The sequence below is a fragment of the Topomyia yanbarensis genome, chromosome 1 (assembly GCF_030247195.1).
Source record: "Topomyia yanbarensis strain Yona2022 chromosome 1, ASM3024719v1, whole genome shotgun sequence".
NCBI lineage: Eukaryota > Metazoa > Arthropoda > Insecta > Diptera > Culicidae > Topomyia > Topomyia yanbarensis.
Window position 1 is genome coordinate 44,703,580 of NC_080670.1, and position 258,107 is coordinate 44,961,686.

At 39.2% G+C, this 258,107-nt stretch overlaps 7 protein-coding genes and 1 non-coding gene across 10 annotated transcripts; 3 read left to right on the forward strand and 5 right to left on the reverse strand.

Annotated features, from left to right (window-relative positions):
* Nucleotides 1-3,146: 3,146 nt before the first annotated feature.
* LOC131677487 (TRAF3-interacting protein 1) lies at nt 3,147-14,574 on the reverse strand. Its single transcript, XM_058957323.1, has 5 exons — nt 14,271-14,574; nt 13,993-14,110; nt 11,514-12,811; nt 11,246-11,448; nt 3,147-3,297 (listed from the first exon to the last, which is right to left on the reverse strand). The coding sequence occupies exons 1-5, from the start codon at nt 14,400-14,402 to the stop codon at nt 3,147-3,149; spliced, it is 1,902 nt and encodes a 633-aa protein (XP_058813306.1). The 5' UTR covers nt 14,403-14,574.
* A 975-nt stretch (nt 14,575-15,549) lies between these two features.
* LOC131677488 (uncharacterized) lies at nt 15,550-16,715 on the reverse strand. Its single transcript, XM_058957324.1, has 2 exons — nt 16,441-16,715; nt 15,550-15,865 (listed from the first exon to the last, which is right to left on the reverse strand). Exons 1-2 carry the CDS (start codon nt 16,570-16,572, stop codon nt 15,659-15,661), a joined length of 339 nt encoding a protein of 112 aa, XP_058813307.1. The 5' UTR covers nt 16,573-16,715; the 3' UTR covers nt 15,550-15,658.
* A 3,629-nt stretch (nt 16,716-20,344) lies between these two features.
* Nucleotides 20,345-25,124, forward strand: LOC131677489 (protein suppressor of hairy wing). 2 transcript variants are annotated; one of them, XM_058957325.1, is made up of 8 exons: nt 20,345-20,532; nt 21,841-22,250; nt 22,303-22,901; nt 22,963-23,095; nt 23,154-23,211; nt 23,282-23,545; nt 23,618-23,777; nt 23,842-25,124. In XM_058957325.1, exons 2-8 carry the CDS (start codon nt 21,987-21,989, stop codon nt 24,761-24,763), a joined length of 2,400 nt encoding a protein of 799 aa, XP_058813308.1. In that variant the 5' UTR covers nt 20,345-20,532; nt 21,841-21,986; the 3' UTR covers nt 24,764-25,124. The 2 variants fall into 2 exon arrangements, with proteins under 2 accessions (XP_058813308.1, XP_058813309.1); XM_058957326.1 differs by having other exon boundaries at nt 21,921-22,250.
* A 17,440-nt stretch (nt 25,125-42,564) lies between these two features.
* On the reverse strand, nt 42,565-48,801 carry LOC131695230 (transcriptional adapter 2B-like). Its single transcript, XM_058983751.1, has 5 exons — nt 48,788-48,801; nt 45,198-45,357; nt 43,787-44,647; nt 43,391-43,470; nt 42,565-43,323 (listed from the first exon to the last, which is right to left on the reverse strand). The coding sequence occupies exons 1-5, from the start codon at nt 48,799-48,801 to the stop codon at nt 42,930-42,932; spliced, it is 1,509 nt and encodes a 502-aa protein (XP_058839734.1). The 3' UTR covers nt 42,565-42,929.
* A 7,060-nt stretch (nt 48,802-55,861) lies between these two features.
* On the reverse strand, nt 55,862-180,682 carry LOC131677490 (fibroblast growth factor receptor homolog 1-like). Of its 2 annotated transcripts, none has more exons than XM_058957328.1 (11): nt 180,156-180,682; nt 145,010-145,336; nt 107,485-107,611; nt 60,820-61,904; nt 60,540-60,724; nt 59,680-60,060; nt 59,381-59,621; nt 57,302-57,606; nt 57,040-57,233; nt 56,828-56,968; nt 55,862-56,763 (listed from the first exon to the last, which is right to left on the reverse strand). In XM_058957328.1, exons 2-11 carry the CDS (start codon nt 145,125-145,127, stop codon nt 56,511-56,513), a joined length of 3,030 nt encoding a protein of 1,009 aa, XP_058813311.1. In that variant the 5' UTR covers nt 145,128-145,336; nt 180,156-180,682; the 3' UTR covers nt 55,862-56,510. The 2 variants fall into 2 exon arrangements, with proteins under 2 accessions (XP_058813311.1, XP_058813312.1); XM_058957329.1 differs by lacking the exon at nt 60,540-60,724 and adding an exon at nt 60,214-60,383 and having other exon boundaries at nt 180,156-180,681.
* Nucleotides 180,683-192,351: 11,669 nt separating this feature from the next.
* On the forward strand, nt 192,352-192,424 carry Trnaf-gaa (transfer RNA phenylalanine (anticodon GAA)). The gene has a single exon. It is a non-coding gene; the product is annotated as a tRNA-Phe (tRNA).
* Nucleotides 192,425-208,711: 16,287 nt separating this feature from the next.
* On the forward strand, nt 208,712-209,664 carry LOC131677492 (chymotrypsin-1-like). The gene is made up of 3 exons (XM_058957331.1): nt 208,712-208,796; nt 208,857-209,281; nt 209,342-209,664. Exons 1-3 carry the CDS (start codon nt 208,730-208,732, stop codon nt 209,639-209,641), a joined length of 792 nt encoding a protein of 263 aa, XP_058813314.1. The 5' UTR covers nt 208,712-208,729; the 3' UTR covers nt 209,642-209,664.
* A 33,290-nt stretch (nt 209,665-242,954) lies between these two features.
* On the reverse strand, nt 242,955-246,714 carry LOC131677491 (neprilysin-4). Its single transcript, XM_058957330.1, has one exon. It carries the CDS (start codon nt 245,856-245,858, stop codon nt 243,093-243,095), a length of 2,766 nt encoding a protein of 921 aa, XP_058813313.1. The 5' UTR covers nt 245,859-246,714; the 3' UTR covers nt 242,955-243,092.
* Between the last annotated feature and the right edge of the window lie 11,393 nt (nt 246,715-258,107).

The following is a 258,107-nucleotide window of genomic DNA, read 5'->3' on the forward strand; positions in this document are numbered from 1 at the left end:
TTCAATGTTAATAAGTACATACTATATAGATTATTCCATAGTCCTGGCAAATCATCGATCGTTCTACATGTGTATTTCCATTCTGATGGTCACCTGTTGTAATCTGCATAGATTCAGTTATTGTGATGTAATCAAAATGTTTCAGTTTCCTAGTACCTAACAAGCTTCGTTTCACTCTGATAATCCAACCTTTGCCCACAAGACTAGTTACGTTAGTTTAAGGTAAAGTTGCACTTAGATTAAGCCTGAAAATAAAACCAACTAACCGAAATTGTGATACTTATAAGTCCGACGAAAGCCGTGGTTCTGATCGCTGGCTGTTTCACCCACGTCCTATCGTATTGCTGTAAACATTATATATTTGATTTTGGGTATGTAATACGTAATCATGTGATGCTTCTTTTGTCCACTGTTAATAAATATTTTCAATATTATACTCAATTTTATGGTTTCTTAATGTACGAAACAATGGTGCAATTAGTTATTGAACTAGACTAGGTACCATAACACGTTCACACATCAATCAATCATGATAGAAAGCACGACACGGACACAAATGGCCTGTGTTAGGCCAAAGAGGACCAAGCGCCATTTTAAGGTATATGCTCTAAAATCGCTATAGCATCCAATGTAACATTAAAAACTCCAATATCTATTATTTTTTGGGAACTCAAATAGCAAACGAAAGCAAGTAAGTGTTCTTTATTTTTCTATTTGAATGCTAAGCTAGCGAAAAATCAATTTTGGCACGAAAAATACAAGAAAAAAATTATGGCGCTCAGTTCGGTTTGGCTTAACGCAGGCCAAATACGAAAACAAATAAATAAATACACTAATCAATAACAAATTCTAAGCTTTATTGTGTACCCAAGTTAGGTAAAGTTCTCGAAAGAGTGCACTTTCGCAGAGCGAATGATTAACTGAAAGAAATTGAAATATAAATCTATACAATAGTAACGAAGATGTTTGGTATGGAATATGACTATGGTTAGTAGTGATTGAAGATGGAACAATCAATCTGTGAGGACAAATGGAGTTAGATAGTTATGTATATGCAAGAAAAAGCAACGTATCCTCTTTATAAAAAGAGTATAGAGATGAGAAAACGATCTGAAAATATTCGAATAACATGTGAATGTATGTGTAAATTTGTGTATATAAACATAGCGTATGGGAACATATAAAAATAATGACAGAAATAAATTATAAACATACCGTAAATACAACAGTGCTCATTGAACTAGAACAAAAGAAGTTGCATAAACAATAAGCAATACTTTATAACCCAACTGATGCCGTTGTATCATTATGTACTCCCTAAAAGGGAAAAAATTAGATTAAACCAAATTGTGCATAACATTGATTAAGTTGGAGTTTCGTGTTTCAAATTCATCACATCAGTAACTAGCACTAGCTTGGAGTCAGTTGACAGTAAATACAAACAGTCACACATGTGTGAATGCCTAAAGCAACGAACGGGTCCAAGGTTATGCCTGCTGATGAGAACTGTTTGGACTTAGTGTCTAACCGGTGCCAATTTGGGACTGGTTTGAATTTATCCTCCAACTGGTCCAAAGTTGGTACTGGTTATTGATGAGATGAATTCGAAATAAAAAAACCAACTTTTTTAACACTTTGTAAAGGGCGAACACGAAATTATTGCGACACATTCAACAGGACATAACTTTTTTACCATTGGGTAAAAATCAACCAAATTTTGCACACATTCTCATTGATGTGTATTGTTTACATGCTGTCAAACTTGAAGTCGTGTTTTTCGATTCAACGAAAATGGAGGTGAACCAACGCGAGTCGATAGAACAAATTCTTTCCAAACACCTGGAATTTCCTGACCTGTCGAACGGACAGTTGGGAAATGTTGAACATTCACCATTCAACTGTCTCCAGAGTGTTGAAACGGTTCCAGGAGCGGTTGACGTTGGACCACGGCAAAGGAGCTGGAAGGAAACCGGGACCGGAGAACGAAAAGACGGAGGGAAAGGTGGAGCGGATGATTAAAGTAAATCCCAACGTCTCAAGCCGTGATTTGGCTAAAAAGATCGGCATGTCGCAGAGCTACGTCCAGAATGCAAAGAAGAGAGCTGGACTACATACATACAAGGTACAGAACTTCCCAAACCGCGATGAGCGGCAACAATCGGGCACGGAAGCTCTACGAGAAGATGCTGACAAAATATGGCTGCTATGTGATGGACGACGAAACGTATATAAAAGCCGATTTTAAGCAAATTTCGGGGTTGGAGTTTTTCACCGGCAAGAGCAACTTCTATGTGGACGACAAATTTAAAAAGAAGAAAATGTCGAAGTTCGCCTCCAAATATCTCATTTGGCAGACCATCTGTTCTTGCGGACTGAGGAGTGAGCCTTTCGTGACAAAGGGCACAGCCTTTTGCCGTTCTTGCAGCAGCACGACGAAGCTCCGCTATTTTGGCCAGATTTGGCATCATGCCACTATTCTAAAAGTGTCCTGGAGTGGTATGAGGCCAATTCTGTCCATTTTGTTCCAAAGGACATGAATCCGCCAAACTGTCCGGAGCTGCGACCGGTGGAGCAGTACTGGGCAATGATAAAGCGGGAACTTCGGAAGAGCAAGAAGACAGTCAAAGACAAGAAGGACATGTTAAGAAAATGAAAAAAAAAACTGAGAAACTGGTACCGGATGACACTGTAAAGACTTTGATGGAGGGCATCAAGCGAAAATGCGTTCAATTTTACACTCAAGGCTCCATCGATTCACTTTTCTTTTGATTTTTGAAGTAAATATATGTATAAAACTACCCTAAAATTTTGGTTTGATTTTAAACATTATAAGAAAATTGGCATGACATTTTCGGTGTCGCAATAATTTCGTGTTCGCCCTTTAACATAACGAAGTTCTCTTGCAAATATCTGCGCTTAATCAATATATGGGCCTTGTTTGCAAAGGCCCGTATACCGATTGCAGGTCGATCGTATTGCTGGGCTAGTGGAAAGTTGCTGCTTGCAGATGACATTGGATGTCAGTTCTCAGTGATATTACCACCTTGTAGTTGACAGGAACAAAAATAAAATTGTCCCTCTTATAAATAATTTTTTATTGTTATAAAATTGATATTTCAAATAGCAACACTTAAAAAACAAAACACTCAAATCTCTGTCATGTACAGCCGCTCGATTTTTGTCTCATTTTGCAGTATGTTGCTCCTTGTTATGTCGATCATTTCCCGGTACTCTTTGATATTGCCCTCAATTTGGGCAAGTTGGTGTTTCAACGGTTCGATTGCATTCTCATTCGCACTGAAAGATAAAAGGTTGTAGTCAGTTAATAAATCCTAGCAGTCGAAGGCCTAATAAAACGATACATTATGCAATTCATCGACGAACGTTACACTGAAAGAGCTAAATGTGGACTGTCCCTCTTACCGTTCAACATCCTATGTCGAACTTATACGCCCAGCGAGAATAACGCTATTATTTAATTAGATTAAATTTATAGTTCACACAACTTCAATAAATTTCAGAGAACTTCGCAGAATGTAATTCGCCTTCTTTCATCTGCGGTAATTGTGTTCTCTCTTTTGACGTTTCGTCAACCAGGACCTGTTGTCGTAGGTTCGACCGTATCGGACAAGCTGTAGTTCGACATGCCAGTCTCGTGTTGCCAGAATATCCCCCACCACCCAAGCTCCATAACCACTAGCTTGGCGACTGGTCGCTTCAGCATGAGTTCGTACCATCGCCTGCCGAATTCTGCCATCACTTGCAACAATTACCTTCTTGATATTCCCACGCACCCACGTTCTTCTGTTTCCTCAGCAATGTATACAAGGTCGACGACGGGGTCTCCTTTGCTTCTTCTAGCCATTTGAAATGCTTGTTGATAGTGGGGAAGTACTCCTTCAGCCACCGGTCCCAAATCGCATCAGCTATATACTGCGATCGCTTGAAGCCACTCCTCAAAGCTTCTCCAAGTTTTGTTGGCATTTTCAATGGTTCGTGAGCGCCGAACGTATTTTTTATAGTAAGGTATAAAATGCCTCAAAACCAGGCCTGTAATGTTTTGGCACTGTGTGGGACTCACGGATCACTTTCGCGCCTAACCACTAAAACACTCCCTACTCTATTATCACCATTATTTCCAACGGAACTACACCAAGGTATTGCTCCGTAGGGTTTCGTTGTGCTTTCGTCACACCTCTTTCTATTGCTCACGAGTTTTCCGCAGCTATCTCAGAGTCCCACTAGATCCATGAAATGGCACGACCTTTGAGCCATTTAACACTCGACTCTTCTCTTGCTTTTCGGCACCATCTATCACGCTAAGTCTCAGAGAGCAATTTAGTTCCTGTTTCCGTTAGTCATTCAACTCCCAACCTCATCCCGATCTACTCAGATAGTTCCCGGCGGTGATCCCACCCTACTTCGACTGAAAGATCCCCGGCGGCGGAATTTCTCGAAACCGATGGTCGTTCCCGTGAGCCATTTAGCTCCCCGCTTCATCCTGATCTATTCGAACTAGTCCCCGGTTGTGGGGGCCAGTTAGTAGGTGTCGAGTTCTGTTCAGCGATACCGAGGGGAACGTAGCTTCCATCCTCGATCTAGCCCCCGACGACGGATTTAGTCTACTCACGAGCTACCTGGTAGGGTGTCGAGGTCGGTCCAGTGATTCCGGTGGAGCCTGGCGTCCGGTTCGCTGGCGCCCCGATGACTCGAACCCGGTGCTGCGTCGCTTACTACTCAGCTGGTACCCGGCGGTGGATCTAGTCTACTCCGACGGATAGTTCACCTTCTAGTCAGCGGTGCTGTTTAGTTCGCTACTTTCTCTGAAGCTTGGAAAGTATACTCGATGTTACTCTGTCGACCGCATCCCAGATATGCTGATCTTGGCACATCTCTTCGACGATATTGTCAACTGTCACGCTGGGCATTCGAATGCGCTAGGTTCGAACTTCTTCGAACCTAAGGCATACGAAGACCACGTGTTCTGGGTTCTCTTGCACGATCACACACTCTGGGCAAAGCGGTAACGAAGCATATCCAAACCGATGCAGGTACTTCCGGAAGCATCCATGCCTGGATAAAAACTACGTCAAATGGAAGTTCATCAAGCCATGATTCATATGCACCCACACCGACACATTTGGGATGAGATCCACCTTCCTTTCTCCGCGTTGTCCTACTCTTGTTGGCACATAGCCAACAAGTCCACTCTGACCAGTCTCCTTGCATTTCGTGTATTCCTCCGCTGCTAGCATTCCATGTCGTCAGATAAAGTAATGCAGATGGCAATCATCCTGGCAATGCCACACAACACCTCTGACGATATCGTTTTGTACGAGCTCGCGACACGAACAACCATCAGGCGAAACGTGCTTGTAAACTTCGTCCGCTTCCGTTTTGAGTTCAGTGCAGCAGCCCAAGCAGGCACTAACCAGGAGACGTCTCGTGCTGCATCCTGCTCTACCGATGTTCGGCATGATCGTTGTCAGGACGTGTCCTCGCAGCCTTCTCGCATACGTGTTGTAATTTAACCGATCGTCAACGCCCAGGTGCTTCAGCGCACGCATCGATGGAGTTGAGTGTCCGCTGACGCTGATCACCTTTTTGTCGGTTGCTGCCCAGCACTACCTCCATCTTTTGGAGAACCAGCTGCAACTTGACATCAGCCATGCACGTTTTCACAATGCCTTGTGTTTCTGCCGTCAACACCTCCACTTCCTCGAGTGTCTCGCCAGTTATGATCAGGACAACGTCATCTGCAAAGCCGACTCCCCTGGGCTGCTGCAGTGTTAACACTCCGTTGTACATTATATTCCAGAGTGTTGGACCGAGCATGGAACCCTGAGGTACTCCCACCGTGAACCTAATCGACCTCTGCCCCATTTACTTTTAACTTTTCAGAACGTTGCACAGCTAGTCAGGGGTTACATTCGGTTCAGTACTACGGCGATAGCCACCCAGCTGGCTCTGTTGAACGCATTCTTCACGTCAATCGTAACCACGGCGCAGTAACGATTGCCTCTTCTCCTTTGCTTCAATGCTATTTCCGCACTCGCGATGACTGTGCGAATGGTATCCACCGTCGAGATCTCTTTCCGGAATCCGAACTGCTTCTGCGATAATCCGTTCCCACATTTCTGCGTCGTTTGTCAGCCTGTTGGGGATGACACTTTCCAGAAGTTTACGAAAAGTGTCCAGCATGCATATAGGACGAAACGATGCTGGATCACCTGGTGGATTTTTTGGTCTTGGCAGCAACATCAGCTTCTAGATCTTCCTTTTGTCCGGGAACTAGCCTTCGTCCAGGCATTTCTGTAGAACTATCTTGAACATGTCCGGAAACACCAGGATCACGATCTTCAGTGCCACTTTGGGGATACTGTCCGGGCCGGAAACTTTCTTCGCTTTCAACCCTTTTTCCACTATAAGAAGCTCGTCGTTAGAGACTCGATTGCCACCAGCATTTTCCCCGTCTGCATCAACATACGGCGTAATCGACGATGCGGTTTCAATTTGTAAGCTTCTTTCAGCTGGCGTCGTTGGACCCTAGATCTTGGACATCACGGCACGGTGAGCGTTGCCCCAGGGACTGGCGTCTACTCCTCTGCACAGCTCCTTGTATCAGGTGTACTTACGAAGCACTATCTCGCGTTTGTTTTAAGCCCAAGCCGCTCCAAATGACACCTTACACTCTTCTCTGATTGCATCAGACATTGTTCGCTAAACGTGTCTTCTTGCTTTCAGGCAGGCAGCAAGGAAGATGCTGAGACTTTCGCTACTCCAATACGCCGAACACCGACAGTTTCTCGGCTCCATCTTCCTTGGCATTGTTGTCACACGCGTGGAAACTACGGCTTGCACTTCATCACTCTGCCATCACTACCAGTGACAATCTTTGATGACTTTGTCAATGACCGAGCGAGGAACTTCAATGTTATAATGCTGGGGCACTTAGTTCACCACTTTCCCTCGGTGGAAGTGCCCGCATACATGGTGATAGTAATCTATGATTCGAATAGTGATCAGAGGATCCCTCGGCAGTATGATTTGGGAAGTGCGCGTCGAACGCCACGTTACCAGCTTTAGCAGTCCTACATCGACTCTCAGCACCCCGAATTCATCCGCAAACGCCTATATATGGGACTAGTCTCGCTAGTCTCACGTTACTCAAGTGGCAAATTTCGGTTGTGTAATAGGATCTTTATTTCCTCTGGGTAACTTTCGCTTTGAGCGATGTGCCACAGCCACTATTCTGCCGAAAGGTACTCACTCTGCCGTATTGGGACTTTTAGGCCTATCCTAAAATCTTTAACATACTTCTCCTGGGATGGTACAGTGGCCCCTGTTTCGGCTGGCAGACATTTGGCCCGTAGACGCCAATTGGTGATGAAACGAAGCACGAGTGCCATCGTGCGAACAAATATCGTCCAGTCGGACATCCGACTAGCGCCTGCCAGCCCTTTCGGTATGGATAGGTGATGTTGAACGAACTGGTCTCGAAGCTCTTCCTTAGAACTCACTGTAATCATCTTCTGTATAAGTCAGTCATTTTCCTGCGTTTGATGATCGATGCCTCCGTGCGCCATCTCCGTTTGCGTCTGGCTCTGTGTCTCTTCCCTACTTAGAGCGTGTGGCACGTTCTCTGTTGACGGTTTCCATCGCCACATATCAGGATCAGTTAGTGATTGGATTTCTCCGACTCCATGGGCTACATACTGCAAGTATCTATTATGATTCGAACGGACCCAAGAGAGAACTGTGGTGGAGTCCGTTCACAAAAAAATCGATTGGAGGCTCGCTGTGTGACTACATTGACATCAGTTGAGCTCCCAATATCAACGTGAAATCGATTGATATTTAAGCAGCGTTGCCTTACTTTTTTGCATAACTAACGAACAGCATACTTCCCCACGGTCGACGCTCCGAAAGTATGCAGTACATTCATAACCTGTCTCGCTAGCACGAATACGAGAAGTTGCAACATTTCGTTGTCGGAGTGCACTGCCGCTTGAAGCATAATTGTCCCATGTGTATAGGGATTCCCATAGCACATGGGACTGTTATGCTTCTATCGGCAGTGCATGGCCAAAGTAAAAACAAGAGATTTTTAAATTGTCGATCCCTTGCACGAGGGACTTCAAGCATTTCTTTATCTTATGCCACTCCAGAACGCCAAATATGTTGAATTAGCATTCGTCCATGTATCAGGTACGGTACTGGAAGCCGTACCTGATACACGGTAAACAAGCTCACTATGCACCTCACAGCCATTTTCTTTTTCTGATATTTATCGAGAGTCACATACGGAGCCTACTCCCCAAGAAGAGTAGATTTGTAGAGAAAACGAACAATATATTCGGTTGGATCGAAGACTACATATTAAGAAGACTGATATCTCCTTCCTTCTCCCACACAAATGAGAAGCAACAGAGGTTACAGCGCTTCTGTTGGAGATAGGAAGCTTAATTTAAAAGTGTGTATGTGTGTGTGCATCACTATGGAAAATGCTACCTTTACCCGCAAGTAGCGTTGCTGTTACTGTCTCCAGATTCTGGACAGAGCTGCCAGTCTTCTTGATATGCAGTCTTCGGTTGGATCCCACATCATTTCCAGGACTATTTCCCACTGTTCATTCTTGTTGCCGACAAATGAAAGCGGCTTCTCTTCGGAGATTTCTTCAAATTCACACAGGACCTCGGAATTTCTCTTAGATACGATGCTCGTGTGGTTGCCTGACGTCTCTGCGCTGCCGAAGTAGTCGTCCATACATGTTTTATCTTCAATTGCCATCGCTGTATTGGGGAATCGGTCAACAAATTCTGTTCGTTTGAGGTCCAAGAGAAAATGAAATCTCTGGGAGTGTTTGTCAGCCGAACTGATTCTTATTTGGTGAAACATCTCCCGTATTGCTCCTTCAAATCTAATGCGATGTTCGTGAAACTCGCAAGTAACTGCAGGGGGTGACGTAAGTCTGGGCCTTTCAATAAACGAGAGTTCAGTGAAACTCCGTCGTCGACTTGTGTAGCAGCATTCCAAACGAGTCGTTTCTTCTTTGGCTTCCGAGTATGGGATACCACATACAGTGGAAAATACCATACTCTTGCTGGATCGGCTCCGGTGAGTACCTCCTCCGAGCTTTGTGTTTCCGCACGTACTCCTTGATTTGTCATTTGGACATTTTGCTTATGGTCTGGATCCTGTGCAAGCATCCCATCCAAAGTCTTCGGAACACCATAGGTTGGCTGTCGGGAAAGCGCACGTCATCGAGCAGGCCGGTTTCGAATCTGCCATTTACACGTTGCGTTTAGTATGTCACGGGCTCCGACAGCCTCTAAAACCAATCTTTGGCGAATTATTTAATTCAATTGCTTGTCGGTTTCGCAATCTCACTTGTGGTGGTTCAAAAAATGCTGGGCCAGTGCTTTTGTGCCGTTTAAACCGTGCACCGCCCAGGATCGGATCTTCAGGCTAATCAACGCGACGCTGTAGGGATAGCACTTGCTTCAATCAATGTAAGTAGCCTTCGTCGAAGAAAGCATGTGTGTCTAAACTTCGAGTTCCGTGAAATAGTGTGATCGATACTATTCTGAACAGCATATACTCTTCCTCGTTCGATCATGAGTATGGCAAATCCGCTCGATGAAGCAGCGGATGGTGTCGCAGACGACATCTACCTATATTGCATCAGAACCTTGACCGGCACTTCCAGTGGCCGTGATCGAATGAACAAACTTTGCACAACTTCGACTTTTCTGTGGCCTGCAGTCTTTGCGCGAGATTCATTGGTCGAAATTTCTCGCAGTTCCGTACCCTATGGTCCATTTTTCCACACATTGGACACGGTTGCCTCTCGACGCGCTCCTTCGTCAAATCATCCGTTTCAGCGTGGGTGTGAAGATCCTACGATGAACAACCTGAATTTTTCTAGCGATGGTTCATCAAAGATTCATTTATACCGTACCCAATCCAACTTTATTGCAGTTGGTAGCTTCTCCACTCGCTCTTCCAGTAGTAGTGGGATGAGTGGGTGTAAATTCGCCGCTTTTAACTGATCGCACAACTGCTGAACGACCATACCGAAATTCATCAACGTGTCCAATCTCTCTGGTTTCGGCGCTTCAGCACAACGCACTTTTATTAGAAGGTTCGTTATAAGAAGTTCAGACTTTCCATATAGTCGTCGTAGTGTTTCCGTGATCGATGTGACAGTGTGGAAGCATCAACTCTGTCACTACCACGTCAAGCGCTTTATGACACTCATATTCGAATAATCTTCTTGACTTTCGAAGATCCGCATGCGACAATCGCAGTCTCGTAGTTGCTATAAAATATTTGCCACTCATCGGGTGAGAACCTGAAAACATCGGCAATTTTTCGGCCAGATTTGCATGGCAGCCAGCTGGTTCGTAGTAAGCCCCATTTCCCTGTCCGCCGCTTCCGATTGTGTCAAGAACTCACCAATCGCCAGCTCGGGGGGTTCTTCGTTCTGATTTGTTGATTTTTGTCTACGCTGATTTGCCTACCAGGCCTTTACTATGCTCGTCCCGCTATGAACGCTGACCTGAGATAGCGTTTTCGTACAGGTACTACTCACGCGCCTCGATCCTTTGCTCTAAGCAACCGTTCTATAACTTTCTGGATCCTTTCCTCTTCCAAGCGAATACGCTCTTTCTTCAACCCTTCTCTCATCTTCCAATCGATTTAACGCTAGGTGCGCTCGAACCAAGACGCTTGAAGTGATGGGCTTCGCTGATTTCCCATCGTAATACCCCTCCCGGTGAATCCTGAAGATGCTTACTTTCTTCCTTCTCGGATTCACTAGAAACTCAATGCTCACATTACACTTGTCCGGGTATGCCACAGACTCAGATGATTCGCATTCGATAAAAACATCCTGACTCCTGCGATAGAGGACAAAGGGTTAAACTATCGAAAAACTCTAAGCTTGCTCCTATGACCCTATTCCACTCTTTTGTGTGAGAGGTTGTGACATATGGGGGATGGGGTGTAAGCTAGACCGTTACGTAACATGTTTTTTTCTGAACAAACTTTTTTTTCGAAGAATTTGTTACGTAATAGGAGAGGGGGGATATAGAAATTTGTGACAATTTGTTACATGGGGGCAGAGGGGAGTCAATTTTGGACAATTTTCGCGTTACGTAATTTATGAATGGCCCCTAATTGAATTTCGTTAAAATATCAAAGTACACTGTACAACTCTAAGACTATATACATTGAAACTTACCTTCGTTCCTTATTCAACTCGACTGCTGATTGCGAGTAGATCTGCTGCCAATTGCTAAGCTCCCGCTCCATCGAGTCGATGTCTTCCTGAAGGAAGTCCATCAATTTCCCCAACGGGTTCACCGAACGAGTCAGTTTTTGGATCGAATCCCGCATGGTTTCCATCTGCTTCGACGATGATTGCCTCTGGCTACTGGTCCACTCCTAAAAAAATACAAAAATGATTTTTTTAAAAGACAATCCTGTCACTGTGTCCAAATTAAGCATACCAGATCCGTTTTCTTCGCCACATCCGCCTTCACTTCTCCACCGGTGATACTCGAAAATTCCTTCTGAGTTTCTAGAATCTGCTGAACCAGATGTCCCTGGTCCTGTTCATCCTTGCTGTCCCTTTCCACATCCGTTCCAGACTCACCATAAACCGCTCCGATTTGAGTTGGGTCTTCAATCACGATCAAATTTTCACCATCATCATCAAGCAGCTCATTGTTGAACACTTCCATCTTTACATTGATTTCCCCTAGCTTAGTAGTCTCGTTAGGCTGCAGGACTATTTCCACATTTCGCTCCTTCCGCCGTGGTGCTCCCGGTCTTGCCGAGGGCGGGCGTACGCTCGGTGGCCTCAAACTAGTTCTTGGGCGCATAACACTATCAACAGATTGCTGTCGGTTCACCGGTACCTTTGCAGATATCCGTTCACTTGCGATGGGTTCAATCGGATCAGAATCATGCCGCGAAAGAATGTCTCCCATGACACCATTGATTTGACGGTTCAGATCCTGAACGTCCAATCCATTGAATTGGTTAAGATCTCCTAGTACATTGTTTTCACTTGGGGTGAGTCCCCCTTGCTTCTTCAACGATGATCTTCGGCTGGAACTTCGTTCGATACGACGAAGCTCGGCTTCTTCATCGATCACGGCTACCAATTCGTCTTCGACAGCTGCCGTCAGTTTTTTCCCACTCACTTCAGCAACTGCTTGATTTTCCTTGAGAGAATCTTTGCTGTCATTATCTATACTGGATTCTTCGGTTTTGTTTAGCTGAGATTTTGTGGTTGTTAGCGGAGGCTCCTCCTTGATTGATTCTGACCTCTTGAGGCTCCTTTCTTTATCCTTCGATCTGGATTTTTCTAACTTTTTCGTATCTTCCTTTGGAGTTCTTTGTTTTTCGACTTTGTTTCCAACTTTCTCTTTTTCTTTATTTTTGGTGATTTTCTCTGTTTTCTCCTTCTTTTCTGTTGGTTCATCCTTCTTCACATCAGAAGAAACTTTAGTTTTGTCCCTAGGTTTTCCCTTGTCTTTCCCTTTATCTTTTTCTTTGGATTTATCTTTACTTTTTCTATCGTCTTTTTGACTATCCCTTGCGACGTTGACATTCGCTGGTGTATCTTGCGAATCGACTCCATTGGCGCTTCCGTTGAGATAACTTTGTACCACGCTGGTGCTGTCTAACTTTTTGTCCAACGCAAATCCTATCGCCTGCAGTAATTCGTTTGTCCTTTCCGGTTCGAGACCTGCGATAACCTTGGAAGGTCGAACTTTTAGCTCCTTACCCGTTACTGCTTCTAAAAAAGAAAAGGATCGTTCGTTACTCATCCGAGTCAACCAACGGATGCATTCTACTAAACAGAACACGGAAGAGTACAAATTGTTTGTGCTAAAATATATGTTTGCGGCATTTCCGTTTTTGACAGTGTACTAATACTACTGCTGTACGCAATGCCTTGATGTGCGTGAATTGACTTCAATAAGATTATACAACTGTTTACAAAGTTAAGAGAAAAAAGTTTTTCGGTAGATGACGAAGACGAAGTTATATTAAAAATTAACGAAAAGGGTCAGCTTCCCATCTAAATATTGGTAAATCTATTTAGAAATCTGTTCAGCACTCTATAAAATTTCCGCGCGAATTCCATAGTTCTAATACAACAACCGATTTCGACTCAGGTTGTCGTATTTGTGAAGTTTAACAGCCAAATTTGAGCGAGTCTAATCGATGAGGCCAACGAAGACACCATTTGTACAACCCTGGGACGGAATCTCTAGATTTCTGATCATGTTTTCTTTCGTCTCGCATAGGCTCTCATTTTGCCTCACATATTTCAAACGGATTGGCTGCATTTGACAGTTCCCCCAGGCTACATTTGACATTGAGTTTGTTCACATCCACGAATCCCGTCCCGGATTCAACCTACACGCAAAAATAAAACAACCTACAGAATAGGTTCTTTTAACGTAAATTTAGGTACTTTTGAGTTGTGTGTCGCTTGCGCACTTATTAGTGTTGTCAAAAACAAAATGAGAGATTCGACTCAGTCGAGGACTTCCGTGTAGTAAGGTACTTTTGAGTTGTTTGGGGTCTACTCAAAATTAGGTAAATTCAACTTAAATTTAAGTAAATTAAACTCAAGGTTGAGTTATGATTTTTGCCGTAGTTAAACGGAAACTACCTTCAACACGGTTTACCTAATTTTACCTTCCTGCACGATACTACGAGATTGAGTCAAAAGTACTTAATTTTAGGTAGTTTTTCGGTGGCGTGTAGACTTAATTTTAACTTTTTCCAAAACGATTCCGCTTTGGGAGCACTGAATAATAAAATAGGTAACAACGCAACCTACTTCTGAACCACGTGCCTGGCAATTATGTCGCTATGCCAACCGCCGACTCACTGTGTCAACCAAACAATGTAATATGGATAGTTAAATAATTATAAATACGTAATAACAGCATGATATCAACTCACTGGTGACATCGATCAACTTCTGAAGGTAGGCTACTTTAGCCTCCCTATCCTTAACGTTGTCAGAATTCAGTTCCTCAGGCGTGTAAAGATCCTTTAGAAAGTTCGTTTCCTTGATGACCTAGAATAATTAAACTCATCAGTTTATTCAATAAACAACTGTGTCCTCGAAAATATGTTCAAATTTGGTTACTAGGAAGACGGCGAGATACAATCGATTTCACGTCTCGTTAACCTCCTTGTACCTAACTTCTTTAAAGTGTTTTTTTTTCAACACTGACCACATTGATCACATCATGTAGGAAACGGAATGGAGGCTTCTTTAGTAATTTATCCGTGAGGGCCGGCTTTTTTACATATTTTCCCAGTGAGTTCTGAGTCTTTTTGATGATAACCGAATCGGGCTCTGACATTTTTTCCCTTAATTTCTTTGACACTTTTTAGCATATTATTACTTCTTTACATCTTCTTCGCCATAAATTATCGAACTATTTGTCCACTGGAAAATACAAGGTTTTAAGTCGATTTACGTAAAACAAGATCTCTTTCACGTCGTAGTAGCCGTTTCTAATTTTCACCTGTCGAGGATACTATGACCGAATAATAAACTGGTGTTGTTGGCCAGCAGTTGCCTAGGAAACGGCTGCGTTCGTTTGTCTATACAATCCTGCCAAGGCACGCAGCCAGTCAGTATACATGGAAAGGTCGGCAAGCGTGTAAAAGTCTCGTGGTAGAGTAACAAGTGATTTGAGGGTTTTTGTTAAAGCAGCGTCTGTTTCAACGCACTGGCTCAAATGGCAGAGTAAAAATTGGTCCACTCCATTAAAGTTTTTGTTGCGCACAAACACGAGTATTTCACTGTTGCCATAGTAGGATCATGCATTGGTGTTAATTAGCGCCCTGCGAAAGTCGTGCAGTGCACTGAAAGCGCAACGTTCTGAAATTCAGTTGAAATTGTCTTAGAACTGAAAGCTGTCGCCTTAATGTAGACAATGACGAGACTATACTGTCCATAATCGCAAGTCAGTCCCATGTTCTATGGGATTCCCTATCTACATGGGTTATAGGCAGTATAGAAGGGTTATTAGGATTTGTACGCACAAATCTCCAAAAGTAGGTGGTTGATACAAATGAAGGTTGATACAAAACCTGATTAAGGTTGGACAGAGAAAGGGTAAAATTCGCAAACGAAAAAAGCAGTTTTTCTCCACACCGTATGTCAGATCTTCATAAAAATCAATCAGCAGTACTGTAATAATATTCTACATACGCTGATTGATTTTTATGAAAATCTGACATACGGTGTTGAAAAAAACTGCTTTTTTCGTCTGCGAATTTTGCGCATTCTCTGTCCAACCTTAACACGATGTGGGAGGTGGCTAGTGAATCAATTTACCGTTTTGTATGACGAAAATTGTTCACTTCCGAATCCGAATTGGGATAGGTGTTCCTAATTCTTAAGTTTCATATAATAAAATTTAAGTCTAGCGAACCTACCCTGAGAATCTTCTTAACCAAAGATGGGATATTTCAATTTCTGCTACGAAAAATAAGCACGAATACCTATAAATACCATAAATTTTATTAATAATCCGTATAAAGTAGACCTAATATAAAATAGTCAAATTTACATTTAACAAGAATAACACAAAGCATCTTAATGCTTGATCTAGTGTAAAAATTTGAGAAACAACATTCCACCTAGTATGATGACTTCCATAACGATGATCATTATCAGAATCAGCTTGTTGTACAGTACGTTCCGCTGCATGGACCGAAGTATAACTCTCGATTTTGACAAACCATCGTTGGCATTTTCCAATCGCTGTTGACTACGCAACAATGATTCGCGCTGAACTTCCAACTCGGAGATTACCTGCGATCGAGTAATGGTATAATTACATTAAAATGTGTATTAATTTTTGTCATCGGAGGTAAGTAAATGTCGAGTTAATTATTGTCAAAATCAGTTGGCTAGAAATTTCTAAGTATGGAAAGTTTATAGCCCTGGTGCGAGCGCGAGTTTAAAATACACAGTTCGAAAACTAAAAGTGTCTTTTGTATTCTGCTGATAGGAACTGTGCTTAGGCAGTTACTACCAAACGCTACCAATATGGTTCATGGAAAATGAAGGAAGGACTGTTCCCTCTTTACCATGCGAACAGACAATTTTGTGGATTTTTTTGAGCAAAAGTGGTTCAATACTTGAATGCCATTTTAATGCTATGAAAACTATAATTTGAAGACCTTCCACAAATTGATTATTGTAAAGGTTTCTACTCGTATAGGCTCACCCTTAGCACTGATCAGTGTATCGACAAAATGACTAATTAAATAATTTAATTATTCAACGAATTACGATACAAGCAAAGTCCAGCCAACACGAGAAAAGTTGAAGAATTTTTTAAACTATGCAATGAATTACTTTAAAATGTGTAAATGTAAACTTACTTCATGCCCAGTCTCTTCGGTTTCGATTGCAATCTGATTGGAGCGAGCTAAGCTGGCCGACGTGCGCTCTAGAATTTGCCGACCTTCCAGCACCTGACGACGATTGTGCGAGTCCCAGTCGTAGTCCCCCATGGTTACAGTGTCGATATGAATTAGGTAGTTACAGTTTCAAATGCAATTGAATGAATCAAACGAAATAATGAAGAAAGTAAAAAGTACTGCTTCTAGCAAAATAAACAAACAGCTGGCACTATTTTGACAGTAAACGGTGATAGCACGGAAAACGTCGAATTATGAAAAGGGCGTCTGTCATCGACGCGATTTGTGCAATATCGATCTTATCACAACTAAAAATCGATTTTTTTTTGCATCCAATCTTTTCGTATTAACCCATTGAGATATCTGACGTTTAAAATACTCACACTGATATCTCACATTTTTATACTACCGCCCTCCCCTCAAGTCCAGAAGCGATTTGTTTTCCTCCCAATTCGCCGTGCAATCGATTTGTTTTCCTCCCAATTCAAACGTCAAAACGGCACAATACCAACGCAGCTGGATAAGTCTATAGGACAGGCAGGATCTGCCAGCGATCTTTTCCATGCAAAAACATTATTTTGTTAACCCTTGTTAAAAGTAACACAGCATTGCTGCCAACATGTTAATGTTGTATGCACTTAACTTGCTTAGATTAAGAATTTAGGGACCATCATAAATTACGTTGCGCTTTTAGGGGAGAGGGGGTACGATAAATTGTGACATGTTGTGACATATAGGGAAGGGGGAGTAAGCTAGATCGTTACGTAACGTTTTTACTCAAAAAAAGATCCCGGTATTTGTTACGTAATACGGGAGGGGGGTATAGAGAAATTTGTGACATTTTGTTACATGGGAGAAGGGGGAAGTCAATTTTGGGTAAGTTTTGAGTTACGTCATTTATAGATGGTCCATTATTCTAAATGAACCAATTCCGCGAGAATTGGCTTCAATACTCAAATTAGATTAGATTAGGTTTTCTAGAATCGAAACTATTTTTGATGTGATTTTAGAAGCGTTTTTAGCAACGAAAGATTATTTTTAATCACCTGATTTATGTGATTTGGATAGAAAGCAGAGGATAACGTTGAAGACGTTGTACATATTCCGCCCTGAGACGACCCGTATAAATAAATACCATTTCAGAAATCTTCGGAACCATTTCCAAACTATTCATATAATACTCACCATATTAAGAATACTACTGATATATTCCACTATTATACTTCAACTATTATACTACCATACTCATTTTAGTTACCATTTCCAATATCTTGGATAAAGCGTCAGTCCACTTAGTGTCAACGAAGATTTCTTCACTGAAAAAATCCAAGCGTTAATTCTATTTGCTTCAAACCGCTTAAAATTCATATGAAGAAGAAATGCTATTGTTATCACACGCACACATACCTTCTATGTGTCAACTGTGTAAACTATGTATGCACACACATAAGTTAAATGTGCATATTGTTATAGAATGGGGTTTTATGTGCCTAATAGTTATGAAATGTGAATGTAAGATTAATATTTCTTGTAAATACACACATAAGGTTTATGTACCAGCAAATAGTGTCTATATGCCTCCGTTAATTGCAAAAATCTATGTGTAAAATCAATAGGCATAACGTTTACTTTTTTTTTGAGTGTTCGTAAGATGGAGTGTAACAAAATAAAACTCATCAGTCGATAGAATTGAAATGAGAAGGGGAAGAGGTTTTTTTCTCCACCTAATATTTTATGCATCGCTAGATCTAGTATATGCATGTCACCATAATCTGTATGGCTATTGAATGGTATGTTGTCAAAATGTATAAGGAAAACAGCACATTTTGGTATGGTGACTGTTCTTAACAACCCGTTGTTTGTATGGTCGAGTATGAAAAAACGACACTGGTTATATTCGATATTATACCAGGCAATGGTTAATCTATTGTTGAACAAACCATATTGAAAATAGTTTTGAAACGTTTGATGCCATGGTTGGCATATGGTACACATTTATGCGGGTATTTGTTGCGGAAATAGACGTTTTTCCTTTCACAGTTTTATTCCCAAAATTAAACAATATAACGTATTGGAAGGTGAGTAGAAATCGCTTTTAAAGGTAAAATGGTAATTCAAGCAAGTTTTGCAGGGTTGTGCAGTTCGAAGCCGATCCACAACAAACGAAATCAATTGAGGGCTAGTGCTATGAATGATGCTAGAGATATTGGTCGGATGGATTATGGAACCAGTGCATTATCGTTTAAAGAAGGACACTACATCCAATTAAGAGCCATGCACAATGCATCGAAATAGAAGGAATAGGCAATGTTTAGGTAAATCAATAAAATCAACTTCCACTGGGTCTCAAATAAATAAAAATTGAAACTTCTATTATCAAACCTGTTTTTATATTGTTTGAAAAAAAAAACAAATTATTTATTAGAAACAAACGAAAAAGTGTGTGTTCCATTATACATTTTTTTTTATTTAAAATGACTAATAAAATAGAAAATCTTAGTTTCAAATAAACAATCCATTCACATCAACCCAAAGAAGTAATTAGTTCTATCGTTCCAAACGTTTATTGCTAAAATAAATTTGTTTAACTCAAACTCTTTTGTTCGGTTAACCCATTCATGCCCATGTTGTTTGTGGACAATAACGTTTGTAAACAGCTATAACTTTTGTTAGAGGCAAGATTTCTTCACAAAAACAAGTTAGGCTAATAAATGTGACTATTGACCTTCATTTGAGTACTAACAGTTGCATGGATCACCTCTAGAACTGAAGTTATTGCAATTAGTCTGATTGGATTCCGATGTAGCAGTGCTGCCAGGAACAGTTTATGTTGACGACAGAAAATGAATTTTTCATATATTTTTGTTATGTTGCAATATTTTTGAAAACTAATAAAACTTGTCATTTTAGACTGTCTTTGGGTACGTTTTCCACACAATTTGACTATTGTAAATATCCTATAAGGATTGCATTGAGCATTAGAAGGTAAAAATTGAGTAGCTTCTAGCACTGCAAGGGAAGCACCTATCTTTATGAAAAAAGGCTTTTCGTGTTTCTTGATCCCACTGTTTTCAAGGAAAACAGTTTTGAAACCATACATGCACTAGACAAAAGTTGGGCATGAAAGGGTTAAATTTACCATGACTTTGGTTGTTAAAGAGAGTTACAGCAACGAACAACTACCATTTATGTTGTTTCAAACAAAATATTTGTTGAAACTGACACAATAACAAATAGTTTCATTAGTAATTTTAAGCCTAAGTATTAGTTGATTTAAAACTGAATTCTGTTTGTCACTATATCAAACAGGTTGGTTGAAAAAATGGTTGAATCAACGTTGGTTGAATTAAACTAAATTTTGTTTATTTCTAATAAAAAAAATTTCGGCCTGCTGCAAAAAAAAACTAGCCCTACATTCAACAAAACGTTAAACAAAGTGGATAAACGTAGGCCGTTTGTTGAACAAACTTTTCTGCGAGGGAGAGCAAAGTTGTTGCAAAAATGGAAATGTAATGCATTTTGTTCTAATTTGATGCAAATTTATTATACATTCCTAGAATGATCTGCCCCTAGAGCTGTTCTGTTATAATAGGAAATTTATTTTTGCCAAAATTGTTTATTATCACTTATTTCAATTCTAGCAAAAGTCGAATGTAGCTGAAGAAATTCTTTAGCCAGTTCTATCATTATCTCAGACCAGATGTGAAGAATTTTCTCTAATAAGACAAAAATAGTCAAATCACTCTAATCATGATGTGTGTTGGTTCCATAAAACGCCTGCAGGGCGGCAACTTGACGAAGATGACATGTTCGGTTGCATAGCTCTCCGCTTGAAGCAAACATTACAGCGTGTTTTTTTTTTCTTCCTTCACCACGGTCTTGCATTTGTGATCGGCAAAGGCGATGTGACGGAACGCTGATTAGGGGCAGCCGTAATTTAGTTCTTCGTATGGTTTTCAGTAGTTTTTAATTTCTCTCAGTTTTGTGGTTAAATTCGTCACGAAACGAATCATAATTCAGTTATTTTTGGTGGGACAGTGACAAACTAGCGGGGTAAGTAGAAAGAAGTTGTAGAATCGTTCGATTTGTTTACCTTTTGGCGAGTCGAAAAAGACGCAACAAGTAGATCACGAAACAGTGTAAATCGCCATTTTCCATACTTTCATTCCGATATGCGTGTCGTTCGGGCGTATAATGTGGGATGCGAGGGTGAGGTGCACCTTCCAAATGTGCAGTCGGTGTGTATAGAAATAGGGGATTTGTGTCAAACTAGTTTCGAATAAGAATTTTCAATTGTCAGGATTGTATGGTGGATGCGGGCTCAATGTTTTTAGGGAACAAGCTAATATTTTCGTTTTTGACATTGCACTACACTGCCCATAAACGCATAAGAGTCCCATGTGGATTTTTGTCGAAAATGAGATCCGTTGGATTGTATTCTGTATCACCACTGAATCACACTGCACAAATAAGATTACCGGGTTTGTTCAGAAAATATAAAAAAATACCAAAACATGGTTGTCCCATCCATTTGGCTCAATGGATGGGACAATCTTGAACAGCGTTTTTCTCGGCTTGCTGGTTTTCAACATGGGACTCTTATGCTGTTATGGGCAGTACACCTGTGTAGTCGATGCTACACCCATTCAAATTTGGGTGTAATCAGTCTATCTCGTTAAACTCGTAGCCCGTAAAACGATGGGAAATTTACCTGTATTTGCCTATAGACTATAGTACACTATTTGAAAGATACAATAATGTCAGTTGTCTGTAAGAATGGAATGTTATATAGTAATTTATAATTTATTTAGCATTTACTATTCTGGTGGTTTGACCTTTTGTCAGGTTAAGAATTTACCTCGCGTGTTTTTTGAAAAGGGTCGATAAGCATATTGTCTAAATTCACAGAAGCAGGCAAAAGAGAAAACCTCTCTTTCATCCAATGTTAACCGTTCTTGGCGAGTTACAGTTTGTCCGAAGTTTTCTGAGTATTTTGACAGTATGCTTATTGGCTGTTTACTAAAACACTCGAGATATATAGTTTACAAATATAACACTATCATTTTCAACCGCCCACTACTGCATTGCGCAAGTGGTGAAACTGACTATGTGTGACTTGTAAGCCTATGTCCCCTTTCAAATATGTTCAATCAAAAATCGCGGTGTTGAGTTAAATCAACACTTTTTCGTCAACTTCACTCATGATGGCAAGTTTACTTTGTTTTTATATTCTTGAGTGGTAAACTATATCGGGAGGTTACTAGTTGTCGTTCTCTTTGTTCGTTTGTAGCTCCGACTCGGGCAAAGGTAGGAAGTAAACTAATACAATATTATTTGAAATCCTTAAAATACATTTTCAAGACACTCTCGCACAACCAGTACATCGATCAATTAATTGATTATTGCCAATATTTCTTCGTGTGGATTTGAAACAATCAAAGGCGGACGCCGAACAGAGCTTAAACTTTCAGCAATTTCTGTGTCTATAGTCCGGAAACGAATCCAGAATGCCCAAGTCACCCAAACAACCTAAGCTGCCCAAGCCAGTTAGTTCGAAAGGCAGTAAATTCCGGCTCACTGGTTCCGTCGAACATGAACACGAGTTGGAACTCGTCGCCGTCGATGACAATACGCAGGATACCGACGTCATGGGTATTTCGGAGGAGAACGCTGAACCGAATCTGGTGCAGACCAGGGACGGACGATTAATTATAGAAATGAAAGTTAATCGGACCTGCAACGTCTGCAATAAGACGTTTGCTTCGGCGAAGGTAATTAGACATTTGTCGTAAAAATTGCGATTAATAAAAATGTATTTTTCAGATGCTTGCAAAACATCAACTTATTTGTACCGATAAGTTGGAAGAGTTTAGAAATGTTTTGGAGAAGGAAAAAGTGGCGGCAATGGTTGCTCAACCGGGTGAAGAGTTTTTCAAGTACTGCAATCCTAATCCGGATAACCCATGCTACTGCTGCGGGGAAGATATATCTACAGCACATGTTGGTCATATTAAGTGCAAATTTTGTCCGAAGTCGTTTAAAGCTTACGAGTACATGGAAAAACACTTAGCTTCAGTTCACGCAGAACATGAGAATTTTGCTTGTCCTCAATGCAATGCCATGTGCGCATCGCGGAAGGTGTTAGAGGATCATTTAATGACTCATAGCGAAGGAAAGCCGTTTTCATGTTTGAAGTGTGGTAAGGATTTTACCCGCAAGTACCACCTCGATCGCCACTTGAATCACTCAAGCTGTGGTGAGATTCCGAAGCAGACACTGCCCTGCGAGGTGTGCGGTAGAGAATTCACCAGGCTGGACAATCTGCGGGAGCATCTTCGCTTCCACATGGGACAAGGATCCCGCAAACGTGACTACCAATGCCCGTACTGTCCCAAGTCGTTCTATGGATCATCGTTGTTGAAGTAAGTGGATGGTTGTGATTCAACGATTTTTTGAATTTTAATATTTTCAACTTTTTAACAGTATTCACATTCGTACTCATACCGGTGAGAAGCCCTTCCCTTGTGATCTGTGCTCAAAGTCATTTCCGTCAACTGGAGCTTTACGGAAGCATCGCAGATCACACACCGGCGAACGTCCGTATCGTTGCGACGAGGTAGGTCCCATTTGCCTATCAGAAACTAAGTTTTCTAATTTTATTTTTGCTCTTTTAGTGTCCAGCAACGTTTGCGGCACGAGAAACCTTGAACAGACATCGTAAAACGCATACCGGTGAGTACAATTATAGAGCTGTCTGTATACATTACTATCACCTAGACCTAACAATATACTCCCACTGCAGGTGAGAAACCCCATCAGTGTACAGTTTGCAGTAAACGATTCATCCAGGCAACGCAGCTTCGTGCTCACATGTTCAATCACACCGGAGAAAACGGTTTCAAGTGCGATCAATGCGGAAGCGAATTCAATCGAAAGGCCCGGTTGGACGAACACGTACGCTACGTTCACAACAAGGAGAAACAGTTGGAATGTGAAATTTGTAGTAAGGAGTTTGTGCGAAAGGAAGATCTCAATCGTCATTTGGACTCACATAAATCGATTAGAAGTAAGTTATCCAGCAACATCCGATTAGAAGAGTTAAAAATACATCCATCCTAATATTTGTATGTTATTGCAGACTTCAGTTGTCAGCAGTGTGAGAAAACTTTCGTGACCAAAACTGCTATGAAACTTCACCAGAGGACACACATTGTTGAAGAACCATCAGTTTGTTCTATTTGCAATAAAAAATTCATTCGACAGGATTGTGTGGCTAGACACATGAGGAAAAAGCATCGGTGAGTAAACAGTATCTTACCTTATCTTACAAAAAAATAAATAATCCTGTTACAAAAATTTTAGAATGATTGATTCTCAATCGTCGGAAAATGCGAACTACATCATTCCCGATGAATCAACTCTTATGGAAGTCGATGATGGCCAACCACAAATCGAGAAAGATCCCCAAGTTTTAGAAATTGGTGGTGAAGTTTATCAGATTACACCCGTTGAAAATGTTCAAATCGTTAAAATGAGTTCTAAGCTTACCAACGTGAAATATGAGCCAAACAGAGAAATCGAGATAGTAGACGTAGTCAAAATCACTAAATCACCTCAATTGGAATCCGAACCAGCTACCCTGCCCGTTAAAAAGAAGGAGGACAGCAAGCCTGAGATAAAACGAAAACGCCCTGTGAAAGTTGCTAAATCTGAAGAATTGCTACTGCTTCCACTTTCAGAGGAATCAGTCAAACCGGAACCTATTGTTTCTAACAGAAAATCTGGCAAGGATCATAAAAAGAATAAACGAGCTTCTAATACAGATTGTCAAGACCTTCTGGTTCCACTTTCAGAAGAACCAATCACACCAGAACCTGTTGTGGCTAGCAAAAAAGAACGAAAGAAGACCAAACGAGCCTCCGATCAGTTTGATTTCAAGTCCACCAAAATTAAGATAGAAGACCAGGATGATACCGTTCCAATCTTTCTCAGCGATGCAGTGTTGAAGGATAAGATCTCCGAGCTGCTCTGTCTACTGATCGAAGAGGACACGTTGGTCGAAATCGGTTGGCCAACGGCCCCGGTCGAGGATGTGCTGAGTAGCGTGATCCGGCGCTGTGGGCATAAGCCAGCCCGCAATGAGGAAGCCGGCGATTCTACCACCCGAATGCGAGAGAACACCAAGATCCTATTCGCGCTGACCATGGACGACGCCAATATCAAATCGTTGCTCAACAACCACACCGTCGACGAGGTGATTATGAATGTGCTTAAAAATAAGTGAGTGCAAAGTATTGAAACGATGAGGTTGTCAAAGCCACAAGTGCAATTAGTTGAAGTACTTCCAAAAGTGGCCTATGCCTATATGTATACATGTTACTCTTATTAGACATTTTATTCAACACATTTACATTGGTGAAAGTAGTGAGGTCAATAACCTGAGCTGACAAACAAGGGCAAAATGAGTTAGATAACAGTAAGACTATTTTAATACCATTTAATTTGTTATAAAATACATTATAAAATTGTATAAGATTTATTGAGAATTTGATTAAAGGAAAACAGTTATTCCACTACATTGCCTATTGTCACATTACCGTGGTATGTTCCGTGTGCAAATCGAACGCAAGTCTGCAACATTTTGATTTAATTCAACTACCGCGGTTCCCTTTTTTCGTCTAATCAAAGAGCATCGCAATTGTTATTGTTAGCTATTAGAATGGTGTCCATTGAGTTTTAGGTTTTCTAAGATTAGCAGATAACGGTGCTAATTTGTGAGATTGAACGAGGCTAACATCACGCACCTGTTTTGAATTTTTAAGTAATTTTAAAGGAAAGCCAGAAATATGTAAACAAACTAGCACTTTAATCGTGTTTTTCAGCACGGAATTTAAAACATTTTCCCTATAAAAAGTTTTTCCTAATTAATTATTTGTATTGAACGATATTTTGATTTTATTCTTTAAATGAACATTTAAAAACGCAACATAATGAAAACTGACTATCCCATCCTCACCTGTCGTCGTTCGTTTTGTAACTCGTGGCAGCACTGATTGGAAAATCGACTCAGTGCTTTGTTTTGGTAAAATGTAATGCGTACCACTGTTCTATGCCGGTCACATTAAAATATAAACTTTTTGCGTTTATAAACAATTTTCTTGTTTAGGTGTAGTATTTCATGTCTCTGCCTAATCTCAAAGAATTCTATTCTCGCTATAGAGGTATTTTTATTAGGGGAAACTTTGCCCCTGCGACCACTGTTACAAGTTGCCTGAATCCAATGTATTTGAAAATGAATTTTTTTTGACCACATGTGTCGTTCCAAACGAGTACAACATGGTTAATGTAGGTGAGAATCTGTTTGGGACAAGTATGCCATACCTCGTAAGACATCATAAAATGGCTTCCGGACGTAACCGTTGAAGTTACAAAATGTTTTTTGTGTAAACATTTTCTGTTGATCTGCATAATGTGGGTGAACGGAGAACAGTGAGTCTAGTTATGTACGGTATGCAAACTAGGCTCGACGGCGGATCCAAGACATAGTGTCTCGATCATATACATTTGGAACAACATCAGATGTTGTTTCAAATTGTTCTCAACTCCTATTCGACAGTTCTTACAACGCCACCCATGTTACGGCTTGGTAAAGCCAAACTGGTGTCGAGGGGGATCAATTAAGGTTGTCTGACGTATTCTTGATGGTCACATCATTAGCTTCTGTATGGAACCATCCATAAATGACGTAGCATTATATGGGGGAGGGAGGAGTCTTGTATTTTGTGATGATGTGTGACGACAGGGGGGTAGGGGGTCTTGTTATGCTACGTAGCTTTTTTAAAGGGGAATAACTACAAAGGGGGGGGGGGGGGTAGAGTTACCGTCAAGCTACGTAATTACCGGGGGGGTATTTAGAAGTTTGTGACGAAATGTCACGAGGGGGGAGGGGGGTGTTCCAAATCGCTCAAAAAATGCTACGTCATTTATGGATGGCCCTATTAGAATCGTCAGACAGCCTTAGTTGATTATAGAATAAAGGAGTTTTTTATAAAATTATTTATATTACCTATATATTATTTTTGCTTCAGATAGTTGATATTCGAGCTTGTAGAATCCCTTGAGCGTCTCATATACGATTTCCGATTAAAATTGAGGATTCGATGAAAGAAATCTCTTCTATGAGACGGTCGACCGAGTGCGTCGAAATGCCGAAAGATATGAGCAGCGGCAAGCAATTTTAACATGAGAGAATGAAATTACCATTGAAATGAAATCTGTAAGTAGCACTAACAAAATTCTTAATTTCAGGAACTGTACGAAATGGCGCTGGGCATGTGGCCTTCGACTGGCATGGTCCATTCTCATTGATTCGGAAGTCTTCTTGGCTGGTTAGTAGATATGTGCTCCTACTTGCAAGTTGATCAATTCCGCTTGGGTGGGGGACATGTGGATCCTACTAGTTGTCGACTCTTTTGATCGTGGGTATGAGGCTAGTTCATGAAAGGAGTGCAGGACTGGCACCTAAGAGATAGTTAATTATTCAGGACTTTTTTTACGATTACTTAACTCGACCAAGCACACCGGCACTCAGAAATGATAAGCAAAACTTTCGGGTCAGTGCGGCCTATTCGAGTCGAACCAGGCGGACATTCGGTTTGAGCAAACTTTATGGGGAATAGTGGATAAATCGACACAGATCTTTCATTAGGGCCTAAGTCGCAATGCACTCAAATTGAGAAAAATCAGTTTCAATATTCGGCGATGCTTTTCTAAATGTAGTTTTTATTGTAGGTATAAATTACTTTATGATCATGTTTTTCCTGAAGCATGTTTGGTTAAACCTTATGGCAATATAACAAAGAATTTAATTCCTGTGCTTTTAGTGGGTAGAAACTAAAAAAATGCTTACGCCCAATTTGCATTCCAGTCGTGATTTCGCCCTTCAGCAACCACCATTTCCGAAAGGGCTAAACCGTGAACATAATTTTCAGAAGGACGCGGTAAATGGGCTAAACTGACTCTGTCTTGCTGGGTAGGGCCGGGTAAATGGGCGAGCTTGACAGTATACTTTTTAATAGGGCTCAGCAAATGGGCGTATAGAAACCCAATGTAAATGAAAGGGAGCGTGCATCTCTTCTTCAAGTTTCATGAAAATATCGAAATTTTCGAATGTTTATGTGCAACAACTATCGAGTAGACATGATCATAGTAGATATTGCTTATCATTTATATAATAGAACAGCCGTTTCAAGAATCATTTTGTGAATAATAACCGTTCTGTCTAATGGTTGGTGGTTCTGTCTAAAAATGTAAGTTTAGCCTTTATATTCCAAATGAGAAGAAGGGCCTAAGTCGAAATCTCGAAGAAAATGCATGTTTCGCTGTTTTGTTTTCTTTAATTATAAAGCGAGCTAAACACCATTTTAACTAATTTTCACCTCAATCTTGTAGTATTTTTGTCGCATAATGTCATAATAGCGAAAACGCAGTTTGTTTACATTTGCGATTTAAGTCCTCATGAAACATCTATGTCGAAATATTTCTTATGCCCTTTATGGGCAGACAGTGATGTCCCTATCCTCTGTGCAGTAAAGAGAAATTGAAATTACTCCCCACACTCTGGCAAGCAAAACGAGAGCGCTTCTCTTTCGTTCATATACACCACCGTATTTGATATGTGTAAGCGCACGTTGATGGCAGAGGTAAATTTTCATACACCCAACACTGGAACGAGCTAGAGTGTGGAGAAGAGCTCTTGAAATTCTCTGTGGCGCGCTCAGATAAATTCGCCACAGCGCGCGCCCCAGAGTCGCTGTGGTGTATTCACTGGCGTGGTTTCACTGGCGTGTATTCACTGGCGTGTGATCTTTGGTTTGTTTTCGTCTTACAAGCGGCATGGCGGGTGAGATTGATTTAATTTGCACAGGTTGTTGCGTTGTGTTGTGTGGATGGCGGTGGCTTATTTCAAGCTTATATGATTTTCTACTGAAGATTTCATAGTTGCTTGGTAAAGCTTGCGAGTTTATAGAGTGTTGTTACACTACCGTGGGAAACCTGAAGTATTCGAGCCTAGGGGCAAACAAGGAAAACGTTTTACGTATCAATGTATCGGCTGGTATAAACAAAGTTTTGTAATGATCTGTAGTATCAGATTAATCGTATAACAGATGTAAGACGGGATTTGTACATCCACATTAGAAACGGCCTATTTTTTGTTCGACTGAATAACTCAATGGTAAGTTAACTTATTTTGATTGCGAATTTGGCGACGCCAAAAAGTAAAGTGATCCATTACAAGTAATGTCCTGGTATTACACACGTTTTCGATTATTATCATATTGTAATTCTCTCTCACTCAAGCGAGAAGAGGCTTATCCGATGTCCAACTTTTCCGAGATAAAGTCCACATAAAACGAGATAACGTTCACGAGAATTCACATTGTTACTTGTTTTTTTCTGTAGCGCGTTATTAAAAATAATGACGTGCCAATTTAGAAGCGCTTCTATTTGACCGGTACAGTGCTTTCAAGGGGTTACAGCACTGTAGATTTTTTAAAACATTTAATTTTTATTTATTAGTTGAATTTTTTTTACTGGTGCTTTAGGATGCTGAAAATGATATTCCAAAAAATGAATCGCGAAAACAATAAATAAATATTCAATTTTTTTCGCAACGCCTCTTATGTATACCTCGAGTATACTGAAAACGTTAACCGTGTTTTTCTCGAAATAATTTTTGTTTGATCTGGCCGGAAATGTAACTCGAACAAATGATTTTTGATCAGCCTAAAATTTTTACAGCAGGTTCAAGATTACTTTCTCCAGCGATGTACGTGGGATTTAATTTTTTCATTGCATAATTTTTTAATATGCAAATTTTGTGTCGATTTTTAACACATTTTTAGCGTTTTTCGACTAAAAATGTGCCATTTCGCGAAAAATCAAGACATAGAAAAAATCTTACGAATGCTGCTTGCTGTCGTTCTAAGAAGTTTAAAAAGCTTTGGTTTTTGGCTCTGGATCAAAAATTACGGGACATGGAGCTCCGGCCGTGGACCCCTTCCAAAAAAAACTCCCCGACGGGAAAGTGCTGCACAGCCACCATCTTGTGATGAAATTACTAGAATAAATCATTTTTTTGCAATAAAGTAATGTAATATATCTCATTAACCCTCTGGAAGTCGCGCTTATGGCCCACTGAACGAGCAGCCGCTGATGCTTTAGGACGGGTTCGCTAGATTTTCAGAGCAGCGTGCACTGCCGGAAAGTTAAACAAGATCTCGATTCATCTCATTATTGCGTCAAGATAAATTCCCGAAACATGCCTATTTTTCGTGCTCTATAGTGGTGTAACCCCTCAATAATTAGTTCTGGAATCATTTGACGGCATTTTTCTTCTGTGCCATCATTTAAATAAATTAGCTGGTTTTCTCTCGAATTTCCATGCGATGGAATAACAAGAGAGAGAATTAAAATTGAAACCTAACATGTTCGGGTACGAGTATAGCAAAGAAGTTCAAAATGGCAAATCCACCGTCTTTGCAGTACATACTAAATTGTTCCAAAGAACGTTTATCTGTTTACCGTGATTTTATAATTTGTAAAACTTATAATATTAAGTTTATGTATCAGAGGATGTTTATGACCTCACCGAATAAAAATCTTCTTGTGTAAATCTTGAACCTATAGTTGATTTCGTGACGTGAGGATGTGCTTTTGTTTTCATTTCGATCCGAAAAAGGAATACGATCTACGTTTATCCCAAAAATTAACGTAAACTTCGTATTCTATACATATATTAATCAATTCACCTGTAAGTATTCATGCATACACTTCGAATCGAGTACACTTCCGTGATTTTTATTCTTAGTCCAATTAGGTGATTAAAATTTTCTGTTAAACAGAAATATGGGATTTGATTCCTGATGAAATAAGTTTTTATGGATATTTAGTAATATTATATCAGACAATACTAATTATCCTCAACATATTCCATTTTCTTCTCAAAATTTATCAATTTCGAATGCTCTAGTAATGCTAACAAAGTAAATACATAATAGTTTAATAGTTCCGCACTTAAGCTGTGAGTCGCATTTTAGTCATGCTTGGGTCAGTAAAAGCCAAATATTTTACGCTTTTTTGGCTATTCTCGAGCGACGTAGAGATTCAAAAAAATATTTCGTTCTAATTCTAATATAAATTTTTTGAAAATCTACACTTGTACTGCATTACAACGATAGCATTAGTTAGACTAATAATATAGTGCAATAAAAGCAGAATGTTGAAAGTTGTTCTACGTGTCTTATAAACTGCCCTAGAATTTTAATTGCAAATATGGGAAATCGTTCAACGTATCTTTGGTATGTGTGCAAAGAACTAGAATATTTGAGTGAAAATTCTGCTAAAAAATCGATGAAAAGTTCTACTGGCGATGTCAATATATTAAACGAAAGCATTTAATCCCAAAAATGATAAAAAATGTTAAGATTGTTTATTAACCATTTTATGTATGTGAAACTCCTTGTACCATTACCACTACCATGTATCATTAACATAGCCATTGCAAATTACGGCTCCTATGGGACATGCAACTATAGATACATTAGCTCAACTATATATAACTTTCATACTCGGTCATACAAACAACGGGTTGTTAAGAACCGGCCACCATACCAGAATCTGCTTTTTTCCATATATATATTTTGACAACATACCATTCAAGTACCATTTTAATTCTTTCCCATTTTAATTCTGTCGATTGATGAATTTTTTTTATACGATGGCTTCTGAAGAAAGCTTCGTTGACACTAAAGTAGCCTGACGCTTTATCCTATTGAGCTATCGCCGTAATATTATAGAACGTAGTTTTTTATATCATGTTAATCTACAGGTTTTTTGAATCTTTGAAAATCCCTCGGAAATCCCCTGTTCGAAGATCGTGCAAGATGTTTTCATAAGGCGAACTTTTTTCTATATTTTCGTTGATATAAAAGTTCGCAAGTGATCTTTTCTTCTTCCGATATTTGCTTGAACCGAATAATGTTCCCAAACATCAGCACCTTACTTGTTACTTGAAAATACGAAAATTTCATAGAGATTGACAGAGATTCCGACAGATACTCCCAGATACCTAATATTTTGTTTTGCTGTTGATATTACGTGCAATGAATCCGTGCATTATAATTACGGTCTAAAATACTAACTGACGCAAAAATCTAGAATACGTATAATAAACATTGTTGCTGCTGACCCATTTATAACATCCTTTTATGTAACACAAGATTCATTGTTCATTTAAAATAAGCGTGAACACTAGTGGCCTTTTTTATTGACCCCGAAACTGAGCCAATTTATTTCGCTCATTGACGCGCAGAATCCCGGCCCTAGCTCCCATGCTCTTGAAACATTCGCTTTCGCCTGCTGTTTAAACGATTTCCACGCAAAATAATAGACAAATAAACAAATGAATAACGGGTGTACGCTCAATTGTGATGTTGTATGTAAATTAATTATCGTATACCTAATTTTACTGAATATGTCAAGCCTGTCGACGAAATCTAAGATTTCGTTTTAAACTTGTAGGATTCAGTTATAATAAAACTATTAATACTTATAACACGAGTTTGCATATCAGGTGCCTCTGGTCATTATAAAACTCTCTAAACGATGATACGTAAAAAGTTTTCCCAATTTGCTCCGAGGACCGAGTACTTTTAGTTTTGCAGGTAGTGTAACAATATTTTATAAACTCGTTCGATTTACCAAGCAACTTGTATGAAATCTTCAGTAGAAAATAATATAAGCTTGAAATATACCACCACCATCCACACAACACAACGAAACAACCTGTGCAAATCAAATCAATCTCACTCGCAATGCCGCTTGTAAGACGAAAACAAACCAAAGATCACACGCAGTGCGGTAAAATATCAATTTCAAACGAAAATAATCGTTTCAAGTGAAACTTCGAGTCTTTCACTGTAAACATACCACCACTATATCAGTTGAGTTCGACTGCCGTCTTCGTTTGAGTCACTCAAAGTTCACTGTCAATTGAATAACAGGTTCTGGTCATTTGACGTTTTTGCCTGTTTAGTTTCTATTAAACACCAACCTCACATTAGCACGGTCTCAGCTAATGGAAGTGAACCATTCCAATGAACCACTCACAAATGAATATGAAGGAACACTCACTGACATATAAATAACTCCGACCAAGATAATAAATAATATAGGGTAAAAGCTATGATAAGACGAGGCAACTCAAGACGGATACAGGTACGAGCATTTTTTCTCTGTATGAGTGAGGTTGTATTGATGAAGCTGATAAATCAGGAGGATACGAAAAAGAAAAGAATAAAACAAATGACGTAGTGGGCTTTTCTGCTTAATTTTACAAGTATAAAACAAATTCACTCAAAAATGACAAATGTTCCGAACCTTTCTTTCTCTTCTTCTTGGAGTTTTCTTTCCTTTCTTGTGCCCTGTTGAATAATTGTTGACAGATGACTGTATGCAACTAGCGAGGTTGGCAGTGCAGCCAATTTCTTTGTCATATTTAGATATGTTGCTATAATACACATAATAATGACTGTTTTATTATCTCACATTTCGCCAAAATATTTATTTACCATTCATATGTGTATAAGAAAAGGATTCCGCCAAAATATATCTGGAGCTAATCAATCCAACATTTTTATCATTTACTACATGTTTCTAGCAAATTTGGCCAGCATAACAGTCTATTCATCAGAATCAAATTTGCCACAAACATTGAAATAGAGATGGACGTACTACCAAAATACAGAAATATACAGAAATCGTATTACTAGTTGCCTTATCTTGTCTTAGGTGTAAACGGGCGAACTCGTTAAAGGTCCAAGATGATAGATAACGGAAATCGATGGTTTAAGTCATTTTAAATGAAGGCTTAGTTGGTTGAGTGGTAAGTGTGACAGCCACCCATCCCAGTTAGTCTGGGTGCAATCCCAGCCGAGGTCGCTGAGATTTTTCTGAGGTGCAAAATCTTCCTTCGGAAGGGAAGTAAAGCCGTTGGTTCCCGGTCCATGAGTTGATGAGTCGATATCTAGTTACTACCAAATATCGTCCTCCCGTGATACTTGTGGAGTGTGCAGTAGTATTTACGGTCTCTAGCAAAACAAGTATCGGACTAACGTTCCTTCCGCGATCTACGTTCGGGCCAGGCCGGCGCCGGTTTTGATCAATAAACACTTTAAGATTACCAAGAGTTGCACATTGAAAGATGTTTCCCTAATCCCAAGCATAACTATCTACTGATTCCCTGTGCAACTTCAGCTAGTCTAGATCGATAACGGAGTAGCAGCTAGGGGTGGTCGTACAAGGTCAAGCTCAAGCTCAAGTTCGATGGTTAAAGTCATTTTTAAATCAGAGATGAGGGTAACATGGATACCATTTGAAAGGAGGTTAGGCCATTTTGAAATCCAAGATTGCGGCCTATAGTGACCAAGAAACTGTGAAAACAACTATCAATATGGGTATCATTTAAAATAATCATAAAATACCGTAATTTATAAATTTAGGCCATTTTGAAAACAAAGATGGCGGTTTCGGGTAACCACCACAGTAAAAACCATGATCAATATATATCTATATCGCTTTTGCAATGATGGTCACTAGATGACGGAAACTGATCATTGAGGACATTTTGCAATCAATCAATCCAATATGGCGCCTTTTGGTTACCTCAAATCAATAAACCCACCTTCGATATGACCTATTTATAGCATTCATATCGAGCAAAACCTTTTCGAATTCTTTCTGAAAAAGAAAAGATTCTCGTATCTGTAGACTGTGCTCGTAATGTGTTCCTATAGAACCAGTGTGGAAGTGTTTTACCTCTTCACCATGTCATCGGAATTTTACACAGGAAACTATTGGTAGAGGTGCAAAACATAGCTGAATTACATATTTGATTTTAGCAATAAATTTGACAGCTTCGTACAATTATGATAGCATACTGCGGCTATCATATTTTTTTTTCAAAATTTCTTAAATTCGCAGAGTTCAGACGAAAATAATGAATCTACTAATAACAGCTTATTGAAACTGGTTGCAATGAAAAATGCTATTTGGTAGTACGTTCATCTCTATAATATTTTTGTTGCAAATTTGATTCTGATGAATAGGCTGTTATGCTGGCCAAATTTGCTAAAAACATGTAGTATGTGACAAAAATGTTGGATTGATTAGTACCAGATAAATGTTGGCGAAATGTGTGTCAATAAAACAGTCATTATTATGTGTATTATAGCAACATATCTAAATATGACAAAGAAATTGGCTGCACTGCCAACCTCGCTAGCTGCATACACTCATCTGTCATCTGGCACAAGAGAGGCATGATAACCAAAAACACGAAGCCAGTTGTCTCTTTTTGTCTTAGGTTTACCCGGATCTCATTTGACTGGTGCTCACTGGGTAAATTGAAAGCGGATCTATTCATTTGAGAGGATCAAACGAAGGAGGTTGAATATGAATTGCGACTCATTTGAAAGCAGCGGTGAGTGAAGTGCCATGAACCCAGCTTCAGATCGACAGCAACTGATGCGTTAAATGAATGTGAATGCTGCCGTAGACGACTGATTGACTGCGTTCATTCAGTTTCGATTGAATGAAATGAAATTTTACTGCACTGATCACACGCCAGTGAATACACGCCAGTGAAACCACGCCAGTGAATACACCACAGCGACACTGGGGCGCGCGCGGTGGTGACTTTATCTGAGCGCGCCACAGAGAATTTAAAGAGCAAGAGAGCACGGTTATCTCGCACCCAACTACCTCAACACCAGCGCACACTTGAAATCGGTCTATACAGCTCCGAAAGAAAGAGCGTTCTGCTTTTTTCTGTGGTGTGTGATCATTGTATCCTCTGTGTAGGCATCACACTTACGCGCCAGTGCATCACTAGGGTGAAATGCCATCACTGTGGGCAGAGATTCTTTTTGCGAAATCCTAAAATACCTTCACTGGTCTAGCTACTCAGGATAATAATAATAAAAAAATTGAGGGTTTGCCTGGTCCATAATGTAATGAATTCGTATATTGACTAGAACAGGGATAATCGAATTTTGTTATAAGATAGAGATGAAACAGCACGGTTGTAGGAAAAGTATTCGCGAGTAAGGACTAATACTGCTAGTATGTTTACCGTTTCAATTAATAGTCGATTGATCCGCTTCGAACCTAGGAGACAAAAAAAGAGATTAGGAAGAGATAGAAGCGGATTCAATGCGAAATATGCCACTATGACGTTGACCCCAAGGCGATGGTAGGATGATTTTCCATAGGATGACAGACTAGATGACACGACGTTACACGCTCTGTGCCAAATAGTTTGTATGTATGTATGAATGTAATCCCCTATGTATGCCTGGTATGCATGAATGTGTATAGGAGCAATGTATCCCTGAGCAACATGGAAGGACAGCCTCTAAGCCGCCAAAACGCTCATGGGAAGCCGGGTGCGCGGTCTTAGGTGTGACTATAAAGCACTGCACACACTGTCAAGTGCAACGATGAGACGGTAGGTGTACAGTTAATGCATATAGGTTGCAGAAATAGGTTGTTGATAAATAACTGATAAATAACAATAACAATAGCTATTCTCAACCACCAAAGGCATCAGTCACAATACCAGTGTGCTCTCTGCTGCTACTCAAGCCAGCGCAAGCAGTTGTTTTTTCTTGTGTGATTTGTCTGAAGAACAAAGGGAACCGCTACTATTATTCTATCAAGATGACTGAGTCTCGACAACAAAATGTGATTCTTCGAGCTAACACGGTGGCCATTGACTTCCGGTCTTTCCGCATAAGACCGAGTATTGGTGATGTGGAACATTTGCTGAAGGAGAAAATGCAGCTTCGGTTTTCAGACATAAGTTTCAGCAGTTGGAGCACGTCAGACACGCGGTGCTGATAACGTTCAACAAATTCGCCCAGGCAAAAAGATTCATTTCGCAAAATAACTTGAAACACGTTCTGGACCTAGGGGCAGATCACTCTAGGAATGTATAACAAATTTGCATCAAATTAGAAAAAATGCATTTAATTTCCATTTTTTCATCAACTTTGCACTCCCTCGCACCAAAGTTTTTGTTCGACGTTGTGTTGAATATAGGGCTAGTTTTTTGTAGGGTTTTGACGTCTTACACGCAACGCAAAATACATTGCACGCAACGCAAAATACATTTTGAATTTCTATTTTGATGGAAAGAAATGCATTTAATTTCGCTGATTTTTCAAAATGCATCACAAGTGATCTGCCCCTAGTTCTGGACTGTGACACCGCAAAAATTAAGATCCCTATGTATATGGATAACGGAAACGTGGAAGTTAAATTATATGATTTGGCACCACTTACTTGCAAAGTGGCCATTAAAAGATTCATTTCGTATTTCGGAGAAGTGGAATCCATTACGGAGGATACGAGGAGGAACTACTTTCCAGGTATTTCAAATGGTGTTTTTGTGGTGAGAATGCGGGTAGACCAACCCATTCCCTCCTACCTTACCCTGCAGTACACAACAGAAGGGGGTGATACCATTATACAGCGAACTCTATGTACATATCAAGGACAAACTAACACGTGCCAGTTCTGTGAACAAAAGGCACATTACGGACAACCCTGCCCAGAAATCGCTAAGAAAAGCTCATCTACAGAAAGAAACACCAACACTCAGTCTCCAATATCATTCCATGAGCCACAAACAGTTGCCAAATTTGTGGCTGCTGTTCAAGCAATAATGACAACTGCGAAAGCCGCGTCAAGTACCATAAACTCAACAGCTAATTCCAGCAATGAGGGAGCTACTAGCAATGACGGAAAGTTCACGTTCGTGACTCGAAAGGGAAAGAAGTTAGGAACAACACCTGATCGCGAACATCAAGGCAGTAACCCCGATGATGACCCGGACATGTGCGAAGACGACAGAAATACAAATGACCCCCATGATATATTTGACGTGGATGCAAATATTTCCCCGATACGAAAACGGATCTCCGCGCGCAATGGCAAGTCGCGCGTACGGGATCGATCTTAGCATTAATTATTATTTTTATTGTTTACATCATGTAAATATATAGAAGACCCACGGCTCCGTGAAGCTAACGCCTTGAGCCGGGCCAAATAAACGAATTAAAAAAACAATTGCAATATTTTCTGTTGATCTGGATAATCAATACAGGTGATTATGGAAGTAATAAATGTAAGAGACGGTTGCAAAACCTTTGTAGCAACGCGTATTGCTTAGTGGGAGTAACTGGTGGGTGGCAGTGGATATATCTATCAAAAGGTGGCTATATGGGTGATTGGCTGTAGAAAGGCAAAACAGATGATCGCGGAACGGTTAGAAACTGGACTTATATGGGTCGTGTGATCATGATCGAGAGACTCTCACCAGATCAACAGGCTTAGCACGAGCCGGTAGGTTCATCTTTCTTTCTCCGTATTATCCCATTCCTGCATCTATCTCGCCATCGAATCGATTCTTATCATCTTTCTCGCGTTTCTCCGATTATAGCACTCGATATCCTCCGCCAGGGTGATGCAGACAGTAATCTTCCCGCCGATAACGCATACTGCCTCCGACGATATTGTTCTGTAAGCGCTCGCGACTCGTACATCCTGTTCAGTTTTTCGCGGTTTCGCTTGGTTTTTAGCTTTTCATCCCAGGCTGGAACCCCATATCGCAGTATCGATGACGAAACACTAGATAGCAGATATCTTGTGCTGCTTCTCGGACCACCAACGTTTGGCATGATCCTCGCTATTCCGTTCGTTGCCTTTGCTGACCTTTCCCAGGCGTAGTCGACGTGGTTGTTGAAGCTCAACCTATCGTCGATTAGTTTTCCAAGTTTATCTTACAGACATATAGGCCTACACGAGGTTCGACCGCCAGGTGACTTCCCTGGCGTTCGCAGCAATATCAGCTTTTGTACCTTGCACATTTCGGAGAAGTGCAGCACCTTTCTGAACATGTCCGGATATACCAGGATCACAGCTCTCAGCGTCACGTTTAGTATTTCATGCGGACCGGTGGCTTGCTTTGATGTTGCTCCTACTTCTTCGCCGTACGGTATCGGCGAACAGGTAGTTGGAACGGCTTCGACGGTCCCTTCACCCTCGCCATCACATTTCGGTACACGTCTCCCAGGGATTGGTGTATGCTTCTTGGTATAGCTCCTTGGGGCAATCTGACTTGCTAAGCAGCCTAGCGCTCCTCTCTCCTGCGATCTTGCTCTCTGAGCTCACTTTCTGGCTCTGAGACAAGCAGCGCATAGCGTACTGAGTATTTCATTCCACCAGTAAACTGGATGCCATCTACAACGTTGTTCCACTTTTCGCGGCATTTTGGCGTCATATGTCGTCACAATCCTACGTGTTAGATCAGCCGCATCAACGATCTCGGTTTCGTTGTCCGGACGAAGTGCCTCAGTTTTTGTTGAAGACTTTCGTCTTCCAGTTTCGCACACTGGTTGCCCTTCTCCGTAATATGACAGGGTTTCGTTGGCCGGTGTGGTCTGGTGGTCGCTATGGGATTACTTCTGGAACACTTATCCCGGTTCACCGTCAGTGAAGGACTCTAGAATGTAACGTCGATGATAGACTCCCTCCCGTCTCCGAAATGTGCTCACGGAATTGTACGTTGGACGTCTTCATTTGAGCTTCTTGCAGGGTACATCCTCTTGTGTTGGTTACTCTACTGCCCTACACCATAGCCCAAGTGTTGAAGCAACTAACAATGGCTACCGGCTTTTGGCTTATAAACAGCTCAGTTATCCATTCAGCTCCGATTTGCGTGAGCCATTTAGTTGCTAGCTTTGTCGCGATCTACTCAGATAGTCCCCGGCAAGGATGCAAAATGCCTACCTTTTCTGCGGCTGTAATTTTTCTGCCTACATTCTCATTTCTCTCTCGATGCTGCTGTCATTTGCTAGTGCAGGACGCCCAGCGCTGTACGGCTGCCTGTGTGCAAAGCAGTAACATGACAAAAAACTACTGTCCCCAGTACAGCCACCAGACGCGAGCGGTACAGCTTCTCTTTCCTTATTTTACATTTTTTAATATTTTCAATCTTTTTAATATTTTTATTCAAAAATGACGACAATGAATGCGGCTCATTGACGCCACGGCCGGCATCAACGCTTTCGTGTGCGGGCCTCTCCCTTTGACTATGCAGAGAAAAATGTACAAAGCGGGAGAACAAACTTTACTACGCCACACTCTCACCGAGCACTCGGAGTACAGCAGCAAAACAAAAATGTATTCTACTGCTGTACGGGAAAATGTACTCGGTTTGGCTACCGTTCTGGAAAGAGCTGTAGTGATGCGTCGCTGTAGCGGGCTGTACGGCTTGTGCAGATGTAAATATACCGAAAAAAATGTAGTTTATCTGTACCGTTGGCATCCCTGGTCCCCGGTACTAAACGCACCTTAATTCGACTGAAAGTTCCCCAACAGTGGAATTTCCGCCGAAACAAATACCTGTTTTCTTAGCCCGTGTAGCTCTCAGGCGGTCAAACTACTCTACTCCGACTGAGAGTTCCCCAGCGCCACAATTTCTCTTGGTACCGATGTCCAATTAGCTCCCAGTTTTGTCGATATACAAAAGTGCCATTTAACTCCTCACTTCGTCGCGTTCTACTCGATGTAGTCCTCAGTCGGTAGACTTAGCCTCCACAACGAGCTAACCGGTGCTGATGACTGTCGCCATTTTTCGCTACAAGGATTTTTTTCACAGAAGATAACTTTTGCAAAAGAAAGAATTCCATCCATTTTTCCAATATATTCCATTTTTCAACTTTCAATAAAATTATTGGGGGGAGGAGATGGGCCACTGTTTCCGATCCTGCTCTAGCGTATCAGTTCGTGAGGCGCATACGGCGGGATGCGATCGTGAGAATGGCTACCACCGATAAACTCGTTACCGTTGCTGCAGGCTTGCTATGATCAGAAGTCGGTCGTAAAACGATCCACCCACAGGAGCTTTTTCAGTCCATGCTTTCCTAGAAGTTCCACGTTCGGCGAAGACCAGGGCAACTGGCGCATTCTAGCCTTTCCGAATACATAGTTCAGTTGGTTGTATTGGGAGGTTATCGGTTTCACTGAAGCCTCATCTACCGCCAACAGAAGCGGTACTGTTTTGAGGACTGTGCTTTTCTGCACGACCCGCCAGCGTTCCGTGCAGCATTTGTCGTTCGGATTCAGCACCAGGCGGAGGATGTTTCCATCGGACCTGTCGAATAAAATACCGGGAAAATACTCCAAGCACAACGCCTGTTTTGGAATCGGCGACACTTCAATGCGACGGTTTCAATGAAGCGCTTTCCCAGGGCTTGACCGCAGCTGTGGCTTCCTGCAGCCACTTAGCTGTATTCTTGTCTGTACAGGCGATTTCGAGATACCCTTGTTTGTCTGTGCACTTCCTAAACTTGGGTCTCGTATTGCTTCAGCTCTGCAGCATGACGCTATCGGCCATTGCACATCGAGTAGCATTCAGTTGTTCTAAGCCATGCTTTCGCAGGGTACCAAACCGGAATGGTGGGCATCGAGTTTATGTTACCATTTCGTTGAAGCTGGGGCGCGGCTAATTTTTTGTGTCGGTCTTAAATCCTGCCCCTTGATCTTTTTCAGTTGGAGCTCCTTCCTGCACCCATTATTGTTCGGCAACACGGTGTCCGTAGAGCGCTGTTGCTTAGCTGGTGCCTTCCCTATTGGGATTTTTGTCAACTCTAGCGCTTCAGCAGGTATGTGGCCGTTTCTCAGCAGCTGCTCCGTTTTAATGACGAGTTCCCAGTGTTCCTCTTGTTTTATTCTCTGAAACCCTCCGACCAACCGGCTGCTCCGCCAGGCTGGTCTGTGTCCTCCTTGACCACTGTCCAATCATCGTCTCTAGCTGGAGCGTTGAGAATGGAGGAAGTGCAGGACTCCAACAAACCTCTATTCAGCAACTCCCCAAGTTTGTTTTTCGTGCAATCCTTCATCGCTTCTACCGCCAACGAAGCAATCTCCTCCAAACTCATGTTTACAGTGTTGTTAGTGTTTTCCATTTTGTTCCCACGTTTTCCTAGAAAATGAAGTGAACCCTGTCACAGCCCCACTTGACAGGGTAAGGGCAAAATACTATGGGATGGAGCCTGGTGCCCCACAGGCTCCGTGAGTGGCTTGACATGTGTCAACCCTTCGAATCTCAGTCCTAATTTTACGTAATGTTGACCTCCCCTCCACCGTCATTCATCCCTCGGAACGGGTCGCGTCACACCTTGGATTGGGGCATAAATTATACGGTTCACAAACCTCTAAATACCCCCTGGTAAATACGTAGCTTGACGGTAACCCCCCCCCCCCCGCTTGACCAGGTAAAAATTTAAAAAAAAGACTTCTTTAAGTGTGGATGAAACGGGTAAGATTGTCGTGACATCGGGCCCTATTCTCACAGTCACGTCACCTAGTGACTAGAAGGAAATTTTGTTCTAGTCACCAAGTGACGTGACTGTGAGAATAGGCCCCGATGGGTCAACCCCTATTCCCCTTTAAAATAGCTACGTAGCATGACATGACCCCCTGTCATCACACATCATCACAAAATACAAAACGCCCCCCTCTCCCATATAATGCTACGTCATTTATGGATGATCTATCTCACCGTTTGACGCCCCGCCACGGAGGTTAAACTGACTGATCTCTTCTCCGCAGCTAATGAGAGAAAGGGAGTAAAGAAGGCAGGATAACGGAATCGCCTGAGAAGCAAATTGCGGTATTTTTCGGGATTCTTTGCTGGCGCAAAAAAAACTCGGTTATTCGCACCACAGTCGCTAGGGAGGTTCCCACAAAGGAGTAAAGCTCACGTCCCTGGCTCCCAGTTAAAGGCCGCTTTAGGAGCAGCCAACGATAACACCGAAAGAATTCGTTTGATGCTGGACCGAATATTTAGATTAAACTAACCATGCTTCCATCATCTGTTATCTTTATTCTTATCGAATGTAGTTAGTCCGGGATGAAACAAATTTCTTGTAGAAGTGTGGTATAAAAGAAAATGAGATGTTTGCACATGGGAATCGTAACGTGACAATAATTTATTAGGCTGACTATTTACAACAATACACAGCGTCCACATGATACATTTGTCTGCAGTTCTGAATAGGAGTTACTTTTGCTAACCACTGATTTGCTCAAAGTGACAATCTACGTGTACGACTTATTTGACATCATCCGTTATGCTAAAATTTTTAAATTGATTACTATAATAATTGTTGCTAAACTGTCCTTGGAATAACGAGTATAATTTGATCGTTGACGACGTCATATCGAAAATGTGTGAGATGGCAGTATGTATTTAGATACCAATATTTTGTTGCATTTTTTCGACCATTTAACTTGAGATTACCGCAAATATTTCATCCCACATATTAGTTTTGAGGGCTTGTTTGCAGCCATCCCGATTTGATGAGATACTTTTTCACCATCCCCTCCGCGACTGAACTGATTCCGTGATCCAGCGAGGGACGGCCAAGCAATACAGTTTTGAGGCTAAGGTATCGAGTGACTGGCAGATTGAGGGAGTTGCACAACTGCAGTTCGTTTGACGTTAGTAGCTTTACGCCGGGCTGCTGCAGCAGAGCCGGATCCGGAAACACCTGGTTGCCGTGGAGATTGGACTGCCCGTGGTGCCTCGACGGATCCGTTCCCCGTGAGCTATCCGAGTAGTTTCTGTTGTTGAATGAGCCGTCGGAGAAGACCCGGTCGTCGATGTGGTGCGTGAGCCTTTGGCCGGTGGAATTTAAGTTTCGGCCGTCGTTTTCGCTGCGGGTTAAGATGCAGTGTTAGTTTCCGATTTATAATATAATATACCATAACATTTAATGTATACCTTCTTCTTGCTATCTGCGAGCTGGACAACGCCAAGGATCCCTTGTTTGTTTCGCATGAGGCGCCTTTGTTTCGGTTGTCCTGTCAAAATTTGTCTTATACAGCCGGGAATCGCTTGACCATTAGGACCAATTATACATGCAAGCTATTTTAGTTTGTTGAGTTTTCCATCCGACAATCCACGCATTGTAGTTTATTCAATTAGTGCGTTGTACAGGTAAGAAAAACAGAAAAGAGACGATTATTATCATAAGTCATTGTATTCGAATATGCTCAAAATAGCTCTCATGTATAATTGAGAAGAAATAATCTCGGGAAATGGATTACATCAATAAAAAAGGCTCTAATCCATTTCCCGAGACTTCAAGACTAGCGTGCATAAAATCGTCACACTTACCGTACGTCCGTGCCCATAGGGTCCAGTGTTCCTATGTTGCGCGGCCGCCGCATGCTGCTCAAAGTGGACACTTTCATCCATTCGTTGAAGTCCGTTCCAGCGGTATCGATTCAACTCGGACAACCGTATGCGAAGACCTCGCTCGCGTTCGAGCGACGCGATCAAATTTTCAAATTCTTTTGAAGTATAAAATTGAGAAAAAGTTCGCAACCGTTCACGGAACTCGCGCTGATCGCGATTCATCTTGGCTCGCTTGGCATTACCCCGGAAGAAATTTGCGACCAATTGATAATCACGGACAACACGTTTCCGTCTAGCCCTCTCGCGCAGTCTTCGAGTATAGATATCAACCTGTGCCAACTTCAACAGCATATCTACATCTTCATCATCCGGCTGGAGTGACAAAGTGGACACAAGTTGCTCAGCTGTTGGATCATATTCCCGTTCAAAATCGTCCCGATTGGGCATATATCCTAGGGCAGCTGCTTCTTCACTGCTGCAGTCCATCGGTGGAAGCTTCTGTGTTAGTAGCTGACTTAGAGGGCCCGTGTCATCGGAAGTATGATCAGTCAGCTTTGGACGGTGGTCGGTTGCCATTGTCCAAGTATGGCGTCCTACCGTCCCATTGAGAAACTTCGATACGTACTCATCCTTAGCCTCTTCAGATGTACGTGTTTCGATGTGTTTGCTTATGTCTTCCCAGTTGCCAAAGCCATACTGCTCAATGGCATCCAAAAGATGGAGTTCCTCCCGGGCTGACCAGCCACCTTTGCCACGGTAAATTGACAGAATGCCCGAGTCCATGAACTGATACGAATGGTCATTGCGATGCGGTCCGATCTCGGCACCTGCGGCAAAACACTGCAAAAATATTCATCATTATTCAGTGCGATTTACACGAAACAATGTATCTATGAAGCCGTTCACACACATCAACGGAACGGAAAGTTGGGAAGAACGGAAGTGAATGAGTAAACCTGAAAATTTATCGTCACGTCGTTGTTTCGTCAGAAGAAGATGAATACATAAATTTTAACATCAAGAGCCTTTGTTTACTTTCTCTAAACTCGATCGAATTTATCATGAAACTAGTTTTTCTTTAGTATAGCAAAGTTATAGTTTCATAGCTTTGTAGTAGTCGAAGGAGAAATGTGTCAAAAATTTACAGAAAATATTTTTATCTTATCCCGACGGAACAATGACGTAACGTTGGCGTTCCTTTTCGTAGACGCAAAGTGATGCATCGTGCGAATCGTGCCTTATTCCGAATGAGAGCCATAAACAGCTGAGCGATTGCATTTCACTCAAACCACTCATTCTCAACAGCACGTTCATGACGTCATCATTGTTTTCGAGAAACGCCCGATACTCACAAGAAATGACCAGCCATTTTTGTTGAAAAGCTACTTACCGCGAGACAGAGCTCAAAATCAGAGCAAACAACGCAATGCACCCGTATTCCCGGGATATCTTCCTGGCAATTTGTGCATGTATACTTGGCAAACAACTCTACGATGAAAAAGTAGCGAAAATATACGAAAATTAACGTTTTAACTCGATTATAAATGCAGCTAACAGCAAACGATGTTGACTACTTACCCGCCATCTTGGATGTGCGTTTTTGCTGAGAGCAGGGATGCCAGGTCGCTTTGGGATTGCCGCACAAAGGAGTAACTAGTATCGAATATTGGCAAAAATTAATTATTGCTACCCAGTAAACGAATTGACGACTATTCGGATTTAAAATAATGTTGGCAGGCAGTAGGCTACTGAAACTGTGTTCTAGGCTACCCCTGTCAATTGCCGTAAACTGCAAAAATAGTGTAGATATTTGCCAAATTCCTCTAAAACACCAAATTCCTCTAAAACAGCTTTTAACGTGAACAACTTAAAACGCAACTACAAGATGACTTCGTTTCCTTGCAAAATGCGTTTTAAACAAATTTTTCTCATCACGCGCGCTCTTTTTTCAGTACACAGTCAGCTAGATTGGATAGCCTACAGGAAAAACTTTCATTACCTAGTGGTAGGTAATCTGAAATTTGTGTATCCTTCTTCCTCCAACCCAGTTTTATCCAAAAATAATAAGATAATCCCCAAAACCGACTAAACTTCACCCCGTTCATTTTGGGTTAAAAAATCATTCCCTCTCCCTTGTTTTCCGGCAGTGAAATAAGGGCAGTAGAATAAAATTATTTGCAGGTATGTGTATAGAAAAAAATCAATACACACACACACACTTAAAATCTATTACCTACCAGTCTGCTGTCCTTATATCACTGCCGGAAAACAAGGGAGAGGGAATGATTTTTTTACTCAAAATTAATGGGATGAAGTTTAGTCGGCTTTGGGGAATATCTCAGGTCTGTGGGGAAATCATTTCTGTTACTTTTTAACATGAGAACGCACATGAAAGTGATGTTTAATTGCATATGATTTTATCGTGTCGATTATTTTCAGGGTAGTTAGGATATCTTCACCAGATGCGCTACTATCGTCATGTTTTAGTGACTGAGTTCGACTGAATTGACAGCGGTTATACCTCTACCCAGTACAATCATTCTGTAATCGGTTCAGACTTCTGAGTGGATTCAATTTGGAATCCAGCTCAAATGCATCAACCGGTTGAGTTGGAATCGGTTGTTTTTTTGCGCCTGATTCCAACACTGATGCCATCTGCTCTTTGCTAACATAGACCATTTCAATTTCTGTTGAGAGCAACCCTAGACAAACAATTGTCCTTTTGCCTTTGCGGAAGCCAAATTATGTATCTGACAGTCAGCCATTCGCTTCGTCTCTATTGTCGATACGAAATAGGAGCATTTTCTCGAACAGCTTCCAAATACATGAGAGCTTTTCAATCGGTCGATACCAGTTGTGATCGGAGGCTTCTGTTTCTGTTTGGCCCTGGGGCTTTATTATTACATGATAAGAGAGCAACCCACCATCGAAAAAGATGTTTTGTTCGCGCTATCGTGAGCGGACGCGGCCCGATGGATCTTCTGATCCGGGCGCAATCCAGGCAAAATCGAATATGCAACGGTTCGAATATGCCACGCTTTCGTTAGTAGGGGAGAGTGAGGACACTTTATCCTTGGGGATATTTGATGCCCTGGCCATATCTCATAATCTATACGCATAAAGTTATGGAAATATAAAAAGAAAATAAAATACTTGCTCGTTTATGACGTTTAAAAAACAAATCTGATGTATTATATTTGGGTTGGAAAAGTTGTGTATTATTTTAGAAAATATGTGTATAAGATCTTCTTACAAATTTTTTGAACGGTTGTGTGAGATCGCCGAACTAGTTATTTATGAATATTTTCAAGTACGATTACTTTCTAAAGGCTTTTGTCTAGAAAAACACGTTTTTCGAATAAAAAGTTTCGCCATACATATAGAAAAAATTAAATTTTGTTCACCTCATGTAACAGGTATCTTTGATCTTTGTAACACATCATAGTTAGACTATTATTTGATCTAAAATGTTTTTTCCGTGAACAAATCATGGTATAAGGTATTAAAGATTGGGAAAATCCAGTTAAACAGCACTGATTTACCGCAAATACTTGTCTAGACTTTCTACTGTGGTTAAAATTTGTCGTGTATCTAAAAAGGTAGTCTTATTAATTAAATTGTCAGGATAGGTGGTTAGCTGAATGTTCGTGTCTATAGGTCATAGTGTGCTTTGTTTCTTTGGCCCTAGTAGGCGGGGAATTAAGTTACCACACGTTTTTTACAAAAACCTCGTTTTGGCATGATTTTCAAAACTGTTCATATTACTGACAGGACATAGTATTCGGATTTATATATTATTCATAGCTGTTACAGTGCGAATTGGCTACAAAATGGCGAATTTTTCAATCAAAATTTATATTTCATTGAAAAGTTATGAGAAATAAGCAAAAGTTGAATCAAGTGTACCCACTCTCCCCTACTGTTTCGGTTTCGCATACGCCAAGCCGTGTCCCAAAAAATGCTCATCGATGTTTCTCTTTTTACTCCGTCAATGAACCGGCGCCTGTAACTACGATTTTTGGCGCACATCAAACTCGTCATTCGCGTTTCTAAAGTCGCTTGCTGTCGATAGCTAGCGGGTAACCCGTCGTCGCGGTAGGCCTTATACGCGGCGGCCTTCTCTGCGTAGACGTCTGTGCACTCTTTCTCCCACCATGGATTGGGGGAGCGTCCTTGGATATTCGCGCCTGGTACTCGTTTCGTTTGAACTTGAATCGCGGTGTCGAGTATCATATCGGACAAAAACGCGAACTCTTTCTCTTGAGGAAGCACTTGTGTCGAATCGCCACCGCATAGCTCTTCCAATCGACGTTTCTTGTGAGGTTATCCGAAATATTGATTAATTCCAATGGATTTGAGCCATTGGTGATCACGACTATGATCGGCAGATGGTCGCTACGGTAAGGATCGGGGATTACGGTCATAGAAGCAAACCCATACCGCACCGTGAGAGTTGAAGTCTCCTAAAATTAGTCGCGGTGAAAGTAGGGATTCTATGATTTGATGTAGCCGTCGTTGCCCAAGAGGGCTTAGACATGAGCCCTGGGGAAGGCCCATGTAGCTAAATCGTGTTGTCGATAAATCACCATGCGAGAAATGCATTTGTTTTTCAGACAACAAGTTTAGCAAAAAGTTGTTTAAAATTGGTGAAAGACCATGCTGGTGCAACTTCTCATAAAGAATGTTGATGGAAACTGAATCGAAAGCCCCCGTAATATCCAAGAATGCCATCTGCTCTCTGTTAGCATATGCCATTTGAATTTCTGTTGAGAGCAACGCTAGGCAATCGTTCGTCCCATTGCCTTTTCGAAAGCCAAATTGTGTATCTGACAGTAAGCCATTTGCTTCGACTCAATTGTCGAGGCGAAACAAGATCATTTTCTCGAATAACTTCCGGATACAGGATAGCATTGCAATCGGTCGATACGAGTTGTGGTCGGAGGCTGGTTTTCCTATTTTTTGGATGGAAATGACACTCACTTGTCTCCGATCATGTGGGACAATGTTACCCTCAAGAAACTTATTAAATAAATTCAACCCGGAGTCTGGTAGATTCTTCAACAAGTTGAATTTGATTCTGTCTGGCCCTGGAGCTTTATTATTACATGATAAGAGAGCAAGTGAGAACTCCACCATCGAAAACAGTGTTTCGTTCGCGGTATTGTAAGGCGATGCGGCGCGGTAGATTTTCTGTGCCGGGGCGGAATCCAGACAAACCTTCTTGGCGAAATCGAATATCCAACGGTTTGAATATTCCACGCTCTCGTTAGTACTGTTTCGGTTTCGCATGCATGCGTCGGGCCGTGCCCCAAAGAGTGCTCATCGATGTTTCTCTTGTTAACCCGTCGACAAACCGGCGCCAGAAACTGCGTTTCTTGGCTTTCATTCAATTTATCATTCGCTTTTCTAATATCGCGTACAGTCGAGAGCAAGCGACTAACCCGTCATTCCGGAAGGCTTCATACGCGGCAGCCTTCTCCGCGTACACGTCTGAGCACTCTTTGTCCCACCACGGGTTGGAAGAACGTTTTTGGGTATTCACGTCGGGTACTCGTTTCGTCTGAGTTTGAATCGCGATATCGAGAATCGAGTTGGACAAAACCTTATACTCTTCCTCCGGGGGAAGTAGCTGTGTTGAATTTGGATATCTCAGCAGCGTATCTCTTCCAATCAATGTTTCGTGTGAGGTCATAGGGAACATTGATTGGTTCTAAAGGTCTTGAACGAGTGGTGATTGCAATTACAATCGGCAGGTGGTCACTACCGTGGGGATCAGATATTACCTTCCACTTGCAATCTAACTGTAGTGATGTCGAGCATAGAGATATGTCCAGTGCACTTGCTTGCGCTGGTGGTCTAGTAATCCGCGTCATTTCCCCTGTGTTCAGAATTGTCATATTCAAGTTGTCACAAAGGTCTTGAATTGTCAAGGATCGATTATCGTCGTACAAACATCCCCACTCTGTACCACGAGAGTTAAAGTCTCCAAGAAGCAGGCGGGCGAGGGAACGATCTCTTATGCTTTATTATGCCAAGAAGCAGGCGGGACGAGGGAAGGTGTTCAATCACGTTGGAGAGTCTTCGATATCCCATCATGGCTCTAGGAGGAATGTAAATAAAAGATATTTGCCTTTGATTGTTGTTTGACAAGCGACAACTTCAATGCCTAGCGTCGAAGGGAGATTGATTCGATTGAAGGAGTAGCACTTTTTGATCCCTAAAAGTACCCCTCCATATGAGTCTTCTCGATCCAAGCGGATAATGTTAAAATCGTGGAAGTTGAGGTTTATATTAGAGGTTAGCCATGTTTCACATAGGCAAAAGACATCACAATTATTGTAATCTAGCAAGTGTTTTAATGAATCAATTTTGGGGATAATACTTCTGCAGTTCCACTGTAAAACAGTGATCAGATCCGTGATTCTGTTTAATAAGTAAGCCATCGAAGGATACGATCGCTGCAACGGAGGCCATTGTCCAGTCAATTGTTTTAAAAATGTTCTTACTGTTGGTAGAATAGTAACCAGCAAGCTTTTCAGAGGATCGGTACACACAATGTCAGAGAATTTATGGAATCCCGTTTTAGGTTGAGTTTCTGTTTGTAAAATGGGAGTACTTGGGATTTTTGGTGCCCCGGGTAGTGCTGGGAACTCCTGGTTGTATCTCAATTTCCCAAAACCAGCAGGCATTATCTTCGGATTTGTGGCAGCACTTCCAGTCGATGAGTTAGTTTTATTTTGTACCCTTGTTTGGGACAACCTAGGACCCTTACGTGGAAGTTCAGGTGAGCTTTGATTAGGTCTTTTTCTAGAGTTTCCAAGCAGAGCCAAAGAATGCCCCTCGCAAGGATCGTTAGAGACGTTATCGTAAGTTGGCCAGAGAGCGAATAGGTTTTCGGAGATAAGTGGAACAGCTCTTTTAAGCATTTCTGCGTAAGAGCGTCTGGAGCGATATTTGGCGGATCGCTTCAGTTTATCCGCGCGAAGTTTGTACGTTGGGCATGTCAAAAGTTCATGCGGATTCTCCCCACAGTAAACACTTCTCAGCGGGCCTACTGCGAGTATCATCCGCATGGCGTTCCCCGCATTTACCGCACCGTTGCTTGTTGCTACAGTAGGTGGCCGTGTGACCTAGCTGCTTGCAATTGGATCAATTCATTACCCGCGGTACAAACAGACGCACAGGTAGACGAGCTCCTCCCACTTCAACGTAGCTCGGAAGTGTAGATCCGGCGAAGGTTACGCGAAACGAGACTGATGGATAGTAAATCCCATTTTCGATGGACTTTAAGTGCAATTGCTTGCACTCCAAAATCTTAACTGGTTGAAGGTTAGGGTCCTTGAAGCGGCCAACCCCATCATTCATCAGATCATCGACAGTTAGATCCGCATCACTTACCACACCGTCGATCTCCACATCACGAGAAGGAATGTAGACGCGATACTCCAGCGTTAAGAGGCTATTGCCAACGATACCATTGGCCTGTTTCAAGTCAGTAACGAGTACGCGCAGTTTATCTGACTGAACCTTTTCAATCTCGGTTACGGCCGAGTAACGTTTTGTCAGCTCCCGTGCAACAGTTATGCTGTTTAACGGTTTATTTTTGGGCCGAAAGTATACCACCCAAGGACCAGCGGATCCATCCTGGTAAACCTTAACTCGGGGCGGGGGGGGGGCTTTGAGACAATGGGGGAAAGTGGGGGAAGTAGATCGTCCATAACATCATCTATCTCCGAATCAGATACACGTTCCTCTTCCCCATAAGATTCGTCTTTGGAGGGTGATCCTTCTGTTTGTTCCATTTCGTTGCGGTAGCAACACGCTCGACCGCACTATTTAACTTATTTAAAAAAAAAATCAAAAGCGATAAAATAAAGGAAAAATAAAAAAAATATCGATAAGAAAAGTAAAAAAACGAAACACTGCACCAGTTGGTTCCTGACAAGGTGGTACCTGAATTGATCGTTCGTTTCTTTTATCCGTCACCCGCGTCACCTTCACCCAGTAGAGAGCTGGTATAGCTCTCTAAACAAAGCCGTATTTCAGGTAAGAAAACTGTTTAGAACCACACTACACTGCACTGCCTGACACAATTTAACGTTTATAATGTTTATTACAGTAACTCTGCGTACCTCTCAACTTACGGTCGCGTAGTTTATTTTATAACGAATAGCTTTGTTAAAGATCGCATATTGATTGGAGGTTCCCCTCAAAACTTATTTAACTTTGAAGACCAACCAATTTTTTTGAAATTTCCTATTCTAAGCATGCGCGAGAAAGAGAGGCAACACATAACTTTATATGCGAATATCTTTTTTCTGCAAAATCAGATCAATTTGCAGTCTTCGGCAATGTTGATCCTTACACCTTAAGCTATATATATGCAGATTTTGACATGCACATAATGATACTGGCATTTTGTACTGAATTTATTGTTTCGATTGTCTATTTTTCATATATTTTCACTTACAAACTTGAAAACTCTTGTGAGTGAATTTGAGTTTTCGAAAAAAGCTCATATTTGACAAGTGGTATGTGAAGCCAGTTACCGTTTGATTTCGAAAAAAAAGTCAAAATTGTTGCCGGTCTAATGTTTATACTCCAGCCCTTGCTGGGATAAACACCTTAACCGATATTGCCTAACTCAAGGCAATGTTACAATAACACACTCGACTGTAACAAAAGAGCGATCGGTTACGAATGACGAACCTTCAATTTTAAAATGAAAGTATAAGCTGTAAAATGAATAGTATGACAGGTAGAAATCACATGTCTTCAGCAAACTTTTCCAAAATTTGTCAGTTTGGAAGTTTTGTATGGTACCAGATACGGCGAAAAGTTGACCATCGGGCCTCAAATGGGCTTAGTATCCTTTGCCTACTACAAAAATATTAGTCCCATACTCGTATAACCAATATCATTTGAATTGGGTTCGCAGCAGATGGCACGTCTTGAGGCGACCAACGAGCACCGACGACAACAACATACACTATATTTCTCCGGCGATAGCGAGCAACATACGCGAGGAACCGCACAAAATACCCAGCCGGATCAGTCTCTACTGTGAGAGTGATCGACAAGCGCCGATAGCAATTTTGCAACTCTCGCAGAAGACGATCCATCCATGCTGGATGCAAAATTCAAATATCTGGTGATGTACCCCCGACTGGGCAGGTGACCCTAGTAGTTCTCACCTATCACCAAATTATTAGCCCTGTAATCGTGCAACCAATGCCAGTCTAACTGGAGTCACAGCGCATTGTGTACGCTTCTTCTGCGAGAGGTAATAAACGAGCACTGATGCGCGGCACTGTACACGACATCTCTGAGACGAGAGCGCTCTTAAAGTTAGTCAATTGTTAGTTCAAAAAATTAAAAAAGCTTATATAGCTTATAAATGAATGCAACAGGAGAAATTTTATTGGGGTTACAAAGAAAATTAAGAATATAGATTTTATCATAACATGTTACGTATAGTAAAAGAAACTCTGCACAAGAAACTGGAGTAAAAATTAGGAAACATTAGGTGTATTAAAATATATTCATTCTCGATGCTGTTTGCACCACTAAGCGGCCTAAATTCTATTTTCACAACGAGACACGAAAGTCTTTGAAATACTGTATAACTTCGCAGAACATCAGATTGCACTACCTCTTACCACAGATAACAGACGTTTAGGCTAGAACAAAATTTCTTCAAAAACCTGTGTAAACTTTCAAATTGATATACGTTGAAAATCCGTGTTTCACTATTGCCATCTGCGCAACTGTTTGCTACACGTGTTTGACAGCTGCACTCTAACTGCATTGTAGTGATCACTGCGCCATCTGCAAACGTTTGCCAAACATGTTTCAGATGTCTGATTTATTCGGAATTTCAGCAGGGGACATTTACACACGATTCAAATCGAGCCTAAACGTCTGTTATCTGTGCTCTTACCATTGAATGGATAGGAGTTCGTTCATACCTTGAATTAATTTAGATCACTGGCGCCACCATGTGGTGTAATTCTGCATTTTTCAAATGAGAAAAGAAAATATTTTTTGCTACTCTACAACTTTGTAGAACATCCAAATGCTCCATCTCTTACCATTGTACAGATAGGAGCAGGCATGGGAAAAATCATTTCACGAAGCGATCAATTTGAAATCATCCACCAACATGCTCTTACTGTGAAACCCGATCTCGGCAACCCTTCTTGTGCAGAGTTACGCGTTCATGCGAAAGCGAGAAGCAAAACACAAAACTGAAACAAAGTGACAGCGCCCAGCTATGATTCATTCTCCATCGCATACACAGAAAACTTGCATTACCTAGCAGTAGGTAATTTTAAATCTGTGCATCCTACTTCCTCCAACGAAAAACGAAAGAGAGGGAGTCCACATTTACCCAAAAATAATGAGATATTCCCCAAAGCCGACTAAACTTCATCCCATTAATTTTGAGTAAAAAAATCATTCCCTCTTCCTTGTTTTCCGGCAGTGAAAAAAGGACAGCAAATTAAAATTACCTACTGGTAGGTAATGGATTTTAAGTGTGTAGGTAGTGTTTTGAATGAAAGCAGAAAGGATCGCAAATGAATGCATTCTTTCATTCACAAAGATTCATTTCAAAACATTCACCGGATCGTTCTAATAAAAAAAACTTGTCGTTCTTGTTTATAGACCTATGAAATTTTCACTTGGTGATCTCTTATTGTTGAGTAAGTAGTTTGCAATGTGCTGGTGAAAAAAAAATAACTTCTTAAAACGATTCTGTACATATCACAACATCAATTTCAAGTGGATTTTAGTGCAATCTACTTCTCAACATTGATTATAGTGTACATTTGCACTATAAAGTTGACCTAACCCAACCAGAAAATACAATGTCACATTCATTTGTGAACTAAAAGTTGATTCACTTGTGAATGTTTACAGTACAATCTTCCGATTCAATCCGCGAATGAAGAACACAATCTGCTTCATTCAACATAGTACGTGTCATTCTTTTACTTGGCTCACATCTTCGGAGGTTCATCTCTACCTACGTTCAGTTGTGTTCTTTTGGAGAGTTTTAGTCGGATCGTGAATGAACGACTGGCTGCTGTCAAAGCAATGAACGGATTCGCCAAAAACCATGCGAATGAATGATAATTCCCATCCCTGGATAGGAGTATTCTCTTTAAATTGCTTGGATCACTGCCGCCACCTTGCGGCGAAATCCTGAAACTTTCCAGTGAAACCAAAAAGTCCTTTTATTCCTCAACAACTTGGTGGAACATCATATCTTTCTATCTCTCCTCGTTTCAGAGACATATGAGGTTTTCCTAACTTTGTCCCACCTCCACGCGTGGTTCACATACACGAGAGAAGCGGAGTACGCCTTTTGCGAATGTTAAGCAGCAGTATCCAACTTTAAACGTTAATAACTCTTTGACGGTTGATTGGATTGGCTTGTAGTCTTCGACAAACTTCTTCGGCATATCTTCAAAGGCTTAACTCCTTCCTAGGTCCGGGATCGGAAGTTTACTGCGACCTCTAGCGGCGATTTTGTGAACTGCAAGTGTTTCCCCATACATTTTGGCCAAAAATCCCATACAAACTTTAAGCTCTTTGGGGGAGGGGTTAGAGTTAACCGATTTCGCTCAAATTTGGACATTGTCATTTTTTCATGATTTGGAACGACGCTAGGAGGTGTAGGTTGCGATTTTTTATATGAGGTGACAATGATTCATATGAAAAAAAAAATGTTTACCCCTTTGTTTTGTTACGAAAATCCGGAAGTCTTGGTAGAAGCACCTAGGCCGCCCTGATAAAAGGGTCTGCCGTGCAAATCGGATTCCAAGTAGTGGGCAACCGCTACTTACAATTATTAATAACTAATTCCACACAGTCCAACAAGGGGTGCGCGTATGGGCATTCAGCATCACTACAGGACTAGTAAACTAAATGGCATTTGGTATTTATAATTTGTACTGTTTTTATTTTGATTTTACATCGAGTCATACATTATTAATTATTCGCTACTGATGAATCTATGGTGATGAAAAATAACTGAGACCGCACTGCATGTTTCGGTGATGTTTCATGTATTTTCAAATTGTAACTTACATAATTCGACACAGTTCGTTTTGTATGCTTATATACATCGGCAGAGACATTTCCTTCTTTCAACTCATGCACCTTAAAATACTAAAATGTTACCTAAATGTACGAACGTTGAAAACATTACAATTAATATTGCAACTGGTACTCTTTGATTGCTGTTTGACCCTACTAGAACGGTGAGTTCAATCTGTACAGAATAATACGTTTTCATGTATGTTTTTCACGAGTATTGTTCTATATTTGATATAATACGCTTTGGTCTTGATTGACATTTATCTTAGAATCGAAGCACTTTTACAATCTATATTTACACTTATCGCTCAATATGGACACGTTTTATATGGCCTTAACTTCGTGGATGCAGGATTTCCTGACTAGCTGCTCACTTTCCCGCTTGTCGTTGATTGGTTAGTTGCGTTTTATATAAAAAAAATAAATACAGTCTTGTGCTTTGTTCTTAACAAATAACAAATTACTACCACACACACACATACATACGCAACAAATTCGTTCATACTTGATTTAAAACACATATTTTCTAACATTAAATGGGACGTTGGATTCCGCTTCGATCGCGCTCGTATGATACAGTGAACCATCGGTCGTCATCGTATCAAAAGGTACTTTCGGTGGTGTGACTATGATTGAAGGGATACATTCGCATCCGTTCGCAGCCGTCGTTGTCGTCTGACTCGTCGTCGTCATCGTCGTCGCTGGACGGTGGCGTTTCTAGCGTTGGCAATCCGAGATCTAGGTACTCCTCGTTGGAAGTTATCGCAACCAGTCGGTCCAGATTTTGAACCAGCTCACTAAACGTGGGTCGCACTTTTGGTTTGTAGTTCCAGCATTCCCGCATTACGACGTAGCTGTAAAAGGTAATTGACGATTAGCGTTTGGTTTTTGGTTTCGTTACAGGGTTAAAGGGCTTACATGTGAATCGGACAAAGTGGTGGCTGTTCCAGTCGCTTGCCCTTCTTTAGATGCTCCAGCAAATTATCCCAGGTGGGAATCGAAGAGTAAGGGTTGCCACCGAGTGTCATGATTTCCCAGAGCAGCACTCCAAACGACCAACTGTAAGTTAACATTTATATTTGAGTTGGGATATTGATATTTAACTGTCACTAGTGTCAGCAGATACTCACACATCGCTTTGGGAGTCGTAGAACTTTTCCTCGAGAGATTCCGGCGCCATCCACCGAATAGGCAACTTTCCGGTTGTTGTTTTTCGGTAATATTCTTGGCTATGAATGTCTCGCGCAAGCCCAAAGTCGGCGATCTTCATTACGAAACCGTCGCTGACCAGTACATTACGTGCGGCTAGATCACGATGAATGCACTAATTTTGGAATAAAACATAACTTAGAATCTACATACTGGTTCGAAATTAGAATCATTGGCATTTACCCTTCGTGACGCCAAATGCTCCATTCCACGTGCGATCTGGTAGGCAAACGAAATCAGCTCCTTCAGCGTTAGTATTTTCTTTTCCTTCTCGCCACTGACCGAATCTTCATACATGGACGTACCGAAGCGATGACTCCGCAGAAAATCTTTCAAGTTACCGTGTGGTGCATATTCGACAATAACGTACAACGGTCCATCCTTACAGCAGCACCCAAGCAGGTTGATTATGTTAACATGTTTGCCAATCATCTTCATGACTTCCATTTCGCAAACCAGATCCTTTACGTCGGCATCAGTGTGACCCTCTGCGAAACCATATAACAATTAATATATTTGGTATTACTTTTGCAGGTGTTAGTGTTAACTACAGTTAACTCTCTCTATGTCGATATTGAAGGGACCATCGACATAGGGAGAGATCGACATATAGAACACAATGATTTTCTTTGAGACAACTTTTCCTTCAGGACATCATAATGCATACCGGGAAATAAAGATAGTTGCTCGTATTGGGGGGAGTAGGGTAGTAGACGACGAGGTGAAGTGCACTCGCACTGCAAAACATTAAGTTTGTTGTTTGAGAAGGAATCCCTTATTTGCAGTTTATAATTCTGCCCCACATGTAGGGGAACATGGGGAGACTTGACCAGGTTTTCAGCTAAACCTGCATAAATCTCTAAAAAAGTTTTTAATCCTTCCAAAGTCATTGAGATATAATGTAAAAAGGTATTATTTGTGTTCATAATTTTTTGCGGAATTTTTAATTTACTTTTTCAAAAATTATTAAAGTTTGTCTGAGATAGTTTTTTTTTTGGTAAAGTCTCCCCCCTGCGGGGAGACTTGACCAAGGCCTGAGGAGACTTGACCAAGAGAATTTTGAAAAATCAGAACAAAAAACAATGACAAATAATACTGTAAACCTTTTTTCCCATATTGACGAGGTCATTAGGTAGCAGTAAAAAATATAAAAGGGTTGCATTTCATAAATTTTGACTGTGTTTAATGCATTTCCTTTTAAGGATTAACTGTACTGCTTACATTGCATATTAACACGTCACGAAAGCAGCCATGTTACTACTAACTTTGTTTACTAGTACAAAAAGATATAGACTGATCTTTGACGTGGGATTTTTTTGTGACGTGATTAACACTAATAACAGGTACGACAGCATAGTAAATATCAGAAATTTTTTATCTTTCTTCGGCTTATTGCCACTTGGTCAAGTCTCTCCAACATTAGTTATTGCGTTCAATCTCGTGCAAATTTTAGTAATAACTATTTTAATGTTCCGATTTATGTAAAATCATTTCACTAGTTCATAAAGTATAAAATAATGTATGAGTACTTTAGGAGCAATTATTAGGCGAGTAGATATGTCCATACAAAGTTTGATACAAAATTACATCATTTAACACAAATTCAAGAAAAGAATTTTTCATTCCAAACTTTAAAAATTACCTTGACGGACCAAAACCACTATAAAAATAATTTTGAATTTTTTTTAAGAACCTAATAGAACACGTCATTGCCAATAATACAATTCTGCGCTTGCTCAAGTCTCTCCATGTTCCCCTAATTGAGATTGTTTTGACCACGAAGAATGATTTCCGTGCTACAGATGGCTGCATTTTAAATATTTTTATAGCACTTAAAGTTAAAATTTTGAACCTAAAAATGCATAATTTCTAGAAAACCTCGATATATGCAGATTAAGATAAATTCGTTTTACAAAGTCTCGTGGGAAAACATTGAGTATCCACTTTACCCCAAATCATGTCTTTACTGCCCCTACATGCAGAATATTGATATAGGACTTAGCGCCCTGATCGCCAATTTTCATTTCATTACGTATATGCTTTGTGATGTCCTGAGAGAAAAAAAAACACATCGACATAGAGAGAGAATAATGCAGGCAAATATAAAGCTAGGTACATCGAGATAGGGAGATATCGAGATAGAGAAAATATCGACATAGAGGAGTTTTTATACGTGCGATCTGAAGGGACCTACGAAATAATTGAGATAGAGAAAAATATCGACATAGAGAATATCGACATAGAGAGAGTTAACTGTATTACCTTTCAACATTTTTACTGCCACAACGGTGGAAGTCTGTCCTTTGACTAGTCCTTGCGCTTCTGCCATCACCACTTTACCGAAGGCACCCTCACCCAGGTTTTTACCTAAAGCCAGTTTGCTGCGCTGGAACTCCCAGTTCAAATCAATGGGGAATTCATACTCGGAGATCAGCGTCGGATCACAATTTCCACTTTGAACCAGAGTCGAGCGTTGTTTTTCGATGCGAACAATCGGCATTTGCTGTTGATTGGAGATATTTGCTTAAAAGCTGATACTCAGTACATTGATGATCACTTACCATGGCCTCCGTAACGCCTGGAATGCTGTTTTCGATTGGTGGTTGCTTTAGCACGATAACCTTCTTCGTCCACTGGTTGACATGTTCCATAGCCCGGTGCTTCATCTTTTCCCGTTTAAGCTTCTTACACACGATCACGACTATTATTGCAAGGATCATAAAGCATCCCGATAGAACGGTAGTCATGATCGTTATGAGCGTTGAATGTGGTCGTACTGGATGTGCTGTTGGTGTATCATCCTCGGGGAATTCGTCAACGACACGTAGATACGCGCTTTCGTACGATGCTCCAAGAGTGTTTGCTGCCACACAAGTATACCATCCTTCATCCGCGTGGGTGACGTTCTCCAGATTCAGCACTTCCGGGTTATCGGAATCACGCTGTTTGATGGAAGAAACCATTGGTTAACTTCAACGACCTGATCCACGTTTACGCGTGAAAAATTTCATGCAGGGTTAGTAAGTGTAGATACCTAGCTCTAAGTTAGTCGATCCGGTTCATGCAATTACGACCGCTCTAGAAACAACCATCACCTTCTTATTTTTAATGAATGCACATTCCGCACAGAATCCCTTGAACTTGACCCACTGGATGATCTTGGTAAGATCACTCAGCACCTTACATTCCATAGACACGTTAGAGCCAGCCACGGCCGTGATGTTCGTTAACGATTTTGTAATTATCGGCTTGTGATTAACACGATCTGCAAGAGGAAAGATACTTTTTGTTCAAACTTATACTAAATAAACCAACACCAAAAATAAACAGCAATCAGAACAGGCCTCCACCAAATTTAGAACCACACAATCGAAGCAAATCAATATTCCACCACCATCGCAAAGAAACAACTTCGTAATACCTCCAACTTGGTGATATTCTCCGGTATTTCCGGATTGGCCATATTAGCGATGTGAAATTTAATCCACTCGATATGTGGCTCGAGATCCGAAATTGTCCGGCACTCAAATGTAGCCGATGAATTGACCAGTACGGTTGTGTTTTGCAGGAAACCTTCCTTGATATATGGACGCGCTGGGAAGCGATCTAAGGAGGAGGATCGATGTGTATTCGTTACCTCGTCTCGTTGGAGGATCTTGTCGAAACATTGACAACTGAACAAATCTACAATAAAATCTTACCTTTCACTTCCAGCTTAGTGGTGAAGCTGACACATCCAAAATCGTTGCACACATTGCATGTGTACGCTCCGGAATCCTTCGGTACCAAATCTTCCAAAACGATAGACCATTTAGCATACTTGACCGAACCCATGCTGCGCACGATCTTTTGATTATCTTTCGTCCAGGTTATGTTCGGCATTGGATTACCATCTGCTGGACAACGTAGGCGAACCATATTCCCGGAAGGTTTCGGCATTAATCCTACCATGTGCTCACGCTTCGTAAAAAAGGGCGGCCCGGGTCTCAGTTCCCCATTAGTGACGACAACCGCCGGTTGAGTTTCGGTCGTTTCTCCAGCAGGACCCCCGTGTTGATCTGCAACACCCGTGTCTTCTTCATTCTCCTCTTCGTCGTCCGTTTCTTCGTAGTCTTGATAATGGTGATCGTCGTCAACGTAGTCCGGACTATCTGGTTCTTCACTATCCGACAGTTGCGAATGACTTTCCATATTATTGTACTGAATAAACGGTTCTTCTGGATTATCCTCAATGTCCAACTTAGTCGTCGAGTTAACACATCCGTTGGCATTGCACGCCTTACACACATAGACACCACTGTCCTCCGGATCTAACGAGTGCAAAAGTACACTAGATTTATTGCCGACCTTAGTGTTCAACATCCTATCATCTTTTATCCAACTTATCCGAAACTTGGGTTCCCCGGCGACCTCGCACTTTAACTTATAACTGTCACCCGCCTTTCGCGTTACACTCGTCACCTGATCTTTGCTGCCCACAACGAACTCCGGAGGTCCATCGGTTAGATCATTGTCAACAATTTCCAGCGGAGCACGCGGTGTGCTGTTTTTCGGCGATGCCGCTGGAAACAAACTCTTCTTCTCCAGATTGGCAACGCGCGTGGTGCTTGCACTGCTGCCGCCACCACCACCACCACCAGCCCCACTTCCAGGTGAATCACTCTGGTAGTGATCGGCCGCTTCATGCTGGCTAAACACCGACAGCGTCAGATTGGACCACTCGCTAAACTCCGAACCGCACGAATAGTAACCGGCATCGGTTCGCTTGATGGCGTTGAATTTTAACCTGTTGGATTTGAGAGAAGAAGAAAGGAACGAAATCAGAAATGACTGTAGGATGTTGGAACTCCCACGGACAGATTGGAAATAATCGATAGTGTGCATAACACGAAGCCAAATCTGACAATCCCTAGAAAAACGAAACAGCACTAACGAATTAATTTGATGAATAAACTACTCGGTTTGACTGTTCCGCATTTCACCAGCCGATTGTAGATGAGAGCAGGAAAAAAATCACCCACTTGAATTATAATTTATGTCGATATTGACTTCTCATTAAATTTATATTTGAATATTTTTATCAGATTGGAAGTACATTGCATCGAAGTTGAGCTGCTACGAAAGCACTATATTATTTTTTCATTTCATTAGAAAATCTTTCAGTAGATATCTTTGAAGTTACAGTTTAAATGAGCGGTCGTTTCGTTCTAGTATGTATTTGCACATTCTTCTTGTTTTTATTCCTGTGTCAGTCAATATGATATGTCCGTTGGCTTTGGATCAAAAGAATGAGGCAAATAACAATTGGCTCATTAAATGAAGAATAAAATTTCAAATTTGTTCCAAAATAGCTGGGGCGTCTATGCAACCTTGCATAGTGTCAGCAACGAACAAAGCTCGTACGGTTTTCCTTCGAACATACAGGGACCCCAGTTGAATCAGCTGACACCGCTTTTTATAGCTTAAGGCAGTACCGGAGCGAAAAAAATCGGATGGCGACCTTGTGCTGGTTAAACTCATTTTTCACAAAAACTATAGCAAATTTCTTCTCCAGAATGACTCATTCCCTAAGTTGGTATATTGCGCAATTTTTGAGATCTTTTCCGCATAGATTGGTTCAGTATAAGTCCCGGCGTGTTGTCGCGAAATTTGAACATCAATAGTCAAAATCCAAAATTCTGATTTTGTATGGCAAAACAGGACAGAGCTGTGTTCCGATCGCCCTAGCTAGTAAACGGTAGCTCAGATCCGCACCAAAATGCTTCATTCCCTAATTGAGACATTGGGGAATCCGATAGAGTGAATATCACATCGATATATTGTTCCGAATTCAAGATTTGTTGTCGCGAAATTTTGTAATCAATAGTAAAAATCTCTGCGGACATTGGCAACCATTATTTCAACAGATTTTGTTGCGAGCACCGTGCGTGAATTGCGATAAATTGGTCAAAGAAGTAATCAACCAGAGCAAGTCATGCTTTTTACCGCTTATTTTAGTCATAACAATGCACGTTTATTTTTGATTGTATGCAACTAGTAAAAGGTGGGATATAGCGTCCATTACTGACTTGAGAAACATTGATAAAATAAAGAAACAGAAAATATTTTGGTTTGGCCAATTGTACAAAATTAATTTTGGTGTGCATATTATGTCAGATTTCATGCGTGCTACATTGCGGAGTAACATTGCGCAGTTGTTTATGTCGCATTGTTATGTAGTTGTTGTGCATATGACTAACTTTAGGAGTAATTTCTCGGCATGAACGATAAATAAGAAGTCATTTAGGATATTATCTGCGTTTACATAGAATAGTTTTATGAGTAAGCAAGATTGTTATTGTACTTTATGTTGTACATATCAGTAAATATTAAATAATAACTGTCATTGCTAAAGACATTCATTCAAGAATTATTTCAAAAATTCGAAAGTGATTATGATGAATTTGTTATACTAATACTGCGCGGTAAAATAAGTAAAAATAAAAAGCAGGAACAAAACAAAACTATTTATAATATTATATAGCTATTATCGCTAGCACATACATTGTATTAGATTTTGGCCACTTCCGTCAAGCATTTTGGAATAACCTGAAGTAGTTAGGGAATAATTAGCTGAAGTAGCTAATGTTGAATATTTTTTAGGGATTTCCAAGAAGTAGAAATGGTAACCGACTGCAATTTTTTGACTAGATTTAGAAATTTGTTAAATTTATTGATGCAGTGTGTTGATGACGCATTGCTTCGCAAATTTTTGATAAGGGAAGTTATGAATCGATCTGACAGACAGCAACCCAATCGGCTCTATCGATTATATACCCACATGCCATACTGACTATTACATTGACTTACGGCAAGAACATCGAGAAAAGCCGGAGGGCTGTGCGTTCATAATGCTTCTAAAGCGGCATGGCAGTAGTAGGTTGGTCGACCGAAGTACGAATGTTGGTCCTTCGCAATGGTTTTATTTTTTCATTGCAAATCAGACTATTTTTCATCTCTGGTTTCATATACCAATAAGATGATTGTATCCTATTGCCTTTTATTCACCCTACCTATTTGATCACATTTGTTAGAGCAGTTCGGTTCAACGCAGAACAAATTTTCGAATCAAACACGAATAAATATCTTACATTTTTACGCCAGTTTTATTATGGCGTTTTCGTTTCCACCTGGCGATACATAGACATAGATGCAAAAAAGAGATAGACAGATAACACCCTGGTTTGAGTCAGTGTAAGATCGACTACACCGGTGCAGTGCACTGTCAGTAACAAAGTGCCATTAGATTTATACTATGTATACATTTCACCGAAAATATGCTATAAATCATCATCAAACTACATGCCCGCCTATCGTAACGCTAGCTAATTTTAGATTGCTACTTATTGCTGTTATTTCAAAACGACAGTTATATTTCTTACACTTATTGAAAACATTAGTCCTTAGTATAACTTATACTAGTCAAACAGTCTGGGTTTTTTTCCGAACAATGCTCGATTGCATTGCGCATTTCCAGATCTTGTGTCACCACTCCCTGCATTCCTGCTTGCACATGCGACCTTCTGGAGACAGTGAGTTCAGGAATGAATGGTAGGAAGCTTCAACACTCCAACGCTTACATCAAACAAGTCGAGCACGGAACCAGTGGAGCACCATGGCACACGCTACAGTATCTTTGCCTTTACCCTTTCAAGTGGGGCTCTAACGTGTTTTTTTCTTGTTTATTTGACACGGCTCAATGCATTAGCATAACTGAGCCGTGGGTCTTTTATGATTCTTACAATATGTAAAAAATAAAAATTAATTTTCACTAAGGCTATCCATCGGGTCTTGTTCACGCAGCTTGCTGCTGCGTGTTGAGATCTTCTTCCTAGGCGGTGAAACAGCTGCATTGTCTATCAATAGTTTTTGGTGGTGTTGGTTGTCGGTTTGGAAGCATCTGGTATAATCGTTGTAATTTCACTGTTCGTAACGGTAGTTGGTTTAGTGGTCCTGGACCATATCGTTGAGTTAGTGTTTGTTAATGCGCGGACCGCAGTCGTTGGTTTACCAACCGGTTGTGGTTTAGCATACGACGACTGTGTACTGGTCTTGGTCGTAGCATATTGACTTTCTTTAGCAGCCTCCAAGCAAGGTTTTCCGTGGTGTAGCGGTTGATCACAGAAGTGGCACGTAGGAATCAGCCCTGGGCACGTGACCAATGTTCGCTGATTAAATGTAACACCTTGTGTTTTGCCGTAAATGGTCAGATATGAGGGGATAAGTTTTGTTGGCCGCATTCTCACCACAAGCACTCCGTTGCGGAGACCTGGGAAGAAGTTCATCCATGTGTCTTCCGAAAAGAATTCCAATTCACCGTATTTTGGCATGTGTTGTTTGATAACAGCAGGATTAGTACGCGGAGCCAAGCCATGCATTTTAACTTCAATAGTGTCACGGTCTGCGTATGTTGGGATGCTGTATAAAATGTCATTACATTCGACAACGTGCTTCAAGTTGTTCTGCGTAGCAAATGATTCTGCTTGTTTTATGTTTTGGAACGTAATCTGTACCTCATGACGTAGATGATGGAATTACACATCATTGACTTCTGCTATGTTGAGCTTCATGTTCACCTTCAACAATTGCTCCACGTCACGGGTCGCTAGTCTTACCGGACATTTCGAAAAGTCAACAGCAATATAGTTCGGCCGAACTGGGCTATAAACTGGCTTGGCATTGTTACTCATTATTTGTTCACGTTTCACACACTAGGTAGTAGATATCGAATTTTGTTTTTGCAACTAGATAATGCAGCGCACGGATAAAATTTGATTGCCTGTCCTGCTATAACAGCGGAGTGATTTTTAGCTTCTGAACTGCGCAAGATGAGAAACCGAACTGGTTGATTTTATATCCCTAACTACTTGTATTCGTGGAAACTAAAGGAAAAAAACAACGGTGAAGATAAATTAAGGGATGATTGCAACGGTGAAGGTAGAAGAATTGCGCGGAAAAATTTGTTGAGCTAAGTTGCTAGAGAACACAAGAGATGCGATCAAGCCCTGGGAAGGCGTTATGTTGGAAGTTGTTGAAGCTACTCAGATTCCAAAACAGGGGCATTATTACATTGGTTATTTCCCGGTAGCATCGACTGGTACGACTACTGAACAGAAGCGTAGTCCTCAAAACTCCCAGAACAATCAGCTGAATTACGTTTTGGGAAGAATACGCCAGCTGAAGGAAGCACCGGTCTTCGCCAAACTAGACTAGACTCCCATGGGTGGCCTAATGCGGACAAACCAGATCTCTGCTCATGGCAAGCTTGCTGCAACGGTGAGGCGTGTATCCTCAACAATCGCATTACGCCTAATGGAAAACTTAACCTTCCTCTTGTAAACCATAACGATTTTATTCATTGTGCCATTCGACTAGCAGCCTTCCCTGCAAAACCGATAAAGCTCCTCTGCATACGTTGATCCATTTAGCTACCAACTTTGACGGATAATTCCCGGCGGCGTATATACTCTACTCCAATGAAGTTGAAAATTTCTATGGAGACCGATAACAATTTTTATGAGCCTAACTCGGTATCAATCTACTCATATAGTTCTCGACGACGAATATTCGACTTTGTGTTGTTCATTCGTCTATGTTTTCACTCCCTGTTCATATGTCCTTGTTAGTTGAAGTTACTATTGCTGTTCGTTTCGCCATTTCCGCTGGAGTTTCGATAGTATGAGTGTCACTATTCTACACGAAAAAATTGTTCCCAAAATCGCGAATAATGTACCTTCATTCTGGAACAATCTCGTTTTTACGTTACGAAAACAGGATCATGAACAAAAATCATGTATTTTATAATATTGTTCAATTTATTTTCAGTAATGCATAACGCCTTTATTAGTGGAAATATTTGTTTTTATATTGTAAACTGCAGTCACGGTTTTCTGTACATGAACTAGTTCACAACTTTATTAACATTATTCGCAAACCAAAGGATGACTCGCGATTGTATTCATAGATTTAGGAACATCATTCCGAGTCCAACTATTATTCATGAATACTTACATTCCTCGTGAACATTTATCAGTCCTAATTTATTAGTCATGATACAATATCCGTGCTCGTAAAATAGTTCATGAAATATTATTCATGGATTTGTGCATTAGTTCATGATTCCTAGCGTATTAGTCACGTCTCACCATTCATGATCATGAAATAGTTCACATAATCATAAAATATTAATGAATTGGTGAACTGGCTCATGATTTATAGTACGTGATTCACGATCTATCTTGTGTGCTTATTTTGTTTAGAAAATATTCCTAATAATTTTCAATTTCATGCAACTTTGCACATGCTCATGGAATTTTCACGTAAACTATTTCACAAAATTTGGATTATTGTTCATGGAATCATTTCTGTTCTAAGAGCTTTTTCGTGAAATATGATATACTTGTCTCCAGTTACAGCGACCAGTAATAAGTACGAGCAGCAGATATAAGAAAACTGCTAGAACCTCGTTATTCATTTAAAAAGGTTCGGTGTGATGTCCGAAAGAAAACGAAAACTGCACTGAACACCAAAAATACATTAGCGACTGGCTCAAATATGTACAAAACAATATGCAGTGAATCAGTCAAACTTCTATGATGTTCATAGTGTCAAATTTCTCCGAGTAAAAAATCCGATAATAGCAATTAAATAACATATGACGATAAGGCGAAAAGAAATTGCGAATATCATGATAAACCACATTCGTTCGATGACTCTCGGAACGAGCATTCGATCTTTCCAGTCCGTGCGGTGTAAAGCGATACAAAGTGGCGCTAATCCGCTTTTATAATTATCTTGTGTATTCTTCGAGGTTTTGAATTTTTTTCTTCTTTTGTGTGTGCGCGTTAACCGCCAATCGACCAGCAGAGTATTTGCTGTGTTTCGTTTCTTGTGAGCTTCCTGGATACTAAAATCCAAGATATGTACCGCTATTAATTCACATTCCCATTTCTTGGCTCAACTACTAACGTACACTGGGCAAATAGCTTCCCCTGACAAGGGTGAGGTGAGATGGATGCTGAATCGTGATCTTCTTCCGGGCCAAAGACTTCAGCCTTGCTTCAGCCAGTGAAGACTCTTATCGGGTGACCTTCGTGGGTCTGCCCCCCTAACTACCTCCTCTTTATTAAGGTTCGTCTACCTTTTCGCCTTTTTGTGCCGCGGGTCATGAACTGTACTGTTTGCAAACAATTGGGACACACAACATTCCATTTTAACAAAAAGTCTTGTTGTGGGAAATGCGATGAGAATCATGTAGATGATTCCTGTAGAGGAGATATCGAAAAGTGTCTCTAATGTGGGGGAAATTCACTTGATCTCCCGACATGTTCCACGTACAAACAGTGCGACGTGAATCCCTTCAGGGACGCTCTGAGCGATCTTTTGCAAATATGCTAAAGATAGCTACGCCACCGGTCTCTACGAACATCTATACTATCAGGAAGCAGTAGCGACTGGCTCAAATGTTACGTTCCCCATGCTGATCAGAGATATGTGCCTTGCCAAGAATCGTCTTTTCATCATTTTCCTAATGCGAAGAATTGGGGAATTGGTAAGGTTAGGGGTAAGGAAAATAGTGACACAAAACAATAAAAATAAAGCATTCTGCACCCCCGGAGGAATGCTGAACGATCTGCAGGTGCTACAACAGCAGGAATGAAACTTCCAACCCCCGGAGGGATTTAGAATTTTTATTTAAGCAGTGAGTGGATATATCAACACTCCCGATGGGATATTGAGATAACAGATCGATAACACCCCCGAAGAGATATTGTCATTCAAATACGGCTAAAACTATAGCTCTTTACCACACTGGGTTAGGAAGAATAGCATATCACTCAGTTTCAGCTCTCTGTACATAGGTTCATCTATGTATGGAGAACCAAAAAGCCGGATACGTAATTGCATTACTACAGGGCAGTTGCATATCAAATGATATGATGTACCGTAATCGGATTCACAAAGATCACATGAATAATACTCAGCGCCCTGAATAGTAGCCATGTGATAATTGAGTTTGCAATGTACAGTCAGTGCCCTGACTAGAATACTGCAGTTGTACTTGGAAAAATGCAACAAATTCTTTGACATTTTCGGACTCACATCCGGCAGAAAAGTCTTTGTTTGAACGCAAGTTTGCAAGCTACGCCAATGGTTGGCATGTTCGGATGCAGCCCAAGAACGAATTTTGTGCTTTATCCAACTTATTGACAGTGGTAAAACTGGTCCTGGACCCACGAAATCAGTCGCAACGCCAGCTCTAGCCAATTCGTCAGTCCACTCATTTCCAGTAATACCGGAATGACCAGGTACCCATAGAAGGTAGATAACATTCTTAAGGCTATGTTCTTCGGTTTGAGTTCGACATGCGATTACTAATTTTGATCTCGAATCTGCCGAACTAAGTGCTTTCAGGTCAGCCTGAGTGTCAGAGCAAAAATAAATTCTTTTACCGCAAATTCCCTGTTGAAGTGCTGATTGTACGCCACACAGAATCGCAAAGATTTCTGCTTGGAATACGGTACAGTATCTACCAAGTGAATGAGATTGGTTTAATCTCCTTTCTTGACAATAGACACCAGCCCCGGCTCGGACCTCCAACAAAGAACCGTCAGTATAACAAACTACGTATTCTTCAAGTTGTCGCTCTATACAGCCAGACAGCCATTCCTCACGAAGAGGAATTCTCATATTGAAAGTTTCAAAAAGAAAACTACATGTGAGTGTAAGGTCACTGGGAGAAAGTGTTTATGCATCCCATGTAACCATTTAGGGCCACAATCTTGTGTGGCTAGTTGCATGATCTATTGATTTATTGTTCCAGAGCACAGCATCCTTGGAATGGTATACTCCAGAAAGTGCTTCATGCTGCAGAAACACATGTAGTGGTTTTATGTTCAAGAGTGCCTCTAGAGCAGCAGTAGGTGTTGTCAAGAACTCACCAGTCATTGCCATAAAGACCATCCTCTGAAGATGGTTTAACATTGAATGTACTTGGAGTCCTCAAGATTTGCCGAAAGCCCGTCTACATTGGCCGATGGCCATACAAGCTTTCTTGATCCTGAAATCGATGTGAGCTGTCCAATTAAGTTTTGAGTCAAGAATTACCCCTACTTACTTCACTTGAACTGCAATAATAACTTCAGAGTCAAAGAACTGCAATGGACGAGCTCCGGTTGTAATCGTTGTTAATGTGAAAAGCACCATTCATGTTTTATTTGGATTAACTTATAGTCCAACATGAAGACACCATTGCTCAAAAACTCATAAGGCTTATTGCATCAAATCAAAAAGTGTGTTAATGCAAATACCGGTGATCATTAAAGGAGACCGAGGAGGGTTGAAACGTTTTTTTGTTTTTGCTAGATAATTCGACAAAAACTGTCATTCGATGATTGCTTTAAATTTCTTACTTCTGTTTATGCTTATCTGCTTGTTCAACCATGAAAAAAAATAATTAGAATCGGTCAACAAACCATTGAGATATAGCCTTTTGAAGTAAACATTCCAACTTTTATCATTTTTTTTAATTTACAAATTATATTTATTATATTTGGTAGGCAACCCTATTTTCATATTTTTTTCAGTGCACCATATAAATAACACCTTTTGTACATTATATTTATGTAATTAAATGGTAAGGTTTTCCTTTAAAGACCGCGACATGTATAAACGATCTAAATAGTCAATGGACAAACATGGATTTACGCTTGAAGTCTAGTAGAAAACCCATCTATGACCGCATACCACATCCAAACCGTTATAAATTTCGATTCCGTCAATGAAATATTTTCAAACTTGCAGGGGATATACTTGATTACTATATCTTTTGAATGCCATGTACTAAATAAGTAGACACATATTTTTTTGTTTATAGAGATAGGACCAAACCCGTGGGTGTTTGCTGGTAGCCTTATGAAACGTGTCATAAAACTTCAAATCGTCATATTTCTCGAATCTCTCGATGGATCATTTTGAAATTCACTGAGAAGATGCTTGGATACTGTATCTTTCGAATGCCGTATGACAAATTTATGGTCATTTTTTTGTTAATAACGGTTTTAGGAACACCGTGTTATATGATACAACCCTTTTGAAATCATCAGTAGGCGATGGTTCATTATGCGGCAAATATGTCGAACAATAGACATATTTCTTTTCTATGTTGTCAACAGTCGTATTTACCGTGACAGCAAAAATTTGCGAAGAAAAAAACGTCGACTGTGTCAGAGATTCGCTTAACACAGCAAGGGTAACCCACGACACTCCGTGCGCGACTGGCATATTTTAGTACTGTCAGCCATTCAGTCCTCGGCACGGAGAAACACCTTGACTTGACAACTCTTGTTTTCAGTCTCCTCTTACGACATGGGAACAGGAACCCAGTGGCTGGCTTGATTTTCGATACTGGACATGACTGGATGAAATTGGAGGTCCACGCCATCAAAAAACCAGGAAAACCAGCCTCCGACCACAACTCGTATCGACCGATTTCTACTGTCCAGCATCCGAAACTTGTTCGAGAAAATGATCTTACTCCGCCTTGACAATTGGGAAGCAAATGGCTTACTATCAGATACACAATTTGGCTTCCGCAAAGGCAAAGGGACGAATGATTGTCTTGCGTTGCTCTCAACGGAAATTCATATGGCCTATGCTAGCAAAGAGCAGATGGCATCAGTTTTCAAGGATATTAGGGGACTTTTGATTCAATTTCTATCATGATTTTTTTCTGAGAAGCTGCACCATCATGGTCCTTAATCGATTTTAAACAACTTTTTGCCAAACTTGTCGTCTAATAAACTCATGCATTTTCCGCATGGTCCCGAATTAGTTACATGGCTCTTTCACAGGGTTCATGTCTAAGCTCCCTACTCTGCAACTTTTACGTGAATGACATTCACGAATGTCTTGCCGATTACTACACGCTTAGGCATCTTGCAGATGACGGCGTGGTCTCTATTACAGGTTCCTAAGCTGTCAATTTGGAAGGACTATTGCAAGATATCTTGGACAATTTGTAAATTTGTTTAGAAGTAGAAAAAAAACCTGTTTTAATCCACCTAGCGGTGCAATTGTGCCTTTCTCAATCATGAACACGAGAATGATTGTGTTGTTTATACCTTTTTTATTAACGACTGAGTGAGTGAGTGAGTCAATCTTTTTCCTTTTTTATATTGTAACGATATATAATTAGCAAGGGACTGGAAGGTGAAGTATTTTTCAAATATTAAGAGCCATAGTACTCAAGGGAGAGCAAGGATTTGAAGTAAGAAAGTTTAGAAAAGCGTGGAGTAGGGTCAATGAACTAGCTTAGTGTTTCCCGGTTACTTAGCTTTTTGTCTTCTGCAGCGCAGGAGTCAGGATCTTTTGGCATTAAATGCGAATGACCCGAGTCTGCGGCATGTCCGGACAAGCGTAAAGTCAATTTAATGACTTATGCTGTCGGAGCCGTGTGTTGTTTATAAACATTAAAAACTTTCAAATGCAAATATTACATTTTATTATTATACATGACATGACAAATATACAAGAAAAGAAATCATTATTCGAGTTCTAAAGTTTTGTAAATGAAAGAAAGAGCCACGGTAATATTGAAAAAAGGTGCGAAATCGACAAAGTCCAAAAAAGTCGATTTTTACAAAAAAAAAATTTTTTTCGTGATGACATAAAATCTCGAAGTTTCATACATTTTAAAGATGTTTGACATCAAAAATAGGAATTTGATTTCTGAAATTTCATGGGGTCCCCCCTTTGAAAAAAATTTTGAGCTCCGGCTTATATGGGAATTTCATATGTGATCGGACGGTTCAGTCTATATTTCCGGAACCATATAAGCGATCCGTGCGAAATTTTGTAGACATCTGTGGGGATATTATAGCTATCATTGTGAAAATCGGCCCAACCATTTCCGGGAAACTGATGTGAGTTCATCAATTTTGAAAGATGGCCGCTTTTCCCGGGCACTTCCGGAACCGTCTATGGTGGTCAATGTAGTCAACGAAAGTTTGGTTGGCCGTCGGTGACCTAGAACAGCAAATTTAAGTTGTTTGAGAGACATTTTAGCGAAATTTTTACCTTTTTTGCTTTTATCGGAGTATCGGTTTGAATCACAATTTGCTATGTGATCGCACGCCACAACCTGTAACTCCGGAATAGGAATTCGGATCGGGATGAAATTAAATAGCCGTTTACGGGGACGTAATACCTTTCATTGAAGACCAAGTTTAGTTGAATCGGTCTAGCCATCTCCGAGAAACCGATGTGACTGTTATTCTGAATTTAGATACTTCCGCCGGGGCTTCCGGAACCGATGATGGTGGCCAATGTGGCCAAATAGACTTTGAATGGATGTTAGTGACCTAATACTACAAATCGAAGCAGTTGTGGTCATATTTTGGAAAAATTTTCACCTTTATGCATTCATTGCAGAATTTATTAAAATCGACATTTTCTGCGTGGTCGTACTCATCACCCTGTAATTCCGGAACCGGAAGTCGGATCCATGAAAAATTCAATAGCAGTTTATGGGAACGTTGCACCATTCATTTGAGACTAAGTTTGTCAAAATCGGTTCAGCCATCTCTGAGAAAAATGAGTGATATTTTTGGTCACATACACACACAGACGCACATACACACACATACATACATACACACACAGACATTTGCCGAACTCCGGAACAAGATGTCGGTTGAAAATGAAATTCAATAGCAACCTATGGGAATATTATACCTTTCATTTGAATCTTAGTTTGTAAAAATCGGTTCAGCCATCTCCGAGAAACCGATGTGGACATTTTGTTAACAAATCCGCACATACACACACATATACATACATACATGCATACATACATACATACATACATACATACATACATACATACATACATACATACATACATACATACATACATACATACATACATACATACATACATACATACATACATACATACATACATACATACATACATACATACATACATACATACATACATACATACATACATACATACATACATACATACATACATACATACATACATACATACATACATACATACATACATACATACATACATACATACATACATACATACATACATACATACATACATACATACATACATACATACATACATACATACATACATACATACATACATACATACATACATACATACATACATACATACATACATACATACATACATACATACATACATACATACATACATACATACATACATACATACATACATACATACAATACATACATACACACAGATATATTGCATTGCATAACCTTTCTATATGAGAAAGGCAAAAGAATAATATTTAATTAGCTTAATCAGCATGAGTTCAATGTTATCTTCATGTGATTATATTTTGAAATGTTGGTGGAATGGGTTTGAAAGTGGAGGGAATGGGGGGTTAGTAAAGTGGGAGTGGAGGATGCGTCAGAAATCCTTCATCTTATTTCGGTATACGGGGTGGATGCAGGAAATGCGGGCGTGAGGGTGGTCCAAGGGGAGGGGACTGATGAAGGAGGGAGGTGTAAGGGCGAGGGAGTGGGGGGAGGTGCGGCAACGCAATACTCAACTGCATATTTTGCCTTCCATTTGAGACTTGGTTTGAGAAAATCGGTTCAGTCATCACCGAAGAACCGATGTGACCTTAATTTTGGAATATGCCCGGAATTCCGGACTTCCGGAATCGTCGATAGTGGACAATATATTCAAAGAATGTTTGATTGGCAATCAGTGGTCTAGATCTGCGATTAGAAGTAATTTGGTGACCATTTCAATAGTTTTTAGCCTCTGAGGTATTACGATTGTACCGATTTATATGGGAAATTCCAGTGTATCCTTACTAACACCCCTGTCACTCCGGAAGCAAGAGTCAGAACCGAATGAAATTCAGCAACAGTCAATGGTATTACTGTTTCTTTCATTTGAAATCAAGTTTGTGAAAATCGGTAGAGAATTCTTTGGAGAATGGGTGTGATATTAGCTTAGGAACTTGGCGGGTTCCCCGGGGGCGTCATGATCCGTCATAGGTGGCCAATGTGGTCAAAACTGCTTTGATTGATCATTAGTGATCCAGACCCGCAAACTAGAGTAATGTTACATAAATTTTAATATGTTTTACATCATTTAAACATCATGGTGGTACCAGTTTACATGGGAATTTGCTGTGTGACCGCACTCTTCAACCCGTAACCCCGGAACCGGAAGTCGGATCAACTAAAAATTCAATAGCAGCTTATGGGAGCGTTATACCTTTCAGATGAAACTAAGTTTGCGAAAATCGGTTCAGCCATCTCTGAGAAAATTGTGTGAGTTTAAATGACACACACACATACACACACATACATACACACACACAGACAGACAAATTCCATTGTATACCGTTATACTAGAAACATTTGATTTTTTACAAATCGGTTGAAAATTCGCAAATTTATAGTAATTTTTGTCAAAAAAGTCAAAACCAGAAAATTTCACTTTTTTGTTCAAACTAATTTATGTATCATTGATTCAATAAATTCCGATTGATTCAATAAATTCCGTACATGACGGCGCTGGTGGTTGAGTGGTAAGCGTGACCGCCACTCATTCCATTTGGCCTGGGTTCAATTCCAGCCTATGTCGTTGAGATTTTTCTGAGGTGCAAATATCTGTGGTCACGTCTTCCTTCGGAAGGGAAGTAAAGCCGTTGGTCCCCGGTCCATGAAATTGGTGGATCGATGTCTAGTACAGGTAGTGGAATCACCTCTCTGACGTCGGTAGAGAAGAAGTAGACCTACCGTCTACACTCTTACTAACAAAAATATCCTCCCGTGATACTTGTGGAGTACGCAGTAGTATATACGGCCTCTAGCAAAATCAAGTATCGGACTAACCATTCCTTCCCTTTCCTTCCGCGATCTACGTTCGGGCCTGGCCGGCGTCGGTATTGATCAAAAACACTTTAGGATTACCAGGAGTTGCACATTGAAAGATGTTTCGCTACTCCCAAGCATAATTATCTACTGATTCCCTGTGCCTTTTCAGCCAGTCCCGATCGATAACGGAGTAGCAGCCAGGGGTTGTCGCACAAGCTCAATCTCAAGCTCATTGATTCAATAAATTCCGTACATTCAATTTCACAGCTATTTTTGCAAATAAAAGAGAATAAAATGATAAAATAAAATGATATATGATTTCTTTAGTTTGCATTTTTACCTGCGAAAATTGCAATCAAACGCGTGGGGTACGTTTGTACCCCAGTGCAATGTCTAAGGTAGAAAAAGTAAGTGTAACGTTCTTGTGTTAAAGATTTGTAACAGATGTGCCAACAAAGGATCAACTTTCTCCGTACAATAACCGTTACATGGCGGGGTGCCCATTCAGGATACCTGATCAGGCTGTACCAAACTACAATATTGTCGGTGATAGATTACGGGCGTTTCTGTTTTCGTGCCACTGCGAACATACACTTCACCAAACTGGGGCGAATTCAGTATTATTGGTTGCGCATTGCTTTGAGTTGCATGCATTCGACCCATACGATGAGTCTAGAAGTGTTGGCGGGCGTCATTCCGCTGAAAAATCAATTTTGGGGTCTCTCATATCGAATGCTCATTCGATGTAATATCTTGAACCCGTTGGCAATTGCAAATTTTGAGACGCTTGTCGAGTTCAATTCCTACACCCGATTTATGTTCTTATACTTCGATTACATGGCACAAAATATCAATTCCCAAACGTGTCAATCTCTCTCATGCTTTTGATTCAACTGTATTTTCGACACATCCATGAAAGATAAGATTCGTGAAATCCCAGACTACATACGTCCGTAAGTGAACCCAAACATCTTTCATAGTAAATTTCGAGAAGTCGACTGCAACGATATGTTTTATTTATTTATTTATTTATTTATTTATTTATTTATTTATTTATTTATTTATTTATTTATTTATTTATTTATTTATTTATTTATTTATTTATTTATTTACAGTTAATATCAACAGACACACTGTGGTCCTAATTATAATTTCTTAAAATAGTTTAAAAAAAATTGTTTGTATTCTACTACGTGGGATGTGAAAGTCAAATCCGGGTGAAACTCTGTTGAATGTCCGCTGCAAACCAATGACGGCACCGTTGGCTCCATAGTTAGTCCGGCGAAGAGGTAGTCGGAGGAATAAATTATTGCGGAGAGCACGAGGACGAGCGTTCATATTTATCGCACTAAGAAGCTCGGGGCAATCATTGCACAGGACAGGTCCCGCCGCACTTGCAATGTATTGAGTCCGATAAGCTGTCCGCGACTTTCGTAACTTGGCAGCTGGTGTGGGTTGCTCCAAGGCAACTGGCGAAAGGCAAACCGAACAAACCTGCGCTGTACTGACTCAATTCGGTGGACACCGTTGAGGTAATGAGGGTTCCACACAACAGAGCAATATTCCAATGTTGATTGAACGAGTGAGCAATAAAGAGACTTCAAGCAGTAAATATCTGAAAAGTTCTTAGATATTCTCATTATGAACTCCAAACAGCGTGATGCTTTTGCGTCAATATAGCTGATATGCTGCTTAAATGTCAATTGTTCATCGAGAAAAACTACGAGATCTTTGACACAATTTGCTCTGTCAATCGTGGATTCTGTTAGACAGTACTCGAATCGAATTTGCGTTTTTTTCCTCGAAAACGTAATGATCGTGCATTTTTTAGGATTTAGGGTCATTCGGTTGATTTCACACCAATCCGCAAAGTTTACTAATTGACGTTGAAGAAAAGCTGCGTCATCAGTATTCCGGATTTTGTGGTATAACTTAATGTCATCAGCGAATGACAACCGTGGTCCTTCTAGGAAAAAGTTAACGTCGTTGAAATACAGGAGAAAAATGAAAGGGCCGAGATGACTGCCTTGCGGAATACCAGATGTAACGAAGAATTCTTCGGATACACAACCACTTATTTTGACAGCCAGACGACGATTACTGAGATACGATTGCATCCAACGGAGTACATTGGTACCAAAGCCAAGTCTATCCAATTTTGCCACTGCAATAGCGTGATTAATCTTGTCGAAAGCAGCTGAAAGGTCCGTATAGATTAAGTCAGTTTGAAGGCCATCAGACATGGCATCTGTCATATAGGACGTGAACGACAGAAGATTCGTAGATGTTAAACGTTTCGGCATAAATCTATGTTGAGCCTCAGTGATGTAGTGTTTGCAGTGATTGAAGATGGGTTCCAACACGACCATTTCAAATAGCTTAGGAATTGCGCTTAGCGTAGTAATACCCCGGTAGTTGTCAACTTCTTTTTTATCTCCTTTTTTGTAAACTGGCAACATGAAGGAGGTTTTCTAGAGGTCGGGAAATACTCCGGTTGAGAGCGACAAACGAAATAGATGTCAAAGAGGTTCCAATATACCGATAGAGCATTTTTTAAGAATAATAGCTGGTATACCATCTAAGCCTGCAGAGGTTAAAGCCTTCATTTTACCAATCGCCAGTTGTACCATATTATTGTCGATATTGACAGAATTCAACAACTGATATGATTGTGGAACATCAAGTGCCGCACGGGAAACCTGGGACGGTGCCAATTTCTCGTTGAAAAATTCGCTCGTGAACTTTTCAGAGAATAATTGACAAATTCCTTGAGAATTAGTGCTCATATGCCCTCCGTAGCCCATCGTTTAAGGTAACCCGGACTCCTTTCTTTGCTCGTTTACATGCTTCCAGAATGTTTTAGGATCGGACTTCAATCTGCGTTGAACGTTCCACAAATAATTAGCATGGCACCACTTAGCTGTCTTTTTATACACTTGGTTAACATATACGTAATGTTGTCGTAGCACGTAACCCCCATGCTTAGAGTACTATTTCAGTGCGGCCCTTTTAGTCGATTTTAATCGTTTCAACTCGTTTGCCGTTTGCCATACTGGGTGCCTAGAGTGATGGCCGGTACTTTTGGGTATATAGCATAGCTCAACACGTTGGAAAAATTCTGGGCTGCTGCGTTGACATCATCATTGTCCAGAATTTCGTTCCAGTGAATATTCGACAGAAAATCAATAATGCTATAGAAGTCCACTCTTCTAAAATTATAGCTGACTGTGTCGAAAGTGTCACAGTCATACTCCACACGATTCGCTCCAAGCAAAATATTCAGGAGAGGGTGGTGTCTAACAATCTTCACCAGGGGGAACGGTGCTGCGGGTAATGTTGGCGCATAATCAGATTTGCTCGAAAAGCAGAGATCGAGGATTATGTTGTTCTCGTTCACCACGTTATTCATTTGGCACAGAAGATTCAGTCAAGCAAACTGGTAATGCCAGCATGGAAAGATGACAGTTCAGGATCCGCGAACATGAATCCATCAGTTGCGGTGGACCATTTCAATCCGGAGAAGTTAAAATCACCCACGATCAAAATCTCATCAAGAGGGTTTGCCTGAGTGGAGATACGTTCAAGTGACTGAGTATGTGCATCAATCAATGATAGATCGCGTGTCCGGTCAGGTGGAAAATAAACCACACAAAGAAAGAGTTCGTAGCCAGCCAGTTTAATTCTCACCCAGACCTGTTCGACACAGGCCACTAGAATATCCTCGAGCAGTTGACTTTTAAACGACGATGGATCGCGACAAGCACCTCGCCGCCGTCAGTCTTGTGACTGTTGCGTGAGCTACGATCAGTACGGAAGACGTCATAGTTTGTGCCAAATGCTTGCACTGACAGAGTGCTTGCACTTAGCCACATCTCTGTGAGGGCAATTATATCGTAACACTCATCCGAACTTGCTACCAAATAATTATCGATTCATGTGTTCATACCGCCGACGTTCTGATAATATATTTGCAGGTTACAATACCGCGATTGGCTGGAAGCAAGGAGCGGATCAGTGCTCGCATTGAAAAAATCGGTTTCGTACTTGCCGTTTTCATCGATCTGGAAGATCCCTTCACCGCTCCCGCAAACAGAATACCTTCGATGCACTCGGTCCCCAAATATCCTGAGAACGCTGTCCATCATGAAATGCACGAAAGTACACCCCTTTTGGCCAAATCGAGGAGTCCAGAGCTTTGTCCCTATATTTCAGATCGACACCGACTTTGAAAGACACAAACGCTAATGTTTTCAAATCAGTGTCCTTTTTTACCAATTTCTTCACAACAGGCTGGCAGTCAGGTAAACACTCGCGAACCAAGGCAGCAATATCATCCTATGAAACCTTCGGTGCAATACGGGATAGGTACACCCAATACTTGTCCGCTGGTTTTGGTACTGTTTCGATGACTCCATTTTCAATGGATGAGCGCGGGTCTTCTCTCCAGCAAATCCTTGGTGACAAGTTCACGAAGGCGCTTTATATTCGGATAAAGTGATCTTGGAACACTTACACTTTTACACCGACGAGTCAGGTTTCGACGGCTCTTTGGCTCCAGTATATTCAATCAAAACCTTACCGCCTCATTCAAACTCAATGGTCCTTTTTCAGCTTACGGCGCATAACTCGCTGTTATGCAGTATATCCTCGGGATTATTGATACTTTGCCAACAGATTATTATTTTATTGTTTAGGACAGCCTCAACTCAAGAAAGACTCTCCGTTCGATGAAACCTTGAAAGCACATTGTATATTTTCTGGAAAATTATGAGAGCTTCTGCGTGCTTTGTCTGTAAGATCGTATAAGATTACCTTAGTTTGGGTTCCCTCGTATTGCTCCATGCCAGGTAATGAATATTTTGAAGGAAGACGAAGCTTACAAATTTTCGGTTCAAGAATATTTCCAAAAGGAAATCTGCAGTAGCCTGCGATATTTGGGATCTTACGACAGTTTGACAACTTGACCCTTTTCTGATGGTGGTGTAACATTCGCGCAAGACTGTCCAGCAACACCGATTCCAAGGACTATTTGATGGTTGACTCACCAAGTAAAAGGCATTCTGTGCAATCTCATGTGTAAGCTCCTTTTTTTTATTTCAATTATAGAGGTTTTAACCTGAATGACCTTACATTCGCCTCTTCGGATTAGAAAAGTCTCTTAGGAAAAATTTCTAACCCTATGTGCGGGGTCGGGACTCGAACCCAGGTGCGCTGCGTACAAGGCAATTGATTTACCAATACGCTACGCCCACTCCCTGTGTAAGTTCAGATTAGTCCTTTGTTCCTCAGACTTATTGATAAAGGATAAAAAAAACATTCCAATATTCACTAAACATTCCAATTTTCCATTTCCAGTGTCTATAGGTAGTTCCGGTTCATGTTTTATACGTGACCGCAATTATAAATTCTTATTCATGTAATAAGGACTTTCCTATAAAAAACAATTGCAGCTTTCGGAGTTGCTACAAAACTCATTTGTGGATATATTTTGTTGAATGGAAATACGCGCTAACGTACCTATGTAACATATTTCTGCATGAATTGGGTTACAAAATTGAGTTTTGTATTGATTGCATAGCCGTTGTAGTACAAGAAAGGTATGAAATAAATTTGAAAATACTACGGAAAAAAACGAAACGTAGGTAGCAACAAGTATTTCAAATAAACTTCCTCAGCCGCTTCGCCCACTTTCATGGGCACACCATATATGATATATAACATGCGGTCATAACTGACTGAAAAATCAGCAGATGTTCATCAACAATAAATATATTTGAAGTTCATCTTTTGTTCCATAAACCAAACGAATTATCTTTTTCGGTTTTCCAAATCAATGTAACAATTCACAAGTAAAAGTCACTAAGTAAAGTCTACATTTTCAACAAATAGCATCCATTGACCGTTTAGAAATGATTTCTCAACAATGTGCTTGTGCAGAGAAACTAGTTTGTCGCTTACAGTCGTTCTATACTAAGTCATTCCACACTAAGTTGGGTCAATGGACTATGGAGTGCCACAAATTTCTGCCCAAAGGCTATCTTTCTGTAAGGTATATAATATATTTTATATTGTGTTGCGAGCTTTCGTAAAAAATATTCAGATTGCATTTTGATATTTTTGTACAGGTACGAAACATTTGCATATTTCCGTACAACCATTGGCCAAACTAAGTGCAAGCTTATTGCATTTCTCACGCGCACGCAACATTAGCGCAACATGTGCTGAATATACATTTAGGCGTTTATTGTCAGCAACATTTTGTTTGAAGATTGTTCTGTATTAGCATATTCCTAGCGATCTGAATACGTAAAATCTCTGAAGAATTATGGAGATTTGATAGCTTCAAATCAATATGAACATAAATCATTCATGATGAATGCAAAGTTTTCCAAAGTTTTTTTTTTCTTTTTACACAAATGCATCTTCTCTTCGTTGCAAATTTTTGGATCAAACTGAAAAGTGGGCACATGACTGTTGGTTCATTGAGCATGTTTACTCATTCGGTCAATCACGAAGTGAAACTACGGGCAGTATACCTAAGCTAACCTAAGCAAACTGAAAAGTGGGCACATGGTCTTCGGAAATGAAATGGTCTATATTCGATGAGTTATTTATAGGCATTGTATATCGATACACTGCCTATAATCGCAAGACAGTCCCATGTTTTACGAGATCCCCTATCTACATGGGACTGACTTGCGATTATAGGCAGTGTATCAATATACTTACTAGGACACTTAGAAGACGTTTGGGTGCTAAACGCTTCCTGGTCTGATGGTATCAAGGAAAAATGGTCTCATATTGCCACGAGGCGAAATCGCTATGTGTTTTTAGTACAAATAGGATTGTCAGGAGAAGATTGGAGTTCCACAATGAAAGTGGTGAATCAAAGCTTTGCTTTATCTCCGTGATTGTTCCAAATTTGGTAGATCAACTATTTATCTGACCGATACACCATACCTAATTGTTTTTCCTGCTAGCAATCATGATTTACTTAGAATCGCTACTGGAGTAGTTCATACATTGGCGGATTATTTGGGTTCTGTTATAATATACTATGTAGCAGATGAACATTGTATAATAAAGCGACTCTACAAAATCGATGAATCTAGCCTGTTCGTTGCATACATATAACACTCGGTTTGTATAACCAGTGGTTTACCTAGGAGCCAGCACTGATAGGGCGCCATCATCACAATATTGATCCCTAAATAACATAACGACATACTTTTTGCAAGCAATTCAATTCATATTTCATAAAATCAGAAGCATGCTGGGGTATTTCTGAATAGTTGAAAAATTGCAATAGGTGAGTATTTTACTGATTTGTTGAATAGAAACATTATAAAATAACGCTTATCAGATCTGATGAATGAAACTATGTTATCGAGAATATTGCATTTATGAAAGAAGACTATTCATGGGTCTCTATATCACTGATAAAAATGTGTTGTACTTGTTGCATTCTTGCTCTTTTTACTCACGACATACTCTACAACATTTAGTATGTTGCGCAACGTGTCAAGTGATGCTGGTTTATTGTATTACTTTTTATGCTCATTTCCCACTCCGGTACTCCCTTAGTAGTCGGACAGGATCTCTCCACGACAATCGACGGAGTGCGAAACGTAATAATCGACGCTGTGCGGTTTAAATTCTCTCAATGCCGTTATTGTAGTTTGGGCTCCACACGTCAGAGCAACATTTTAGAATTGATCGCGATAAGAACAGTAGAGCAATTTGAGACAAAAAAATGTGAAAATTGTGGCTGTCCCGAAGGTGCATCCCAGTGTTCGAGACGCTTTACCTGCTGCATAGGAGACGTGTTGTTTAAACGTAAGTTGAGAATCCAGACTTGAAGCAGCTGTTGGAGAAATCTACAATCTTCAATTGAATTAATTAAACCAAAAATCTTGAGATCATCCGCGAAGGACAATCATGGAGTCTTCAGAACTAGATGTAAATCGTTGAAGTATAACAGAAACATCAACGGTCCCAAGTGGCTTTCTTGAGGTATTCCTGACGTAGAAGTGAAGGTGAGGGCCAGACAATCTCCTATGACAACCGCTATCTCTTGGTCTGTGAGGTAGGATCGAAACCACTGTAAAATACTACAATTTATTCTAAATCTCTACATTTTTGTGATTGGGATATCGTGATCGAAAGCGGCAGATAAGTCAGTGTAAATAACGTCGATTAGAGCACGACGTTTCATACTCTTTGTTATGGTGGTTGTTAAACCAAGCAGGTTAGACGCAATTGACCGTCCAGACATAAAACCGTGTTGATCGAGCCTAAAAAGGTTCCATAATGACCAGCTCGAACAACTCCGAGACAGCATTCAACAAAGTTATTCCACGGTAATTATTGACGTCTCGCTTATTACCCTTTTTATGATCTGGGAACATGCTCACGTATTTTCAGTAATATGGAAAAACTCCTTTAGCAATAGATGCTCGAAAGATGTGTAGAAGCGGATTAATCAAAGCTTCAATATACCTTTTCAGGATAACGGAAGGGAACCCGTTGGGTCCCGGATCATAAAATGACTTAAACCGAGAGGAAGCTCTGGTAATCATCATTGCATCGACATCGATAGCGCCCAAAGCTTGGGCTACAAGTGGAGCTCTGTTAGCAGCGAGTTCGATTTGCGCAATAGTTAATGCCTCATCTGTGACAACATTCGCGATTTTTTTCCGAACAAAGTGCACATGTTTCATGATAGGGCAGTTGTTTACACATTGCGAGTCATAGACGACGGCAGTCCAGACTCCTTGCGCTACTCGTTCACATATTTACAGAAATGTGTAGAATGCCACTTAGGAATACGCTGAATATTCGAAAAAACAATGTTGATTGGCTCGTTTATACGCATGGTTAAGACTGACGTAATAGTTTCTGAGTGGTATTGTGCGATACCTACTTGGTAAACTATACAACTGGTGTAGTGCGGTGGAAAACCGATCTGCAATGGCCGCGACATACAATTTTCTTAGCCCCATTAAGGCTCAAGAAACTTTCTTTAAGCATGTATAAGAATTGAACGTTTGAACGTTTGATAGTATGCGTACTGCTGTATCACCAGTTTATGCGTGCTTTAAGCATGTGTAAGAATTGAACGTTTGATAGTATGCGTAAAAAAATTAAATACTGCTGTATCACCAGTTTATGCGTGCTGCATACTCCAGCACAGTGTGGGAATTTGACAAAAAATCGCAGCCACTTTTTCAAAAGCACCATTTAGCTAGGTCGATAGTTTTTCCAGCAATTATTTTGCATAATATTAATCGATCTAATAAATCATCTGAGATTCTTCTTTAAGAGTTTTGAAAAGGTTTGATATGGATAAACCGGTGGCAAAGCTGAACACATTTTTCCTATGCATACAACCAAGCGTTCACTTGTCATAGGTTTCTTGAAACTTAACGGGAAGTCGCATTAGAGAGTTAGAGTGTGGCCATGAGGAAGAAGAAGACACATGACGTATCCAAACGAGCATGAAATTTGACATATACACAATAGAAAGACGTCAAATTTCATGCTAGTTTGGATACGTCATGTGTCCTCTTCTTCCTCATGGCCACACTCTAACCATAAGGCTGTAAGTCGCATGACTTGCGACTATAATTCATTATTGCTTTCAATCCGCCCTATGTCCAGTTTTTTTTTAATTTTTAAAGTTGAAGTGTGGGGAACACTTTCCACTACTCGCGTATAGATGGCGAAGTGAGCGCGTATTTTTTGTGGGGAATGGCACACAGGTCGCACGTTCGCAATTTCCCAGTATGCATTCAAAGTTTTCACAAAGCGAAAGCATTTTTTCACAACAATTTCATTGGTGAGCAGCATACCTCTCGAAAAAGAATGCCCGTCAAGCAATTGGAATTAAACGGCAGGTATAACACAGACTAATGACACAATAATAAATTAAACTTCTACTGGAGCGAAAAAACTTAAACACAATGTAAACAAACTCACACGTCTCGTTACTTCAATTACTCCAAAACTGTTCAACCCTTAAATAATGATTTTCTACGAAAAAGTAAAGACACCCTTGTTTAACATTGTCGGCCTTCTTTGACAATGAATTTAGGAGTTTCGATTTAATTTATTCTCAGCAGCTTAAACAGAACCCCTTTTCTTGCGGAACAGCACGCAGGTCTAGGAGATTGCTCAGAAACACAAATAGTGTTTTCGCTTAATACTGTCACTAAGTTAGTGTCGGATTCTTATAAGGGGAACTCGAAACGCCTCTCCAATAACTAATTTAGTAATAGGTTTTGTGCCTTTTACACGCAAATGTGTTTTTGTGGAGAAAAAATTGGTTTTACCTAAATCTTCTCCACTAAAGATAAATATAGCATAAAACAATTATTGTTCTGAACAAATCGTTGATAAAATTGTGTCAAATAACATGGTGGTAAAATGAATTTAATGAATGAATGAAAATAAACAAAGGAAACCTATTTTGGATTGAGCGTCTAGCTAGCGACTCAGTCAGCTGTTAGCTACTGACAAAGAGAATCCGAAACACTAAAAACCCTGACTTAATTTTATTCATTCAGCTTTAACCATTTTATTCATCAAATTTAGCAAATATCCAATTTTATTATTAATAATTATTTATTTGATTTAATAAATTCCTTTATTTCATTCGATTAAATTCTATAGTTTTTTATTTTCATTCATTTTATTCGTGTTTCCGGTTATACATTTCATTTGAGTTTTTAAAATTTATTTCATGGGGCCTTTCAAATCCCTTTTATGCAATCGAAAAATTAAGTATGGGACAAAGACAATAACATATTTTCCATAGAATAAACAGAAAGAATTCATTTTTGTTGATGACTCGTATCAGCCGGCGCACGCCTTTCTTAGTCACGACCTTGGTTAGCTGATTACACTAATTCTTAATCCGACCAACGTGGCACTGGTGACTGTTGCCTTAATCTTCATTATCGCACATTTATTGTCTATATCACGAAACGGGAAATAATTTGGTGGATCCCACTCTTTTACAATGAGCCGCATCTCGCCGAAACGTAACTAGACCATCATGAGGTATAATTAAGGATAAAATCGGTTTATATTGGAACCCCATTTTAACGCTTTCTTATCCGTCACAAAAACGCTGATTTTCTAGACACAGGAATAGATCCCTTGATGATGATGATGATGGTCCCACCTCATACCCCCACAAAGGTGTGAGCTGAACGAGTTATCTAGAAGATAATTAATATTTTAAATCATGACAAGACCAGTTAACAAAAAAAACGGACTGGTTCAATTTACAGACATAGCCTTTCCTTCAAAAGAACGTAACCAGATATATTTCCAATATTCCATCAACAACCAGGGTCCATCAAGAAAATTTCCATTCCGGGAAGATACTTGATAGAATCGGGAATTGAACCCAATAGCTTCCATTTCTGATAATTCTCTGTAAGACTCCTCCCGCCTGACCAAGACATCGGTACTACCACCTGCTAAGGTGAGAAGTGACGAGCCTAGTGGCAGTGCAGAGTCTAATCGAGTTATATCATCCACATCAGGCCCCTTTATTGAAAGTTGCGTACCACTAACCCAAGGCAATCCAGGGATATTCCTTTCCGGGAATACCCTGGATTGATCAGGAATTGAACCCGATATCTTGTTTTATCAGAAGAAATCATCAAGCCCCCCACTCAACGAACCAACTCCGTTATTGCCGCTATGACAGCAATAACCGAGATTAACTCTATTGTCGAGCAAAGCCAGCAAAGCAACTCCATCTTCAAATCAGACCCTGATCACAACAAAAGTCTAAAAGCTTCAATTCAACCCGATGAGCTCTTAGTACTGGTCACCATGTTCGATTTCAAGTTAGTCTCTATCTGTTTATCGCGCGCGTGGCTCAGACTTCTGTAGACATCTCATTATTTTTAAAAACTATAATAAACAATTAACAAAAATCCATCATCATCATAGCGAATATAATAACTTAGTGTGACTAAATGCAAATAGAAGAGAAAAAAAAATACAATCTTCGTGGTATTACATAGTTATTCAAATAACTCCAAAATATAAAAATTCAAAAAATCTGTCTACAAAGCAGATTTTACGTGTGAAATACATAGTGTTTTGAACTCCGCTAATGTTGCCGCACGTTTAATATGTCTAGGCATCGAATTGAAAAAACTTATTCCTTTGTACAACAAGGAGTTCTGTGATCTACTAAATAAAAAGTTAGGTGTTCTTGCATCAGACGCGTTTCTAGTGTTGTACCTATGCACATCACTTCCTCTTTCAATTCGATCACACAAATATCGAGGTAGCATTCCATTAATAATTTTAAAAATGAACACCATCGTTAAGTAATAAATTCTTTGCTTCACAGAGAGCCATTGTAATGCGCTTAGCATGAAACTAGAGGAAGTGTATCTGTTACATTTTAAAATTAATCGCATGATTCTATTTTGCAATCGCTGTAACCTCAATATTTGTGTTTGATTGGCAAGAAACAAAATGGACGGGCAGAAGTCAATATGTGGTGAAACAATAGATTTATATAATAAAATTTTACTACTAATTGTTAAATCATTCTTCAGACGACACAATATACCATACTTTTTAGCAATCTTTTTGATGACATTGTCGATGTGAGACTTAAAGGTTAACTTATCATCAATGATTATTCCAAGATATTTTAATTCACTAACGCGATCAATAGTCTCACCATTTATTTCAACGTTAACGTCAGGCCTAGTATTAGCCGAAGAGATAATCATATATTTAGTTTTAGCAACATTTAACTTTAATTGTTTAAATTTTAACCAACGAGCAAGGGAATGCAAATCTTCGTTCAAATGCGCCACGGCTTCATCTATATCCTTAGCTGCAATGAACAGAACAGTGTCGTCAGCAAACAAATTTAAGTCACAGAATCGTAAAACTCGCCTAATGTCATTTATATACATAATAAATAAAATAGGACCCAAGACACTACCTTGCGGCACTCCAAGAGGATTGTCGAGAGGACTAGATACAAAATCGTTAAAACTAGTTTTCTGAGTTCTATCACATAGATAGTTTTCAAACCACTTATGTGCTATCCCTCCGATACCAAATCGCTCTAAAGTTTTCAAAAGTAAAGGTCTCGAAATTGTCTCAAAAGCGCGTTTCAGATCCAAAAATACAGCAAATATAGTCTCTTTAACCTCGATTTTCTCTTTCCATTTTGCTAACACTAGATTCAAAGCGGTTTCGCAAGAGTGTCCCTCTCGGTATCCCGATTGCTCCGGAATTAGCAAATTATTATTATTCAAATAACTCATCAGCTGGCCCTTAACAACAAGTTCTAAAATTTTCTCTAATGTGTGCAACATGTTAATGGGGCGGTACTCTTCGGCTTTATCCGTCCCAGTAACTTTGGGAATAGGAATCACAAGTGACTCCTTCCAAACTGTCGGCACGTGCCCAGTTTGTAGCGATTCATTTACAAGATCCAGCAGATCGTGTCCGATGACATGAAAGCAATCCTGTATCACTTTTGCATTGACATTATCGATACCAGCCGATTTTCCCAAAGAAAAACAAATATCTTTCAATTGTTCAAAAGTGATTGGGTGAAATCCGTCAAATCTACAGTTAGTATTAATCGGCTGTGTTATTTCCACAGGTTCACTGACCAGCTCAATACTTTGATTGATCAGTTGGACACTGTTAACGAAATAACTGTTCAATTTTTCAGCTATTATTTCTTCAGATTGTTCTTCTATCCCGTTAAAAGTTATGGACTGCGAGGAACTAGGTTTAGGTTTAATTAAATTCTTTAGGATTTTCCATAACTCTTTGCTGTTGTTTTGATGTTGATCGATCTTCCTTTGAATATATTCACATTTGGTCTTCTTTAAGGCCCGTGAATAAATATTTCGCGCGTGTGTGTACCCATTCCAAAGACGTTCACTATTAGTTCTGCAAAATTTCTTGTACTTTTTATCCCTTTTACGTTTAAGGCGCAAAAGATCTAAAGAGTACCAGCTGTTCGAGTTATTTGAATTAACAAACTTATGAGAAACTAAACTATTTGTACACTCTTTTAACACGTTAGTTAGAACAGCTGCCTTGTTATCCAAATTTCCATTCAATTCCGTAAAATCCATGCTTCTCGAAACCAGTTGAGACATAGCTTGTTTCGAATATCTTTTCCAGCACTTGATTTTAACTTTATCCTCTTCACGGTTAGGTTCATTCTCCAGTAAAATTGAAATTGTCTCATGGTCTGAAATTTTACAATCGGCCTCTATATACGAATGAACCCCATCAAAATTGGAATAAACGTGATCTATCAATGTTCTACTGTGTCTGGAAATTCTTGTAAACTCACTAACCGTTTGCTTGACATTGAAAAACTCTGCCAACTGCTTCAACTGATTCGAATTTTGATCATTGAGCCAATCAATATTGAAATCGCCCGAAATTACATTAAGTTTACTTAAGTCAACGAAATTCTCCCACCAGTTTTCTAAAATTTCTAAAAACCGTCGATCGCTTGAACTAGGAGAATGGTATACTACTGCAAAATTTCCCATCTGCATGCCTCTTTCAACTGATATACCCAAGAACCAATTATTATCAACTGCTTCGTTTAACCGAACGTTGAATTTAATCGATTCTTTGGCGTAAATAGCAACTCCACCGGTATGTCTGGAATGAGATAGGCAAAAAGCAACTTTATAACCCGGAATGCTATACTGATCAAATGCATCAGCATCAACAATATGTGTTTCTGATATTAAAACCAACAATGGACGTTTGTTTTCTATAAGATGTCGCATTGCGACAAAGTTTGTAGATAACCCAGCTATATTTAAATACAATGTTTCAGACAACCTCTCGTTTGTTAGTTGCTATTCACTTGACCAAACGTTGCTTTTTTTCAATTCTAGCAGTCTCCGATATACTGAACACTGCTTACTAAATGCCGCATGATTTACGTCCAAATTCATTTTACGTTCATTATTCTTTTTAATACAATTAACGCATTTAAAATCCGTTGACGAGCATTCAGATGTTCTATGTGCTCCATTACATCTGGAGCATGTTTCTTTATTCACGCATCCCGTGCTCTTATGACCATATTCTCCACAGTTGAAGCAGCGCAGCACGTTAAAGGCCTCAAAAACAGAACACCTATCCCAACCAATGTTTACCGCACGGGCTGACATCAGGCTGCTATAAGTGTCCTTATCAACTTCAATTATAACATTGTATTTGTTATATTTGAAGCGTGGATTTTGGAAATTGGCAACAACTTTAACATATTCAAACGGAATACCCTCATTCTGACTCTTCAATAAGTCAATGAAGACTTCTTCAGAGTATCGATCACTCATCCCCATTATTTTTATCTTCGGTTTATCTTGCCAAACCAGAAGTTTTTTTTCGCGAAAACAAACTTGAATCGGCTTGAAAATTTGAGCTTCGAGATGAGCTTTCGCATTTATAAATTGAGCTTCACTAGCACCTAGTCGTAGAGCTTGTGGGTCGGATTTTGACCGCTATTTGTCGTTCGGGGCTTCGGTTCGATTGTTTTTTCGCGAATATTTGTAGCATTTTCAGAGACGGATGCTTCAACAGTATACAGCGGTTAGTATTCATGCTTCTACTTCCTAAGGAGCTAAATTGGGGTAAACTCCCGAATTTATGCAATTGGTACACGAACCAACTTAAAGTTAAGTCTGGTGTTTTGTGTTGCGGATTCTCCTCGATAGCTACTGACGTTAAGCTCCGCCGCAAAATGAGCCGCAATTCTGGATGCCTCTAGTTAGTTAGTTAGGCTTCAGAGAAACAACCGATTCTAATTAGAATCGAACCGAAGTCACTGGAGCCGCAATACGAACTAGAACCAGCCACAATTCCGACTTATTTCTCGGCTGGACTTACTGGGCACTACTACATTAGGGTTACCAAATAGACTGAGAGCAAATTAAGGACATCTCTGCCAAATGTTTTGCCAGTTATGTCACTTGATCCAGAATTCTGAAAAAAACAGTCGAAATTCTGGCTAATTTTCCAGCGGTTGAACTGGGACGTTGTATCTCAATCGAGAAAAATTAGAATAGTATAGTGCCAATACCGAACTTTGGCCAAACCTCATATTGAGCTATCCAACAAATTTTGGTTACTTCTGAGTAAAACAAATTTTGGTTGCCATGAGTCGCAGAGAGTATGCATTACCAAAAAAAAACGCTGGAAGAAATTGAAATTGATTCTTTTGGAATAAAGTATATCTGAATAATTTAATACAGGGTGATTCGTCATGATGTTTTTTTTAATCTAGTAAAAAAATTGAAAAATGCAGTAAATTGTGAATTGTTTATTTGTCAATCAAAAGAACATTTTTTTGCCATTTATAGTTTGAAAACAATTTCTTTTAAATGTTGACCATGTTGGAGCTTCAGGTAGTCCATTCTACTGGTCCAAATTTTGATGACGGATTCGAGTTGGTAATGTTGGTTTCCAATGCTTGGGGATGTTACCGCCGCTATGTTTTCTTCACTTCGTTCTGGATGTGGTCGATTTGTTCGCTAATCATCCAATAACGAGAACTACTACTTTTTGGTTGTATGGTGAATAGTTGAGTCAGTTGGCCGATTATGTCGACCATATTATAGACGGAGTGCACTAAACACATTTCCCATAGATCGCTGATTTTCGAAATATAGTTGAATAATTTGAAGATGGTGAACCAGTGTAAGTCGTTCCATTATGAAATGGCAAACAATACTAAACTACAATAGCACGACAGTTTGCAGTTAGTACCCGTTAACTACTGGAAAATGCCCTGTTAAAAAACTTCATGTTGAACCACCCTGTATATGCCAAGGTTTAAGACTAAAATTAAGGACATTTGAAGTACAATAAGGACGCTTTCCAATAACCTCGAAAATAAGGACATGTCCTTTAAAATAAGGACGGTTGGTAACCCTATACTACATACCCTTGGGCCAGTTTCTGATATCTGTCAGTTATTCCAACCTGTTCCAATCCAACGATAAAATCAAATTCGTTTGTTGGAGATATGGAGTTGTTTATCCAGCGAATCACGACTATATATTGTTACATTTAGAAAATCGATGCGTGTAATAAAACATAGCTTTTATTTTTCATTCAATGACCCAATTGCATGCGTTCTCTACACTGCACTGACGCACTCTGAGCTCCACCGTCGAATTTAAACAAATTAGAAAAACCATCCAACCTTTCACGTGTCCAACACATGCCATTAGCTTAGATTCGACTGTAAATCATAAAACAAACCTAGAACGATACCAGATGTACCCAATGTTTACATGTTACCTCGCGTGCTCTTGTTATTTTTCCATCGAGAAAATTATCAAAAAAAATGTTTAATTTTATCGAAAACCCAAATAAACACGCAGTTTATGCCTAAAAATCCGTCGGAAAAAAGAACCACATCAATAGTTATCGAACGACTAGGCAATCCCGGTTCCAATGCATCAGCACGTGAAGCAGTTAATTACACAGCGAGAACCGAATGCTAATGTATGTCGTTCTTTCTGCTGCTGAGCTGCGAGTTGCTAACCTCTTTGCGAAGAATGCATTTTACTGCAGTCAGCAACCATCAATTTGTAATCCATTAAAAGCAATTACCACTACCGCATGCTTGCAGGCAATGAATCTCGGCAGCTGTCTAGACCTGCAGCAAGCAACCGCAATAGTGTATAACAACAACAAAAACAACTAAAGCCAGTGTCTGTCAGGCAGGAAGCTAAACTATGTCTTGCGAACTGCACAGACGCCCGTTTGTTTACAAAGTTCAAAACTGTCAAACTGGCGCACGTTGCGGTCATGTTTTAAATCCACTGCTGCCCCCATATAGGACCCTGAAGCAGACTTGCGTTTGTGACATAAATCTCGATTGGTATTGTTTTTCGGTAGCCACAGCACAAAGGGGGTACAACATTCCCACTTACAAGACACGAGGGGGCGAGATAGCAGTATATAGTACGTTAAGAGCATGTTAATTTATCGTTTCAACATTGTCACGCTCGATTTGACGTAGTTGCGGTGCGGTTGCGCGGCGCAGATAATCGGCCTGTCAAACATTCCGACCGCTGAAGTGAGCTGAATGTTTAACCGAAAGTTAATTTGATTGTTACAAACGATTATGTGGTTCGGTTGCAGCATTTGTTTTGGCCACATATGAAAACCTCAAAACAGGGACCATCGAACGTCAGTTTGATGTCATTGGAATGCAAAACAGCTCTAGAATATTTAAAAGTCGTTTAATTCCGATAATTTCGTTCCTCCTTGTTTCGTTTAGTTTGAGTGGCAGCAGTGGATTTAAGCCATTCCGTTGGTTCACCCGCGAATTCGTTGTTTTTTTTCGAATAGGATCTCGTTGGGAAAATACTACAGATCTTATTACCTAGATAGAAAAGTGTGGTTAAGTACATTTCAGCTGTCAAAAGGGTACCTATTTCACGCAGCGTGCAATTTCAACAGATCCATGAAATTACTCCCCCGTAACTGTGCGGTGCGGTAAAAATAAGTCTCGGAATCTGTTGCGCTGCCAAGCTAAAAATAAAAGAGGCATAATACTTTTCGAAATGTTTACAAATTCTAAAACAACAAAGTAGAAGAAAAACCAGTACTGAATTCGGGGAGGACTTGTGAGGAAATGTTTTTTTTCTACACATGGTGAAATATCTACACCGCAACTAATGATAAAGATCGATTCTGGATTGATTCGAAAGGATCAACGAAGGGAAAGCTGCACTTCATATTGCTCCGATAATTCATTCACTTACTTGGTATTGGTATTTTTCTGTACCGATGTATTTCGCAAAACACCGTCTACGACTCGTCCATTTCCTCCCAACAAAACCTTGAGCAGTTCAGTCCACCGAAGGTTGAGTCAGTTTCAATTATGCTCGAGAAAACATCTGCTTAGCTTACTGCCTACTGTGCTCTCGCATACATAGTAGTCATAAGTAGCACGGTGGAAAGTGGAAAAACAACAGCCTACTACACATACTTTTATTGGATGATAGAAAAATAAACATATATTGCAGAAGGAAATATCCCGCGATCCACGTGCCTCTTCTTGGAAAACATTTCCCTTCCTCCCGGCTCAGCAGAACACACGATTCTGTACGACCATCGGAACCATCGGATGTGAACGAATTGTTTTGATGTTTTGAGGGATTCCGGCAAATAACGAAGCTAGCTCGGGAGAGGTTCAAGAGGTTGTGTCGTTTTGAACTCCCAGCCTGTGTTGGTATTGAAAGGGGAAAACGGAAAAGATCAACCGTTCGTAACGATAAAATTGCGATTTATTGCTTGGAAACTGTAGTGAGTAGTAATCATTGACGCGTGGATCTCCCATTCAAAGCTGAAGGTATTGGAACTAGGAGCTGATGGAAATATTGACACTTAAATTGATGGAAACGTCGTTCGAATAATGGTTTGTTTCCGCTGGCTTTTCAACAGTGGTGATGAAGTAGACAATAGCTGTCGATTAACGTAATGGGAATTACTTATGATTATATGTATTATATTTTGATATTGATGTGTCTGCTGATAAGGTGACCCGAACAGAGGAAATAGCCAAATTGTTCAGATCCAGAGAACAGCAAGCAACTCCGAGAGTCAACAGAATCACTCCGCACAACAATTTCAAATACGAACCGAACAAGAGATTTATTTAACTTTTAAATAAATAACACAATTAGTTGCCTTCAGCAATCAACCAAAGAAACTGAACACTCTGTTTGCCATGTTTGTAATTACACTTCTGCAACTAGAGGTGTGCGCCGATGCATTTTTAATCGGCGGCGGCGTAAGCGACATTTTTGGCCGGCGGCGGCGGCGTTGGCGGCGTCACGCCGTTAGACCCTATCGGCGGCGGCGCGCCGGCGTGTGTCGGCGTGACGAATATTGACGCCTAGTTAACTAAAAAAAATTCTTCACAGTACAATTGTTTCCCCAAATTTTCGGTTTCTATTGTAACAGACTTCACAGCACATACAAACAAACGTTACAGCTTAAAGAAAATCTAAAAAAATCATCGCCCACGATGTACTAGTGACATCTGTTGAACACATTGCACAAAATGTAATTCTCGCAACCATATCAATTTTTTTTTCAACTGAAGCTCCAATAGTGCCCACCCTGCTTGCCAAATGCAAGATAATAAATTAAAGGTGGAACTATTTTTACAGTTGTAAAATTAGAAGAACGAAATAGAAAAATTGTCGATGTCGCATACTACGACTTCGCATGAAATAATGATTGCAATGGACAAATTTGAAGAATGCAGAATAACGACTGTATTTCAATGACAATGAATAATTATTTATTGTTCTATATTTGTGAAATTAAGCAACGGTAAAACAGTTTTTGTTTTGTTTGAGGAAATTAATTGTTGTTGTCGTTTCATTGTTTTTTATTTCTGTTTAGTCATCTCTACCATAAGCCCGGGTACAGCTCCCATATATTGAATTCCTAAGCAAATTTTGGTGTGATTTGATGATGTCATGGCGGCTCGAATGGAGCAAAATTTGAAAAAGGCGCATCCCGTTTATTATTTTCCATATCTGCGGAAAATAATCAATTTAAGCATTTCTACCATTTCTTTTTGCTGCTAGAATTCTGATAAAAACACAAATTCTATTCAAAACGAATTGTTAAGCTTGGTGGTGATGTACTTTCATTGGCCAAAATGTTTTTCATTTACATTTCTCGAGGAAAAAGGCACCAATGATTTAACGATTTCAAACTTCACACAACAAGAAAACCAAAACATGTTTAGGAAGGAAGAGAGCCGGTTGTTAAAAACAACGATAATAATAAGATTTATGTAACTTTGCTGACGGTTTTCAGTTAGGGATAAATTTATTCACTAATAATAGTTTTCTTTATTCATATTTTAGAATAAGCTTTTTCTAAATGTTGTTCTAGCCGCATTGACGGCGTTAATAACACACGTAACGAAACACGCTTTTCTCTTGAAACTTTTTCGTTTCGTTGCTCGTGGTACTCATACAGAGAAGGCATACTAGCGCCACCATCAAATCGGTGGTGCATATATGAAACAAGCACTATCTGTCAAGTTGTCCTTGGGCTGTTTACCGTCGCTCTTTTAGAATCCCGCAGATACCAGATACCCTAACACGAGGCGTTATTATTGGCATTACTGCGCAGAAATGTCTCTTTTAATGATCGTGTAAGGACACCTTTCAAGGAAGACACATTACTTCATTTTGCAGGCTGGTGTTTACTTTTACTTCTTGTAAGTACAAAATCGCCACGATGATAAGGAATACGATTCCCTGGCACTACATTTTCTTACAACGTACGATCTGCTTCTATCTTGAGTGCAAAGTATGCTCGATGTGCTGGAATCATACAGATCTACACCCTGACGAAATCAGTTACTATCAATCATAATCATCACGACTTCACGTGTTAGCTCCTGTTAGGTTAAAACTGATCACTAAACAAGTCTGATTGAAAATGGTCTAAGCGTAGCTCTAGTTTTCGTAGCACCTGCACCCAGCCAATTTCTCCAGCAGTTCCGGGGCCCAACAAATTCTAATCCATTGCATACATTCGATACACCGAATCAATTAAATTACTAACATCCTGTTATGTGCTTACTCACCGATCGGCATCGTGTTGTAACTTAAGAACAGGTTGTGAACAACTCCCACCTTGGGCACTTCGACAAGAATGAATTTCATATTTCCGGCCCATATTGTTTGTTTTGGTTTGCATGAGATTAAAAAGACCGTAACGTTTTCGGGTGGGTGCGGAAACTAAGTAACGCATTTAGCTCTGTGTCAAAATCTCTTCACTAACGCCATCGCTTTGTAATTGAAATCGACCGTTTTTTTCTACGAGTAATGAAAATTCATCTCGTGTTTCGTCTTATTTGTCTGTGATACCGGGCTGGTGCAACTGACACTGAAAATCTTTCTTGAGTGGGGCTAGATCACACGATGAATAATTTATGAGACTAGAAATCTTACCCTCTGCATCGCCACATCTGTGAACCAGCGTCGCGAAAAGTCAAGATCACTTTGCTCAACTATTCTTCGAGAAAAAAAAATTTTAAATAGGTCACGATTCAATCAATTATAAATAAACCTCGCGTTGAAAATAATTTTTGTGTTTTCACAAAACTAGTTCACGCAAAAAAAAGATGACATCATACTCAAATGTTTAGTAGGTGGTTGTGTCTGAATATGTTTAATATTTTTATGATTCTAATTCATAACTCGATGAAACATTGATTTGTATTAATTTTATTGACTAAAACAGTCAAGAATTGAACGACGTGCAACGATTTTCGTAAATTCTCGTCGTGTTATCGTGATATTTTTGTCTCGAGCTTACCGTTGGATTTTTTACACAGAGTCACGTGTCTTATAGTTTTCTAAATTATTTCACGGACATGAATTGTGGTTAGGTAATGTACTTTGCTCAGCGCTGTTTCATTTAATTCCGTTCATTTCTCTGAATTTTAACAAAGGAATAACAGGGTTATAGGTCCTAGTAATGTCTTTGTATCTAATGCTCGTGCCTAAGAGACTGGTTGCTAGCAGTTGTACATAATAGCTCACATAGACATTTCAAAACTAAAAAGCAGAGCGAATAGTCCATGAATAATAGTCTGAGTTCCTTGTAATTGTTTGCGTAAGTATAATAAGATTATGTAAGTATAATAAGCTCGACTGGTGAATCGTGTGTAGCATATTAGGAATTAAGAACCGGTTAAAAAATCAATGAATAATACACTGTGTTCCAGTGAAATTGATTACGTACAAATGTTAGGATCAGGCACATAATCGTAAATTTCAGGCACATATATCTTGAAAGTGGAAGTTTTTTTTTTAATTTGTGGACCATTTCACGCACACGAATGGTGAATTGAAACTTATATGCTGACAATCATAACCAGTTGACGAAGCAAGAATGGAGCTTTGAATTATATAACGAGTGTCGTGTAATGGTTTTCGAGAAAATATCAAGATTATTTTAATTTTGTAATCCAATTGACGACCACTAATACCAAATAATGATCAAGATGTGATAAATCATGAATCAGTTAACGTCGTATATTCGGTCCATAGACAATGTTCCTAGATTTGTGGATAAAATTATGAGTCAACAATTTTAGAGTTCGCGAATTGTCGGCGCGGGAAAAATGCATCGGCGGCGCGCCGCCGATCTACCGTTCGGCGTCGGCGTGCGTTAAAAATTACCGGCGGCGGCGGCGTGGCGCGGCGGCGCACAGGTCTATCTGCAACTAAGCTCAATCTTGAAATGGGAATACTTTAGTGCTATAGAGTTAAAATTTCTCAAGTGGGCTACCCAAATTAGGTGAAATCGCAATGTTGGTGGAAGATCTAATTTTTTGGTATCGTATTTGGTACACAATTTTTTAGACAGTTATGAGCATGAGCATGATGACCGTACAATTCCTAGTTGCTACTCCGTGGTTGACCAGAACAAGCGAAATTGCATAGGAGATCAACGAATGGGGCCCCAGAGAGTAGCTAACCATCCTCAATGTGCACGTTGCGAGAGTTCTATATCTTGAAATGCCAATAACGGCACCGGCAACGACCTTACAGTCATCGGGGAAGGGAAGGAATGTTAGTGTAACAAATCAACAATGGAGACCGTGTATACCTCTGCATCTCCACGTTTGCCACTGGAATGAGTTTTTGTTAGTAGGATGAGGTAAAGAGTTACACAAATCTGGATTCACCTGATGAGTGATACGATCTATGCAACTCTCAGTAGTGTTATCATATGTTTATTACTCAGGGCAGCCGGCTGTCGTTTATCGTTTGTTGAATTAATTTTGAAATGCTCGGTTTGTAAAAAAAGCAATTTCAGCTCCGGAAAGCCGACAGTCGGATGTGTTGCATAAGTTTAATTGAATCAAATGGTAGATCAAGTTTTGGTATTAATATTAATGACAATTATGTATTGGCTTCTTTCTTCGTGGACGATTGATTCTTATGTTATAATTATTCGCGCGCGGTGGTATGCTATCTAAGACACATTTTAAGGTTGGAACATGGTAACTGGTTTTGCATTCTTCTTGCGAATTGTTGATTCTCAACACTCATACATAATCGAAAAGTCATTCACACAGACAAGACCATGCGTATTCCCCACGCGCATTAAATACCCATTGGATTATTTTTTTTGGTTGATCAAATAAACACTAAACAAACAAAGAAATTAGTTTGCTCAGTCTAAAGAAATGTCAGCTCAATTGGCATCAATCAGCGGATATGTGTTCCCTTACAATCCCATCCAATCAAAGAACATTTAAAATTACATGCGACAAAATATGTGCAATTCAGAATATAACGAAATGAAGACTGCTTAATTATTTGCATTAAAATGGGATCGGAAAAAAACTAGTTGCATAACCGAGGTGGTTCATTTTCAAAGATAGCACTGCTGATGAATCACGTTATAACAATCAGTGACAAGGGACGCGGACGAAAATAGCTGACCACCGCCTATAAAACTTCAATCGCTTTGGGGCATAAACACGACCAATTTCGCATTTTTGTACCTTGATCGATTTTTTTATGGGCGTCCTTCGCTGCAAAAATGACTGGCACCCTAACACTCAATCTACTGGCTACTTCTACCCGCACCCGCGAGAAGCGAATGAACTTACTTCCATTTAGTGGGCATTGCCTAAAGAATAAAAGAAAACATTACGTACTTTTATTCTCACCGTGGTGACACGTTGAGGTGAGTAAATCTCAAAAGAAATAAGTCTAGTTTTGGTAGAATATGGTGGTCGCTAATTTTAAATATGTCCGCATTGGGCTCACAGAAGTTATCTAGACCAATGTTTTTCAACCGGGGTGAATTCACCCCCAGGGGTACGTCAGATTATGACTTTTGTCGGGTAAATTTCAACTTTTTATCCAAATATTTCCATCGAATTATTGACTCTATAATATAGAGACAATAATTCGATGGAAATATTAGGATGATAAGTCAAAATATGCCCGGAAAAAATCATAATCTGACGTACCCCTGGGGTGAATTCACCCCCGGTTGAAAAACAATGATCTAGACTAATCATAATAAAGACACGGAATTGATATCGTTCACCAAATTGGTCTAGACAAAAAGATTTCTTTTGCCAAATATCCTATACGCGAAGTTAAATTACACGACGTTCGAATCAAGATCGCCGTGTATATTGACGATGATAAAATCAAAATACCACTATACAATCATGCATTACAACCATATCGAAAAAATGGAATACTTTACTTTAGGAAAAATTACTTCCTAGGTACTCACAATCTTGTTCTATCTGTACAATGATTTGTGCCTATAAATGATAGATCAGATGATTCATTACAGAAAACAATGCGCAAAAACCGGTAAGGAAAACTGATACACAGAAATCATATATAACACACCATTAGGGATCATCCATAAATGACGTAGAATTATATGGGGGAGGGGGGAGTTTTGCATTTTGTGATGATGTGTGACGAAGGGGAGGTAGGGGGTCATGCCAGGCTACGTAGCTTTTTTAAAGGGGAATAACTAACATCGTTTTTTCATTTTTTCAAAAAAAAAATTACGGTGACAGGGGAAGTTACCGTCAAGCTACGTAATTACCAGGGGGGGGGGGTATTTTGAGGTTTGTGACGAAATGCTACGATGGGGGAGGGGAGTGTTAAAAATTACTCAAAGAATGCTACGTCATTTATGCATTCCTTACCTGATCCATAGGCTGTTGTCACTATTGTAGGCGCTGTTCAAACAACAGTGACAACTGAAAATGCAGCATCCGATACCATCAAATCAACAGCCGGAACAGCCGTTTGCAAGGAAGCTAATACCAATACAGCATTAACGATGACGACATGCACGCGTACGACAATGAGAGGAAAGTGAACGACTCAAAATTTGCATTTGGTGAGGAAAAAATGTTTCCCTGCTGCCAAAAAAGGTTCCATCGTGCCGTAACAAGAGGCGTGCACGGAATCTGATGGGCATGTGCCGATATTCGTTTTTCATTTTTTTTTATTTTTTTACATATTTTCACTGTATAAAAGAACTACGGCTCTATGCAGAGTCAAAAAAATGTAATAAATAACTTCCTTCGTCTACCTTCGCATCTCGCTCAGAACAGAAGCTAGAATACTTCGTTGCGACCAGCAACGCAAACACAGTGTCCCTTTATCTACATTGCAAAGGTAAAATATCGTTGCTACTACCTACTGCATAGATAGTGATAGCTTCAACTGATGCTTTGAGAAATGCGTCCACTTTGCTTACGTTTCAGCTTGATGATGGCCATAGCACGACCATAAAATCTCTAAAAGGCCAAATGCGATCTCCCGGGATTTTGATCAATTCACGGGCAATAACCTTTATCAGTATATCAATACTAGCGTATTCCTATTGCTAATTTGGAAGCTATTGTTTTTAAATACAAATAGTTGAGTGTTACCATTTTTTAAATGTACATAGCTCAGATCACTTTATAAATTTTCTTGAGCTGGTCGCATTCAACAAGTACACAAAATGTGTTCCGCAATCTACCTATTCAAAAAAAATGTACAAAAAGGAAACAAAATAACAAAGAACCGTTATTTCTATTTCTACAGCAATTCCACTATCTACCGATTCCAATGGTCACCAATATTTAGCCATTTGATAGCGAAGTGGAATGCTTATTTAAAGAGAGAATTTGGCTTTTCCGGAGTTGGAAGTAAACTTTGTCAGTTTTACTTGGTCACATCAGAAACATACTACTTACACACATGAAGTTAAGAACAATATTATGCGGAACAATGTAAGCTCCTACTACTGTAAACCTCGTTGTTTAAAAACTATTGAACAAATTTAGTACAATACATACTCTTCGGGATAAGTTTCAATACTCTTCGAATCGTATACAAAAATTAAAACGAACAATGGTCAAAATTGACAACAACTAATTGTTTCCAAATTTTGTTCGGAAGTACTTTAGTACAGTCGTGAGTCGCTGATTGGGACACAGGCTCTGCCCAATGAACGGATGTGATTGGTTGAGACGTTAGTACTGGAAATGCAACTGTTCGCTTCTCTAATCATTTTCGAAGTTATTATCCTAGTAAACGTGACATAAGATCTTGGTATTCAAATGCCTTTAGTAGGGCAATGATCCAACTAGCGGAGGCGCAACTAAAAAATCCGGTCCAGATAAAAAATGACCAACCGTGAATCACGACTGTAATAAACTTTCAAAGTAGCAACGTTCTGTCTTCAGCCAACGAGTAAATGAAACTAGTACTTTAAGAAATATTTAGGAAATCAACAGAGCGCATCGTTTACGAAAACAAACAACCTCACATCATAAAGAACAGCGAATTTCATTCTGGCGAGGACAAAGAAGCTCAGTAGCATTTGTTATTCTTGAGCAAGGCAGTCTCGAACTCGAACAACGGTCTGTAACTATGAGGCCATATTACCACGCTTGCCAATTCTGTCAGTATATTTCAACCTTTTAATCGTTTTGTTTTCTTTCCAACTACCATAACAATACATCTCATTTTATGAAACTAAAATTAAACAAGGTATACCAATGTAATGCTTTATCACTTTCATCGAATGTATCTTTTACACCTACTCAACAATAAGCATACACCCCTGCTCCCTCCCCAGCCCTGGTTCAAGACTGCACAGCACAGTGGCACGACTTAGAACAAAAGGTGGACTGAAGTCAAAACTTTGCCGTATCGGTTCAAATAGGACGGTTTAATGTAATTTTTGTACGCTGAATTCGTTTTGATATTAAAACAATAAAAATAAACATTTACTATTTATTAGGGTGTCTCGAAAATATCTATTTTATCGAAATTGTTCAAAAAATATTTGTTTATGAATGATTTATGAATAATTTTAGTGTGGGGTGGGCGTAGCGTAGTTGGTAAATCGATTACCTTGTACGCAGCGCACCTGGGTTCGAGTCCCGACCCCGCACATATGGTTAGAAATTTTTCATAAGAGATTTTTCTAACCCGAAGAGGCGAATGACCTTAAGGTTAAAAAATCTATAATCGAAATAAAAAAATGTGTGCTAAATCGTTTTTGATATTAACACTTGTTCAAAAAATCTTCATTATATATTAAGGTGGCTCAAAAATAATTAGTTTGTTGCGAAGGTTCAAAAATTTGTTTAGGGAAATTTTTGTAGGTTGAATTCTTTTTTTAGTTGTTAAAATATTAGAAACTAATTCTCGACAAACATATGATTACGGCCTAAAAGCCAACTGTCAAAATCCACTTTAAATGGAAATTCTGGACAAACCATTACACGCCAATCACAGATGTTGGTAGTAAACAAAAGAGAAAAGTTTTCTCTTTCATAAACTGTTGTGAACTGTGTTCGACTAGTAATGGTTTGTCTGGAATTTCCATTCAAAGTGGATTTTGACAGTTGGCTTTTAGGTCGTAATCATATGTTTGTCGAGAATTTTACTACTTATTAGTGTAGCTCAAAAGTAAGCATTTTTTCTTTCATAATGATTATTTTTTTCAATAGTAATTATGGTAAGCTGAATTTATTTTCCATGTTGAAACAAATTGATTTACATCTCATTATGGTGCTTCAAAAATGATAATTTAGTTTTTACGGATCAAATAAGATGTGTTCGACTAATTTTGGAACGTTAAACTCATTAGTGAGTTACTTGATATGAAAACTACATTTTCTTTAATTTTGATTTTTTTTTCGCAGGTGTGTTTAGAGTTACTTAGGTTGCTTATTTCATATCTTACATAAAAATAAATCAAAACCCCTTTTCGCATATATATAGTTCATTCAAAAATGGTCTTATTTTTTGGGTAATATCCGTTATTCTTAAGATAAATCAGTATTAAACAAATTCTGATCAAAATTGTTTTACAAAATGACTAGAACTCAACTTGTGTTCACTCAACTTGACAGTTACTGCGTAAATTATTAAGAATTAGTCCCAGAAACATTTAATGGCATATTTCAATTTGTTGAAAATTTTTACTGAATTTAAACACTCTGAATAACTTTACCATCTCAAAAACCATACTTTCCACTAAGATCATCTCTCTTCATCACTAGCAAGTCGCTAGTAGATCATGCTATCGATGCAATTGGAAAGTTGTGCATGTATTCGTGTCATTATTCTGGCTATAAAGTGATTAGTCAAATTTGATATCAGTAATGCGGATCCATTCAGTTTTTTTTAAATTTTGACTGCTTATCGCAAGTTTTCGCGAAACTAAAACGCGAATTCAGTGAAAGTTCGTGACAAACAGTTATCTAAACAAGAATCAAATCAACAAGTGACTTATTTTTGGTGATTTTACGATGTACTTTAATCACATGGATAATTTTGATAAAGTAGTGCAATGCATAAAATCAACCCTTTCTTCGAACAACGAAAATAACCGGATGTAGCTCCTATAATCAAATTATGCAAAAACACGAGTTATTCCCTTCAAACAGCTGTCAAAAATTCATTTTACGTTCAAATCACCTAAAATCTGGCAAAAATGTCTCTGTACTAGCGAAAATATCGCGTAACCTTCATATGTGCACTTAAGATTAGGCTTGTCCCACTGTGTACAGGGGGAGCGAGAGTATGCGTTGATGGCAAGATGGAGAGAAAGGTAGGACCATATGACACTTTTGAGTGTATTAGTATTACACTTGCAAAATTAAGCATGGCAGCCGGGGCCCTTGAAGTAAACATCAACATCCGAACGAGCATCCTGATTCTTTGGCGCACGATGAAAAGTGAGAAAAGGCCGAGCTTCACTTCGGATCTATCGATTAGAACACTTATGGACACTTTTTACCTCGAAAAAAAACCGATTAAATTAACTATGACCCAATCGAAACAAAACTTATGGCAATAGAAGGGCCCGCTACGTCAACTGTTTGTGCTTTTCTTCTTCATATCCTCTTGTTTTTTCGGCTTCATCAAAGAAAAATGACAACCGCACTCACACACAGAAAAAATGTGCACACCTGTATCCGTCTTGCCTTGATGGCGCCACTGACATATCAACAAGCATGAGGAGGATAGGCCACTAGTGGAATATTGGTCCCAAACCTGAGGGGTAACCCACTAGCAAATAAGTGTTTGGAACCGTGTATAAAAGGTGGAGCTAGTGTTCTGAAAAAAATGGCAGATCGATATTGTTTGAAAGATTTTCCTCATAGTGTTATGTCTGTTGGTCTAAGACTTTACTAAGGAATGTTTTCAAACGTGTTGTACTTTATTCCGACGTCCTAGACAGGTTGTTCCATTTTCAGCTCACTCTGTAGTCCCTGGAGCCACGAACAATTACTGACATACAAGTAAAGTTTTCAATATGTATATGTATATGTTATATCCGCAAGAAAATGAATTCTGTTAGGCTGATGAGAACAAGTGAAATTGAAAGTTGGTTCGGTTTAGTGAACAAATGCAACAAGCCCTGTCAAAAAAATGCGGACAAACATGGTCAGGCGATTTAAAAAGTTTGACGTTTGACTCAACTCGCCTGTGCTAATTGCCCCTAGGAACAAATGCAATTTGCGATTGCGATTTAAAGGCAATTTCAATACTTAGTCAAATTTTCTGGCGGCTGTAATGGACTTGTTTTTTGCGTTTTTCAAACATGGCTTAAGCTTAAAATTGTTTTTTAAACAATTGGTGTGTTCTCGCTTGTATTTTGTTTGTCTAGTGCACTTCATTTAGCCAACGAATGTAGAAAATTGTGGAATCGTGTGTAAGTATAGTAGAACAAGATCTCTGACCTAAAGTCTTAATGAACGTCAGATTGTGATAAGTTTTGGTGTGCAATACCAATTTCACCTTTGATTCTTCCTATAAGTTGGTGGTGATTACCTAGTATACTGGTAAGTATATGTGAGTAGTTAATGAATAAGTATTATTTTTAATTTTCATATTAGGCAATTAAGGGCGATTAGATGGCGCATTCCGTGGGCGATTTGGGGGCGATTTAAGGGCGGGTTTGGCGGCAAAAAAATGACGGCGACAAATCGCCCAAATGTTGCATTTGAAATAGCCCTCCAATTGCCAGCAATTTGCTGGCAAATTGAAGAGCAATTAGCGCATCCGTGTTGGCAAATAGCCCCCCATTAGCCAGCAACTTGCCCTTTTTGACTTGGATATTTCTGCCGAAGGAGAAGGTTTTTTGGGAAAGTTTGCTCTAGCTTACAGGTCAGTTCTATGAGGAACAACTATTCACACACAGGTATAACAATGCGTTTTTCTCTGTATATTAAGCACTCAAACATTGGTCTAAACCTTGCATGTCTATTCTACGTCAAGAAAGGCGAAAGGCCGTGAGAAGCACACTAATAAAATATTAATAAAAAATAGTAATATACTTACGATTTCGCTCTCCTGTTGTCGGTAGGAATAGCTTTGCCATTTTTGTACCAGATCGGCGTGTCGAAGTTACACTTGATCAGCAGTTTAGAGTTGAGGGGAACTGTTTCCTTTACAAGCCTTTTGTTTCCTGAAATTGATCGCGTGAAAAATCGCTAGGTTAGGTTTGGTTATGTGACTTTGATTGCTGTGTTTGTTTATTTAAATTTAAATGAAAATTAAGCATAGAAAATGAGAATAAAAACTCCATACTTAGGAACCACACAACTTAAATCTCTCAATAAATAAAACTACGATGAAAAATATTTACGAAAGGGTCTACATCGTTACATAATTATAATTAGTGATTACACAACGAGTCGCCACCGAACTTTTCTTTTCTTGTTCAGTTCCAACAGAAGATCGTCATCGAAGTGTCGGGTTTATTAAATTTGTTTTCATTATGTTCACACCAGCACGATCGTCCGAGCGGAACAAGTCAGTCCCGTCCCGACATATTCGTCATCTGTCAGGTTGTTTCAAACTGCTTTCGTTATAGGAAAAGTCAGAAGGGGTTGAGAGGATATCGCGCGAGGCCCACCCGCAGAAACAACACACACATGTGACTTGTCTCATTCTATACATCACCTTCGGAGCACAAATCTCGACAAAATTGAAACAGCAATACGAGAACTCGACATCCTACTGACGCACCGGTTTGTAAGGGGGATTGTAAAATATGAAACCTTATGCCTTTTGTTTCAGCCGGATTCTTTTTCATTCGGAATGAAAAATTGGGGGAAGTGTTTTCCCTTTCGCTATGCTTTTCCACTCGGCAGAGATTTTGTCAGCTTGGCTGCCAAGGCAAAGTTGGTTACGTCGTCGCCAGTGGACCGCGGCCGTTACCGACGGTTCCGTACTGCATCAGGAAGCGGGTGCTGAACAAGGAGGGAAACCGAAAAGAGAAGAAACCGAAAACTAAAAATATGGGAAAAGTGCAACGGTGCAGATATTAAATCTACCACGAGATTTTTATTGCCCTGAAAAAAGCAGACTAATGAAGTTCATAAAATTATCATTTGATACGGTACTTTTCAGGATAGGAGCAGCGACAGATTTTAGGCAGAGTTCTATTGCGGCCATCATCCAGGATGTTTGTCTGATGTTATGACAGATGCTAGCACGCAGAAATCCTCGCGATGTTTACAGTTTTCAGCGAGCACATGTAGAAACGCATAACGATCGTTATGTTGATCACGTGATGCTTTCCTTTCTTTTTTGATTAGGTCCCTCTGGAACTAGAAATCGGTACACTCGATGTAGATGGATCATTTTTGGATTTAATTAAATATTACGCATCGTAAACATTTGCAGCAATCATGTTTGGTATCGCGACAGCTAGACATGTTGCTGACGGTTGAAGGCACTAGCGCAGTAGGTAGGTGAAGCTGCTTAGCTGAACCGGCGAGCTTGATAGAAAATTGTCCTACCGGTTCTTTGACTCCCGGGGTGGCGGTATATGGTACGTATCGTATCGTGTCGTGTCGTGTCAGGGAGTTCGCCACCGTTCCGTGTCTATAAAAGCAATTTAGAAATAATTATAAAATTTTACCGTCGTTTCCTGAGCGAACGAACGGCCGGTTAGTCCCATCAGTCCGACTCTCGGCTCTCGGTGCCGAATGGCAATGGCTAGCATGTGCGAAGTTTTCTATACACATGCCGACCCTGTCAACAGTTGTGTCTGTCATAATTTTTGATGAGAAAGCTTCAGAACGTACTCATTACTGTGTGTACTTGCAGTATGCAAACAGCTGCTCTAACCGCCGTAACAAAACGATTGTAACAAGGGACATCACTGAGAGGAAAATTTAATTAAACCAACATTTTGTGAGTTTTATTTCTATTATGAGACGCTGATGAGTTAATTATGAGAACAAGTTTTTAACAGCTACAGTAAAACTTGATTGAAAACATCACATTTTTGTACCAGGAAAATTCTTTGAAGATACCCAGGTTTTTCAAATGGATATAATTCATGAGGTGAATAAACTGAATTCCGCTATTTATTTATAGAGGACGCTAGTGTGTTGAGCTACCATCGACACGCCAAATCTAACTTTCCCCAAATTCCCATTCTGTTATAATAATCTAAAATTAAAACCTATCGTTAAACAGAAAATTCAGACCAACTAGCTAGAAGCATTTCGCAACTTCTCAACTTGCAGTGTTACTTTGTTTCGCTGCAGGCATCTCGAATTCCATTGGTTGTCAATAAAACATCTCCGTCCGGATCCATTCCACTTCCTGCTCAACTATTCCTAGTTGCCCTCCGGGCAAACATCAGATCCACTTTTCACTGCAAATTGGCAGTAATGCTCATTCCACCACCACTCTGTCTGCCCCACCTTAACGTCTATGGCACGCTATACCTACGCTTCCATTGAGATCAATATAGAGAAACAGAGAGAGAGATAGAGCAGAGGTCTGCTTATGCTGAAATTGATTGGTTGTTTATTAAGACAACGCAGTTAATTTAGGTTAATTGAACTGCGGGTCGTCTGGGATCGAGAAAACAAAGAATATTTATATGCGTACCTCTAGCAAGTCTGAGATTTTCCTGCTGGGACACGAGCACCATCCTGCCATCCATGCAGAATCCGTAAATCACGCGGAAAACAGACAATTTTTCAAAGGTGAATTACGAGCTCTTTGTAAACCGGGGAAACATAATGTTAATGCGCCACGCATGCTTCGGAAGCGTTGTATCCGAACTGCCTCCAAGAAGGCAGGAAATGTGCGCAGATTGACAGATAGAATGCTACTGCCGCAATTTCGTCCAATCAAGCAACCGGTTGAAATGGAGAAAAAGAACCCGTCCACCACCGTCGCCGCCGCCAGAGCCGCCGCCCTCGACCGGTCAATCGTGAATTGAAAGATAATAAAGAAGGAACTCCCATAAAGGCAACCCTTTTGGATGATTGCATATTCATTTATTTTTATTAGGAATTGCCGGCCGATCGGTTTTGACTTCTCCGTTGGCGGTTGTAGTTGCAACAGTGCACGAAGGAAGGAAGAAGCGCTTTGAAGTTTGGGTCGGCTTCCGTTTAGATTTCAGCGTTTCCGGATAAACAGTTTAATACGGCTTTTCGCCACAGCGTTGCAAGTTTATTAGTTTTAAAGATTTCCATATTTTCTCAGACTGCTAGTCGGTCGACGCACTGCGGGTAATTGTTGAGATTCCAAAATGTCTGGTTAGGAAGACAGTTGAACAAGCCTAAGCGCGAGGAATGAGATTTTGCGACAAATTTAGAACTGCCATAAATTATAATTTCTGCCAGAACGATGCTCTCGCACACAGCCACAGAACACGACCTAATGACTACGAGAGTAATTGAATGTCATTTCCGTTCTACGAATCTCGGTCCAGAATCGCATACTGCACGCATCATGCTGATCTGAGTTTCGCGAGTGAACATCAGCGAAACATAATGAGAAGAAGATGTGTCCCGTGTGCGGTTCCACGGTCCAACTTATGAATGAAACCGTATCTTACAACATCATCGACATTGAGCAGTTTTCGGTCAGGATTTGCCGGTTGCGTTTCGCAATCGTTTCGCCTTCGGGAACAGGGTACGCGAAAGTCGAGCAGGTGCAGCAACCTTTCATTGAAATAATTAATTAAATGGTACCAGAGGGGCCCGTACTGGCGCGTGTGGATCAACTGCGGGTTGATGGTGGAGAATGAAGATGACGGATCGTTTTCTGAGAGCAAGTCCCAACAAGGGGTCAGTAACATGCCTGATGGAAATGAAGGATGAATGTGTGAATGATTTATAGCAGAAGCGTTCTCGAAACTGTAAGGATTCTATATTTCGACTGGAATATCGATATCAAATGATGGAATCTGTGTCTAGAAATTACCAAGTAATTAACCGTTTCATGCCCAATTTTTTTCGAGTCGATGCAGGGTTTCAAAAAAAAATCCCTTAGACTGTTGGGATCAGCAACACACGAAAACCCCCAATTTCATCAAGACTGGAGCTTTTCTTGCAGTGCTCGAAGCTGTTCAATACAATTAATCCCCCTCGAATTTTTACCATAGTCCAATTGCTTGGAAAAGATTGTCGGAAACAGTTGAAATTAAAAGGTTTTATCAGTTTTATCAAGACAACTAAGACATATCAAAACTTCATTTTTCACCACTAATTAATACTGTCCCTGGCAGCACTGCTCCATAGGAATCCAATCTAACTAATTGCAATAACTTCAGTTCTACGGGTAATACTTAAAACTGCTTGTGTTCAAATAAAATCACTCAAATGAAATAACTGTGCCTATTGCACAGCTAGTATCCTTAATAGTTTTTGTGAGTAAATTAAAATAGAAACTTAAAATCGTAATGAAATATTTCCAAATTTCAATTTCAGTGTTTTCAAATATAGTTTTATTTTAAATTCTTCAATTTTCTTTGCAATTTTACCATGAATAATATACGCATGAACAACGTTTCCTAATTTTGGAATTTTCGTTCAAAAATGACAGGATGGTCAAGTAATCTTTTTGAAAGTTGCCACTGAATTATCTTTTCAAACGTGGCTCATGTTTGGTAAAATGGGTATGTAAACAAACAAAACTGCTTATTCGGTGCGATAAGCAGCCAGAGCAGATCCTAGATACCCTCTTGATTACTAAAACAGTGACTGTAGGATGCAAATGGTATCCGAGGCTCATTTTTCTTCAAAAATGATGCTGGAGCCAACGCCAACATGACTAGCGAGACATGATCGAGGGCTGATTGCTTCCAACAAATGTTGTTACACGAGATTTGGAAGACCCTTGGTTTAAAGAAGATGGGTTGCAAGACATACGAGGATCGCAACGACCGATTTAATAAATACGATGTTCGATAGACGAATCCTATCGAAAAACGGTAATGCCGGTTGGCTACCTCGTTCTTGCGATTTGACGCCTTTGAAATTTGTTTATTATGTTACGTCAAGTTTCTCGTCTACATTGAAAAACAGCAAATAACTGATAAGCTAGAGAAAACATTGAGCGCGTTACACGTGATATTTCTCCCGTCGTTCTCGAAAAAAATGGACAAAAATTGGGCTGTCGGAATGGGTTGACATTTGCCTAAAATTATTTTAAAACACTATATTGCTTGTCTTACGCAACCAAAATAAACAAACCAAAATTGTTGTCATCGATTATTTGTTTGTTATATTTTAATTCAACACCCTTTCGAAGAAAGGCTGTAATAAAGGGTGTTACGATAAAAAATTAACAGGAATGTATGAACAGTTTTATAGAAAAATCATGTTTCTTTTGCATCTTCAATCCATACTGAATAAAGAAAAAAATATTCACTCAAGATTCCTTTTTGGCGAATGCGAAATGCTACACGGTAAAAAAAACGTCACGTCTAATTCAAGTGCTTTTGCAGTTGAGTCTGTTTGTCATGCTTCGCTTTCAATTGAAGTGATTATGTAATGATTTTCTAGTGATTTAGAATTTGTACTAAAATGACTTGTCTTTGAAAACTATCCAATAGAAATCACCTTCAAATTTAAAATTATATCTGTTGAATTGGCACCACTATTCACATCTATTGAATTAGAAGAGTTTCACCTTTACTTGCAAACGTCAGAAAACGCATGTCATTTATACTCTCGAAGATGGAAAACTATCAAGTATTGAAGAGCAAGAGCCGGACATTTCCACTCGTCGGTAATCCCGCGAGTAATGTATTCCAATGCGATATTATTCCGATTCTAGAACGTGAGTATAATGAAGATTTTGTTGTGAATGTTTAATAGCATTATTTTTTTCCAGGTCACGAAATCAATCGGACGTAAATTTGCTGATTCAGCTGGACGTAGCGATCGTGTAGTAGACCGAGAAATAGCTTGTTATTATCTACAACCAGAAGAAGGAAAGTACCGATAAACTACACTACACTATACACTTTGGGCTGTTAATACAAATGCTACAATTTGGACTACCATCTGATAGGTTGTATTGAAACCAGTTATTTCGTTAAGGAACATTAAACTGGTCAGACGTAATTTAGTTTAAATTATTTGCTAAAAATTTTCACCGAAATCGTTCTAGTTGTCATGGCAGTTTGTCAGTGGTTTACCCCCGTACAAGTGCGTTTTGCCCTGACCATTTTCAAAGTATAATTTATAATGATTTGGAAACATTGCATATTTTACATGTTTTGGGACATTTTGCAAAAGCATATATATTCCATTTTTATTCTAAGAATGTTTTCAAAAATGATTTATCACCAATCAGGGAAAACCATCATCAATATGGGTATCATTTGAAAGGAGGTGGTTAGTAGATATGGGAAAACGATAATTACGCCATTTTGAATTCCAAGATGGTGACTTCCGGTTAACACAAAATAGTGAGAACCACCATCAATATGAGTGTCATTTGAAAGGGGATGGTGAGCAGACACCGAAAATTGACCACCACCGCCATTTTGAAACCCAAGATGGCGACTACCGGTTACCACAAAATAGTGAGAACCACCATCAATATGGGTGTCATTTGAAAGGAGATGGTGAGCAGACACCGAAAATTGACCATTACCGCCATTTTGAAATCCAAGATGGCGACTTCCGGTTACCACAAAATAGTGAGAACCACCATCAATATGGGTGTCATTTGAAAGGGGATGGTGAGCAGACATCGAAAATTGACCATTACCGCCATTCTGAATTCCAAGATGGCGACTTCCGGTTACCACAAAATAGTGAGAACCACCATCAATATGGGTGTCATTTGAAAGAGGATGATCAGCAGACACCGAAAATTGACCATTACCGCCATTTTGAATTCCAAGATGGCGACTTCCGGTTACCACAAAATAGTGAGAACTACCATCAGTATGGGTGTCATTTCATACACCTTTAAAATTTGAAGATCCAAGGAAAATTAATAAACCCAAAAATGGATTGAAGTGAACCAATAGCAATTTTATTGAAAATTAGCATTTTTTCGCTTTTTTCCTCATATAACCTATTTTAAAACCACTAAAATTAATATGGAATTGCATATATAATATTTTTATTGATGCGAGAAACAAATCACAAAATTTTAATTTCGCGCGGGTCGATCATTCTTATCCAGGGGATGGCATCCGTATGTTGATGTACAGACGTTGACAGTATCCAACATATAGTGGGCCCGGTCGCTTCTAGGCTCATACCTCCCATGCTCTTGCGCTTCTAGGCTCATACCTCCCATGCTCTTGCATTGGGTTGTTTTATCTTTATTGTCTTCATGCCTCATCATATTGATGGTGGTTCTCACTATTTTGTGGTAACCGGAAGTCGCCATCTTGGATTTCAAAATGGCGGTAAAGGTTAATTTTCGATGTCTGCTCACCATCCTCTTTCAAATGACACCCATATTGATGATGGTTCTCACTATTTTGTGGTAACCGAAAGTCGCCATCTTGAATTTCAAAATGGCGGTGAAAGTCAATTTTCGATGTCTGCTCACCATTCCCTTTCAAATGACACCCATATTGATGGTGGTTCTCACTAATTTGTGGTAACCGGAAGTCGCCATCTTGGATTTCAAAATGGCGGTGAAAGTCAATTTTCGATGTCTGCTCACCATTCCCTTTCAAATGACATCCATATTGATGGTGGTTCTCACTACTTTATGGGGACCTGGAAGTCGCCATCTTGGATTTCAAAATGGCGGCAATCGTCAATTTTCGATCCCTATTGACCTATACGGATCCTATATTACACGATTTCTAAGACATCGAAAAATTTAATAAAATTTAATTTCCCACAAGTCCGAATAAGAAAATTCTGATTCTTTTCTTAGCGCAAAAATGGGTTAATATTCTATACCAGTCTTGCCCTGAAAATTTTGTCGAACCATTTTTGCGCGAATTAATATTTGATCCACTTTTGCCTGAGGTGTGATGACTATACCATTTCTGATCTAACAGAATATTTTAACCCACTTTTGCTCTGAACAAAATTTTAACCCACTCTTACTCTCAGCCTCTCATCTAACCGTCAATCAAACCCGCGCCGTGGTGAATTTATCTGTACACGCACCTGACGCCACATACAATTTAAAGAGCAAGAGAGCGCGGTTTCCACGCACCAAGCCACCAAGAGAAAGAGCTTTCTGCTTTTTCTGTGGTGTGTCATCTTTATATCTTCCGCAAGAGGGTGACTTGACGTCATATTTTCGTAGCCAACATAAGAACTTTGCTTGTAACAAAATGAACGAAATTAATTTTAAATACGAACGAGGAGCACTTTAGTTTACATCAAATCAGTTAAAGTGTTCATTGTTTTCTTTTGTTTACTGCTACTATTGTTTGTTGATGACATTTTAAGCGAATTTGACGTTGTCAAACTGACCCCCATCGATCGGTGGAAAAACGATGTTGCCTATTGTCAAACTCTATATGTAGAGATAGGGATGCCAGTTACCTGATCTTCCGTGTATGCATGAAACTGGAACGCCAGTGCATCATTAGAATGAAATGCTACCAGCGCCTGGCGGCAGCCATTACCTACCACCGAGGGTTGCCACATATACAGATTATTCTGTGTTTTAACAGATTTTTGCGATAAATTCGTGACCAAGATTCTGTATATACAGATTACAGATTTTGCTCAAAATACAGATTTTACAGATTTTTGCAAAATATTTTAAATTTCCAAAATTGAATTTTAAAATAAATTATTAAATGTCAATTGCAAATAATACTTAAGAAACTATGTGCCTTTTCAATCATTGTTAGAAGTTGAACTAGAGCTTGTGCGACCATCTCTGGCTGCTACTTCGTTATCGATCTGGACTAGCTGAAGTTGCACAGGGAATTAGCAGATAGTTATGCTTGGGAGTAGCGAAACATCTTTCAATGTGCAACTCCTGGTAATCCTAAAGTGTTCATTGATCAATTTCGGCGCCGGCCAGGCCCGAACGTAGATCGTTGAAGGAAAGTGAAGGAATGTTAGTATGATACTTGCTTTTGCTAGAGTCCGTATATACCACTCATGGACCGGGGACCAATGGCTTTACTTCCCTTCCGAAGGAAGACGTGACCACAGATTTAAGTTGTTAGTTGTTCGGTTTCGGACCATGTCTTATCGATACTGTCAATTTTTTCACTTTCATTATGGCTTCATTATCTCCAACAAATAGAAACCTACTACCTGGTACAGCTACCTAAAATATCGAAAAGCGTTTTATTAAAAGAATCCACTTGCGTTTAAAATAAAATAAATACTGCATCTATTTTGCTTGTTGGGTCGGTTTTGTACCATTCTACTCTACGCTATTTTATATTTGAAAATACAATCATACACAAGAGTCGATTAAATTAATGGTTAAATGTCATCTCAGTAAACCTAACATTTATAATAGTTTTTCTAATATTTTACATGTGGTTATTGTTTATTGCACAATTCAAAATAATAAATAAGATGTAAATAAAATCGCTATTTTCCAGATTTCGAAAATTAATCTCAGTAAAAATTATATTGTGTTATCATTACGCGAAAACAAAAAAATACTTCATGGTTGTTTCGTTCTCAGCCAATAGAAATATTTGCTGGTCGTAGCAATTGTGCTCACGCTGCTATAATATTTCTTCGTCGACATTTTCTCATCAATTTGTTCAAACCTTTTTCAGTGTAAAAAGCCTAATTTTGTTAAAAGTCGCGAAGAATTTTTTCTATAATTTTGCCAGGAAAAGTTTAGGGGGGTTAGCGCCCTCTTCCTCTTATAGTCACGTGCCTGCTGTAACCAGACAATCAGATTATTAACGACATTGAAAACTATTTTCTTCTGAAGATGATATCAAATTGCATCGAAACGTTGGAAAAACAAAACCTGTTCTACTATTTTGAAAAGAATGACAAATCCGATAAAAAATTAACTGTGTTATTAGGATACGTCGTACTCGACATTTACAAATTAATCAAAAGGTTATACCACAAATAAACAGACCTAACACTCGAACATAATTATTCGTCAGCTTGAACGTGAAATCTGTTTTTAGTTTGGATAGTAACATGACTGTCTGTCACTAATAGGGTTCGCAGTACCGACCCATTTTCGCGAGAACCGGTACTACGGTACTGAAACCCCCAGTACCGGTAGTACCGGTAAAGTACCGGTACTCTAACATTTTTTTCAAAAGATTCGATAAACACTTTAAAGTAAAAATAAATCCTCAAACTGATGTCTCATTACTGCAGAAGGTATTTTTCGAATGCGCCACCTTCTTTTGTTTCGAGATCTAGGCCACTGCTTAGCGGTGCGACTTTCGTCGACTTCAACAGATGATAAATGTAAAAAATCCTATTATCAGCAGTAAATCGAAGCGAGAATGTAAATACGTGTACGTTGGTCGTATTTCCTCTCGGCATTATCGCTTTGCTGTAAATTGGTTTCGAGTTTTATGCAAACTAAGGCTCCTAATTTCCTGTAAACTATGGAGTTTTGCTGTCTTTTCCGATCACCAAATTATAAATCGCTTCATTCGAAGGAGTTCACCAACTCTAAAATTGTAAGCTACTAAATCGCTGTTCGTTCTTTTATAGGTAAAGAAATACAGACATGACTTAGGCCACAGCCTTATTACGCGCCACCCAGTGAATAATTGGGACCAATCAGAATGTCGCCCATAAAAAAAATCAAAACAAATTTTTACTCTTATGCTAGATGGGAACACTTTGAAATTTAATAGAAGATAGTTGAAATTTTATTTCGACCCAATAACCCAGTAGTGCAGGAATTTAAAAATATCGTTCAGTACAACGGGAGTTAGTAATATTTAACTTGTAGAATTATTATGATGGCTCCACCTCATTTCCCCACAAAGGCATAAGCTGAACGATTTATCTAAAAGATAATTAAATATAATTAACCCTCAAAAGGCAACCTAAAATTGTGACTTCAAGAAGCATCGCTACTAAGACGAAATGAAATCAGAAGCCTCTTTTTGTCATTTTATCATTGAGAGAATCGAAAGCCCGAAAACGTTCGATCATTTGTATTCAAAATTACAAGCTCATTGAAACTAGATAAAAAGATGAACGACCACTTTGTTTTCAGTAATGAGAGATGGCGTTTGGTTACGGATTTCTTACAATAATATTTTATTGCGTCTATCATCAATAGACGCAATAAAATATTATTGTAAGAAATCCGTGACCAAGTGCCATCTCTCAATATTAAAACTAGAGAACTGTAACTAGCCGGGCCTCTTGCCTTTTTGAGGGTTAAAAGCCACCTTGCAGACCGATATTTGAAAATGGATCCCGCTATAGAGTCAACATATTTTTCATAAAAAAATGTATGCTACCGAAAATATCAGTACTGGCTTTTGTTCAGTACCGGTACTACGGTACCAATAATGGTTCGCTATTCCCGAGATTTTCGGTGCCGGTATTACCGGTACCACAACCCTAGTCACTAATACACATCGATCAGAATGCAATAACAAGATAATAACAGAACGCAATTTTCGTAGTAATCTGTGTTATAAATCTGATCTCGTTAGTAGTTAAAATAACAGAAAATAATAACAAGTAACAGCGCGAGATATAGCTTTGAAATGTTTTTGTTGTGTGTTTCCGATCGGAATGCGTAACCACCACCCTTTTATTGGTTACCGGATACAGCCAATATGACCCAGGTACAAATAGAAACTCAACATTCCCATTTACCTACGGCAGCACCCACTTTCACAAACATGTACTGATGACGCGTGCGATAAGTCCACCTTAGTCAAACTCTTTCGTATGATTTGCGTCAGTGGAATGTCCTTGTACTCCCCATATAATCGACCCATAAATGACACCATTTTTGACGGATCGAGCATTAATAATAGTCGCGTCGCCCGTGACAAGCATTGCTGAGTATTCAGATTCCAAATCGTCCAGAAACGGCGTTCGCCGTTCCTACTTCCTTACGAGGAATCTTCCCAACAATCCGGCACAAGTAATGTTCCCCTTTTTTCTCTTGGAATCGCCGGCCGTCTCGAATACACGCGATGAAATGGTTTTAACACCTGCGATTGTGCGCAAATTCCAGAACAAAAAATGACTGACCGTGACTTGAATTAATGGGATAACGATTTGTCTGCTGTCGCGACGGAGATCATGTTGTATTCGGTGTGGCTGGGCGTCGGGGACCGACCATCATAGCCCGTCTGGAAACACTGAATGGATACGTGGGAATACTGTGTGTAATCGACCGTTGATGGTCGGTACAAACGCAAAAAAAAAAATCATGAAAATAAATTTACACACGCCTACGCTTGAGATTACGAGTGCAAAACCGTTGAAAGCTACCATTTTAATTTAATGTTTCAATTTAGCTGCTGTTTGCTCTCCCCGAGCGGAAAATTCTCTCAACTGTAAACTGATCATTTCCAGATAACTGTACTGACTCATCATCTCACCGTGTTGCCTTTTCAATGCCTCTCCACACATATGTGCAAAACGCGAGTTTGACTTTGAACAGGACCGGCCGATTGAAAAGTTTAATTACAAAGTGAAGCATTCACTCTCAAGTCTCAAGTCACTTGGCAGCAGGCAGCCAGGTTGGTTATTCCGCCATCGGAGGTTACAATGGAACCGCTCCCAGTAGTGTTGCGTCTTAGTATTTTTTTCTCTATTTACACTGGGTGAAAATTTACTCGGAATAATCACAGTCCATAGAGAACAGTTGCGCAAAGAGTGAAGTCCAAAAAAGCCTACCTATCGAGCACAATTGGAATCCATCTCTGATACCTCTGCAGCAAAGTTGGATTCTAATTGTGCTCGATAGGTAGACTTTTTTCGGCTTCACTTTCTGCACGCTCTTTGCGTACCTTTATACTAGGGCCTTTAGGAATAATATTTACAGACTCTCTAGGCCACGATGACGCAGACCCATCAGCACTGGCCTGACCACCGCCGATGCTGACCGGGCGGGCGCGGTAGTTGTTCGAACGATGTTTGTTTGTCTTCTGGGGCCAACTAATTTTGGAGAGCACTGCGAGCTCGGTGTGCCATTTTCAAAGAGAAACACGCCCCGGTCAGCAGCCCATAGTACACGCCAGTTGGCGATCGTTTCCGGAAGCAGTGCATCGAGCTAATAGGTTTAGTGACCATATTTTGCCACGCCACTGTATGGAAATGTTCCATTCCTGGGTAGCTGCGATTGGCAGCTCGTGGCGTAATAGAATCCCGGAAAGGAAAACAATTAAATGTATAACCTAAACAGTGGGTACTTCCTGGGATATCTTGAGACAACATCGTGTTTGCTGAGGCTTCATGTTGGTCATTTGTCAAACCAAATCGACGCTTGATGGAATTTATTCCGTGTTCGTCTTTTTTAGGACAGTTAATTATTTTTACCGGAGTTTTCGTCTTTTGCTATGGCATTACCAAAGAGTCTCCTCTTCCGTTACTTATTCGGCATACAGTTGAAGGTACTACAGTATGTTCCATAAAACAGGTTACAAAGAGTGAACTTCAGAGATTGTACTATTAAGTGATATAAACAAAACAGTGGCGAAGAGTTTATATTCAACCTTCGGTAACAAAAAATGCAAGTCACGCGCAGTGAAGAATAATAGAGAATACTTGCGAAATATATTAAACTATTTCTGAAAGAAAACTTTTAAAATAAGTTTTTCTGATGTTACTGTATATGATAAATGACTCCTGTTTTTTTATAAATAATAAAATTCACATTTCGTCCAAAGCATGAGATTCTGAAACTTAAAATACAGTTTTTAAGAAAGGTTGATTTAAGAAAATTTCGTAAGTATCGTTTTATAGCTCGTTCTGATGCAAGTATGTTGCATTCATACCTTCAAGAAAGTTGTTGCAAATGACATTTCAACAACTTTGATAAAGATACGAAGTCTTTTATTATTTTTTAAAGAGGCAATCTTCCATAATTACTTCGAGGAAAATTATTTACCAAAATTATTATTATTATTATTATATTCGCTATTTTCTGTTGAAAACCTTTAAACGGATCTGGAATTATGTCATTTTAACGGAAAGAAAAGTTTTCGAACAATTATTCCACTTCAAAAATGATTATTCTTTAAAGTTTAAAGTAATATAAAAGAAAGTTATATATGGAAATTTAAAAGCTGTTCTATATTGATTGTATTCTGGTTTGTAGATTTGTTTATCAATTTTCATGAAAACTTCCACCAAACTGAATTTCCTGCTACGCTACTGTAGGATACAAATGAAGTTAATTTAAATATTTGAATTAGATGTCTGCTACAAAACACATCGCTTTGCAAAGTTGCGCAAAATGTTTTTGGTGAGATATAACACAAATGAAAAATAAACTCTCCTGAAATAAAGTTTATTGCGAAACAAAAACCATTCCAAGAAGCTACTGCAAGGTCAATTCAACCGCTTCGAAATGAGAAGAGCACTCCGAACACTTATTAGATATCTTCGCGGAAAACTGAAATTGAAATATGTACTTGAAACTAACCAGATCACCAGCAGCAAGCCGAAGCAAGCAATTCTAAAAAAACCCACACTTGGCTACTGTTTTCCAGGATGCATTTCAAAGGCATCCGGCAAGTTTTAGTGCCATCGTTGATCGTAGCTACTTGTAGTCTACTTTCAGATGTAAACACACTCCTGTCTCATAATGATATACGAAACGTTATAAGTGCTTCGGGGAGGAAAGTGTTTGGAGTGTTGTTTGTTTGGAGACTCCATGGAATGGCAATGTTGAGATATTCGCTTCGAGACGATTACACAAATTTCCAACAAAGAGTATTGGTATTTCCAAGAACATCACGAGATGTTTGATATAATTAGCGATCGATTTCGCTGAGTAAGAATTGGAACCTTGGATATGACAATTCTGTAACACAATTTCCAAATATCACTATGGTAAGTGAGTTATAGCTTACATATATGCGAAGAAAAACAAAGTATTGAATGTATAGGTGAAACAGTAATTTTTTGTATGATGGCGCAAACAATATCACGCATACGGTAATCATCCCGCAAGATCCAAAACGTTGTTAGCAATTTATGCATTGTGTTACCGCAAGTGCCGAAAATAATTGTTTGTTTGGGGATGTATGCATGCATGTCATTGTCAAACTTCATATGCTGGAATATGCCAGCGAGCTCATCGTGGTCAAGAGCAATGATTACAAATTTCGAAATACGACAGTATATACTGTACTTAAACGTTATCTGGAAATATTCTGGTTGCAGTTGAAAATCGAAGAATTGACTTGCGCCTTTCGTTTTTTCCCTATTTGAATGGTGGGCAACTAAAGCGCACCTTGTGTACATGTTGAAGAATCAACTTGCGCATCATCTACACTAGTTGCGCTTTAGTTTTTGAAAATAGGAGAAAAATCGAATGGCGCAAGTTCACTACTTCGATTTTCAACTGCAACCATAATACTAATATTGAATCGAAAGGAAACAAAGTAACACAACGTAAAGAAGAATTCTCGCATAATTGTCGGAATTGTCCTATGTGCAAATGAGAGAGTCTCTTTGATAATTTTTTCTTTCGATTATTACGGCGACGCCATATTTTTTTTTCCTATAATGTTCCAGTACATATCGGAAGACTGATTTCTACTAACTTACTATGCAAAGAGTTAAGCGATAAACGTAAATACGTTCGAAGAATCAGCGAAACATAATGTAAACAAAAGGGCTCTTATTTGTACATAGGATCTTTTGAATGGGTTTATTACTTAATAAAAAAGAAGTTAAAACAGAAACAATGATCGAACATATCAATCATTCAGTATTTAGTATTTCCTTCTTTTGTCATCCAGCAGGGCAAATGAGGAGGCTACGTGTACACCAAGTTTTAGTTATCGGTGATGGCGAACGTAGCGCCGGCTAGTGACAAGTTACTATTACCGATAGCATTTCAAAGCGAATGTTTCGCATGACCACCTCGACGGTATCTGGCTTTATTACCAGAACGTACGCAGTTTGCGAAAAAAATTGATGCTACTTTTCTTAGTCTTACAGTACGAGATTATAACTTCGATGTCATTATTATAACAGAAATTGGTCTAGATGATCGGATCGAGTCTATTCAACTTTTCGGTAGTTCCCCATAATGTATTTCGTTGCGATAAGAATAAAAACAATAGTGCAAATCCACCTGAAACAAGTTTGCGTCTTAGCATCCATCAATGGACGTGAGCTGTTTCGTTGTGTACTATATATATATATATATATATATATATATATATATATATATATATATATATATATATATATATATATATATATATATATATATATATATATATATATATATATATATATATATATATATATATATATATATATATATATATATATATATATATATATATATATATATATATATATATATATTGCGTAATTGAATCACATATTGCATCAGTGCGTGAGCTTTGTGACAAGGGATTAATTGAGATTACAATCAATCACGCTTGTGTTGGTTATCGCATGCCAAGGTCATTCAAGTTGAACTTGTTGCCCAGTTATCGCCGGCCACTTCCACCCTGATAGAGGGAATGGATTTTTATAGTCTTAACCAGTTTAATATAACTTAAACCGGTTTTCTGCTCGATGGAGCACAAAATTTCGGTCGAGAAGTCAGCGTCCTCTCTTCTGCCCAATGCAATTGCCTAGATGACCGGTAATGTCGGTAGCTGTCCCAGCAAACCCTGTGCCAACTGAATTATGGCAGAGCTGTGTGGCTATTTACACACCTAGGAAATACCGATGCAGATGCAATGACTGTAAACTTCCGCAGACTGGTTACAAAATAATCTTCCAGTAAAACGACAGTCTGGTTTCCCAGTATAGAGTATATCAACGCTGCGAGCCCTTCACCGAAAACCGAAATGCATGCCAACGCAAACTTCTCCGCAAACGATCGCTTTCACGGTGCCCGTGAAACATACCGGAATCTCAGCGCTATCCTGTATAGGTCATATGTACAACTAGTTTAAGTAGGCTTACGAAGTAACCCCAAAGAATTTTGGAACTTTGTAACTTGTAAAAGGAAAAATACCAGCGTTCCCTCCAACCTCGATGAAAAGGCAGCGCCATCCACTGCAACAGCTTGTGAATTGCTTGACAATCCTTTCGCTTTCGGTATTGCTCCTTGTACCGCCTCTGACCAGGAAACCGATATCGTTTCACCCGACATGGTAATTGCAGCTACAAGCTAAAAAGCTCTTTCTGCCCTGGACGGGATGGGATTCCGGACGCCTGACAGGTTAGAGCGAAAACAATCCAGTGCGGAAATTTTCAGGCATATTGAAGAAGATTAGATTCCCCGCGTAGTTTAGATTTGTTTTGTTGCTCAGCTAGCTTCAAAATGAGAAAGCATTAGAAAGTTGCATACTTGTTTTCTAAGGATGTGAACCATTTGGCGATTTTTTTCATCTTTTAGTTAAAATTTTACAGTTCGAAAATTCTTTTCTCTCGAATGGTAAAATTTAACGGAGAGAGCGAACCATTCCAAAAGTTGACATTTAGATGGTTATGAAGAATTGACAGTTGTCATAACCATAAGTTGATTGAGGTGAGAACATTTGTCGATATTTTAAAACTAGAATTTTTCTTATTACATTAAGTATGGCAATCATAGCCTCGAAACGTAAACATCCACATCATGAAATAATCCAAACAAATCTTGACGCAACACATTATCGATACCATCTTTATCCCTTCATTTTGTTTTGAAAAATATTGACAACCTCATTTAGGTATAGAAAATGTTTCCACCTTTTTATTCTGCACTACCACTTTATAACTACAGAGCTGTCGAATAAGAACTATCGCTCGGTCAATTTTAACCATGCTCCAGAGCAGGGTTGTTTTGCAAATAGCTTTCGAAGTGTCAGATTTTAACCAACATTTAAAAATTTCGCCAAATGGTTCACAGCCTAAAACGAAAAAGATACCGACGCGGGTGAATGAAAAGAGATATCCAGCCAGCTCGTGACAAGCAAAAAAACCTTTTCCAAGCATATCGGGCCGTCGATTACCTTTGCGGGGTTGTTATAATTGTGTACCATACTGAAAAGTGAAAAAATACGGCGTCATTTCTGGTGGAAAATTGGCTGGTTCCCAGTCAAGAAACGACCACTATTCATGTAGAAAAAAGTATTGCTTATTGCTTTGAAAGTTGGATTTTTGAAGCACTTCGCTATCACACTTTTTTCACGGTTGCCAAATGAAATGATATGCAATCGACAAAAAATTAACTTTTTCCATCAAATTTATTGTAAAAACCGGGATACTGGCAGCCATGCTAACCTTCCAGCTACTAAAAGTAAGAAGAAGTTTGTTTTTGACACTTTTCTATGTCAATAATTTGTCAGGTCGAAGGAGTTGCACTTTTAATCACACTTTTGATTCATCACACTTTCATACTGTGCAGTTCGATTTAACTAACGATTTGGTAGAAACTGTGCAATACAAGGTAACCTTACGGATGCTATGATTGTTTATTTAAAAAAATTATGTAGGGGTGACCGAGGCTGGTTGGCCGAAGGAGCAGGTTGGCCGAGTGCCTTTTATAAAAAGGCTATTATGCGCAGTAGTGACATCTATAGTGATTTTGGTGAGGTATTAGGTCACCAATATACCGGCGTAATTTCAGGTGTTTTGGTGGTGTCGTTTGTACAGGAGTACGTTTATTCTTTTTTCGGCACTGGTGAGTAAATTTCCGTTTCTGAAAAATAATATGTGTAACGCGAATCAATTTACATCCGGTTTCAAATAACTTGGTACTGCTGGAAAGAGTCTTCAAAACCCAACAAAATGGTATAACGGTTACCAGTGTAACCTTATATTTGTTTGTGTAAATCGTGATTGTTCTCGAAAATATACATTGGGGTAGGTTGGCCGAATTCTGTGCGGGGCTGGTTGGCCGAGTTGTAAATTTAGATTAGAGTAATGTGCACTTTGATATTTGCGAAATGCCAACCTTTTTCAAAGCAAAATTTGATATTATGCTAATATTGATGATTATAAGGAAAAATATACAAAAGAAATAAGTAATAAAAATAATTTAAAATTATTACGAAATAGAAATAAGAGATTAGAAACATTAAAAATCGGAAGTTGTTTATAAAAAAGTTGATTCCGATATTTTATGAATTAAATGCCAAGTTGGTTTCAGAGTCTTTGGCGTGGACCCCTTTAATCCTGAATTTTTCCTCCTGAGGAGTTTCTGGCAGGATTTGTCATAGATCGACCCAACCCCGAACAAAGCATTAGCATAGAATATGCTGCAGATGTAAGCCTCTCTGAAGAAGTCATACCTCTTCCCGAGGTGAGTGCACGATCTGATTCGACGAAGTGTGCAAGGTCGTAAACGCCGATCGACTTAAATTTTGACCGATTCCCCAATAAAAGCTCTATTAGAGGAGCAAAAACATGAAATCAAAGTAACCGTACACTGGCGAGAGCTGGTAAAAAGTTCACTAAAGCTGCCAAAATTAAGTCCAAAAAGGTTAAAAACACTAAAAAGTGAAGAGTGGATTTTATTTTCCTTACCTATATACGAAAAAACGATGTTTTTTTTCTAAATAAAAGATTTCCACTGATACATTTGACGTGTTTAACTTATTTTACCAAATTCGGCCAACCTACCCCAGCCATGGGGTTGATTGGCTGATTTTTCTTTCCGCATTTGTTTGCTAATAACTTTTTCCCTGATTTTTTTCATTAATGAAAAAATTACATATGTACTCAAGAGTTGTATCTTCATGACAGCACAAAGCGGTTTTCAAGTCTAACCAGAATGAGTCCTTTTTTAGATTATTTTTTTCTGTTTTTTTTAGAATAGAAGAATGTAAAGTATTGGGGATACAAACTAAATTTTGGAGTTCACTGTATGTATATTGATGGGTAGAAAAATTCGATCGCGATTTATTTATTTGGCAAGGTATTTGCAGTTGCGGGTGGAAAACGGAGGTTTTTATCACTAGAGCTCCTATGAATGGACAACTTCACATGGACAAGTGTTCCCATATAATATGAACTTACCATTCATTCAATGCAATGATTTGCTGGCTGCCATAACAGCAAGGATGTGATAGAATGAAATAACTGGTCTTATCAGGGAGAGTGCCGCGCAATTCAATATATTCACAAAAATAACCTAAAAATTGTGAAATATTCATGTTTCAACGCAATGAATACCCGAATCGGTTGCCCCAATTATCGCCCTGGCATTTGAACCAATGCACAGAGGAGTAACTGGGGTCAAATCCTGGCCGAAATTATTTGTTGCTGCTATTGCTTTTATTATGCCTTAATAAGAACAAAAAATAGACAATAACTAGTTTTTGGAACAATTTGGCATCTACCCACTTACCAGTGCAAGGTCAATTTTCTATATCCTTTCGAATACTAGTAATTTCGACGTAATCTTTGCGAATACATTTATTTTTACAGTTGCAAAAACAGTTGATCAGTAGAAAAGGGGGGAGAAAATGGACGCCTGCGCATATTTTCATATTCATTTTAAAAATCATAGTATTTGACCCTGCAGCATTTCGGTGTACCTCAAATTACTAAAAATTTCAATATTTTCAAATCGCTTGGAATTAGTAGATCGAACAAGATCGGAGTTCGAATGTTTTTCGGATAGCTGGAATCTGGTTTTGTAATACTGCTTCAGCAACTTTGCCGGATCTCGCCGTATAATGTAACTTTTTTATCATTCAAGTTTGGAGTTAAATGTTTAAAAAACGTATATTTTAAAGTTGGTGCAATGCACAGTAACACTACTATTTTCAGTCGGTTTTAGCCTAAAGTTATACAAATGGCTGTGTTCAACTACATTTGTAATAATATTGTCTTACTTAATACAGTCATCATCACTAGAAAGTGATATTGCTGGATATATAATAAAAATGATTAAAAAACCCCTTAAAATATCACCAATTTTCATCCATGAAAAAAATCTTTAACAATTTTTGACATACTCCTAATTTTGCCACGTTACTCAGCAGGTTTTCAAGTATATAAAAAAATATAACGAAGGAGAAAATCGAAAAAAAATATTTTGGTTGTTGGCCAGAAATTTGTTCTAGTTACTCCTCTGTGCAATGCGTTGAACAAAAAAGCAGACGCGGCTTCAACCAATGGCTTCAAATGAGAAGAGTGATACTAGAAACAAGAAAATAAACTCCTCACACTATAATGTTGATTTTATTGAAAAAACGAGCCACCGATTTTTCCAGAAGTACATCCCGTTTGTTTTTTTTAATTGAAAAGCATAAAATAAGAAAATATTTTATATTAGACATTTAATAACCTTTGTGATTATTTCTTCTGATCACGTTAAGTTATATGAACGTAAGTCAGCCGTATTTTGTCACATCTCACGTGTTCCAACTTTGATGACGTATCATTAAATTCTGATGGAATTTGAACCACAATAATTGAAAACTGAACCACAATAAATGAAAACAAGCGAGTAAGTTCTAAATGGAACAGACTTTGCATCTGAAACAGTGCGAATGTGGGATTTTTTTTTCCAACGGTGAAATATTTCTGTGACAATGTAAACAATTTCCTATTAGAAGAACGACCTCATCCGATGCGTAAGCAGGAAGGTATAAGAGTAAGCCAAAGTCGATACATTTGTTCGACTTTTTAAATTCGCCCACTCTTCTTTGTTATATTTTACTGTCTGGTGAACTTTTTTATGGTAGGGTGAGGTGCCTATTTTCAATACAGTAGCAAAAATAGCGAGATAATTGTGAAATACCATGTGAGCTAATGCGTTGAGCAAAGCTAGCAGATGCTACTCTAACCAACAGGTTCTAAATGGTGGAGTGACAAAAAGAAAATGTTCAAAATGGTCACAACACCCTATCAGTTACTTTTGTCTTCGACATCCTAACGATCAGTACCACTTCGGTAGGAGTTACTGTACATCACTAGACACCCGGCCCAGATGGAAGACATATGTCGGGACGTCAGTTGCTTTCAGTTATTTTCAGAGGATCGATCCTCACTGCCCGTTAAAGGAAGAATTTTTTGATTCTCGCTCTAAAGAATATGACATGTTAGACAGTGAATCTCATCCCTAGTACAGAACAATCCTACTTTTATTTCGTGTAAAAACAAATGCGGTTAATTAATATAAACCGTACTGGGAATCTTTTGTAAAATTCACATATCGATATTTCAGCTATACGCCATCAGGATGCGAGCTCGATGGAGTTTTATCAACGTGAGATAATCAAACTTGTTTACGTCAATTTTTGTTTCTTACAAAATGGTTCTTATGGAGTAGTAAATCCAGTAGTAGCCAGATTATCTTGAGATTTAAAACACAATACAAAACAAATATGTTGACAACATCAAGCAATTGATTACCACGAATTCTTCACGTGACAAATGAATGCATATTTCAAGTCACGCGAATAAAACACTGCACAGTGCTATTCGAAATCTTTAGCTTGTCAAAAAAATATGTAACCTTGATATGCTTAGGAGGTTTTAAAAAATTCGGATCTGCCGTGTAAGGCACAAACCAAATATAACATTCACTCAAATTACGAATTCCTTCGTCGCCATACCTCGCAGGAAAAAACAGGCATCTCGCGACAGTTTTTTCTTTTTTCGACAATGCGACCAGATTTCTAAACATATGTCATCACACCACGCCGGCATCCGCACGCAACAAGCCGTTGACATCCCGGGGCCTGTTTTTCGCGCATTCTTCCTGTCCGAAATTAGTGCAACACTGCATCGTTGTTTTGTGGTTTTATTATCGCCGAAGATGACGCGACAAACCGTCGCTCGCCGTAGCCTTGTCCGCATCTTCTCGGAACATACATACCAACATACTGCGGAGAGATGATCCGCGATAATTAGCTTTCGAAAGATCTACTCTGGGCCGTGTTTGGGCTTGGACATTTAATCACGACCTGTCATGGTGGGGAGGTTTGTGTCGTGTCCGTAATGACGGAAGATTACGTGACATAACCACGTGGATAGGTACAAAAAGGTGAACGTGAAACACTGACAGATACGGTGAACATCAGCTACAGGCACTCTCGATCAGCAGCGGCGCAGCATTGCGGTGACTCGTGAAATCGTTCGAGGTGAAGACATCGGACAAACTGGGCAACATTTCTTTGCATATAACTGATCTAGAGTTGCTTACGTGTCTTCTCTTGATTACATTTGCAACGAAAAATGCTGAAAACAAGCTAAACCATTAAACTGAAAAGGTTATGTGGAAATAATACCTCGGTCTTTTTATTTATTACCTTATATTGACTTATTAACTTTTCAAGTCTCGAATTTTTGTACATAGTTTCATTAAAATATGATGCCAGGAATAGCTTCCTTGTTGAAAGGTGACCGATGCAGGGTGTGTTGCTTGTCAAAATCCACTGAATCAAAGTGTTGAAATTAAGTGACTTGACTATTGAAAATAAACATTTAATATGCTTTCCACAACTCTGACTTGAATGCAATCCTTTGATTAGTTTTTGAAAAGAAAAGGTGATTCAGAATAACGCATTAGCCAATTTAGATGAGTATGACACAAAGAATCGCTTGACTCTTCACCAGTAAAAAGCCCGCAAATCGGAGGGAAGGACTCTTAGTGATCATTGGAATCGTTGCATCAGTCTGAACACTAAGAACATCGCAAAATCCACAGCATCCCATACGCAAATGACAGAATTGAGCAAATGTCATTTTTCTGATTGTGATACAAGCTCGGTGCCGAGTTATGTTAGGACATTCTGCTTGTGTTTGTAAGTCCATTCCGAACATAACTTTGCTGTCCAACCATTTGTTTAAATGCCATCATTTAGCTAAACCGCCACCCTGACTAAAAAGATGTATTTAGAAAAAACTAACCTCATGTGTTAGGATCTCAACCAAAAAACATTAGTCTATTATTCAACATAAATAAAATTTATTCACATAAAAACCTGTAGCTTGTCCGCTTTCGCCGTACATCACTCAGCGTCATCATTTTATCCCTCTAATCAACCGAGAACTTATTATCTGAACACCGCAAAATCGTTTCTGGCGTCGGTCGTGCTGCCGGTGAGTGGTGTTCGTCAACATGTATTTATCATTTTGGCAACTTTCCACCCCCGCATTTCGCACATCGTACCTAATCGACGACGTGGACACGAGCATGGTGACAACGGCGACGACGTCAACAACGACAGTCAAGATGTAGAAGTAGAAAGGCTTGCAAAATCAGTTATGGTGAACGGGTCCGCGGATCGAAGCATAAAATAGACAACCAATCGAAACGAAGATGGGGAAAATTTGACTAACGACTTAACCTGCAAAATGTAATTATTTGCATCTCCAACCAAGTCGAACAAAATGTGAAACCATCAGTTTTTGTTTTCTTCTAAACTGTTCGTTCGAAAAAAAAATGGACAACCGAACTCACACATAGATAAATGCGGACACCTTTCATAGTACATACACCGTGGGCAGAGGTCAGTCAGCCGTTGAAGCAAGTAGATAGTTGAGTGGTTCCATTTGTTCTTGGCTATCCTATTTATTGAAACAAGCAAAACGAAATGAAAATAATAGCGGAAGATGTATACACCATTCAAAAAGAATGTCGCACAACGTCACCACCATACTAAACCTGTTAATTCAGCGGAAAGATGTATGGTCCAATATCGTGGTGAGATAAACGTGCTGGAACTATACGCTATGAACACAGACTTTGATTTTACAGTGCCTGTAGATGATATTAATTATCAGGTTTTACTACTTTAAAAGTAACTAGAGGAGATATAAGACTCGATATAATAATAGTAAAGGCCCGAGAAGGGTTTAAATTCGATTTAAACAACAATGCACGCATACGGTTCACAAGAAAATGTTCTTCAAAATTCACTCATTCAATCGATCGTTTTCAAACTTTCAGGGAGTAACATGAAACATATTATGATACTTTTCTCATGCTGATTTTAATCAATTTCAAGTTTTTGTGTGGGAATCCTTTTCATCCTAATATTTACTTTGGATTCTACTTCCTCAGGATGCTCCTGGAGTGCCTGCTTCATGATGATCCAGTATTACTCAATTGGGTCATTAACCCATAAGATGCTTTTGTCTTTTTTCGATGCAGCATATTGTCAAAATAGTTAGTCACATTTTAGTGCGCCATATCGGAATCGCCATTTTTATTTTTATTTTTGATATATATTAACTCTAATTCGTGATAATAAATCACAAAACCTTTTTTCTAGATTTTGGCTGAAATACCACTTATTTTTCGTGGTGGTCCACCATATTGGATCGGCTATTTTGAATTATGAAAAAACGGACTTTAGATTAGTAATTAGCGATATCCCAAACCCACATTCCATGTAATTGTTACAAAATATTGACGTTATACCACGAATATTTCATCGAAAGTGTTCTCAAATGCGTTTAGTTATCTTAAAACATGAGTTTTCAAAACTGCGTTCAATTTGAAACGGTTCAATTTGAAGACTTCATCTTTTGCTCTCTCCAAAAAAACTTTTTCATCGGTGGAATGATCAATAAAATCTACAAATTCTTTGTATTTACTAATTTTAGTTAAGTCAAGTGGAAAAAGGGATCTCAAGGTATGAGATCGCACCATTATGTGAAATTTGAAGTTTTTACCTGTTCTTAGGTCATTCCTCCAATAATAAATTTACTTTAAGTTTACTTTAGAGCATAATTATTAGTTTTGTGTTTCAGATCGATCCTGAAGCAGCAGGCTGTATGCAGGTTTTGGAATTCCACACGCACCTAACCTTAGCCAGAACGCCACTATGGGCGCCATTTTGTTTTTGGCCTTGAAAAAAAATTGTAAATGAAGACGAAAATATAAGCTTTTTGAATCCTAAAACTGTTTTCTTCTATTTGTTTTATTGGATCACAAAAATCCAAAGGTAACTTACTTTTTGGTCATTTGAATTTAGCGCTTAAATTAACTGTCATGGAAGACCGATAGTGCCAAACGAGGACGTGTTTATATTATCATAGAAAACCAATTAAACATACTGAAGTTTCATCCGAAATACTTTGCTGAAGACACTGACCCTCTAGGATACATTATCAGGACGCTTATTATGTGGTTTTAATACCGCCACATTTGTTAGGAACATTGTTTGCACGAAAAGTCATAATGGAAAGTCATATTAAAAAAAGAATGTTTAAGGGGGTTGCCATAGAAAACGCATTAAAAATCGATAACCTTTAGTCCTACAAAATCAAATTCTTCTACAAAATTATTCATTACGAGCTTCTCTAAAACTTTTTCGAAGACACTAACTTTCAACCTCTTCAGTATGAAAAGTTAATTTTTAAGTTAGATCATAGTAAGCCATGCCTAATTTTAATTTTTATGCGATTGTGGGGAATATTATACGAATAATTCCTCCAAAGACACCCTGTGACTATGGTTTCGATGGTTTGGCCTCCAGTGAATTAAGTTCACGTTTTTGGTGTTTCCGACCACTGTGGTGTGGTATCCGGCGGATTTAGGAATCTCAACCAAGAATTGATCCACTGGGCAGGGATGCCACAATGAAATCTGTATTTCGGTCAAAAAATCTTTTTACCGTCCATGATGAATAAAACAGGAAAAAAATCTGTAAATATCTGATAAATGTCCAAAAAATCACAATATTTCCAAAAATCTGAAAATTTTTCATCAAAATGACCAAAATCTGTCATCTGTGAAAAAGTATCTGTGATCAAAAATTGTAAAAAAAATATCTGTAACATTACAGAAAAATTTGTGAATATGGTAACCCTTCTACTGGGTCCCTGCTCCCATGTCGCAAGAGGCAACTGAAACCAGGGGTCCTCAAGTCAAGGTGTTTCTCCGTGCCGAGGACTGATTGGCTGGCAGGACTAAAATTTGCCAATCGCGCATGGAGTGTCGTGGATCTTACTCTTGCTGTGTTGCGCGAATCTCTGACACAGTGGGCGTTTGTTTCTTCGTAAATCGTGGGATTCAAATGATGGTTATGTATCTAATACCCATTTCGGGGCTCACAATAGGCGAAGTATAAAAAAAAACTTCTATGTTGGAAAGCTTAACCCTGTCTTCGTAGCTTTCAACAAAAATGGTATGACAAATCTATGTTAAATGCCTCGTATAGTTGTGAATAGTGCTCTTGACGCAACTCTTATATCCGACCTCACCACTCGCGATATTTGTGCTGCCACGGTCAATATGACTGTTGATAATATAAACCAGAAATATTGAACCATTACCTTCTGATGATTTCAAAAGGGTTGTATCATACTGTGGCAGAAATGGGTTTCCCCTAATCGGAAGTGATGCAAATACCCACCACATAACTTGAGGCAGCTCAGAAATCAAAGAAATCTTCGCGTGTGTCATACAATCGGCACTTCAACAGGGAATCTGCGGTAAAAGAATCTATTTTTACTTTAACAGTCAGGCTGCTCTAAACGCACTTAGTTCGGCAGATTTGAGATCGAAATTAGTCGTGTCGATCTCAAATCGAAGAACTTTGCATTTCAAAAGCTGTCTACCTTTTATGGGTACCCGGTCATTCCGGTGTGGCGAAACGTGCAAATATTAAATCATTCCGTTTAGTACAATGGGAATCATTAACGTTCCACGCTACCTTGCTTCCGAAATATTGGAACGTAGCCCCAACGGGTGAACGGGTATACATTAGGGTGGGGCAAAATGATCGTTTTTTCAGCACAGCACTTTTTTGGTTCCTTTTGGGGTCCCAAACAACTGTGCAAAATTTGGGGTCGATTGGTGTTGACCCGGCGTAGCGCATTGCGTTTGAAATTTGTATGGAGATTAGTATGGGAAAATTTACATTTTTGCATTTTTAATTCTACAGACTACAATTCTTCCTGTAGTATGCCAAAAAATAGATAGAAGTGTAGTCCAGGATATGCTGAACAACTTTGCCGAAGGATGTATGGTGTTAGAATGTCTCTAAGCCAAGTTATAGCTGTTCAAAGTTCAATACATCGAATTAAATGCCAAAAATCATTTATTTTGCCAACACTGCGGGTGTACCAATGGAATTTCATATAGAATTCCAAAATAACATTATTTATTTTAGATTTACCACATTGGTATGTTTGGATGAATTATTCAAAAGCCTTAGCTCAATTTCATGAGCTAGTTGAGCAATAGGGCGTAATGAGGGGTGATGGGGGGGGGAGGGGCTTTAATATGTAGAAATGAGAACTGAAGTGTTGTCGAGTTGGAATGTTCAGATGAATTATTTCAAAACATTTACACATTGTCCTACGCATAATAGAAACGATGAAATAAAACATATTGTATCCATTTGCCTTGACTTTTATCAATAGAAGTTATGTTACAGACTGAATCAAATGATGTCGAGTTGATATGTCAGAGGATTATATTTCGGTATAATACGCATGATTTGATTGCATGCTCATTTCTATGCTGTTCGATCACGAGGCGTGAAGCTAATTTCGGGATTTCAACATGAAATCTACCAGATCCCTACATCAATTTTTGCTTCAGGTGATCGAGCAGCATCGAAATGAGCATCCCATCAAATCATAGTGCGTATTAAACTGAAATATAATCAATGCAATCCTCTGACATATCAACTCGACATCAATTGATTCAGTCTGTAACGTAACTTCTATTGATAAAAGTCAAGGCAAAAGGATACAGTATGTTTTATTTCAACGTTACTATTATGCGTAGGATATTGTGTAAATGTTTTGAAATAATTCGTCTGAACATTCCAACTCGACAACATTTCAGTTCGAATTTTTACATATTCAAATCCCCCCCCCCATCACCCCTCACTACGCCCTATTGCTCAACTACCTACGCTCATGAAATTGAGCTAAGGCTTTTGAATAATTCATCCAAACATACCAATGCACAGTGGTTCCATTCCTTAAGAGAGGCGGTCATAAATATATTTAATGCAAATTTTGATACAAAACTGCCTTTCTATAGTAAATTTGGGTCGCAGAATTCAAATTTCGCAATAAAAAATCGGTTATATCCACCTAACAGTGTAATACGGCTTTTCTTATTACATTCACATTTACTTTTTTTTGTTCCAGAATTTTTTTTTAGTATCGAATAGTACAAGTTGTGCTGCGCTGGTAAAAAAATAAATAGTTATTCATTGAAAGTTCTCTAAATTGTAGCTTCTGCACCTGAACGCAAATATTATGATAGCGTCTTCGGTGAGCATAATATCTCGAATTTTAAATAAATCGTGTATTTTTTCCTTTAAAATGGTGGTTTTCGTGAACAAACAATGTGTTTTCCTACAATAAAAATTATCCCATAATAAAAAAAAACTCCGAGTACCAGCTATTTTAAAATGGAGAAATACTACTTGTACTTGAGAACGTAGTTGTAATACGAAGTGGAGTGAGACATTTGCCTCGTACATCGAAGATTCCGTAGTGACATGTGTTTCAAAGAGAAGCGTCAAATAAATCGATATAACTCAAGTTCTAATGATTCGATCGATAAGAAAATTTGGGAAAATAACAAAGAAGCTATATAGTTTCGAGATCAGTAGTAATTATTATCGTAATATAATTTGACAGTCTGATATAAAGTTTTTCGTCTTGCATTATCCCGTTAAACATGTACAACATCTTAGATTTTCTAGGCATTCTGGGCGCAGAGATGCGCAGCTGAAGCCTAGTTTAAGTGGAAGTGGAACGTCATACGACCATTTTGAAAAGAAGTTCGGGAAGGATATCGAGGGACAAAGTTAGTTAAAGTGATATTGAAAATTTTTAGGTTAATTTTTTCTATTACTTATACAAATAAACCCATATTTCTGCTCTCCTTACACTCCAAAACCTGAAAATTATCATTTAATACAAAGCTAATAGTAGTGTTATCTGAAAAAAAATTGAATATTAAAAATTACAGATCGACAAAAACATTTTTCTGGCGAGCAATCGATTATCGATATTATTTACATTATCGGTAAATAACGAGCGACCCTATGCATTCTTCTATATACTAAGAAAACCAGTTCAGTATTAACAAAATTAATTATGAAACTATAAAATATACATACAGAACGATGTAATCGCAAGATAAAAACACGCCTTCGCCGAAATATTTTTTTTGCATTATTGGCCTATGGGGGGACCACTGTGCAATGTGGTAAATCTAAAATGTAAAATGTTATTTTGGAATGCTATATGAAATACCATTGGTACACCCGCAGTGTTGGCAATAAAAATGATTTTTGGCATTTAATTCGATGTATCGAACTTTGAACAGCTATAACCTGGCTTAGAGACATTCTAACACCATACATCCTTCGGCAAAGTTGTTCAGTATATCCTGTTCTATACTTCTATCTATTTGTTGACATACTACAAGAAGAATTGTAGTCTGTAGAATTAAAAATGCAAAAATGTAGGTTTTCCCATACTAATCTCCATACAAATTTCAAACGCAATGCGCCACGCCGGGTCAACACCAATCGACCCCAAATTTTGCACAGTTGTTTGGGACCCCAAAAGGTACCAAAAAGTGCTGTGCTCGGTTGATGTGGCTATGATTACGTTTTTCAATATAACAATGCCCCACCCTAGTATACATAGTCACGTCAAAATATGACCAAATCTGGAAACCAGATTGCATACGAACTAGTCTCATAATCAACACATATTATTAAATCCAGCCAAAACATTTCGGTGCAAATCCCTCGTTCCTAGAATTGTTCGGAATTAAAACCAAATTGGCAGAGCAGGGTAATCCCTTCAGTTTAAACAGACCGTAAAATTAAATAAATCACAAATGCCCCATAACCTCTAACAGAACCCGTGACGACCGGCGCTTGAGAGGAAATTGACGCAAACAAACTTTGATTCACAACAAATAACCGTCGAAAACAGATCCAATCCATACGAAAATATGCCAAACTTGCGTGCCTCTAAGCTGTGCTAATTCCAAAGCACACACAAACAGCAGATCGCGACTGTTTTTACACAAAACAGAGGTTTTCTTTTATGTGTTCTCTCGCCCCGGGGTGATCTCTGCATCACTCCCTGCGACCCGCAACAAGTGTCAACAACTGCCATATTCCGGCGAACAAGTTTACCCATCGCTCAATTCCGGTGGGACTTTCAAATTGGTTTGGTGCCCCCCATTCAGTCGGACTATGAATCATATTGGCTAGATTGTTTTGGGAGGTGGGGTCAAAGAACTTGGAGATCAATATGCGCGTATATTTAATGTAACGGGAAATGTAAATAAATGTAAACAAGACGTCGATGTCTGATGAAACTAGACCGAATTAAATAATGAATCAAACTCGTCTTTTGTTACATAAATTCAACTATCTAAATGTGACAATATATCAAAAAACGATTTTTAATTTATTTTGCACGAAAATGTAATGGCCCGGTCTTTCTTGACAATCGTTTTGCCACATGGGATGGCATCATTGACAGTTAACCCAGCAAAAGAACAGGGGTCAAGATGAATAAATGGAAGGTGGATATTAACCGCCGTTAGTAGTAAACAAAAGAAAAAAGCTTTCTCTTTTGTTAACTGCCTTGTTCTACTTATCTAGACCAAACCTTATCTAATCAGTAATCAGTAAAAATATATTCGCATGGAGCATAAATTGAGTAATTCAATTACTTTTCTCGAAACCTATTTTTACACAGTGATACTCTAAATTTGAATTACCAGAAAACAAATTTGAAATATAATTATTCACAAATATAAATCTAAAAGGATGCCTAACAAGTAACAGCCTAAAGTATTGCGTCGGGTAAGACTTTGATACTACTGTTAATAAATCATCACGGTGAATTCCATCGTCGCCAGAACACATGACAACTGCAGACACTCGTCGCGATTCCCAAAAAAAAACAATACACTTACTATGAAGCCCAAATTGGGCGTTTAAAAACTGAAAAATGATATTTTGTCACAGTATTCATGTTCGCAAAATGCGCACCCATATTGATCTTCATTTTTTTCACTGGTCGCTGGCTTTTCCTCGGAAACACTCCGGCTGATTATGTTTCACGAAGAAATATGTCGAGGGCAAAAAAACAAACACTTTTTTCGTCTGAACCAGAACGCGGCAGACATCCTCGCATAATTGAGGCTATAAATTATGGCTGCTTCACGTCTAGCGACGGCGTACTCCTGACAGATTTTTACGATCTCTCGCCTCTAATAAAGACGTCTATTAATAAAAAAAATCCTTCACTGCCGGTCCCCATGCCGTGACAGACGGCCGCCGAGCAACGCATATAGCATTGCTCCATTGTGCACCGGTGATTCACGTATCTTTTGTTTTTTTTGACAGCTGGAAACAGTCTCCGCTGATAGGCGCGCGGCACCGCCAACTAGCAAGATTTGGCAACACTGGCAAGAATCCTAAACGTTGTAACTGATGCACTCGCTGGCTAATATAGACAGCTAGTTTGCTTTTCTTGTTTCGGACCACCCAGGCGGTCACTGGCCTCGTTTCCCGATGACGGAGTCTGTGAAAATTCTGCACGAGGTACTAGATCCCGATCTGTGAGATATTTTTCTTTCCATTTTATTGACTGTCTATATGCGCATTGAAGTGTTGCAGTGGCTTGGCAGACGGAACACACAAGCACCAGATTACAATGGACGGTGCAATATTCCATCGCAATCGGTTCATCTTCGTGTAACACGAGGATTTAATGCGGTGCTGTCTTGTTCTTGTTTGATAGTTGTCTGGAACTAGTCATGCGGAATCGCAAATGACTGGGATATTCACTGGAGAATGTTCGCAGTGTTGCTGAGCCGGGCTGTACTGATCGTTGAGATATAGTTCTTAGAATAGTTTTTTATCTGAGTTTTTGCTAGTATAAACTAGGTTTGTTCCAGTACCCGGAGTAGCTGAAAGTGCTGCTGAGCAAAAAAGTCGTTTTTGTATTCGTTTCATCTCTTTTTTCTTCTGGTAGCAAACCAAAGTAAACAAGAGTATGTTTCTTTACTCCTTAATGGGATTACCAAATTGGTTGAGAGGAAATTAAAGACAGGTCTTGGGACACATTGAATATCGATTGGAATGAAGTAGTATCAATGCCGAATGAAGACATCCCACAGTGATCGAATCTCGTGTTAAGCTATTTAACAAAATGTTAAAACCTGTTGCAATTAAACTCCGGACCATTTATTAATTCTGTAGCAGCACCTCTAATGGTCGGGTTTGGAATATTCTGACGGCAATTTGTTAGGAAAATACACGTGTTTTAGTGGTGAACGTTTCGTCTTGATACGATCAGTAAAAAGTTGTGCTAGATGAAAGACGGGAACAGAAAATTGATCCTCCACACACCTACGTCGAAAACACATTACTGCAGACTCCCAGACGAGAGTGTTATCTGGCTACAGCACGAGGTCTCCAGAAAAATCACGCCTGTTTTTGCCGATAAATTTGCCCAGAAACTGATGATCTAGCAAGGGATTTACCACTGCAGACTCAAAACGAAGCTTTCCATCCTAAAAAAAAATAGACTCAAAGCTGTATAAGATAAAGTATCTGGAGAAATGTATTCTACAAGGCTCTTCTCTTTTAAAATTTTTGTCCTGAGCGTTTACGGGCACTCTAAAACAAGTTACTATACCGACCGAAGGTAACTCTGGTAGTCCACATTAATTCTATAGGTGGCAGTAGTATTTATTGGTGTATTTACAAGTTTCCGGCATGGCCTAACCAACAAATTTAGTGATTTAGTGAAAGCAGAATAGCACAGAAAAAAATATTTTGTGATTTTAAATTTAATTTCATGCACATATTTGGAGTATGAAAATAAATGTAAAATTAAGTTCCAGCACAAATACATACAACTTGTCGTGCTTTTTTCAGCGATATTTATTGTAATTTTACACGTTGATTGAAAATTACAGTTTCATTAAACGGAAAACCAATGCTCTTGAATGTATTTTTAATCCCATATTGCTGTAAAATACTTGACATGTAATATTACACGAACGGAAGTGTAATATCATATGCTTTCTGATGCTCTCATTGAGTGCATCGAATTCAACTTAATTTTCAATCAAATTTTTGATTCAAGCTTTGTATGTTTACATTCGTATTGATTTATTTGCCGTTTAAGTGACCTATATGTACAATGTGTATATTAGACTGGTTCAATTTTTGACTTTTAGCTCCACCATGCTCTACTGATTCCTCTTATGGCTCTTAGTAATTGTGCAAGTTTTGATACCGATCGGTTGTGTCTACAGACCCTCCACAAATTTCAAAGTTTATATGGAAATTTGTATGGAGAATCGGTTAAAATCGAAAATAATTTTTTAAAAAGTCACCTCATCAACCAATTCATGAGAACACTATACATTTCTAAAGGTATTTTTCTACTGAACACATTTGTGGAACATTGTAAGTTTGTGAAAATTCGCCGAGAAAAGTTATTAACTAAAGCAATAGCATGACTTCAAAACAAGTGGATTTTATTATTAATAATAGCAACCCTGTTTGAATAGCTGCATCTGCCATACGGGAGCGGTGGGTGGTAAGCCTAGTTTACACTTGTATAGAGTTCTATGCGCCTAAATTTTGATCATTAACGATTTTTTACAACCGGCCAAAGTGTAAAAATCATGCGAAAAAACGATACTTTATTTTCAAGTGGCCGCAAAGCGCAAGTTAAAAAAAAACTGGAAAGACGCCTCTGCGTCTGATCTTTTCGGTCCGATGTTTGATAACATCGATTTTATTGAATCAATAAAATCGATTTGGCGAGATCGATTTTTTTTTTTCGAAGTTTCCATTGAAACGACGCAATTTTTTTCACAATCGATCTTTTTACGTCGAAAAATCGATTTTTTCATCCGATCTTTCCCGGTCCGATGTTTGACAATATTGATTTTTTTTTTAATAAAAAGATGTAGCAAAATTTTATTTTTCAAAATGCCCATCACTAAACCAGAGATGATGCTCATATAGAGATGCGCGAAGACTGAAGCCAAAAGATCCAATTGAACCCAAAACAACGGTTTCAAATAAACAATGAAACCAATATGGCGGATTTAGGAAGAAGTGCGTGGAGAGTATTGAGATGGAAATAAAAAGAACTACATGTAGTTAGGTTTGCACACGAAGAGTGAAACTTTATATACGTTAGGGTGTCCCAAAATCAAAACATGTTCAAAAATAATCGGGCCCACTTCTTAAATGAAAGGTATTAGGACTACTTTCTTCTTCGGAGTGAATTTTCTAAAACGCTCCCACCTGGTTGCGTATTTTGATTTATTGAAAACTGGGCCAATTGTGGGTAAAATTTCAAATTCATTCCTGTTGAAGTGCTCCAGAGCTGTCCTAGATTTGTTCCATCATTTCTTTTTTTATGTATATCCAAATGGAGACGTCTGGTGAGTTAGTTTGTACAATTTTTGGATTATAAGAGCAGCGGAACCATTAAAACGTAGCAAAATTTTTTGGTGTTTTTCATTAGTTTTCCTTCAAAACTGTGTATCTAGAAAATTTTAAAGTATAGAAAACACTTCTTATAATTGAGCCGAATAGAGGGGAGTAATTTTGTTGAAGAAAGTGTAATGATACTTCAGAAGTAACCTATAAGCATTATAACGTAGCCTAATATCTGCTTTAGATCTACATATATGGTAGTCTTAAAGAGCCGCTAAGCCATATATTCTGGTATAATGCTAATAATATGCCAGAGAAGGCGAAATATAGTGCTATTACTGTGCAGAGATTGACAGTCCATTTTTGTAGTACTAATGCTATTATACAGCACCCGTGCACAAATGTCATGCTATTAGAAAGCCTGATTTGACTATCATTTTCCACAATGTGGGTTTGCAACGATTTTTTTTATGTTTCCTTTTCGGTATGATGTACAAAGAGGAAACATACAAAAATACTTTTTGGGATCGTAAATTTCGTTCTCGCACGATATGAATGTTTTATGAAAATTAACTTTGGTACGTCTCGAACAGAGATACCTTGCCTCATCTCTCACGGTAAGTGCGCCTTGCTGTCTAGGCTATATTGCGTATGTTCGAATGAAATGATATGAAAATATGCCGAATATAATCTTCAAGAGAAGTTGCATAACGAATAAACCCACAGCATTGTAATAGCATTATATCGCCATTATATTTGCTATATAGTGACAAAAAAGATCCTTGAACCAGATACGCCTTATATCAGCTTTATATATGTATACAAAGCAAGCGATAATGCTACATTTCGGCTGTGAATGTATGCATTTATGATGCTAATATAGAACTTGATTGCATTGTTAATGTTATAAGTTATGTTATGGTTACTTGGGAAGTCTGCTCAACAAACGCCTTACGCTGATCCACTCAGTTCGATGTTTTTTAGGATGTAGAGCTAGTTTCTTGCAGGGCTTTGATGTCTTACACGCAACGCAAAATACATTCTAAATTTACATTTTGCTGGCAACTTCTAGGTGCAATCTGTCCCGTTTCGACATATTTCATCACGAAAATAAATTAAAAAATAGAAGCTCCGATCATATGAACAATTAGAAATGTAGGCACTAAAATTTGGTTACCTCGCTGATGGTAATACCATTCACTAACCTATCGCATGAAATCTTTTCAACGTTCGGTGGAAAACTGCAAAAAGCTAGCATCGTTTTTCAATTTTCAAATATAGTTACACAAACACGCACGCTTTCGGACGTATACCGTGACGTTTGGCCAGTGCCCAGCTCTAGCCGTGAGCCAAAGTATAATAATATTTTTTATGATCTCAGACGTCGATTATTCTTTACGATTTGTTTTTGCGTCCATTTCAAACTTTGGCTCACATATATCCACTTTTCGGAGAATACACGTGCTAGTTCGCGCGGTTGATTTTAACGCGTTTGAGCAGTGGAAAATTCGTCCAACTAATGGTCATGCTGCTGCGGTGGACGTGAATCGCCAACCGTTCGTTTTTTTTGTAGCATCAGCACGCCTACCCTGACCAAGGCGGTGCAAAAGAGATCCAATTTCAGGGATTTTTCGGTGTTTCTAACTCGGATAGGAGCTATTATGATTGCCTTTTTCTTCTGTGGTTGCGTTTTTACCATTGAAAAGTCCAACTATCAAATTGCATCCTGAAGGTTGACTACGAAAACAACACTCGGATGAGAGAGGCATTTAATTGATGATTATTGTTTGTGTCGGAAACGTCCCTCGGGACCTTCCTTTAAATGGTGGCACGTATGATCGAAACGTTGTCATTATCTTATGCTGTTTCGGAAGTGATTTCTGTTGTGCTAAGGCAAAAAAATCACTAATGAGATAGAAATAAAAACCGTTCCATCGTTCGGTGGGAAAGAGACAAATCCCATGAAAACATGGGTTGTAAAGCTGAAAAGGAAATTAAACAGTGGAACGATCGTTAGGATCGTGAACCACTAGTTCTTATACTGTGAGTTGGGCGTCAAAGGAAATATCATTCGGAAAGAGGCGTTTCAAACGAACTGATTTAGGAAAAAAAAAGAACACCTACCTAAATTTATCCGAATCACTTCCGGATCGTACGTTGAGATCTTGTATGTCGAGCTCCGAGCGATCAGACCGAGGAACACCGTCATCAATATCACCAGTGCTATCACTTGCGTCGCCATTTCTATTGCACTTTCTGTTACAACTCACTCGCGTAAGTGCTTAAGCTTTCAATCACACAAATCCGACTCGAACAATTTCACTTTTCCAATTACACGTGAGTTAAGCTGTTGGTTGGGATGGGTCTAAATATATTTTTTACTGAACACATCGTTAGAGTTGGTCGGTTGTGCAGCTTGATGATAGTGTAGCAGCATTGTTGATTTGGAATCTGAAAAGAGGGAAGTAAATATAATTTAATTCTATGTTGCTAGCTAATTAGGTTCTTTACCGACACAATTAAACTCTCTTTTTCGGCAATTCACTAGTACTGTTTATACGGACTTAGAAAACATTTGTAGACGACTCGATTCGCTCTAAGCTAGTTGCAAAGATTTTTGTTCTATGTCCATGTACATAGTACTAGCAAACTGTCAAACATGATAACTCGGTTTCATTTGTGACGTCACCGTAAAGTATTAAAAAGCAATTTAAGAACAGTATAACAACAAATAATGGAAGTATTGAGTTCTACAAGATGACGACAAGAATTAACTCATGATGAATGGAGTTCATATTTGACAATTCTCGGTGATTTGTTTACCTCGTCAGTTGCGTCAGTTCGAATGCAACGGATATTCATCTGTTGCATTCAAACTCATGCAACTCCCATGTAAACAAACCACTGAGAATTAGGATCTTTACTGACACAGGTAACCTAACTTTTTTGACAGTTCACTAATACTGTTTACATAGACAGTTCACTAATAATTTTGTGAGTTCATTTCTCGACAAACATATGATTACGGCTTAAAAGCCAACTGTCAAAATTCACTTTGAATGGAAATTCCGGACAAACTGTAACTCGCAAATCACAGATGTTGGCAATAGATTTAAGAGAAGTTTTCTTTATCGTTAACTACTATGCACTGTATTCAGCCAGTAACGGTTTGTTCGGAATTTCCTTTCAAAGAGAATTGTAACAGTTGGCTTTTACGCCGTAATCACATGTTTGTCGAGAATTGTTATGTCACCGCAAAGTATTCAATTAAAAAATTCGTTCTCGATAGATGACAACTCTTAATCAGCATTAAGGGTTATCTATTTACACCATTCCTCGCTACTTTCGGTATCCCGCATGGAAGCCACCGCGGCCCAATAATATTTACCCTTTATTTTAATGACGTCAATATCAAACTACAAGGATCCTCCTTTCCTATGCCGATGACATGAAGATTTCTCGACAGATACGGTATTCAACCCATGCCGAATCACTTCAAAGTAAACTGGACAGCAGTACGTGATGTTATCTAAACGGAATGTTGGTCCGCTCAACGCTAGAATAATTGTTAAAATGTTGTTGTAAAAATAATAATACTCAAAAATTCGTAAAAAGTTCCTATAGTTATCTGCGATACAATATGAAGAATTGCGCGAAAATTCAGAACGATTGGTTCAGGAGATTTCGAGTTATGGTGTAGGCTGCAATTTTTCGAGGTACTTCCTGAAGATTCCGTTGGTCACTCATCAAGATTGTGCAATGAAAATTTAGAAGAATATTGTTTAAGTCTTGCATTATTTTGCGGAGATTGACTGAATAGACTAACACTTTCTGAGACGTGAAAAAAAGTTTTGTGTTTGTTTACATCTGACACCTGACATAATGAACTATACAGTGCTGCAAAACATGCCTGAACCAACTTACTAAAATATGTTTTGATACTATCCCGAATGGTACAAATCGCACTTTGCTTCGGTCAATATTGAAAAGGAATCCAAGAAATAACACGAAGTTATATTAAATACTGATTAAAGAAGGTCAATACAGGATATATACTTGATTACATTAAATTCGCACATAATTTTGTTGTATCTCCAAAATTAATCTATTTTCGTCTTATTTACAGAAAAGTAATAAAATTAATTTGATTAGCATATAAAGAACACAATACTCGATGAACAAAAATTTTAAAAAATTGTTTTGAGCGGTCCTATTTTTTCGTCCATTACTGCCAATACGACGCCAGTTCAAGGAATTCAAGCTGCACCGGTTTTTCGAGATCCCCGTTCCATGAGGATCTCTCTCAGTGCGTTAAAGACGATATCGTTACGGCATTCGTCGCGATCACGCGTACTCTAATTAGTTTCCGCGTACACATATATAGACGTAAGTACAGATGGTACCCCGCGGGGCCCACTCGCGTGCGCCTTTATTTATTGACAGTTGCCGCGTGGTCACAAACGAACGGGAGCATCGAGCCCCAAAACAATTGACCGATTGTTCACTGCGTGCTGGACGTGACGAAATGTTCACAATGTAATGCTGCTTTGATTGCATCTGCGTCGGACTTTGTGAATGTTTCGCAGCCCCGCTACGTAGATGCACTGTGGGTATAGACTGGCTATAATATTGTTTATGTTTGACTGTTCACTAACGCATGCGTTGATATTCGTCCCACTGTGAATCGTAAAGTTAGTCATCATCAGTAGCGAGATTTATGCTCGGCGATTAGTGCACGCCAGCATTCCTCGATCGATGGAATAAAACGTTTGTACGAGTAGGTTGATTCGCTTCGGTATTTGATTGAATCCCGCGTGGTGATCGGTTGGAATTTTTCCTCTATTAATCAATGCGGTTAGTAATGAAGGAGCGGCAAAGCCACTATGTACTCCCTTCCAGCGAGATGGATATTTGAATACACAAAAGTGCAGCGCGACACGACCACAGGATAATTTATGATGTGCGATTTCAATGCAACGATCGTTGCCCTCAAATATACAATGGTTGACATTTTTTCCATTTACCAAAAGTGCACAAAACGCAAGTGACAGGACAATCCCATTTTATAATTCGAGAGTTTTATTTTCGAAGTGCACTGAAAAAACATTTATCCAACCAACGAATACGAAGCCATCGGGAACAACAGGGACCATTTAAAAAGCGACCCTCGCGCTCGGTACTCGACTCTCGGGTAATGGAAATGCTTCACCAGGGAAGTCTACTGTCTGCAAAAGATACCGAATGTGGATGTCCTCCTCCGAAGGGCCAGAAGAAGAAACTGTTACACATGTGCACCATTCATTTCGGGATAATTTTTCATTCATTTAAATATAATTCAAGTTTCAAGACTCTCTCTCTCTCTCTCTGTCCTTCTCACATTGCACCGACAAATCACGTGTGTGCGAGGAAGATGAATACTAACGGCTGCAAACTGTTGCACGGCCTGCTGCTGCTGCTGGTGCTAAACTTCCCCCGCACAGCCAGCCAAGAAAAACAAGGGTAGAATTGTATTATTTTCGGGTCCAACCACGTCAGGCAGATGGGTCAGAAGTGCAAGTAGGCGCTGAGATGAGACATGGACACATGGAAGATAAATTGGAAATTGTTTTAAATTTAAATTAGCATAAAAAACGTAGTTCTTGAATGCCTAAATTTCCCACATGTTGATCCCTACCGAAAGAGAACGATTGATTGAGAAAAAAATCGGTTTAAAATTATGTTGACGTTCAAATTTCATAATGTTTAATTCCTCGAGCCCGCAATAATTCAAACAAATCAGGGAATCGATAAGTTAAACATTTTATCCCGAAAAGCGGCTAAACCGCCGGTATCGTGGAGTAAGCTGAACTGGTCTCGGGAGTCTCCAATTACCCCGTATCATGTTTTATAGACTCCGCCGACGAGAACACATGTTTCTGTTCCGCGGCTACTTTTGCTGCGAGTCTGTAACGCGGGAATGTTTTAATGAACGCGTCCATTTATCCTTTCCACTGCTAGCTTAAGCGATAATTTTACCCTTTGCTCTCGTAATATTGTTTATGGTCTAGAAATTGTCGTTAAACAAAACGGGATGTGTAGACAATTAAACCAAAACCTTCGCTTCGAGTCTTCACACGTTAGGGGCGTATCCTTTCCAGTCCTTTGGTGGTCCGAACGAATTAGAGTCTGAGTATAAGAGAACGGTCTATGCCGCATTTTTTTTATATTTTGTAGCCCATGACCTGAAAACAGATCTTTTGTTTTGATTACGATGCAGCATTGATCATACCCAGTAAAAATCAACCGGAAAATGAGTGATACAACCTCCTGTGGTACCACTCCACGAAAAGGTCTAGAAACCCCCAAAGTTCGTCACATTCGGAAATCTTAGTAACTCTAACAAATTGGGTCATTGAGCCATATTCTGTTTTGCTGTTATTAGGTGTTTTCAGATGCAACTGATGTTAAATATATGCATTGGAGCTTCATTTTCCACTTATTTAAGATACACACTACGAAAAATATTCACTACGAATTTTATTTCTAACTATTTCAACGCGCCAACAGCAACAGCGTTGGAATAGGCAGAATAAAATCCATAGTAAATATCTTTTGTGGTGTGTGTCCTGTCGCCTCGTGTGCGATCAGCTTTATACGTAAAATAAAATTATTTTATAAAATTGAATCAACAAAGCTACACCTTCTATATAACCACCTCGACTTTTATGCTTTTGCTGGCTTAACTGTTAACCCTAGGACGTTGCACTTGCGTTTTCCACCCTAGAACGTTGCACTGGGGTATAAATGTACCCCACGCTTTGATCGCTATTTCGCAAGTAAAAATGCAGCCAAAAGAAATGTGTAAAACGTCATTTTCTTCGTTTTTTAATTGCGAAAACAGCTGTGTAAGTGAAAGTACGGAATTTATTGAATCAATGATACATAAATTGGTTTGAACAAAAAAAAAAGAGTGAAAAAATCGTGGTTTTGACTTTTTCACAAAAATTACTATAACTTTGCGAATTTTCAACCGATTTCAAAAAAATCAAATGTTTCTAAAAGTTGAAAGAATGGTCTAGAAACGATATAAAACGGAATTTCGATATTTTTGAAAAAGTGCAATTATTTAAAAGAGTGAAAGTTCAAAAATCGGGATTGGAAAATACCACGAAATGGGGTGAAAATTGAAATAAAAAAGTATTTCTGACCAGTAATACACTGGTAACACGCAACGTTACTGTTACAGCAGCTGCAGTGCGCAAATTTCACTTGCGAGGCTTTACTTTGTATTTTATAGTTTTGAAAAACTATAAAATACAAAAAGTACAACATTAAAAATCAGCAAAAAATCAGAACGATTTTTTTACTACTTCAAAATTAAATTAAATAATTGAAAAAATGATTAAAAACGATTTTATAGTACTAATTGTTACTATCGTAGTAAAACAACTAGTATTTAAACTGGTATTGTCACAAGTCACATTTCCACTGACACCACAAAACCTGACGAAACGCTAACGGTAACCGTACACTGGGGTACAAATATACCCCACGCCAACTTTGATACCTGCTTCCACGAAGGCTATAAGCAAACTGGCTATACCACCTTTTTCTACTCTTGCTAGGAACTCTAAATTGAATTATGGTTAGGGTCCCAGGTCGATAAATGCCGAATTCTTGTCTTCACACGGCTCCAAAGAAGGCGTGGGGTAAATTTTACCCCAGTGCAACGTTCTAGGGTTAAATATGCTACCCTATGTGACTAAAACTTAAACGAAAAGAAGAAAATCGCGAGCTAATTTGATGCAGTCCTAACCTCAATATTTAACCAGCTCCTTGTTGGTAGTTTTGGCAATCAAGAGTGTTTACAATATTTACAAAAAGGTTAAATAATGGTGCTGCTGGATTTATTCTGGGTACTTTTCATGCACTTCAACATGTCATACAAATTGAATACAAGTTATTAATGATGATATAGGTATGCACGTGTATTGTTAAAAGAAGCATGAATGAGCTAGATATGAGAATTCTTGGATTAGGTGTAATCTTTAAGGTACAATTATGTTCAGCACTTGTGAGAAGTATGCAAAAGGCAACGATGATCGCTACTTATTGTCATTAGATTTTCGGCAGGGCCTAGTAGAGAAAATTAACAAGAACATCAAAAGGCTGTTGTCATCTCATCTTTTAGGCTAAAAACCATTGTCAAGTGCGACCGATGGTGTCAAACGAAAACGTGTTTACGTTTTCGTATAAAATGAACCCATGTGGCCAAAATCATTGTCAAGTAAGATAGTGTCAACCACAGACGTCTATACATGTTCGTAGAAAATTTTAAAGACCGTTCTGAAGCTTTAAAGGTTTGACATATATATTGTTACCTCAATCAAGTTGAGTTCTATCGATGCATATAATGATAGATGCAATTTATTCTTCATTTGATGACCTAATTGGTTTGAATCGCCCGGCTATGGCAATCGACATCCATCAGACAACAGGTAACGCGCAACAATTATGTATAGTAAAAAAAACAGGGGTTACAGTATCAAGCAATGAAATCATTCTGACAAAATTGCAAGCAACAAGCTAATCCGGGATTCCAAGCATTGTTTTTACCCTTGAATCCGGCAGTCAGTTCCGCCGATTCCGCCCTATTTTCGTGCAAAATATCCCTTTTCTCAACAACATACCAATTCCTACGACACCGGCAAATTAAAAACAAAACCCATGTTTACTCCAGTGGACAGCTCGGCTTTTCCACAGATGCTTTTAGATTTTTGCTTGCACCAGTAAATGTCGAAAAACAGATGAAATTCAGACCAGATGTTGTTTAATGATTCTGCATTAAGCTAAAATTCCAAATGCCGCAATATTTACAATTGTGTTTGTGCGAATCACTTCTAAAATACACATCTTGATTTGCTTCCTAATTACGCGCACATTTGATTTAAGGGAACTATGTGTAAGACGGACATACAGTTATTTTAGGTATTCTAACTCGGCAGGGTGACAACGAAGGTTGGTAAAATACCCATTTTTGTCTATACATTCCGTAGAGTGTATTTGTTTATGCAACATAATGCTTGCCGCTTTTTTTGTATGCTCATTTGCTTTTTCCAGTAAATTTTGCTCATATTAGCTTTTGTGACTGGTTTTATCGGTCTAGATAGGTTAGATAATTCTTGTTGTGTGTTTTTGTATAGATAACATAGGGTCAGTTAGACTACAATGTCCCTCTTGCTGCGAAGAAGATCTGCTGAATTCGCTACTCAGTGAACGACAGTGGTGACGGTGGAAGAAGGCAGTTGTTTATATCATGCGGAAGGCGGCCATCGAGATAAGGGTAAGAGTGACAGAGCACAGTGAGGTAATGACGTCCTCGATACGCAATCACAGGACAGTTTCCGCCACAGCAACAATTTTGTGAAGTGCGCGAAGGATACCTATCAAAAGTGCCTACCCATAGTTTAGGTGCTCATGAGAATTGAGGTGCCGGATCACCGCCAAGGGAAACTAAATACAAAGAAATTTTCGCTTCCCCGACTAACCGTTAAAGATCCGAAACACCTACCCCTCTCGCTGTAGAGGATAAACCAAACAAGATTTGCTCTCCTGTACAGCTAAAAGTCAAAGAGAGGAAAGCAGGTAGGACAACGACTCCATCTAAGAACAATGCTGCGATGTCTTCCGGGATTCCTTGTGGGGAGCAAGGAATCCAGTGATTCGTTACCAACATCGCTAGGGAAGTTCCAACAAAAGAGCCAAGTTAACTTTCTTAGCTTATTGTCAATAACCGCTGCCGGAGCAGCTAATAGAAACGATCAGAGAGAACTCGACCGTTGTTGTCCTAGCCGGTCGGAAGAAACCGGTTGCAAGAACCTGAAAGTCTTGGTTAGGACGATGCAGAGTGTTTCTCCGATGGGGTGCTAGTAAAATTTGTCAATCGAAGATTCGGTTCGGAGGAAGTGGTCAAGTTTCCAAACGAATATATCGCCGATTTTTGTGAGAACTATTTTCCGATTTCCACAAATTTGATTTCGTATGAAAGTTAAAATACTCCAATTGAACTTATTGAACTTCGTTCCTATCCGACTTCTGGTTCCGAAATTTTCCATATAAGTACATACCAGTATCATAATTCCTAAGAGGTCAAAAATGGCCATCAAATTGCTTAGATTAGCAGCTCTAGATGATGGGTACCCTATCAAAGTCTCTTTGAATACCATGTCCACAATTCCGGAAGTATCGGGAATCCATGACACAGGCTATCATTCAAGGCACCATATTTTCAATTCGTAAAATGAACAAAACCACGAATTTGGCTCGTTGCAGAAAACATCTTATAGATTCATGCAATTTCGTTTCGTTATATTTCTTTACTGTGTGATTAATAGTTTTTTCTACAAGAATTGTCGCTGCCTCTGATAACTTAATTCAAATGCTCGATATTTAATTCCTTCACTGCCAACAACCAACTGCTCCGACGCTACGCATACGCGGATGATTTCACTAGCTTGACTTGGCTTTGATTTTCTGATCCATATCATACACGAACGTCTCCGCGCGTGGTTTTATTCAATTTGTTGTTTGTTATAGGTACCCCTCGCCATCCCGCCCCGTGACGCTCACCAGAAATGGCTGCCCAGCTCCAGATTGGTGCGCATGTATCAAGAACGATTCGAGATTAAGCGTAATTTGATTAATAACATAATTACAAATGGTGATACGAGTGGTTAACATGGGAGAATCTTTCTCCATGGCCGTCTCGAGCTACGATGATTGTTTGGTAGTGCAGACAGTTTCGAGGGGTGGTTATATCACAGTTATCTTTGTTTTTATCAAGCATCCAAAAATGTTGACTGTACCGAAGTCGTGTATGAAACCGCACCGGCAGCGTACCCCCCGACGACGCTAAATTGCTCCCTGGAAGAACGACCCGGCAATAAGATTCAATTGAGCATTACTTAAGTAGAACTTATCTTCGGTTGGAAAGCTCTCAGATTATATAGTACACAACCACGATACATGCGTCATCGGTAACGAAGCATACGGAACACTGTCGGTGAGTGTGTCATCGTGACCATATTATTCCTTCGATAGTCTTTCGTATTAGTAAATATAAGAGACCATTTAGGGATCTAAGGAAAAAATATTAAATTCGGTAGTCTGAAATAAAAACTTCTTTTTCATCAAGAATGCGCGACCAAAACCTTCATTCAATCTCACGGTCACCATTACCAATGAGCGTCAAAGCGATCCGCCGAACTCTTGAACAACTATAGGAGGTAGATAGGTATGTATTTCTAATTATTTCACCTACACTTGGTCAGGTCCACCAGCCAGTAACCCGGGGCTGCCGATCGTCTTTCCTAAGCAGCTAAAGATAGTGATCGCGGTTAAATGTGGTAGCTTAATTAATTCATGAACCCCACACCAACAGCGACGACATTAAAGGAAACTATAAAACATTTTATTTCTAAACACTGCGCATCGCCATCGTTCGGTGAGCCGAGCTGCCGATTCACGTTGCGCGCGGCATCTGATTTGGTATGCAAAGAGGCGATTTGCGTTACTTCCACCTTCCGCACCATACGCTGAACAATGGATACTTTGAAAGGACCTGCGACGTGGCTTTTAGGAGTACGCAACTCTGAATTGAGAAGTGAGAATATTCAAATCAAAAATCCACATCACGAAATCATTGCCGCGAGGCATAATGAAAAAAATTTGTTTTCGATTTCTTTCCCCGGATTTGAGAAACAACCAGCAGAAGGCCCGTTGGATAATCCTTCGATCCATTCGCCTGCACAGGATGTCGAAGCATAGAAACAGAAACAGAAGAACCAGAGAATGGAACATCACTAGCAGACAAATTGATTATGATAAGAACTAACGACTCGGTTGGATTCAATTTGAGCAGTTTATTGGAATATAAAGTGGCGAGCTCTTCCCGTCCTACCCGGGCCCGTCCTTGACGAATGTATTATTGCGGGGGCTTTCGATTATCCAAAACAAAACGTTCTCTCTAGGTCTCTTCTGAGGGAACATGTTCTGCACAAGTGCTTTTCCGGTCTTACTTGGAAAGATCTTCAAAAGTCAAGTGGATTGATTGTGAGTGAAGAGACGCGTTGGGAAATTTAATTTTGATTCGCTTGTAGTTGAGGGAGATCCTAATCTGACAGATATACCAGAGATAGGTAATGGAGTAATACCACGGTCTGTTGCAGTACCATGTCTGCTGGCTACACAAGGGTAAATGTGTGGGTTTCAAATGTCTAGTTTCGAGGATCTGAATGTTCATTTTTTCGCTGGTAAAAGTGTCAATAATGAGTGTAAATTTCACCGTTACAGTAAAACGTGTAATATTCCAATATGAACATTTATGTTTGGCGGTGATCAGCTGTTTTCGTCACTTATTTTTCACTTGTTTTTACAAAGTGATTCAAGTGCTACCTGAAAACGAACCACCTCGTTTATGCAACTATTTTTTTTTCGATCTCATTTTAATGCAAATAATTAAGCAGTCTTCATTTCGTTATATTCTGAATTGGACTTATTTTGTCGTATTTAATTTTAAATGATGTTCTTTGATTTGATGGCATTGTAAGGGAACACGCATCCGCCGTTTGATGCCAATCGAGCTGACATTTCTTTAGACTGATCCAACTAATTTTTTTGTTTGTTTAGTGTGTTTTTTAACCAAAAGGGAAACTAATTCACTGGTTATTTATTGCGCGTGGGGAATACGCATGGTTTTGCCTGAGTGAATGATGACTCTTGAATTATGTATGAGCGTTGAGAATTAACAAGCAAGTGGAATTCAAAACCAGATACCGATTTTCGGCAGTCATTTCAGCACGAAGAACAAATGTTTTATTGTCATATTCATTGGTTTACTTTTAGTCCTTAAAATCATCATTAAATTATAGAAATTTATCTTATTCTATTGAATATTTGCATATGCTTTAGAGCAGCACATGTACTATATTAGTGTCTCGTTAACCATATTTCTTCATGAGTATAAAAATATTGTAGCTCGATTATTAACGCAAAAGGTGTCAAGTTAGTTTGTTTTCGTTCTTATTGTTTTCAATCTTGTTCTAGTAATGAGCGTAAAAAACACGCATATGTCATCGATTGTATATCCGACATACAAAGTTAGTCGTTTCTGGTATTTCGGTAGGGTTTTTTTGTACCGTTTAAAATGTGCTTTAGATAGCATAACAACGCGCCCGAATAATTATAACATAAGAATCATTCGTCCGCGGATAAAGAAGACAATACATAATTGTCATTAATAATATTACCAAAATTTAAAAATTGATAAATACGACTTGTATTACGAAACTTTTAATTACATAGATATATCTCGAGACTCTGAAAACAATCTCTTTTCATTGTATTGTATTGTTTTTTTGAATGTATAGTGCTTCGCCGGAATAAAGGAGCAAGGAATAATAAAATCTTTCATCAGCCGTTTGATTCAATTAAACATAAGCAACACTTCTAACTGTCGGCTGTCCAGAGCTGAGGTTGCTCTTTTACAAACCGAGCATTTCAAAATTAATTCAATAAACGATAGATAAATAAATTCTTGGCAGCCGGCTGCCCAGAGCAATAAAACATGAGAACCCTACTGAGAGTTGCTTAGATCGTAACTTCTTCCTGTGGCAAACGTGGAGATGCAGAGGTATACACGGTCTCCATAACAACGTTTGTTACAATAACTTTCCTTTTCTTCCCCGATGACTGTAAGGACATAGCTGGCGCCATTATTGGCTTTTCAAAGTATAGAACTCTCGAAATGTGCACATTGATGATGGATAGCTACTTTCAGGCCCCATGCGTTGATTCTCTGTGCAATTTCGCTTGTTCTCGTACAACGAATTGTACGGTCATCTCGAACATTTGTGATGCAAATCGATGAATATTTTTGTGAAATTATGCTTTATGGAGAACAATGGATGTTTTTAGTTAATTTTTTTTTCGAAAATAGCCTAAAATGGCCTCATTATTACACACCAAATTAGCGTGAAACTGTGTAAAAATAGTACTCCATGCAATAAATAATAATGACAACTTTTTCCGAAGTAAAAAAATGGTCATTCGATGAAACTGTGAATATCGCAATATTTTCGAGTGACTCGTGCTGGTGGTTCCGGTTGGAATTTTATTGAAAAAATCAGTTAAAATTTCTTGTTTTGTTATATATTTTCAAAATCCTGTTTGTGCTTTATCGTACGAGAAACGTTTTTTACCACTTTAATGGATAAAGCAAAACATTTACAGCAGAAGAAACGAGCAACAGATAGAAAAAATATGCTCGATGACTAAATATAGTTCTCTGCATAGTTAAAGCAAATCTCGACTAATTTATAACTAGGGCGTAAAACCCAACTATCAAAATAAACTTTGAGGGAATGTTTCGGACAAACCGTTACTCGCTAGGCGCAACTGTTGATACTCTCCTTCATTGAGTGCTACGCCCTTAAAGTAAATTTTGACAGTTGTCTTGGTGGTAAAAATACTAATGTATATTTGTCATGTGCTGTTTGTTTTAACCTAATCTTTCATTTCAATTATTTTTGGTCGTTCTGCGCATGAATGCCACAAGAAATAATGTTTTTCTCTAATATATTGTAATATACGAACCGTACGTCCATCCAACTTTTACTGAATTAATGTCTAATTAATGTGTTATTTCATATTTTGCCCTATCTTTCTCGGTGACACTCAAAAATACACGGGAACATTCAAACGACTGCACGGATACAGAAATTTATTAGCACACGCTAAATAACAAACGCGCTAGCATACGCGACATAAGCGATGAAAAGAATGCGCACCATAACGTACAAACGCTCGAGCCATTCGTGACAAGTCGTACTCGTTCGCAAACGCGATCATTCGAGCATAACGTCGCCCACGATCTCGCAATCATTAAGCTGTCCAGCAAACTATCCAACGTATTTGGTGCATTTAGTGTGACTTTTTGGTGTTATATGAACGCGTATTAGTTGCAACTTGGATATATCATCAAAAAAGCTGGATTACACCAACGTATCGCCAAAATTTAAAACGAGTCTAAAACGCCAACATACACGCTAAAATATGGTGCTCCTATACACTAGACAACACGTCTTAGTGCGGCACGGCATAGTTAAGGCTCACTTTCTTCCATCATCTGTATCTTACACTTAACATTAAATGTGAGAATGACGACTCGCGCTAACATTAAAAGCCCACGTGAATATACAAACGGCTACACGTTTAAATAAACAAATTCAAATACGCGAAGTTATACACATGGTGGCATACGCAACATAAAAACGCCCGCGCGATCAAACAGAAACGCTTGTGCTCTTCGCGATAATACACCCGCGATCTTGTATACATAAAAACCTTCCTGGGATCTAGTCGACATGTGAGCACTTGCAGATTTGTAAATTCTTTACCAACGCCCGATACTATGTGATTATGAATCGATTACGGATATTTCCCCGACTTTGGTCCTAGCCCCCTAAGTCCATACCTTCAGTCTTCGTCTCAAAAGAAAAAAAAACAAACTCACATACACTAGAAGCCTGAGGGCGCGATGGCCGGATACTCTAGTGATATGGGGGAACTCATTCCCTTCTATATCTGAACTGAACATAAAAAAACAAATGCGAATATGCAAACGGTTACACGGTTACAAATGAATTTATAAACGCGAAGTTTTACACACACAAACCCACGCGATAGAACCATTAAACATATAAACGCTCGAACCCTGCGCGATAATACGGGTTTTGTTACATGCAATTGCGATTATTCACACAAACCGACGGCCGCGATCTCGTAAACATGAAAACACCCCTGTGATTAAGTGAACCATTTAACGCTTTTGAATTTATACAGGCGGACTCAAGTGCGATTATTCAAATGTGCGTGCCCACGCGATTACAAATCGGTCACGTTCGGAAGCACCTACCTTCGGTCCTAGAAGCCTTGATCTATGTCTTCAGATGGATTATTCTCAAAACAATGACGCTCCTGTACACTATAGACAACAAGTTTCAAGTCAACTTTGCCGCAAACTCTTGAGCTTGTGCGACCACCCCTGGCTGCTACTCCGTTATCGACCTGGACTAGCTGAAGTTGCATAGGGAGTATATAATTATGCTTAGGAGCAGCGAAACATTTTGCAATGTGCAACTTCTGGTGATCCTAAGGCGTTTATTGATTCATATCGGCGCCGGCCCGTCCCGAACATAGATCGCGGAAGGAAAGGGAATGTTAGTCCGATACTTGTAAAACTCTGTCTCAAGCAAATATAAGCGCTCGTTCCCACGCGATCATGAAATCTCCACATTCCTACATATAAACCGTACACTCACTATGTCAATCAGATTCGCGATTCACTGCAATTAGCCTTAAGCAGACGAACTAAACGTTACATTTCCCATTTCCACTGCAATTATATTGAGCGATTCTGACAGGGAACCAAGCTCAACAGATCCAGTTGGACCGGTCTCACCGTAAAAACTGTTATTAAACATGATATGATACAGTTGTTATAAGTCTCCTATATCTTTTCTCCACACGAGTCTAAGAGTATTGGTCCTTATACCGGTAACGACTGGGTGGTATGCGCCTTCTACCGATAGTAACAGAAGGAGAGGCTACGAAGGGATCTATGCGTGAAACACTACCATAAACATTGATAATTGATCGGAGTTCCGGTACGACTTTAGTCTGAGTAGTGTCATCGATCATGGGTCAATAGGTAAAGTAGAGTGGGGTCAAGCAGGTTGGTTTTTTGCGAGCTCGTGCAATGGTTCTTTGTACTGATTTTGACAAACAAGCACTCGTTGGGATGGTTATACATCTGGCAACGTTTTGGCAATAATGAGTCAGCTGCGTCTGTCTTTGTACTTGCGAATGACTTCTTCGATGTCCCCGTCGTCGCCAGAGTGTGGAATTGAAATTGTGCATTTCGGCTCATGTGGTTGCTTAACTGTGCGATGCTTACGTTTGCGCTTCGAGGCATTTTTTTTGATCATGTTTTTTCGATTATCTACTTCAACAACACCTTAAATTATTATATTGTTAAATCTGATGCGCTTTCATTGATGACGAGTACTTGAATTGTTTAGTGGCTTATCGAATACTGGCGTTATCTTGAAGAGATGCAATTGCGTCCTCTTTACTTCGTGTGGCGTTTTTCGCACGAAATCACGCACAATTTCCCTGTTAAAATAATTCAAATTTACAGTATAGTAGTGACCTTTAAGTACCCCCAATCGGCTGACCTATCGTGCTCCAAGCGTATATTTCATATTAATGTCCGTATTTTTTCAGAAATAAAAATATCGTAAAACCAACACAAAACTCGTGTTCAGCATTAATTTTTACGTAAGGAAAAACTCACTTGTCATTCTTTTACGTACTAATACAGCTGATCCACGGTAACAACCGAAATGACAATCGTCAACGATGTTCTCTACCGTGTATCTAATTCACGCAAAACGACCGACTTCTGCGATAACATAGTAAAGATAATGCCCTATACCTATTGTACCCCCATACCTATTTGACCCCACTCTACTCTATTCAAAATTCGCCGCATCTCCCTTTTGAATCCAATTTCAAGCTCCGTAATAGATAACTAACTCGTGCATAGGGTTATCAATATCTTGTAATGCCCTCGGATGGTCGATATTATCATTCGTATACGCGTATTTTACTATCAATCATGATATGTAAAATAATAAACATGATATTTCGTATTAGCATTCGGAAGCTCCAACCAAATAAACATACTGTTGCAATAAATAGTGATCAGGTCAACTAGGCAGATAAGATTTGCTTATCTAAGCAGAACTCCCACGGCCGGTTCTTTAAAGTCCAAATTGTTTTTATTTAGAAAATATAGATTACTCTCGGTAACTGGCTTCCCAGAGATTAAAAAACTCAAATATAAAAAAAACTCTTTTCTTTTTCAAGTGACTGTGTACTCAAAGACTAACTAAAGAGCTAGATATCAAACTATGCTATACAGATCGCATCGCTTGTTTGGAGCTCAAATTGTTTTTCTTTAAAAAAATATAGGTTACTCTCGGTAGCCGGCTTCCCAGAGTTTAAAGCAAGCTCCAAATCATTTATCCTTCCATGTGAAAGTCGAATATAAAAGTGGCCGGCAATGGTATCGGACTTCTACTTACCATTTCCTAAGCAACTCTTATTAGATAATCAGCAGTGAAAAATGATGTAGTCAGCGTGCGATCCGCCAACATCGCCAAACGCAGCGAAAAGTATCTGTTTATATGAGGTCAATAATACATTTACACCGACGCGTGACTAATAAGATGATTACCTATCATGAGCTACCCTACCTAATTTATATTACACAGTAAATTCCAACGGAGGGCGTGAACATGAAATATGATAGCTATCAAAATCAACCCTTAGGGTACCGTAAAATTACGCTAAGAAAATTTCGAAAAAAATTCTGCACGAGATGACATTATTGTTTACTTCTATACACGAAATCAATTGTGTTTTGGAGCTTCGATTTTGGACTTTTCAATTTTGGAACAAGTTAAAAAAAACTTGATGAACTGTGCGGAATTCAAAATATCCTCCATTCCTGCGGAACTGAATTTTTCGAAATACGTTCTGTAATTTTACAGATTTCTTTTTTAAGTAATATACAATAATAAGCGAAAAACTCATCGTATAAGGGTCGTACGTAGTGAGCGAATGCTGACGGTAACATGTTGACTAATTTTCCAATGATCAGCACATCAAACAATAATATATAACGTCGAAATTGTTACAGGCATTAGCATAATCGCGTCAGGTTCCAGCATATTAAAATAATAAACAAAGTTAAAATTCATATATTCGACAGAGTTGCGGTAGTTGTCCGCGCCCAAAAATAAATAAGACAGCTGGCTACCCCCACGGAATCCGTCTAACTAGGACGGAACGGGCTACCCATGCGTAGGTATGTACCTACCTACTTGGCCTCTCGCGGAAGCACGACACTTCTGGCCGACCGTTCGTTCATTTCTTTTCTTTCGTTCACATTGTTTCCTCAAGCACACGCACGAAGAACCGTCTCGCGTGCCTTAAACGGCGGCTGCCGGCGGCGTGGCGGTCACTTCGCACAAATTAAAATTCGCATTCTAACGTGTCCAACATGGTCGTAAAAATGTCTGATTTTTTTCTCCTCTCGTGTGCGGTTTTCTCTTCCGAAGTATGTGGCCAGCTTCCATCGCCGACGAACCGATCGGTCGGAACGAAAAAAAAAATGATGAGTGGCGATTCGAGGACGGCTCGCGTTGCGGTTAATTGTTTTATCAACAAGTCGCGACCGCGATTTTCACGCTTAAACTAATTATAATTATCGGCTAAATATTGTGCACACAATTTAGTACAAAGTTGACCCCGTGCTGTCCGTCGTTTCATCTGCTTATTTTCGGAAGTGTCTCAGCTGGTCGTTTGGGAGGTTTACCGCGCGAGTTTATGGCTTGCTTGGTTACTAACCACCAGGTCGTTTGCCTATGTATGTCTATCGGCACCGGGGCAGGCGGGAGTAGGTTCCCATTACGTATCAACGGCGCGACGGGTTCAACTGTTGTGACAGTTCCCAAGCCGCGGTAGTCTAGTTGTGTATATAAAGAACGGCATGCTAAGTTATGATACAGATTGAATGGCCTACACGAAATAACAGTTGGGATCGCGGCAGGGAGCGGCTGGAATTGGCCAAAGAGGTTAAATTGATGATGTATGACGGGCAGATGAGTGCGGCGGCGGCGGTCTCTGGCTTGAATTGCATTTCGGGGCGGCGTAGGAGAGAGAATGTAGCGTGGAACCGATTGTTGCGGCGGTGAATGACGTTCGCCTAGAGAGCTGTGAGGTGATGGCTGGGTGCAATGGTCTGTAAAACTGCATCGATTTCAAGGTTATTGATGCATCGGATACTACTACTACTACTACTCTGCTGGCAGCTTGAGCTATTTACTGAAATACATTGGATATCTCATGCTGCCACGTGCGGGGTATCACAATATTGAGAACGTTTTCATATATTCACCGATAGGAAAATTTTGATCATCCAGCACGAGATAGAAAGTAAAAAATTCATAACTCATTCAATTTGACGCATTTCATTCATGCATAAAAAGTAAAACAATTTCATCTTATGAACAAACAAGAGTTTTCTCAAATTGCATCGAAATTGTAGTTGAAACATTGCTAACAAATTTGTTTGGTATCTTGTAGTTGTAAAATATATACTGGAAATCGTACTATGATACCAAAGCATACAGGTATATATACCTCATTGCTATGATACACCCTGTTACCGTTTTTGTCGTAATCGAAGGAGTGAGGTTATATTAATAAAAACATTGAGAGTTGGACTCTCTTCAATTTCAAATACTAACCGATAAACACATCTTTTTCATTATAGCCCCTCTGAACGTATCCACTGGTGACGCAGAAAATAAATAGCACGTGCGAAAGTTTTATTCCAAACTGATAGAAATATATCTACAGTTTTTTGCGGGCCGCGTGGGTAGTAAAAATTATGTTGAAACCGATAAAATACAGGTTGTCTTATATTCGTCAAGACATTTTTTCGCACTAAAAAAACGGCGAATTGGTTGTTCGAATGGAGAGCTGCAGCAAAAACATTTTCATCACGTGTGGAACTGGCGCACGCCAGGCAGGCAATTTTACATGCGGTCTGGATCAACGTTCAGATCTTCGCCATTTGTTAGAAATTAATATGTCATTAGAATAGATAAAAGTTAAATTATAGCTGAAATTTCGATTATTGCTGACTTGATCGCAGAAGGCGTTGCCGGATAGAGTAAGAAAATGTTTCATTAAAAATGTACACGTGATTTGATCGGAAGTGGAAAATATAGGTCACATCTTCCTTCGGAAGGCAAGTAATGCCGTTGGCCCCGAGGCCATGAGGGGTCGAAATGTAGTCCAGATAGTGGAATTATTTCTCTGGCGTCGGTGTTTGGCCTCGTAGCGAAAATAGCCCGACGGAAAATAACTAGAATATGAAGAAAAACAAGAAAAGACAGTATCCAGACCGCAATTCGACGGCATCCCACTGCGCCATTTGGTACTAGCATCTATATTCGCTCCAGTGCTGTTGTCCTTGCAGCACATTTACTGTAATAGGGGGTATTCCGCGGGCAAACTGGTAAAATACCGTAAGGGTGGAGCGTAACTTTCGGTGCAATAGCGCCCCAACGATCCGAACCAGTACTTCGTCTCACACCACTCATCTAGTCCCTGGTGACGGACTTAGATTACACCGCCGGAGAGTTCCCCGGTGGTGTAAGTTCTCCCAAAACCACTTCTTCAGCTGCTTTCTAGTCTTTTCCAAGGGCCAATCGGTAGGGTGCCGAACTCGGTCCGGTGATTCTGTTGGAGCCTGACGTCAAATTCACCGACGCCCAGACGACCCGAACCCAGTGTTATGTCGCGTACTATTAAACTAGTCCCGGCGGTGAATCTAGACTACTCCAACGAAGAGTTCCTCAGCGATGGAATTTCTCCCGAACCCGATTTATTGTTTCACGGTGGTTTTCTAGTCGAAGGTGCTACTTTGTTGACTCCTTCGCCACTTCTACTTCAGCTCGGAGAGAATCCGCGTCACTACTCTGGTATGGTCGTCGCGGCACATCTCCACGGTTATATTGTCGATTGCTTTTCGAACTTTTTCGGACCTAGGGCACTCGAAGACCAAGTGTTCCGGAGTCTCTTGCACATTCATACACTTCGGGAAAAGGGGTACCGAAGCATGCCCAAACCGATGCAGGTACTTCCGGAAACAGCCATACCCGGATAAAAACTGCGTCATATGGAAGTTCACCTCTTCGTGCTTCCTATGCACCCACTCCGACACATTTGGAATGAGTAGGTGGGTCTACCTACCTTTCTCCGCGTTATCTCACTCTAAGCGTGTCTGTAGCACTGCCCTGAACAAACGCCATTATCGCGGTCTTTAGTGCCACGATGGGCATACCATCCAGACTGAACGCAGCAAGGAAAGCTATCATCGAAGCCAAGGCAGCAAGTTGGAGCGACTTCCACCCCGACTCTTCCACAGAGGAGATCTGGCGAAGAGTTAACACCCTCGGTGGAAAACAGTGAAACAACGGATCTCCATCCAAACTGACAACATCGCAACCACAAGCCCCCATGAAATTGTCAACAAACTGAGACACCACTTTGCAACCGTTTTCGCAACCACAACCTTACCACCCGACTCCCTGAGCAAGAAGCTTCTTCTCAAAGTAATCCCCGTAATCTTCCACCCGCCCCAACACCCGAGTGGAATCAACTTTTTTCAGGACCCGAACTCACAGACGAGCTTTCCCGCGGTGTGAGAAAGCCATTGAACTCGACAACATCGGTTACCCATTACGAAGTAACCTACCTCTCCAAGGCAAAGAAGCACTGCTACGAAGCTACAACCGAATATGGGAGGACACGCCGCTCCCAGAGAAGTAACCTACCTCTCCAAGGCAAAGAAGCACTGCTGCGAAGCTACAACCGAATATGGGAGGACACGCCGCTCCCAGACTCCTGGCTGATTGCATCAATTATATATCTCCAAAAGTACTCAAGGGACATGCACAACCAACGACTAATCAGCCTCTCTCCCTGTATAGCCAAAACACTGGTGCAAATGGCCAATAGACGCCTCATAACAATCCTTGAGGAGCAGCAACTACTAGACAACACGCATTCCGGAAAGGAAAAGGCACCGCGTCCTACCTTGCATCGCTCAGAGAGATCCTAAGCCAGGTTACAGATGAAGCTCGTCAGCGGTAACATTACCGTCTTGGACATCAATTAGGCCTACAATACAGTATGGCGAGTTGAATCAGAGGAAGCGCATCCGACCTCTTCACCAAGGAGAACGGGTTACCCCAGCGATCCGTCCTGGCCGTCACCCTGTTCCTAATCAGCATGCAATCCATCTTCCGCAGCTTACTACCTGGAATGTACATATTATTCAAGTGAGAGCAAGGATGTGAAGTAAACAGATCGGAAAACTAGAATACAGATTGTCGGTTGTCACGGTAAAGATAGACACGTCTACCTTTATCAGGACACATGTTAATGAACTCGGGTGATTCGTAGTTATACTGCCTAAGCTCGACCCTCATTAAGGTTGGACAGAGAATGCGCAAAATTCGCAAACGAAAAAAGCAGTTTTTTTCCACACCGTATGTCAGATCTTCAAAAAAATCAATCAGCGTATGTAGAATGTTGTTACAGTACTGGTGATTGATTTTTATGAAGATCTGACATACGGTGTGGAAAAAACTGCTTTTTTCGTTTGCGAATTTTACCCTTTCTCTGTCCAACCTTAACAGAAGACAAAGATTAAGCCCGTACGATATTAAGCCTGTTCTAATGACCTTGCCACTTCTAGTTTTCCGATCTGTTTACTTCACATCCTTGCTCTCACTTGAGTACTATGGCTCTAATTTTCATAACTTGCCCTACCCAGTAATCTCTAGCTAATTGAATGTCGTTAAAATGTAAAAAAGAAAATGTGACTAACATAGTCGAAATAAAAAAAAGGAAAAAAAGTAGTTCAATAGTATGATGGATAAAAGTTATGAATTAGTTACCGAAAATAGTCTTCCTTACGGCTGCCAAACGTTCAGCACAGTTCCAGGTTAACTTTTTTCCCCCATTCCTTTTGACCTTCTCTACTCAATAAAACTGGCAGATTTTTCGCACTTCATGGCAGCCAATGTTTACGATACCTCTCGGGCACTGACTGTCAGACGCCACACAGCTCAGATTGTTGGCACGGTCCAAAGTCAGAGCATGCCGTGCGAAAACCCAACCGCATCATCATCATCATCTGTACCTCACGCCCCCTCCCCCCACTGTAGTGTGTTTGACATCATTTTATGGCCAAGGAACGATGGCCTTGGTCCCAAACCAGCCAGTTCTAGGAACACCAGCAGCGGGGTTTGCAGTGTCCACGCGGGGGAAATACAACGGAGAACACTTGCTAAAATCACGAACGTCTATAAATATTGATTCGGTAGTCCGCACGGTTGTTGGCATTCCCGAATTTTGTTTGGCCGGGGACGGTTTTCGATGATGGATTGTATGACTTTCGGCTGTCGCGGCGGAACGAAGGGTTATAATATTTTGAGATATAAAAACTGAAGTGGTTCTTACTGTTTGATTACAACACGTGCTGAACCTGTGCAGAGGTAGATCAAACGTATAATGATTTAAGCTTCAGTCGACATAACTAACTACATCATAGTTAATAAATGTGTTTCGCTCATTTGGATCTGACACCGATTTAAAAAAAAAAATCCGTTGTCTCGGACCTGTGAGCTGTGACGCTAATAATTTATATGCCAGGCAATTGATTAACTAGATTAACTCTTACAACAACTAAATAGGTTAGTAGTTAAGCTAGACGACACAATATTATAGTTAACAAGCGATTTGGCACGGCAGTTGCCATCGTTTGTGTATGGTGTGATGGACATATTACTGGCTAGACCAAGCTCAATTTGCACTAATTAACGGTGTACCCATCCGATTCGTGCCAGGAGATCAGATGGATGGTTACACTCCGTCGCAAAGTTCTACACTGATCAAATCTGCTACGATATCTGGATGGAAGCGTTAGGGGACGTTATGTAGAGAATCGCTTGCTAACCGTGTGCAAGGAGTTTGATATCCTTACCAAGAGCTTGGTTTAGATTATAGATCACTTCCCCGATACGTACCCATTATTGTTCGTAAGCTGCAAAAAGCAAGAAGTTTGGCTAGGCTGATTGGTTTGTATATGCAAACAAATGCTCTTGAGCTGAGAGAAAATTACTAGGTAATTAATTTATATTTTTTTACAAACTTCGTATATTTGGCACTTCTCAACGTGGTAGCTTCACGAAGTCGGTGTCTCGCTATAGTTATATTTATAACATAGTTTGAAAAAGACAAAATAGAGGCGAACATGTGTAGAAAATGCTAAATTGAAATAAGTAGAAAAATATTATCCCAAAAAACGCGTCTCATGAAACTTTACACGCATTTGACAATCAAATCATGTTCCACCGTGATGGAGGACGAAGCCTACGTCAATGTTATCTCCATGGATAGGAATATATCAGCGTGAAATCCAAGTTTACCGTTGCAGAGAATGTTCGAACAAAGAGAATGCTCAAAATTTGCTCTAAATCTTCTGATCAGGCAGGCGATTTGTAGATGTGGAGATACATCTTATTTTCTTAATCAGACATATTGCCACCATTACTACTTCTGTGGCATCACTCGAACTTTGCGTTAACTCAACTTTATGATATTTTCATTTTAAATCCATATTATCAGACAAGTTAGAACAACTATTTATTTAGCAATTTAAGTTTTTAAATTCTTTCACAAATCCTATTTTTTAATTAAATTCATAGTTTTTATATCATTGAATCTTCGTATAAAAAATGATTTTTCTAGTTCAGAAGAATTCATAGAATCCCTAAAACTATGGCCAAAGGAGTAAATTTCATTATTAAAATATAAAGTGTGTGAAAAAACTACTGATTTTTATACAAAGCGAGAATAAAAACTGTAGCTCTATTTACTTTCAGCAATAGTGTAAATCCGTTGGAATTTAATATGATTACCTAGATTAGACAAATATTATGTTAGAGTATTTGAAGCTTTAAGTTTTATTACAGAATTCATGGACTTTTGGCCAATGCAAAATATGTTTTTCAATTATTTAATCTACTAATGAAAACTATAAATATTGCTGAACTCAATAATTTCAGCATCACTTTCTTCCGGCGCGTGGAAGAGAGCAAATCGCATTTACTTGCGCTTTGCCGAAGAGGCATTCTTTTAGATTTCTCTGTTTTTAAAGTACTGCCAATTTATCTGATTCCTGTGAAAGAGTTTCAAAGCATTTTTTCAGCGGTAATGTGTATGTTGTTGGCAGCAATGTTACCCTACTGTCTAGTTCCTTCTGGCGGTTGAATTTGCTATGATGCTTGCAGTTATACCTTTAAAATCAATTCCTCAATACGGTAAACAAATATGTGGACACTAATCTGCGCAGTAATTGGTTTTCTTTATGAATAAAAGTATTTTTTTACAATGATCCTTAACAATGGAAGAGACTTCATGAAGAATGTTGTAATGTTTGTTTGATTACAGGTTTGTTTGACTACAATTTGGAAAAAGTTGTTGCACCTAACACTTCAAAGTTGTACGGATAACGAAGACATAAGGTGCTTTCGAAAACGTCGCTTTATTCAATCCGAAGCGAGAAGATCAAAGTGAAATTCCGTTTCTCTGATTCTTCTGATGATCTCTCATTTTATTTCATAACGAGAAAAAACAGAACGAGAAATTGTCCCATACTGAAAACATCAAATCGAAACGTTTATCCTAACTCATTGACTTATGGGCTCAACCAGCCACAACCTTTTAGTCACCCTTCGTGAGTGCCTATTGATTTCTGTTCACTATTGTCACGTCATTTTAAAACTTACATGAACATTAATTAGAAAACATCGAAAGCGACTAAAATGCTGCTGCTGGTTGCAACATTAATGGTATTGTATGCACTTAGCATAAGAGCGAAAATTGAAAGCAAGCATTATCTATCACTTCTTTAATTGATTAGCTAATGTGCGATTTAGTAACAATCGGCATTCATTTGAAAGAAAAAACCAAATCATCACCGTTCGTTCTTTTGCTACTGTGTGCGTTTCTACGTTTTTATGGTTGATTGATAAATTGTGATTGTTATAGATAGCATGGATTGCGGATTAACAAACGAGCTGTTCGTATGAAAATAAAATTAAGTTTCAATGAAAATGATATTCCCTTAATATGACGCGAAAACAAAAACTTCTCGGCTATATCTTTCTCAGCAAATTGAAATATTTTTTGCGTAGTACGCTTGAATGAGACGTTTATACTAATAGAACAGAGTGAACAGTAGACTGCCCAGAAAAAAAAAGAATTTTTGAAAACTCAATCGACCCGCCCCTGTGTTAATTCCTAGTTCCACCAGAAGTGCCCCTAAATTTGAGCCAATCGGACAAGCCTAGCTACCGAACCAACTTGTTCGAAACTTGTATGGAATTTTTTCAACAATTTACATGGAGAAAACACACAACATTGTATTTGCGTCGCTAGGTGGCGCTGTATGTATCAGTTAATCACTGCATGTGAAAATAAGAAAGATAATTTTATTGCCTACAACTTTGTCGAAGACTACAAATCAATCTCACTTCAAAATGAATGCTTTCGCCTGGGCCAATTTGTTGAACGCTATGAGCGCTGAACGCCTGACATGGTGGAACTCGATAAAGGTGACTTCCGTAAGTCTAAACTCTATCTTCACCTTCAGAAAATATTCCACATCATGAATGCTCGGTCTTATGAGAGTCATCTATAATCCCGGTATTTGAACGGAGCACCACATCTTGCTTCTGCGACTCACTCATCTCGACAGCTGACTACGGTATGAATTACTTTATTATCCGCATTATCCAACTTTATTTTCCTCGGCAATCAACATACCTGACGAATCGGAGACTCCTTCTGTGTCAGGTAAAGCCAAGGAGGGTATATGTCCTTCCGAAGCAATTATAGATTCTGCACACCCTCAAAACAAATCTCAATTGCAGTCTGTCGACAAAAACAATTCGTTTGATTCTACCATCATTGCAATCCTGCCTGGCAAACAACTTCAATGTCTAAGTGGAAAGTTAGATCGCATCGCTTCTGCTCGCTCAGAACGCCTCCCACTACAGACTGCTGCTGAACACAACAGTTTAGACGCCGTCACCGAAGATTATCTGCACAGTAGTCGACTGGAATTTCACCCTCCTGACCCGGTCGTGCTCTCTAACGATTTTAACCAACTGAATGAAGGTGCACTTTGTTCGTCGCTGCCATCACCGGGACGCCCGTTATACAGTACTACGGAAGCCCCCGAGCGCTCCGACGCAGTCGCGCTACCAGCCAGCGACCCGCTTAGTCGTCCCGGCCCTGCGTTTGGAGGTCGTAAGGGGGTCTTCCGAACTCCCTTCTCAGGCGAGTATTTTGCTTTATATGACAGTTCGCTTTCTGAAAACCACTCGGTTTCTAGCGTGCCATCGGGTACAACACGTTCGTGCAATTTTCCGTTACTTGAACGAAGCATAATTTCCTTGCCATCGCCAAGACCACATCTACAAACTCACGCTGCGCTGCCATCACCGGGACGCCCGTTATACAGTACTACGGAAGCCCCTGAGCGCTCCGACGCAGTCGCGCTACCAGCCAGCGACCCACTTAGTCGTCCCGGTCCTGCGGTCGGAGGTCGTGAGGGGGTCTTCCGAACTCCCTTCTCAGGCGAGTATTTTGCTTTACATGACAGTTCGCTTTCTGAAAACCTCTTGGTTCATAGCATGCCGTTGCGTGCAACACCTGATTTCCTGTCCGTCTACTACCAGAACGTTCGTGGAATGAGAACAAAAACGCAGGCTTTCTTGCTTGCGCTCACTTCCTGCGACTACGACATTATCGTTCTCACCGAAACCTGGTTACGTGATGATATATTAAACACCGAGCTAACGACGAACTACGCAATCTACCGATGCGATCGCAACTCTTCTACCAGTCACCTACGTCGCGGAGGTGGTGTTCTCATAGCGATAAAGAAACATCTAACTGGGACTATACTAAAAATACCTGGATGTGAATGTTTGGAGCAAGTTGTCGTACGCGTTTCACTGCCTGGTCGATCGTTATATATTTGTTGCATTTATCTAAGGCCGAACAGTGATCCTGACTTGTACAACCTTCACTCTTCTGCAGTCCAAAGCATCCTGGACAAATGTAATAGGCGCGACAATGTACTTGTTGTAGGTGATTATAATCTTCCTAATCTTCGGTGGGTTTTTGATGACGATTATAAGTGCTACCTTCCTGAAAATGCAACCACGGAACAAGAGACGGCCATCACAGAAACTTTGGTCGCTGGTGGCTTGTATCAAATCTGCTCTGTTAGCAACGTGAATGGACGGACCCTCGATTTAGCTTTCGTTAATGACACGGACGTGTTCGAACTGATTGAGCCACCCACATCTATACTGAAGGTTGACCCTCACCATAAACCCTTCGTTTTAAGATTTGATATGCGTTCTGACGACGATGAAGCTTTTGATACAATTAACGACGATTTCAATTTTGACTTTACTCGATGCAACTTCGATGAAGTCTCAATGGCCATTGGTGCACTCAATTGGCGTGAGATGCTGGTTGGAAATGACTTAGATCAGGCAGTCGTGGCATTCTATGATGCCATATATGAGATTCTTCGCCGTAATGTTCCTAAAAAACGTGTCAGCAGAAAAGCAGAATATAAATTTCCGTGGTGGAACGCTGAGCTTGGTCGCCTACGCAACGTACTCCGGAAACAACGAAAGCGATATTTACATCATAGGACCGACGACAACAAAACTATTCTTCGTCAAACTGAACTGCAGTATGAAACAGCCCGGAACAGTGCATTCGGTGAATATCTGAATCAAGTTCAGCGCAGCCTTCGAAATAATCCTTCGACATTCTGGACATTTATAAACAGCAGAAAACGTTCCGTAGGTGTACCAGAAAATGTCTATTTTCGAGACCAAAATTCACAGTCCGCTGCCGAGTCGGCGAAGCTTTTTGCAGATCACTTCCGAGATGTATTTACCAGCCCTCCTGTCTATCCATCGCAACAGTACCTTGAAACATTGCCAACGCATAATATCAACCTTCCTCTTCCTAACGTAAATGATTCTGATGTAGCGAGCGCTCTGTCCAGCGTTGATCCTTTGAAAGGACCTGGTCCGGATTGCTTGCCTCCTGTGTTTATAAAGCATTGTGCCCGAGCACTTTCTGCGCCAATAAGTATTATTTTTCAGCGTTCAATCTCGGAAAATATATTCCCAACAGCATGGAAAGAAGCTGCTATAGTTCCTATTCATAAGGCTGGAGATAGGCACAATGTTGAAAATTACAGAGGAATCTCGCTGCTGAACTGCCTAGCTAAAGTTCTGGAAAAGTTTGTGTACAATGCGATGTACGCTGCTTCTTCCAACATAATCAACGAACGACAACACGGATTTATGAAAAAACGCTCCGCTACTTCGAACTTGATGACGTACACGAGCTTTCTAGTTCCAGCTGTAGAGAAACGTCAACAAGTGGACGCTATATATTTTGATTTCGCAAAAGCATTCGACAAGGTGCCCCACAACATTGCTGTTTTGAAGCTGGAGCGACTAGGCTTTCCTGAGTGGGTTACCAGATGGCTGCATTCTTACCTCTCACAACGATCTGCCTTCGTCAGAATTGGCACTACATGCTCAAACGCATTCGAAACGCCAACCGGTGTGCCTCAAGGAAGTCACCTAGGCCCACTGATCTTTCTCTTATTCATCAACGACCTCTGCACCCGCATCAACTCTGAAAAACTGCTCTATGCTGATGATCTGAAAATCTTTCGTTCAATTGCTTCAGCACTGGACTCTGCTGTGCTCCAAGACGATATAGCCAATATAGAGGAATGGTGTTTGCTGAACGGTATGCAGATCAACATTGATAAATGTAAGATGATAAGTTTCGGACGTTCGGCAAATATAAGGCGTTGCGAATATACTCTTCAAGCCTGTGTCATCGAGCGGGTGGATTCTATCCGTGACCTGGGAGTGTTATTCGACAGAAAACTTCGTTTCGCCGACCACATCACTGCAACAACGGCGAAGGCTTTTGCAACATTGGGTTTTCTAAAACGGAACGCTGTCGATTTTGTGGATTTCTACGCACTTAAATCTTTATACTGCGCACTGGTCCGGAGCACTTTGGAGTATGCTGTACAAGTATGGGCGCCATACAACGCCGTTCAAAGCAGCCGACTGGAGCGCGTTCAGAGAAGTTTTGTACGATTTGCTCTCAGAAAATTGCCTTGGAACGACCCTATCCGTCTTCCGCCGTATAATAATAGATGCATGTTGCTAGATTTGCCAACGCTGGAATCTCGCCGCACGTTCTTGCAAAGAATGTTCATTTTCGATATGTTGTCGAACAATATTGACTGTCCCGACATTCTCTCAAGGATTCATTTATTTGTACCCCCTCGTGATATAAGGAATCGTCCGCTTCTGTGGATTCCCAGGCACCGCACAGTATATGGCCAGAACAATCCACTAGACAGATGTTGTAGCAGATTCAACGAAACTGTTTTAGCTTATGACTTCCATACCACTAAATCTAATTATAAGTTAGCAATTAGAAATTTTTAAACATTGACACTAGCAATAGCATTAAGTGTAATCTGTACGATATATATCGAAGATGTAATAATAATAATAATAATATATCAGAAAATATTCCACATCATGAATGCTCGGTCTTATGAGAGTCATCTATAATCCCGGTATTTGAACGGAGCACCACATCTTGCTTCTGCGACTCACTCATCTCGACAGCTGACTACGGTATGAATTATAGTAATAGCTTCACCGGTTCTTCAGACAAGGTACACCATATAAAAGTAACTATTTTTATCGTTCGATTCGCATTTACTCGGGAAGAAGCATAGAGCACTCTGAGTTTCGTGATCATTGTCTTTGGTGGGTGAAAATAGCAATATTCTTCAACTACTGGCGCAAAATCGAAGCAAAAAGATCTTGGTTTCAGAAAGTTGAGTTTAGAAAAGGAGCTCCCAGCACTTCCTGAGATATTAAAAACTCCAAGTGTTTCTATGTCTCACCCGGAGAAAGGCATCAGTGCTTGATTAATTAAATTCTCTGTCATTGTGGACCGGATTTTCACCGCTTTCTAACCATCTTAAAAGCATCCTGATAATCCTGATCTAATTTGAAATATTGCCGCGCAAAATGGGTCATCTATCAAAAAAAAAACACTATAAGGGTATCATATCAAGTTGACTAGGTTTTTTCAAGAGTTGTCCTACTGGAACTGTAGAGCTAAGATCTTGGTAGGGCTCCCCGTTAGAAACTCTCACTACAATTGCAGACGAGACGGTAAATGTCACCCACCTAGGTGCATGTTTTCAGTTGGACCAATAAAAAATTACGCTCATATCCACTAGACAACACATTCCATGGTGAAATGACCGGGAACTGTAATGATATAGAAAAACTCACTCTGTTAGCATCGGAACCGTACACCGAAAATTGAGTACACAAGAACACATGCGTATATGCGAATGGACACACGGTTAAATATAGTTTATGCACGCTAGAACATGCGACATAAAAATGCCCACGCGATCGAACTCGGTAACGTACAAACGCTCGAGCTCTTCGTGATGATACACGCCATTGTGAAGTCCCTACGCCTGCACATATCTGGACCGTATAATGAATATCACTTAAGGTCAATTGCAGCGGGTCGTGATTCTGAAAGTTTACGCGTTGTTTAGTGGATATGAGCGTCATTCGTTGATTGGATCAACTGAAGGCTTGAGCCTATGCTACTAGGGTCAATGGTATGGACTTTCGGACGTGACTGATTCATGATCACGCGAACACATGTGGTCCGCGCTTGAGACCGCGTTTATGAGTTTATAAGAGCTAAAACGTTCGGTTTGCGAGATCGCGGACGTAGTTGTGCGTGGATGAAGCTCAAGCGTTTGTATGTTAACCCTTTCATGCCCAACTTTTTTCTAGTGCATTAGGGTTTCAAAACTATTTGTCTTTGAAAACGTTGGGGTCAAGAAACACGAAAAGCCTATTTTCATAAAGATAGGTGCTCCCATGGGCAGTGCTAGAAGCTGGTCAATTTTTACCTTCTAATGCTCAATACAATTCTCCTATAATAATTACAATAGGCCAATTACGTGGAAAGCGCATCCAACGACAGTCTAAATTGATAAGTTTTATCGGTTTTCAATGTAGAAGATATATGAAAAAATCATTTTCCGTCGTCAACGTAAACTGTCCCTGGCAGCACTGCTCCATCGGTATCCAATCAGACTAATTGCAATAACTTCAGTTCTAGAGCTGTTCCTTGTAACTGTTAATATTCAAATTAAAGGCAATAACCACATTAATGAGCCTTACTTGTTTTTGTGAGCAAATCTCGCCTCAATCAAAAGTTATAGCTGTTTAAAAACGTTGTTGTCCACAAACAACATGGGTATGAATGGGTTAACGTGTTTGTCGCGTCTGTTAGCGTGTACGTAACTTACCGTGGGTAAATTTGATTAAATAACCGTGTGGCCATTCGCATATTTGCGTGGGTTCCTGAATTTTCAGTGTACGGTTCAGATATTAGAAGAGAGTTCCCCCATACCATTAGAGTTACCTGCCATGTCGCCATGTTGTCTAGTGAATATGAGCGTCATTTTAACGATTGGTCCAACTGAAAGCATGAGGCTAGGTTGCAAGGTAGAGGCTTCCGGACGTGACCAATTCATTATCGCGCGAGCGGTGGGTTGGTGGTTGAGACCTCGTTTGTAAATTTATAACGGGTGTTCAATAAAAATTGAGAATTATTTCAACACCTTTCTGTAATTAAAGTAAAGAGCGTAAATATGTTTCACTTCAAGAGAATTGCTCTCTAGACTCCCTATAAATGGGTGACATGTTTCTTTTCGCTCGGGTGCTATCAGTTCAATCGAAGATGGCGTTGAAACAGCAAGCACACCGCGAGCGTGTTGTACGGTTTTACGAAACGCATGGTAATCGTGGAAAAAAGTTTACGGTAGACCACTTTCTAGATGAAAACGTGCCTGTGAGTACAGTTTACCGGATCCTCCCGATCAGAATGAAATAACAAGATTATAACAGAACACAAATTTTGTAACATAATGTGTTATAAATTAGTTCTCGTTAGTAGTTAAAATAACAGAAATTTATAACAAGTAACAATGCGAGATATAGTGTTGAAATATTTCTGTTATGTGTTTCTGATCGGGCTGGCATCCCTGAGCGTGGAGCGGAAGATAATGACAAAGAAGAAGGGGACGTTGAAAAAAACTGTACGACAGCAAGGACGGAACGAGTTTGCGTGACGCCGGCCGAAAATATCACTGCTCCCATACCTTGATTCACCGAAACTTTAAGATGGAGGACATCATCGGTCGGAAGAAGATTCGGTCCCCCGAGTACACGAACGAGCAGATAGCGATCGTGAAATCGCAGTACCGGTAGGTGACGAAGAACTAGCGCGGGACGTCGTTCGTGCTGGACGACGAAAGTTACTTTCCGCTCGCGAAGACAATGAAGAAATGACAGCTACTATTCCAGCGACAAGTCGGCCACACCCTCGGTAGTAAAATATAAGAAGACGCTGGAGTACCTTGAGCAGAAAAAGATACCGTACGTGCCGAAAAAAAGGAACCAGTCCATCTTGCTCCAGTGCCGTCCCATTTTTTCGGCTCTCTCAGTGCCCTAGTGTGCAAAAATAACTGGCGGGCCAAGGATACGAAGCAGTTGACCACCAGGATCGGGAACTGTATCCGGAAGATGGACGTCAGTGCCGTCCAGCGCTCTTGTGAGAGCATCGCGACTAAGTTGCGTCGCTGACCAGGGCCCCTTTTCCCAAAATTCATTGACGTTTTTTTGAAGAATAAACATTGTTTATAATAATAAAAAAACTGAATTCGTTGAAAATTTTTGTTTTGTTTTTTAACTACATGACTGAAAAATCCTCATTTTTTTATTAAACACCCGTTAGGTGCTAAAATGTTCCCTTAAAGACTGGGGTATTTTAATGTAGGAGAGATCTCGGCCGTAAGTATGTGTGGATGATTGCAATTGCATGTTCGCGTTTGTAATCTGGTTTGTGTTATCGCGAAGGCCACAAGCGCTTATACACTTTGAACATGAGAGATTGTTTATATGAGAGAATAGGCAATTGATTGTGAAGCTAATTTGAAAAATACTAATAAAAGGAATAATTTTCCGAAAAAAGCAAAAGGTGCAAAGAGATTAAGTAAAAGCGTATGAATTAGCTGATATTATTTTTGATATACATGAGTAGTGGAAAAGCAAACTACTAGAAATGCAGCAAAAGCATACAAAATTAATTAATTCATTCATTCATTCATTAGCCTGTGCACGATGACGAAGTCAACCGATAAATCGACACACCATGGCCTCCACGCCAGCAAGCCCAGACTAATAGTTGATCGTTAGTTTGAGCAGGTGCAGAATATGAAAAGCACAAAACATAGAAAAGGGCCCATAGTCCCTCTCGCTCTCTTCGATGCACCACTATCGAGGTGTAAATCAATAACCATCTCAATCGAACAAAACAGTAACATATAGAAATCACGAAAATTTGTGTTCGATGAACGAAAAAGTAAATCGTGAGACTAACGAAACCGTTCAATGTACGAAAAATAAATTTACTCTTTCCAAAAATATTCGTACTATGTGTGTACAATTAATTTGTAAAATAACGAAACAATTAGTTTTATTCACCTAAAATAGTTTTTCGTCATCTACCATAAAATTCGTGGAATGTGCACTAAATCTATAAAATTACGAAAGTTTTCGTTCTCAAATCGCCATTTTTTAGTTCGTGAAATGAACGAAACCAATAAGAGTAAGGAACCTAATTTGCAAAATTGGGGAGGAGTTGCCTCACTATTTCGTTAGTTACTCGGCCTACAATCATTCCACAGATTTCAGCGAATAAATTGACATCAAATTCTTTGTTTCGTTCTTAAGAACCAAACACAAATGGCCTGGAAATGGTGAAAGGTTCATGTTTGAACGCACTGAAAATTTGAATCGTTCGCTCCGATTACAGCCCTATTTTTTGAGCCAATGCATTGAATAAAGATGGCAGTGGCTCCTCTAACAAACGGTTTCAAACAGAGCAAAAATTAGCTCATTATCCTACTTAGAATGCATTCAATGCAATGGCTTTTTCGAAAGAAAAAATCGTTCATATTACGAAAGATGCTCGTAAATATTAAAAAGACTTTTGTATATTTGATCAAACAATTCGCTTGACTAATGAAACCGATTCTTAATTAATCTACGAAAGTCGTTTCGTAGTTTTTACGAGAAACTTGTAGTAAAAATAAAAGCGTTTCCATATAACCAAGACTGATTTGTCAAATGTACGAAAAATTTGTATAGTTTTCTGTGTGAAACCTATTCGTAGCAGATTTTCGAATATATTCCCTCAGTGTTAATTTTCAAGTGTTTATAAAACAGACATTTGATTTATTACTAATGCTTTGTGAATCAAATCTCTATGCACACAAATAAATTAATCACGAAAATTTGATCTTTCTTTTAGCGAGACACCCATTTGTTCACATAAATCGTCCCAATAAATGAACGATTGGAATATTTCAGTTGCATTCGTTAAGTCAACTCCTTATTCCACTAAAAGAATTGTCGTAGCTCGATAAAACAGAAAACAGAGGTGGGACATTGTAATTTGACTGCAAAATTGAATTAATATTGGATGCTTAAAGATGGATTTTTGTGTTTCGAATCCATCTCATCAGTAACCAGAACCAATTTGGAACCACATATTTCAAACCCTCAATGTTTGCGCAAAAAAAGATACACAATTCATTTTCTAGCACATCCTACCATCATCACAAATTATTGAACACTCAATCATCCTTCGGAACACCCTTCGCCCGTCATCGTTCAAGTCGATCGGAAAAACAGATTTTCGTTGTACTCTGCCAATAAAAGCTATTTTTAAACCGATTCACTATATGTACCCCGGTGTGCGGTGTGCGATACAATGCGCAAAAATTCCACCCAACCAGCAGCGAGCAGTCAGTCCCGGCGGCAGATTCCACCATCTGCACTAACGGGGGAACCGCATCGAATGGAAACCTTCGTTTGGTTGTAATTCACCGAGCGCCCGCGTCGAACCGCAAGCGGATTAAACGGTGTACTAATTAGCATCACGGTGAAATATTTGATTGCGGAATGTTTTGATATTCACCCTCAGGATAACTTAAGAGCTCCGACGGATGTGATCTAGTTGTATCGAAAGGGAAACTTTGTGAATCCGTTGGCGTTGGAGCACCGTTCAATATGATTGTTCCTCTCAACGTCTGGTGCTGCCTCAAGGTTTTCCAAGCAATTTTCATTAAGTGATTCGACGGAGGAAGCTATGACGAATTCACCACTGTGAGAAATTTCTACGAAATTCAATACGCTGACGTCAAGCGCTTTACATCAATTGATTTCTTTTCACTGATTAGATAAACAAATGGCGCTAAAGCTAGACCGCTTACCTGAACGTTATAACCTTTTACAGATGTCTCCTTTTACCCATAAGCCGCTTTAATCCAATCGTTGCGATTATCTTTTCGATTTTTTGAGTTGTAGTTTATTTCACGACCATCAAATACCTGACGGTTTGCTTTGATTCTTTTGATGCTCTCTGGCGGATCGAATGTCACTCGATATCATGTCAATCACAATCACTGTTTGCCGAACCTGTTTCACAATTTGAAAACCGTTTTTTGCACTTTGATTGTAGAATTCAATTCAAGCACTTTTTTTTATTTTCCATAGAACTTACATGCACTTTTTTACTAATCCAAATCCATTTATTTCTTCACTTCTCACCAGAATTCTTTTTATTTGTCAATTTTCCTTGTCCACAACACACTGGAGAAAGCACTTTTTCTTTAATTTTATCAAACAAATCCGATCACCACTCAACACCGATTCTGCCTTTCCTTGATGCGAGGAGAGGAAGATCCGCGTCCGCTAGCATCGAATGTCGGTAGCGCACTGAACGGGCCGTCGTGGCGTCGTGAAAATGAAAATCCTTCTTTTGCATTGAGAACGACGATCAGGAAGAAAAGATGGATATAAAGCGCGCGGTACACGAAGTTCCGCACTAACCGTTGACTACGGTCCGGTTACATCGGATAGAGCAAACAGCCGATGATGATGCGCATTCAGCTTACGCTCTCTCGATCTCGAGTTGGGAGAGATCGGTGCCTATTGTATGCTAGACTACGGTGCCCGCCCCAGGCCGGGCGGCAGTAGGAAAATCCGATCTGACTTTACTGTGCTCACATAACACGAACATATGTTTTTTTCCCGATTGCATATGCAGCATACATTTTCTCTCTTTCTCTCACTCTTGGCGTTTGCATTTCGAAACGTAAACAGAGCATAATCCTGTTGATCCATCCGACCAGACCATTATTCAGCGGAAGCGCTGAGAGTGATGTATATTCAAATGAGCATTGATGTACCGAACTGGCGCTCTTACTCTCATTGTGCCTACTAGATCTCTTCGAAAGAGTTTTCGTTATTTGATTAGATACAGGGTGCTTCAAACGTTTGATAGAAAACTGTGCTTCGACTTTGGGCGGAATTTAAAAAAAAGCTAATGTGAGATTACAGTTCTCGACAAACATATGATTACGGCCTAAAAGCCAACTGTCAAAATCCACTTTGAATGGAAATTCCGGACAAACCGTTACTAGCCGAACACAGTTCACAATAGTTTGTGAAAGAGAAAACTTTTCTCTTTCGTTTACTACCAACATCTGTGATGGGCATGTAACGGTTTGTCCGGAATTTCCATTCAAAGTGGATTTTGACAGTTGGCTTTTAGGCCGTAATCATATGTTTGTCGAGAGTTGTAAATTTAGAAGTTCCATAATTGAAATGTGTTAGTGTAATGATATATCGATATATTGTACTGTACATTTTGCAAATGTGACGTTAACGGCTATAATGTTTTTCGGGAGATCATTTTTGTGTTTCGAGATGGATTATTTCGCAACAATTTGTGGTAAATGTTCCGAATCGCGGCTTTTTCGAAACATGGGCAATATTTTTTTGGAAATGGTTCTAAATGACCGTTTGTGTACAACAACAAATGAAAAAAAAACCTTACTACCAATTGTATTGCGCATGAGAAAGTGACATTTAGGGCAAAGGTCGTGATGTGGCTTGGCCGCATAGCCGTCCAAGGGTTCGAAGCGGCGCAAAGTCGTTGAGAATCCGCCGGACAAGGTGGTCTTGGCTCACTGTCGAAAGTGTAAACAAACCTGTTATCTACTTGTTTGCCCGATACACTCACACATAGGGGCCATCCTTAGTTTAAGCCTGTAGAAAAAAGCGATGTGGCGTAGTCACATTAGGCATTAACCATGTTTTATTTAGTAACAATAGGATATGTAGTATTTTTCATCAAAAAGTATTGTCACTGCCTCATCACTTTGCTGTCGTTCAGACGGAGGGTTGACCCTATGTTTGAGTATACCGGGCAAACGAGTAGATCACTGGTTTGTTTATACTTTTGACGGCAAGCCGAAGACTACCTCATCCGCCAAGCCGCATCACACTCAGTGTTGGAAAAAAATCAAAATATTAATGTTTACCAAATTTTTTTAATAAAATAAAAAGTTCTCTGATATAAAATCTCGCTAGGGAAAAAAATCGTCAGTGAACTTAAAGAGTGCCAATGTTTGGGAACATTGTTCGGTTCAAGCAAATATCGGAAGAAGAAAAGTTCACTAGCGAACTTTTATATCGAGAATAATATAGAAAAAAGTTCGCCTCATGAAAACATCTTGCACGATCTTCTAACAAAAGATTTCCAAAGCCTGTAGATTAACATGATACAAAAAACTTCACCGTAGAATATTACGGCGATAGCTCAACGGGCTAAAGCGTCAGTCTACTTATGGGGTTTTCGATTGATTGACACCGGTGTAGTGGTGGAGTGCACTGGAACTGTCCCATTTTTGCACTTTCTAGCAGAAGTGCAGAAAACTGGGTATGTTACATTGACACTTCTGTTAGAAAGTGCAAAACCAGTGCACTCCACTACACCGGTGTCAATCAATGGAAAATCCCATTAGTGTCAACGACGCTTTCTTCAGAAGCCGGCGTGTAATAAAATAAAACTTTATCAATCGACAGAATTAAAATGTGAAAAGGAATATATTTTTTTCCTCCACCTAATATTTTGTGCATCGCTGGATCCAAAATGTCTATAAACTGTATGATTCTTGAATGGAAGGTTGTCAAAATGTATATGGAAAAATCAAATTCTAGTATGGTGACCATTCTTAACAAACCCGTTGTTTGTATTAGCGCATTTCCCCAAAATTCGACGCTGCCTTTCCCAATTGAATGAAACGGCCGCGCTCCATGAAACATCGCACTTTGCCCATCTGTCATAATATCGAGATTTTGCATAACGAAGGGCTGAATGATAACAAATATTTTGACGTAGGACTACGTCTTTGTTTTCGATATAGGGGTGCACGTTGCAAATTCTACAAAAATGGTATGTAACGAAAAGTGGTCCAATTTTAAACACATATAATTCAGCCATCTCACGATAAATTTTCAAATTTTTTGCGCATATCGCCCCGAAATACTTCTAAGAATAGATTCCAATAGATAAACCCAAAGATTTTTGATATCATGGCATTAAAAATTTAAATAATGAACAACCTAGTCAAAATATCGCGCATTCACACACAGAAGATAGCGCTTCCCTAGTCCAGCACGACAGATTTGTGTACCTAGCGCGCTACGCTTCTATGGATGACGTCATCATCGATTATTTAAACGGACAGATTTCGCCGAGCCAGCTCAGTTGCTTGTTGAACGGCGAGCGAAGCAGATCACTGCGCTGTGTGTTTTCACAGTCAGTGTAGCTGAGTTAGAAGACCGTTACACTGGCTGTGGAGGTACGCTACCCTGTGCCGTCCAATAGGCAACCGCTCCAACTGCTTCCTAAATGCCACTGTAATGTTTCCAGTAAATTTTTGGTTTAACTAGCACATGTATTTGCTATTTGCGCTTGAAATTAAGTAATGTAGTGGTAGTAACAAGCTTCCCATTTTGGTTTAAACGCAAGGATAGTTTTTAAACAGGATTTAATTAATTAGTTTAGCTCATTTAAGCAATTTTATCAATTCTGTAATTTAAAAGGAATTTTACGGAACTTGGTGAATTTGGCACCAATCAACCTGCATTAAGTGTTGCATAACGCAGGGCTGTTTTTTGGAACAAAATGTGTTATCATTCAGCCCTTCGCTATGCAAAATCACGATATTATAACAGATGGGCTAAGCGCGGCGTTTCGGGAAAGGCCGCGTGGAATTGAAATGCGCTAATAGTGTCGTGGTGGTACTAGTTGTCTCTTTCGCTCTACCCATCATCATCAGCATTGACTCATCTACCCATCATCATCAGCATTGCATTGTGCGCTTGGGATCAATGTTTGGGGCGAATGTGTTGGTAGGTTGGTTGGTAGGGGAACTGGCGGTAAAATGAACACGTTAAGCAAAGTCATTATTTTCTAACTAATAAGTGAATGAGAGATTACAATCACCTTATATGTTTCTTGTTAGACATGTTTTGTATATATCTGGTAAAATACTTCGTCATAAACACATTTTTTCAAACATGATTCTTGATTTCTAAACATGTCCAAAAATGAGACATGTTTATAGCGAGTGGGTAAAATGAACATGCGGCGGTGGTAAAATGAACAGCTTTTGGTGACCTGCAAAATGTCCTGTATGTATGCAATGCGCAGCGTTGGAAAGCATTATCCAATCAATGCTGATATCCCAGCAAATCATGAGCTTTGCATACACACAGGGCATTTTGCAGGCAAAAAAAATGTCACAGAAGAAATGAATTTTCATGACGTAATATTAACCATTTTACAATCCTGTGCCATCGAAACACATCTACAAACTTGGGGTTATCCATGCGTGTTTGAACTTTTAGGATCTGTTTGAGAGCAACTAGAAAGCTTGGTCTATACATGAGATGTGATTATATTGTCTAAAATTTGATTTTTCTTCACCGGTCCGGGTGTTTTTTCCCACAAACTAAGTACTAAGAAAATAAATATTTTACATTAAGTAGTATAGTCCTACGTCTACAGTTCGTGCAACCCCATAGGGCTACCCCTTGTAGTTTTTTCCAAAAAAACAGCCCTGCGTTATGCAACGTTTTGTGCAGGTTGATTATACCAGGTGCAAGTGGTGCCAAATTCAACACGTTCAGTATAATTCAAAAGTTTTTTTAGATAACAGAATTGATAAAATGGGTTAAATGAGTTAAACTAACCAATCAAATTCTGTTTTAAAAACTGTCCTTGCGTGCAGCAAATAGTGCTAGTTATACCAAAAGCTTACTGGCAACAATATAGCGGCATTTAGAAAGCAGTTGGTGCGGCGTGTACGTTTCAGTGAATCTCTCAATATGATCGAGTAGGAAGTTTATATACAATCATATTTTTGATGCGATGTGCAAAGCATCACCAACAGCGTCTTCCGCTTCCGAATGTGTCTCTTTTGCGATGTTACTTTGGGCGAACATTCTGCCAAGAGTTTCACCACTGAGAACTGACATACAAGTAAAGTTTTCAACTTGTGTAAGAAATAAAACTGTCGCTTTGAAATGACAACAGCAAGTAGCAACTTGCCACAGGTCGGCGCTTCGATCGGCCAGCAATCGCTATACAGGACTTGTGTGCAAACTTGGATATAATAGTGATGCGAACCTGTATGCGATGGTGATTTTCAACGTATTTTCATTTAAATGTTTCCACAGGTTTTTCGGGAAGGTTTGTGCTAGCTTATATGTCTTTTCTCTGTGGTTTCACTGATGCAGATGCTCGCGTGCGAATGTTTGGTTTCACAGATTTTTGTTTAGAAATGTTCTGGGAAAGATTGATTCGCGAATGAACCTGGAATGAACTTTCATTGTTAACCCATTCATGCCCATGTTGTCTGTGGACAACAACGTTTCTAAAACGGCTATAACTTTTGATTGAGGTGAGATTTGCTCACAAAAACAAGTAAGGCTCATTAATGTGATTGTTATCTTTAATTTGAGTATTAACAGTTACAAGGATCAGCTCTAGAACTGAAGTTATTGCAATTAGTCTGATTGGATTCCGATGGAGCAGTGCTGCCGGGGACAGTTTACGTTGACATCCGAAAATGATTTTTTCATATATCTTCGTTATGGTGCAATATTATTTAAAACTGATAAAACTTATCAATTTAGACCGTCGTTGGCTACGTTTTCCACGTAATTGAACTATTGTAATTATTCTAGGAGAATTGCATTGAGCATTACAAGGGTAAAAATTAACCAGCTTCTAGCACTGCCATGGAAGCACCTATCTTTATGAAAATAGGCTTTTCGTGTTTCTTGACACAACCGTTTTCTAGTAAAAATAGTTTCGAAACCCTACATGCACTAGAAAAAAGTTGGGCATGAAAGAGTTAATGACATTCCCAACACTGGTTATATGTGAAGGCAGAATGTGACGTCTTTTAACATTTAGAGCATAAGTGGACTGCGTAATCCTTGTCTGATGCATTTTTGCTCCATAATCCCACTCCGATCCAGCATAGAAAAAAATATAGTTTTAAAGTGAAGTTGAATTTGAACCGAAAATAACTGAATAAATGCGCTACATCGAACTAATGAAGCACGCTTATCCAAAAAATGCTAGCAAATGGAATGAGTTAGCAGTGGACACACCCAAAACGTACCTGGTAAGAATCGCTTACATTAATGCAATAAATGCGAGCGAAAATTGCAAGCGTTCTGGTAATGTTCAAAAATTGCAAGAAGCTTCCTTGCATTGAATGCAAGAAGCAGAAAAACGAATTTTGCCTATGTATTAGCTATGTATGTGTATTGGCGATCAATATGCGTTAGATAAAAAAGACTGCTGCTATTGAAAAACGATCCCTGGCACGGGCAGATTACTAACCAATACTCTATCCATCCAACCATGCTATCAGATAGTTATGAGTGGATAAAAGTCAGTGATTTTTCAATTACATGTAGCTTTCCCGTTAAAATCTTTCTGTTCGCGAAGAATGCTTATCTGGCTATTACTGGGAATGAATTGCTGACGGTCTGGCTGGAACTGGCGCTGTTATTGACTTCGTTAGTCTGGCTCTGGACTACAGTCGAATAGTTGGATAATGTACAAGATTCGCACTCGGTCAGTATCGGAACATTGGCGTAGCTTGGAAACTTGCGTCGAAACAAAAGCTTTTCAGCTGCATGTTATTCCAAAAATATAAAAGAACTTATTGCATTTTTTCAAGCCAAATTGCAAGAATTCATGCCAGGGCACTATCTGGACATTGCAAACTCAATTATCACTAGGTGTCCATTTATCGTGCTGAGTATTATTCGTGTGGTCTTTGTGAATATGATTCCGGCACTTCATATCATCTGATATGTAACTGTACTGCACTAATCGAATTGCATAGCCAGACTTAGTAGTTTTCCATACTAGAGGAACTCATCCAGGGAGCTAAAACTTAAGGATATGTTATTGTCCTTAACATTTGATAAAGAGCTATAGGCTTTATCAGTAGGGTTCATTATTCCTTGTAATTGAAGAATCCGGACGGTTTGTTGTTTTGTGTTATGATAATATTGTGTTGTCATTTTCCATATCCAGTTTTCTTTTACATCTCTTTCTCTTTCACAAGGAAAATGAAGATACGAAATGAGAAGGCACAAATCTCCGAAAAACAATGGGATTGTGCAAATTTATTCTAAATCCTCATTCTCACATATTTACTTGAAAAAAAAACCGGTCGAAGAGAAGCTTTTGGGAAAAAATAAGTGCCGTGCATTCAGTAGCTTAAGATAGATTTAATCATTCCAACTGAGACTAGTCATTCGAACCTCCATCATCCATAGTACCCGGCTATGAGATCGGCCGTATATTTGACACGTATTGTTTCGAACAACAAACACCCAAACAGCACGTAATGCGATCTACTCACGACAAAGCGGAAGTTCTCAATGTTACACCTACTGAGTAATAGAGACCTACCGGAAAGGCAATCGTTTGACAAATTGAAAACTGTGTTCGCTATAATTAAATCTGTCACAAAACAGGAAAGTACCTCAAACTGAACGCAAAGTCCCCGAAAAAAAGAAAGGGGAACTCTCCCATATCATAAAGTGTCAGAAATGAAAATATAATTAAATTTAAATGGAAAACAATGCACCGCTAGCCCGTCTCACTCCGGCATCTCTACTATAGTTATATTGCGGCTAGCAGTGATTGAGAGCATGCCCTTGAAGAGATGATGCCTAGCCTAGACTAAAATTCATATTGAATATGCCCTTATACGCCGCCTGCCTATAGAGGATCCGGAATTCCCCTCGCTTACTCGCTATACACATGCATAGTGCCAACTGATTTCTATCCACTTCATTTGGCAGAGAAAAAATACGATCAGGGTGAGCCCCCTGCGGCCCATATGATTCATCTCGGTTTGGTCGCGGCATTCTGTCTGCGTGGTGTGTGGTTCGATAGATTATGATTACTTCGATTTTTTTAGTGAAATGGACCATTTTTGTCATCTTAATTCAAGTTCAAACCGCAACTATATGAATCGAGGGAGTAGAGATTTAGAAGAAAGTAAGATGTTATTCGAAACAACCAAGGCTACCAGGTCTCGAAAATCTCCCTAATCCTTTCGTTTCCATAAGATTCAATTTTAGTTTATTGTTGTTTATCCAATTTAAGCCCATCTAGAAAGTAATGCGTCTATACACACAGAGGAAAATAAGACAAACAACCTCAGCTCGACAAGCATACCACCAATAAAAATAATAACGATAATCGGGAAAAGAAGGAACCCCTTCCACACGCTTATGCTAGCCAGCTGTACTAATGCTTGTTGCTAGTGCCTGCCGACTGCCTTCCCCGGTTGGGGACCATATGTCGTAGTAAATTAGATCTCGAAAATCACGACAGTGACATCTACGGGGTAATTCATCATCAAGGCTTCAGCCGTATACTCACAGTTCACGGAGTTGATCGTGGTGTTTTATTTTATCGAGTAAAAATCTTTATTAGACTGTTTTGTAACTGGTTGCATGATGGTGCCTGAACCTTAATCCGAGTTTTACCACGGTTGACCAATTAGAACAGACGCATTTATTGGGTGTGAGGTATGCCGTAGTGATATGCAGTTATTTATTTATTTATTTATTTATTTATTTATTTATTTATTTATTTATTTATTTATTTATTTATTTATTTATTTATTTATTTATTTATTTATTTATTTATTTATTTATTTATTTATTTATTTATTTATTTATTTATTTATTTATTTATTTATTTATTTATTTATTTATTTATTTATTTATTTATTTATTTATTTATTTATTTATTTATTTATTTATTTATTTATTTATTTATTTATTTATTTATTTATTTATTTATTTATGTATTTATTTTTTTTTCGCGCCGGACCATGGGATGTGAAGGAGCTATTTGTTTGCGGCACGCGAAACCTGTAATCAAAAGGGAAATTTGTAACTAGGACATTGTTTCTACTGACTGAGCCAATAAGCCTTTCTTGTTTGGAATTCGTATATATGATCCGACCGTTGACCGCCTAGGTAGTAAAGAGAGATCAGAGATGAGCTGGAATTAAGTCTCCATTCATATAATTTTATTATCATTTTCTGATCCAAGCTTGATGTGTATACAGTTTTCAAAGATATTTTTTGTGGTTCAGTAGAACATTCAAAATACGCTTGTACCACTATGAAAACCTCTTCACAACATTTCCATTATTCATACAAATACAAATGTTTATGGTTTTTTGAATTTTAGAGAAAATAGAAAATATTTTTAAACTGCCAGCTTGTAGTGCTTCTCTGTAGCTGTGAAATTAGGAATCATTACATTCCAGGAAATACAATGTTTTGCATGAAATGGTTGAAATTCGGATCAAGCACGCCCTGCGTCTTCGATGGAAGCTCGTACGACTTACAGATCTGGACCATCGCAGCTAAACGCTTTTCCTCCATACCTCTTTTGTGAATTTTGTGCCAGTAATTAAAAGAAATATTCAACATATTAGCGTGTTTAAAGGATTAAGGTATGACACGGAACTATGCTTTATGTATCTTTATGATCATATGATATCATAATCATAACGGTGTGTGAATTTTTACATCTGCTAATTAGAAAAGGAGAAAGGAGGGTTCGACAATGATGATGGGAAGAAGAATTATTAACTTTCAGTTTCAGGCAAACGGGAGATCAATGGAATTGATTACATACTCGGACGGCCTTCAGCAGGGAACATCATGACGCCGAGTTCCTAAAGACGATTTCATAGTACGAGTCAGGTACGGATCGGCAACACACCGAGGTGCGCGTGTGCTGTTGGTTCCATGTTTGATATCGTCGGAAATGAGCGTCTAATGTGTAATTCCGAGACATCACACGAGTGAAATGGCAACCAAATCCATTCCCCTAAACCAAGGTTACCAAGGTTAGGAGCTGATACCTGTAACCACAGTCCCAACTCTTCATTGCTCCACGATGTCTATACCAACTTTCTAGCGTCCTCTGACGAAAAATATTAAAAATTTCCTTGAAGCAGATTGGCCTTTCGAAGATGTTACCTTTTAAAACGCCCGCCTTAGTTAAACAGTCCGCATCTCTATTAGAGCAGCCATTGAGCTGAGATTGTCCGAATTGAGCGAGTTTTGCGACGTGAACTGAAGCAAGATCATGAAGTTTGAGATTTTGATTGAATATACCGAAGCCAGTGGAGCCGTTGAGACTTGTCCCGTCGGTGTAAAACATCTTGTTGCAATCGACTTCTTGGAATTTGCTACGAAAATCTGTGGGATCACTTGAGGTCGTATGCGATCCGGGATTCCGCACGAATCTCGTCTTTCATGATTGTGTCGAAGAATACAGTTAAATCAGAAGCATGAACGATTGACATGATTGGTATAATACGAAGAAGAATTGATGTTTCGTGCCATGTCATCGAAGTACTAAGACTTAAATCGGATAAGGGAACAATTACTAACGAGTTCAAGATATCGCATCAGATGAATTAGGAAAAAAACCGGTTGATTACCGGTGCAGTTCATAAAGTTATCTGATGCATACAGTGCTACCTAGCGGTGAAAACGTGAGCTAGTGGGTTTTCAAACTTGGGGCACGGGGGTCATTTTTTCTTATCACTCTAATGGACATGTTATCAAACGTCCAGTTAGCGTACTAAGAAACAGTTTTATTATGTGACTAGTGAGTTTTACGTCAATATTGTATTCGGTCAACATTAATTAAACCGTAGCTCAAATATTAAATTTAAAACAAACAAAATGAAGTCAAACCCATCCCTAAACTACAAATAGCATGTGTTCGAACCAGCCAAGTGTTCACATCTCGTAATAAATTGGCAAAGATTAACAACATCCAGTGAAGCATCCGATTTTAAACCGACGTCATTCGGAAAGGGGAAATCTCGCATCCGAGTTCATCCCTACCTTACATGTTCCCATTTCGAGCTAGACGTTCTGTCGATGCGGCGGATATAATCACTTCGCTCTCTTTGATCAATAAATCATAAACTCTATATGTAGGTACTCCGCATCCTCACCTCATTTTCAAACATGCGTATAAACGAATGTCTTTAGAAAGCCGCCCAGGCAGCAACCGCAGCAGTGCAGCGTCCGAGCGACCACACCGAAAGAATCAATGCCTATTTTCAGCTTTAGTAAGTATTAACTATCCACAATCCGCTGACCGACGACGACGCCGCCGCACCACCAGTCAGTTCGCTAGTTGGTGGTTTCCACTGGATGGAATCACGGCAGACGTTTTAGATTAGCTGCGCGGCAAATTGTTCATTCATTCTTATTTTGCTGCACCACTCGGTGGTGCCCATCTATCTGTACACTGTACTGCACTTTTTCCCATCGAACCCGACCTTACTATACGCTTTGGCTGCTATCAGCTCGTGGCAAAACGAGCCATGGCACGAGCGAACCAATGTGATCGTACCTATAACACAGACAAATAGGCATAACACTGGAACCCAGTTGGTAGTTGGTACAGGAGTAGCATAGGCGATGACGTACACGGGGAACAAATCACTAATGCAAAGTGGTTCTCGACTACGAGAGATAATCCACTTACAAATGACTGTTTTAAACAATGTATATTAAGCGAAACGTTTTTTTCTGCAAATCCCCTTCTGGCGTTAAGTCTGTTTGTCGATATCTATAATCCGCTTCTGTGGGGCCAGCGATATAGGGATAGAATCGCACATGAACATGTTTTAGTAATTACATGCTTGTTACTACGATGGCAATGATTGTAATAAATTGGTTCAGCTGTCCACAAGTCCTTAAAAAAGATTAATATCATTTTAACCTTCAGATCGATAAGTTTTCAATGACGGTCGGACTTTCAGAGCTTTTCTTTTACTCAGGCAGAAGAATAGCCTGCAGAAAAGCGAACTATGTATTGTGTTTCTTTATACCTATGGCCTTTCTTTCCCTTCTTCCGTAACTTCGTATACTACTTTTGAAATCGCTATCAAGTTACTTTGTAGCTGTAGAAAACATGTTACGGCTTAAAATACCTGTTGCTCCGTCCCTACCCCTCCATCATCTGCCGAAATAGCTCAGTTGGGAGAGCGTTAGACTGAAGATCTAAATGTCCCCGGTTCAATCCCGGGTTTCGGCATACATATTTTTTACCTTTTCTGTTGTTTATTATTTTACGATAAATTAATATACAATTTAATAACCAAATTATTACTGTAAGTTATGGCCAAGATTTCTTTATAAATCTGCATGCAACAGGACAAGAAATACATACCACTATCGGATTTTTGCTCGAAAACCAACTCGATTTAGCCTACGTCCTCATTCCATAATCATATCAATATTTTGAACACAGCAACCAGCCGACGACCTATCTGATCTGATTCTGTTTTCATAAACCGAAAAAAATAACAAACACCACCGGGGTGTCCATTGACAGTTGGTCCTAACTCTTCCGACTGCCGCTCGAGAAAAATCAAAGCAATGGATATTTCACACCTTGGGCGGCCCTTTCTGCCGAAGCTCCATACATGCATTTACAGACAGGCAGGCGTGCGTCGGTTGAGAGAAGGCAGAGCCTGTGTCAGTTTTTTGGCCGCTTATGAGCCGGAAAGTGAAGGAGATGGTTTTAAGTATATAAACAGATATTAAAATTTTGTGATCGCGTGCCTTCATTTGGTCATGTTGTATCGGGTTGTTTGATGTTGGAAGCAGAAACACTCCGTTATGCCAGGAATCTGTTTGAGTAAGCGAGGTACTTCCTGAATTTGCTGTTTTGTATCTTCATGTCACTCGGGTCGGTTATAATCGACTAAAATTACATACAATTCTTGTGTTAATCATCTCCCGGACTACTAATAGCATCAATCATATATTTTATTGGTCGTAATAGAGGGGTACGATAAGACACCAGTTTTTAGTAGATGGTCCCAACTTAAGTTACAGTGCCTGGCCAAATGATTACAGTAAAGACTCGATTTTATCAGCCCCCGATTTTGTCAGCCTCATATGAAAATTGATAGTTGGAAGTTTGATGGGCTCTAGCAGACGAACCAAGTTGAGTTCGACTAAATCCTTTCTTGACCCCCTTAAGGGAAATTAAACTAAATAATCAGAATGGGCATAACCTATACTAGGCTATACCTATACTATATAGGCTATACCTAGGAAGTAAAGAATAATATCTTAAGAGCTTCGGTTTTGCCTTTCTCATATAAAAAAGGCTATGCAATCATTGAAAAAACGACTTTTCAACCGAGGCCCAGAGGGCCGAGTGTCATATAACATTCGATTCAGTTCGTCGAGATCGGCAAATGCCTGTGTGTGTGTGTGTATGTGTGTATCATTTAAACTCACACAATTTTCTCAGAGATGGCTGAACCGATTTCAACATCAATTTCATCTGAAAGATATAACGCTCCCATAAGCTGCTATTGAATTTTTAGTTGATCCGACTTCCGGTGCCGGAGTTACGGGTTGAAGAATGCGGTCACACAGCGAATTCCCATATAAACTGGTACAACCATGATGTCCAAATGACGTAAAATATATTACAATGGGTTCAACATTACTCTAGTTTGCGGGTCTGGATCACTAATGATAAATCAAAGCAGCTTTGACTACATTGGCCACCTATGACGGTTCATGATGCCTCCTGGTTCCTAAGCAAATATCATATCACACCTATTACCCAGCGAATTCTGTACCGATTTTTACAAACTTGATTTCAAATGAAAGATACAGTAATGCCATTGAATGCTGCTAAATTTCATTCGGTTCTGACTCTTGGCTTCAGAGTTACAGGTTGGTTAGTAAGGTTACACTGGAATTTCTCATATAAATCGGTACAATCGTAACACCACAGAGGCTAAAAACTATTGAAATGGCCACCAAATTACTTCGATTCGCACGTCTAGATCACTGATTGCCGATCAAACATTCTGTAGATATATTGTTTACTATCAACGATTCCGAAAGTCCCGGATTCCGGGCATATTCCAAAATCTAAGCCACATCGGTTCTTCGGTGAAGACTGACCCGATATTTTCAAACCAAGTCTCAAATGAAAGGCAACATTTGCGGTTGAGTATTGTGTCGCCACTCAGCACCCCACCCTTACCCTCACACCTCGCTCCTTCGTCACTCCTCTCTCTTTGGACCACCCTCACATCCGCATTTCCTTCATCCACCCCGTACACCGTATATGTGATTTTTGACGCATCCTCCTACTAAACCCTCACCCGTTCCACTTCCAAACCCATTCCAACAACATTAGATAATTAACTAAGGTGGAATCCCAGTGGAAATAGATTTCCTGTTAAGGGATCCACATTATAAATTAAATTAAAGTTAAATACTGCTGACGGATGTTTACATTAAATTACAAAACAATATCATTAATTAAATATTTCGTTAAGCCTATGTTTAAAGTACTGTTTCAATCTAGCCTTGAAGATGGTACGATTGTCGATTCTCTGCATGTCAAGTGGAAGTGCATTAAATTTGGTAGGGCCAATAAAAAGAATGCGCTTTTGGCCAAGGTTTGTGGCTGCTCGAATGCGTTGCAAGTTACTATTTCGACGTGTTGAACGAGAATGTGTTAAAGTTGTAAAATGTATATTATGCTGCGCGATGGAGTTATGTAGATTGTCGTGTATGAATAATAATGTTTGTACGTCACATAAGTGGGCTATGGGTAAAATATTGTGGGCACTTTCAGAGTATAACAACAAAGTCGAATATAAAAGTGGTTTATTAAATATAATTTTCAGGGATCTGTTTTGTAGTGTTTGTAGCTTTTTAAGGTGAGAGCTCGCTGCTCGCCCCCATACCGATACTAAGTAGTTAAGTTGTGAATGAATGTATGCAAAGTAGTAGTTCAATAGAGCTCGCTGGGGAACAAACGCTTTAACTCTCCACAAAATACCACAGGAGGATGCCACACGCTTTTCTATAAATTTTATATGGTGTGTCCAGGATAACGTAGGATCTAAGTGTATACCCAAATATTTGAATCAGTCCACATTTTCAATTGTACAATCTCTAAGTTTGGGATGATGATGTGTTGGTAAAGTTTTCCGTATGGATCGTAAGATCATGTACTTAGTTTTGGAAAGGTTTAGTGATAATAAATTTGCTTTGAAATATTGGTTGAGAACACTTAGATCGTTATCGATCGAGTTAATAATAGTATTGACATCATTGTTGGGATAAAACAGAGCTGTGTCATCAGCAAACAGTCTAGGAGTTCCAGTAAGCCTCAAGTTACCTAGGTCATTAATATACAACAGAAATAACAAAGGTCCTATATTACTACCTTGAGGGACACCGATTCCAATGGGAGCAAGGCTACTACGTTCACCATCCACAGATACAAATTGCTTTCTATTCGTCAGGTAACTATGAATAACAGAATGAGCAATGCCCCTGATACCGTAACATTCAAGCTTGGCCAACATTTCAAAATATAATCACATGAAGATAAAATTGAACTCATGTTGATTAAGTTAATTGAATATATGCCCGAGGCTAGTTGGTGGTTGGGGTAAATTGGCGAAATCCCTTTGTCTTCGTTTCTATTAGACATATAGCGCTGCCTCTAATTGTGTAGCTCAAGTTATGTGAAACCCATTATCCAATGTTTTTTTAAACATTTTCTTTTGTAAAAGTTGTGGGTGATATTGTGTTTTCGAGTGTACCAAGTAAATGTTTTAAATTTTAAACACTTTGTGTTATTTAGGGTGATTTTAAATCTATTTCCCAATTGATTTTATTTTCGATAGTGCGTAAAAAGAGCTTTCAGCACCCGTATAGAATTCTATCACATTCGTCCGAATGACATTCGCCCGAAAGCCATTTACCCGAATGACATTTGCCCGAATGTCACATAAACCCGAATGTCATTCACCCGAATGCCACGAGCACCCGAAAGACATTCGCCCGAATGCAACATAAACCCGAATGCCATTCGCCCGAATACCATATACCCGAAAAACATCGTAATGTCAATGGAAAAAATTTAATTTATTAAGCTGAAATGCAAATTTTATTACATTTAATCCTCTTAAAAGTAGGAATATGTAGAGGGCGTGAATGAATTTTGCAAATATTCAAAGAGATTAATTAGAGTTATTTTGAGGTGGTAGTAGAGTTGGGCATTTTTATCGAGATTATGTAATATACTACCCATGATCGCATATTTGTCCCGTTTTCTATGGGTTTTCCTATCTTTATGGGACTGACTTGCGATTACAGGCAGTTAAAACTAGAAGAGACAGGAAGAGCAAAATGCTTCGGGAAGATATTTGGGGAGGGAGTTTAGCGATAATACTTCTGGGTACAAGAGTCAGGGGAGGGAGGGTGGACAAAGATAACAGGGGGAGAAAATTATAAACTTTCAGTTTCAGGCATTGAGAGACCAACGGCATACAATCATGTACTGGAACGCTGGGTGGTCCTCCTCAAGACGGCAGAGGTTTCTCCAGACGATTTTTGAGAACGGCTCAGATGTGGATCGGCAACACTTCGAGTTGCATGTGATGTTATGGGATGCGCATCCCATGTGCGGTAGGTCCCGTGTCGCATCGCACGTGCGGTAAGTCCCGTGTTTGTTGGCTCATTCGACAGAGAGCATCAAATAGTTAAATTTGTATATTGATGGTTTTTAGGAAAGTGTATCCGAGGGACATATAGAGAAGATCGCGGCTTGCCAGAACATCTCGAACCGGGACGTTGGTTGGTCTTCCTCAGGCCCGCAAGGTATCCATTAGCCGAGACCTAGCGGAACTGTACTCGGTGCACGTCCAGACAATGTGCTCGATATCGTGATAACCGTCGCCACAAGTGCAGAAACCACTATCCACGATCCCAATACGCCGGAGATGTGCATCCAGCGTGTAATGGTTTGCCATGAGTCGGGAAATCACACGAATGAAGTCACGATCCACATCCATTCCCTTGAACCGGTTTCGTCGACACTTTAGGGACTTCCTAGTTCGCCATTGCTCCACGAAGTTTGCCAACTTTCGAGGGTTCTCCGATGAGTAATACTGAAAAAATCGTCGAAGCAAATTAGTCCTTCATAAACGTCACCTTCTACGGCATCCACCTTAGTAAGGAGTCCGCCTTCTCATTGGCCGGAATGAAGCACACTAAGGTAATCTGGAAGGATTTGTCAGATGAAGCACTCAGTAGCTCCAGTATTTTCCCCAAAAAATACGAGGAGTGCTTTCTATGTTTCATCGAGCGAATAGCGTCAATGGAACTGAAGTTATCCGAGAGCAAGCGAAATCACGATAGGCAAATGGTCGCTACCGTGGGGATCAGCGATCACCTTCCACGTGAAATCTAACTGTAGCGATGTCGAGCATAGTGATAAATCCAACGCGCTTGCTCGTGCTGGTGGTGTAGGAATCCGCGCCATTTCTCCCGAGTTTAAGAGATCTTCAATGCGATAGACACGACGACTATCGCATTGAAGATGAACGAATGAACTAGTTTGGAGAAGAATATTTCTCAACAAACATATGAAAAATTAAAAACAAAGGGAAATTCCGTACAAATTGTTACTGGTCGAACACAGTTCACAGCAGTTAATGAAAAAGAAAACTTTTCTCTTTTGTTTACTACCAACATCTGTGATTGGCGAGAAACGGTTTGTCCGGATTTTCTTTTCAAAGAGAATTTTGACAGTTGGTTTTTAAGCCATAATCATATGTAAATTGATTCTTTTCGACTGTGGAAATTGTAAGAACGGGAAGTGATTTCGGCAGTGCAGTCACGTAATAACTTACGTCGATTCTAATTTATCTTCGCCGACGTTTCGATCCGTGGTTAAGATCTTCATCAGCGCCTAATTTATTGCAGAAAGTAACTGTTGTATTACACGTATTACACAAATATACACAAAAAAACATAAAAATCATAATGTTCGCGAAGTGCTACTCACTCGACAATATTCGACAATGTCACGGTTCGTTTTGCATACGGGAAACTGTCAGGTCTGAGAGGGTTAACATCGGGTTTTCAGGAGTTTACTTGTCGACCTTTATTTGTCGACCTCAAATCGATTTAAAAACGCTCAAATAGAATAAAATAATTCCCCTGAGAACTCGCACTTGGTCACTATAAGCAGTAGTAATGGTTTTAACCTATTTTGGGTGACTATTTGTGGGGTCTACTTGTTAGAGAGTGATCGTGTTTCGAGAATCGATCTCTCTCATTTTTTCAATGGATTCCATGATGTGTGCGTAGGCGCTGTTTAGGTTGTCGGTGTCTGTACGGCGGTTTACTGTGTGAAGATCCCAATCACGGATCGAAACGTCAGCGTAGATAACTTAGAATCGACGCCAATTCTTACGTGACTACACTGCCGAAATCACTTCCCATTTATAATCATATGTTTATCGAGATTTTCAACATTGTTTTCGTCAAAAACCCCTCTCAACAAAATTTCTAGCAACGCCCCTGAGCGATTTTATCAATTCAGTTTTAAATTAGGTTTCGAGCATTGCAGATAAATTGCATAAATAGATGCGAAGTTTGAGAAAATTCTATACATTTCTTTAATAAGAAATGTAAAAAATGCATTTATTGTTTATATACTCTAAATCTCACTTATTCACGTAGACGCTCTAGACTAATGAGATAAATAAGCATCTATCCTATACGTAAGTACAAATTTTCAAGAAGCGCACCGATCACTTTAAATTAGGAGTAATTTTCGCACAACTGGCAATTTTTACCACTTCGGTAGAATATTAGCGTTTTCCGCCAACACGTTCGTAACCAACTAAGCGTGCAATAGCTCCATATAGCTATAATTAGCATTTATATTTCCGTGCAAATTCTCAGGGTTCGCTCGGCTAGATGTGGTGATGCGAATCCATCGCCTTCACTTCATATTTCCAGTTTATTCTGCAGACGAAACGTGCACCTTTTGCTTCCTTTTCGGCAAATAGTAGACTCAGACATCCGTATTGGACACTGATGCAACTGAGCAGACACGCACACACCCGATACTACCCGTTCATTCATCAGAAAAGCAATAGGTACATTTGGGTCATTCACAGGAACAGTACTTGGCAGCAGAGTGAAAGGAAAACTCACATCCAGATTTACGTAGATCTTTGATATCAATCTCATCAAAGGGAGGTGAGGAAGAGAGTGGCTTAAGTTTCTAGTTATGGGGTACCCAAATATGCTCGTCAGGAAAATATTTTAGTTTCCAAATAATGCTTTTATTAATAATTACTCTCTGGTAAAGATAAAACAAAAAATCTTGAAAGTTTGAGCGAATTCTATACATTTCTTTTACAAGTTATGTAAAACATTTTTTGAGAAAGATCACAGTCCTACAACAAAACTCCAATACATTCATTTGAAATAAGAAGATATTAACAGCAAGAGGCAAGGCATTCTGAACGCATAAACATAATATTAAGCATTGGCAAGGCAAATAATAAAACATAATTATATGTCCGCCTATCTCCACTAAAAGAACGAAATAGCAACATTCCTGTAAAGCGGAACATTAACATTCTTCGAAATAAATTGTACCAGCACGGTAGCAGCAATCGTACGTACACCAAAACTCATACGGTTCCACTTGCAGTGAAAATAATGAGCACTGATCCCGATTCCAGATGTGCTGGTGGATCAGGACACAGCTCCGGGAGTGCACGTGTTCTGCAGATCATTCATAAGTTGTGCGTGCGTAGAAAGAAGGCAGCAGGAAAGCAACGGAAATGCATCTCTGCATCCATATCGAACCTGTACCACGCGTACCACTATTTGAAGCAACATTTGGTGCTGTCTGGTGGTGATATGTTTATACCGCAACCGAGGACGGATATGCGTGACATAGTTTCTGCGTTTCTCTGCTCCGTTTTGGCTGATGCAGTGAGTGCGTCTCATCTGAAAAAAAAACTGTGGGACTGAACGGAAGAACGGCATGACCCGACGATGATGGTTTCTCCGGACAGGTGCAGTGAAATGAAATGTATGCTGCAACTAACTAGGCAGTTTAGTAAGAGTTGTGCGCGATTTAGTTGAGCGGCTTTCTTGAATGGGTGGATGCAGAATGAAATTCGCTCGAAGCTCTCGAAGAAGCCGCATTATTTGAAATGAGAAAATTGTTTCAAGGCTGCCTCACTTGAACTAATTTAATATGATAATGATGGAGACTGCGGGGCCGTTATGTATATCTAGACCTCAGCGGATTGGGATAAATAAAGTAGATTATATGCGAATTTCGAGGGTATTCGTATTAAACAAAAACTCCAAAGCCAAACTCCGACTATCTCAGAACTTTCTAAAAAATACTATAAAAAATAGTGAACATGAAATTGTTACAACATTTGTAACGGACAGTACCTTTTTCCCACTGGTCAAAAATGAACCCAATTTGTGCGCATAGTGCTGGATCGGTTGTAGAATTATATGAAAATTTTTGTTTGCAAGATAATGGTTCGGTTTAGCTAACCAATAATTAAAGTTAGAGAAATTTTAGTACATAAAATCATCTTTTGGCTACAAGATTTTAGATCCATGTTTCATCGAAATCGATATCGGAAGTCATTTCAAAATCCACGATGGCGACTTTCACTTTAAATAGATTTTGTACAATCTCAATAACATGGATATTTTCGGAAAGGGGTGTACGATAGAAGACAGAAATAGATATCAGACGCCATTTTGAAATCCAAGGTCCGGTTTAAATAGGGGTAAGTGGTGTATAGTAAGAAACTTTTTTTTAGCTGAAATTCGATTTTGAAATGAACATTTTAAAATGCGTAGTGCATTGCTAGTGTAGTACGTGGCTATAATCTTCTGCATTGTTCTTCTGCCAGATGGCAAAAAGCGTAAAGAACACGCAATATTTTCAAATCAGAGGTAAACATTAGCTGACAAACAAATAGTATCAGTTCTGCACTTTGTTAGGGAAGTTTACTTACATACTGTAAATTTCATCGTAAATTATTGAATTTCGTTATAGATGCCGGCAATGGAAAATATTCAACCGTATTCTTTATTTGCAGGTTGCACTCCGAAAAGAGCTAATACACCCAAAACGTACCCGGTAAGAATCGCTTACATTAATGCAATAAATACGAGCGAAAATTGCAAGCGTTCTGGTAATGTGCAAAAATTGTAAGAAGATTCCTTGCATGTAATGTAAAAAACAGAAAAAACGAATTTTACCTATGTATTAGCGATGTATGTGTATTGGTGACCAATATGCGTTGGATAAAAAAGACAGCTGGCTTTGAAAAATAAGCCCCGCACGAGCAGATCACTAATCAATACTTTATCCATCCAACCATGCTATCAGATCGCTATGAGTCGAAAAAAGTCCTACATAAACACTTGGATGATTTCACGATTATTGAAAAAAGCAAAGGACGCACAACCAGACTCGAACTCGAACTCACGGACCTTGCGCATCGCAACGCTGACTACAGCTACTACTCTATCTTGGCACATGTGGATAGAGTGTTAAAACTCGTACAATCAGCACATCCGCCATTTGATGCTGTCTCGTGTGTAACCCACAAAACTGTGTTTGATGATATTGGTGAGGAATGAATAAAAAGCAGACAAAAAACTCCCCGTGCGTTGCTATAACACCAGCATAGACACGTGAATGTGGTGGTAATCCTTTGACAGTGTGTTGAAGAAACGAATGTACGTATAGCAAGAGATGAAGTGATTTTATATGCTTGCAAACATTGCAAGCAACTTTAATTGCAAGTGATGCTAGCATTATTTGCAAGTGATTGACGCTTGCAAGTATTGCAAGAGATTTTTGTTTTGTGTGATAATTCTAATTGTTACATACATAGTAAAACAACCAGTATTTAAACTGATATTGTCACGAGTCACATTTCCACTGACAGCACGAAACCTGACGAAACGCTAACGGCAACCGTATACTAGGGTACAAATGCACCCCACGCCAACTTTGGCACCTGCTTCCACGAAGGCTAAAATTGGCTACACCACCTTTTCCTACTCTTACTAGGAACTCTAAATTGAATTATAGTTAGGGTCCCAGGTCAGTAAATGCCGAATTCTCGTTTTCACACGGCTCCAAAGAAGGCGTGGGTACATTTGTACCCCAGTGCAACGTTCTAGGGTTAAGATTAGGGGATATTAATTAGGGCTATTTTAAGTAGTGGTACTGTTGGTCATTTCTTAACGAGATTATATATTGATCAACTAAAACTAGAAAAGACAGGGGTCAATTAAGTTTTGGGAAGATATTCAGAGGGAAGGAGAGGGGCCAGGGGAGTGAAACCGTACATCTGTGTATCAGAGACAAGAGAGAGAGAGAGAGAGAGAGAGAGAGAGAGAAAGAGAGAGGGTGAACAAAGCTGACAGGGGAGGGGGGGAGAAAGATATCAACTTTCAGTTTCCGGCATCGAGAATAAACGGTAAGGATTACGGACTCGGACGGTGTTCATCAGGATGATTCATGTAGTGGAACACCGGGTGGTCTTCCTCGAGCCGGCAGGGGTTCCTCCAGACGATTTAGTAGTACGTCTCAGATGTGGGTTGCGCGTGTGATGTTGTGCTGTAGGTCCCGTGGTTGTTGGGTCATTCGACAGAGATGTTTCGTGTCGTCTTGGAATCGCATAAAACCATCTAGTGTATGGTACAGGCGGAAGAGGACACTTCTGAGAATGATAAGAAAAATAATAGGATAACTTAATTCTGAATATTGATGCACCATGGTTTTTAGGAAGGTGTATACGAGGGACATATAGAAAAGACTGCGCCTTGCCAGCACATCTCTTTCTCGGGCCCGAAGGAAGTCCAATACTTGATATCTGGCAGAACAATAATTCGCGCATGCATAGACAATATGCTCGATATCGTTGTAATCGTCGCCACAATCGGAGATAGCGCTATTCGCGAACCCAATACCTGCGGAGATGAGCTTCTAAAGTGTAGTGATTGGGCATGAACCGAGACATCATACGAATGAAATCTAGACCCACATCCATTCCTCCGAACCAAGGTTTCGTTGATACCTATGGGATGCAATAATGTAGCCACCGTCCCAATACCCCATTGCTGCAAAATATCTGCCAAGTTTTTAGCGTTCTTGGACGAGAGATATTGAAAAAATCATTGAAACAGATTCGCCTTTCGTAGATGTCTCCTTCTAAAGCGCTTGCCTTAGCTAAAGAGTTCGCGTCTTCTTTACCTGGGATGGAGCAATGCGAGGGAATCCAAACTAAGGTAAACTTGTACGATTTAACAGACAAAACACACAAGAGTACCAACATTTTCAACAGAAGATATGGAATGTGCTTTCTAGGTTTCAACGGAGAGCTTCAAGTTTAGCAAAAAGTTGTTTAGAGTCGGTGAAAGACCATGTTGATTCAGTAAACCTTTTGCTTCGACCTAATTGTCGAGGCAAAACAAGATCAATTTCTAGAACAACTTCCGGATACAAGACAGCATTGCAATCGGTCGCAGGCTGGTTTTCCTGGATGGCGATGACATTCGCTTGTCTCCAATCGTATGGGCCAACATAGTCCTCAAAAAACTTATTAATTAATTCAACAAGTGTCTCTTGGCAGAGTCTGGCAGATTCTTCAACAAGTTGAATTTGATTATGTCTGGCCCTGGAGCTTTATTGTTACACGACAAGAGAGCAAGTGACATCGGAAACAATGTTTCTTTCACGTTATCGTGATGCGGCGCGGTAGATCTTCTGTACCGGGGCGGAATACGGACACACCTCTTGGCAAAATCGAATATCCAACGGTTTGAATATTCCACGCTCTCGTTAGTACTGTTTCGGTTTCGTAAGCACCAGGCTGTGCCCCAAAGAGTGCTCGTTTCTCTCGTTAGCCCGTCGACGAACCGGCGCCAGAAGCTACGCTTTTTAGCTTTCATCAAACTCTTCATTCGCGTTTCTAACATCGCGTACTGTCGATAGCTAGCGGGTAGCCCGTCGTTTCGAGAGGTCTTACGTGGCGGCCTTCTCTGCGTACACGTTTAAGCACTCTTTGTCCCACCATGGGTTGGGAAGAAGCCCGCGAGGGTTCGTGTATGGTACGCGTTTATTCTGAGCTTGAATCGCGGTATCGAGAATCAAGCCAGCCAGGAACCCGTACTCTTCCTCCAAAGCAAGTTCTTGTGTGGACTCGATTTTGCCGGATATCATAGACGCGTAGCTCTTCCAATCAATATTTCGTATGAGGTCATACGAAATATTGATTGTATTCGGAGGCCATGAACCGTTAGCAACAGTAATTACGATTGACAGATGGTCACTGCCGTGGGGATCAGAGACTAACTTTCACATGAAATTTAACCGCAGCGATGTCGAGCAGAGGGACAAGTCCAAGGCGCTCGGATGCGCGAGAGGGACAGGAATCTGTGTTCAAAATGGTTATATTGAAGTTGTTCCAAAGCTCATGGAGTGATGTAGATCGATTATCGTCATGAAGACAACCCCATGCCGTACCGTGGGAGTTAAAATTACCTAAAACTAGCCTCGGAGCGGGGAGGAGTTCCTCAATATCGTCAAGCCGTCGGTAGCTAACCGAGGATATCCGGGGATATAGGTGGAAGCAATGCAAAAATCTTTGCATTTAATTCTGGTTTGGCAAGCGACAGTTTCAATGCCTGGTGTCGAGGGGAGGTCGATTCGATTGGAAGAATAGCACTTTTTGATCCCCAAAATCCTCCTCCGTAAGTGTCTTCTCGATCCAAGCGAATAATATTAATATCGTGGAAGTTGACGTCTATCTCTAGAGTAAGCCATGTTTCGCTTAATGCAATTTTTAAAAAAATTTAAAAAATAAATCTTTTTTGCGATAATGCTTCTGAATTCCACTGTGGAATAGTGATCAGATCCGTGACCTCGATCGATTAATTAGCCATCGAAGGATACAATCGCTGAAAGGAGGGGCCATTTCGCAGTGAACTGCATCAAAAATGTTTTTTACTGCGGGAGAAAGCATATTAAGATGCTTTTAAGAGGATCGAAAATATTTAATGCTATAAAAATACGGTCCACTATATCAGAGAAATTTATTAAGCCAGCGAAGGTTTCTTTCTTTGGCTGAGATATGAGAACACTTGGGATTTTTTATAGCCTTGGAAGTGCTGGGAACTCTTTTTCTGAGCCCAGGTTTCTGAGATCGGGTGCGACTTCTTTCGGTTTTGCACCAGTGCTCCCTCGAGTGATTATTTTTGAGGGGCCTTGAAGATACATTTTTCTTTGTTATTCTAAGCAGAAGATGTTCCCTCCTGGGGTTCATCACAGTCGCCTCCGTCAGTAGACAAGTTAGTAAAGATGTTCGTAGAGGCCGGTTTCATAGCTATATTTAGCATTCCTGCAAAAGATCGCTTAAAGGGTCCCGGAAGAGAACGCTTAAGATTCTCCTCACGCTGATTGTACGCGGAACATGTCAGAAGATCGTGTGGGTTTTTTACAACAGTAGCGACACTTTTAGACATCCCTTCCACAGGAATCATCCAGGCTGTATGTCCCAATTGTTTGCAATTAGTACAGTTCACGACCCACGTCACAAAAATGCAAACAGGTAGACGAACCTTGCCAAAGAGGATACACACGGCGACGTCACCCGATGAGTTGACAAATATCCTCTTTCCGTCAGCTGCGACTGATGCTGAATGCAAATGTTTGCGCTCCAGTATCTTAACTGGCTGAAGCATGGGGCCTTTAAAACAGGTCCTCGTAATTCAGACCCGGAACGGAAACGACCCCGCGGACTTCAACCCTGTTAGCTGGTATATATACTCTGTACTCTTCCTAAATAGCTCGTAGTCAGCAATATCGTTTGCCTGATTCCAACTATTTACCACCACTCGTAGCACATCAGCGTGTATTTTCGATATTCCTGTCATGGCCGAACATCGTTCCGTCGGAACTCGAGAAATCGTCAATAAATTCAAACAATTTTTGTCTTGAGCCCGGAAGAAGATCACGTAAGGCTCGGTGGCCAAGCATGGATAAACCTTGAGTCGGGGAGCCGATTTTGTTTCGACCTTCATCTCGCCTTGAGATGAACCACGTCAGGGGAAGTCATTTTTGCACGGGCCTATATCCCAGTGCAAGCTGGTATTATAGACAAGAATGGGAACTTGTGTATACAGTCGTGATTCGCTGGTTGGTCACTTTTTAACTCAACCGCGTTTTAGTTGGACCTGCGCTAATTAGACCATTGCCCAACTAAAAACTGAATGTCAAAATATCGTGTCAAATTCGCTTTGACAATCAAACTGACAATAATTAGAGATGTGAGCAGATACATTTTCGGTCCAACTAACGAATCAAATTCGTTAGTTGGACAGAAGATGTAGCCTAACCAGTGAGGCCACAGACTAGAGGGGTAAGTTTATTGGATATAATCGGATTTTCAAATTTTGTATCCAAAACCCAAACCGAACGAGTTTTACTTTGACAAAAAAAACTCAAGAACTTGACAAAATAAACTGATGGTGTCATCGTTACCAGAAAAGTTTTTAGCTGCCTTGAAAACAATGTTGTATATTGCCTCAAAACAAGTACAGAGCTCTGCTGAAGACCGCCAACTAAATAAATTATTTGGGGAAATAAATTTTCTATCTCACTTTTAAGTGAATTAATCATTCAACTCATTACGCCAAAAGACGCGACTATCTAGAAACTTCTTCGTAGAAGTCTATTCTCCAAATCCAATAGTTCAGGAGTTATTGAACTTTGATAGTGAAAACGGCATTTTGAAACACTGTGCAGAGGAAAGTTTTCTATCGTCGCACACTACGACCATTCTGTTTAAGGAAAAAATACCTGCCATACGAGCAGGAATCACCGAACTCACTTATCGGTACTCCGCTTACGCACAGACACTAAACAGGAAAATCATAGAATTTTTTTTTCAAAACGTTTTCGTGGGATTTTTAATTTTTTTTCTGTTCTCGGAGCTGTTTGGGGTTTTTTAGCTTTTATGTTTATTAGGGGAACATGGGGAGACTTGACCAGGTTTTCAGTTAAACCTATGTAAATGTCTAAAAACGTTTTCTATCCTTCAAAACTCATTTAAACATGATGCGCAACAGTATTATGCGTATTCATGATTGTTTGCAGAATTTTTGGTTTACTTTTTTCAAAATTATAAAAGTTTTTTAGAGATGAGTTGTTTGGTCAAGTCTTTGCACCGCGGGGAGACTTGACCAAGGCCTAGGAAGACTTGACCAAAAGAATTTTGTAAAATCAAAACAAAAAAATTTGACATGAAATATGCTGTCTTCATATTTTTACATATTGTCGATATCCTTAAGTACCAGTAAAAAATATAAAAGTATTTCATTAACAGTAGGTACCACAGCATAGCAAATATCAGAAATTTTGAATCTTTCTTCCGTTTATTTTCACTTGGTCAAGTATTCCCATAAAATCTTGGTCAAGTCTTCCCAACATTAGATATTGCGGAAAATGTTGTGCAAATGTTAATAATATCTATTCCAATGTTCCGATTTATGTAAAACCATTTCACCATTTCATATGAAATAAGATGATATATAAGTAATTAAAAAGTAATCATTGGTCGAGTAGATATGTCCACACAAAGTTTGATAAATAATTACATCATTAACATAATTTTTTTATTTACGGAATATTTTCTGTAAGGAAAGCATTTTTCATTCCAAACCTTTAAAATTACCTTAAGCGGTCGAAACAAGTATAAAAATATTTTTGAAAAAAAATATTAAGAACCTAATAGAAGACGTCATAGCTAATAATAGAATTTTGCGCTTGGTCAAGTCTCGCCCTGTTCCCCTACTAATTAACCGATTATGCCAATTTTCTCTATCATTATTTCAGAGAGCGAGTCAAGGCGCTATAACCTAGGCACATTAGCCAGGACAGGGGTTTATACCTGTGTCCCATCCCATCCCAGGAACTTAGGTCTGGAGGAGTGACATTAACCCTCTTAGCCAAGTCACTCCCAAAGATCAAACCCGCATCAAATTGAAACGGTCGGTACGGTTGTCCACATTTCTTCCTTATTCAAAGTTCAAAATAATTAGTTGATTAAATCATTCAATAAAGTAACAATTTGATGGCCGGAATGGAAGCTCTCATTGCAAGTGCTTGTTACTGGCAATCGATACAAGAGATATTTGTTTTTGGGTGTATAGCAATTAGGCGATGAGGTGTAGTAATGAACCGTGAACCGATTACTCCATTCACAGCTGATAACGCTAATCTGGTAATATATTACGTGGCGCCGGAATCTGACGGATCATATACTTACATTGTTTCCACAGTTATCATCAAACGGCGCGCGACGATTTGATCTAATCAACGCCGAATTACTAGCAGGTGTTTTTCCGGCTTCTTGTTCACGAGACTATAAAACCCTCACCAACGGGGTTCCACCAGGCTAATTAGTGACTGTATCGTCGAATAACCGAAATGTTCAAATTTGCGGGATTAGTGCTAATAGTGCTCGTTGCAGCAGTTTCAGCAGCTTCTTTGAAGAGTGAGATTGAAATACATTAAAAGTGTAGTAATTGAATTCTATGAATATCCTGTTCCGCAGATGGTTTAACTAAACCGGCAGAAAATGAGAAGCGCGGACGCATTGCTGGAGGCACGGAAGCAACGGTCAATCAGTTTCCTTATCAAGCCGCCCTGTTAACCCCAGAAGGGCTCTACTTCTGCGGTGCAACTATTTTGAACCAGCGCTGGGTTGTCACGTCAGCAGCTTGTGTTGCTGGACTAACGATCCAGGATGTGCAGGTATTCGTGGGCAGCAATCTGCTTACCGAGGGAGGAGTACTAAATCGTGTGAGCAGAATTATTGCTCACCCGAACTTTAACGTTGATGTGTACGAAAGTGATGTGGCCCTTATTCAAGTGGTCAATACTCTTCTGTTCAATGATTCTATTCAGCCTATAGCGATGAGACGGGATTATGTCGAAGCCGAGAGAAATGCTACTGTATCTGGTTTTGGACGGCAAACGGTATAAGGCTCCGGTTTAATAATAATTTGATGTAATAATATAGTTTTATCAACTTTTCAGATTTCAGATAGCAACAGACCAGATCAGCTGCGTTTCCTCCAAGTCGAGATAATCACCCAGAACGCATGCCAAGAAGCATTTGATGAACCCTACACTCAGCGTTTGGCGGATAACACGCTTTGCACTCTCAGCCCTGAGGGTCAAGGAAACTGTCTTGGCGATGCCGGTGGCCCACTAGTCTACAATGGGGAATTGGTGGGTGTAATTTCCTGGGGTATACCCTGCGGCCTAGGTATGCCAGATGTCTACGCTAGGATATCGAACCACAGGGCCTGGATTCTGGTGCACACAATGATGTGAACTTGGAATAACTTTAATCTCTATTGACGAATATTTTTCCGTTCAATAATAAATATTACTTTCCTTTTGATTATTTGGAATAACTTTTAACGAAAGTCCTGTACGAAATTGGTGTGAACTAGGCATTTTTCCCGCATAATCATTACTATTCGTCCTATACAGATTTTTATACTAATGGCCAAGCAGCTAAAAGAATCTTATCGGCTGAATATGAATATACAAACAACATTTCTTAAAATTGTTTGGAATGAGCTAAGTCGGTAGTACAATGTGTCAAATATTTGACCCAGGAATAAATATGACAAACTAGCGAACGATTTAATGGTCAAACAGAATGCTTCGTCACTAATGGAGCGTCGAAGGCCCGTTTTGAAAAGTACCAAATAATGGATTGATTTCCGACGCAGCGTCAATAATGAAGCATTCTGTTGATACCCTGTATACTATGATATCAAAATCGCTGCAGCAGCTTTTCAAAGTCCCACAATACGAGCGAGCTACCAGTCTCCCGAAAAATCCTGAGAAATCAATCATCATTCACCCAGCGCACAGCAGACCTCCATCCTACGGTCGAATGTCGAAATAATTCAAAACAACAGAACGATAATTTATATTCATTTGGTAAGTTGCCGAAAACGACCGATTTGTTCGTTAGAGCCAAACCCTCACCCGTAGCATGAATAATTTATCAATGGCTTCATCCGCTTCCCGTCCGGGAGACCAAAAAACAAAACTCGGCAGGTTTGTCGAGGATGCAACAGGTTGCACAGTGCATTTGAAAACTTTTAATTTGAATATAATGTAGATAGTAAGCGACAAATTTTGGTGCTGGGAACCGAACGATTTCCAGGTAACCACGTTGGGTCTGGGGGTAGTGTTTGGGCGTCAGTGGACTTAGCTCACAAGTTCAAGTGGGCGAATGCATTCAAGCGAAATGTAATTCTCAGAATGCTGGGCCAATACGGCTACTTCACAAGTTTTATTTATTTTTATTTTTATTTCTAATTGGTCTTCTGTTCGACTGTGCCGGTTAGCGCAAAATTTATGAAAAGCTTATTTTGACTATAAATTAGTCCCGTCTGTCTTTTCAGGTCTATAGTTGTGCACTGGTGAGTCGTTTTTCAGAATGAAATCACGCTAAGTCATTATACAAAATTAATTAATTGCTATAAAACGCCCACTTTTTGTTGGATTTGAAGATGCTTAGGCTTCGGTACCGTTTTCCAAAACAGAAGTGATCTATTTTAAATAGTTTTCGAAATATGTTTTTCTCGGTCATAGTTTTGTTTTCGAAACAAATCTTTCATGATAGATTGTTTATCTAGCAGCTGGTGTTTATTGGAAATCTCATAGCCTATTTTGGAAGGTTCTGCACTATTGCATTCATCACGGAGATTGCGTTTCTTATCAGCAGGCATCAACTTGGCTCTGACGCTAAATCCAGAACGTAACACAACTTATGCTCGCGAAGCAAACAACTGGCCGCACACGGAACCAGTTGTATGTTAGGAGAACAGAAACTGTATAGTCTTACATCTTTAGATTTAGTGTGTAAGCATCTGGTTTTCATTTGGGTGCCGGATACTGCTGAGTAAAATCTATGACTTACCATAACTTTTAATTTGTTTGTAATGAATTTGCCAGTCTTAAAATGATGAGTAAATCGTACTTTAACTTTTTGTTGGACGTTTCAGCGCTGTTTGGCACCATCTTCAGGAAAATGTCGTTATTAGTATGATGTTCCCAACATTACATGATTTCGTATTTACAAAATAGTTGGTTTTTAGTCTTAATGCTTTTTAAAGCTAACTGTTTGGTTTTTTGTTTGATGAAACATCTGTATAAGCTTACTAAATTCTAGATATTGAAGAACTACTTTTTTTTTGGTTCAGTGTATTTCTACCGATTAGTTGTTTACATAAATCGCTCCAACTATTTTTACTTTTTGACGAGATTTGTGAAGTTTATATCGTTGTTTGTCGTGTTCTTCTTCTTCTTCGCTTCTGTTTGGCTTGTTTGTGAAACAAAGCCCAAAATGGCACATCATATAAAGCTATATTGCCAGTTAATTTTCGTTTATAGTCCGATGGACTTTACTTTTTGTGACTAACCGACGATAAACTCGCAGCGCCACAAAATTGGTCCACCACAGCACGAGTAATTCGCCCAATCAAGGTGAAAAAAGCGAATTATCTGGCACTCGGTGAGAACCAACATGTCGACACGTTGAATTTTCACCGGAAGTGTTTGTCGTGTTAATCGACTGAGAATTTTGTTTTTAACATTGTTATTGTACAGTGTGGAAGTGTCTCCTGCTTGGTATTGTGTTGCGAAAAAACCAGCGAAGAACGCAATTGAGTGAACTTCTGTGACTTAACCACCAAAACTTTCCACTGAACGCAGCGCCATCTATATTTCATTGTTCGCATTCTCAGATCGGCACGCATTATGGCAAGTGCATGCGATCACTGCACGAAAACCGTCAAATCGGATGACGACTTTATCGAATGTATTGGTTTTTGCAAAAATGTGGTACTTATGCAATGTGGGAAACAACTTAACAAGCCGTTTTTGAAAAAACTTGCGGAAACCCCAAATTTATTTTGGATGTGCAATGAATGTGTCAAGCTGATGAAGTTTGCGCGCTTTCGCGACATCGTTTCTTCACTTGGATGTGTTATCGCTGCTATCGCTGGGAAAACAGATGACGTCTGTGCTGAACTAAAGGCCGAGTTATCCAAAAATAACCAACAAATTTCACACCTCGCTAAAAAGGTTTCAACATCTACTCCAGTCCGGCCACACTCCGGTACCTCTCGACCGCCTCAGAAACGTCGTCGCGAGAATGGCCCTGATCCGAGCAATATTCTTTTTTGGTGGTCGAAAGCTAGTCGATAATAGCAACATTGTTACGGTTTCGCCTCCCGCGCCGTTGGATGTATCTTTCCCGCTTTCATCCTAGCGTTAGCAAAGATACTGTCGAAAAAATGTCTAAAGAAGGACTAAATTGTAATGAGGAGATAAAGGTTATTCCGCTTGTTAAAAAAGGTATAGACCTCAGTACTTTGAACTTCATATCCTTCAAAGTTGGAGTTCACCCAAAGTACCATGATGCAGCTCTTAACCCTGACACATGGCTGCAAGGCATACTGTTCAGGGAATTTGAAGACAGCCGTACCCAGAACATTTGGAGCCCGCCGACTGATTTTCTACCGCCTCCAGAAGAAGCATGTACTTCTCTAATGCAACCCGGCCCTTCAATGGTCCTGCAGAGGACTCCGCAACGATTGGCCATGCCACTATATCAGGCTACACCGCCCTTGTGAAGGAGTATCGATGCCGATCACATACTGGGATGCAACGCAGTTGGTACTATGGAAGCCCTCGATTCCCCCGCTATAGTCGAGCAGCCAGCGATCATCAGTCGTCCCGGTCCTGTATGTGTTAGTGGAGAAAGGGTCTTCCGAGCCGCCTTCCTCGGCAAGTATTATACAAATTGTAACGATACAACGGTTGAACCGATTCACGATTCTAGCTCATCGTACGACTCTTGCCGTAAGCTGCTACCACCCCGTTCCTGCTCTCCGCATTCCGCCATCGGGTTTCAACGCATACTGGGACGCACCGCAGTTCGCACTAAGGAAGCCCTCGATCCTCCCGCCACAGTCGAGCACTTGCAGCTAGCGGTCATCAGTCGTTCCGGTCCTGTGTGTGGGATGGGTGAAAGGGTCTTCCAACCTGCCGCAACGAAACTTAGCAAAAGAAAACCTCTAGCGCTTTTGGAGTGCATTTTTTGTTGTTGCTATGTTTAACAAAGTACTTTGGTTTTACTTGCACCTTAATTTGCTGATGTAAATTAGTTTGGATTTTCGCCGCATAGGTGGCGCTGCAATGTCAACTTGTTTATTTCGCATTCTAGAGGTTCGGTGTCTTCGGCAATGTTTTAGAACGTCTTCAAGTAACAAAGTTAATGTGATTATTATAAAATTTCACTGAAATTTACGTTTTTTATGTAATATATGCTACATTTTAGTTAAATTTATCACAACATTACCATTCTATAATAGACGTGAAACATCAGTTCTGATAGAAGCGTAATGTTGTGAGTGATAAATTTAACAAAAATGAAGCAAATATTACAAAAAAAACTTGAATTTCAGTAATATTTTATGATTATCGCTCTAACTTTGTTACTTGAAGACATAGAGCCTAACTACAGTGTATCCCACATTTATACGTTCACCCTGTTTTTCCAGTATAACTTTTTTTAGTTAGTGCGTTCACCCTACTATTTTTTGGATAACTTTTTTTTCTATTCACACAAACTGCTCCAGATTTTCAGCGTTTATTTTAAAGCTTAGTCAACGATTTTGTCGAAGTTTGGAAACCCTGGTGTATCTTGTTCGTTTGTTATGGCAATTTAAGTGAAAAATGTGTCCCTTATTTATCCTTTGACCCTATTTTCTCAGATTAACTTTTTTCATCCAAACATACTGCACCAAATTTTCTAAGTTTTTTTAAAGCCTAATTTGCGATGTTTCTCAAAATTTGGAAGCTTTGGTGTGTTTTGTTTGTTTGTTATGGCAGTTTAAGTGAAAAAAGTTGTTCCTGCATTTATACGTTTACTAAGACAAAATTTCGTTTTTCCCTAAATATGCATTATTCAAGCAAATATCCGGTAATAATCAACACTACATTTATCAGTCAGTCGAATTCCCATCATTTTTGAGTACAAGTTTCATTTGCTTCGGCATTTAATCATTACGATTTTCTATATTTCTTGCTCTAAGCTTGTTTTAGAATTATTTGATTGCTTTCTTTAACTTTGCAACTGACGACTACTGCTTCGCGATACATACACATCGGAGGTCATTCAAATATCGCTTTCTCCAGACGTTATCCCGATTGAAAATGTTTCAATTATGATGGTTTGTGATGTATATGACAACGAAATAATGAAAATCCTAACAATTAAATGCCGAAGCGAATGAAATTTGTATTCAAAAATGATGGAAATTCGATTGACTACTACATGAAGTGTTAATTATTACTGAATAATTACTTAAATAAAGTATTTCTTGGGAAAAACTATGTTTTTTCTTAGTGAACGTATAAATGCAGGAACAAATTTTTTCACTTAAACTACCATAACATACGAACAAGACGCATAAAATGGCGTGAACGGATAAATAAGAAACACATTTTTCACTTAAATTGATTTAACAAACGAAGAAGATGCACCAGGGCTTCAAAACTTTGAGAAAAATCGTTGATTAAGTTTTAAAATAAACGCTGAAAATCTGGAGTAGTTTGCGTGAATAGAAAAAAGTTATCCAAAAAATAGTAGAGTAAACGTATAAATGTGGGACACCATTTTTTTCACTTAAACTGCCATAACAAACGAATAAAACGCACCATGCCTTCAAAATTTCGAGAAACGTCGTTGATTAAGTTTTAAAACAAAAGCTGAAAATTTGGTGCAATTTGCTCGAACGAAAAAAAAGTTATACTGAAAAAACAGGACAAACGTATTAACACTGTATCTTCGATAACTTGTCATAGTTTTGAACGCGCTAAAACTTTTTCGAAGACACCAAACCTTTAGGATGCGAAATAACAAGTGAACATAGCAGTGTCAACTATGCGGCGAAAATCCAAGCTAATTTACATCATCAAAATAAGACGCAGGCAAAACCAAGATACTTTGCTGAACATAGCAACAAAAAAATGCACTCCTAAAGGTTTTGTCTTGCTAATTTTCGTTCCTGTGCATTGGGGTGACAAAAAAAACTTAAAACCAGACTAGCAGACTACAGAACAAATGTCAACAAACTAGAATAACTCATTCCAATTAAAGTTGATACAAATTATTTCGGAGGGTTAAAAGCCAAAACAGAACTTATCGAACATTATATAGAAACAGAACACCAACATGATTTTGATCACACAACGATAAGTGATCGCACATTTCACACAGCTACACTTCCCTTCCTGATAGAGATGTGTCACATTTACAACACACCCAACACTGTAAACAGCCGCGTAGACGTAGATGGTCTCCACACCACTTACGCTGGTATACTACATATGCTAAAAACACACTACAAAATAACGCTACTTCAAGAAGTATATATCCATTTTTGTTTCGCTCAAAATAGCCAAAACATAACGTCAAATTTATCGATATTCAGCGACACCCAAAATCGTCCCTCTATTTCATATATAGTACAGGGCGCTTTTACATAAGCAAAAATGTTTCAAAAATAGGGCAAAAAACGCAAAACTTGTAAGCAACTTATTATAATTTAAAACAACCATATTTTAATGCAGAATTTGTTAGACTTACACTGTACTATCAAACAAAAAAACAGACAGCTTTAAAAAGCATAAAGACAAAGAACGAACTATTTTGTAAGTACAAAACAAGTAATATTAGGAACATCAGACTAATAACACCATTAAGATCAATTTTCCCTGAGGTATGGGCATAGCGTAGTCGTTAAATCGATATCCTTGTACGCCGTAGCAGCTCACTTGGGTTCGATTCCGAACCCAACCACGCATAGATAGGGTTAGATTTTTCCAAAAGAGATTTCTCTAACCGGAAAAGGGGCGAATGGATTTTTTTTCGATGATCAAAATAAAACAAATTCCTGAAGATATGGTGCAAAACAGTACCGAAACATCGGATAAAAATTGGAATGCGTTTTAAACATTATTTAAAAACTGTGACAAATCTGTGAAAAATAAACCAAAGAAATAGTAAACCGTGTCACAGTCTGAACTCTGTCGGTAAAAAAATTCATCTATGACTTACTATAGAGAAAATGTTGTGATTTTGATTGTACAGTGTATCTTACATTACAATACATTACGGTCGTAGAAGACATACATTACGGTCGTAGAAGAAGGGACCGTACCTTTATTGAATCCTTTTTTATTAGTCTTTTGGAGCAGGAGACAGGATATTACTTCAGAAGGAGCTTACCGGTTTTGTTTTGGGTGTATACTTATGGAATTTGGATTTCGACTTTGTCGCATCAGAATCCGACACTAACTTAGTGACAGGACTAATCTAGCGCCGGGATTGAAGCTAGCACGATTTGTATTCCTGTGCAAAAATCTAGTCAAGCGCGATGTCCCGCAAAAAAGATGTTCTGTTTATGCCAACCATTTTATCAAACGTTTAATAACCATTTTCAGTATGGCTCGTTCAACGATAGAAGAACCATTGCCTGGAATGATATCGTCCATACATTATCGTTTTTCCATACTCGACCATACAAACAACGGGTTATTGAGAATAATAATAGAATTTTTAGAAGTCAATAAAAATTAGAAAAGATCTAGAACTGATTCTGTATTTTCCTATGAATAGCGTGCAGTGAAGTATCGAGAATTATCTTCAATCAATTTTTAATAATTGATTGAACAAATGTATACTGTGCTAAATACATGAAAATAACAAATTGGTTTAATTTGTTGAATTTGGTTTTTACCCGTTAAATACTTGAGATTTGATAGTAAATTTACAGTGTTGCAATAATTTCGCGCTCAACCTTTTCTCTGGAATTTTCTCTGGAATTGTTTGAAAATCGTTCAACACTGGTCCAACGATGGACGTCTGTTGAACGGTTATTTGGACGTCATCCATCGTTGGTCCAACGAGCGTCTTGCACTGAACGATTTTAAAACCAACTATTCTTAGAGGGTAGCCAATGCCAAAAAAATACTATTAAGCTTTTGTTCTAACAAACCTTAATCGAGAGGATCCTACCAGAAATATACATGGTATATGCACAGGAAGTCGCAGGTGTGAATTCTTCGTCATAAATCTAGTGCCGAAACAAACCGGAAAAATAACTTCCTTGTTTGTAAACAAAGCAGATTTCACAATGACTTCGAATACTGCGATCTTCCCCTTCCCATTTGTTTGAGACTTTCCCTTTCAATCTGTTCGCTCCGAACCGATGAGACATTTAACCCATAGATTACGAAAATGTACAGTTTTCTTGTCTTCCTTATTGCTCTGATGATCATCAAAACCATCATCATCACCACCTTTCTCAGCTTCTCAACTTGTTTACTGAAGCAAATAAATTAAAAATAAAACACCTTCGAATGGTACAGGAAGTTTGAAGCTGAAAATCGAACTCAACTCAATAACGCCGATTCTGTTCTTCTCTTTCTCTCTCACACACACTTGAGGGCCACGGTGACAGATTCTGACGACATAAATGCTTGACTAAAGCAGAGAAGGAAGTTACTTTTCGTACTGATCGGGCTCCACCTTCCCTCACAAAACCATTCAACTTGCACACATTTATGGCGACAATGCTGCTCGCGTGATTAAACTGTCATGTTTTACATCTATTTGTCTTCGGATGGTGGATCATCACCTTTCTTTTCGACATTTTTTCCTATGATGCAAAGCGGAAACCGAACTCGATACTTGACGACCCAGAAAAGAACTTACATACGTCGGAAGACCGGTCTAGTCGGTTAGGGGAGACCCTTCTATTTTGACCTAGGCGAGATCCATAAAAAATCGTCACGTGTTTGGTGCAATATCCGCAAACGAGAAGCTGCCTGTACTGCCGTCAAGTCGGCCGGTCACGATGAGAAGAACTCTCGTCTGTTTCCTGTGCAATCTGGTAGAAAACTAAAATTAAAAAAAAACGCTTGGATGGTGATGATGCCGAGACGTGTTTTTTCTCTGCTTGAACCGGCGTATTTTTTTCGATTGACCGGAAAATGATGAGGTATTTTACGTGAGAATTACTCTATCTTGGTTCCAGAGCTGATGGCGGAAGTTTGGCGGAAATTTGAAGGAAATTCTTCCGTTATGGCGGCAGGGTATTGATGTTTTTGTTTGTACTTTTTTGTGTGTGAGCGGAAGAGGTTGTCGAATAAGATCCGATTTTCCTTGACTGATAAATCATCGCTGAAAAAGAGAATGGAAATAACCGACTTGTAGATGCTGTTAAGAGACCTATCCTAATTGAACAAGTGACAAGACGAAAACTAAAAGACAGAGTGAGAAAGATGGGATTTTTTTATATATTATTTTCTATTTGATTATATTGTTTTGTTTGCATTCCATTTCTAATTTAGTATATTGGGTGTTCAGCCACAAGTGGTGACTTTTCATCCCTATTGTTTACATGATTCAGTTAATTATTATTAAGTTATAATATGCTTTCGCAGTTAAGTATTTTTTTTCAGTAGGATGTTTTAAACCTACTTGTCTTCTGAATAAGGAGTTAAACAAAACTTATAAACTAAATTATAAACTATAAAGAGAGCTAATCGTTGCAATTGAAGATTGCAACGATTTTTGTCGGAAGTTGCTTATAATACTGTTCGTCATAATTTCTAATGTTTCTATGTTTGCGAGTCTGTGCAACTCATTTGTGCTAAACCAGGGAGGACGCTTCAAAATCATTTTCAGAATTTTATTCTGAATCCTTTGAAGCGTTTTCTTCCTAGTAGCACAACAACTTGCCCAGATTGGCACTGCATATAGCATTGCCGGTCTAAATATTTGTACATAAATTAATAGTTTGTTCTTTAGGCAGAGCCTAGAATTCCTGTTTATAAGAGGGTATAAACATTTTATATATTTGTTGCATTTTGTTTGGATTCCTTCAATGTGATCCTTAAAAGTAAGTTTTTATCGTAAATCAAACCCAAGTATTTAACTTGATCTGTCCACTTTAAATTCAAACCATTAAATTTAATAATATGGTTATTATTTGGTTTAAGAGAAGAAGCTCTTGGCTTATGCCGAAACACAATCAATTGTGTTTTTGCCGCCATAGTGGAAATTTTCCATTTTTTCAGGTAATCATTGAAAATATTCAAGCTTCGTTGCAGTCGACTGCCAATAATACGAAGACTCCTTCCAGTGGCTGAGATGCTAGTATCATCACAGAAAAGTGTCTTTTTACAGCCTGTAGGTAGATTTGGAAGATCAGAGGTAAAAATATTGTATAGTATTGGTGCGACGCTTGATCCTTGAGGGACGCCTGCTTTAACGGGTAGCTTATTAGATTTACAATTCTGATAAGAAACCTTTAGGGTGCGGTTAGTAAGATAATTTTTAATTATCTTTATTATGTAAATTGGAAAATTGAAATCCCACATTTTGGCAATTAAGCCTTTGTGCCAAACACTGTCGAAAGCTTTTTCGATGTCTAGAAGAGCAACTCCAGTGGAATAGCCCTCTGAGATATTTGCCTTTATCATGTTAGTTACTCTCAAAAGTTGATGAGTAGTTGAATGTCCAATACGAAATCCAAACTGCTCAGGAAGAAAAATAGCATTCTCATTGATATGTGACATCATTCTAGTTAGGATGATATTTTCAAATAATTAACTAATAGAAGAGAGTAAGCTAATTGGTCGATAGCTAGATGCTTCTGCTGGGTTTTTATCTGGCTTCAAAATAGGAATAATCTTGGAATTTTTCCATCTTTCACGGAAGTATGCTAATTCAAAACATTTGCTGAATATTTTGACCAAGTATCTCATGGTGATTTCGGGAAGGTTTTTAAGAAGAATGTTGAAAATTCCATCATAACCTGGAGCTTTCATATTTTTTAACTTTTTCATGATGGATTTGATCTCATCATAGTTTGTTTCAACAATATGGTCTAGAGACAATACTTGATTTGAAACGTTTTCATATTTTTGTAAGACTTCGGTTTCAATAGGACTCACAACGTTAAGATTAAAATTATGGACGCTTTCAAACTGCTGAGCAAGTTTTTGAGCTTTTTCTTCGTTTATAAGAAGTATGTGGCCACCTTCCTTTAAAGCTGGAATTGGTTTCTGAGGTTTCTTAAGAACCTTGGAAAGTTTCCAGAAAGGTTTAGAATTTGGCTTGATTTTTTCAACCTCTTTCGCGAAATTTTCATTTCATAAGAGTGTGAATCTATGCTTAATTTCTTTTTGTAGATCCTGATCGATACATTTCATAGCAGGATCACGAGAACGTTGATATTGACGTCTTCGAACATTCTTCAAACGAATCAGAAGTTGAAGATCGTCGTCAATAATAGGAGTATTAAATTGTTTCTGTATTGTTGGTACTGATAAATTTCTAGCATCAACTATAGAATTACTTAAATTTTGTAATGCCGTATCAATGTCAGCTTTATTTTGTAAATCAAGGTCATGATTAAAATTATTCTCAATATAAGTTTTGTACCTTTCCCAATTCACTTTGTGATAATTGAACACTGAGCTAATGGGATTGGAAACAGCTTCTTGAGAAAGTGAAAAAGTTACTGGAAGATGATCAGAATCAAAGTCAGCATGTGTAATCAATTCGCTACAAAGGTGACTTTGATCTGTCAAAACCAAATCAATTGTTGATGGATTCCTTACAGACGAATAGCATGTAGGACCATTCGGGAACAAAATTGAATAATAACCAACAGAGCAATCATTAAAAAGTAGTTTACCGTAGTTAACAAAAATCTCTTGCAATAATTGCAAGCGTCAATCACTTGCAAATAATGCTAGCATCGCTTGCAATTTTGCAGTTGAAGCCGCTTGTAATGTTTGCAAGCATATAAAATCACTTCATCTCTTGCTATACGTGCATACGTTTCTTCAACACACTGTCAAAGGATTACCACCACATTCACGTGCCTATGCTGATTGTTATAGCAACGCACGGGGAGTTTTTTTTCGTCTGCTTTTTATTCATTCCTCTCCAATATCATCAAACGCAGTTTTGTGGGTTATTCATTACACACGAGACAGCATCAAATGGCGGATGTGCTATTTGTACGAGTTTTAACGCTCTATCCACATGGCCAAGATAGAGTAGTGGCTGTGGTCAGCGTTGCGATGCGCAAGGTCATGTGAGTTTCGAGTTCTCGAGTCTGGTTGTGCGTCCTTTACTTTTTTCAATAATCGTGAAATCATCCAAGTGTTTATATAGGACTTTTATCTACTCATAACAATCTGATAGCATGGTTGGATGGATAAAGTATTGATTACTGATCTGCCCGTGCGGGGCTTATTTTTCAAAACCAAACTGTCTTGAAATTCGTTTTTTTCTGTTTCTTACTTACATGCCAGGAAGTTTCTTACAATTTTTGCACATTTCCAGAACGCTTGCAATTTTCGCTCGTATTTATTGCATTAATGTAAGCGATTCTTACCGGGTACGTTTTCGGTGTATAATCGTTTTTAATCATTTTTTCAATTAATTTAATTTAATTTTGAAGTAGAAGAAAAATCGATCTCATTTTTGCTGATTTTTAATGTTTTGTTGTTTATTAATCTATAAAAAAATAAATGGCTCGCAAGTATAATTTGCGCACAGTAACTGCTGTAACAGTAACGTTGCGTGTTACAAATGTATACAGGTCAGTTTTTTTTTCATTTCAATTTCCACCCCATTTCATGGTATTTTCCACAACCCGATTTTTTATCTTTCACTCATGCAAATATTTGCACCTTTTTTAAAAATCTCGAAATTTCATTTCATATTGTTTTATACCATCTTTCAACTTTTAAAATCATTTGATTTTTTTCAAATCGGTTGAAAATTTGCAAAGTTCAAAAAAAATCAAAACAACGTATTGTTCAAGCCCATTTATGTCTCATTGATTCAATAAATTCCGTACTTTCACTCGCACAGCTGTTTTCGCTATTTAAAAAACGAAGAAAATTATATATTATACATTTCTTTTGTTTGGTTTTTTTCCTGCGAAATTTGCGATCAAACTCCTTTGTACCCCAATGGAAAAAGTAAGTTTAACGTTCTCCACAGAAAAAAAAATATTTTGTAATTTTACATTTATTTTAATGCATGTATTTGGAACATAAATATAAATGTTAAATTAAACTCCACCACAAATACACACGACTTGTTGTGCTTTCCTCAATTCCGAATTTGAATGTATTTTTATTCCAATACTACTGTAAAATAAATAACTAGTAATATCACACGAATGGATGTGGCTTTTTGATGCTCCAATTGAATGCATTGATTTTAGCTTAATTTTCAATCATATTTTGGATTCAAGCTTTGTATGTTTACATTCGTATTGATTAATATGTCGTTTAAATTTCATTATTTTTTGGTGTGTATGGTTAAGCTAGCGCAAACGTGCCTCATCAAATAAACGAATTGCATAAAAAACGTGTCTACGAAATATTAAATATAATGTTGATTGTTTATCCATGTTAAATCGCATCGCAACCTATCAACTCAATAGTTTGCATAGTTAAATGAGGTTGTATTGCATCGGTTCCACTGAATTCTAAAATTTGTGCCACCATAATGAGCATTCAGTTGTCGAAAAAAACCAATATCCGTAAATGTTTTATAATCGATATTGTATTTACTTCATCAATCTTTCCGTATCGTTTGCACGCATTACTACATCGAAAATCTCGACCCGTAAATCAACGGGACCTACTGGTACACCAGTATCCTAATGAGTGCATCTAGTTTAAAATTGTATCGGATTTCGAAAAATACCACAAGCCATAAATCGTTCTATCATGTATCGCGGTTCGAAAATACTACCATTACACGATACGGTAGTCGTAGATCTCAAGTTTTCAAAGTTGCAACTGTGACCCGATACACGAAAGAGCGATCAAATTCCCGAGCGGTCGGCCGGGATTTTCAGCGGTAGCAATTAAACATGTGACGAAAAACAAATATCGCTCTGCATAGGGGATGGCATCCGATAGGCCCGCAGTGCGTGCGCAGCAATCCATCATGTTAGTGCACAATTGTTTCCCGAAAGATTGATTTATATTAGGAAAAAAATAGGTGGGGATTTCGTAATCATACTATTGGGAGGTGGCAAAATGTTTATCTGAGATTATTCAATGTACAGAATATGATCAAATTATGCTGTACTGCACTGCGGCAACAGTCGATTTATTTGTGAATTTCAGCTCAAATTTCAGCTCGCCCTGAGCTTCAAATCAATTGCCATCAATTGAGAGCGTGTAACGAGCTGATTTAGTTGAAATTCTCGTGCATAAACTAGTTACTTGGTGTGAGGCCGATACTAACGAGTATGTTCAGTAAACATAAGAAATAGCCTTGCTTTGCTTGAGACATACATATTCCTTCTGATCGAGCAACGAACCAGTTATGCTACTTTAAATCGGTTCACGCTACCGCTCCTCCATCATTTGCTCAAATCAAGTAAACAAACAATTGAATTTGATTAACTTGACCCTTCGTTTTAAAACATGAATGGACGACCACTTGAAGGCGAGCTGCAATCCTCAATCTGATATATCATTATCGGAGCGAAGAAGCTGTTGTTTCTATATCATTACCTATTTATTAGGTTGAATAGTGCAAAGCAATTTTGCTGTTTAGGTTCGATTCAATGGAGTTTCTGTGTTGCTGAGCTGAGAAACCATACGTTCACATTTTCTTGTTTTCAAGCAACATTATTTCCAGATGTCCCATCCAAGGCAACAGTATCCTCCAGCTGGTAAAAAGGATTAGAGTAATTTGAAGCTGATTGTGTTCACCGCTATGGTCCCTCAAATAGGTATGATTTATTGCGGGGCGCCTACATCGGTAGGGTTCGATATGCGTGGAATGCAAGGAAACATGAAAAAACAATTTAGGAAGGATGCAGTAGTTGTAGGAGGAGTTGGAAAATTTACTGCAACAAGACAGGAGATCCTAATCAGTGTTTCATCTACGAACCAAGGATCGGTAGCCGATGTAATATAATCTGACTGAACGAATCTTTTGCCGAAGTGCTGGAAGAAGCAAATAAAAAGCACCAAATAAAGACGTCAATGATGGTGAGAGCTGATAAACAGAAAGGACAATAAAATATTTGTCCTTTGATAATTTCGTATCGCATAGCTTGGTTGGTGGTATTTATTTGTTGGGAGATATTATAAATTTCAAAATACGTCTGTTCGATTAAACACGATATGAAATAAAAATCACCAACAACTACCAAAACGCACATACCAATGTCATGCGCACTTTCTACTAATTGTTTCGCAAGTTTCCCGATCAGAAAAACATTTCAAAACTATATCTCGCGGTTACTTGTTATAGTTTTCTGTTACTTTAACTACTAACGAGACCAGATTTATAACAAAACTAACAACGAAAATTGCATTCTGGTATAATCTTGTAATTGCATTCTGATCGGGTTGCAAGCAAAGATAATATTGTAAACAAAGTTTAGGTTAAAACAATAAAAACAGTTTTATTATTTATTTGGTTGGTGACAAATCACGCCGTATTTAAAAAAATGTATTATTGTCCACGAAGAAAAAAGAGAATGCTGATGTCATTTTATTGATAAGATTTTATAGAAAAGTATACTGCCGTTCTACGCCCAACTGTCCCATGTTGCAAAAACTGGCAACTGAGAAAAACGCGATTGAAGATGAAAATTGTATTTGCAATCTGCAGGGAAACGGTGTAACAAATAAAGCTTTATTGTCTAGTATTACGTTCATAGCAATCGTTCCCAATATAATCAGTCCAGTTTTTCATTATAGAGATCCAATTAACGTCAGTTTTTAGAAAAAAATGTTAAGTGGGACTGTTATGCCGAGAAATCGAACGGAAACCGGAAAATTCTACGCATATAAGTCCCATAACGATCTATGAGAACGATGCTAATAACTCATTTTTTTTACAAAAGTGTATGTCGTGAGTTTTTATGTTACTCGGAAAATTTTTTGCTTCATCAAAATTGGAAATAGGGTAAAGTACTTATTTTTACTCTATTTAGGGGCCGTACACTAATTACGTAAGGCTTTTATGGAGCTTTTCAACCTCCCCCTCCCCCCCAGATAAGAGTTTGTTAGATTTTGTTGAACTCCCCCTCCCTCTACATAACATCTTATCATGATTATCGTAATTAAAAAATCGAATTGTTAATTTATCAAATAATAAGATAGCAAAAACGATATGTATAGAATTATTACAAGAAAACTCATGACAAAATTTAACTGTAATCATCTGCAGAATTTCAATTGCATGCCAATCTCGCCCAGTAGAAAGAATAACTGTTGTCAGATATTCAGTAACTCCAATTTGGTCCATATGAACTGCTTTGCTATATTCCACTTTTTTTGTTGGAGACGAACCACTGCGACCAGTATTTAGATCTATGTGCTATATTACACTTCCTTTGAATTTATTTTTTGTGATGTAGAATTTAAAAGAGTTTATATCTCTTCTGGCATGAATTTATTGTGAGTTCCAGCCGTGACGCTTATCGTACGCATAGCTCCGAGTTAACCATCTTCGAATTTTCTTGAATTAAAATACAGTTCACACTCTGGAAATATTCGACATTCAAGATCTTTGACAATCGCATGTTAGAACATTTTCCAGATACCTTGCGGGTTTGAATCGAACGTTTGAAAAGGACAAAGTCGGTCTAACAACACGAAGGGTATCAACACTTCTTAACTTGTAAGGCATATTGTGACTTCAGTTCCCGAATAGAACAATGTACAACCAAGAGCCAAAAAATTACTCATATTGTTTGATATACATGGATTATATGGTACAAATGAAAATAGTTCCCTTTTCTTATTAAAAAAGAATATTTTCCTTATGGATTTAATTTTTTAAACTTGTTTTATGATATTACGTAAGAAAGGACAAACCCTCCCTCCCCCTCAGATAAGAATTTGTAAGATATTTTGAAACTCATGTTTATATAATTTGGCATCCACAACCTTGCTTTGTTATTAAGAACCAATCCAATCCCTAGTAGCATTTAAAGTTTTATAGCATGCTACAAGTGCAATTTAAGTTTTAAGAGACTCTTTAAGAGTGCCTTAAAATCACAATTGTTACTTGGGATAACACAAATGGCTTAAAATCGATGAAATGCTAGTGTTTGATCGAAACAAAAGCTCCAATCGAGTGCCCCAATTGTCGCCCTACCATTTGACCCAATGTGTTGAACAAAGATAGTAAACGCTGCACTAACCAACGGCTTCAATTAGGTAGCGTGATAATAGAAACATTGAGAAAATAGGCTCATTATCCTAGATGCGTTCGCCATGTTATGCAAGCGACGATAGTGATGAAAAGCTTTACAGGATTGTTCTCACTGCTGTGATTAATATTGCCACTGCCATCTCTTTTTTAATGAACCTGTATTTTCCATCATTTCTTTCAGTGCCCGACATCTAGCGTAATGTACTTCTTAACTAAACGCTACGTAATTATTTTTTTATTGTGCTCTTTTTTGGGATTTTTGTTAGTGGGACAATTATGCGTAGAATATCAACAATGGGACAAACAGACTTGGTATTTTTTCACGAAGTCGTCGAACAAACTATATGATTTGGAAATGTTTTCTGAAAATATACATCAAAAAGGACTGTTGGATGAAAAAAAGTGAAAATGACCAAAAAGCAACATGGGACAATTATGCGTAGAACGGCAGTATAGAAGAAATAAGTTGAGTACTGAACTCTACTCTTGTTATAGATCTTCGTTTCAACTGCTTAAATATGTTTATGTTAACTTTTCGCAACTCGAAAAAAAATTGGCGAAATTTATTTTTGTTTACTAAGGAGAATTTTTTTAAACCCACATTTGCGCGCAAAGAGCACAAAACCTATAACTAAAGTAATTATAAAAATGCGTTTCGAGTTGCGAATCGATAGTGATAAATTAGGTAGGCAATCCACAATAACGTAGTCCAATACCTGTAATTTGGGATGTAATTGCACGGCGCCGCAAAGATTTGATCGGCTTTGCATTCAATTTTTTGCAAAATTTTACCCACTTATTTATTCGAACAGGACATCTGTGCTAGTTATAGCTGTGGACCTCTTTTTTAATATTGGCAAACTGTTAAGTTTCAACTGAGAAAGCCTGTAGAAGCGGCCATATTTAAAAGTGAAAAAGCAGTTTTTTGCACATCGTTGTACAGTGGCGGATTTGCCTAAAACCTGGCCAAAAGTCGAAAATTGCATGGTAGCACTTTGGGTTATAGTACATAGAGTGTCCTTCAGATTGTGCTGCCGCATGCTATTTTAAGTGAAACACTCCAAAATTTCCATATTTGAGGTGTTGACACATCCAAACAGTTTAGACCACCACGTTTTGCTCATATTTTTCATCGAGCGCCAGAAATATTGGTATTATTCAAGTGTAGCAAGATTTTGATAAAAGTGCCGGTTTCAAATGTGTAATAATGGAAAGTAATGCTGACGGTATGTACTTTATTTATATGTGTTGATGTGAAAATATATTATTTTGTTTATTTATAAAAATGTCAATAACTTTCACGCTTTTGTAGCAAAAGGTTTCAACAGACATTTTTGCTAAATTATTGAAATACTTTTTTTGTCCACGTATGTCCACTATGTTTCAAGGTAATTTGTGTTCCTTGAACGATTCTCCATTTGGAACATAATAGAATTCTTGCCCGAATTCGCCCGTTTATGAGTAATCTTTGATTAAGTGGAGACGGAGATGGATTATAAGATTTCTAGTTTAAAATTTGGACTCGTACTTTTAATTACTGCTGCACCTCCGGTTGTCATAGCGATTCGCACAATACTGCATTTTGATCAAGAAGAATTGTGTATTTAGTGGTGCAAATTTTATCGAGATTCATAAACATGCTCAAAAGTTATCAAAAGTGGAACGCAAAACGTAAATAATTTTGGTCGTTCATATTGAATTCCAACGAGGTCAACAGAAGTGATCGCCAAAGTTTCCAAATATCAAAAATCGATTATGAATACCATGATTAAACGTTACTATCAAAATCAATTATGAATGCCATGATTAAAGGAACTATGACTTTTGATCAAGCAAAGCAAAACAAATCTAGAGGTGGAATATATGACTGGATGCTACAAACGAAAATAGTAGAGTAGTGCAAAAGAATACTGGGATCTCCGGCCGTGTTTTGGCCAAAAAGCTCACTTTGGCGTACACTCCAGCTTGGCGAAATTGTTTGTGAGAAGGTTGATAGTCGTAGCATGTCAGCAAGCATGACAACAAAACGTGGTTGCTCAAAACTATACCAGGAATCAGTACTAGCATGTTCTGACCAAGTATAACGCATGAATTTAAATAGACGTTTCATCGTAATAATGGACTATGGACAAATCCTCGGTCGAATTTTTTTTTTTTTTTTATTTTTAATTTATTTATTTATTTATTTATTTATTTATTCATTAAATTTTTTCGACAAGAGGAAAAGCCAAGGTGGAAACATTTCATAACTTTTATATGTTTCAATCTCAGGCGTAAAAACCCCTTTAAAACATGTACAATATTCATTACAATTTATTATAATTCTTGAATTTTCCCTTAGTTTTTTTCAATACAACGCAGATAGTTAATTTTGATAAACCTCAGACAGTCCGAAAACTGATTGGGAGGTCTTTTTTCGATAGGAAATTGTGCAAATGAGAGTATTGAACACGTTCTAGTAAATTTTTAAGTTATGTTTTCTACAACGTATTTTCGTAGTGCTTTTTTAAATGTATAAATCGAATTAAGACTTTTTAAATTAAACGGCAGATTATTGAAATTTTCGATAGCAGGGTATATACAACCATGTCTAATGTAATTGGTTCTTGGTGTCATTATCCTTAGATTCCTAACGTTTCGTGTATTGAAACGGTGTAGTTCACTCAACGATTGAAGATTTAGATTTTGTTTAATTAAATTGTTTTTTACTTTGAAAATAAACAAAACCGATTCATAATATTTGATCTGGTTAAAGTTCATTATGCTATTGGTAGTGTACAGATCAGTGGTTCTAACATTGGGGTCTAGGTACTGTTCCCAGAAAATAGTTCTCATAAATTTGTTTAATGTTATAGAGATTTTACTGATAACGTAATTAGGTGCATTTTGCCATATAATGCTCAAATAACATAATTGTGAGTGGACGTGTGCGTAAAACAGGTTCTTTTTTTCTTTAATAGGTAACATGTAACTACTCTGTCGAAGTATACCGAGAAATTTGGTTATTTTTCTGTGAATCTGCTCAATGTGCAAATTCCACTTTAGGTTTTGTTGAAGTATCGGTCCTAGGTAAGGCAGAAAGGCAACTTTTTCTAATTTCGTTTCTCCTAGCCACAAGTCAAAATCCTGAGTGGTCAGACGATCAGTACTAGAGAATATAATATACTTCGTTTTTGATGCGTTGACAGTAAGTCCGTTGTCAAAGAACCACCTATGAATCAAATTCAAATCATGCTGCATATCTTGATACAAGGTTTCTACGTTATTTGAGTTGTAAACTAAGGCAGCATCATCAGCATATAGTTGAAGTTTGCCCTTCAGGGTAGATCAAATATATCATTGATAAAAATATTGAAAAGAAGTGGTCCTAATATTGAGCCCTGTGGCACACCAAAACCGACAGCGATTTCAGAACTTATGTGGTTATCTAAGGCTACACATTGTAGTCTATTGTTTAAATAAGATTCAATAAGCATTAACGCCTTATTTCTTATGCCGTAGTTTTGCAGTTTGTTTAATAGTATTGTATGAGGAACGCAATCAAATGCTTTTGACACGTCAATAAACATTGTAGAACAAATTTTACGTCGGTCTAGGTTCAGTTGGATTTCGTTTACTAGATTAACTGTAGCACTAGTAGTATTCGAGTTCGGTTGGAATCCGAATTGATTTTTATGGATTATGTCATGCCGACTTAAGAAGCTGCATAGCCTTTGTTGAACAAGCTTTTCGAATGGTTTTGACAAAGTCGGCAGAATTGAAATGGGCCTATAGTTACCTATAAATGATTTCTGACCAGTTTTGAGAATCGGAACTACTTTTGCTGATTTTAAACAATTAGGGAAGACACCATTTTCAAGTGATTGATTAATTAGACATGTTAATTTAGGAACAATCAATGTTGCATTATTTTTTAAGATTTTTGATGGAATGCCATCAAGTCCTACTGCACTTGAATTACTAAGCTCACGAACGTAGTTACTTATTTCATTAGTCGAAGCTGGTAACATTATAATGGAGCTTTGAGTTGATCTATTCAGTGTAAACTTCTGTGTTTCATTGTTAAACATCTGTTTCAAATTGTTAAACAACTCAAAAGGTATATTAGCGAAGTAACTGTTAAAGGCATTGCATATTTCTGTTTTTTCGTTAAGAGTTCTTTCATTTACTGCAATTGTTGATATAGTTTTGCGAGCTACATTAGTGTTTTTACGGAATACAATTTCATTCAAAATGCTCCACACTTTCCTAATATTGCTTCGATTCTGTGCTATTTGATTTTGGTAGTAATATTTTTGCTTTTGCTTGATAAGTCTAGTTACATAGTTTTGTTGCTTTCTGTAGTTTTGACGGATTAAAGGATTATCTGGCCATTGATACATTCTTTGGTATAACTGATCCCTAAATCGGATTTCTCTTATAACTGTTTCATCAACCCACGGTGCTTTAGAGCGATATCTGCCATGAAGACGAACTTGAAACGAGTTTTTCGCCATAGTTTCTTTTATGAGTTGAACTAAACTTTTCAGGCAGACGACTGAATCTATCGATTGGGCTAAGTCAGTTGAGATATGGTTAAAATTATATTTCCTGGTATTTGAAATTTCAAAATTACTCGATGAGCGGTTATTTGAACCGAAACTGATCAACAGTGATTTGTGATCTGTAAAACTGACGTTGTCTTTAAATAAAACTATGAATCTTAGGGAATTTGAATTGTTTTCGTATTTTTGTCATTTATTTTTTAGTTACTGCAATTTGCATGCAAACTTGTTGTCAATTTTCACTACATACATTTCGCCGCAGAATCGGCTTATTTTCTGTAATTTAGAAAAAACACTATTTTTCGCTCTTTGAGAAATATGTGCATCGGACAGCAATTGAACAATAATCCTACAGAGAGTTTAAAAGTTTTGTAACTATGTTGCATAATATTTAAAAAATGCATAGTTTGAAATGGCTAATAACATAAATTCTCATAATAGCTACATTATCTAGACACCCAAACATCTTAATGCGTGCAAATCAACAAATTCTATCATTTAACTACACACTATTTAAAATTTGATACATTATAAACGTTATTGGCATACACTGGAGCCATTAAATCTTCATTCGTGAAAATTGACTTATATTTAGATTAAAATGTTAGCCATTTTGCATCCGCCATTTTGAATTTTGAAAATCTGACATTAAAATCGTAATCTGCGCCCCAAAAAACCGTGGTATGCACCTTTGCAGGTCCATCAAAACCATTTTGGACTTTTGGACAGGTTTTTAGGGAAATCCGCCACTGTGGAACGCCTCGAATACATCGAAACTTCTTTTTACGTGTTCAAAGATGGCCGCTTTTTGAGGCTTTCTCAGTTGAACCTTAATATTGATGAGACTTGACATTCTGCGAGCACGCGATCTTCTTTAGCTAATGACCAATACCACAAAAGAAGATGCAGAGAAACAAAAAACGTGAGAAAAATATTTCCTCTTAAATTATCTTATAGTTTTCAGTACTAGAACAAGGTTCGTATTTCCTTATATCTAGATAGACTAACGATTTTATTACCGTTCGTCGGTCTAGATACACATCTACCAAATATAATGGTTTGAAATTGATAGATTTGATTGGAATTCAGTCCAATAGGCTAGTGTTGAGTTAGTTCAGCTCAAAACATTGAACGAAAGTTAAATGAATCAGTACACGTCGTCTTGCTTTTCGCATGCCTCTTTACCACACTTATGCTATGAGCTATGCACCGAGACAGAAGGCACTTGTTGTCTTGTACATACCGTCAATTATTTATAATCGATTGTTTTATGATGATCAACGGCCTGACAAAATAGTTGCTGATCACGTGCGGCTGAGGATTGCAAACCATAAAGTACCTAAAGACATTATACAACCTGGACACGAAACGAGGTTGTGTTCAACTGCACATTAAATTTGCGTAAGATGTTTATCTAGTTAGGTGCTCTTTGCGGTTAGCGCGGTATGTACAGTAAATACGAAACACGAAACTAGGGTAATGGTTCAATTTTTATTAAATACCATTAATCATTAAATATTATCACCCTAACTCTTTGAAACCGTTAATTAGAGCAGTGTGTGCAATTTTTGCCCATCGAGTTTTAATTTGCAAATTTAATTGACTATTAAAAGTTTTGAGAAGGTAATAACAATTGTTGCATTTGAATTAACAGTATTCTACTTCACTCCGGTTTTGTCGCTGACAGCCTTGTCAGTCTTTTTGTCTAAAAACGATTTTTTTCAATTTATTATAATACAAACTACTTTGAAACACAGTCTGCCATGATCCAGAACACCCAGATTATTCGGCAGCCAAAGCAAGAAAATTCTTCTAGGGCTCGGTTTGCCAAATCAAAACATAACAGAAGGTAGATATTTAGCTTCATTCGACGTCTTATCGATAATACAGAGAGATAAAATCGGCAACTTCTTCTAACGTGTGGCTGAATTTGTTTTATTTGCTTTTAGTTGGCAGTTCCACCCACACCAGGTGTCCGATAAGCATCCGTGTAGACATAAATTTCGCTATCGATAGTGAAGACGAAGAATTGATATGCAGAAAATAGTAGAGACAGCGAAAATGTAGGATATTTGGAGTTAGATACGAAGAGCTGGTCAATAAATTTGAAAAACAAATAATATGTAGATCGAAAAACCTTTAATGGTGGGAAAGTAAACTGTAGTGTAGTGTAGCAAAATTGATTTGCGCACGTTACACAAACAAAACTGTTTCTCTATAGAACAACAATTAATATAGATTTGAAAATTAGGAAAAATACGATAAAACGCCAAAAATGGAGTAATTCTCATTATTTATGTTCTCATTTATTAGTTTTATACATCAACAGGCATACCGAGGCCTCAGTGATGTTGGTCTTATCCTGACCTTATTTATTAATATAAATTCGTAAATATAATGAAATCGATCATGCAATGCACGAATTCATTCGTTGTTTTCTGCAACGAAGTATATTCGTGCATTGTAAATAGTAGGTTTCGTTCATTTCATGAACAAGAATGCCTGCTTGGTGAACGAAAGCTATCGTAAATTTTACATATTTAATGTACACTGCACGAATACTATCGTTGATAATGACATTATTTTTCGTGAATGAAACGAAATGTTTTGTTTATTTTGATAAGCGTTTGTGTATATTACGTTGTGGCACAAATTCATTTCGTTTATTTCAAAAAGGTTTTCGTATATATTAGCCTCTTATTATTTTCAATCGATCTTTTGGGATCGATCTTTGACAAAATCGATTTTTTTTTAATTTAAAAAAAATCGATGTGGCTAAATCGATTTTATTGTGTACGAAGAAATGGCCGCTTGATGAACGAAAGTTTTCGTAAATTTTACTTATTTAGTTTACATTGCACGAATGTAATCGTTGATAACGACATTATTTTTCGTGAATGAAACGAAATGTTTCGTTTATTCTAATGAACGTTTATGTATATTTCGAACGATTTCATTGCTCACACGAATTTATTTCGTTCATCTTAGGAAAGTTTTCGTATTCATTAGCATATTATTTTTTCAATCGATATTTTAGGATCGATGTTTGACAACAACGATTTTTTAACTAACTAAAAGGATCAATCTGGCAAAATCGATTTTATTTCAACCTGCTTATCTCTATTGAGGATTAGAAAGATTGTGGTGTGAAGAAATGGCCGCTTGATGAACGAATGTTTTTGGTAAATTTTACTTATTTAGTGTACATTGCACGAATGTTATCATTGATAACTACATTATTTTTCGTGAATGAAACGAAATGTTTCCTTTATTTTAATTTTTTCGTAATATACATTATTACGAACGATTTTGTTGGTCGCACGAATTCATTTTATTCATCTTAGTTCAAAAGTTTTCGTACTTATTAGCATACTATTTTTTTCCAATCGATCTTTTAGGATCGATGTTTGGCAACAATAAGTTTTTTTAAACAAAAGGATCGATCTGGCAAAATCAATTTTTCAACTTGCTCACCTCTATAGAGGGCTAGAAAGATTGTGGTGTGAAGAAATGGACGCTTGATGAACAAAAGTTTTCGTAAATTTTACTTATTTAGTGTACATGGCACGAATGTTATTGTTGATAACGACATTATTTTGCGAGAAAGAAACAAAATGATTCGTTTATTTCAATAAATGTTTGTGTATATTACGAACGACTTCGCTCATGCAGAGAAAAACTCGAACTTTTTCATTCAAAACCAACGAGCAGTTCGCGATGGCTCAAATGAATCCGTACTGCTCCGGATTCTAGATCAAGCGAAAGAGATTCAGGAAGTCTTCCTGAAACCGGCGGACACGGATACGGCTACTAAATAGTCAGACCGAGACCGTCGTGATGATCAACAATCATCTGACGTATAGCAACAATGACTCCATATTGAATTTCTTTTGACGTTGTCGGTTTGACGAATGGTGCTTACAAAGATATTCGTATATAGCAGCGAACAATTCGTTTGCCGAATGAAGCTGTTTCTTAATAATCCAACGAAAGTCGTTTCGTGGTTTTCACGAAAAACTCGTAATAAAAAATTAAAGTGTTTCAATAGAACTACGAATGATTCATTATATGTACGAAAAATTCGTATATTTTAAGAAAATTTTCTATATGAATCTAATTCCTAGCGATTTACGAATATATTCTATCAGTGTATAATAATCAAACACGAAAATAACTGTCATATAATAATTTACAAAAACAACGATAAAAATGACAAATCTTGCTTAAAATATCGATTAAAAAGTCTGGAAAATAATAGGCGAAGAGTTAATCAAGGCACGTTCAATTTCAAAAGCTGACGAGACATGGTTGAAAAGTTTTTGTAGACCAGTTTTGGCTCCATGCATACTACAATTATTGCGTCGGAATGGTATTTGGAACAAACTGTTGTTGCGTAATGCTCGAAGTGCGACGTTAATGTTGATTTGTTCCATAATAACTGGAACATCTGTACGACATCGCTAAGTGTCGGCAATGAACGACCTTGCAAAGTGTCGGCGATCTTGCTGTTTTTCTTTTAACACACAGGGACTCCAGTTGTATCAGCTGACAATGGTGTTCATAGTTAGGTAGTCGAACAGCACCCCTCTACGGCAATCTACGGAGCGCGAAACGTAAAAAGCGGCATGTATTAGTTATTGAATTTGCGTTTCGATTTTACCTCATCAGAATCCGATACTAACTTAGTGACAGTACTAACCTAACGCCGGATTAACGCTAACTCCAAAAAAACCGGAGAATTTGTGTTCCTGAGCAATTTTCTCATTAATGGTGAAAATAGTTTTTAACAAAATTGTTCTCCACTACGGAGAAATATAGCATAGTGTAAAATGCGACGCGGTACGCGTTCAATTCTCTCAACGCCGTTATTATAGCTTGGGCTCCGCACTTCATGGTAGTATTCTATGATTGATCGTGATAAGGAGCAGTACAGCGATTTTAGACATTGCATATTCGTAAAAAAATTGGCTATCCTGAAGTTGTATCCCAGTGCTCGAGACCCTTTACCAACAGCAAAGGAGACGTGTTGTTTAAACGTTAGTTGGAGAATCCAGAATCGCTACCAGATCCTTCACGTGACGTGACGAATTCCTCTTCCTTGAAAATGACATTACCCAGTGCTTCTTCGAGTTTACACACATGCAGATCGTGTCATATAAATCATCAAAGACCTGACGCTGGTGTGGAGGAAATCTACATTCTTCAGTTTAACGAATTAGACGAAAAATCTTGAGATTATCCACAACGGACAATCGTAGAGTCTTCGGAACTAGATAAAACCGTGTTGAGAATCATTAGGTACTGCTTACAGTGAGCCTGGAAAACGTCTCCAATCACCAGCTCGAACACCTTCGTCCACAGTACATTTTATGGACAGTGATTTCCATCAAGATGGAAAAATTCTTCTAGCAATAGATGCTCCAAAGATGTTAAGAAGCGGAGAAACCAACGCTTCGATGTACCTTTTGAGAATAATGGAAGGGAACCTGTCGTGTCCCGGATTGAAATGTGCCGAAAGCCGAGAGGAAGTTCTGGTAATCATCGTTGCATGCATATCGATGGTACCCAAAGTTTGGCCTACAAGTGGAGCTCTCACTAGTAACGATTGAAGTTTCACTGTGGTTTTATAGCCACTCACAAAACTTAGATTGCACTTGTAGCGTGCTATAAAACTTTGATTGTTACTTGCGCTGCTAGCAGCGAGTTCGATTTGCTCAATAGTTACGAGCGCGGTCTGGTTGAACATACAACGCACACAAGTACAACTTACACACCAAGCTCGACAATCATCCAAACTTGTTCAAGACAAACCCAGGGAATGTCGACTATTCTTGTCTTCAAGCTGGAGCATACTACTACTAATTCGCCACCGCCAGTGAATACTCGGCTATTGCTAGGGTCCGGTCACAACGAAACACCGTAACATCCAGTACCGAACAACTGTCTGGAAAACATGTCATCATTAAACCACGTTTCGACGAAGACAATGATTTCAAAACTGCTATAGGAGCCTACTAAACGGTTAAGTTGATACTACCAACATTTTGGTAGTATAGTAGCATCTTGTCCTGCGTTGCCCAAGGCTGGAAATGGAAGAGCTTTGGGGAAAGGAAGAGCTCACAGATGCATTGTACTTACCTGTGGTGGTGGACTGGTGACAAGTCTACGTCCCGGTGACCGAAGAGACGAGTTTTCGTTGGATGTATGCAGTGCAGCTAGATTAGACGTCTCTCTTAAACAGCTGCGGCATCTAGTGCTGATACGAAGCAATTAATAGTGAGCTAGAATCGGGGACATTTCAGCACTTGAGTTATTGAAAATGAATGGATACTTGTAGCAGTAGGAAGTTTGAAAAACCTTTTCTTCGCTGGCCTGCGGCGAGATCGAGGGCTTTCATAATACAGGCGGCGGTGCATCCCGGTATTAGCGAGATCTGTTTGGGCTGGTCGAAATTGAATTCACAGCCAAGTAGACGCTTTGAGTGCAGTGTTCTTTAATTCGCTCGGAAGATCAATTAAAAAAGGAATGAAATTGAGTTTCTACGAACCGACATCGTTTTTGGTCAACGACATCGGTCTGGGTGTGTCGCTTATTCCGAGGCATTCTTTGGGCTATAACAATAATTTCCTCCACTGGATGGCTCGGGTCGAAACGGCTCAGATATACCCTGAATTTCTCCTGCTCATCAGGAACTGCTCTGATTTCCGCTCTATGGCTCTAGTCCCACAGACAGCAGCGGCAGTGGCGCGAATTTTCACATTATTCCCGTGACTTCGTTTTGGAGTGGGCAGATCAGCTGGACATCGCTCGACAAACTGCTCCATTCGCGCTACAAAACAATAATTAGCCGAAAAATGAGCCTTATTGCGGCTTGAGAGATTTCAGACGACTACGTTTACATGACTGCAGCCTCGCATAACTTTTTTGTGTCCACGATGAGAGCAGCGGAATCGGATTGCTGTATCCACTTGTTAAAACAGCAAGCACAATCGTCGCGCAGTCAGTACAGGTACTTGTTGAAACTAAACAACAGATCTAATCTGGATCACGGACCAGGAATACAAGTGCAGTGGAAACCTGATCTGCAATAGCTATGGCACGCATCTTTCTCTATCCCAGTAACAGGAGAGTCACATGACTTGCAACTAGAGCTCATTGCTACTTTCAATCCGCCCTACGTCTGGCTTTATGATTTCGTCTCACTGTGCGCCAAGTTGAAAAGTGGGAACCACTTTCCGCTATTCGCGTGCAGATGGCGAAATGAGTGCATAAAATGTTTGTGGGGAAATACCCACAAAAAGGCCGTGGTCATTAACCCATTATATCCTAGCGTATGAAATTTCATACGCAGAACTATCCATCGTTTATCGTGTATTTGCTGTAGAATTTTGGAATCTAACTGCTTTATTATTGCACTAATGGGGTCTTTACACCTCATATTTCATTGTGAAACAAGACTGCCGCCATTTTTTGTAATTTTATTTACATTTTTGAACCGTGTGTAGTTCGGGCAAATGGCGGCTGAAAAGTAAGCAATACATTTAATTAGATTTTATTGTTGGACTTCGTTCTAATAATACCATTATGTGACAAAACGTTCCCACAGGTATAAAAGAAGTGTTGTCTATCAGAAAATACGAAGAAATATGTGAAACAACTTAAAATTTGTTGTTTTTATTTAATCGTACGAAATTTTTTGCACGAGATATTTTCATTCTCAAAACCACTTTATTTTTCTCATAATATTTGATACATTTTTTTATGGAATTGAAGATATCACTGCATTTGGCTCACTTTTTGAAACCCCTGGGATATAAGGGTTGAAGACGCTGAATCCCTCTGGATAAAGACTCGCTATCTTTATCTTATTCTTCTTATTTATATGTAAGTGTCATTCCAATCGGGCACGAGACTTGTCAAAAACACTCAATCCGAAGAAATTCAGATTGCAGACAAGTCTTTAAATTCGCAGACTTTTAATTTAAGCTGCAGATTTTTTTGATGACGCAGATATTTGCAGATTTTTTAGTTTGGTTGCAGATATTTACAGATTTTTGAATATAAAGGCTTTTGGTTACACTAGCTTTCCTGACATTTTTTGTTCTTCCCAAACTTTTAAAATTATTATTGCAGACATTTGAAAAAAGTACCTGGCTTATCTGTTTCGAATCCTTCTGGAACGAGGGTCATTGACAGGTCTCGTGCTCGATTAGAATGATACTGACAGATAAATGGTAAACAAACGATTGACGTGTCGAGTCTTTATCCAGAAGGATTCAGCGTCGTTAGTGGTCATGTAAACGAGGAATTGTCCTTCCTATAATCATTCTTAGGGATAGACCGCTCCAACATCAAATTATGGTCTTGTCAATTTTGATCTTGTCAAACTGCAAATGACATGAAAACCCAAGATGATACCAGAGAAGGTATAGGCACTCGTAAAGCGAGAGTTTTTGTTTTACGATTGGCAAGACATTGCGGAAATACTACTTCATTTCCCAAAAAAGACAATTATTACAAACGAAATTAAGTCCAACATAAAGTTTTGAATATAGAAATTAGTGCTTTCAGCCTTTTGAGGTTTTCAATGTTTGCCACCAATAATATTATTGTACCCAAATGCATCTTCTGCAAATAATCTTGAATCTGTTTCGCGTCTGTCAAATTTGCGACTCTTCTTATTCTTATGCGGATACGCTCTTCTTCCCTTTGAGGCAGACCCTCGCATGTAAACAACATCGCGAATTGAATATAAAAAATAAAACAGAAAGTCTTCGTTTAGCCGCGATAATTTCGACAACATCGACGTCAACATTTCATAAGGCATTAAATACAATATGCTCATGTTGAGAAAATGGCATTTGAAAAATTACCTCGTACTGTCGTGATTCGCTGGTTGGGCCACACCTCTGCCCAACTAACGAATTTGATTCGTTAGTTCGACCGACTGACAGATGTCAAAAACTCTCCAAAGGAGACATTAGTAGTGTAATTGCATCTATTCACATCTCTAATAATTGTCAGATTGATTGTCAAAGTAAATTTGACATAAGATTTTGACATTCAGGTGCTTTTTAGTTGGACAATGGTCCAACTAGCGGAGGTCCAACTAAAAAGCGGTTCAGTTAAAAAGTGTCCAACCAGCGAATCATGACTGTACTTTTTATTCCCATTTATGAACAGGAGTTTGATATAAGGACCAAACAACGTAATGCCGTGTTAAATTAACTATTTTTATCGAATATTATACCAGATTTTTTAAAAAAAAATGTTTTTGAATGATTTTTGCAGATAAATGTGTTGGTCCCTTTTGAAACATTGCACTGGTTTTGTACCCTCTGTTCGTCCACATTTTTTACTGGGCTCCCATAATCCCTTTTCGGCGAGACGTTAGCTTATAGTTCATGCGCGTGAACCATTTTGTTTACAGCAAATGATTATGTGACGTTGTTGTTTGATGTATATGAACCGTTAATTTTTGAGGCGAAGTGAAAGGGAACATAAACAAAATAAGTTATTTTGCTTATGTGCCTTTTCGATAATCTATTATTTCGCCAACAGCCAGGCATCAGAATCGGCTTATTTAAGGTGTGTATAAAGCTGTGTTAGTGTCCATTTGAAATAAGTATTAACCGGATTTGTTCTTCGTTTTGTTTATGGGCCCATTTGAAATGTCTCGCCTTTGAGATTTCGAAAATGAGTGTTGCCATGCCCTAACCTGTTGCTAATAGCGTTTTCGTTTTTTCTTGGTGCTACACCGGTGTAGTGCAAAGAAAGAGATAGACTGATTACACCCAAGTTTGAATGAGTGAAATAAATTCAAAGAAAATTAGTCAAAGTTATTCTAGTTGTGGTCTCAGCCTGCAGACCCGAGACTACGACACGATACGACACCCAATGGAACCTGCATGATCAAAGAAGACCCAATTATCGTAAAAAAATTCTTCCTTGGTCATTCAAACGCTTCGTCAGACATCGCAATCTCAAATCTACAAATCGGGACCCCAACAAAAGTACTAGGTGATCAGTTGTGGAATAGCGAAGATTTGAGCTCGTTAGGTGTGAACTAGTTAGCAAACTAATGCATAATATTGTCTGAGCAGAGAGCTAGATCTAGCACGTCTCTCCTCTTGAATCATGCAAATGTTAGGCAATTTTCTGCATTACGTTTATCAATTCAAAGCATTTTCATCAATTCAAAACTTCCCTAATCGATATTTGAGGTGCCTCAACTGACGTGATAAATATTTGTATTACTGTCAATAATGGGCGTAAACAAAAGAGATTTTAACTACTAGAGGGAGCAAAGCGCTACCGTCTCCATGTATTTACGGACTGAAACATGGGGTCTCGCTCTAGCATGCTGTATCCCATTACTTTGACATATCCGGGGTATCCGGGGCAATAGGTGTCAAACTAATGGGCCTAACATATGTGAGAGCGAGATGATAAATTTTCAGTGTTAGCAGCGACATGCGACCTCTAGTAGTTATAATCTCTTTTGCGTAAACCCATTTCTACTAGAAAAACTCTAGTAAGAGAACTGCGGAGAGAAAAACAGCATTTTTGGCAACGTATGCCCCGGCATTGTATGGCAACACGTCCAATGTTATAAGGATAGGCAATGCTCGATTGGATTCGTTTTTTGACAGCTAAACGCGAATCCAAGCGAGCCAAAATGGAGTCTCCGCAGCTCTCTTTCTAGAGTTTTTCTAATTTCTACCATAGTGTGACACAAACCTTTTAAATCATCAGGAGGTGATGATTTATACTGCGGCACTTCCTACGGCAATTTCTCTAGTTAGATTGGCTATGACAGCACAAATCTCGCGAGTTATGAGCTCGAACATAAGACATACGTAAACAGCACATTTGCGAAATCATATAAAGTTACCAAATCAGCAACGTCATAAGATTGTTCCGAGAACGTTTGTCAGCAATGGGTCGAAGAAAAGTCGAAAACTGGAAGCCGCAGCGACGGTAAAAAGAGTGGCCAGAGGATCCCTAACCCCACCGTCGCAAACAAACGGAGAGTTGTCGTATATACCCGTGTATCGAGCTAAACACGCACCGAACTATCAATTTCAAAGAACGTAGTGAATTCAATTCGCGACGATATTGTCCGTGAATTTTCAAAGGAGACGCGACGATTATTTTTCGTTCGGCGCACGATTCGTCGCAATGTATTTCTTACGGCATAAATGGCACTTTAAAAAAAGGTGGTGCAATTTTGTGTAAAAACTTCCTTGTAAATTAAACATACGAAAACCTGAAAGTTTAGTAGCACAGTTTTCAGTCAGTTTTATTGACAAATTCAATTAAAGAAAACAATTAGCACACATGCAAATACAATTTGGGTATTACATATTTTTCGACGTTTTTCAGCATTTATTACCAAATGTGCCAATTCAATTCGTCGCCTCAAAATGATTGAATGACGCGATTGCATGGTAATGGCCGAAGAAAGATACGTCAAGGACAACTTCAAACTGCTTGCTAAGCAAGAATTTCGCAGGTTAGACTGACATATGCAAGCATATAGAACTGTGTAAGATCGCTAATAAATATCCGGTTTGGCAGGCTATCTGTACATGTGGCTTGAAAAACTACATTTTCTTTACAATCGAAATTTTCATGAACGAAATATAGTGGGAAGAGTGAAACGAAACGACCGGTAGATAGTGCTCGTTGCACCGGAATCTTAGCTGACTATATTTGTCTGTCAGTCTGTCTGTCATTGCATCAAATCAGGGAGTGTGCCAAATAAACAAAAACAATCACATTCGTTTAAAACTAATAATATCGTTTATTAATGTAAAAGGAATGACTTTCATTGGAACAGTTTGTATGCATTTTATGAAGTCTATATACTACATCCGATGGCCTTCATTGCAGTCTCTGAGTCTTGGCAAGCCGAATTTTACCACACGCTGCACTTGTCGGTTGGATTCATCGGCGTTCCAACTTCGCATCCATAAACCCGAGCAAAATCTTCCGAGTTGGACAGAGTACCAATTACCCGAAACTTGCCCGGACTATGCACAGCAGTTTTGAGTTTATTTCTAGTAGCCTCCGGGCGCATCGCACCACACCAAACCTGTGCAAAATTCAGGAAAAACAACTGCGTATTGGTGACGTTCAGTCCTGGAAGAGTTTCGTTTTCTATGACGCCCGGATCCGACTGCTCCGAGAGCCACTTAGTGTATGCACGGAAGGCTTGCTTTATTCCACCATTATCTGCGATATTTTCTCCCTGGGTACTTTCACCGTCAATCTGCACTCCCACCTCGTCGATTGTGTACTTGCCATACTGTTGCACCAGGCAGGACGCTCGTTCATGGAATGCATCTATAGCCTGATCACTCCACCAACGATACAGATTACCTTCACGATCGAATAAACGTCCTTTGTCATCGAATCCATGGGTTAGTTCATGTCCAATGACGACTCCAATGCCACCGAAGTTCATCGATTTGGGAAAGTGACGATGGTAGAAAGGGGGCTGTAGAATCCCAGCAGGGAACATTATTTGATTCTTGTTACGGCTATAGTAAGCATTGACCACGGCAGGAGCTGTATGCCAAGCGGTTTTATTCACCATTTGACCAATCTTATCTTGATCCGTTCGTCGAATATGACTAAGAACGTTCAGCGTATTCTCAAAGTATTTTTCAGGAACAATCTCCAAATCTGCATACTTTTCATTCAGTTCCTTGTGAGATAGAATAAAATCTGGGTAACCGATCCTTAGAGACATAGAATTCACCTTCATCTCCGCCAGTCGTTTTGTTTGACCATCTAACCATTCGGTTTCGTTCAGGATTTCCCGAAACGCCTGCTGCAGCTCGTGAGTCATCGCTAACGTATCACGTTTGCTGTTCTCGTCGAAATATTTCCTCACAAACATTGCTCCAACAGCCATTCCCATATTGGCATTCACCTGATTGACACAATTCTTCCACCGTGGTGGACTCTTTTCCCGTCCAAACAGAACATTCGAAAACTTTTGCTTGGCCTGTAAAAATCGATCGTCCAGATTGTTGATGCGATGTCTTACGAACCGCCACAAAATATAATTCGCCACCGTTCGTGGCTCGGTTTGATCTATCAATTGGACTAGATCCTTCATATAGTTCAAGGCAAACATCACGACAAACTCGGAACTGTTCATAGGTCGATCCATCACGATCGATAGGTAACGTGTCCAGTCAATCTCCGGAACTTCATCGTGCAGATTCTCGAGAATCATTTTCTTGTACAGCACGGAAACGTTGTTGCGTTCCTCCACCGAGCTGGTTATGTTTGCCAGCTGTATTTCGAAGTCGATAACATCGTCAGCAGTTTGTTTGGCTTCCTCCGGTTTAACATGCAGCAGAACAAGCACGTCAATCATGAACTGTTTGTAACCCTCCAGGTATTTGCTGTTGGACGTTTGAAGAAAATAATCGCGCGTCGGTAGTCCCAGCGAAGTTTGATCAAACTGTATTATGTTTTTGTCGGAGTTCTTGATGTCTGGACCAACCCATTCAACGATCAAAATATCATTATTGTACCTACGAATTTGAGCGGTTAGGTTTAACCAATCAAAGTTTTCCGACTTCCAGTTTGGATCCAGAACCGGCCATCCGCCAAGCGAGCTCAGAAGGTCCAGCAATGGTTGAAGACCCCGCTTCTCTATGAGGCTGTAATTCATACAGGAGATGAACAGATGGCGTGCCTTGGACTCCGCATTATTGACCGCATTTTCCAGGGCAACATGTGCTAACTCGCGTTTTCGAACTTTTTTGATGTGTGCCTTCAGTAGCAACCTGTTCAACACCGCCCGTTTTCCGATAATCCGTTTTCTCACCCGCCTGAGATGTTCGCTTCCGGCAGGCTGCGCTGTTGTAGCTATCGTGTTCTCTATGTCAATCACTCCGCCATCTTTGGTTTCAAGTAAAAGATTCTTCAAGACAACATCCAAACTTTCTCGTAGAATTTCAAACGTATCCAAGCCGGCTTTGTCCTTCGGGATAGGGTTCACCCGATCCCAATTACCGCAAGCGTGCTGGTAAAAATCATCACAAGGATCAACCGTAGTGTCCATGTACCGCTTCATAATCTCGACCTGTGCCGCACGGACACTTTCTGGACTTCCATCACTGCTCCATGTGATTCCCTGTAGCACAGACTTTCTTCGACGTGGCACCGTAAATCTCTTTTTACGAAACAAGTTAACAATTTCAGAACGCTTGACGTCTCCAGGGATTACGACCAAATCGTCGTATGGATCGGCATGCGCACAACTGGGGGGAACTACTACAGAGCCAATCGGAACGAAAGACGTCCGCAGATCCCTTAGAATGTCTCGTTCTTCGACGTCTATCACTTCGGGGAATAACCTTCGCACTGGTTTGCAACGAGCTTGTGGGTCATCCAATAAATTCGATTGATCAGAATACAAGCTTAGCGGCTGATAATGATGGGCTGTAAGTTTCACTGACCCGACCACATGCAGTCGCGTGAAGAGCCAAAAGAGCAGCACCAGTGGCAGCATCGCAGCTGGTATCACGAACAGCAGTTTCGCGAACCGATATCCCGGGCACCACTGTAACCTCCCGGTCTGCTCGTTTATGCCCAATTCGCAGCCGGTCACTTTGTCTTGCGATTGCTTCTTGGTGTAATTTTTTGCGTTCTTCAGCTCCATAACTAACCGTCTCTCTCGTTATATGCGATGCGATTGATGTTTACTTTTGTAATTTGGAGCTTCCTTTGTATTGCATGATCGTGACGTGATCGATTGTAATTATTTACACACTCACGCCTCTTTGGGATTACTATCACTTTCGACGCCTGCTATTTTCTTAAAACAGTAAAGTGCACTCGGAAATGATGACCACATTCCACTGCACTGGCTGGGGCTGCATCAATTGCAGCAATAACAATCTTGCACACTTTTCAACAACTGGTGGCAAATTATGAAAGATTTCTTTCCGCCAATTCAGTACCACTCAGGATAATCGCTATGTTCCACCTGTCGATGAATTCCCACGCGAAGGCCCGTTTGACGTCACAAATCGATTTCGTACGCGTAAGCAAAACACCTCTCACACGGGAGGGAACCCGTTCACACCCGTCACTCACTGGTTTCCGAGATTTGCGCTATCAATGCGAGTTCATAGCAACTTCTTCCCGACAACGCAAACCGTCGATAATCCACAGCGCACTGAACTGTGCCGGGATCGGAATTCGGGATGGTCAGCGGCCCAATGCGACAACGGCCGAGCTGCGACGCACGATCGCGGATTAAAATTGATAAATTTGCTATTATTGTTTCCTCGCGTCCCGCCCCGCGTCGGTATATTCGCTTCACGATTCAGTGATGATTTACACTCGGTCAATGATGGAGCGCCTCTCAGCATCCAGTTCAAGTGCCGTACTGAAAGTGCTCCACTATGCCCGGTAGCCGACGACGACGGCGGGAGCGAGCAATACAATCACTTAGCGGTCGCGAGACGAGTGTTGTGTTTCCATAAAGATGTACACTCTCGGGTTTGTGCCATTCAGCACAATACTGCACATGTGAGATGGTGGTACGGCGCAGAAATATTTGAACTCATTGAAATTAATTTAAATCAATTCTGACCAAAAGCAAGATCACTCTGACCGAGAGCTCAGAGCGAAACGACGAGAGAAGATCCGACCGGGCCAACAAAGCAGATAGGATACCCGATACACTATGCGGATGTTTGCCGATAAGGGTGAAAGATGATCGTGTAAAAAACAGACCTATTTCATACTTAAATAGGTAGCTAAAATTAGATTGATACAAGTATGGCACTTTGTGACCACAGTCAGAGTAAATTAGTATAAACACGCGCGTAAATGGAAAGATACGTACTTGAATGACAACCTAGAAACACAAGGAGCGATCTTTTAGTAACTCAATCTACTTAGCAGGAATGTAGAAGAGCGGCACATATCAAGCTTGCGTCAATTTGTGGTCAAATAAATGTATTGAACCGAATAAGTCATATGCATTAACTGTGGTTTAACAGTAAAATTGAAAACATTAAAATCAACCAAAACATTTTTTCGTAACGTCATATCGATTTGATGCAACTTTGGTACGTAAACCAAATAAAACTTTTCCAGACTATTCCTAAGCAGTGGCGTAGCCAGAAATTTGGTTTGGATGGGGTTTTGATGAAGATTTTTCGAAAATGCTAAAATATAATGTAAGTTTGATAAAATAATGGAAGCTCAGAAATGAAAAACAAACCTCCAGTTCCAATTCCATTCTACAAATAGATAACTTTATTTTATAAAATGTAATACAGTCAAAGAATGTACACGTTTAAAGTGAAATATATGTACGAAAACTTTTCTTACAGTCAAGATCCCATAATTTCGAAAAATGGTGTCAAATGGTGAATACTTCCCAGTGCTCACAAGTTCCTACTTGCAGGGTCGGCGGATCATGTGGGTAGCAGGCTTGTTATTTGCTCTCACAATGAGCCACAAAGAGCGAAATACACCGATTAAAAATAGAGCAGCACAAAAACACTGCGATGTGCAGAACGACCGCATAAAGAGAAACTTGAAAACGAAAAAGAGTAAGATCTGTGCACCAAGAGCTGCACAATTTCGTTCACAGAGTCACCTTGAAGAGCCACTTTTTTGTGCCTCCCCTCACTGGAAAGCAGGTGTGAAGGCGAATCAAACAATAATTCAGATAATGATTGATCGGAAGAACGTTTTAAAAATGTTTTTTGGTTGCCTTCTCTACTTACGTGCGCGTGGGACCAAGATACACACTAAAGAGCCTCTTTATTTCTACTCTTTATGGCGTGCAACCATGGAGTAGAATACACGTGTGGGAGCAACACGCATCGGAGTGAAGAGGCTTATTGTGAAAGAGAAGAGCGGTGATTCGCATGAAAAGTGCAAAGAGCGTTTGTTATTCTTCTCTTTATTTGCTCTGAGGTGCATAACATCCCTGGTGGGTAGTATGGGTAGTACTACCTACTCGAAAACAGCCGAGGGGGGAATTACCCATTCGAAAATTTAAATAATTTTTTTTAAATATGAGATAATAATAGGGATTTATTTGAAACTTGAAATAATTTTTTAAATTAATACTAAGGGCAATATATTTTGGCTATGCTCTACATCTCAAAACAAGGAATTCAGAACGATAACACACAAAAATTATTAATGTAAAAAGTCATAAAAAATATTTTTTAAAACTAGATGTACAATTTGTAATTGTTTAACAAAAACTATTGTTTGATCAACAATTAAATCAGGGAAAACCCCCATTAGGTTTTTTAGGGTACGCAACGTTTGACAAAATACGTTAGGCATAAGTACGTTAGGCATAATGGACGTTAGGCATAATGGACGATAGTAATCGCAATGCTTTTTCTTTATTGTAGAGATTTCAACCTTACACTCGTTTCTCGGGTTAGAAAGAAAAACTATGCTTTGCTATACCATACCTTCGTATAATTTTACCGATCGACTGCAAAATAAAAAATATCATGCGAGGTATTTATCTTTCTATTTTTTCCCTGGATAAGCGAACAGTTTTGGTTCAAGCACATTTCAAGCCTTTTAGATGCATTACCAAATATTGAAAAATAAAACAAAACAAACGTTGAGTTTGTTCAAACGTTAAGTTTTGCAACCTATGGAAGCTTACAGTGTTGTGGAAAGTTGAGCGTCCAAATGTAAAAGTCGGAAGGACAAAACATGCTTCGTAAAACCCGTTTCAAATATATTAGAATATAAAAACCAGATATGAAGCATAAAAATCGGACTGGGACATTCCTTTGTAAGAATCGGGTAAAAAAACCTTCAGTAAAAAAACCGGAAAGAAAAACATCCGATTCTTACACAGTAGTTTTTGTTAGCCGACTTTTAATCTTGAACATCAAGATATACGGATGCTCCTACGAGCAATTTATTTATTTTTAAACGATTTTTATACTGGAGGTTCATCCTTGCCAAGTTTTACGGGTGAGAACTTTTTAAGCGATTCTTATGCTGAAGGATTTCTGTCCGATTTTTATGCTTGAAGTCTATTTCCGATTTTTATATTCTAATATATTTGAAACGGGTTTTGCGAAGCACGTTCTATTCTTGCGACTTTTATTTTCGGTCGCTAAGGCTATGAGTACATTTTTTGTTTCGGTAAGTCGTCACAGTATAAGAAAAAACTATCCCTCGTATTAGACAGTTTCCGTAGTTCTATTTTTGATGGCATCAAGAATATAATCATAATATAAAAGATAATCAATATGGAAGCAGCAATATTCGTATACTCGTTGAATGAATAATAAAATGCATCATTGTTTCCGTCATGAGCTGGTCTTCAAGGCATATAATTTCTTCATGAACAATTGCACCATGCATGTATGTAAGAACTAATCTAAGGTAATGTGCGTTATTCATACCCTAATGCAATTGAGATTGATTTTAAATAAAAGTGTTAAGCCTATTTTAGTCATGTGCAATTTATCGGATTTACGTCGAGAAATTAACGCAAGCTGAGTTTCCGCATACCAAGCTTTCGATCTGCTTCTTTTATTTGAGCAAAGATATCTTCAAGTATATGCAGCAGAATAAAATGTTGATCGAGTTTGATCAGCTTCCAGAGTAATTCTACAACATTAAAAAAAGTTCGAACACTCACACTCTTGCCACCCGAGGCCATCACTACCAAAAAATGAATTCCTACTTGAAGTGATACTTCAACATGAGATTTATTCCTAAAGTTCATTATGCCAAACATACTTATACCAAAACGTCCGTATGACTCATGTACTTATGCCTAATGGGATACACCCGTTTTTTATAAGGAAAACAAAACACTTACACAAGAGGGATTGATTCCAAAAATTCCAACATCAGAGTAGCAGAGACCGCATCTCGGAAAGTGAAAAGAGGATGGACACCATTGTCCGGGAAAAGATTAAATTAAACTGGAAGCTTTTTGGCAAACGGAAGATCACTGTCAGGACGTCATGAGCCGAATCGCCTCCTTGGATCTGCTTAAAACTCTGTTGGGACCAGATTTTCAGGTAGCTTGTTAGCATCACTATCAGAAAACCATATCAAGAATATATAATAAAATTATTGCTCGATTTGATATTTATATCATATTATCATATAATTTTGATATATGTCGCTTGTAACAAATTATGATTAAATTAAAATTATATCATGTTTTGATTTGTCAATAATAAAATAAACAAAATGAATAAAAAAAATCATATTTATATCAACCATAGTAATTACAACAAAATAATATCTTTACAAGACAGTTTGACGAAGCTATAACGATACCACCAGATATGGATCCTCGCAAGGACTGGCTCCAAATCACATTACTAGTGGCCTTGTCTTATCATAAGTTGTAATTTAAACACATAAGAGAAATACGTTTTGTAAAGTTACTCGCTGATTACAGATCACAACAGAGAAAATATTCCGCGGCAAGGCCACGAAGCAGCAAGTCGTTTTAAAGATTTAATTAGAGGGGTTTCGGTATACAACAAGCCGAAAGAGCAACACTCAATCAACCCTGAAGAGAAATGGAAGCAAAACCTATATAAACTGTAGGCTTTATTCCTTTAACGGAGATCTGGCGTTAGGACACTAAACGCACGACCAGACAACATGTTTAATGTCGCGGCAACCGTCACCACAAGCGCAGAGACCGTTCTCCACGACCCCAATACACCGGAGGTGGACATTCAAGGTATAATGATTGTAAATGACAAGAGATATGTTTGTTGTTACCTTTGGGATTCCTAAACTTCCACTGTTCCACGTAATTTGCTAATTTTTGAGCGTCCTCTGAGAAATACTATGCAAAATTTATTAAAGCTACGCGATCTTTTATAAATATGACCTTCTAATGCCTAAAGTGTCCGCCTTCTCATAAAATTAGAATTGAAGCGATGCACAGCTATGCTTAGTGCGGACATCTTTGCTGTCAGATAAATTTGTGTGTTTAAAGTCATATAGGGTAGGCGAGCCCGAATTCCTCTCATCAGTCAGGATGTCACACTATTTCGTTGATAACTCGACTTAGAGTGATTTTATTCCGCTTAAATAGTTATCATCATTTTTGCTTCGTTTCTAATAAGCAGTACAGTTAAAGTTTTTGCCAGGAAAATGTAAAATGCTCGCGTTTGAGCGAATCAAAAAGTCGAGTACAACGTACCCATATTAATCCTTCAATTTGATCTAATAGGCTGAAGAGAGATAGCAAACACTGCTCTAACTAACTAACTAACTAACACTAACTCTTCAAAAGGGCTGGATGAATAGAGAAGTAAAGATGAATCAGGGCGCAGTAACCCTACAGTATTATCATTTGATCGCAAAACATTTATTGTTGGAATGTGGATCTACATGGAATACTGCTGTCGCCAAAAAAGGTTGGATTTTTGGTTCGGTGTATTGCGATCAAAGGTGGAAACGAACACATAACGTAAGCCCTAGCCACCAGACGAAACATTGTTTCTATTGTTAACCCGTCGACGAACCGGTGCCAATAATCGCGATTTTCAGCTTTCATCAAGTTTTTCATTTGCGTTTCTGGTGTCGCGTATATTCGGAAAAAATCGGGCGATCTGACGTTCAAAAAGTCCATTTAGCGTACAATTCTAAGCAATCTCTGTCCACCACGGGGTAGGAGACTGTTCACGGTTGTTCGCACCGGGTACTCGTATCGTCTGACCTTTACAAGGAAGCTTAAGAGATAAAATAATTTTCCTTTTACGAACATTTATAGACACATTCAGAATATATTGGCTCAAATGGCACGTTCCCCGTACATAGTCCTTAGACGTTCCTTAAAAGAGTGTTTCCCACATAATTTATACGCGGGATATGTCGAGAGATCATGCAGATTCTCTCCACAGTAGAAAGACTTTCTATGATTCTCTCCACATTTTCTACACCGTGACTTGCTTCTACAATAGGTAGCTGTAGGCCCAATTGTTTGCTACGACAGCAAATCATGCCCGCGGCACAAACAGGCAGATCCGGCGAAAAGCTCGAAATGAGGCTGATGGAAAATAAGTTTCTAATACTCTTATACGATTTTTTCTGAACGCAATTGCGTGCAAAACAGAATTTTCACTGAAGCAAAAAGTTATAGAAGGTGCCAACCCCATATTTCGCAATTAAGGCCCCCGATGGAGACTATAACACCAATATCTTCATCCTGGGCGGGTACGTAGACAAAATATTTCTTCGTACACGCCCGAGTGTTATTTATTTAGATTACGCGTATATCGATGATTTTAAATGACTTATCTTTGGTCCGGAAGGGGACCATTCAGGGGCCGGTTGTATTAGGTGGAAATAATTTGCATCGAAAAGGATCGGCATTATTTGTGCCATCGGAAAAATATCCCTTGATCCTCGAACCGGAGGGGATGCCAGTCGTCTGTAATCAACAAACACATTCTCGCTGAGCGGTCGGCCATACAGCCCGCATACTAAATTTTGAATGCCAGCAAAATTTTGCTGAATGTTCATCAGGATTATCCGGAAATTTTAATTTCCCTTAAACACGCCATGTCTGGACTTTCGTCACTACGGATAGAAATCACTCCGAATCGTGCTACCCACTCGCGAAAAGCTTGGAGCTTGGAACTGCTAGTCACTTGACTTCCCTGGGTTTGAACGAATCCTGCACGACGCACAGTGATCAGTGACTGGTTTATATAGAAGAAATTATTTCCCACAGAATACAAGCTCCACCAGGCTTTACTGATTCCTTTTATGGTTCTTAGTAAATGTACGAATTTTGGTACCGATCGGTTGCGTCTACGAACTCTTCAAAAATTTCAAAGTTTATAAGGAAATTAGTATGGAATCGGTTAACATAAAAATATATATAGAAATATATAGTGTTCAAATTAATTGATTGATGAGGTGATTTTTCAGAATTTATTTTAAAATGTTAACCGATTTTCCATACTAATTTCCATATAACGCCATCTTGGACTTAAAAAAGGCACAAAACATCGATTTTTAGCATCAACGCCCATATTAATTGGAAATATAGAGAAATTCGCCAAACCGGAAGTCGCCATCTTGGATTTCAAAATGGTATCAAAAATCAATCTCTGGCGTCTACTCGTCAAGTCCGTTCCGAAAATACCCATATTGATTGGGTTATAGTGAATTCAGCATTTGCCACAAAAAGGAGAGCCAACAACCGATATTAGTATCCTTTTTGAAAACTGCAAAAAAAATTGGTGACATTCTATGTTGAATAACAAAATAGAATTAATTCCCTTACCACTACGGAAACTGAAGCGAGAGCGACTCGAGGTCCGATGACTATTGAAGGATTCCCCGCGGGTCCGAAAAATAGCATCCGCCAATCCGACCTACTAGACTGAGGCGCTAACTTGTTTCGCTGATCTCCCGTTTGCCCGAAAGTTGCAAGTTTTGCTCTTCTCTCCCGGTCACCATCTAGGCCTTCTCTCCTCTGTCCTTGATACAACTACTTCTACACCGATTTTGGAAATAAGCCCCCCTCTGAATATCTTGTACAAGCATAAGTCTGCGATAAAAAATCAAATTTGTATTCCGTATTCCTAGGTTTAAGATAGTTGTAATTGTTACTCTTTGTTAAAACTATTGTCCCCCATCTTGTAAATAGAATTGTATCCCTAGTTTTAAAACACCTGTGAAATTTTCATAAATATTTGTTCCCCCTTTTGTGTACCAAACTATACTGTTAGTTTTAAGATAGCTGTGAATATTTCCTAAAAAAAACTATTACTATTGAATTCCTTGTTTTAAAATTTTTCATAAAAAAATCTTTTGCCCCCTCTCTTGTATATAGAATTTTATTTCTAGTCTTGAGATAGCTGCAAAATTTTTCTCTTTTATAAAAAAATATTTCAACATTGTAACCTCCTAGTTTTAAGATATCCAAAATGTAAAAACAAAAGAATTTGCACCGCCAAGCTAACGTATTTGTGCCTATCAAATAAACGAAATGAATAAAAAAATAGAATTAATTCACCAATGTTTAATAAATCTGATTTTATTTTTGGAAGTTCTTATCTGAAGAATGTAGTATATCGAGATAACTCATTTGATGTTTTGAGTTAAAATATTTTGGAGCGACGGTTCAAATTTATATTATAACTCCTATATGTCTAACAAATAATACATTTATCAAGCCTGCAGGATATCCGCGTTTTCCTAAAATTAACATGCAATGCTATGGCATTTTCTAACCCAGCAGTTGCCCCGCGAACCCCTTCAAAATTACCCTGGGTAGTCGCGGATCGCTTCTAAATCACCCTGGGTGTTTGCGGACCCCCGCTGTTTAACATCGATTTTGAATGTTATCAATATATTATTTTCAACCAGTTACGTAAAAAAGATATGCTTCTTCGTGGACCCCCAGCAATGACTTCAAGGCCCCCTAAGGGTCCGCGGACCCCAGGTTGAGAATCGCTGTTCTAAACAATTTAACCATTCCTGGAATTTCAGGATTCGGGAACCTCCATTCTGGTTCCTGGAAATCTGATCCCATTTGCTGATTCGACTTCGAAACGGTCAGTCACGGCACCACGAACTGACCGCTTCAAATAGTCCCATAACGTTATGATACACACACCAAAAAATTATAAATTTTATCGTTCACATAATTCCGAACTTGACACAATCTAACGAACCGTAATTCACTAAATGACGAGACTGGCGATTCTACCGCTCACAGATAGCGCTGGAAGCAAAGTGTTGCTGATTTGATTCTGTTCTGTCATAGTGTATAAATTTTCTGTAAACATTGGTAAAAAATAACTTTTGAACACCAAATCACCGATCAGTTTGTTGATGACTGTTTATGAAAATGAAGGAAAACCATTATTTTATAAGATGATGAGTAAACATCTTACGAAAAGGGTGTGAAACATAGTTATTTGTAATATTATTCGCAGAGCTATATGTGTGCTGTTCCAAAATGTAATTTGTTGAGCACCGTAGCAGCCGCAACATCATTTCCCGTTCCTCCTTAGTTTAGCTAAACCTTTAAGAGATGGTGCAAATTCATGAAACTCTCCAGATCACGCGAGGAAAGAATATATCCGGCTAAAAGGAAAGTGTCAACTTTGTGTCATACACAGCCGAGTCTTCTCTCTGATAGTCTTCACGTAGTCCAAAATAAGAAAGAGTTTGACATTGGTACTGATTGGGTCTCGGTTTCGAGTTGGAACTGCATTTATGGAACGATTTTTTATAACCACAATAATACCCAGATAACATTTCGAAGAAATGTAAGAGCCAAATAGTTGTAAATGGCTGTAATTGCAGAATAATTGCAAATAAAACTAAATTTCTTACTAGTTTCATTCATATTTTGACAGTGGTAAGCTTTTTCCGAGAAGAAAATTAAGTTTTTGTAGTAATCTACAACTCACTTGCGGGTGAAAAAAAGCAAACTGTATCACTTTGCCAGTTCATAAGCTGAATCATAGGTGTCGCATGACTAATTTTGGTTTTGCCCCAAATCGCCAATATAACCGTATTACATTTAATTTTCCGTGAAAGATGTACTTTCCATACGAAGTGCCAAAAAATTACAGTTACCTACATTTGCAATAAAAACCATATGTTTCGTAAAAATACGTGATTTGTGAAATTGTGGCGTTGAATTAAAATTAAAATCAAAAGCAAAACTAAGTCATTTTGATGCTCGTATATGTCGGGGTCAGGAGACGTAAATTTACACGATTTTTCTAGGTGTGCAGTCTTCTGATGCAACTCCAAAAATTTTGACTCCCACATTGCTAGAGTTCAATTGTAAAATTCAAGGCGAATCTCAGTATTAAAACATGCCTCCAAAAATCCGGGGAACGAGAGAAATTCGTTCAGCTCAATATTATATAGTCTAAAAGTGGATGAGTTCCTGAATCCAAAAATTCAATATTTAATACTATCGATTAAAAATTGCTATAGTTGTGAACATTTCCGTCTTACGTGTACCCGGGTAGATTTTTATGGAATAAAAAATCCAGTAGTCTTCCTCAGGCATATAAACTGTCAATTTTATCCTCCACCTTACTATGCTATGCTGTTCTAAGACGTCAATAAGTATCAATTTCCAATACTGGAGTTTCGTAGATTGAAATCTGAAAAAATCCCTGTCGGACACAAAATGATGGAAAGGCTCATTTATTTTTAGTTTGCGGCTATCAATGTAAATTTAAAGCAAAACATGATACAATTCAACGCTTGGTCTGCATCGTATGGAACCTGTGGGTAAAACGCCTAGTTTTAGAATAATTTCACAGCCTATTTTGCATGAAAAAGACAACCATTTGTAAACTTGCTAGCATTCGGTACCACTGCACATGACAAAGCACCTTCGCCGTTCAGATGAAACTCTAGAATGCACGTTGCTCTCTTATTCCCGTGTATGTTTTCATTGCCATGTTTCCGTTCCTCATTTAACCGACCACGAGTGGGATGTTTTGTCACGAGTCTACGCAGCAGATGCCCCGTGTAGCAATCTAGATTATCAGCATAATTTATTTCCTGCATCCGAGATGTATCTTGGGCACGTTTTTCTTACTTCGGTAGCGCCGCTTTTCAGTGGAATTAAATTCCTATAACGAGACCATGCACGATGATAAATTTATGTTTTCAATCGTTAATTACGACGACCCTTTAACGAAGTCGGGAATTCGTCTGTTGAGGTGTGCTGGAAGCTCTCCACGGAAAGTAAACAAGAGAATTAACGAAACCTGATGATCACGCTATTATATCTAGGAATAGGACCGAATGATCATAGTAGCATAATTGCTGACTAAATGGGGCTACCTAGCTAGGGAGTTATTTTATCGGTCAGAATAGCACTCGAATATGATGCCATCACTGCTTACCGTGGAGTTTGTGAGCTATAGGTTTTTAAATCTCGCTCGGTTCATCTCTCCTGGGAGCATCAAGCTCCGCCGTTGACCCTAGCCTAGTACGGACATCCCTTCAACATGGACCCAGTGAACTCCAACCTAAAACGAGTCCAAAAAATGATTGTGAGTAGCCACGTTACAAGAAGCACCAAGTTCCCAATCGAAGTTAGCTGTGCGTTTGGTCGCACCATCAGAACAATAGTTTAGCAGGTGAACTTCTGTGCTTGAATGAAGGTCAAACCCGGACAGTATTTTCAGCATCAGAGTTTCTCTATAAGGTTTTACACAAACCTAACACAATCTCAAATAAAGAGCCGAATCAACTTCATTTTGGAAATTCTCGGTTGTTAGTTTACGTGAGAGTAACGCACGTTTAAAAGTAACAATAACATCCGTTGTAAAGTCAGTTTATAGTGAAATAAAATGACACACTATATTTTATTGTAATTTATAAATTTCTAATAAAACGCTGTCAACTCCTACTTCCAAAACCATTTCCGTACGGAATGATAGCTGCTTGTCATAAATTTACCGTTTGAGGTTCCTTATAGGAAGTTAGTAATCGGTATACAACATCAACAAACACCAAGTATCGTAAAAGAACCAAAGTAAAGTAGGAAACTAATCACATCACAATCCATTGTACGACAATCAATAACCGAACGGAAGAACCGGTGGCGTCCCGAAACGAGTAAGTGGTAATCGCACCTCCAGGCTGTGTAGGCAGGTACCGCAGTGTAATGGGTCGGTGCCCACCCAGATTAGGAAGGCTGGGAACGTGCCTGCGCTGCCGTCACTGCCTTCAGGCCCGAACCAAAGCATAGGAAAATATTGATCGCAATCAAAGTGTTGCTTCTTAGTTTCTTAGTTGCAACAAACTACAATTGTTTTCTATATGTACAGGTACAGGACAGATAATTTTCCAGTATTTATTTGCATCAACCAATCGATGGAAGCGGCCTGAAGCCGGTCGTTTACTGTTTAGTATTCTATTTCGG

What these genes read in the sequence shown, in the direction of transcription:
- LOC131677487 (XM_058957323.1), bottom strand. Translation starts at nt 14,402, where the DNA reads ATGTCAGAGCCCGATTCGGTTATCATCAAAAAGACTCAGAACTCACTG. An exon ending in TGGCGAAGAAAACGGATCTG is followed by an intron (nt 11,449 to 11,513) that starts GTATGCTTAATT and finishes GTATTTTTTTAG; the next exon opens with GAGTGGACCAGTAGCCAGAG. An exon ending in GAGTTGAATAAGGAACGAAG is followed by an intron (nt 3,298 to 11,245) that starts GTAAGTTTCAAT and finishes TTTATCTTTCAG; the next exon opens with TGCGAATGAGAATGCAATCG.
- LOC131677488 (XM_058957324.1), bottom strand. Translation starts at nt 16,572, where the DNA reads ATGGGGGACTACGACTGGGACTCGCACAATCGTCGTCAGGTGCTGGAA. An exon ending in CCGAAGAGACTGGGCATGAA is followed by an intron (nt 15,866 to 16,440) that starts GTAAGTTTACAT and finishes ACTCGATCGCAG; the next exon opens with GTAATCTCCGAGTTGGAAGT.
- LOC131677489 (XM_058957325.1), top strand. Translation starts at nt 21,987, where the DNA reads ATGCCCAAGTCACCCAAACAACCTAAGCTGCCCAAGCCAGTTAGTTCG. An exon ending in GTCCGTATCGTTGCGACGAG is followed by an intron (nt 23,096 to 23,153) that starts GTAGGTCCCATT and finishes TTGCTCTTTTAG; the next exon opens with TGTCCAGCAACGTTTGCGGC. An exon ending in CACATGAGGAAAAAGCATCG is followed by an intron (nt 23,778 to 23,841) that starts GTGAGTAAACAG and finishes CAAAAATTTTAG; the next exon opens with AATGATTGATTCTCAATCGT.
- LOC131695230 (XM_058983751.1), bottom strand. An exon ending in ATTTTGAGCTCTGTCTCGCG is followed by an intron (nt 44,648 to 45,197) that starts GTAAGTAGCTTT and finishes ATATTTTTGCAG; the next exon opens with TGTTTTGCCGCAGGTGCCGA. An exon ending in TCGCAGATAGCAAGAAGAAG is followed by an intron (nt 43,324 to 43,390) that starts GTATACATTAAA and finishes CTTAACCCGCAG; the next exon opens with CGAAAACGACGGCCGAAACT.
- LOC131677490 (XM_058957328.1), bottom strand. Translation starts at nt 145,127, where the DNA reads ATGGCGACGCAAGTGATAGCACTGGTGATATTGATGACGGTGTTCCTC. An exon ending in GGCAGTAAAAATGTTGAAAG is followed by an intron (nt 57,607 to 59,380) that starts GTAATACAGTTA and finishes ATGGTTTCGCAG; the next exon opens with AGGGTCACACTGATGCCGAC. An exon ending in CCACTTTGTCCGATTCACAT is followed by an intron (nt 56,764 to 56,827) that starts GTAAGCCCTTTA and finishes TACCTTTTACAG; the next exon opens with CTACGTCGTAATGCGGGAAT.
- LOC131677492 (XM_058957331.1), top strand. Translation starts at nt 208,730, where the DNA reads ATGTTCAAATTTGCGGGATTAGTGCTAATAGTGCTCGTTGCAGCAGTT. An exon ending in TTCAGCAGCTTCTTTGAAGA is followed by an intron (nt 208,797 to 208,856) that starts GTGAGATTGAAA and finishes CCTGTTCCGCAG; the next exon opens with ATGGTTTAACTAAACCGGCA. An exon ending in CTGGTTTTGGACGGCAAACG is followed by an intron (nt 209,282 to 209,341) that starts GTATAAGGCTCC and finishes TCAACTTTTCAG; the next exon opens with ATTTCAGATAGCAACAGACC.
- LOC131677491 (XM_058957330.1), bottom strand. Translation starts at nt 245,858, where the DNA reads ATGGAGCTGAAGAACGCAAAAAATTACACCAAGAAGCAATCGCAAGAC.